The 268,360-nt window shown below is 47.3% G+C and overlaps 1 protein-coding gene and 1 long non-coding RNA gene across 2 annotated transcripts; both read right to left on the reverse strand.

The window, feature by feature from the left end:
* Positions 1 to 36,799: 36,799 nt before the first annotated feature.
* On the reverse strand, positions 36,800 to 161,984 carry Slco2a1 (solute carrier organic anion transporter family member 2A1). The gene is made up of 14 exons (XM_045136680.1): positions 161,867 to 161,984; positions 96,668 to 96,805; positions 90,856 to 91,018; positions 60,774 to 61,001; positions 59,398 to 59,496; positions 58,028 to 58,164; positions 55,400 to 55,475; positions 54,680 to 54,844; positions 52,856 to 53,048; positions 51,081 to 51,246; positions 48,867 to 49,030; positions 41,228 to 41,292; positions 38,251 to 38,374; positions 36,800 to 37,029 (listed from the first exon to the last, which is right to left on the reverse strand). Exons 1-14 carry the CDS (start codon positions 161,960 to 161,962, stop codon positions 36,915 to 36,917), a joined length of 1,929 nt encoding a protein of 642 aa, XP_044992615.1. The 5' UTR covers positions 161,963 to 161,984; the 3' UTR covers positions 36,800 to 36,914.
* A 24,715-nt stretch (positions 161,985 to 186,699) lies between these two features.
* Positions 186,700 to 188,094, reverse strand: LOC123455509. The gene is made up of 3 exons (XR_006633964.1): positions 188,034 to 188,094; positions 187,493 to 187,607; positions 186,700 to 186,833 (listed from the first exon to the last, which is right to left on the reverse strand). It is a non-coding gene; the product is annotated as an uncharacterized LOC123455509 (long non-coding RNA).
* Positions 188,095 to 268,360: the final 80,266 nt, after the last annotated feature.

Raw genomic sequence — 268,360 nt, forward strand, 5'->3', positions numbered from 1 at the left:
GAAAAAATCTTCGCCAGCTATATATCTGATAGAGGATTAATATCTAGGATATACCAAGAACTCAAAAAGTTAACTAATAAGGAATCAAACAAGCCAATCAAAAAATGGGCTAAGGAGCTAAATAGAGAGTTCTCAAAGGAAGAAATACGAATGGCATATAAGCACCTAAAAAAATGTTCTACGTCACTAGTCATCAGGGAAATGCAGATTAAAACTACATTGAGATTCCATCTCACTCCTGTCAGATTGGCCACCATCATGAAAACAAATGATCATAAATGTTGGCGGGGATGTGGAAAAAAAGGAACCCTTCTGCACTGCTGGTGGGAATGCAATCTGGTCCAGCCATTGTGGAAAACAGTGTGGAGGTTCCTAAAGCAGCTAGAGATTGATCTACCATATGACCCAGCTATAGCACTCCTAGGCATATATCCAAAGGACTCATCTCATTTCCTTAGAAGTACATGCTCAACCATGTTTATTGCTGCTCAATTTATAATAGCTGGGAAATGGAACCAGCCTAGATGTCCCTCAACAGATGAGTGGATAATGAAGATGTGGTACATTTATACAATGGAGTTCTACTCAGCGGTAAAGAAAAATGAAGTTATGAAATTTGCAGAAAAATGGATGGACCTGGAAAGTATTATACTAAGTCAGGTAACCCAGGCCCAGAAAGCCAAGCGCCACATGTTCTCTCTCATATGGGGATCCTAGCTACAGATGACTGGGCTTCTGCGTGAGAATGAAAATACTTAGTAGCAGAGGCCAGTAAGTTGAAAAGGAGACATAAAGGGTGGAGAAAGGAAGGGAGGAGGCTACTTAATAGGTTGATATTGTATATATGTAATTACAATGATTGTAATGGGGAGGTAATATGATTGAGAATGGAATTTCAAACGGGAAAGTGTGGGGGTGGGGAGGGAGGGAATTACCATGGGATATATTTTATAATCATGGAAAATGTTAATAAAAATTTAAAAAAAAAATGTTCTGATTGCCCTAAGGAAAATTCTATATTGAGCTGTTGTCACAGGTGCTGTTGCTGACAGTTTCACATTGCTGGGATGAACATCCAACCAAGTGCAGTTTTATGGGAAGAAGGGATTTTTTTTCAAGCTTTCAGATCCTGGGAAAATTCCATCAATGGTAGAAGCTGGTTCCCATTCACAGTAATCCAAACAAAGAGAGAAAGAGAAACCACCAGCAGCCAGAAAACACCAAAAATCAGACCATGCCAAAGCAAAGACTGCTCCCTTCATACCTTGGGGCTGGAATTCAGGTTCACCCCCATGAATTCACATGCCCCCTCCGGCAGCTGCTGGAGACTTAAGCAGGAAGTTTAACGTTATTGTAAAAATATCTGAAGCTGTGGGGGGGGGGGCGCATTCAAACGACCACAGGTGCCCAGATAAATGTCAGTTGGATCAAGTTGTTGACTGGTTCAGTTTAGGTCTTGCATATTCTTACTGTTTTTCTACTTCTATCTATTACTAAGAAAAGGGAATTCAGATCACCAGTTATCATTGTGGTCTTTGTTTCCTCTTGGAATTCTACCAATTTTTGTTTCATAGTATTTTTGTTTGTTTGTTTGTTTTTGGTTTTTCGAGGTAGGGTCTCACTGTAGCTCAGGCTGACCTGGTATCCACTATGGAGTCTCGGGTAGCCTCGAACTCACCGGCGATCCTCTTATCTCTCTCTGCCTCCCGAGTGCTGGGATTAAAGGTGTGTGCCACCACACCCAGCTATCAAACTTCATGGGCTTTTTAAAAATATTTTTATTTATTTCTGTTTTGTAGGGGTTGGTAGAGAGTATGGGCACACCAGAGCCTCTTGCTGCTGCAAAGGGACTCCAGATGTATGGGCCACTTTGTACAGCTGGCTTCAAGTGGTTCTGGGGAATTGAACCCTGGGCTGGTAGGCTTTGCGAGCGAGCAACTTTAGCGGAGCCATCTCCTAAGTGCTGCTTCATGGGCTTTGAAACACCAGTGTGAAGCACATAGATGTGGAGAATCTTTATGCCCTCTTAATGGACCAACCCCTTTGTCATCATGAAAGAACACCCTCTGTCTCTGTGGACATTATTTGCTTTAAGTTATAAGTTATACTTAGCTACAAATGTAGGCCTTCCAGGTTTCTTTGTATTCATTTTGCTACAGTGTATTTTTCATCCAGTCTCTTTTAAAGCTATTTGTATCCTTTTTACTGAAATGTTTTTTTTTGGGTTTTTTTTGTTTTTTTTTTTTGCAGGCAATATATGTTTGAGCCTTTAAAAAACATCAACAAGTTTTGTCTTCAATTACGGCATTTGGACAATTTACATATAATGTGATTATCATTATTTTTAATATTTTATTTATCCATTAGACAGAAAGAGGCAGATAGAGACAATAGGAGTGTCAAAGCCTTCAGCCACTGCAAACAAACTACAGACACACGTGCCACTTTGTGCATTTGACTTTACATGGGTACTAGGGAATCGAACTGGGGGCCTCAGGCTTTGCAGCCTAGTGCCTTAACTGCTGAGCCAGCTTTCCAGCTCATGAGTATTATTTTTATCATATTTAAATTTATAAATTGCTGTACCTTTCCCACTTGTCTCATTTGTTCTTTGTTCTTTGTTCTTTTTTTCTTAATCTTATTTATGAGACAGAGAGAGAGAGAGAACTGGTAGTCCAGGGCCTCCAGCCACTGCAATCAAACTCCAGACACATGTGCCACCTTGTGCGCGTGTACAACCTTGCGATTGTATCACCTTGTGCGTCTGACTTATGTGGGATCTGGAGAATAGAACATGGGTCCTTAGGCTTCACATAAAAGCACCTTAACTGCTAAACCATCTGTCCAGCCCTGTGCTCTGTTCTTCTTTCCTCTGATTCCTACTTTCTTTTGGATCAAGAATTTTGTTGTGCTTTTATTTGACCTCCTCTGTTGGCCTATTGCTCATTACTCTTTGGTCTTTTATTTTAAGGCCACTTTAGGATTTAGAGTATGCACCTTTGATTTAGAATAGGCTACCTTCACATAACATGGGGCCATTTTACTTACAGTATAAGATCTTTATATGAATCAGGCGTGGCGGCACACACCTTTAATCCCAGCACTCAGGAGGCAGAGGTAGGAGGATTGCTTTGAGTTTGAGGTCACCCTGAGACTATGTAGTGAATTCCAGGTCAGCCTGGGCTAGAGTGAGACCCTACCTTGAAAAACAAACAAACAAAAGTATTTGGGGCTGGAAGATGGCTCAGCAGTTAAGGCATTTGTCTGCAATGTTTAACTTCCCAGGTTCAGTCCCTCGGTACCCATGGAAAGCTAGATGCACAAGGTGGCGCATGTGTCTGGAGTTTACTTGCAGTGGCTGGAGGCCCTGGCATGCCCATACTGTCTGTTTCTCTCTGTGTGTGTATTTCTCTGCTTGTAAATAAATAAATAAATAAATAAATTTTTAAAAGATCTTTATATGGAGGCTGAGAGATGGCTTAGTGGATAAAGTGCTTGCTGTGAAACTCTGAATACCCTAGTGTGGATCCCCAGACCCCACATAAAAGCCAGAAGCTTTGGTAGGCTTCTGTAGTCTTAGTGTGCCGATGGCAAGAAAGGAGTAAGAGACAAGAGAATTACCCAGAAGTCTCTGAAGGGAACAGTGAACAATGAAGCCCACCCCAAAAGTTGTATTTTGTATACTCACAGAAACACACTAAATAAATAAATACTATTATTTTTAAAAAGATCTTTGGGCTGGAGAGATAGCTTAGCAGTTAAGTGCTTGCCTGTGAAGCCTAAGGACCCCAGTTCAAGGCTCAATTCCCCAGGACTCACATTAGCCAGATGCACAAGGGGGCACATGTGTCTGGGGTTCCTTTGCAGTGGCTAGAGGCCCTGGTGCACCCATTCTCTCTCTCTCTCTTTCTCTCTCTCACTCTCTTTCTATCTATCTGACTCTTTCTCTCAAATAAATTTAAAAAACAATCTTTATGTGGCTAGGTATGGTGGCACACTCCTTTAACCCCAACACTTGGGAGGCGGAGGTAGGAAGATCACTGTGAATTCGAGGCCACCCTGAGACTACATAGTCAATTCCATGTCAGCCTGGGCTAGAGTGAGACCCTACCCCCCAAAACAAAACAAAACAAGACAAAACAAAACAAAACAAAACAAAACAAAAAAAGATCATTATGTGGTACACTTCTATTCTGTCTCCAGAAGGATTTTTCATACATTTTACTTCTCTGTGTTGTTATATTATTAATTTTGCTTAGAGAATTCCATTTTTGTTTTTAAGCTTTTTCACCTATAAATCTTGCCTGCGGTAATTATTACTGTGGTCTTCTAATGGTGATTTCTCTTGTTTATTGTTGGGATTATTCTGTAAGGAAATATTGTTCCTTAATGTACCATTAATAGCTTATTCTACATTTATCTTAGTATTTATTTGTGTACATTTATTTTATTATTTGGATTATATCCCAAGTATTATTTTTTTAAATATATTATTTTAATTTTTTATTTTATTTATTTATTTGAGAGCGACAGACACAGAAAGAAAGACAGATAGAGGGAGAGAAAGAATGGGCGCGCCAGGGCTTCCAGCCTCCACAAACGAACTCCAGATACGTGCGCCCCTTGTGCATCTGGCTAACGTGGGACCTGGGGAACCGAGCCTCGAACCGGGGTCCTTAGGCTTCACAGGCAAGCGCTTAACCGCTAAGCCATCTCTCCAGCCCCCAAGTATTATTTTTTTATTCTGTTGTATAAATTGTTTTATCTCTGGCCACAGGGTGTTTATTGTATGCTTTAATTTTGTTTTTTACTTTTTCTGTTTGTTTTTGGTTTGATTGGCTCTATTATACTTTTTTTTTTTAATTTTTTATTTATTTATTTGAGAGTGACAGACACAGAGAGAAAGACAGATAGAGGGAGAGAAAGAATGGGCGCGCCAGGGCTTCCAGCCTCTGCAAACGAACTCCAGACGCGTGCGCCCCCTTGTGCATCTGGCTAACGTGGGACCTGGAGAACCGAGCCTCGAACCGGGGTCCTTAGGCTTCACAGGCAAGCGCTTAACCGCTAAGCCATCTCTCCAGCCCTCTATTATACTTTTGATGTGCCCCTACCTTTTCTTTTTCATTTTAAAATTTTTATTAATTTATTTATTTGAGAGAAATAGATAAACAGAATGGGCATGTCAGGGCCTCTAGCCACTGCAAATGAACTCCAGATGCTTGTGCCACTTTGTGCATCTGGTGTTACATGGGCACTAAGGAATTGAACCTGGATCCTTAGGCTTTGCAGACAAGTGCCTTAATGGCTAAGCCATCTCTCCAGGCCCTCTTTTTCCTTATCCTTTGCATTTCCTCATTTCCTATTCCAGAATCTTCTTGTTGGATCTCAAACTTTCTCTTCCCCAGTCCCGGATTCCACATCTTTCCTAATAGCCTGGTTCCTTGTATCCTAGTCTCTGATACTTAGAAACCAAGATCTTCACTCCAGATGTCACAATACAAAATACTCGAGGTGATCAACTTACAAAGAGCAAATGTTTCATTTGGTTTGTGCACGTTCCGCTCCGACACTGGCATACTGGTTACTCTGGATCTTTGGTGATTGCTCCGGGTGGCATTGTGGGTAAGGGGCGGTGGAGTAACCTGGTTACATTTCAGGAGAGGAACTAGAAAGAGTCTGAGAGGTTGGAGTCCCACAGTCCCCTACAAGGACACACACCCTGTGACCTCAGGTCCTCCCAAGGCTCTACCTCCGGGGAGTTTCACCACCTCTCAATAGCACAGAACCCTGAGGACAAAGCCTTCAACACGTGGCTCTTTCAGGGATAGTCAGCGGACAGAGCAAGAAAAAAAATTATGTATATTAGCACAAATATACAGATACATCTACCTTTATCTCTTTACCCATCTGTCCGTCTGTCCATCCATCTGTCATTCATCCATCATCTCTATCTCTCTCTCTATCTATTTATCTATCTATTATCTATCATCTATCACCCAAACAATATAATGAGTTCATACCTCTACCTGACTCTGGCCCAGCACAACCAGGTTCACCCTAACATCACCCACACCTTGCTTATTTGTAACTTTTGGGCAGAAACTGGGCCATCATTATTTACCATGTTGGATATGTTTTCAAACTTAGTATACACATAATTTCAGAATTGCATACTCATCAACCCTATAAGAAACAAATTTATCGGCTCTAGTACTGTGTTTACATAAAGTTCTTTCTGCTGCTAGCCCCACGTGTCCCCTCAGCCCGCCTCTGAGGAGCTTAGCTCATCTCCTTTGTCCCCCACGCACTCAATGCGATCATGTGATTAATTTGCAATACAGTTCAGTGCATCTGTCAGCCTGTGTTTCACTTTGGGTTGTATTGATATCTTAGATTGTCTTTAAAAATCTTTATATGGGGGCTGGAGAGATGGCTTAACAGTTAAGCGCTTGCCTGTGAAGCCTAAGGACCCCGGTTCGAAGCTTGACTCCCCAGGACCCACATTAGCCAGATGCACAAGGGGGCACACGCGTCTGGAGTTCGTTTGCAGAGGCTGGAGGCCCTGGCGCGCCCATTCTCTCTCTGTCTATCTCTCTTCTCTATCTCTTTCTTTCTGTGTGCTTGCAAATAAAATAAAATTTAAAAAAATCTTTATATGGCTTAGCTGCCTATTTGTAATGTTCAGTTCTACAGATTGGAGTAATGCAGACATCACGTTAGTATCACACTAGACAGTCCTTGAAGTCCCTTCTCTCGTCCCATGATAATTAATAAATGCATCCCTTCCCTGCAGTCTGGCAGCAACCGCCCTGCTTTCCGCTCCTGTGGCTATGCCCTTCCCAGAATGTCATATAAATGGGATCATTCATTATACATGGCCCTCAGGGTCTATCTTCTCTCACTCAGAAGTTACCTAAGCCTCCCCCGTGCTGTGCCCTGAATAAATGGTCCATGCTTCTTTATTGTGGCATTCCATCATATAGATGTATTTTTGTTCCTTTCCCTGTTCCCCTGGTGAAGAACTTTGATGTTGTCATTTGGGGTCAATTGTAAATAAAATTACCATTAACATTCACATATAGATTTCCATATTAATGTGTATCTTTAGCTCAGCAGCACAAATGCCCAAGAGTGAGCATGTTACTTCACATGATCAATGGATGGCTAACTTTTAAGAAACTGCTATCCCAATAGTGTGTTTTCCAAACAAATATGGGCCAATATCACCATTTAAAAACTTAAAACCAGCCAGGCATGGTAGCGCACGCCTTTAATCCCAGCACTTGGGAGGCAGAGGTAGGAGGATTGCCGTGAGTTCGAGGTCACCCTGAGGCTACATGGTGAATTCCAGGTCAGCCTGAGCTAGAGTGAGACCCTATCTCCAAAAAAAAAACCCATAAAAAAAACCCAAAACAACAACAAAATTAAAACCATCAGCAATATAAAATATTTTCTCTTTAAGTACAATGCTAGAATTTTGATAGATTATACTTAGCTCTTTGACTGTTGTATTCCATAAGATTGTGTATTATTGTGTGGTCACAGGGGTTTCTATAATTACACATAGCATGTCATGTTGCTAGTCAGTGTTAATGGACTGCCTCATGAATTTTTAAATATATGTACCAATGTAACATTTTAATATTCTATTTAGATAATAAAGCCACAGTGGGACCTATGTAACTTGCAATTGCTAATGAAATTTTATTTCTTGTTTAGAAAATAACTGTACAAAGTTGTAAGTATAAAATGCAAACAAATATAGAACCGAGTGGAGATAATCCTACTGTGACCAGAACAGCAAAGGAAAAAGAAATGGGCTGAAGTAGTGTGCAGCATTCAAGATGAGTGCAGCTGCTACTCTGGGCAGCAGAGTATGCAAAAAAGCCAACGACTGCCCAACAAAATGGAGGCCAGTAAGGGCTGGGGAGATGGTTCAGTGGTTAAAGGCACTTGCTTGCAAAGCTATAGGTCCAGGGTTCAATTCCCCAGTACCTACATACAGCCAGATGCACAAAGTAGTGTGTACAGCTGGAGTTCATTTGTAGCAACAAGAAGCCCTGAGACACTCATTCTCTCTCTCTTTTGCTCTCTGTCCTCCCTGTGCAAATAAATAGATAAAAATACTTTTGAAATCACAATACTTATAAAAAAATGAAAGACAATCACCTGGACAATAACCCAATATATTTTCAGCAAATAGAGAATGTGACATTTCCTCATTACAAATAATTAGCAATGAACGTATTCTCCTGAAATATACAATAAACTTCACAGAGTTTGATAACTGATATTTTTGAACTGAAGATGGAAAAATGGGAAAAATAAGTCATTATTTCAGTTATGGAAGTTTTATTTTGAAATACGAATAAAAAAATTTTATAAAATTGATCATCAAGTTAAGGAACCTTGCCTATAGACTATCTTCCTATTAATGTCAATGATCAATTGATTCCATATAATAAAAATTACAAGCACTTCCCTTTAGTTTAAGTAAGTTGTGTGGCAAAAGACATTGTTTTGTTATATTTTTGTGTTATATTGTGTTTTAACTCTAAAACTTCCAAATTTATTTTAAAATATTGTCAGTTTAAGACCTAAGAGATGGAACTAAATTGTTATCAAAAATATATTTTTTTTGTGAAAAACTCAAGCTATATGTCACATAAAACCGGGATCTGTCAAGATAGACTATGTTGTGACAATATTAGATAAACAGTCCTCACTTCTGAGAAGTTTAAAACTGGAGGCTGATATTCAAGATTTAAAAAAAAAAAAAACTGATGTTTTGAGCTGAGTGTAGTGGTGCACACTTTTAATCCCAGCACTGGGGAGGCTGAGGTGGGGGGATCTCTGAGAGTTCGAGGCCACCCTGAGACGACATAGTGAATTCCAGGTCAGCCTGGGCTAGAGTGAGACCCTACCTCAAAAAACTTAATATTTATTTATTTATTTAAGAGAAAGAGAGAGAGAAAAATGGGTACACCAGGGCCTCTAGCCACTTTAAATGGACTGCAGACACATGTGCCACCTTTTGCATCTAGCTTATGTGGGTACTGGGGAATTGAACCTGAGTCCTCAGGCTTTGCAGGCAAGTGCCTTAACTGCTAAGCCATCTCCCCAGCCCCAAGGGTTTTTTTTTTTTTAAACAAATATTGGTTAACTTTGTAATAGACAAAGATGAAAATGATAGTGGCCCTTAAGTTTTCTTACTGGTACAGTACATGTGGCTATCTAGTTTTGACATGAAAATTTATAAAGAAAGGGAAAAAAAAGCTTATCTATGTTGTAGCAAAATAAGGACACTTATTTTGAAATCACGACTTTTCACAATACAAACCTAAAATAAAGATTTGAAAGGTTTTGCTAAAATGAATCAATATGCAGGCTGTATGTGTAATTGTTGCATATAAACTTGGTGCAAAACTACAAGAAAATGTAGAAGAGTGTTTATGTTGATTACTTTAGAGTGGCATTTCAAGTCATAGCCCTCTTGATGGGGTCTTAGTAATACTAAATTGACACAAGGTTATTGAATGCACTTATCTCAGACTGATATAGTTTTGTTTTTTCCCAGAGAAAGAGAGAGAGAGAGAGAGAGAGAGAGAGAAAGAGGGAGAGAGAGAGGGAATTGGCATTCCAGGGCCTCCAGCCACTGCAGTCAAAGTCCAGACTCGTGTGCAACCTTGTGCAAGCGTGCAACGTTGCACATGCATCATCATCTTGTGCGTCTGGCTTACTTCAGATCTGGGGTGTTGAACATGGGTCCTTAGGCTTCACAGGCAAGCACCCTGTGGTAGTTTGAATAGATGGCCCCAGTATATTCAGTGTTTTAATAGTTTGTAGTTTGGCTCTGCAGCCACCTGGTTGGAGGGTCCAACCCTAAGGTCTGGTGGCAGATTCATGATTGCAGTCTAAAGATATGCCAAGCTCCTGGAGCTCCTGAAGTATGCTGAGTGGTGTGGCTTTGGGGTTTTTTTGCCCTTTGGCTTCTCTCTCTGTGCTTGGACCTGTGAAGGCAGGCCAGCTTCTTCTGTCATTATGGAACTTCCCCTGGATCTGTAAGCTTCAATAAATATCCCTTCCTCCATAACTGTGCTGGTCTGGAAGTTCATCTCAGCAACCTGAGGCTGCTACCTGCCTTAACTGCTAAGCTATTTCTCCAGCCCAGACTGACATAATTTGAAATCAGTGTTTGAGATATTGTTTTTTGAGCCTGTGACCAAATATCTGTCAAGAAACAACTTAGGGGCAATAAGGCTTATTTTTGGCCATGGTTTGAGGGTCCAGCCCTTCGTGCTTGGGAGGGCATGACTTACCTCCTTACCTCTCAGCAGTATAGGAAGCAGAGAGAGGGGGACATCAGTGCTTGGCTGGCTTCCTCCTTTTCCTCTTGCTTATCTAATCCTGGACTTCAGCTTGTGGGATGGCGCCATTCACAAGCAGGTCACGTCTTCCCCATTCACTTAATACTCTCTGGGAAAGCCCTCATAGACATCCCCACAGAGTGCCTCATTAATGCCCTGTTTCTTTTTCATTTTTACAGTGTGTGTGTGTGTGTGTGTGTGTGTGTGTGTGCACGTGCGTGTGCATCCATTCATGTGTGTGAGTATAGGTGCCCACACATGTGGATGGAGGTCAGAGGGCAACTTTGGGTGTTGGTCCTTGAAGGATTCAGATCTACTTTTCACCTATACGTCTTGAGAAAAATACAACATTCATATCTGAAATATGTCAAACTGGTCATGGCAGTGCAAGCTTTTAATCCCAGCACTCGGGAGCCAGAGGCAGGAGGATCACTGTGAGTTCGAAGCCACTCTAAGAATACAAAGTAAATTCCAGGTCAGCCTAGGCTAAGAGTGAAACCCTACCTCGAAAAACAAACAAGCAAAAAATCTGAAACATGTCATAAATGTAAATTACACATGGGTTTCCTATGACTCATTATGAGGACAGTGCAAATTTCATGTTCACGTTTTGTGTATGACCCTGAGCAGTGTGACGATGAAGGGATGTTCTGAGAAACGTGTCAGCAGGCAATTTCACTGATGTATACTTACGTGAGCTAAGATAGCTGAGAAGTCACTAGGTGATGTGATCTTTTTTTGAGGCAAGCCCAACAGACTAGCCCCCCTTTTGTTAAATGTGGGGGGCTGTGGGGGATTGGCACATGAGGGCCTCTAGCCAGTGCAATTGAACTCCAGGTGTGTGCACACCTGTGTGCCATGTGTGGCTTTGTGTGCTTGCATCACTGTGCGTGTGGTCTACATGGGGCCTGGAAAGTCAAAGCTGGGTCCTTAGGCTTTGCGGGCAAGTGCCTTAACTACTGAGCCATCTCTCCGGCCTGGAGCCACTGTCATACATAGATTCCACTGCCAGCTTGGGTCCCATCATGCAGTCCATGTACTGTGCTTACAGCATGAACCACAGAGCAAGGAGACAGAGAGAGAGAGAGAGAGAGAGAGAGAGGGAGGGAGGGAGGGAGAGAGAGAGAGCACAGTTCTATCATCCCTTTCCCCTCCATGAATACACTTGTAATGGCCTAAAATTTTCCCCAAAGACCTCACCTCCCACTGGTTCCCCCTCTTTCTGGGGACAAATTCTTTAATGCCCAGGACTTTGGGGGGGGGGGGACGACAACAGTCCAGGTCCAACCTGTAGCCGACTGCAAAAGTGACTGATCTCAATGTTTATTATTTTTTTTTTTTGTGATTAGGAGAATTTAAAAAAAATTATCTTGGAAGGAATAAATATTTGATTAACATTCCATAATTCTTTTATTTTCCCTTTGGCTTCTTTTTCAAGTTTTAATTATACATGAAATCAAGTGTAATGACTTATTACAAGTAGCATTTATAAAATCATCACATATTTGTAAAAACGTTTCAACATATTTGTGCAACCCTTCTGGAACAAATGCATGAAAATGTCTACTATGATGTTTTGCTGAGGCGAATGCTAATTATTTATGTGTGGAGGCATTTGAATTATCTTAACTATGAAAAGCTTGAATAATTTATAGTAAGCATGCACTTTTTTGTACACATCCCACACTGATTTTTTTTCTTTATGTAAAAAGAGAGCTGAAAAAAAAATGAAAGCTGTACTTATAATAATCCTGTGGTCATAATCTTTAGTTTATTTGCCAAAATATTCTTGTAACCTACTCCAGTCTAACTCTAAGCTTTACTGTTAATTCTCAAAGGAAAGCACCCCTCAGTTCTGAGGTTATGGGGAGCTGGGGATGTATATAGCTCCATGGTAGAGGGCTTGTCTAGATTGCATGGGGCCTTAATGGTCATTCCATAGCACTGTGAAAAGAAAAGAAAGAAACAAACAAACAAAAAACAGAGGCTGCAGAAACTTTTATTTTGTGTGTTTATTAAAGATCCCTCATTAATATGAAATGTCTCCCTTAGGATCATGTGTTTTGAAATTTGTTCCCCAGCTGGTGGCAATTTGGGAAAGTTATGGGGCTGTTGGGAAGTGGAGCTTTCCCGGAGGAAGTGTGTCAGTGGGCTTTGGGGTAATATAGCCCAGCTCCAAGCCTTGCACTTAGACTCTTCCCTTCTTACTGCTGTGGAGGTCTGATGTCTGGCTGGTTGTCTGTCTGCGCCACGCTTTCCTGCCACAATGAAACTGTAAGCCTTTTAAATATACCTTTTCCTCCCATGAGCTGCTTCCGGTCAGATGTTTTGTCCCGGCAACAAGCAGGTAACTGTTACAACACTGATAGAAATTGTGGGGCTAGGCTAGGTATGGTGGAGCACGCCTTTAATCCCAGCGCTTGGGAGGCAGAGGTAGGAGGATCGCTGTGAGTTCGAGACCACCCTGAGACTACCTAGTGAATTCCAGGTTAGCCAGGGATAGAGTGAGAGCTACCTTGAAAAACCAAGAAAAATAATTGTGGGGCTGGAAAGATAACTCAGTGGTTAAGATGCTTGCCTTCAAAGCCTAGTAACCTGGTTAAGTTCCCCAGTACCCACATAAAGCCAGATGTACAGAGGCACATGCATCTGGAATTTGTTTGCAGTGGCTGGAGTCCTTAGCGAACCTGTTCTCTCTCTCTTCTCTCTCCTCTCTCTGAAAATAAATTAATATATATGTATATATAAAAATATATAATGGTGGGCTGGAGAGATGGCTTAGCGGTTAAGCGCTTGCCTGTGAAGCCTAAGGACCCCGGTTCGAGGCTCGGTTCCCCAGGTCCCACGTTAGCCAGATGCACAAGGGGGCGCACGCGTCTGGAGTTCGTTTGCAGTGGCTGGAAGCCCTGGCGCGCCCATTCTCTCTCTCTCCCTCTATCTGTCTTTCTCTCTGTGTCTGTCGCTCTCAAATAAATAAATTAAAAAAAAATTAAAAAAATATATATATATGTAATGGGTTTTTTTGGTTTTTTGAGATAGGGTCTCACTTTAGCTCAGGCTGACCTGGAACTCACTATGGAGTCTCAGGTTGGCCTCAAACTCACGGCAATCCTCCTACCTCTGCCTCCTGAGTGCTGGGATTAAAGGCGTGTGCCACCACGCCCGGCCTAAAATATATTTTTAAATTGTTTCTGCTTACGTTGAGTTACAAACTATATTTGTGCTAGGGATTTGACTTTGCTCTCAAACACTCAAAAAGAAGCCCTGGCTTTGTCCCCTTATTGTTTTTTTTTTTTTTTCCCCTTATTGTAGTCACCTTCTTGTTGCTGGGACAAAGCACCCAACCAAAAGCAGCTGATGGGAGAAAAGGGTTTATTTTGTTTTCCAGTCTACAGGGGAAGCTTCATGATTGTTGGGGAAAGCATGACACGAGCAGAGGCTGGACATCACCATCTTGCCACTGCAAGAGGAAAACAGCAGCAAGAGAGTGAGCTGAACTCTGGCAAGGGGGAGCTGAGCAATAACCCCCCCCAAAGCTTGCCCCCAGCAACACACCTCCTCCAGCAAGGCTCCGCCTCCCAAACTGCCACCAGCTAAGGACTGCACAATCAAAATACATGAGTTTAGGGGTAACATCTGATTCAAACCACCTCCTTGTGGTCTTGTTATGATGAAACCGTGCATTTATAAACCAAGTCAAAGCTTTGGTGAATAAAAAAAAAAATGGAACAAGGCTAGAGGTGTGGCCCAGTGGTAGAGTGAGCGTGAGGTCCTAGGTTCAATTCCCAACTCTGAAAAACTAAGTTTGCCTCCTTAACAATATATTTTTTTAAAATTTTTATTTATTTATTTATTTGAGAGCGACAGACACAGAGAGAAAGACAGATAGAGGGAGAGAGAATGGGCGCGCCAGGGCTTCCAGCCTCTGCAAACGAACTCCTGACGCGTGCGCCCCCTTGTGCATCTGGCTAACGTGGGACCTGGGGAACCGAGCCTCGAACCGGGGTCCTTAGGCTTCACAGGCAAGCGCTTAACCGCTAAGCCATCTCTCCAGCCCCCCAGATTCATTTTTACATAAAGCATCAAGTCTTTTTTTCTGACAGTGTAGAGGTGGTAACTCAGGTCCCGCTGGGAGAGGTGGGGCAGGATTCTGCCGCCAGGGTCCAGGCTCTGTCTGGTAGCTTGCACGAAACATAACAAGTTCCCTGCAGCTGACAGCTAGTCAGGGTCAGGCTGGGCCCTGTGATCACTAAACAAAGGATGGAAAGGGACGGGGCCTCTGCAGGCCAGTTAGGCTGAGACCCAAGATGTCAGAAACCTTGTTCCTGGTTCATTTCCTATAGTCACTGAGGCAAATGTGGCTTAAAAACCACAGCCATCTCTTCCCAGCTCTGGAGATTAGAAATATGAAAGTTGTGTCATATGAAGATGTCACAGGGCTCTGGAGGCTGGAGGAAGGATGGAGAGGGGCCGTCCTTGCCTCATCCAGTTCTTTGCCTCCATTGTCTCTATCACTGGCCCCTTCTCTGGACATGCCTGTCTAACCTCCCTCGGCTTCCTTCTTAAAAGGATACTTGTCAATTGAATCTAGAGCCTACCCAGGAAATCCGGGATAATCTTCCCACTTAAAATTATAAGTTGAATTACATGGGCTGGAGAGATGGCTTAGCGGTTAAGCGCTTGCCTGTGAAGCCTAAGGACTCCGGTTCGAGGCTCGGTTCCCCAGGTCCCACGTTAGCCAGATGCACAAGGGGGCGCACGTGTCTAGAGTTCGTTTGCAGAGGCTGGAAGCCCTGGCGCACCCATTCTCTCTCTCTCCCTCTATCTGTCTTTCTCTCTGTGTCTGTCGCTCTCAAATAAATAAATAAAAATTTTTAAAAAAATTTAAAAAAATTATAAGTTCAATTACATTTGCAAAGTCTTTGGCATGTGCACGCGTGTAACTGCACACAACCATGGAAGGTTAGGATGTGATGTATCTTTAGGGGCTGTGATTTAGGAGGCCACTGTGGTAATAAAATGGTAGGGCTGAGGTGGAAAGATGGCTTAGCGGGTAAAGCATTTTCCTGCAATGCCAAAGGACCCAGCTTCGATTCCCCAGGACCCACATAAGCCAGATGCACTATGTGGTGCAAACATCTGGAGTTCGTTTGCAGCAGCCAGAGGCCTTTGAAAGTCCATTCTCTCTCTCTCTAATAAATAAAATTAAAACAGATTTTTAAATGGTAAGGCTAAGAGAGAAGTAGAAACAATTCCATCACCTCCAGAGATAGCTATCTTTTTTGTTGTTGTTTGTTTGTTTGTTTGTTTTTCAAGGTAGGGTCTCACTTTAGCACAGGCTGACCAGAAATTCACTATGTAGTCTCAGGGTGGCCTTGAACTTGTGGTGATCCTCCTACCTCTGCCTCCCAAGTGTTGGGATTAAAGGCATGCACCACCATCCCTGGCTCAGAGGCAGCTATCTTGAGTCAATCTGAAAGGCATGCAGGAGAGGCTGGCATCTCACACAGGATCACAGCAGAGGTGACTGGAATGTCCTCAGGGTGATCCCTTCCCCCTGTGGCCAGAGACTAACCCAGGCTGGATGATATTTTTATGACGTTGCCACACTGGCTGGCCTGAGAGTGTGTCTGTTCTTTGGGATCCTGGGCGAGGACCAGGAGGCAGAGGGGCGTGCTTCTCCACCCACTCGTGGGCTCCTCTCATGCTCCCCCCCCCCAGGCTGCTTCAGAAGGAGGCAGCTCTCACCAGAGCATCTCTTGGCTTCTTTCCATTGCTCAGAGAACGTTTGATGAGAACGCTATAGCAGTGGCCTTCTCGTTTCTGGGACAGAGAAGCTGACCAGAAACAGCTGGTGGGAGGAAAGGGGTTTTCTTTTGTCTTGCAGTTTCGAAGGGAAATTCCATCATAGCAGGGAAAGCAGGGTCAGAGCAGACAGCCAGGTGGGTATTACATCTCCACAGCAGCAGGAAGGAAGTCGTCAACACAGAGGCCTTGGAACCGGGCTACATGACCCCAAAGCCAGCTCCAAGCAACACACTGCCTCCAGCAAGGCTCTACCTCCCCAAAACTCCACAACTTGCCCAAATAGCCACCAACTGGGGACCAAGCGTTCAGAATGCATGAGGCTATGGAGGACAGTTTTACATTCAAACCAGCAGAAATGTCACCCGTGCTTCAACTGAGTCCACAATTCATGAGCCATGACAGAGAGAGGCGCTTGTTGTGTGTGTGTGTGTGTGTGTGTGTGCGCGTGTGTGATCCATAATTCCCTCTGGATGTACATCTTCTGTTTTGTATCCCAGAAACTCGCCACACCTGACCTGCCAAGTCATGGGCGCTCAGCTGGAGCCCAGTATGAGGCGTCTCCTGGGACTCTGCAGCTGCACCAGGGTTTCCTCCTTCTCTCCATGTGAACTGTACCCGGGGCTTCTTCCCGGGACACCTAAGTCAGCTGAGCGGGAGGAAAGGAAGGTCTGTCTCTTATGGACTCCCTCCTTCTCAGACCTGGATGTCAATGCCCTGACATTATTGTCCAAAGACGTGGAGTGATTTTCCTGGATTCAGAAACACCAAATCATTAGAGACTGATGAGCATATTTCTTCCCCTGCCTGCCATGTGGCCCTATAGCTTGGGATGGGGTAGGGAGAGTGGCCATCTTTACAATCTCACAGATAGCCGAGTGAAACTGTGAGTTTTAAGCTCTGAGATGTGAGTAAGCATATTAAGTAAAAATTTAAAAATATGGATAAAGGCCAAGTGTGGTGGCACACTCTTTTAATCCCAGCACTTAGGAGACAGAAGTAGGAGGATCGCCATCAGGTGGAGGCCACCCTGAGACTACATTGTGGATTCCAGGTCAGCCTGAGCTAGAGTGAGACCCTACCTTGAAATACACACACACACACACACACACACACACACACACCCGCACAGATAAAAGAACTTTATTTAAAAAAACACACAAACTGTTATTGGAGTAAGAATCTTGTGAGTATAAAATTAAAGTATATGTTAATAATTAAGCCTTTGTTTAATAAGTAAATACTGCCCGTGGTGAGAGGGAATAAATAGATGAGGATATTTGGTGATAAAAAACCTACTAATTACAGCATTTTCAGTTCCAGATGATTTTAAAACAATAAAGGGATTTTTAAAACAATAATGGCTAATGTGTTATTACAACTTACAATTTAGCGTAAACCTGTTAATTCACTTTCTTCCCACCTAATTTTTTCCTGCCTTATCACTGCAGACTGAGAAAGCCGGAAGAAAAAGTCACCTTTCTTTGCTTTACTAAGTTTAAAAAGCCTCAGGGCTGGAGGGATGGCTTAGCGGTTAAGGCGCTTGCCTGCAAAGCTGAGGCTCTCACGTTCAACTCTCCAGGTCCCACGAAGCCGAGCGCACAGTGACCAAAGGACACAACGTCACATGTGTGCACAAGGGACACACGCATCTGGAGTTCGTTCCCAGTGGCTGAAGGCCCTGGCGTGCCAATTCTCTCTCTCTCTCTCAAAAATAAATGAATAAACAATAAAGCCAGACTTTGGGCTTGAGACCATCTCTAGAGAAAAGAAAATTTCCAGGCAGGTGGTGCCTTGCAGCGTAGTAAAACCATAGTCAAACAGCTTCATTAACACAAAAGCAGCCAGGAAACCCTGCAGCTAGGGCCTGGAAGCAAGAGGAAAGCCAGAGTGAGGTCTCCAGGTCCCCAGGGCAAGAGGATGAAGAATCTTAGGCAGAAATCACCCACGACTGCTTGGGGAGGGTGGTCATGGCCAACAGGACCAGTGAGAGAAGCAGAAGCCACAGTGCTGGTTGGGGAGCACACGGGCCCCCAGGGGCAGCAGCTGGGGTGCAGGGGAGGCGGACTGAGCTTGTCCTGGCTATGTGTGGTTTTCCTCTCCCGGGGGTAGCTTGCTGTCTGCTGAAGGGACCAGTGCTCCTGTTCTTTGGACAATGGGGAGCCGACAGCCAGGACGGCTCTGTTCCCTAGACCTGCTTTGAACCCCATAGTTGTTCCTTCAACCTGGGGCAATAAATAATGTTTTCTTAAAAAAAAAAAAAAAAGCCGGGTCTGATGGTACACACCTTTAATCCCAGCACTCGGGAGGCACAGATAGGAGGATTGCTGTGAGTTCGAGGCCACCCTGAGACTACACAGTGAATTCTAGGTCAGCCTGGGAAAGAGTGAGACTTTACCTCAAAAAAAAAAAAAAAAAAAAAAAGGGGAAAAAGGAAAATGCTTTGTAGCTGAGGCCGTTTTAACACAAAGCTACTTTTTTTTTTTTGTTAACAAGGCACTAGTATCTTATTGTATAATAGAAGCATGAGCACTGATTTTAATCTAGAAGTCATTCAAACCTTCTAATTTAAAAAACCTGTAGAAAAATATTAGGCACAAATTTTACTTTGAAGCTGATTCTAGGTCTAATTCCTGGAATGCTGGAGCTATTATAATAGTGTCAACTGAGACGTGCATGGCCCTGTGACATTTTAAGCTGTGACGTTTAATGCAAGAAGTGCATAGAGTACCAATGTATAACTTAACAACTTAGACAGAACCGTTTCCCCACACTGGGGTGAAGATATGGGACATTCTGGACTTGAGGGATGGCTTAGCAGTTAAGGTGCTTGCCTACGAAGCCAAAGGATCCAGGTTCAATTCTCCAGTACCCATGTAGAGCCAGATGCACAAGGGGATGCATGTGTCTGGACTTCATTTGCAGTGGCTAGAAGCCCTACCATGCCCATTCTCTCTTTCCCTTTCTCTCTATCTCTCTCTGTCTCTATCTATCTTTCTCTGGCTCTACTTCTGTCAAATAAATAAATAAATAAATATATATATATTTATTTATTTGAGAGCAACAGACACAGAGAGAAAGACAGATAGAGGGGGAGAGAGAGAATGGGCGCGCCAGGGCTTCCGGCCTCTGCAAACGAACTCCAGACGCGTGCGCCCCCTTGTGCGTCTGGCTAATGTGGGACCTGGGGAACCGAGCCTCAAACCAGGGTCCTTAGGCTTCACAGGCAAGCGCTTAACCGCTAAGCCATCTCTCCAGCCCAACAAATATTTTTTTAAAAAAGAAATTAAACAGTCTTATTTTTTTAATAATTTTTTTTGTTTGTTTATTTTGGTTTTGTTTTCTATTTTTCAAGGTAGGGTCTCACTCTAGCTCAGGCTGACCTGGAATTCACTATGTAGTCTCAGGGCTTCGAACTCATGGCGATCCCCCTACCTCTGCCTCCTGAGCGCTGGGATTAAAGGCGTGCGCCACCACGCCTGGCTCCTGCTCCATGTATTAAAAAAGTATTTTATTCTGGCTGCAGAGATGGCTTAGCAGTTAAGCGCTTGCCTGTGAAGCCTAAGGACCCTGGTTTGAGGCTCGATTCCCCAGGACCCAGGTTAGCCAGATGCACAGGGGGGCACACGTGTCTGGAGCTTGTTTGCAGTAGCTGGAGGCCCTGGCACACCCATTCTCTCTATCTGCCTCTTTCTCACTCTGTCTGTTGCTCACAAATAAATAAAAAAAATTTTTAAAGTATTTTATTGATAACCTTCATACATGCAACATATGATCATAATGTCCTTCCACCACCTTCCCTTTTCCCCCTTCCCTAATCCCATGTCACTGAATCCCTCCTTCTTTCCAACTAGTCTCTCTTCTATTCCAATGTCATCATTTTCCCCCTCCTTTATGCAGTGTCAGTCACTGTGAGGACATGGATGCCACAGTGGCCGCTCTGTGTATGCAAGACAGTATTGCAAAGCAGTTCTCCCTTTCCTTCGCTCTTACATTCTTCCTCTCACCTCTTCCACAATGGTCCCTGGGCCTTGCAGGGTGTGAAAGAGATGTCTTACATTGTTGAACACTACATTGTCTCTTCTTCTTGCACTTTGATGAGTTTTGAATCACCCCAGGGGTCGCCACCATCTGAAAAGAGAAGCTTCTCTAACCAAAAGTGAGAGAGAGCAAGGCTGGGAAGACGGCTTAGTGGTTAAGGTGCTTGCCTATGAAGCCAAATGACCTAGGTTCAATTCCCCAGGTCCCATGTAAGCCAGATGCACAAGGTGGCATATGCATCTGGAGTTTGGTTGCAGTGCCCCTGGTGTGCCCATTCTCTCTCTCTCTCAAATAAAAATAAAACAAATGTTTTTTTTTAAAAAAAAGTGGGAATAGCATTAGTAAATGGGCATAAACGTAAGTATTTAGAGGGCAATTTGGTGGGCATAATGATATCCACTTAGCCAGACAGCCATAGTAGTTTCTTCCCTAGACTTTATGACCTCTCCAGACATAAGCTTTTGATTAGAATTTCAGTAGCAGGCAGGAATTCTCTCCCATGGAGTGGGCATTAGATTCAATCAAAGAGCAGTTGGTTCCCCCACAACAGAATGCCGCCACTGCACCAGTTGGTACATTTGGCCTGGCTGGCAAGCTTGCGTGGCTCAGTGCTGGTTGAGACCATTGATGACTTCTCTCTCCCTAACAGCTCTGTCCAGCACTCTGACAGCTAGTCAACAGGGAAGCGGCCTTCAGCTCAGCTCCAGCTTGGTTTTTCAGTGACCTGCAGCCCAAATGTGTGGTGTCTTTAGCAATAGGGTCTTACCATCTAGTTCTGGTGGGCAACCAAGAGCCTTGGCAATAGCCTGTTATGTTTTGTGGGCATCAGGTGGCTCCCTGACCCTGAACGCCCTAGAAGGTATCCCACCCCTGGTACTGAAATTTTCTTGTAACAATCTATCACTTCTGGGCACAGCATTATCCACCCCACAGGGTACTTCTGCTCAAACTATCTTTTTTAAAAATGTATATTTTATTTAATAAGTAAAGAAGTAAGTTTCCACGTGGCTTATTCGTTACATCTTTTGTTTTGTTTGTTTTCTTCAAGGTAGGATCTCACTGTAGCGCAGGCTGATCTGGAATTCACTATGCAGTCTCAGGGTGGCCTTGAACTCATGTTGATCCTCCTACCTCTGCCTCCCGAGTGCTGGGATTAAAGGGGTGAGCCACCACACCTGGTTGTTTTTCACTTCTTTTGATGGTGTTTCTGATAAAGATATTTAATTTTAATATATGTCGATGTGTCAATCTTTTAAAAAATATTTTATTTGTTTGTAAGCAGAGAGAGAGAGAGAACGGGCATGCCAGCGCCTATAGTCATTGCAAACATGCAAACAAATTCCAGGTGCATGTACCACTTTGTACATCTGGCTTCACATGGGTACTGGGGAATCCAACCAAGGTTGTTAGGCTTTGCAGGCACGCGCCTTAACCACGGAGCTATCTCCCCAGCCCTCAACTTATCAATCCTTTTATGGCTTAGTGTTCCTTGCTCTCTGTAAGAGAGCATTGCTGAGGTCTGGTACTTTTATGCAGGTGATCAAATGCTGCAAGAGACTGTTTCTCTTTTTTACATTTACTAACATGGAACATTTGCACATCATTTCACCCATATATTCCACTCCTAGATGCTCACTGCATAAGTCCCTCTCAACGGAAACTCATCGCCCATGTATCCCAAAAGGCATGCACAAGACATGTCCTAGTAACACTATGCATGATAGCCCCAAACCGGTAATGCTACTGGACATACAAAAATACATATGTGGATGCACACACACAGCAACGGACACTAATGAGCTAGAGTAGCCAAAGCACCGCAAGCAAATCTTGCCAACATTTTGCTAAGTGAGAACTTAAGTGCAAAAGCCCATAGCTCCAGTGATTCCACAAACAGAGAAGCAGTCCAAAGCAGAAGTTAAATTTGGGGAAGAAAGTTGAATAAAAAATAAGAATGTTTGGGCTGGAGAGATGGCTTAGCAGTTAAGCACTTGCCTGTGAAGCCTGAGGACCCTGGTTCGAGGCCCAATTCCTCAGAACCCATGTTAGCCCGATGTACAAGGGGGCCCACGCATCTGGAGTAGGTTTGCAGTGGCTGGAGGCCCTTGCACGCCCATTCATTCTCTCTATCTGCCTCTTTCTCTCTCTGTCTGTCAGTCTCAAATAAATAAACCAAAAAAATAATAAAAATGTTCAATTTCTTTCTTTTAAAAATTTTTTGTTCATTTATTTATTTATTTATTTGAGAGTGACACAGAGAAAGAGGCAGATAGAGAGAGAATGGGCGCACCAGCCACTGTAAACAAACTCCAGACGTGTGCGCCCCCTTATGCATCTGGCTAACTTGGGTCCTGGGGAATCAAGCCTTGAACTGGGGTCTTTAGGCTTCACAGGCAAGCGCTTAACCACTAAGGCATCTCTCCAGCCCAATTTCTTTCTTTTTTTAAAAAAATTATTTATTTATTTTTTTATTTGACAGAGGTAGAGCCAGAGAAAGATAGATAGAGACAGAGAGAGAGAGAGAGAGAAAGGGAGAAAGAGAAAGAGAGAATAGGCAAGTTAGGGCTTCTAGCCACTGCAAATGAAGTCCAGACACATGTGCCACCTTGTGCATCTGGCTCTACATTTATTTTTATTGATTTTTGTGTGTGGTATGTGTGTTGTGGTATGTGTGCTGTATGCACACCATAAGTGTGCCCCATACACATACACGCAAAAACCAAAGGAGAATGTTTGTCTCCTCCTATATAGCTCACCCACGTGCTCCCTTGAGACAGGGACTCTCACTGAACCTGGAGCTGTTGTTTTGGGTCAAACTGGCTGGCAGATGAGCCCCAGCGATTCCTGGGCACTAGGAGCAAGCTCACGCTGCTGCTTCTCCCCTGCTGATGTGACAAGAAGTGATGCTCCCCTGCCTGCTCTGCAGTGCTTTCTTCACCATGGTGAAACCGTCCCTCAAAACTGTCAGCTGAGGCCTGGAGGGATGGGTTAGTGGTGAAAGCACTTGCCTGTGAAGCCTAAGGACCCAAGTTCAATTCCCCAGGACCTACATAAGCCAGATGCACCAAGTGGCACATGCGTCTGGAATTCATATGCAGTGGCTGGAGGCCCTGGAAGCCCATTCTTTCTCTCTCTATCTGCTTCTCTCTTGCTCTCAAATAAATAAATAAATAAAATATTTTTAAAAACTGCCAGCTGAGGGCTGGAATGATTGCCCAGTGGTTAAGGAACTTGCCTGTAAAGCCTAACAACCCAAGTTTGATTCCCCAATACTCACATAAAGTCAGATGCACAAGGTGGTGCATGTGTCTGGAGTTCGTTTGCAGTGGCTGGAGGCCCTAGTATGCCCATTCTTTCTTTTTCTCTCTCTTTCTATCTCTGCTTACAAATAAAGAAATATATATATGTATATATGTGTGTGTGTGTGTGTGTGTGTGTTCTTTGGGGTAGTGTCTCGCTCTAGCCCAGGCTGACCTTGAATTCACTATGTGTTCTCAGGGTGGCTTCGAACTCACAGCGATCCTCCTACCTCTGCCTCCCGAGTGCTGGGATTAAAGGTGTGCACCACCACGCCCGGCTCAGGAAATATTTGAAAATAACCTGTCAGCCTAGAACAAACCCTTTCCTCCCATAAGCTGCTTCTAGTAGGGTGTTTTGTTCCAGCAACAAGAAGGCAGCTGCTACAATGACTAAAGGGAAGGAAGACTTAACTTTGACTCGCACTTTCAGAGGTTTTGTCCATGGCAGAGCAGAGCAGCTCACAGGACGCACCCAGGAAGCAGAGCAGGGGATGCCTGCGCTGTGACCTGCCTCCTTAAGTCCATCTGAGCTGCAACTGAAGGGGTGTACTGACCACATTCAGGGCCAGTCTTCCCCTTAGTTCCCTCTAGAAATACCCTCAGACACACCCAGAAGTGTGCTTTACTAATTTCCTATGTGTTTCTCAATCTAATCAAGTTGACAGCCAAGATTAACTATTAGTCCAAGCAAGATAAATACAAACTAAACTATATCTAGGGACATCATGGTCAAACTTCTGAGAATAAAAATTAAAAAGATTAGGGCTGGAATGATGGTTTAGTGGTTAAGGTGCTGCTTGCCTGCAAAGCCTAAGGACCCAAGTTCAATTCCCCAGTACCCACGTGAGCCAGGTGCGTAATGTGGTGCATGCATCTGGAGTTTGTTTGCAGTGGCTAGAAGCCCTGGTGTACCATTCTCTCTATGCATATACAAATTTGCCTCTCTCTCAAATAAATAAAATATTTTTTAAAAGTAAAAATGTTAACAGTTGGCAGAGGGACGGAAAGACACATTACACACAGAGGTCAAGGGCACAAACGGGTTGCTAACTTCTCAGCATAAATAATAGAACATGGAAGATGATCACCTGACATTTTTAAACTGCCGAAAGAAAAAACTATCAACCCAGACTTTTATGACCAGTAAAATTTATCTGACCAAAAAAAAAAAAGTCAAGCCAGATTTGGTGGCTCATTCCTGCTGCTTAGGAGACTGAAAAAGGAAAATGTAAAGATTGAGGACTTCCTAGACTACAGCAGTGCGCTCAAGGTCAGCTTTGGTAACTGAGTGAGACTCTATCTCAAAGTAAAAAGAAACAACAGAACTGAGGCTCTAGCTCCGTGGGAAAGCCTTTGCTTAGTGTGCACAGAGGCTGAGCAAAGTAGATCAATAATGAATAAATCAATATCAAATAGGCCAGCCCACTTTCAGCTCAACGAAAGCTGAGACACTTTATCACCATGAGAACTATAATACAAGAAATATTAAAGGAAGTCCTTTGATTTAATAGTAAATGTCTCCAGATGGAGACGTGGATCTATGGGAAGAAAGAAAGAGGGCCAAAAGTTATATAAATGAGTACTCATTCAGCTATCACATTAATAAGTTTGATGATGTTTGACAGCTCTTATAAAGTTCAACTTGACGGACGATCCAGCAGTTCTACCCCAGGCATCAGGCCAAGGGAAAGGGGATCTGGAGTCGAAAGATGACACGAACTCAGTGTTCATTGTAGCTTTGCTCAGAACAGCCCCAAAGAAGAAACAAGCCAAGGGTCCACCAACAAGTCCATGGGCTGATACCAAATTTTCAATGACTACATTGAGATGTATTTATACACAGAATAACTACTGAACAAGAAAAAGAGAATGAACTTGGCACCAAACCTATTCCAGAAAAGGAAAAATTAATAATTGAGACCTCATCAAGATATTCATTTTGTCTTATGAAAGCCTACACGTAAAGGATGCTGTGATAAACTACAGGATAGGAGAAAATGTCTGCAGATCAAACAAGACTAGGGCATATTTAAAAGGCAAAAAAATCTTGGGCTGGAGAGATGGCTTAGCGGTTAAGCGCTTGCCTGTGAAACCTAAGGACCCCGGTTCAAGGCTCGGTTCCCCAGGTCCCATGTTAGCCAGATGCACAAGGGGGCGCACACGTCTGGAGTTCGTTTGCAGAGGCTGGAAGCCCTGGCGCGCCCATTCTCTCTCTCTCCCTCTATATGTCTTTCTCCCTGTGTCTGTCGCTCTCAAATAAATAAATTTTAAAAAAATGAACAAAAAATCTCAAGAATGTCAGTAGTTATAAGAAAAGTTAGGTGATGAGAAAATGGACCAAAGTCATAAACAGAATTTCCCCTGAGGAGGATCTAGAGATGCAAAGTAAATGCATGAAAAGACACTGTAAGTTCAACCATCAGAGAAATGCAAGGGAAAGGCCACAGTGAAGCATCGCTGCCTACCTAACCTGGGAGAACAGCTAAACTAGAAAAGAGTGCAGGGCTGAGAACTTGCGCAGCAGTTAAAGGTAGATCCTTGCAAAGTCCGCTGGTCTGGGTTTGATCCTTATGCTGATGAAATATTTGGTCTGAGAGATTTTTATGGTGATGAAATATTCCATCTGACTGAATTTATATGCATGATAAAGCTGTAGAAAGCCAGACATGGTGGTACATGCCTTTAGTCCCAGCACTTGAGAGGCAGAAGTAGGAGGATCACTGTGAGTTTGAGGCCAGCCTGAGACTTCAGTGAGCTCCAGGTCAGCCTGGGCTAGAGAGAGAGAGAGACCCTACATCAAAAACAAAACAGTTGTGTAAAACTACACACATGCACGCATACACACACAGACACACACAAAAAAGGCTGAGGAGATCTGAACACAATAGGTGGACTCTATCAATGTGGGTAGTCTGGTCTTGGTAGTAGCTATCGCTGTATAAGATATTGCAATGGATGGATACTAGGCAAAGTGTGTAAAGTTTGTCTCTGAATCTCTGAATTCTCACAACTGCATGTGAATGTACAATGACCTCACTAAAATGTCAACTAAAATATATCCTTGGGAAAATTGGCCGGGCATGGTGGGGCACACCTTTAATCCCAGCACTTGGGAGACAGAGGTAGGAAGATCGCCATGAGTTTGAGGCCACCCTGAGACTCCATAGTGAATTCCAGGTCAGCCTGGGCTAGGGCAAGACCCTACCTTAAACATCCCCCAAAAGGGTTACAACTTTGGAAAGAGGCAGTTTCTCAGAAAGCTTACATATAGTTAGCCCTATGATCTAGCAACTTTCACTTTGCACTATTACCCAAAAGAAATGGAAAGATAGATCTATAACATGTTTGTACACAAATTTTCATAGCAGTTTATTCGTAACAGTAAAAAAATGACAAGCAACTTAAATGCTCAGATGAATAGATACATAAATTATGGCATATTCAGTGAGTGGAATATTACCTAGCAATAACAAGGAATAAGAATTTATACAAACAACCACAACCGATGAATTGCAAAACCATTATGCTCAGCAAAACACACCAGATACATGAGCGGGTGTACTGTATAATACCATTTCTATGAAGGATTAGGACAAATTAATCCGTAGTGAAATAAAGTTGAAGAGTCGAAATCTTTACAAGGTCAGAGGACAGGGCGGAAAGATGGGCTCATACTGCACACAATGGAGCAGAAACAGTTTTTAAGAGCGTGTTCTATGCCTCAGTTAAAATTGTGATTCTATGCTAATACATAGCGTGGTGGTTTGACTCAGGTGTTCCCGATAAACTTATGTCTCCTGAATGTTTGCTCCCCAGCCTTGTTGAAGGAGGTGTGTTGCTGGGGGTGGACCTTGAGGTTTATTAACCCCTGGCTCGCTCACTCTTGCTGCTGTTTCCACCTGCTGAGGCAGAGGTGATGTCCAGCCTCGCTCATGCCATGGTCCACCCCCAGCCCCCACTCCAATGCCATCATGAAGCTTCCCCTTGAGACTGTCAGCCAAAATAAATATTTTTCCGCCTTCATTTGTTTTTGGTCCGTGTTTGTCCCAGCAACGATCTATCAAAAATTCACTAAGCATTAAGTAGACCTGAAATTCTCATTGTAAATTGCCAGCAATGGATTTTTTTTCAGGTATCTCCACCCCCCCGCCAGCACCCCCGCATTATTTCCAAGGCTTTGCTCTAATCACATCACATTGGAGTGCCATTAGTTGAGATGGGGAAGTTGGGAAAGGCCTGAGGAGAAAGACTGGCTTTCCAGATACACCTGGATGCAGGTGTCTACCTTTCTTTGCCCTTCAAGCACCCTTGCACCTGGAACCCAAGACCCCAGTGCAGCCCGGTGAGTGCTTTCTTGCTTCTGTCCCCGCCTTCACGCCGGCTCCCAGGCCTGCAGAGCAGCATTTCTGGGGTTGCATACATTTAAAAGGAGGCTGTCTCCTTTCACAGGGCCAGCCCCCAGCCGGTGCTCTGGTGAACCCTGCAGATTTAGTAGGTGGCGGTGGGAGCTCCCCCGATCGCCCAAGCAGCCGCTGGTACGGAGGATGATGGTTCCTGGGTACCAGGAACCCCCCAGCCACCACCACACCGCACTGCAGCACTGCAGTCGGGTGACCTCCCTGCCCACACCAGGTCACATGGCCCCGGGGAAGCTGTGTGCCTGCAGAGCCTATCGGTGGGTGCCCCGCACGATCGATGACGCTTTGGCGAGAGGAGAACGGACTGTCGGAGGGAGGCGACCTGGGTGCGGAGCGCCCTGCGCCTCGAGCCGCCTGGCAGCGGGGACGCGCTCTGGATGCTGCGCCAGGCGGGCTGAGCCGCTTCGCTGCGGCCCGGGTGGACGGCGCCCCCTGCCGGCGAGCTGCGACTCCGGCACCCGGGAGGCCTGGTCCACCCTTCAGTGCTGCAATGGACAGAGTGGGGTCACCGGGGTCTCTCTAATTGCAGCCCATGTCCCTGCGGCGCCCCTGGCCGAGGAAGCCACAGAGCCAGCGCATTGCCCCATCTAGAGCTGCTCCGAAGATTGAGAAAGCACTGAGGCTGTCTGGCGCGCTCTGACTTTTTTCAATCCACTCTGGACTTGGGGGTCCGTTCTGGAATTTCCATGCGAATGGAGGGGCGTCCAGGGTCAAGGAAGCCTTCGAATTTGTCTCGGTATGAACCCGAGGGAGAGCTGTCGCTTCATATGCACACCCCCAGCCCATTCCTCTTCTGTAAGCTGATGGCTATGAGCTAAGAAGGCTTATTATTAAGCAAGTATTTGTCCTTATCCGAGACCTATGAGGTCAACTCTTGTAGATTTTGGGGTTTCATGCATTTAAAAGAGATCGCCCAAACTGCTAGCATATTGAGCCACACGGGGAAGCCATTGCCCTGGAAAACCACTCAGACTAGCCACAAACCAAGTGAACAAGAGATAATTTTGTGTCCTCTCATGACATTGGTGAAGTGAATGAATGGATGGGTTGCCAACACATCCGGAACCTCCTCCGACATTAGCTACATTAGCAAAAATTTTGTTTTTATTTTTATTTATTTATTTGAAAGTGACAGAGAGAGAAAGAGGGAGGGAGGGAGACAGCATGAGAATGGGCGCGCCAGGGCTTCCAGCCACTGCAAACGAACTCCAGACACGTGCTCCCCCTTGTGTATCTGGCTAACATGGGTCCTGGGGAACCGAGCCTCAAACCGGGGTCCTTAGGCTTCATAGGCAAGCGCTTAACCGCTAAGCCATCTCTCCAGCCCTACGTTATTAGCTGCCCCACTCTCTTGAGTCAAAGTTTCTATGACTCCCAGCTGCATGCATGGGGTTCCAGCACCCAAGTGAGGAGGTGGGAGAAGGACATGCGTGTGTGTGCGTGCGTGTGTGTGTGTGTGTGTGTAGGGGAGAGAAGCTACCACGTTGCCCAGCCCCCAAGAAGAAGCTGGAAATGGACATTTGTTCCAAGGGCTGGCCAGAGATGGCCGTTCCCTGCAAGTATTTAAACTATTTTATTTATTTATTTTTTATTTGAGAGAGAGAGAGAGATTGGCACACCAGGGCCAATGCAAACAAACTCCAGACGCTTGAGCCACCTAATGGGCATGTGTGACCTTGTGCTTGCCTCATCTTTATGCATCTGGCTTAAGTCGGATCTGGAGAGTTGAACATGGCTCCTTAGGCTTCAGGCAAGTGCCTTAACTGCTAAGCCATCTCTCCAGCTCTGCCGGGAGTATTTAAGAAGATGGGGGCTGAAGAGATGGCTTAGTGGTTAAACGCTTGCCTGTGAAGCCTAAGGACCCCGGTTCGAGGCTTGACTTCCCAGGACCCACGTTAGACAGATGCACAAGGGGGTATACACATCTGGAGTTCGTTTGCAGTGGCTGGAGGCGCTGGCACGCCTATTCTCTCTCCCTCTCTCTATCTGCCTCTTTCTGTCCCTCTCTGTCTCTCTCAAATAAATAAACAAAAATAACTAAAAAATTTTAAAACAGATGGTTTCTCTGTTTGCTGGGGTATAGAAGACCCCTCAGGACCCCTTTCTGGTGACTAGCCTAAGTTAGGAATACCTTTCTGGGACTGGCTGGTCTTTTTCTAAGGTCATTGCCCAGGTCCTGAGTGGAGTAGTACCAGGCTGAGTCCACTCCCCATGGCTTAGTGGATGCCAGCCCCGGAGGTCTTCTAGGGTCCTCTGAACCTGGAGCCCAGCTCTTGGTCTGACACTGTTCTCCTTCGCGTGTCCCAGGCAAGAGTTGTCAGATTGCCCACAAGTTCACCTGCCTCCTTCCCTTGGTCCACACCTTTGTGGTTCCCTCTGCCTGGAAACGTTCCCACATTGTTGACTCTGGAACTCAGCCCAAGCCTCTTCTCTGATTTCTTAACTGAGCCCAAAGCTCTTGCATTTTGCTCTTTGTTAAGTTCTTGCTCTCTCTCTTTTTTTTTTAAAGAATTTAAAAAATTTTATTTTAGAAAGAGGGCGAGAGAGAGAGAGAGAGAGAGAGAGAGAGAGAGAGAGATTGGTACCCTAGGGCCTTAGCCATTGCACCGAATGTTAGACGCTTGCGCCACCTAGTGGGCATGTGCAACCTTGCCCTTGCCTCACCTTTGTGCATCTGGCTGATGTGGGATCTGAACAGAGACAGAACATGGGTCCTTAAGCTTCGCAGGCAAGCGCCTTAACCACTGAGCCATCTCTCCAGCCCAGGTTCTTATTCTTGCTCAAAGAATACACCCTAGAAGGGCAAGGACGTATGTCTGTCTGCTCGTTGTGCACATCCACCACAGTTGGGATGGTCACACTCACAGAGCTGGGGAAGTTCTCCGTGAATCTCCTGCCCTGGAGGGCTCCTCTCCCTCAGGGCGCCGCTCAGTCAGCTGCCCTCCTTTTGGCCCCTCAGGCTTCCCATCCTTTGCCCTAGCAAATCTTGGTCACTTGAGAACCTTTTCCTGGCCCTGCATCTTTCCGTCAACGGTCGGTCTCTGTGTCCTCTGAGACAGTCTTCTCCATCTACCCATCTTACAGCCAAGTCTTCACCTTGATCTGAGGCTGAGTTTTATGTCCTCACCTCGGGGACCCACCATTGTTGTTTCCTCCTCTGCAAACTTTACCTGACTGGACCCCCCCCCCCAACTCCTCCAGCGGTTGACCGAGCTGAAGGGTCTCAGCGCAACTCGGCTAGAGTCACTCCCCAGAGTACAAGATTCTAGCACCTCTCCAAGTCTGTTCCCCCCTCCGTCTCTCTTTCTTCTGGATACAAGATTATTCTTCCCCACCTGCATGGCAGTTAGGCAGGGTCATGAGACTAGTTCTGGCCTAGAAGGCTGGGAGCAGGATGAAGTCTCTGATCCTTCTGGCTGAAGCACTTACCTAACCAAGGTGGGACCTTCCTGGTTTTTGTCCCTGCCTCATTGATTTTGACAGCATGATTCAAACAAAGCCACTCTGGGTCCAAAACTGCTGGCATATTGAGCCACTCTTGGAAGCCACTTACCCTGGAGAAACACTCAGACTAGCCATGAACTTGCTGTGAATAAGAGATAAATTGGGGGGGGGGGGGGCTGGAGAAATGGCTTAGCATTCAAGAGCCTTGTCTGCAAAGCCAAAGGACCCAGGTTCGATTCCCCAGGACCCACGTAAGCAAGATGCACAAGGTGGTGCATGCTTCTGGAGTTCGTTTGCAGTGGCTGACAGCCTGGTGTGCCCATTCTCTCCCCCACCCACCTCTTTCTCTCTCTTCCTCTCTGTCTCTCTCAAATAATTTTTTTTTTAAGAAAGGAAAAAAAAGATAAATCTGGATCATTTCATGACATTGGTTTGTGACTGAGGCGCAGCACAGCCTATTCTGGTGATTCACTGATTAAAAGAATTTGTTAAATGAATGCATGGCTTGGCAAACTGTAATGACGTATGCATATTTTATTACTGTTATCAAAGTGTAGCATGTACCCAGGGAGGCAGAGGTAGGGGCTTCAGCAAGGTAGGCAGCCCTGTGTCGTGACCACCCCGTAGGGCTGGGAATGTGGGTGGACAGTGAATGAATAGGCAGAGTGTGTCATGGGAGAAAGGCTTTCTCTCAATTATAATTTGCCAAAGGCTTGCCCAGGACCTATGAACATATTTAATCTCTGATGAAAGGTTAATGAACCTGGCACTATAAGCAGAAGATGGACATTTCTCCTACATGTTTAGTTCCTGTGGCGAAGAAAGATAGGATTTTGCAAGGTTTCTCCTCTGCCCCACCACACACACACACACACACACACACACACACACACACACACACAGCCACTGCGGATCTCTTTTGGTAATCTGTAATATCCTATAATATCTTTAAGTACCAATCTGATGTTAGCTGGATTCAGGCCCCAGCGTCACTGTATCTCTCCATCTTGGAAAGCAAATGAAGAAAAGCACAAACTTATTTGGTTTCTTAGGCAAGAATCTTTCAACCAGTCACCAGATGGGAGTGTCCTCCCAAATGTCCAGCTGTGGGCAGCGTCCTCCCAGCCTTTTCTTCATGAGACCCTTCCTTCTTTGTCCCTTTTCTCCATGAGTCTCCATTCACTCGTGGTGCTATGTGGCTCAAGAGGCCCTGTTTGATGAATAGACTGTTCTTGAGGTACTTGACTAGGAGGTGGGGAAGTAAAATATTACCTGGGTCTCCCCACCTATATCACCCGTCTTACACTGTTCTAACGATATTCTTCCACGGCTGGAGCGATGGCTTGGCGGTTAAGGTATTTAACTGCAAAGCCGAAGGATTCAGGTTTGATCCCCCAGGACCCCCATGAGCCAGATGCACAAGGCAGTGCATGCATTTGGAGTTCTTTTGCAGTGGCTGGAGGCCGCGAAACACTCATTTTCTCTCCCTCTCTCTAAATAAGTAAATAATTACTTTTTTAAAGAAGATATTATTCTTCCAGTTCCCTCCCACAAGCCAGTGGACTTCATAGGGAAAAGAAGAGGCTGGCCCATGACCTAAGGCCTCCCCAAGTGCAGAATGACTCAGCAAGGGAAGAGGAGGTTGGCATACGCAGCTTGGCCACTTATTGTCTGTGTGAAGTGAGCCACACTGGCCACTTCCTTGATTTTGGATTTCTTGTTTTAAAATAGAGGCTTGAGACAAGTCTAGCCTTCATCATGAGGCTGTGGTGAGGGTCCTGCCAGAGGGTAGATGAAAATAATTGTGTGTGTGTGTGTGTGTGTGTGTGTGTGTGTGTGTGTGTGTGAGAGAGAGAGAGAGAGAGAGAGAGAGAGAGAGAGAGAGAGAGAGAATGAGAATGGGAGGGGGGATACCTTCTTCTTCCAAGAAGGGTTAAAGGATGAAAGGAACATATTCCTTTCTTGGCTGTTTGGCACCTCCCTTGTGGGGCTGGATGGTTCAAGGAGATGGGGTGGTGCAGAGGAGTGGTCTCCCTAAGGTTGGAGCAGAATATAGCGGTCCGTGTGTCAGGAAGGGGAGCTTGGCCCTGAGTAGTCAGCCCCTGCTTGGTTTTCCAGATTGGCCACGCAGAGGCAAGGCCACGAGGGGGCCTCACGCCTCAAAGAGACCAATGGCCTTGAATGCTAAGGCTCCTGTGGCGGTGAGCCCTCATTGTCAACCCGGCTGGATTTGGAATCACCTCGGAGACACACCTCTGGGCATGTCTATGTGAAGGCATTTCCAGAGAGGTTTACCTGAGAAAGGGAGACCCACCATGAATGTGGGCAGCACCATCTCACGGGCTGGGGTCCTAGGCTGAATAGAAAAGGGGGAATCGGGGGGTGGGGGGAGAAGCTGGCTGAGCACCAATATTCCTTTCTCTCCACCTCCTGACTGCAAATGAAACGTGACTGGCGGCTTCGCCCTCCTGTTGCCACAGTTAGGGGTCCCCCCACCATCACGCCTTCCCCACTGTGATGGGTGGACCCCCAAAGCACGAGCCCAAAGAAACCCTTCCTTCCCGAGGCTGCTCTTGTGAGATATTTTGTCACAGCAAAGAGAAAAGTGACCTGTACGGGACCCGAGGACCTCGGGGTGGCTCTGGGAGCCAGTATCAAGCACAGCCAAAGCTGAATTTCCAGCTAGTCAGCAGGACGGGAGCTGACGTCAGGTTCAGTCGATTTAAAGAGGTGACTTTTTTTTTTTTTTTTTTTTTTTTTGCACACACAGTTTTATGGAATGAGAATTCCTTTCAGTACTTGCAAAAGCCTTCAGCTCGTTTCCTATGCAAACTCATTCCTGGTCACCCAGGAAGTCAGATGGCCAGGAATCCCTTCTCCTCATCCTTTATACTCACACATGCCAATGTCCCAAAGGCAGTCCTCCGCATATTTCTCAGTGGCTTAAGGGCAGTGGGCTTCTCCCAGGCTCTGCTGCATGGATGATTCACAACACTGGGTTTGAGGAACCACACACACCTGCCCCGTGGAGCAGCCAGTGAATAGTGCCAAGCGTGGGTTCCCTCCAGAACCCCGGAAATGGACTCTTAGGTTGCAAGGGGAGTGTCCAGGATTCGTGCTTTAACGACGCCCTCCATAAGCATCTTACACTCAAAGGAGGTTTGTTAAGCTTGGCTCTCTCAGCGAAAGGATAGGGACATTCCTGCTGGCACTTGAGAGGACAGATTTGCTGGGCAGTAGCAGATGACCACGGATGGCCATGACATTAATTCTGCCTTGCACCATGGACACAGACTTTCATGCCCAACTCCACTTACGAATATGAACTCAAGGGCAATGCCTGGGCCTGCCAACAGGTAACCACCTGGGCCCTTGAGAGTGACCCGCCGAATTTCACTGAAGGAACAAGTGCGTGTGCCCAGGCCTGCTCAGTACCTGACTGACAGCTTGAGGGTCGCGTCACCTCTAAGGCCCTTGGCACAGGCCACCCACATATGTGTCACGAGTACTTAATTTCTCTGTCAGTCTGCTCTCTGATAGGCATGTGTGACAGTACAAATTCATGACTAAGTTACACCAATAGCAAAATTATAACATATTAATAGCAACACAAGATCATAGAGATTTGGGAAGGCAACGGATCTTCCAGAACTTACAGGCTGTCATTGCTCGTGAGGTTGCCTAAAGTCTGTGCCTTCAGAATTTCAGTTACACTGCAGGGAGCGAGACCGGGGTTAGTTGCAGGGAATCATTTTCCAAGCAGAACTACTGCAAATGTTAAAATTGGCCCCCTAAGGTTGCCTGTAGCCTCCCTTCCTGAGAGACAGCGGTGGAGACGCGGCTGGTGGCGTGGGGAAGAAGGCTGTCTATAACAGTGGCTGCTACGAAAACTTCAGTCTCACCGTCGCTTGGCCACTGACATACACCCTTTGGCGTATCATAATACAATGAGGCCTTTGCAGAGGCCGCTGCTCCGATGTTACTGGAGGGCATCTTTCTGGAGGAGTGGCACTCACGGGTCAAGCCTAACAACGGCCCAGTGCCCGGCTGCTGCAGAGGACATAGTGATGCAGTCCTCTGCTTCACGAAGATCTGGGTGCAGTAGGCACTATGACAGGCCCCTGTATGGTATGAGACAGCCAGGGCAGAATCTCTTTGCCAACCTCTTGGGTATTTGCTGTGCTTGACAAACATACGATACGTCCACACACTGTCCATCAGACACTCTCTGGGAGGCGGCCCTCGTGTGGATGGTTGGAGGGGAGGTCAGATCTGGAGGAAGCTCTTGGGGAAACATGGACTAGCACTGGCCAGCACCAGGTCGGTGTCCAGTATAAATAGAATATGGCTGGGGAAGGGCTTCCTTCCTGGCCTTCTCAGTCACAGAGCAGCGGCGGCCTCCAGCCCACAGAGGGCGCCAACCTCCCCCCCGAGGTAGTGAGACCAGGCTAAGAGAATGCCCACCAAAACAGCCTGTTGAAAAAGAGGCAAGTCAACCCAGCTGGCCTCTGTTTCGTAGGCTGCAGCTGGCCATCTGCCCAGGTGACAGGAGACTGCTTCCTCCCTTCATCTCAGGCTGCCTCCCTTTACCTCTCTGTACAGCAGCTGAAATTCAAGCAGCAAAGTCCACGTGAGGCCCCTCATCTGCTTCCAGGACACTGTGGGTGAGGCCTTGTCACATCTCTGAGATGAAGTGTCTGGCCCCTCCTGTGAGGGTGGGTGACTGGCTTCTTCTTGGGTCTTTGCTCTGTGGGGTCTTCTCAGTTGACAATATGAACCCCCCCCTCCCCGGGAAGGCAGAGTTGTAAACACATGCTGATCCATGGACAGGGAGGTCTTGAGTTCCCCGGGCACAGGGCTTGGATGAGCCACCCGCGATTTCCTTAGTTCCTGTTCTGGTGCCCGAGTGTGGATTATGGAAAGAAGGTCGTACTTCCCAAAGTGGCAGAGCCTCCAACTTCCTCTGGGGCAGGAAGCGAGGGTCTGGGGGACAGAGGCAGCCAGCCCCAGCCCCCATCCCAGGCTTAGAGCTCTGCTGGAACTAGAGGCGAAGGTGGCTGCAGCCGGTGTACCTAGCTCTGACTGTTAGTAACTCAGCCACTGCCCCCTCCACCTTCCGCCCACCCTGCCCTTCTTCAGGGGGTGGGCAGGCAGTGGAGAGCTGAGCTATCTGGCAAGGATGGCACCATCTCCTTTTCGCACTCTACTTAGGCATTTTCCGCAGTACTGGTGAGGGGCAGGGGGTGCCTCAGTGGCCAGCTCATTGGAGGAAAGCCAAGGCATGTGCAGGGCCCCTTTCAAGGAGCTGGGGAGACTTGACCCTCTAGTTCTATGCCCAGCTAGCTTAGGCATGACACAGCCCTCGGGGAACCACGGAGGGGAGGGATGGGTATCTTTAGGTGGAGGATGCAGTGAAGGCCACTGGTAACTGGGATTTTCTTTCTTATTTAAAAAATAAAAAGGAGAAGCTGTGTTAACATGAGTAAATCCAGGTAGGTGTGGAGGAGGCGGGGTCCCGTCATGACTTTGGGGCAGGGTCCTCAGATGAGGCCCGAGGCCTGCACATTGTACTCTCGGTTCCTCTTCACTCTCCAGCTGATGAAGAAAAGCAGCAATGTGCCCAGCGCCTTGTAGCCCACCTGCAGGCCCAGGTACCTGTGTGAAGGGAAGAGACAGAAGTGGTGAAGGAGAGGGCTACTGTCCCAGGACCGGGGCCACCAGAAGGAGCAGCTTCTCACAGTGACTCGGGAAATGTGACCATCATCACTCAGGCAAGGATTAGTTACCACCCTGATGGGAATCACATTCCTCATTAATATATATTATAATTATAATAATATATTATTATAATTATTATAATATATAATATATTATTATAATTGTAATATATAATATATTATATGTAATATAATATATTTTATTATAGGTATATAATATTATATAATATATATTATTAATATATGTATTTTAAAATTTTCTATATATTTACGAGAGAGAGTGAAAGAGAGAATGGGCGCACCAAGGTCCTTAGCCACTGCAAATGAACTCCAGATGCACGCACCACCATGTGCACCTGGCTTACATGGGTCCTGGGGAATCGAACCTGGGTCCTTAGGCTTCCCAGGCAAACACTTTAATTGCTAAGCCTAGCTCTCCAGTCCACATTCCTCATTATTTTGACTCCAAAGAATATAAGCTTCCCAGGAAGTAGGCAGACATGGGCTGCAAGAATCCTCAGTGGTACCACCAAAGGCCAGTGGTGACACGGTAACCACGGCCAACCCTGGTGGATCTGTCTCTTCCCGCTGCCCCTTGTTGGGCTCTTGATGGCTTTTCCTGCACTCTTCATCTCTGGGCCCTTCAAGCCCATCTTCTCAGTGGCTTCTCAGCCGTGGAATGAGAGCGGCAGGCAGGGTGGCTGGAGGGGCAGCGCTCGGGGGCTGCGGCTGGGCCTGGCGCGTGGAGGTAGGTTGGGTCTCTGGCCCTGAACCTCAGCTGGGCTCCACGCTAGGTTAACCACCCGCTCTTCTGAGTGGTGACAGATCGCCAGCATCTTTTCATACCCATGGCCTCTTTCAGCTTCTAGCCACCCTCTTCCATTTAACAAACTTAATTGTTCCACCCGCTTGTGAGCCTATGGGGGCAGCCACGCCCCCAGGGTGCCAGCTCAGGGCGGACCCCGGGTTTCCTTACTTGAATAAGTCCCTATGGGCCTTCAAATGCTTCCCATGGTTGCTCCTGTTCGCTGTGCACAGCAGGCCTGCAGAGACGTGCCTGGCCCTCCCTCTGCAGCCTGACACCCCCACCCCCACCCCCGCCACCAGCCGCGGCCCTAGGGCCCGAGCTCCTGAACACACGTGTGAGCAGAATGGTCACCTGTTCCGGAGAGCATCGTTGTCGTAGTAGGCACAGGCACCTCGCCTCCCAGAGCACTGAAAGTTCCACCGGATGCAGGAGTAGTCGATGGTGAGGCCGTACAGGGCTGGGGATGGCAGCCAGGCTGGCAGCAGCAGGAAAGAGAGTTCAGAGAGCCGTGGTCACGGGAGCTGCCTGCGGCAGTACCTCCTCCCTCCCCAGCAACATACAACACCGAGCCACGGCTCACCCACGTGTGCGACCAACTTTGCTCCACCCTTGGAATCCCAGCAACCTGAGAAAGTAGGATAGCTGTTGGTGATGCCTGAAATCCCCTCTCGCTGGAAGGCTTAGGAGATCCAAAGGAATGTGGACCATCCTTTCAGAGCAAAATGAGTCACAGGGTCACCTTAATGTCAACTCAGACATGCAGCATGGTTCTCATGCCCAAGGGTAGCTCCAAGCAAAGCCTGGCTGTAGACAGCACCAACGTCCCAAGTCTTCACATGGTCCTAAGAGGTGGGTGAACTTGGCTCGTTCACTATTACATAGGCAGAAGGGCTCAGATGTGAATGAACCCCGACTGATTGACTGAAGTTTAAATCTTATGTTCTTGGATTAGACAACATCCTTGGAAACCTCTAGTGCCCTACCTTCTCATGGCCCCTAAATTCCCAGCATGAGTGGTGAGGCGTGGTCGAGTAGGTACAATGTGTGTGTTATTAGCTATTGAATATTCTGGATGGCCTCCTTGCCACGCTGTGTGTCATTATCTAAGTTCTAGGCAACCGCTGAGCTGGGGAGGACCTTGTCCAGGATTTATACTGAGCATGGCCCATCCCATTCTCAGAACTGCATTGCTGAGCCCAGCCTCCCAGACTATTCAGAGTCCTGTGAATGCCTGCTTCTTGAGATAAGAAAGAGGTAATATATCTCTGTGGTCACACCTGTGATCAAGAAACTTCCAGAAAGTTTCTCTACTCAGTCTCTGTTCACTGCCTAGTCTCCAGGTGGACAGGCAGGGGCTAGAAACTAGCCACAGGGACTGACCTCCAATGACACTCCCCTAAGTAGAAAATAAGTCAAGAGAAGTTTCCAGCAAAATCTCAGTGGTCATTGTAAACCTGTTGGAGCTTATAAACAGGAAATCATTTTATCTAGCCCAGAGTGGAACTGTGTTCTTGAATGATAAATGGAATTCCTCCAGGCCTGGATTTTCTAACTGTAATCCCACATCGAATTCTTTGAGTACAAATGGAGCTTTGAGCTGTGGGACAGTGATCATTCCCAAAGTCACTGAAAGATGCAGGGCAAAGCACCTCTGGTTATACTGAAGGGGGGGGGCAATACAAGGGCTCCTTCCCAAGTGGGGCTTTAGATCAAGTTATAAATGAACTAAGGATAATTTTATAAATGAAAACAAGGAGCTGTGGTGAAAGTATAGCCTCCTCCAGGAGGACAACATACCCTATGTCCTCTGTGTGGACCCTTCTCAGAGGGATGAAGTCTGAAGGAGCTTGAGAGCCATACCACAGTAAGCCACCAGGACAAGAGAGGCAAGCAGCCTGAGACAAGAACTCCCAGTGCAAATGCTGATTCAAACTGGATCCTGCGAGGGCTCTGGCTCAGCTGACCTCCCCCACCCCACCCCCAGTGGGGACATGGTGGCACACCCTTTGTGATAGTCATCTCTACTGTCAGTTTGGTGGGATCTAGAATTATCTGGGAGACAAATCTCTATGCACGTCCATGAGGAAGTTTCTAGATTAGGTGAGTTGAGGTCGGAAGACCCATGCTAACTATGGCAGCATTATTGAATGGGCTGGAATCCTGGACTGAGTAAGGAGACAGCGCACTGAGCATCGGCGTGCATGCCTCTCTGCTTCTGACTGCAGATGTAATGTGACCAGCTACTTCCTGCTCCAGCCACCAGGCCTTCCTCACCATGATGGACTGCATTCCCTTGAACTTCTCCCCTGAAGCTGTTCTTGTCAGGTATTTGGTCACAGCAACAAGAAAAAACAACTCATACCCCTTACAAGGAAAACGGAAGTCACTGCAGGGTTAAGATGTGACCTGGACCCCTGAGCGATAAAGAAATTATTACTTAGTAGCTAGCTGTTACTTAGTAGGTACCAGGGCAGGCTCCACAGGGATTTTAATGACGTCTATAAAGTACTGTGATAGTAACTTAAAATCCCTCTCTCCAAATTGCCCACGGTGGCTGTCTGCACTAGGTCCTGAGTTCAAACGGCCTCAGTTGAACCCAGTCTGTTTACTTCTATTTCTAGATATCTCCATACTGGTCCCATGTGTTGCATGGAATGCATAGATGCGTCAAGAAATGACAGCCCAGTGTGGTAGGTTGGGAAAGGACTTGCAGGGTGTGTCGCCACACACGCTGCCCGGCACACACCTCCAGGGAGCTCAGGATGCCTCCTCCTAACCCCAGGCAGCTCTCCCTAGCTGTGGGGCTCTGGCAATCGTGTAAGCACAACCTGGTGGTCTCTGGCTTGCTTGGGAACAGGTGTGTGTGTGGGGTCACAGGCAGAGGACCACCCCCCCCCCCACACACACACAAAGAAGAAACATTTGCTGGCTCGCAGTAGGAGGAGTGTAATTTGGAAAATGGGAAGGAAGCCAGGCTCAGTCAGTTGCTGCTCCTGGGACAGGAATGCAAGGTTTTGTTTCCTATGGCAAATTCTTGGAGAAAGATTTAAAAACACCCGCTTTTAACCCCGTCTTGGGTATGGTCAGCTGTGTCCACACTCTTCTTTTTCATAACTTTGTGTGGAGAAAATGCCATAGGTGGAGTCTTTCCTGACCTCAGGGAAATTTTCCCCCATAGGGGTTAGCATCTGCTGTTCATTATAGGCGCTCCTTTGTATGGCAGGGATGACATGGGACTTCCCCCAACTCTGTCACAGCTCCATAGCTTTTGGATGCCCACATTCCAGGGCCTCCACTTGGAAGGGGGAAGGGGATGTTGGACACCTACCCAGCAAGCGCATCAGCAAGAACTGTACCCCAATGGCAAAGGACTTCTCATCCTGGTTCACCACGCTGGAAAGGAAAGCAAGCCGTCAGCAGTGGGAGGATTCCGGGCTGCACCCTTGCCTGGTGGGCCAGCCAAACTCAGAGCAGGTCAGAACCAGCTGGCGCTCCTGCTGTGCCCGTGGTTCTCCGAGCACAATCCTCGGACCAGCAGCACCCTCTGGGCCAACTAGTATCAGAATGCAGATTCTCAGGCCCCACATCTAACACGCGGATGTGGCAAGAAGAGACAGAAAGTCTGGAAGCGGTGCCCGGCGATTTGTGTTCACCCAAGCCCTCTAGGAGATTCTGAGGTCAGCTCAAGTTCAGAATCACTAGCCCGTATGATTGTCAGGGCTGTCTAGGCCCACTTGAAGAGAAGGTGGGTAGGAGAGAAAGGAAATGGAGAAGATCTGGTAGGATGCTGCAACAGCAGGTCTGAACACCTCTGTCCAATATCTTGTACCAGGAAAAGGTGGCCTTGGCTTAATGAGAGCCGCTGGGCTGTCCGCTTTTGGGTGCTTCTGAAGGAATGTGCTGCTGGGGGCCAGCTTTGAGGGGTGGGACCTGGGCAGCAGCATAGGACACCACCCTCAGGAAGGCCCATCTTTGCTCTACAGTCTGATAGGAAATTCTTTTTGCTTTTTTTTTTTTAAGGTAGGGTCTCATTCTAGCCCAGGTTGACCTGGAATTCACTATGTCATCTCAGGCTGGCCTCAGACTCACAGCAATCCTCCTACCTCTGCTACCCAGGTGCCACTATGCCCAGCAAAACTCTATTTCTTTATTTTATTTTTATTTTTTGGTTTTTCGAGGTAGGGTCTCACTGTGGCTCAGGCTGACCTGGAATTCACTATGTAGTCTCAGGGTGGCCTCGAACTCACGGCGATCCTCCTACCTCTGCCTCCCGAGTGCTGGGATTAAAGGCATGCGCCACCACGCCTGGCTTTATTTATTTATTTTTGCAAGCAAAGAGAAACAGAGAGGAGAGAGAGAATGAGAATGGGAGTACTAGGGCCTCCAGCTGCTGCAAACGAATACCAGGTACTGGGGAATTGAACCTCAGTTATCAGGCTTAAGTGCCTTAGCCATTGAGCAATCTTTCCAGCCATTGTTTTTGGCGTGTGTGTGTGTGTGTGTGTGTGTGTGTGTGTGTGTGTGTACATACGGAGGCCAAGGGACAACCTTGCGTGTCATCCTCAGGAATGATATTCTCCTCTTTTTGAGACGGTCTCTCATTGGCCTGCAGTCCACCACTGTGCTACACTGGCTGTCCAGCAAGCCCAGGGACCCTCTTGTCTCCACCTCCCTGGTGCTGGGATTACACACACCACTGCCCGGGACATCTTCAAATGGGTTCTAGGGAACTCAGGCCCTCAAGCATTTTACTGACTTGAGTCATCTCCCCGACCTGCAATGTGAAATTCATAATGTACAAGCCAGGGGCTTTATGTTTTCAGTTTTACCAAATTCTGCAGATTTTGCATCTGGTTCTGCTGCCATACTCCCTCCTTCAAGAGGAGGGGTACGTCTGAGCAAGCTAGGAGGTTCTGCAAGTGGTAGAGAGACCTGCCATTCCCAGCTGTGCAGTGGCCCAGGGAAGGGGACATCCTCACGTGGATGAGGAGCCGGGGGCGGTGGCCAAGACACCTGCTGTGGGACTGGACTCCAAGCCCTCTGTGTTCTCAGCACACACGCGCCTGGGTACCTGCTATTGCAAAAAATCAGCTGGAGCCGATGGGAGCGTGAGGAAGCGAGTAGTTACCTTCAGACCTCTGTACGCTGCCAAAGCCTGCTAGCGAAATGGAAGAGGGGTCTTCTTCCAGACCCCCCGAAGGATGGCCCCGTGCACGGACGCTCCCTGGGGTACAGGTGAGGAAAAGAGGTGCCAGTGGGGGGACCCCAATGGAAAGTGCCTTGAATCTCCATCAAATGGGCACTCTTTCTGTTCCTAGAGATCGCCCTACTGGTCCAACCCACAATGGATGCTGGTGATGGCCATCTTTATTGTCAGTTTATGAGGTGTAGAGTCATGTGGGCGACAGACCTCTGGGTGTGTCTGTGATGGTGTTTCCAGAGAAGTTTAACTGAGGCGGGAAGACCCACCCTGAAGGTAGATAGCACCATGTTGTGAGCTGGGGTCCCAGACTCGTGGAAAGGAGAAAAACAAGCTGAACGATCATCTTTCTGTGCTTCCTTATGGTCCCCGATGTGACCAGCTGCCTCAATGCTCCTGTTACCACAGCTGGGCTCACCCTTGCGTTCTCATCATGAGAGCCAGAGCAAACTCTTCATTCCTTAAATTACAGGTATTATATCACAGTAATGTGAATTGCATAGTAGCACCCCCCCACACACACCCCATCTTTGCTGTACCTTTGGCTTCCAAATTTTCAGCTGACACTTGGTCACTTCAGTGTGGCTTTTCATTGAGAGATCCTGGACCCCTTCTGGCCACTCCCTCATTTGATCCTGAATTGATGCCGTCTCTGCCCACTCCCTCTGCCCACAGTTTTGCTCCCTGTGATGATTAATCTTGTCAACTTGATGTGACTTAGAATCACCATGGAAACAAATATCTGGACATGTCTGTGAGAGATTTTCTAGATGTAGTTTGTTTCTCTTTATTTATTTATTCACTCACGAGAGAAAGATGGAGAGAAAGAGAATGAGGAACCCAGGGCCTCTTGGCACTTCCAGTGGACTCCAGACACATGTACCACTTTGTGCATCTGGATTTATATGGGTATTGAGGAGTTGAACCTGGGCCAGCAGGTTTTTGCAAACACATGCCTTTAACCACTGAGCAATCTTCCCAGCCCTGGATTAGGTCATTTAAGTACAGAGACCTGACCCAAAAGATTGTTCCATGCGCTGGGGCCTTGGACTATATAAAGAGGAGAAAACTAGCTGAGCACCAGCATTTCCCCATCTCCCCCCCCCCCCCCCGGTCTCTGCTTCATGACTTTGCACTGAATGTGACAGGTACTTAGTGTTTCAGATGCCTTTCCTTACCCGCCATGCTGAACTGTGGCCCGGAACTATAAGCTGACATAAACACTTCCTTTCTTTAGGTGTTTTAATCAGCAATGAGAAAAGTAAGGAATATACTTCCAGTAGTCTCTGGCCCAAACTGGGGCCAGGATTGATGCCTGGCGTGACTATGGAGTCTTCTTCTTTACAGGAAATAGAGCCTGTTCCATCTCCTCTTCCTGTACATCTTGAGATCCTAAGGTCTTCTCTCCAGCTCCCCTCTAGACCCTGACCAGGCTTGTAAAAGAGAGGTTTTCTAGCAAAGACTGATAGAAATGACACTGCTCGGGCTGGAGGAATGGCTTAGTCATTAAGGTGCTTGCCTGCAAAGCCAGAGGACCCAGGTTTGATTCCCCAGCACCCACATATGCCAGAAGCACAAGGTGGTGCATGCATTTGGAGTTCATTTGCCATGGCTGGAGGCCTTGGTGTGTCCATTCCATCCCTCTCCCTCTCTCCCTCCCTCTCTCTATCGCTCTCTCAAAAACAAATAAATGAAGGGGGGAGGGTACTTAATAGGTTGATATTGTATATATGTAAGTACAATGATTGAGATGGGGAGGTAATATGATGGAGAATGGAATTTCAAAGGGGAAAGTGTCGGGGGCGAGGGAGGGAATTACCATGGGATTTTTTTTTTTATAATCATGGAAAATGTTAATAAAAATAAAAAAAGGGCTGGAGAGATGGCGTAGCGGTTAAGCGCTCGCCTATGAAGCCTATGGACCCCGGTTCGAGGCTCGGTTCCCCAGGTCCCACGTTAGCCAGATGCACAAGGGGGCGCACGCGTCTGGAGTTCGTTTGCAGTGGCTGGAAGCCCTGGCGCGCCCATTCTCTCTCTCTCCCTCTGTCTGTCTTTCTCTCTGTCTGTTGCTCTCAAATAAATAAATAAAAAAAATTTAAAAAAAAATTAAAAAATTAAAAAAATAAAATAGCTTTAGTGAATAAAAGAATAAATAAATGAAAATGTTTTTTAAAAAATAAATGACGCTTTTCTTTAAGACTTGGGAAGGTGATTTGCTAAGGCCTTGCTGTTCAGGGACTTGTCAATCAGATTTACTTACCCTGTCCTTTCTTCCTCTTCAGCGACTTAAGCAGATTTATCTGAAGGTCTGAAGGCCCACTAAGGTCCAACTGACTCAGGGCGCAACAAGGCAACCTCTCTGCAGTGCCTTAAGTGAGAGTGCCATCCTTGGTATATGCACAGGATGGGGAGCAGCGGAGAAGCCCGTGGTGGTGGTGCTGGGGCAGGCACCGTGCCGTGGGCTCTGCGTATCCCCTGGACATCTGGCTGAGTGTTCAGAGACCCCACACTCCTGACTGCTGTGCTCCTGGACCACTTCGGGGCTGTGGTTTCGGAGCACCTGAGCTGGAGTCTAGAAACAGAGCAGCGTGCTCGGTGCCCTTTGTGTGCGCGGTGGCTCTCTCAGGCTGGTTCTCAGACGTGACGTGAGCCCGCTGCACACAAGTCACACACTTGGGTCTCCATGTCACCTCTGTAGGATTCGGAGGGCAAGGATGACTGATATTGCTTTCTGCTCTAATGAAGCCCTTTGTTTCTGATCCAAGACTTTCCTATCTTCTGCCAGCATCCTTGGAACTGTAATAGTGGCAGGAGCTGAGCAGATACAGGCTAACCTACCAGTGAACTGGCCTGTAAGTAAGCTAAAATCCCAGGGACTGTTGATTCATTCTCTCTCTCTCTCACTCTCCTTTTCTTTCTTTTTCAGCACCGGAGATCAAACATAGAGCTTGGCACATGCTAAACAAGTACTCTGACTTACATTCCTGGCCCAGCAACTCGCTGTTTCTGGCTCTTTCTCATTTCTTTGCCTTCTGGGGAAAGTAGTCTTAAGCATTTCACTAGCTGTTAATATTATTATTGTTTGTTCAACAGTGGTAGTTAACCAGCATGGAGATCGATCGATCGATCTATCTATCTATCTATCTATCTATCTATCTATCTATCTATCTATCTGGCATCTACTTCTCTTTATTGCTTTCTATCTCTCTCATTTCTATCTCTATATAAAGATAGATAGTCATGGGGGCTGGAGAGATGACTTAGCAATTAAGGCACTTGCCTGGAAAGCAAAATGACACAGGTTTGATTCCCCAGGACCCACATAAGCCAGATGCACAAGGTGCCACATGCATCAGCAGTTCATTTGCAGTGGCAGGAGGACCTGGCGTATCCTTTCTCTCTCTCTCTGAAATAAATACAAATATTAAAAAAAAAAAAGACAGATAAGAGTCATGTAATGAGCCCAGGCTGGCTTGGAACTCAAGGATGGCCTTGAACTCCTGATCCTCCTGCCTCCTCCTCTGAATTGCTGGTGTTACCGTGTACCGCCGTCACTCCCAGCAGAACGCCTTGTATTTACACAGCAACTGACCACATAGTGCTGACACTAATCCTCTGAGGTGGAAAAGCATTGTGCCCACTTCATACGTGAGGAAATAGGCTCAGTGAGGTCAGGCAGCACCCAGGGCACTCCGGGAGTGTGTGGCGGAGCCGGCACTTTTATGCTGACTCCTCAGTTCCACATCTTGCGTTTCTCCCTGTCTGCTTCCAAGGTGAGCAGACGGGGCCAGGAGGGCGGGCAGGCAATGAGCCAGGCGGGGAAGTGAACTTGGGTGAGATGCTGTTTTCTTCTTTGCAGAGGGAGGTTAGAGAGAGAGAGACTCCCTATAAAATCTGGGGGTCATTTGAGTGCCAGCTATAACTACGCACCTCCTTTGTCCTCATCCTAACTGGCCTGGCCCTTCTGACCTGAGCAATAGGTCCTGTTCTCTAGCCTCCTGGGATTTTCTCATTTTTTTGTCTGTTTCTATAGCTGTTTATGCATCTTACTGAATTCTCTTCTTTCTTCTCAGTTCTTTTTCTTTTTCTTCTTTTTTTTTGCATATGCATGGACACACATATGTGAATGACTAGTGTGCATGTGTGTGTGTGTTCACAGACCTGTCTTTGGTTCAATGCTCTAGTATGTCTGAAATGAAATTCTATTTTCATACATGGACGAGTGTGTATGCATGTACACTGAAATGAGATTCTGTTTTCATACGTGCATGTGTGTGTATGCGTGTACACTGAAATGAGATTCTGTTTTCATACGTGCACGTGTGTGTATGCGTGTACACTGAAATGAGATTCTATTTTCATACGTGCACGTGTGTGTATGTGTGTACAGGTGGAGGCCAGAGGACATCCTTTCTCTCTCTGTCATCCTCAGAAACGCTATCTGTCTCCTTTGCGACAAGATCTCTCATTGGCTTACAGCGCACCAATTAGGCTAGAAGAGCTGGCCAGTGAGCTGCAGGCAATCCTCCTGTCTCTGTCTTCCCAGTGCTGTGATTACAGACCTGCACTCCCACACCCAGCATTTGACGTGGGCACTCAGGATCAGACTCAGGTCTTCATGCTTGCAAGGACCCACGTTAGCCAGATGCACAAAGGGGGCGCATGCATCTGGAGTTCGTTTGCAGAGGCTGGAGGCCCTGGCATGCCCTTTCTATCTCTCTCTCTTTCAAATAAATAAATATATTTTTTTAAAAAAGATTTAATGAAAGCCGGGTGTGGTAGCACATGTCTTTAATCCCAGCACTCAGGAGGCAGAGGTAGGAGGATTGCTGTGAGTTTAAGGCTACCCTGAGAATACAGAGTTAATTCCAGGTCAGCCTGGGCTAGAGTGAGACCCTACCTCGAAAAACACAGCAGCCTTGAATAAATAAATAAATAAATATATACATATGTGTATATGTGTGTATATATATATATACATATATACATACATACATACATATATGTGTGTGTATATATATATATATTTTTTTAAGGGGCTGGAGAGATTGCTTAGTGGTTAAGGTGCATGCTTGCAAAGCCTAAGGACCCAGGTTCAATTCTCCAGGTCCCACATAAGCCAGAAACATATGGTGGTGCATGCATCTGGAGTTCATTTGCAGTGGCTGGAGGCCCTAGCACACCCATTGTCTCTCACACACAATCTCTCTCTCTCTGTGTGTCTCTAATAAATAAAAAGAAATCTAGCTGGGCGTGGTGGCACACGCCGGGAGGCAGAGGTGGGAGATAGGAGGGTCACCCTGAGTTCGAGGCCACCCTGTGACTACATAGTAAATTCCAGGTCAGCCTGGGCTAGAGTGAGACCCTACCTCAAAAAAAAAAAAAAAATTAAAGCAAATCAATCTGTAGAGCATTTCTATAATGTGGAGCCAAGTAGCGTGCCTTCAGCTTGAGGCTCAGCCCTTCGCTGCCATCCTGGGCTACAGTTTTAACTTGTTTTGTGCAGAATGGCGGTGCCGGCAGGACGTGAGTCACATGGGGCCTGGGGGAGCGGGCAAGGTCGCCCAGCGTGGAGCTCAGCAAAGGGCCTGGGGCCACTGCCTTCAGGACGGTGCCGCCACGTTACCCCAGGGAGCTTGCAGGTTGTCGTGCAAGGACTCTGAGGGACGAGGGAGGGAAGAGAGAGACTAGAAGAAGCCCGCAGGATGCAAAGTCAAAGGAGGTGTGCAGAAACAGCGGCCCAGCCACTGCCCAGAGAAACACTCACCGCAGCACCATCATGTAAAGCGGGTTGTGGGAGGTGCAGGCTATGAGCGCCACGAAGGAGATGAGCAAGGTGGCCGGAAGCAGGAAGTGGGCGCAGGGCACGGGGCACGCTCCCGTCTTCGCCGAAGCTGATCCCCCGGCCACGCAGCTGCAATTCAAATATATCTTCCAAAGAAACGGGAGGACAAAAGGGAAAATGGGTCATGACATCGCCTGCGCACACTTCCGACACTCATAACCGGCTCTTGCCACAGTCTTGCTGGGTTTTTTTGTCCCTTTGTCTTCCGGGTTCACAGGGAAGAAAGGTCGGCTTGGATTTGGGTGGCTGAAGTGAACACATGAGGATTTCAAGATGCCTTAAGGTGTCCCACCTCTCTTGTGCTTTGGGCAATGGAAATCATCTCCAAGAACCTCACTGTCCCGCTGTGGGCTGGGCTCCTGTAGTTACCTCCACATTCTGGATGCTCACAATCCCTCCCCCCACCCCCACTCCAGGTAAAGTGTTCTCAGCTTGGAGCACGGGGCGTGGGAGGGCTCTCCCCTGGGCCAGGCCGCCCTGTGCCATCGGGGGTGCCTACGCAGGCTGTGCCAGTGTGTGGAGGAAGAGGGAAGAACGTGGAGTCCCCTGGTGTCTGCATCTGCGGGGCCTCGGTGGGCCCTTCCCATCTGGGAAGAGACCTTCTGGGGGACTCCAGAGCAGACTCCTGCCTTAGGTGTGCAAACGTGTGCAGCTCAGTATTACTGCACAGCTTACTTAGGGGTCCCCTGCTTGTCTTTACCTTCCTTCCTGAAGCCTCTGATTGTCATGTAAGTCTCCTAGCCGTTAGAGAGCAATATTGGAACTAGAGAGGTACAGGGCGCTTCTTGCTGCCGGTGTAGGAAGGATGGCTCCTCTCTATACTGGCCCCCACGACCCTCAGAAGCATGCAATGTCCAATAGTGCTGTGGTGTGGATTTTTAAATACGAGAGTATTTTCTTTATAATTGACTATTTTTTTATTGTTATCAGGATAATGGCTCTTTATTTTGATGTGCTTGTGCTGTTATTGGAAGCTTGTCAAGATTATTCCTGGAAGTAGAAGAGCCAGAGGTAAGTAAATAAAGATAAGAAAACCATAGAAGCCACCTGACTCCTCCAGTTTGAAGGTAATAAGGGGGCGTCTGGTCTCAGCTCCTCACTCCTTTGAGAGCCACACCCCTTTGTCCATCGAGGTGGCTGGGAAGCAGCCTTGCTCTGTCTCCTCTGAGGAGGTGGAAAAAAAGGGGCTAGCCTGGCCCGTGCCTTCTGCACAGGCGCATTTCTCGTGTTAGGGCAGCCTGTGGTCAGAAAGTAAACTTCCTGTCGCTCTCAAGGGGAAGATCATGTTAAGTCCTAAGTCTGGGCTGCCAGGCTTTGGCCCCTGCTGGGCGTGACACTCCTTACTCAGCATCTACCCAGCCTTTTCTGTCTTCCCACAGTTGGCACCGTGCATCCGTATCTGGACCCTCACACCTCACCCGCTCTCCCCGCACCTTAAACGATTTGCTCCCAGGTTTGCGACAGAATTCTTTCAGGTCCAAGTCACCTCATGGAGGCTCCCAGACACTCTGTCCCCTCTGTCTTTGACATCTATCTTGTGAATGAACTGGAAGTAAAGTGTAAAAGTGGGACCTCGTGTGACGGGCCCACCACCCCATCCTTGGTGCCATGGCTGGACCCAGTGTTTTCTATGTGCTGATCTCAGAAGGGTTGGCACGACTGCACTCACAGACAGACAGCTGGACGGGGCCTCTCCAAATAAGCACAGGGAATATGAGCTTCCCAGATGGGAAGGCTGGGGACTGGGAGATATACGGCCTCAAATATAAGTGTCCCAGATGAGGCAGGGCTCTTGCTTCTAGCTCCAGATCGATCCCATAACTAGTTGGGTGGCTTCAGAGCTGAAGGACGGACGCACACTTCCTTGAAACTGCCACTCCTAGCTCGGATCTTCCAGGTTCGTGTCGTAGAGGCCCTCTGCTCCTTATTTATCTGGGGCCAGTCTACATGGGTCTGCAATATGGCCAGAGCCCAAGACCTGGAGGTGCCACTTGGGATCAAGAGGGACAAGGCTCCAAGATCTCAACTAAGGGTGAGTGCTTGGCTCAAAGTTAATGATTTGTCTTTGAGGGTACACACTTGAGCCCCAAGAGCCTGCAAGGCTCCTTTTATCCCCGGCGCCCTAGCTGCCCTTACCACTTGCTTGGAGGCTATAGTGCTCATGTTGATGTCACGGCAGCCAGCGTGGCAAGGGGAGAGGTACTCGACTCCATTGTCTCCGCAGACTGGGTGGAAGATGGAATCCGGGCAGGAGCAGTTCCTGCGGCAGGCAAGAGGCTGCGGATGTATAGAACTTGATGTGCTGCCAGCAAAACAGGAAGCGAGGAATCAAACAAAGCAAGACCAAGCAACCACTCTATACTCCAGCCCAGCGTGAGTTCCTGGCCTGGCTGACGAGCCTGTGTGCCTCTGTTTGTCTTGGGCTGGTGCCACCCTGGGATCTGAGCTGCGCTTATGGGCGCCAACGGGGACTCTGCCACTGTTCGGGAGTCATGACCTTTTCCATTTCTTCTAACGCTTGGAGCCCAAACCCACCAATTACCCAGTTGGAAAGGTCTGGTCAGCAACCCCCACCCCTTGGCCACTGTCGGAGTCAATGACCAATTAGCCAAGACTGTGCTGAGAGAAAGGGCAAGAGGCGACAAGCAAGTTACAGGCAATATTCACTCTCCATCCTTTCAAAGATGGGCTCGGGCTGGGGGGCTAGTGCCCAAGACGCCTGGAGGCAACAGGGGCTTTCACTGGCTGCCCAGCTCCTGAACAGTGTGGACATTTACTTATCTGGGTCATTCCATTCTCCTGGCCTTCACCCAAGGGGCTTTCACTGGCCGCCCTTACTGATCTTCGTTGTGACAAGGGCTGCCAAACCACAGTCCAGAGCTGGGATAGAATGCTGCTACCAGTGAGCCGCGGACATTTATGGGGTGCCTCGTGTGCCAGACGCAACACCGTCGCCACAGTAAGTCTACAATTAATTATGCATCTTATACAGACGAGCAAAGTGAAGTTTAGATAAGTAACTTCCCCGGCGTGGTAAAGACCACAAGAGCTGGAAGTCGGGAGGCTGATGAGAAACAGGGACTGGAGGCTAAACCCCCAATGGAAACCTCTGAAAAGTTCTGAAGGCTTCTGGGTTTCTCTCGGCCCACAGCTAGCCTGCAGAACGGTAGTATGTCCCTCATTCCGAGCAACCTTTCCTTCCCTCATATCCCCCACCCCCTCCTTCACACAAGAAGTTATTTCAGCCTCTTCTTTTGGACTTCGCCCAAGATGGTTGTCATATTTGGAGGTATAGCTGCTAAAGAGAAAGAGAAAACACCAAGGCCAAAAGGCCCAGTGTCCAAGAAAAAAAAAAAAATCATTAGGCAAAGACCTAAAGACGAGGTTGTTTCAAGATAGAGCCCCAGGTGGGGTGGGGAGGGGGGAAGAGCATGCTCCTCGCTCACAAGACTCTAAATGTCCCCTGACTCCAAACTTACAGCCCGTGTGCCTTTATGCAAAATGGACAGGTACGCTTCACCTGCCCTCCTCTTGAAGGCTTCCATCACTTTCATTGTTTGGCTCCAAGTCTTTTCAGCTCTCCGCTCATCTTTCTTCAACAGCTCAATGAGATTCTGTAATTATAGCTGATCTCGAGCTGGTGATAGACATAGCTTTCTTTCTTTTTTTTTTTTTTTTCCCCTGGTTCCCAGGGCCTGTGTTCATCCTGAAACCAAGCTAATTCCTTTTTGGTGCTTCTTACAAACCAGAACCCTAACCCTGGCTCCTGGCTGATGACACCTCACACTGGAACGTGGTCTTTGAGAGCCTGGCTTCCTATGCTGCCGCCTAGTGGTCAGATCAGAACGAACCGATCAGAGGGGAGAGAAGACAGAAGGGGAGCCAGGTCCAGGCTCTTCTTACAGGCATACCTGGGAGGTGGGTAGACTTCAGCCACAGCCGGGGTGGAGCACCCCATGAAGAAGAGAGGGGCGCAAAGGATCATGGAGATGGTCATGATAGTGGCAGCCACGCGGGGGATGGTTTGCAAGGAGAAAACGAAACGTTTCATGAGGATTCCTCCAAACAGCATGCCCAAGGCTGCAGCTGGCAGGTTCACAGCACCTACGGATGGCGAGAAGGAGCTAATCTGGGTGCACAGCCTGGGCCTTCTGCTCCGGAATGGAGTGTGGCTCTGTGAAAGAATACTGGATATGATAACTGTGAGTAACTGATTATCAAGCATTGGCTGTCAACCAGGAGCATCTACAGAGTTATTTTCACTACCACATTTCCCTGCCTGTGAAAACAAACAAACAAAGCAGTCAGCTAAGCATGGTGGTACACAGCTATTATCCTAGCACTTGGGGAGTGGAAGCAGGAGGATCAGGAGCTCAAGTTCATCTTTAACTCTAGAGCAAGTTCAAGACCGGCCTGGGCCACATGAGACTCTGTCTTAAAAAAAAAAAAAGCAACCGAGCAAGGTGGTGCACGCCTTTAATCCTAGCACTCGGGAGGCAGAGGTAGGAGGATTACCAGGAGTTCAAGGCCAGCCTGAGAATACATAGTGAATTCCAGGTCAGCTTGGGCTAGAGTGAGACCCTACCTTGAAAAAACAAACAATAACAACAACAACAAAAAAAACCCAAAAAAAATCAACACAGGCTGGTGAGATGCCTTAGTGGTCAAGGCACTTGCCTGTGAAATCTAAGGACCCAGGTTTGATTCCCCAGTACCCAAGTAAGCCAGATGCACAAGGGGTTTATTTGCAGTGGCTAGAGACTCTGCCACACCCACTCTCTCCTCTGTCTCTATGCCTCTTACTCTCTATCTCAAATAAATAAAATTTTAAAAAAATCAACAAAAGAATAAAGAAGTAGTGCCCTTGCAGGGCAAGGGGTGTGGGTTGAATGTGGATTTATTAAGCACGTTTCATTACCTCACTGCATCCTCACCGTGACCACAGGGAGTTTGCAAGGCAAACGTAGTGACCCTGATCAATCAGTGACTGAAGACCAGAGGAGGGAGGTCGTATCTAAAGGGCACACGGGAGTCCGGGGTGTGGAGGTGGGGGAGGGAACAGGAGAGTCACTCCCAATTCTCACGCCCTGAATGATTACTTTGTGAAATCCACATGGTCAAGTTCAAGTTCACCCATGAATTGGGCCCAGCCAACCACCTAAGCACTTGATGAGTCCATTATCCACCTCCACTGAAAAAAACAAGCACTGATGCTGCTTGCCCCATAGAAGCTCTGAGCACATGGACCTGGCCAGGTTATTGTATAAAGCTCTCCAGAGGAGCCTGAAGTGTGGAGAGGTTGAGACTCCCTGGCCCACCCTCTCTTAACCAAAGCAAACACATTCAAGTTCCTGGAGAAGAATGAAAAAAAAAAAATCAAAAACCCAGCAGCTGTTGGTGTTTGTCTGCCGCAAACTCCACCTTCCCTCTCTCCTCCATCGCCCCCGATGATGTTAGCCGGGAAGGTGGCAGACTCCCACCCCCTTGATGGGAAGGAAGGCAGCAGCCTCCAGCCTCCACCCACTCCTGAACAGAAGAATAGGACTCCGAGAGATCTGCCAAGAACATTCTAGACTGCCAACCAGGAAAAATGTCCTTAAAATTCTTTCTTCTGGGCAAGCCCTCCTATCTCCTGTGTGCGTCCGGTCTGGGCTTGGGCTGTCCCCTTGGTTGGACGACATGGTGCCCTGCCCCGCCTTAGGCCTTGGGCACCACCGCCCAGACCCTGCGCCTACCGATGAGGAAGTTGGCGTAGGCTGCTGAGGCACCATATTGTTTCTCCAGGAACTTGTTGAGGAAAGTGGAGAGGCCGGCGATGACGGAGGAGAAGTTGCACTGGGCAAGGACCACCAGCATGAAGAGCGGGTTGATCAGAAGCCTCAGGAAGATGCGGGGGAAGCCTGCAAAGCAAACGGCGCTCAGGAGACAGGCTTTGGTGGGGGAGTCAGTGGTTAGCGACAGAGCAGCCACTCCCCTGCCTCCTACCTCCAGGCAAGCCTCCTGTCCTCAGGGCAGAATCAGAGGCACCCAGACACACACACACACACACACACACACACACACACACACACACCAGTCAGTCCAGGGGCCTCCACTCGCCATTCTCATGGAGCTGACTGAAATGAAGATGTGCCTCAAAGAAATCTGGTAGCTGGCAAATAGAAATAAGGCTTACACTGGAAACAGTCTCCTCCCACAGATGCCACTTCCAAAGGAAAGGACTGGAGGAAATGGAAGTGGGGGGCCAGATCATGTAGATGGGGTGGGGACTGACTCTGAATTCAATTCTATTGCTAACCTGCAAAGAACTAACTAGTTACCAGGGTCCTTGGCAGAAGCCCTCCAAAGCTGAGGTGAGCTGGGAGGTGAGGCAGTTACCGCCTACTTCTACTGCCCTTTACTGTCCCCCGCACCCCCGGCCACCCTCACCCAGGGCCTCTGGGCTGGTCAGTTACGTTTAATGAAATCCATCAGCGAGCTTTTCGAGTTGATCTCCATCCTCCTTGCCTCGTCTGCTATGCCAGGAGACCTCTGGATGCAGAAAAGGGAATTCCTTGTTGATGGTCCATCCCCCGGCCTTGGGGCTCTGTGTCTCAGTGGCTCAAGGTAGCGTGTGTGTATGGGAAGACATCAAGAGAGGGCACTCTTACAGCAAATGCCACCTGTATTTCAATGAACCCAGTGCCTTGGCTGGGGACCAGAATGCATCTGGGCCAATTCCTCCCATGGTTCCTATGGGCAGATTAGTTCATATCTGACTTCTGTGTGACTGATGCCAAAGTGCCTTCCTGGATCCAACTTGTGGTCTATATGTCACCACTATACTTCTTTCTTGAATTTGCATTGTAGGGGACACTGGTTTCTAGGACATTGGTGGGGGAGGGTTGTCTAGAATGTCCCCTGTTTTCAGCTCTCCTTTTCCGTGTCCTCTCTAAGGCTTCTGTTTCCCCCTTGGTCCAAAGTTGCAAAGTTGAGCCTTCTGGCCATGCTACCTCGGGGACCTTGCCCACCTCTGACTGCTGCCCCAGCTCGGAGGCATCCCCCAGACCCACGCCTGAGCTCTGCTGCCCTCGCGTCCTCAGGCGCTGGCATTCACCGATCGCTTGCCCTGGGCAGCAGGCCAGGTGTTCCTCATGCGATGTCTCCCTTCTCACAGCTTCCTTTCCAGATTGATGCTCTAATTATCTCGAGTATTTTAAAGAAGAGGAAGCTTAAAAACAAAGCAACCTGCCTAAGATCACTCAGCTAGGTTCGGAGTAACGGAGCTGCCTTCAAGCCCAGGTCTGCCCAACCCTCACACCGTTAGGACATGCTGGAGCCTCCGAGACTCATCCCCGGGACAAGCCCAGGTCCTCTACCCACATCCTTCTTCCCACAACTTAGCCCATTTCTGGCTCCAAACCTGCGCCCAAAACACGATCTCCTTTGACTTTAACCCAGAGCACTGCCAAGTCATTCATGGCACCTCTCCAGGAATGTCTAGCCTGGCCCTCGCCCAGCTCCCTGATGCCCACTGCCCTGGTCCTCACGCATTTCCCATCTCTCCCCTAGGCCTCTCAGACCTCCAGCTTTTATTCCTTCATGACCCACAACCTCTTGATACTGGGGGGCCACCCGGTCACACTTCACAACTGCTGGGAAAGAACAAATGTTAGACCCTTCAGGCTCATATCAAGGCCCCACTCAGGCCCCCCTGCTTCTCGTTCTCCTCTCCCCATTTCCTTTCTCTAGCAGGTAGGATGGGTTGGGGCATGACAAGGTTACTCTGCCTAAAACTTCCCACCATCCAGCACTGGGTCTCCTCTCCTCCCCAGGCCTTCAGACACAGCCTCACTGGGCTTTGTAATGCATAGAAGTCGACTCTCCTGCTATCTTCTCAGCTTTTATTGTTGTTATTAGTATGTTATTTTATTATTTATTCATCTCAGCTAAAGACTCATAACTCTTTAGCCCAATGTACCTTAGTTCTATGTTTCCCACACGATGCGCCCTGGATCCCTTTCTGGTCTTTAAGATGCTCACATGGGAAGGGAACACTGAATGCCCACTCTTGAAGTCTTTGAAAAGTCCTGCATCCTAAAACTAGTTTCAGTTTCAGGCCAAGAGTTTGCTGAGGGGCTGGAGAAATGACTTGGCGGTTAAGGCACTTGCCTGCGAAGCCTAAGGACCCAGGTTCGATTCCTCAGGACCCACATAAGCCAGATGCACAAGGTGGTGCATGCATCTGGCATTCGTTTGCAGTGGCTGAGGCCCTGGTGTGCCTATTGTCTCTCTCTCTCTAATAAATAAATAAATTATATATATATATTTAAATATTATATGATATATTAGAAAGAGGTGCAAGGGAGGGCAGAGGATGCACCAGGGCCTCCAGCTACTGCAAACGAATGCCAGACTCATGTGCCACCTTGTACATCTGGCTTACAAGGGTCCTGGGTAATTGACCCTGGGTTCTTTGGATTTGCAGGGAGGCAAGTGCCTTAACTGCCATCTCTCCAGCCCAAAATACATATTTTTAAAACAGAGTTTGCTGAACCTACTGTAACTTCTCAACTTTGCTTATTTCCTACCCCTGCATCCTTGTCTTTCCTGTGTGTGTGTTTGTGTGTGTGTGTGTGTGTGTGTACATGTGTGCAGGCGCAGGCCAGAGAGCAATCTTGAGCCTCAACCTCAGGAATGCTGTCTGTCCACCTCCTGTAACACTGGCTCTCTCCTTGGTCTCCAGTTCACCAGTTAGACTATCATGGCTGGCCAGCAAGTCCCAGCAATCCTCCTGTCTCTGTCTCCCCAGTGCTAGGGTTGCAGGTAAGTACCACCATACCTAACATTCGCCTGGGTACTGGGGATTGAGCTCAGTTTCTCATGCATTCAAGGCAAGCACTTTACCAACTGAGCTAGTTCTCCAGACCCATGTAGCCTGTTCTTGTAACACTTAAAAACTTCGTGTGTGTGTGTGTGCGTGATCCTGGGGATTGAACCCAGGGATTTATACATGCTAGGCGTGTGCTCTACCACTGAGCCATCTCCCATAAATCCCTTTCTTAAGCCCCTGCATATGCAGTCACAGGCTCTTAGAAACTCACCTCCGCTCCTCTGGTCATTGCTCGAGGAAAGAAGAAGAAGGGGAAAGAGGTGACAACCAAAAAGCCTGAAGAAATGAGCAGGCCCAGCCACCAGGCTCCGATCCATCGAGGGTCACCTGGGCTCAAGTTAACTGTAGCTGCAGAGAAAGGGAAGGGCATAAGCATGGGCGAGGTGCATCATCACCTGACCAGAAGGGCACGTCTTTTAGGGCTGCTCTATGTTCTACCAACTTTCTTCTCCCAATGGGGAGACAAGGCAAGTCATGAGTCAAGACCTTGCTCAGTTCAATACTCCCTCTCCAGGCTGTTCTGGTCTTACCAGCAAACAGAGGCCAAGTACAGCAAGGTGAGCTCTAGAAAATTCCCAGGCTTCGCCTCACTGTTTCCTCCCCTGGCCTTGGCAGGAGTAACAGAGAGAGAAGCTACTCTCGGGAGCGCTGCCCATGGTTAGTTCCCTACTCCAGCTTTCCCTCCAGCATCCTACTGGGTTCCCTAGCCCATCTGAGAGAGAGAGGAATTACACATGTCTGTCTTCCTCTAATCAAATAAGAAACTGAAAGTCAAAGGTTTTATATCAAATGTCTCCCTGGTATCCCAACCACCCCTCTTACCCGTTAAACTCAACTGCACCCCAACTTCATGGATTCCTAAGAAACTAGGTACCCCTAACCCTTAAGAACCTGAGGAGGCAGCCATCACCAGAGTGGGCCGCCTGGATTCCAAAGAAGTGTTCCCCTGGAAATCTTCCCACTTGCTGGGGGTCAACAAGCATGAGAGCAGAGGGAAGGGAAAGTGGCCCAGTGGTTCTAGTCACATCGTGACAGTCACCTCACGGGCATTGTCTTCCGTGCACTGCGAGCTCCGTCACTAGTCTTTTGGGACAGCTGAGGAACAGATACCAACTTAGAGGTGCTGGTTAAAAAGGTGATGGGGAAAGGAAGGGAGGAGGCTACTTAATAGGTTGATATTGTATATATGTAATTACAATGATTGTAATGGGGAGGTAATATGATGGAGAATGGAATTTCAAATGGGAAAGTGTGGGGGTGGGGGGGAGGGAATTACCATGGGATATATTTTATAATCATGGAAAATGTTAATAAAAATTTAAAAAAAAAAGGTGATGGGGGGAGGGTGGAGAGATGGCTTAGTGGTTAAGGCGCTTGCCTGCCAAGCCTAAGGACTGTGTTCCATTCCCCAGATCCCGTGTAAGCCAGATGCGCAAGGTGACGCATGTGCAAAAGCCGTGCGTGTGCATAAGGTGGTGCACGCGTCTGGAGTTTGACGGCAGTGGCCGGAGGCCCTGGCGCACCAGCTCTCTCTCTCTCTCATAGAACAGCTGATGGCACTGGTTCCCTGTACACACTTACCTGTGTCCACCCTACCATAGTCCACAAAGATCTGCAGCATGACGGAGCCCAGCAGATATCCGAAAGCCGGTCCAAAAACAGCGATGGCAAATAAGATAGCTGGGAATGGAAGTAAGAGAGGAGAGGCTAAGGGAGACTGAGAGGATTCGGCTGCCCCCAGGCTTCCAAGCCCTGGCACTAACAAGCCCATGCCCGTGGCATTGCCCATAGACAATGTCAGAGACACTTAAGACACCTAGGCTTGTAGAACCAGGCCCACATCTCCTCCAGCTCCTGCCAGGAAGACCTGTTGGTCTGGAAGGAAGCTGCTTCTGTGACATCTGAAAATGACCAGGGCTGGGGCTGGGGCTGGGGACATGACTTAGAGGTTAAGGCTCGTGCCTGCAAAGCCTAAGGATCCGGGTTCAATTCCCCAGGTCCCACATAAGCCAGATGCACAAGGTGGTACATGTATCTGGAGTTCATTTGCAGTGGCTAGAGGCCCTAGAGTGCCCATTCTCTCTCTCTCTCTCTCTCTCTCTCTCTCTCTCTCTCTCTCTCTCTCTCTCCCGCTCTCTGTCTCAAATAGAAATAAATTTTTAAAAATTAAATTTAAAACAATTAATTACCAGGGCTGGAGAGATGGCTTAGCAGTTAAAGCACTTGCCTGTGAAGCCTAAGGACTCAGGTTCTATTCTGTAGTACCCACGTAAGCCAGATGCACAAGGTGGTGCATGTGTCCACTTGCAGTAGCTGAAGGCTCTGGTGTGCCCATTCTCTCCCTATCCACCCCTTTCTCTTTCTCTCTCTCATAAATAAATAATAAAATAAATTTAAAAAAAAAAAACAAATAACAACAACTCCAAGCCTGGGGTGTTAGTGGGTAGAGCTCCCTAGGCATACAGTGCTGTCTGTCCTGGCAGGAGAGGATGGTCTCTGTGACCTGACACCCTAAGAACACCCAGTGTGGCTTGTTCTAAGGGAAGGAGCTGGGCATTCGGTTGGCAATCTCCTGCTTTACATGGGTCAACCTGCCCTTACGTAGACATATTAGAGAAGCAATGTATGTGCCCAGCCTGTGTCTAGAAAACCAGATGACAATAGTTACGATTAGTTGAGGATCGACAGTGTCCTAACACAGGGCTACGTGGTCATCTACGTTAGCTCATGCCATCCTCAGCACACAGATAAGCCTAGCTCTGGCCTGCAGGTGAAAACTTGGGGAGCAGGGTCAGCCGTTTCTCCAGGCCCACACAGATGCCATTCACAGCAGGTCCTCGTCTGCTGTGTTGTGAGCCAAGAGAGGCAGACCCTATATTTCAGCCCCCCAGGAGGCCTTAACGTGACCACATCAGGACCCGATTCCTCCCCACAGCCCTGTGACACTGGAGACTCACAGATGTATAGCGGCGAGTTCGTGGGCTCTGCGAAGTCATCCACGTAGGAGATCCCAAATGGTTGAATGGGCACTGTTCCGATGCCAGCCAGCAGCTGGGCAATCACCATGAGGCCCCACAGGCTGCTGGTCTCCTTCTGAGTATCCAGCGTGGAGTTGTGGCACTTACTGGGAGACGAATCTTGCCAACGCTTCTGACAGAGATCGGTCGGGAAGCGGCTGCTATTCCCTGTGATGAGCATGCCCACTGGTTACCATCAGCCCAGCCTCCCACTTCTCCCAGCTGCCCTCTGTCCCTGGCCTTGCTCCATGCCTCAGGGGAACGGCCAAGCCAGGACAGAGATGCGGTCCTTGAGGATCAGCCCTTCTGCTTGGCTGGCAGGAGAGAGTACAGAGAAAGGAAGGTGGAGTGTGGTTCTGCCCAGGTGGGGGCGTAAGGTTCCATTTCTTTGCCTCAGTGGACCCCAGCAGAGGACTTGGCATGGCACATCAGTGCCTGTAGCCCCGAAGAAAAACATCACCACCCAAAAAAGGAGACCCAAGGTTAAAATCCAGAGGTGGGCTGGACAGATGGCTCAGAGGTTAAAGGCACTTGCTTCCAAAGCGTGTTGGCCCAGGTTCAAGTCCCCAGTTCCCACCCAGAGGTACAAAGTGGTGCATAAGTCTGGAGTTCATTTGCAGTGGCAAGAGGTCCTCTCGGGATGCCCATATCTCTTTCTCAAATGAATGATGAATGAATGAATAGATAAGTAAATGCTGATAGCTTAAAAAAAAAAAAAAGATAGAACAGAGACAAACCTAGAGTTCTCATCTGCAAAATAATGTCACAGTCAGCTTGAGTTGTGTCCATCCTGGGTCATGACCCCGAGCCTTCCCTCCCAAATGAGCCCAGCCCTGACTCACACTCTGAAGGCCTTCACTGCTAAAGGCCTTGAGGGACCTGTCCACACCTGGGCAGCCCCCAAGAACCAGAGGCTCTTACAGTGTCTTTTGGCTGAGTTCAAGTGAAGAATCGCAGATGCTGAGACCCTCTCACGTTACAAATGAAGGGGCCAGGCCATTCCTGAAGGCTTTCTTGGAGGGCTTCAGTCACCCCTGTGTGGCTTGGGGGCCCCAGCGGTTTCTGTGGTCTCGGACCTTGCCGGGCTGTGTGGTTGTTTCCAGGCCTCTGTTTTCAACTTGGCCCATACGTAGCAATCAGTCCTGTTAGCTCTCCAATACCTCAAGGGCTTTGAAGGCTCCTAATCCAGTGCCTTTTACCCCTGCCTCATTCCGGCCGATGGAAACCACTGACGTCGCTGGGGTTGTTCATTACCACTAACAGGAGTCCATTTAATTCTCATTTATGGGGCTTCCAGAGTTGTGGCCCTGTGCTAGGGGTCCCCAAAGCCCCATGAAGAGGAAATCAGAGGGCTGTGGGCTAGACTTGCTCTTCATTTCTGCCCTGTTGGGCTCTGGGCTGTCTCTGCTCTCCCCACATGTGACTGTTAACTTTTATTGCCAACTTGATTGGATCAGAAGATCCAAGTAAGAGATGCGAGTTTTGGACAGGCCCGTGAGGGCATTTCCAGGAACAATTAGTGGGTGGGGAAGATCATTTCCAAGAGTAGGCAGTTTTTCCAGTAGCAGCCCTATACATATGAAAAGTTTCTAGGAAAAAAAAAAATGACAGTTTTTGTCTAGCTGTCCTTACTGCTTCCTGGTGCATTTTTTCTGCCTCATTACTGGAATCCGTCATAAACATAGGAACCTGCTTCTTCAGTCTTCCAATACGGACTGGTATCAGTGACCCCAGGCATCCTGCAGGCTTTTGGCACCAGATTGGGACTGCCGAGGCATCCAGCCTCATGAACAGAGTGGCAACCAGGTTCTCACACAGTGCAGACTGCACCTAATGTGGGAATGTCCAGCCCCTATCCTATAAGCCAGCCTCATTAATTTACTTTATAATATATATCCATTTTATCCATTCTGCTCCTCTAGAGAAGGCTGACTAACACACTACTCTCCTTTCCCCTTCTCACACACCCGTCCTCCAGCCTGCCTCTACCAGTGCCTGGGCCTCCCCTCTAGTATCTGCATAAGACTCCTTTGAAGCTACTGACACAAGGGCTCCCGCATTGGTCACTGAGGCCTGAGCCAGAGAAAGCAAAGACAGCCAAGGCCTCAGTCTGGGTCAGATGTCATGGGCAGCTGAGCACGGCAGCGCGTGGCTGTAATCCCAGGACTGAAGAGGCTAGAACTGTGAGTTAGACACAAGAAGACCGTCTCAAAATTAAATCAACTAAATATTACTAATAACGTATGGGGGGCTGGAGAGATGGCGTAGCGGTTAAGCGCTTGCCTGTGAAGCCTAAAGACCCCGGTTCGAGGCTCAATTCCCCAGGACCCATGTTAGCCAGATGCACAAGGGGGCGCACGCGTCTGGAGTTTGTTTGCAGTGGCTGGAAGCCCTGGCGCGCCCATTCTCTCTCGCTCTCTATCTGCCTCTTTCTCTCTGTCATTCTCAAATAAATAAATAAAAATCTTTAAAAAAAATAATGTATGGGGTGCTCCGTTCCCAGCGCGTAAACAGTGCAAGGTCTACATGGCCCTGACCAACTCAGACAGAGGACTTGGCCACCTCTGGTTAATGACCTTTTGTTCATTCCAATTCCCATGTTATACCCATTATCAATTCAAGAATGGTTTGAGAAACTGGGCGTGGTGGCACATGCCTTTCATCCCAGTACTCGGGAGGCAGAGGTAGGAGGATCACCATGAGTTCGAGGCCACCCTGAGACTACATAGTGAATTCCAGGTCAGCCTGAGCTAGAATGAGACCCTACCTCAAAAAATCCCCGCCCCCCAAAAAATGGTTTTTGGGGGCTGGGGAGATAGCTGAATGGATAAGAGCACTTGCCACACAACCATAAGGACCATCGCTCGATCCCCAGCACCCACATAAAAGGCCAGGTGTGACCATGCACACCTGTAATCGCAGCGCTGAACAGGGTACAGACAGAAGAATCACTCATCAGCCTATCTAACAGAAACGCAGCAATGTGGTAGTTTGAATGTACGCCTCCCATAGACCCAGGCATTTATTAAAGCTTATAATTTGGGTCTCCAGCCGCCTGGGTGGAAGAGGTGTCACTGGAGGCGGATCCTGGGGTCCAGGCCTAAGGTATGTTTGGGGGTGGTTCTCATTTCTAGCCCAAAGTTATGCAGAGAGGTGTCGGTTTTGTTTTTGCTGCTTTTGGTGTTTGGTGGCTGTTTGGATTCTCCCTTCCTCCCCACCCCCCTCTCTGGATTTATGAATGGGAGCCAGCTTCTTCCACAACTGATGGAACTTCCTTCTGGATCTGTAAGCTTGAAATGGCCCTTCCTCCCTGGTTTGGGTGTTCATCCTAGTGACATGGAACTGATTACGACAGACAAGGAAATAAGGCGGAGAAGTGACAAAGTGACGTCAGAGGACAGCTGCTGTCCTCCTCTGGCTTCCACGGGTATGTAATGGGGAGAACACATTCTCCCACACACGTATGCATACCCCGCACACACACCACACGCACATGCCCCTGCACACAGCACACACAAAGATGGTTTAAAGGTCATCTGAAGGTCCATGATAATGCTAGGAAAGAAATGCCCCTGTTTCCAGCTCTGCCAATGAAAGCCCATGTCCAAGTTCTGAGCAGCTGTCCCCTCAAAGATCATGAGAATGATACTCGTTTCACAGGCGAAAAGAAGAATGCAGGTCCTAAAAAGACACTTATATTGGCCAGCTAGGTGTGGTGGCGCACACCTTTAATCTCTGCCCTTGGGATGCCAAGGTAGGAGGATCGCTGTGAGTTCAAGGAAATCCTGAGCCTACAGAGTGAATTCCATGTCAGCCTGGGCTACAGAGAGACCCTACCTTGAAAAAAAAAAAAAAAAAGACACTTGTACCAAAATACCTTCCCCCTTGAGCCACTCTGGGATTTGACCAGTGACTATGAGAGGGATCTCTGAGCAGACAGGAGATGTTCATGTGACAGGGGTATTATCCTTACTAACTCTTCAATCTACCATGGTATTCTTTGAGAAAGCAACCCCAATATTGCTTGACCCCATCAAAACCAGAAATATGTTGACTTTCCATGCCCCACAGGATGGCTATCATCATAAAAATAAATAAATAAATAGAAAACAATCTTTGGTGAGGGTCAGGGACATTGAAACTCTGAGCACTGCTGGTGGGAACCTAAAATTGTGCATCCAAATTAAAAATAGAATTGTTATAGGATTCAGGAATTCCAATGCTGGATATGTAACTATAATAATTAGAAGCAAAAACCTCAGCAGACATTTGTAATTCCATATTCATAGCACCATTATCTATGATAACAAAAAGATAGAAACAAGCCAGTGGTTAGACAAAATGTGGTATGTATGGGCTGGAGATATGGCTTAGTGGTTAAGGTGCTTGTCTGCAAAGCCAAAGGACCCAGGATCAATTGGTTCTCCAATATCCACATAAGCCAGATGTACAAGGTGGCGCATGTGTCTGGGCTTCATTTGCAGTGGCTAGAGGCCCTGCCATGCATAGTCTCTCTCCCAAATAAATAAATAAAAATGAAAAATAATTTAAGGCTAGAGAGATTTCTCAGTGGCTAAGGTGCTTTCCAGGACCCAGGTTCAATTCCCCAGGACCCACATAAGCCAGATGCAGAAGGTGGCACATGCATCTGTAGTTCATTTGCAGTGGCTGAAGGCCCTGGCACACCCATTCCCTCTCTCTATCTGTCTGTCTTTCTCACTCTCTGAAATAAGTAAATAAAATATTTTTAAAATATTTTTTTAATGTGCTATGTACAATGGAGTATTATTCAGTCTAAAAAGGAAGCCAATCCTGACATATGTTACATTATGGATGAGCCTTGAGGACATCATGCTAAGTGAAATAATTCAGACACAAAAAGACAGACCTTGGGTTGGAGAGATGGCCCAGTGATTAGGGGTGCTTGCTTGCTTACCAAGCCTGAAAGCCCAAAGACCTGAGTTTGATTCCCTAGTACCCATAACACCAGATGCATGAAGTGGTGTTTGGAGTTTATTTGCAGTTGCAGAAGGTTCTGACATGCCCATACTTACTCTCTGTCTTTCTCTTTCTCTGTGTCTCTGGCTCTCAATAAATAAAATAAAATATTTTTAAAAGACATGGACTGTAGAAATAGCTTAATGGCTAAGGCACTTGCCTGCAAAGCCAGAGGACCCAGGTTCGATTCCCCAGGACCCATGTAAGCCAAATGTACAAGGTGGCACATGCATCTGGAGTTCGTTTGCAGTGTCAAGAGGCCCCGGAATGCCCATTCTCTCTCTATCTGCCTATCTCTCTGTCTTCCCTCTCTCTGCTTCTTTCTCTCTCTTAAATAAATTAACAAAAATAAAACATTTTAAAAAAAGACAGACCTTGTGTGACGTCATTGATAGGAGGCATCTAAAGCAGCCAAATTCATAGAGACAGGAAGGAGAATGAAGATTGCCAGGAGTTAGGGCAGAAGGGAATGAAGAAGCAGTGTAAGGGCTGGAGAGATGGCTTAGCAGTTAAGCGCTTGCCTGTGAAGCCTAAGGACCCAGCTTCGAGGCTCGATTCCCCAGAACCATTGTTAGCCAGATGCACAAGGGGGCGCACGCGTCTGGAGTCCATTTACAGTGGCCAAAGGCCCTGGCGGGCCCATTCTCTCTCTCTCTCTTTATCTGCCTCTTTTTCTGTCTGTCACTCTCAAATAAATAAAAATGAACAAAACGAATTTAAAAAAAAGAAGCAGTGTAAAACGGATGCACAGAGAAAGCTGGGGAGATGGAAACATTCTGAGGACGGATAGTAATGACAGTTACACAACACGACATTTAATGTCCCTGAGGCGCACACTTAAAATGGTTGGATGCTAAATTTTGTCCTTGATCTTTTACCCCACCTGATGGCTGTCGATGTAGCTCAGTTGGTAGAATGCTTGCTAGCATGCAGGCAGCACCAGTTTCCCTTTCCAGCACCCTTTAAAGCCCAGGACATGGTGGTGCATGCCTGTAATCCTGGTACTCAGGCAGTAGGGAAGGAGGATCATAAGCTCAACATCATCCTCAGCCAGCCTGTGATAGATGAGATCCTGTCTTACAAACACCCAAACAAATAAAACACTGCACAGGAGCCGGGGAGATGGTTTAGCAGTTTAGATGCTTGCCTGCAAAGCCTAAGGACCCAGGCTTGATTTCCCATTACCCACCTAATGCCAGATGTACAAGGTGGTGCATGCATCTGGAGTTCATCTGCAGTGTCTAGAGGCCCTGGAGCACCCATTCTCTCTCTTTCTATCTCTCATAAATAAATAACTATTAAAACGCTGCCTGGTAGATACTGAGACAGGGTACCAAGTTGCAAGAAGGAGAGACAGAAAACCCAGGGCTGTGTGGAGGGGACTTGGGAAAAGATTCCTGGAGAAGAAAAGTCTCTCAACCAAGAAGAACTTAAGGGCACAGCATAGAGGGGAAGTTGGGGGGCTGCGGGTGGAGGGGGGGTGGGAATCAGCACTGGGAGGGGCAGAGGGGCGTGGCGCAGCACAGTCCAGACAAGACGATGTGTGAGTTGGTAAGCAGGTACAGCCAGGTGAGATGTGCCCACTGAGGGACAGCTTGGGCATCCTGGGAAGAAATCTAGATTGTAACCTAAGGAAAACCCTAGACGGGTGAAGATCATGGGGGGACAGTTAGGGCAGAGTTTGAGGGCTGTGTGGAAGGTGGGGGCTTATCCAGCCCCAGCCCCCCCCCCAGCTTAGATGCTGAGCCAATGAGGGTGCCCATGTGGGAGGAGGGGTGTGCGGTCCTTTCCACGGTTGAGTGGATATGACCCCGAGCCTACAGTGGCCACGTGTAAGACCCGGGGGGCTAGGCTGACCTAGGAGAGGGCCGGGACTTGAGACACTCCCTTGGAGAGATCGGCAGGCTGCGTTGCATCTCAGTGCTAGCTCTTGACTTTGACCAGTTCTCATTATTTTACTAAACTCACATTTATTAGGCCATTGTTGCTGACTTGGCTGGCAAAAGTATTATTTTGTTGGACATTTCACGGTCATCAAAGATCGTAAAAATGTTGACTGCCTTATTAAGTCTTCATCTGGCACACTGTGTGGTACGCCAATGCCACAAAAATCCTCATGAAGTTTCACATAATGAAGTATTCGGTAGGAAGAACTCTCCAGAGAAACATTTACTTCTTATTAACTTCAGAAATGTCAGATGCATGTCAGAAACTCCTTTTATGAAAATGTGTATTTAAAAAAAAATATCACTTGGCATCATTTACATACATCCAAGTCTCCACTATTTTTTCTTCCACATTGATTCAAGATCTTCCCAAGAACTCTCTTACTTATGCCAATCCTGAATGGGGCCCAAAGCCATCTCATATAAATCTCCAACACTTGTGCAAAGCGACAGTCACTAATGCAATCCTGAGGGCATGGCATCTTCCCTGTGGGCACTGTCCTCGGGGAAGCAGCAGCTGGCTGCTGTGGAGGAGGGAGGTGTGCCCTGGAGCCAGGAGGTACACAGCCCGGCGGTGGGTGGGACCTGTTAACAGCATCTGCCATCCCTGCCTTACATGGCACAAGAGTTTTCATCAATCATATCCCTTACATAGGGTCTGAAGAATTAAAGCCTGAGACTCCCTGCAGTGGCCAGCTCACTCTGGTCTTCTATTTTTTTCTAAGTTAATTTATTTTTTAATAATTTTTTGTTTATTTTTATTTTTTATTTATTTGAGAGTGACAGAGAAAGAGAGAGAAAGAGGCAGATACATACAGAGAGAGAATGGGCGCACCAGGGCTTCCAGCCACTGCAAACGAACTCCAGATGCGTGCGCCCCCTTGTGCATCTGGATAACGTGGGTCCTGGGGAATCAGCCTGGAACCAGGGTTCTTAGGCTTCACAGGCAAGTGTCTAACTTCCAAGCCTTATCTCCAGCCCTTCTATTTTATTTATGATAAAAAGAGAGAGGGGGGGGGGGAGAGAGAGATGGGGGAGAGAGAGAGAGAATGGGTGCACCAGGGACTACAAACTCCAGATGCATGTACTACCTTGTGTTTCTGGATTTATGTGGGTACTGGGGAATTGAACCTGGGTCCTTAGGCTTTCCATGCAAGCACTTTAACCACTTAGCCATCCCTCCAGCCCCACCCTGGTCTTCTAAAGTCTTTAGCTATTGGGCTTTTCAAAATAACAGGCAGGACCTCATTCTCAAAGGAGCTCTTGGCAGTTGATGGTTGCCAGGGGAGGGAGAATCAAGTCCTTCAGTGGTGTAGCCACTGGTACATTACCCATACTCCAGTAAAGAACCCCACCCAAGCAAGCCACTGACTTAGTGGGTCACACACACACAAAAAAGACATGAAAGTAGGAAGACAGTTAGTTACAAAGAAGACAAAGGGGTCTAGCAGAAATAGGAGGGAAGAGAATAAAGGGGTGGCAAATATCATCCAAATACATTCTGTACAAATATGAAATTGTCAAAAATAAAAAGTATGAGGCTGGAGAGATTGCTTAGTGGGTAAGGTATCTGACTGCAAAGCCAAAGGACTGAGGTTCAGCTCCCCAGGACCCAACATAAGCCAGATGCACAAGGTGACGCATGTGTCTGGAGTTCGTTCACAAAGGCTAGAGGCCCTGGCATGCCCAGTCTCTCTCTCTCTCTCTCTCTCTCTCTTTAAAATAAATAAATAAAAATAAACTAAAAATAAGAAGTATGGAGGTGGGAGAGATGTTCAGTGGGTAAAGTGCATGTTTTGAAGGCATGAGGACCCCAGTTTGATCCCCAGAAACTATGTGAATGCCAAGGTGGTGTCCTGTGCCTGCAGTCCTAATGCTGGCGGGGCACAGGCAGCTGGAGCCCAGGAGCTTGTTGGTGGACTCCAGACGAGATAGAGAGGGTCTCAAAATGAGATGGAAAGCACACCAGGATGAAACCCATGCTTGTCCTCTGGCCTGTACACACACATTTGCACATGTTACACCAATATATATAAACCTACACTCAACACCACTCACACACACATACTCTTGAAAAATTAACAATAAGAGGAGTTGGAGAGCTGGCTTAGCGGTTAAGGTGATGCCTGTAAAACCAAAGGGCCTCGGTTCTATTCCCCAGAGCCCACGTAAGCCACAAGGTATCACATGCATCTGGGGCTCGTTTGCAGTGGCTGTAGGCACACCCATTCCCCCCCCCCCCTCTCTCTCACTCAAATAAATAAATAAAAACTAAAAACAAAAAAAAATTCACAATAAGAGACAGGAGGGGGGATGGAGAGATGGCTTAGCGGTTAAATGCTTGCCTGTGAAGCCTAAGGACCCCAGTTCAAGGCTCAGTTCCCCAGGTCCCACGTTAGCCAGATGCACAAGGGGGCGCATGCGTCTGGAGTTCATTTGCAGAGGCTGGAGGCCCTGGCGCGCCCATTCTCTCTCTCTCCCTCTGTCTGTCTTTCTCTCTGTGTCTGTCACTCTCAAATAAATAAATTTAAAAAAAAAAAGAGAGACAGGAGTGGGGAGCACAGGGACAGGGAGAAAAGGCCTTCCAAGGGCACCATTCCAGAAGGTAGATAAGCAGGGGAGCATTAACCTCCTGGACTTCACTCCACCACCTCCCCCTGGAGCAGAGCTCTGAACTTTCTCCAGGAAGTTGTGCCCATGTAGGAGGTGAACAGCACCCTCGCCATCTCTCAGCGGCGACTTCAGAAGCACATTGCCCTGCCCAGGCTACTTGCTCTGATTGCCCCATGCCATCAAATCCTGAGAAAGTCAGAGAAATGCCACCCCTTTCCAGCCACATGTCCTGCTTGTCCACCCAAGGTCATCCACCTCCATCGTGTAGGGTTCCGGACAGGAAGGGAGTTTTTCATGAGCAGGATGTCAGCTTATTTCTCATCTCGCCCAATGACGACTTCTTGAACCCCCCAACAGGACACCAGAGGCCTGGCTCAATTCTCACAGGGCTGTGCAGTGCTAACGAGAAACAGTGACCCCCCCTCTCCGCGGCCTCACCCCTCCTCCAGCTACCCAAACCCCACCCGAACCGCGCGTGAATCAACTTTCTGACTCATGCTGAAGTTTAAATATGCAAAATTCCAGTTCTGATTTCTGGACCACCCAGAGGCTTTGGAAACACAGGAGATTCTGTGTTTAGGAAGGTAGACTTTCCTAGATGGGACCCACACGCACTGGCAGAGCTGGGGCAGACCATGGTCTGGCTACTCTGTGTTTTCATGTTGCTTCCCACCCCTCTGAATGACCGGGCGGAAGCTGCTGGAAGGTGGTATGGGCAGGTAGACAGGATCTGCTCAGGCTGGGGCGGGGGTGGCTCAGGGGGTAAGAGTATTTGCTGGGCAAACATGCAGACTTGAATTCAAATCCCAGCATCTATGTAAGAAGCTGGGCGTGGCTTTGTATGCGTCTAACCCCAGCACTGAAGGAGGGGCCAAGATGGAGGCATTGTTTGAGGCTTGCTGGTCAGGTAGTGTAAGTGGAAAACAAAACAAAACAAAACAAAATGGTGAGCTCCAGGTTCACTGTGAGAGAGAGATCCTCTCTAGAGGAAATGAGGCTGAAGAGCGAGAGAAGGGGGCATCCGATGACCTCCTGTGGCCTCCACGTGTGTGCACATGAGGTGTGTATGTCTGCACACACATTTGCACACATCACACGTGCATACATCACACATATATCCCCCTACCCCTCCCCACACACACACATGAAGATTGATTTACTCAGAGGTCCAGGGCTGGGACAGAAAGAGGACCCTAGGACCACGCAACATGATAGGCTAGAGCAAGAAGGTTTGCCTGGGACTGTCATTTTGTAAAGAGAACTCTGCTCCGAAACAGCAGGGCCACAGCGAATGCCCTTCAGGTCAAGGTCCCGGAGAGCCACCCACTAGCTCCCACTCAGGGAGTCATCACCTGGGAGCTTATGTGTGAACAGGGTAAAGTGAGGAGGTGGTTAGCCACCCTTAAACCCCAGAAGCAACCAATAAAACAATAGGGGCAGACGAGAATGCTTCTGGGAAAATGCTCTGGAAGTTTAGCCAAGGTGCCAAGCCCTCAGGGCTATCCGCACAACTGGAATCTCGTTCAGAATGTTCCGCTCTGAAGGACCGATTTCCTCATCTTCCTCCACGCCGCTGCCTGACAGCTCTTCCCGAAACTCCGGCAACACCCACTGCAGGCCTGGGACAGGCTGTCCTGAGATCACTGAGGAGCTGTGATCTCAAATTTGCCATCGGCTTGTTTGCAGATCAGAAGCGATCAGGTTCCTCGTGGAGTCCGCAGGCCTTGTGAATCCATAATGCCACTGTCAATTCGGTATATTTTCCATTCCGAATAAATGGAGCCTCCCTTTAGAAGATGACGTCCACAAGCAAAGGAAGGTCATTCTGGGAAACTAGGAGGCTGTCATCTTGTGTGCGCGTAGGGAAAACAGAGTCTATGTGACAGCCTGGCGGACATTGTGGGGCCACAGAGGGAACTTATTCCTCAAAAGCAGACAGACATAAGGTTCAAATCTTGGTCCTACTTACTATGGCCTCTCTGAATGTCAGTAGCCTCACATCCAAACCTGAAATTGTCTTGAAATACTCTGAAGACAATTGTAAAGCAAGTATGACAGCTGTGGTTGACACAGTCAGTGGAGTATTTTTCAGAAAAGGGGATTTTTTTTTTCCAGGGTAGGGTTTTGCTCTAGCTCAGGCTGACCCGGAACTCACTATGTAGTCTCAGAGTGGTCTTGAACTCACGGCAATCCTCCTACCTCTGCCTCCCGAGTGCTGGGATTAAAGGCGCGCACCACCACGCCCAGCTAGTAGAGGGGATTTTTAAGACAGGTTTTTCTTAAGGGGTTGAGGATTTGGCTTAGTGGATGAGCACTTAGCACTAAAAAGAAAAGTTAAAAAAATATTTTATTTATTTATTTGTAAGGGTTGATGAGCGGGGGAGTGGAATGGGCACGCCAGGGCCTCTAGCCACTGCAAGCAAACTCCAGATACATACACCACCCTGTGCATCTGGTTTTACATGGGCACTGGGAAATCAAACCCAGGTCGTTAGGCTTACCAGGCAAGTGCCTTAACCACTGAGCCCTCTCTCCATCCCAGTAGAGAGGATTTGCTCCAAAATAAAGAAATGATAGGTATATGAGATGATAACTGTGCTGTTCATTTCGATCTGATCATTATATGTGCACACATGCTTTGAAATGTCATATACTACAGAAATATGTACAACTACTATGTGTGGATGACAGCTAAAAATGTGTAAAAATAATGAGGATAGGGGCTGAGAAAATAGTCAAGTGCTTGCCTTGCAAAACATGAGGATCTGTGAGTTCCATTTCCAGAATCCACATGAAAAATGTCGGATGTGGGGCTGGAGAGATGGCTTAGCAGTTAAGGCGCATGCCTGTGAAGCCTAAGGACCCAGGTTCGATTCTCCAGGTCCCATATAAGCCAGATGCACATGGTGGCACATGCATCTGGAGTTTATTTGCAATGGCTATAGGCCCTGGCACGCCCATTCTCCCTCTCTCTCTCCCCCCCCCCAATAAATAAACAAAAGTTTTAAAAAAAATTTAATGTCAGGGCTGAAGAGATAGCTTAGCAGTTAAGGCGTCTGCCTGCAAAGCCAAAGAACCCTGGTTCAATTCCCCAGGATCCCCGCTAGCCAGATGCACAAGGGGGCTCACGCATCTGGAGTTCATTTACAGTGGGTGGAGGCTCTGGTACACTCATTCTCTCTCTCTCTCAATCTCTTGCTCTCTCTCCCTCCCTCTTTCTCTGTCAAATAAATAAATAAAAAATAATTTTAAAAAAGTCAGATGTGGTGGTGTTTGCCTGTCGTCTTCACGCTAGGAAGGTAATAACAGATCCCTGGGGCTCACTGTCCAGCTGGTCTAGCCCATCTGCTGAGCTCCGGGCCAATGACAGACCCTTTCTCAAAGAGGTGGATGGTATAGTTGATGAATGACACTTAAGGTTGACCTCTGACCTCCACACGTATGCATGTGTACCTTCCCCCAAAGGCGTGCCCACACATACAAATACCTATACATGCATGCACACCACATACAAGTAATGAGTAGATGTGTCTAAATGGTACCAACCTTGTCTGTATATAACAGGTTTTACTTGTTTGTAAACTCTCAATGGAATGTTGACTAGAATTTTTTTTTTTTTTTTAGTTTTTTGAGGTAGGGTCTCACTCTAGCTCAGGCTGACCTGAATTTCACTATGTAGTCTCAGGGTGGCCTTGAACTCATGGCGATCCTTCTACCTCTGCCTCCCAAGTGCTGGGATTAAAGGCATGCGCCACCATGCCTGGCTAAAAATGGGTTTTAAAATGGCTCTAATATGGGCTGGAAAGATTGCTTCAAGGTTATGGCGCTTGCCTGAGAAGCCTAAGGACCCAGGTTTGATCACCTAGTCCTCATGTAAGCCAAATGCACAAGTTGGCATTTCATTTTCAAAGTCCATTTGCAGTGGCCGGAGGCCCTGGCACACCCATTCTCTCCCCCTCTCTTTCCTTCCTTCTTTCTTTCTTTTCTTCTTTCTCTCTCTCCCTCCCTCTCTCTTTCTCTACCCCTTTCTATCTCTCAAATAAGTAAATCAACAACATATTAAAATATGGTCCAAATAGAAAAATATTAAAGAAAGATATCTGATAAAGATTTTAAATAATTCTATTGATCTCATACTGAATAGTTAAGTGGCAACTAAGAAATTTATTAGACATATATAGAAGATCTAAATAAGTTAAACAAATATTGTAAAACTCAGAAACATGAGAGAGAAAAAATTGCCATTTCTTCTAATCAAATGCCTTTGTGTTCAAGTCTCCAATTATAAGATTAAGATGCTCGATTCTCTGCTCTATCACTTTTCTCTTTCATGTTAATGTAAACTGTATCAATAAATTGCCATGTACTGTTTGAACATGTTAAAGCTTGCTGAGAGTTCAAGGCCAAGTGCTCTGTTGCTTCAGATCCAAGCTGAGATTTCCTTAGTTGCTCTTTTCTGACATATAAGAACTGGAGTCTAGTGACAGAACACAGAGACCTCTTTTCATCCACAGAGATGAGCAACTCAGATACATAAGGGAGAGGGCAGAAACCCCAGCAGTGGCACCCAGGTTTCTAAGAACCTGGAGACGGAATCCAAAAACAAGAGACAAGTAAGTCAGTGCTGGTCTCCAGGAGCAAGTGGATTATGCTAAACTAAAACTATAATCACAGGGCTGCAGAGGCAGCTCAGCCATTCAAGATACTTGCATGCCAAGCCTGACTACCTGGGTTCAATTCCCCAGTAGCCACATAAAGCCAGATGCACAAAGTGGAGCATGCACCTGGAGTTCATTTGCAGTGGGAGAAGTCCCTGACATGCCCACACTCACTCTTTTTCTGTCTGCCTATTTCTCTTTCATAAATAAATAAAGCTTATAAGTAAATAGATAAAACAACAGGGCAAATGGGCGTGCTTGCAGGAGATTTTGCCTGTGCAGGAAAGGAGTGTTCTCGTACTGGGTATGTGTATCGTTGGGGTAAGGGGAAATTAGTCAGGATTGGGCCCAAAAGAGGGAATGGAAATGATGGACCACTGCCCACCTGCTCCAGCAGAACTAGAATTCAGAATCTGATCCAGTCTCATCCAATCAGCTTTGCCCCCCCCCTCCCATCCTCCCCCAGCCAACCAGGTGCGCCTACCCCCTCCTGAGCCCAGATCGTTCTCAGACTCACGTAAGCCTGAGGATAAAACTCTGAACAAGAAGATCATAAGGGGCTGGAGAGATGGTTTAGCGGTTAAGCATTTGCCTGTGAAGCCTAAGGACCCGGGTTCGAGGGTTGACTCCCCAGGACCCACGTTAGCCAGATGCACAAGGGGGTGCACGCGTCTGGAATTCGTTTGCAGTGGCTGAAGGCCCTGGCACGCCCATTCTCTCTCTCTCTCTCTCTCTCTCTCTCTCTCTCTGCCTCTTTCTCTGTCTGTCGCTCTCAAATAAATAAATAAAAATATTAAAAGAAAAAACAAAAAAAGAAGATCATAGATAGATCCTAACCAGGTGAGCAAGGCCTCTTTTTGGCTTTTCACCTTTTTCCTGAACTTCTAGGTCCCTGCTGGGGTGAGATGTTGGTGTGGGGGGGGGGTGACCCTGGCCCCTAATTCCACATGGGCTCTCTACCTCCTCCTGCCTTTCATGGGGCAGGAGCCCTCTGTATTTTTCTTCTCTTTTCCTCTCTAAATCTAATAGTCTTTCTAAGTCTTATCATTTGTCTATGGATTTAATTCTTTAAATTCCTAAGACAAGGATCTGGTGTACCCTAAATTTATTGGTTCACTGGCATTGGCAAGGAGCCCCAAAACTCCCGCTAACAGGGGTACCTTGATTCTGTTCTCAAGACTCAGTTTCCAAGACTAGATCTTAGGCTGGGGCTGGGACCCCCTTTTCCTGCTACCTTCATTACCTTGGGGTGGAGGCTGGGAAAGGCGACTGGAATGGAGGCCAGGCCTGCTTTGCACCGCTCAACAAAATTGGGAGCTACACTGGAGGCCAGGGGCTCCCCTCTCCTACATCCTCAGTCTCCTGGCACGGGTAGGTAAGCCTTCACCCCGAGCAGCACCTGGTCCAACTCATCCTCTGAGCCATGCCATTAGTGGTTAGGCGGGAAGAAAGACATTCCAGGGCAGGCAGGAATGGTAGCTGGGAGCTAGTGAGTGTTAACGTTCAAGAAGATGGGCAGTTAATTAGCACCCCGCACCCACTGGGTATGAAGTAGAATTTATTGCTTGCAGATTTTACTCCTTAGGCTGCAGATGAGCTCTTTGAAGAAATACCAGAGTGGTTACAGGCCAGCCAACGCGGGTTCATCAAAAGCCATGCATACCAGCCCCTACTTCCTTTGTTAGTGGGGCTCCTGAGACAGCAGGAAGCTTCATAACGTGGTGTTACTTGACTGGAGACAACCCGCTGACGAAGTCTGTCATGATATACTACTGCTAGACAACATGGGCACTGGTGGCTGGAGTCCTCAGGGAGAACCGGGTCATGGTGTGGGGGAGGGGGCAGGGTGTGTGCATTCTGAAGTGTGCATCATTTTATGAATGAACTGCACAGTGTGGCGCGGGAAGGATGACTTTCTAAGACAAGCCTGAAGGCTAAAAATTCAAAATTAAGTCTAAGGCGACATGGAAGGGCTCCACCTCCTGTGTGCATAGTGCACATGTGTATGCATGTGAAGAACACGCAAGGGTAAGGTGATTTTTCACAGGCACTGAGGCAGAAGCCCAGGGAGGAAACGAGGAGATGCCAGTCTGCCTACCCAGGCAAAACCAGAACTTGGCCTCTGAGCCAGTCTCATCCAAGATGGCTGCCAGCAACACTCCCCAACAGGAACTTCCCACCTCTTCCTGGCTCAGCACGCTTCGGTGGGTTGGCCTCTTAAGTCCATGAACCAATCAGGTCTTGGATCCTCTAGTCCCCACCCAAGTCAGTAACAAGGCTCACCCTAGTTGGATGCCTGATCTGATAAAGGAGGTGGGCAAGCTCTCTTTTTCTTCCCATGGTTTCACCTGGGAAGTAGTGTGTTAAGTCTGTCTCTCCCCTTGGAGGGAGCACTTCCTTCCACCTAATTATTTTCCTGCTTGGCTCCCGCATGTGTCTTGCTTTGGGATTCCTTATGTGTATGATTTTTCTTTGATCTCCGAGACCTCACTATTTCTTTTTCTTTCCTTCTTTCCTTCTTTCTTTCTTTCCTTCCTTCCTCCATTCCTCCTTCCCTCCCTCCTTCCCTCCCTCCCTCCTTCTCTCCCTTCCTTCCTTCCTTCCTTCCTTCCTTCCTTCCTTCCTTTCTTCCTTCCTTCCTTCCTTCTTTTTAGCTTATGTATTTATTAGAGATAGAGAGAGGGAGGGAAAGAAAGAGACACACAGAATGGGCACTCCAGGGCTTCATATGCTCTCCCCTGCTTAGCCCTGCCCCAGGCCATGAAGAAGCTAGGAAGGGAGTCTCAAGAACATTCCAGAGCATCAGGCAGCTCTAGGTGACTGTTCCATCCTGAGGTATGGTTCCCCTTTCCTTTGTGCTACCCTCTTTCAGTGTCTAAGCTCCTGATTGTGCCCAAGCTCAGAGTCCTGAAAAGTCCCTTAGGCCCAGTTGTGGTTTGATTCAGGTGTCCCCCATAAACTTAGGTGCTCTGGATGCCCGGTCCCCAGCTGATGGAGAGTTGGGAATTAATGCCTCATGGAGACAGTGTATTGTTGGGGCGGGCTTATGGGTGTCATAGCTGGTTTCCCCTTGCTAGTGTTTAGCACACTCTCCCATTGCTGCTGTTCACCTGGTGTTGACAAGGGGGTGATGTCCACCCTCTGCTCATGCCATGGTTTTTCCCTGTCACCATGCAGCATCCCCTGGAGTCTGTCAGCCAAAATAAACCTTTTTTTTCCCTCACAAGCTGCTCTTGGTGGGTGATTTCTGACAGAAATGCGAACTTGACTGCAACAGGCCCAGAGAGAAGGTGGCGCTTCATTGGATTTCCGCCTCCTGCTGCCTAGATGAGCCTGGTGATGCCCATGTAGCCATAGGAGGGGTCTGGACACAGCCAGCAGCCTAGCTGTACAAAATGTCGCATATGAGTAAAACTTCCTTCATATCTCTGAGTCTTTGGGGAGCTCATGTCCTCAGTCAGTGATGACCAGTGGTTTCTTCAAGCCACATTCCCCAGTGGGACAGGACCATTTCCCAGGATGCCCCCTAGACATGAGAATAATAAGTACTCTTCCTTTCCGCTCTGGTTGCTGACTTCCAAAGAGACCTTGGTCCTGCCTTGGGTGCGCTGAGACACGTGGTCTGCCAGCCATCTGAGAGAAGAGACTTTTGCCTAAGAAGCCGCATACAGCTTGCCTCCATGACCCTGGTGAGGCAGTGTAACAGGGTAACCGGGCCTTCTGAAAGTAGAAGTGAGGAATGTCCTTGATCCGGCCCCTTGCGATCTTCACTCTCCTAAAGGTCAGAGGAGGATCTAGATTCTCCTTATCTCTTGCTAGTTAAAGGAGTTCTCTCCCTAGACCTATTTTCCCTTAAACTCAACCTGAGTTCCTCCCTAGAAAGGAATTTCAATTTCCTATAGAATCCTAGAAGGATTAAACCTGATTCCCTACATAGAAATCTAGTGACTGGGCTGGTTAGCTTCATCCCAATTAAAAACCTATAAGAGACTCCAGGCTAGGTCTTTAAGTGGTCTTTATTTAATCCCTGCCTTCTCATGGGTGTGAGGCTCTCTGTACTCCGTCCTATTTACTTCTATTAAGTGCTTTAAGTCCCATATATAATCTAATAACATCTCTCTAAACCATACCCCTCTGGTGTATGGATTTCAATTCTTTAACTTCATAAAACAAGAGCTTGGATGTCACTGGCTAAGTGGAAGTTTTGTGTGACCCATGATAGGCCAGCACCCTAACTCATGGGCTAAAGTCCAACCAAGAGCAGAGAGAGGCTCTGTTGTCCTCAGAGTCACTCCAAAAGCCCATATTATATTGGTGCATTGACAAGGAACCCCAATTCCTGAATCACATTGGTGCATTGGCCGAGAACCCCAATTCTTATATCAGTTGATCTGAGGTAAACTGTCTACCAGGCCTCCTCATTTTGTTGTGTGTGTGTGTGTGTGTGTGTGATATATGCAATGTTTATGTGCTCTTACGATGCCCCATGCATTGGCATGCAGAGGCCAGAGCAGACCATTTTGTTTCCTGCTCTATCATGTTTTTGCCCATTCTTGTTTGAGCCAAAGTCTCTTGTTGATACCAGAGCTTGCTGATTTTCTTCAGCCTGGAGAAATCCCCTGCTCTTTGCAATCCTTTGCGATCTGGGCTTACAGGTATGCGTGGCCATGCCCAGTTGTTTTGGTGGGTTCTGGAGATTTGGAGTTACAGACATCCATCATGATGCTCAGCCGTTTACATGGATCCTAACTTGGGTGGTCTCAGGCCCCTCAGACCCTCATGCTTGTGCACACTTAACCGATGATCCACCTCTTCAAACTCCAGGCCTCATTCTTGAGCAACGCTGGAAATACCCCAGGACGGAGAGGGAAGTCAAGCTTTGGTCTCCACCAGGCTCCTGCTGGAGGCCCAGGATAATGAGGGTCATGTTTTCAGACTCACTTGACTTACAAAACAAAGGCTAAAAGAGTGAACTAGCTTCAGCTCAACTGCTGGGGCCTCAGGAGGGGTTGTCAGACCACCGCTGTGGAGACCCATAGCCCAGCCAGCCCTGGAGCCCTTGCTGACCTTCTCAGCATCCTCATGTTTGTATCACCTCTCTGTGTTGATTATTGTGTGTGTGTGTGTGTGTATGAGAAAGACAGAGAGAGATGTATGTCTGTTCAAGTGTGGGACACAGCATGATGTCGGGGGGGTGGGGTCGGAGAACAACTTTGGCTTTCAAACCTTGCCTTTCAACTTGTTTGAGGCAGGGTCTCTCATTCACTGTGGAAGTTTGCTAGGCTAGCTGGCCTGTGAGTTTGGGGCAGTGAATGATGCATCTGTCTCTTCCTCCCTTCTCGCACTGGGCACACACTGGGATTACAAATACTAGCACTCCAGCATCTGGTTTTTGTTTTGGGTTCTGAGGATTTGAACTCGTGTACTCAACCCTTGCATGGCCATCTGCCTAGGTCTGTCCATGTTTATCATTTCCTTCATCATGCTTTTGTTTGTTTGTTTTAAATTCCACATAAAATATTATTAGGTTTTGTTCTGCTCATCTGTTCAGGGCTATTTTCCTCTCAGTTAAATCAATAGCACCCATGTGTTTTATAAATAGTTTGCTTTTGTCTTCCTTTCCAAGTTTAATAGATCTAATTGGTTAGATTGGGAAATTTTTACCCTGACTCTCCACCTACTTCCCTCCCCAGCACACACACACTTTCCTATGCCCCTTGATACACCCCAACTTGACCCTCCAGCCACCTACCACCCCACCCATCTCCCCTCAGATGCATGATTGCTCCCCACATCCTCACCCACACACATACACACTTCCCCCTTCCTGTGTGTCCCCTGTTGTCCCTTGCTCTCTCCTTCACATACACACACCCCACTTCCTCACAATTCTTGTACCTTCATGCCCCATCACCTTCTCCACACACTTTGCCTCACATGTTCCCTCTGAATACTCCTGACACCGTTCCACCCAGGCTGGGGAGGTGCCTCAACAGTTAAAGGCACTTGCTTACAAAGCCTTCTGCCTTTCTATCCCAGGTTCAATTCCTCAGCATCCATGTAAAAGCCAGATGCAAAAAGTGCTGACAGCCAGAAACCCTAGTGCACAGTGCCTGCACACGCATGTGTGCACGTGCACACACGCAAATATTAAAAGAAATACCTCCTCCATACACACACTGATGCATCAGAGGCACACTTACACTGCCCTGCACACCACATGCCTTTGACTTTCCTCTGGGCTTCCTGGCATCTCCATTCCACAGAACCACATTAGCTCACATTTTTTTTGTGCAGTTCCTTCTCTTGATGGGCTCTGTGTGGGCCACAGTGTTTAGATAATGGATTTTGGGACTAGAGGGATAGCTTAGCAGTTAAGGCGTTTATTTGCCTGTGAAGCTTAAGCACCCATGTTCGACTCTCTAGATCCCACATAAGCCGGACACACAAAGATGAGGCAAGCACAAGGTCGCACGTGCCCACTAGGTGGCACAAGAATTTGGAGTTCAATTGCAGAGGCCGAGACTTTGGTATGCCAATTCTCTCTCTCTCCCTCTCTCTAAAATTAAAAAATAAAAGAGAATTGATTCTGTTCTGGAAGTTAAAGACTGCATGGTTTTTGCGGGGTGAAGAGGTGCAGTCATTTGGGATCCTGAGGCTTCCATCCTTGGGCCTTCTCATCCCCTTCCTGCCCAGGGGCACAATTAGGCTGTATGAGCAGGAGGTGAGGCGGCAGCTTCATGAATAAAGGACTAAAAAGTGCTTCTTCCTTTTCTTAATTGCTCCAAAAATACAATCCCCACTCCCCTTTCCTGCTGAGCTTTTGGGGAAGCTTCCTACCAGAGGTATGCATTGTCTGCCAAGGCAGACTTCCCCCTGTGTTTGGCTGGGAGACCTTTTACGGGTCACACCTAGTCCTCCCAGACACAGGTTTCCGAGAGAGCCTTCTTTTATCTCTTGGGAGAACTGGTCTCAAGCTGGCTTGTTTCCCGTCTGCAGAAAGCCTGCCCTCAGCACCTTCTAGAAGTAGACTTGGAGGCTTTGGCTGGCTGGGTAGCTCCTCTCTTCTCTGAAGACGCCAAGGCACATTTCCGGACCTCACTGACATTTAGAAAATCCAAACATCCATAAATGTTTGCATGGCCTTTTTGAAATTAGCAATTACTTGTTAAAGGTCTTCATGATTCCCACAACGTTCAGCCATTGTTTAATCTTTTCTCCTAAAACACACAGCTCCTCTTCATTTCCCATGTTCATTTCTGGTGCCGCTTCGGTCGGAGGGGAGAGGGAGAATTCAGTCTCAACACATGAAAATAGGAGGGGGTATCACATACAAATAACAGATTTCAGCCGGGCCTGGTGGTGCACGCCTTTAATCCCAGCACTTGGGATGCAGAGGTAGGAGGATCTCCATGAGTTCAAGGCCACCCTGAGACTACATAGTGAATTTCAAGTCAGCCTGAGCTAGAGTGAGACTCTACCTTGAAAAAATAAAGTAACAGATTTCAAATGCCACCACCGCAGGGCAGCAAATAGAATTTTCCTGAACAGCTAACGTGAGCCAGGCACTCGACCTATACACACCCGTGCAGCACTCACTGCTCTGCACACCATGTCCCTCTCACACTCCTCCGGGCTTCTCAGCATCTGCATTTCATACCACATCTGGAGGTACACCACAGAACCACCCTTAGCGCCTGTCCCTGAGCCATTCCTTCTGTGGGATCACTTTCATTTTACCCTACAATCACACTGTGTGGGAACGTATCACTTCCATTCTACAGGTAAGGAAACTGTTATTTGAAAAAGTAACGTCGGGTTGGAGAAATGGTTTAGCAGTTAAGGCGTTTGCTTGCGAAGCCAAAAGGACCCAGGTTCGATTCTCCAGGACCCACATAAGCCAGCTTCACAAGGGGCACATACATCTGGAGTTTGTTTGCAGTGGCTAGAGGCCCTTGCATGCCCATTCTCTCTGTGTCTGCCTCTCTTCTCTCTCTGCTTGCAAATAAATAAATAAAATTTTAGAAAAAAAAAAAGAAAAAGTAAAGTCGCTTCCCTCAGAAGACTTGGCAAGTGGATGGCTGAGATAGGATTGGAATACTAAAGTCCAAGTTCTACCGATCACACCATGAGGAACTGACCAGAAAAGCAGCCTAAGCTTCAACCCAGAGGAATACCAAGGCCTCTCCCATGAGGCTGCAGCTGAGGACCTAGGGTGAGGTCCAGATTGAGGCCACCTTCAATTGGCTGCTGCTCCTCATGAAACCATCTCCACTTTCCTACCTTTCTTAGAACCAGGTGAGGTCCAGATTGAGGCTCAAGGCTACCAGCCCATGGCTAAACAGCAGTAGTACTCCATTCACCAAACGAAGCAGGGTGTTTTCTCATTTGGGACTCTGAGTAACCACTAGTTTATTCACCGTCATACACCATCACTACCAGGAACAGAACAATCACCTTATGGCTATTGCCTGTGTCAGCCATGGCGCTGAATGCAAAGTCATGCTCCTTTGCAACCATGAAAGCCTTATGGGGGTCTGTCACAGAGGAACTGAGACTCAAAGCAGGGGAGGCAGTGGCCCAAGGCTATCTATGCCACTGGAGAGTCTCAAAGTCCAGCTTCAGCTGGAGGACTGTTTGGCTCCAGAAGAAAGGTTCCAATCATACTACCATTCAAGGGTGTTGGACTTGATGAAAGCATCCCCCACCCCCCGCGACCCTGCATAATTCCCGAAGTTCCCATAGAATACATTTGAATTAGGAATCCTGTGCTGATCTTTTCCCATGAAGTGAGATTTCATGAATGTTTTTCATTTGCACGTGCACTCATGAACACACACACAATACAACGGCACCCAGTGTGTGCCCTGCCCAGCTAGATCCCACAGATGTGATGCCTGGACCAGAATCCTCCTTGCCCCGTTGCCTGGCAGCAGGAAGATGCCCCGAAGGTAGGCAGCCCTGAGCACTTCCAGCTGTTGGCGCAATCCCAGCCAGAGCGAGCTGTACTCTTGTTACAATGAGAATTTTCACAGATACAACAAGCAGCAAACAAGGGAACAGTCCACTCTCCTGGCCGAGGGATTCCTCTCTGTGGCTCCGTGTGGCAAGCTGTGGTCTTTCTCACAGCCTCGTCCATCCACTCTCAGGTGATTTGAGCTAAGTGCACTGAGGTTAAGAGTGGACTGGAAGTGATCCCCTCTCATCTGCAGGGGATGGCGGTGGTGAACTGAACCCAATCTGAATGGCCATCCCTAATAAGGAGCCAAGTGAGGCCTCGTCTCCAATAACTCTCATGGCTGTGCTGTGCAAAGCAAATGCCACTGGGCTACGGGCCCAGGCTGTAGGGAACCAGCCCACCAGACTTAGTGTGTGGTGTCTGGCAGGATGCCCTCTCCTCAGCCTGGTCCCAGTGCTCCTGGCTCCCTGGCTGATCTCATTAGCCCTGTCTTCATGCATCAGGGTCAACTCCTGACTCTCCCTTACAGCTGGTCCCAGACTTGTAAGAAAGAGCAGGGCAGGACTCATGGGCTTCAGTACAGTCTCATTCTCTACTCGCCTGAAACAAATATCAGCTCCTAAACAATCTAAATAGGTCCAGGTCTACAATGCACCTGTGACTTCCGCAAAGGAATCCTCTTTATTGTTCTAAACAGCTCATCTCTTAAAGTTGCTCTACTTTTAAAAGAGAGACTGGGGGCTGGAGAGTTGGTTTAGTGGTTAAGGTGTTTGCCTGCAAAGCCAAAGGATCCCGGTTCGCCTCTCCAGGAGCCATGTAAACCAGATGCACAAGGGGGCACATGCATCTGGAGTGTGTTTGCAGTGGCTGGAGGCCCTGGTGCACCCGTTCTTTCTCTCTCTCAAATAAATAAATAAAATATATTTAAAAGAGAGACCGATTGAGAGGGGGAGGGGATATGATGGAGAGTGGAGTTGTGAAGGAGAATGTGGAGGGGAAGGAATTACCATGATTTATTGTCTATAATTATGGAAGTTGTCAATTAAATTTAAAAAAGAATTTTTTAAAAAGTTGTATTCCAGCAATGGGAATCGTCACACCCTGACCCCGCGGCACGTTCCTGAGTGGCTCAATTCCACTGCGGTGACCAAGGATGCGAGACTGAGCCCTTGGCTGCTGCTCCTCATGGAACCATCTCCACTTCCTACCTCTCTTAGAACTGGGGTGAATTCACCCCAAGCTAGCATAAAGTCAGTCCCAATGCAGTTGTAGTCCTGCGGTGCTGGGTAAACGGGGAGGCCACTACAAAATATAATGGAGAGTTACTTTACAACCCTGCCCACACACAATTTCTTTATCTTTTTTCTTCAAATATATTATTTTTTATTTATCTATGAGAGTGAAAGAGAGAGAATAGGCATGCCAGGGCCTCTAGCCACTGCAAATGAACTCCAGATGCATGCGCCACCATATGCATCTAGCTTCTATGGGTTCTGGGGAATTGAACCTGGATCCTTAGGCTTCACAGGCAAGTGTCTTAACTGCTAAGCCATCTCTCCAGCCTCTCTATGCACAATTTCTACTGCAGAAGAAAGAAAATTCCACTGAAAAAGGTTCCACGATCATGTTATGGAACATACACAGAGTGGGTTCACTATGAGGGGAACAAGCAGGCACAACATGGGGAGAGGGTTAGTTTTCTCAAAGATGGAGCTACAGCCAAAAGGTACGGACACTCTGAAAGATGTGGTAAATGTTTTAAAACAACTGAGGCTATCAAAGAAAAATAGAAACCATAAAGAAACACTAAGAAATCATAACATTAGAAACAGGAAAGAAAAGGATAAATTGGATTTCATCAAAATTAAGACCTTTGCTGGGCGCTCTGCAAATGACACTGTTGAAAGAACAGAAAAAAATAAGCTAGGGGCTGGAGAGATGGCTGTGCGTTTGGTTAAGGGTACGTTTTGGCAAAGGCCGCCAGCTGGGATACGTGTAAAGCCAGACCCAAGGGGGTGCATGTGTTCGTGGTCCCAGCACAGTCATAACCATGGGAGGCAGGGTCAGGAGCACAGGCGCTTCAAGGTTATCCTCTGACCTTCACACACGTGCCAAGGTACACACGCACCCACCCACCCACATAAATGACAGAAAGAAAGAAAGAAAGAAAGAAAGGGAGGGAGGAAAGAGAGAGAGAAAGAGAGAGCCTGAAGGGATGGCTTAGCAGTTAAAGCATTTGCTTGCAAAGCCAAAGTACCTCGGTTCGATTCCCCAGGACCCACGTTAGCCAGGTGCACAAGGGGGCGCACGCGTCTGGAGTTCGTTTGCAGTGCCTAGAGGCCCTGGTGCACCCATTCTCTCTCTCTCCCTCTTTCTCTGTCAAGTAAATAAATACATTTTTTTAAAATTTTTATTTATTTATTTGAGAGCGACAGACACAGAGAGAAAGACAGATAGAGGGAGAGGGAGAGAATGGGCGTGCCAGGGCTTCCAGCCTCTGCAAACGAACTCCAGACGTGTGTGCCCCCTTGTGCATCTGGCTAACGTGGGAGCTGGGGAACTGAGCCTCGAACCAGGGTCCTTAGGCTTCACAGGCAAGCACTTAACCGCTAAGCCATCTCTCCAGCCCAATAAATACATTTTAAAAGAAAGTAAGAAAGAAGGAAAGAAAGACACATACACACATACATATGTACATGGGTAGAAAGACAGATTAAAAAAATAAGCTAAAGTCTGGGAGAAAATATTTATAAATCTCATATCCAACAAACAACTCGTGCCCAGAATTTAGATGAATTCTCACATTCAACAACAAAAGAAAAGCAAAACAAAACCCAAGCTCAACATGATGGCTCAGGTCTATAATCCCAGGCTCAAGAGGCGAGGGCAGGAAGATCAGGAGTTCAAGATCAGGCCTTGGCTACATAGTAAGTTCAAGGCTAACATGGACTACATGAGACCCTGTTGCAAACAATCATCCAAATAATTCAGGGCAGAAGATGAACAGGCAATTCACTGAAGAGGACAGAACAGATGACAAAAAAAAACATGTGAAACCATGTTTAACATTGTAAACATGTTTGCACTAAAACCCCCACATTAATACTTACCTGGCAGCTCTATGCATAACAGCTACCAGGTGGATGCAATGCAAATGTCTTTTAACATGTGAGTGGAAAAACAAGCTGCCGTTCATCCATGCAGGGGAGTCGTATTTGCAATAAAGGGGAACGACTGCTGATGCATGCAACAACTTGGATGGATTTCAAAGGTGTATGCCAGCCTCTAAAGGTTACATGACATGTGTTTCCATTTACGTGGTAGTCTCAAAAACACGAAGCTACAGTGGTAGGAGCAGAACAATGATGGCGGCCCTGGAGGGTGGCAGGGCGGGCAGGCCAGAGTGCCAGGGATGACGGAACTTGTTCTGCACTCTAATTGCTGTGGCAGCTACACAAATCTATAAATGTGGTCAAGTTTATGGAATTATATGTGATTCCCAACAAAAGTCAACTTTATTAATTACTTAACCCTTAAGAAAAATCTCAAATGTAAGGTAACTAATAATGCGTAACTAACTAAAAAATAATAAACTAATTTTTTGTTGTCTTATTTATTTGAGAGTGGCAGACAGAGAAAGAGACACATAGATAGAGAATTGGGTGCGCCAGGGCCTCCAGCCACGCAGATGAACTGCAGACGCGTGCGCCCCCTTGTGCATCTGGCTTACGTGGGGAATCGAGCCTCAAACCGGGGTCCTTGGGCTTCATAGGCAAGCACTTAATTGTCAAGCCATCTCTTCAGGCCTAATAATGCACACTTTCTAAAAATAGCAGGAAAGAAAAACAGCACTAAAGAACTAGGACCCTAGGGGCTGAGGAGATGGCTCAGTGGCTAACGTGCTTGCCACGCAAGGGTGAGTAACCGGGTTCAGCTCTCCAGAGCCAGCATCAAAGCCGGACACTGTAGCTGTGTCTGTAATTCCAACTCACCTGCAAAGAAAAGGGAGGCGGAGGCAGGAGAATCACCCAGAATCTCATGAGCTGCCTCTGATTGTCAGCCCTCTCCTCCCTCCTTGTCTGGGACAGGGTCTCTCTTCCTTGTTTTGCTGCTGTGAATGGCAGACTGACTTCCTGGCCTGCAAGCTCTGGGATTTTCTTGACTACACCTCCCCTTGCTGTAGATATGCTGGGGTTACGGATGCGTGAACCGCTTACAGCTGGCTTCACGTGGGTTCTGGGAATCCAAATTCTGCTCAGCAGTCTCGCACAGCAAGCGCCTTGAACGACTGAGCCGTGTCCCTACCCTTTACTTCTTCTGGAGTAATGAAAACGTTGGGGAATATCACTGGTGGTTGTATAGCTTGAAGAACATACTTAATGGCACCAAACTGTACTTAATGGTTGGTGACAAATTCGCAAACATTGTATCACATTAAAAAAAAAATAAAAAAGCTAGCGGGCAGGTGGAATGGCTCAGCAGTTCAAGGTGCTTGCTTTTAAGGCTACTGGCCCAGGTCTAATTCCCCAGCATCCATGTAAAGCCAGAGGCAAAAATTGTCATGTGTATCTGCTATCTGTCTGAAACCCATATACACACGCATGTACAAATAAATAAAAAATTAAAACATTATTTAAAAAAATTAAGAATGGGCTGAAGAGATGGCTTAGCAGTTAAGGCACTTGCCTGTGAAGCCTAAGGACCCAGGTTCATTTCCCCATATCCCACATAAGCCAGATACACAAGGTAGTGCATGTGTCTGGAGTTCATCTGCAGTGGCTAGAGGCCCTGGCATACCTATTCTCTCTCTCTCTCTCCCTCTTTCTCTCCGTCTCTCTGTGTCTAATAGAAAGGAAGGGAGTAAGGAAGAAGGAAGGGAGGGAGGAAGGAATGAAGGAAGCTAGAGAAATGACTTAGTGGTTAAGGCATTTGCCTGCAAAGCCTAAGGACCCAGATTCAATTCCCTATTGCCTATGTAAGCCAGATGCACAAAGTTGATTTTCGGTACATGTGTGTATGTATGGTGTGATGCAGGAGGTGCATGCATGGGTGTGCGCCTATGCATCTGCTCCGTGCACACTGGTGCAGAGGAGAACGTCAGGCATCCTCACTGCATCACTCATCCATTGCTTCCTTTCAGGGACTCGGGAGCCCTATTGTTTTTGTACGCCCGGCAATTCTATGGTCTCTGCTCCCCCACAGGACTGGGGTTCCAGACATGTGAGGCCACTCCCAGCTGTTTACATGACTGCATGACTGCCGAGGAATCTAGCTTGGGGGGCCTTGGGCCTCCTAGGACCTTCATGCTTGTGCAGGAGGTGGCTCCACCCACAGCTAGCTCCCCGGCCTCCTAATACAGTGTCAGATGAATTGCATCTTTGCGTGTGTGTGTGTGTGTGTGTGTGTGTGTGTGTGTGTGTGTGTGGCTTGTGTGGGTGTGTGAATGTATTGTGCTGTGCATGTAATGTGTTGTATGGGTGGTGTAGGCACATATGTGTGCCCTTGCGGTACCCCAGAAACTTGCTTGTGGAGAAGGTGGCTGGGGTGGATCACAGATAGGGTGCTCTGCTCCATTGCTCTTCAGCCTGGCCCTGTTTTGGGCTGAAGTCTCCCCTTTTACTGATTCCTGAGCTTGCAGGGCTCCAAAAAATGTTGGGTCTCTGTTCCCCTGTGGGACTGGGTTTACAGGCATGCGTGACCGGGTCCAGCTGTTTTACATGGGATCTGGAGATTTGAACTCGGGCAAATCAGGCCCTCATGCTTGTGTGGGAAGCATACTCAACAATGGAGTGTTGAGCCCTCTCTCCAGCCTATAAATTGAACCTTCAAAAGGCTATCAAAAACATATATATATTTGGAGAAATCCTACTGCATCTTGAGATCAGTACAGGATGTCATATTATTTACTTTGCTATGCTTTGAATTTTTCATATTAAAAATAAAACTGATTTTTTTAAAGAACAAAGACTCTTAAGACACTTCAGTGCTAATCAATGCCAGGCTTATCAATCATATGAATTCCCAATCTACTTCACCCATGAAAGCTACAAGATTCAACAAGTCTCCTCCCCTGAAGTCTTATGCACAGCATTTTACGGGGATGGAGGAGACACTTGCCAGGGGACCTCTTGCAAGGTGAGCAGGAAGCTCTAGGGATGCACTTTTTGTGGGTGTCACCCATGCTGGGGTACACTTTTGGGGGATGCAGCTGCCTTTGGGTCACCTATACTCCTCCTGTGAGTAACCCCAATATATTTCTCAGTTCACTATGCTAGACCTGCATGGAAATACTTCTTTGGTGTGTCAGGGTGCCCTTTCGGGGGTGAACAGATGTTTGTTCATGCCTTCCCGGGAAAAGCCACATCAGTCCTCAGTCTACAGCTTTTCTCTGGCCCCTTACTCATATCCAGGAGGAATCAAATGAACACACAGTACGTGTCATGCCATCTAGATAGACACATGTGACAAAGAGACATTAGAACGCAGAGATGTCATCCTGTTCCATGCTCTGGCTATCTCTCCTTCACGCCTCACTGTGGGCCCTGCTCGCAAGTGTCCCCAGGGAGGTGGAGTTTCTGTCATCCCTGGCACAAAGCACAAGGAATCAGAGAGGGGTGAATGTGCACAGGGGCCGTGGCCCATCCTCAGCAAGGCTGGGGTCTGGTAATTATTGTGTACCTCTGTGCATCAGTAGGTCCTGAGTTTCAGAAGAGTTGTCAAAGACATCCTATAGTGGGAAAGGATGGCACGGACCAGAGTGGCACCCACAGTCCCAAAGCGCCACCACCGACTCTGCGCCATGCTTGCCCAGCCTCAGCCCCTCGAGGCAGGGGTTGGGAGTCACTTACCAATGCTGGCTGACGTGTAGGTGTAAGGCTCCGAAAGGAAGTGTGGGAGGGTGAGGACGAAGGCCCCAGCTGCCAGGAGCAGACCCCCAACGCCGATCAGCCTGGGGCGGTGTACCCGGCTGCCAAAGTAGCTGACGAAGATGATGAGGATGGCATTGCTGATCTGCAGAGAGAGAAGAGGGTGCATGAGGCCCTGAAACCTGTCCTCCGTCAGCCCACAGGGGTCTGACCCCCAGTTTGCCTAGGGAGACTGGAGATGAAAGGGGCTGCCCAGCATCGGCAGGGTCCTGGGCAAGTCCATGCCAGACTAGTCCAGATTTCCTTGCCTGGAAAACACACACACAGAGAGAGAGAGAGAGAGAGAGAGAGTCAGCTTGCCCTCTGTCATCAGAAACCCATCCCAGACTCCACCTTCTAGTCCAGTCCAAGGGAAATTACTATCTGGAGATATGAAGAGTTAACTCATAATCTGAATATCAATCATCTTATAGGCAACTTTTAAGATATTTTATTTTTTATTTATTTGAGAGAGAGAGACAGATAGAAAGAGAGAGAGAGAATAGGTGTACCAGGGCCTCCAGCCACTGCAAATGAACTCCAGAGGCATGTGCCACCTTGTGCATCTAACGTGCAAGGGTCCCGGGGAATTGAACCTGGGTCCTTTGGCTTTGCAGGCAAGTACCTTAACCAGGAAGCCATCTCTCCAGCCCAGCAAATCTTTTTTTAAACTTAAATTTTGTTTATTTTATACCCTTTTAAAAATATTTTTATTTACTTATTTGAGAGAGAGAGAGAATGGTTACACCAGGACTTCTCGCCACTACAAAGAAACTCCAGAAAGATGTGACAGCTTTTGCATCTGGCTTTACATGGATGCTGGAGATTAAACCCGAGCCGGCTAGGCCTTGCAAGCAGGTATCTTTATCCACTGAGCAATCTCCGCAGCCCTTGTTTTTATTATTATTTTTTAATACAGGGACTTATGTAGCCAAGGCTGGCTTCAAATTCACTATGAGCTGAGGATGACCTTGAACTTCCGATCCCCCTGCCTCCACCAACCAAGTGTGAGGATTACAGATATGTGATCAGTATTCCCGTGTTAGCTGGTACTGAGGGCAAAACCTATTGCGCTGTGCATGTCAGCCAAGCACAACCAACTGAGCCACAGCCCCACGTGTTATAGCCAAATCTTTTAGGGCAAAAGCCAAGGAAATTTGCGCTGGGAAGATGGTTAAGTAGATACTGTGCAGAGGAGTACCCAAGTTCCTATCTCCAGGTCCCAAGTAAAAGCTAGGAGCCAAGTGGGTTTCTGTGATCCAGGCGTGCTGAAGGCAAGATGGGAGGCAGAGACAGGAGAGGTTCCCCGAAGCTCATGGACCGAGCAGCCTGGCAAAAGCAATGATGAAGAAACAAGGAGCGCGGGAATAAGTGTCCCTGACTCAAAGTGAGGTGTAAAGCCAGGACTGACTCCTGAAAGTGGTCCTCTGACCTTGGCACTCATGCTGTGACACGTGCATGCCCCCATCACACACGAGCACATGAACACACACACGTACGCACACACACACATCATATACACACACTGGACAAAAAAAAAAAAAAACATTCAAGAAAGCCCCCAATCCTTGCTGACTCCTAGGAACAGTCCACGTTCCCTAATTCATCTCCAAAGCTTAGCAAACTACAAAGGCAAGGGCCTCAGGATTCTGGCCTGGGCCTCAGAATAACGGCCAAGCAATGCGCATGGTCTTCATAGCCGTGCAACACGCTTATTTTATATGTGACAGAAGAACAAGTGTCCTGACCACGTCCATGAGGTCAGAAGGTGGGGTGCACTTGGGTTGCATGACTTTACATTGCCTAGACCCCACCAATTAATCTGCTGCCCCTTGAAGAAGTGGGTTTCTGTCCCAACAGCTTCGTTCCTTTTTTATTTAATTAATTTATTTATTTGAGAGAGAGAATGGGCACACCAGGACCTCTAGCCACTGTGCATCTGGCTTACGTGGATACTGGGGAATTGAACCTCAGTCCTTAGGCTTTGAAGGCAAGTGCCTTAACTGCTAAGCCATCTCTCCAGCCCCCCGTCAACAGCTCCATTTCTGAACTATCCATACCCCTCCCTGGGCCCAGTTCAGTTTTGCAAAATGAAGGGCAAAGACAGATCGATTGTTCACAGTTCCTGATGATTCAGAAAGTATGTTCCTTACATCTGTCACTTCGGCCCTGTGTGCCCCAGCCCTTTAGCTCTGGGTGCCCTATCTTCTCCCTGACTTTCTTTTCATGAAATTTATTATCTGACCTCTAAAGGATTTTATTTCCATACTTTTGTGAGGATGGTTAATCTCCATTGTCAACTTGACGGGATCAAGAAATCACTCAGGAGACAAATGTCTGGACATGTCTTGTGGGGGAGTTTCTAGATCGGGTTAACTGCGGTGGGAAGATCCACCCTGAATGTGGTCAGCACCCTTCCATGGGCTGGGATCCCAGACCAAGTTAAAAAAAAAAAAAAAGAAAGTAGGCTGGGTGTGGTGACACACACCTTTAATCCCAGCACTTGGGAGGCAGAGATGGGAGGATCGCCATGAATTCGAGGCCACCCTGAGAATACATAGTGAATTCCAGGTTGGCCTGGGCCAGAGTGAATCCCTACTTTGAAAAAAAACAAAAGAAAAAACCTGCACAAAAAATAAGAGAGCAAATTGCACCAGAAGTCATAGCTTTCTGCTGCCTGACTGGAAGCAACGCGACTGGCTGCTTCACATTCCTGCCATCCCTCACGATGGACTGTACCCTCAAACCATGAGCCCAAATAAACTCCCTAAGTGGCTCTTTTCAAGCATCACAGTAACAAATGCTTCCTGGAGTTCACTGAGGCATGTTGATCCAGCGAACCAACGAACAAGCACCTATTTTTAAATTTTTTATTTATTTGAGAGCGACAGACACAGAGAGAAAGACAGATAGAGGGAGAGAGAGAGAATGGGCGTGCCAGGGCTTCCAGCCTCTGCAAACGAACTCCACACGCATGCGCCCCCTTGTGCATCTGGCTAACGTGGGACCTGGGGAACCGAGCCTCGAACCGGGGTCCTTAGGCTTCACAGGCAAGCGCTTAACCGCTAAGCCATCTCTCCAGCCCACCCAGTAGGTTTTAAAGCAACACATCTACTGCGGCCTATGGACCAGTGTGTGCGTGCGTGTGAGGAGCCAGCAGGGACTCAGCAGGGAGCTCTCCAGCCCTGGGGATTCTAGAACGTTCTGAAACAGGTGCCTGGAGAGAAAGAGCTTGATGCTTGTGTGTGTTGCGTTGCGTGTCTTTCCTTCTTGCTGTTCCATCATTTTTCCACAAACTGCTTGAGGCATTGGACCTTTGAACCTTCAGCTATGCTCACAGGGGCTGACTTCAGACGTCCTGTATGAGAGGTGATGGGGGGACGGGAGGTGAGGGGGCCCAGCCCCACCTATCTACAGAGCTGCCCTTTAGCCTCTGGGGCCTGGGCCAGTTTCTCTGTGGGGCACAGGATCCGCTGAGGAACTGTGACCTTGCCCTCCAGCTTTTCTTTAGCAGGGGGACTGCCTTTGAAAAACCGATGTATTTTCCCCATAAAACAAACCCAAAGCTGAGGTAGTTCTAAGAGAAAAAAGGCCTCAGGCTTCACACCTTAGCCTGAGGCAAGCTCATTAGGAAACATTTGGAAGCTGTCACAATGCCCATTAATAGTTCACTCTGTCTCAAAACCCCAAAGACACCAGACACCAGGCAGCTGCCAAGGGCAGGAGCTCCAGGCTTGAGCCAGCCTTGCCTGCTTAGCCCTGCGCGTCAGAGCGGACACAAGGGCTGCGATTTCCCAGAGCCAAGAACCTTCATAATCAGCCTGGGCCTCTTCCTTTTATATTCTTTTTTGTTTGTTGATTTTTTTTTTTTTTTTTTTTTGAGGTAGGATCTCGCTTTAGTTCAGGCTGACCTGGAATTCACTCTGTAGTCTCAGGGTGGCCTCGAACTCACAGAGATCCTCCTATCTCTACCTCCCAAGTACTGGGATTAAAGGCGTGCGCCACCATGCCCGGCTCCTCTTCGTTTTATACCCAGAAGGCTTTGAGACTGTGGAGCTGTGGCCTGAAGGCTCATACCCACCACACGGCTCATGGTTCCCCTGCACCGGGCTGGTCTCTTCTCACATACCACAGGCTACCCGCCCAGCCTTCCACATAGTCACGCATAAATCCTCAGACACCCACAGATATAGGTATATGCAGACACACACACATTCACAGCTATATACAGAGACATAAGTGAATCATCCAATGCTCACAGACAACACTGAAGTATTCCAAAACGTTTGGACACACAGACACACAGAATCATATACAGTACTGCAGACACATGTACACAAGAATGTGACATCAGAGAAGTGAACTATCTAGCGGTATTTGCCTGAAGTCACACACAGGCATAAAGCCAGGGCTCTTTTTTGTTGATTTTTTTGTTTGTTTGTTTTGTTTTGCTTTTTTGAGGTAGGCTCTTGTTCTAGCCCAAGCTGACCTGGGATTCACTATGGAGTCTCAGGGTGGCCTCAAACTCACGGTGATCCTCTTACCTCTGTCTTCCGAATACTGGGATTAAAGGTGTGTGCCACTCGCCAAGTGTTTTTTAAAAATTGTTATTATTAATTAATAAATTTGTTATATGGAAAAAGTCAGGTGTTGGGCCATATCAAGTTCTTGAAGAGTTTATCTGAGCTTGGGAATGAGAAGGTTTCATGAGTCAGTTATTTTCTTTTGAAAAAAAAATACTTTATTTGCAAGCAGGGAGATGATATATATATATATATGGAGAGAGAGAGAGAACACCAGGGCCTCTAGCCACTGCAAATGAATTGCAGATGCATGTGGCACTTTGTGCATCTGACTTATACGGGTACTGGGGAATTGAACCCAGGTCGTTAGGTTTTGCAGGCGAGCGCTTTAACTATCGGGCCTCCTTGCTGGCCCTGAGTCAGTTATTTTCATTTTGATTGAACTAGATCCCTGGGGAAATGTCACGCCCCTTACTTGCCTATATGGCATATCTTAAACAGATCCTGTCCCAGCTACTCTGTGCCCCTTGAAAATTCCCGTTATTTCTGGACCCACAGTCCTGTGCCAAGCGTTAGGACAATGAGGATGCAAATTTAAGGGTAGGGGCTCACAGACTTGGCTATTCTCTGAGATAAACTGGAAGAGGGTGTTTACCTTAAATGCCAGCTCTAATTTTTCCTTAGTAGAAGGGCCTAGAACATTGTGAGAGAAGAATCAGATGCTATGACTGGACTCACCAAGCAAGGGAACTGTGGGCAACTTGTGATACCTACCAGGAACGTGGACCAGTGCTGGCTCTCCATGAGTGAATACAACATGTCCCGGAACATTATCAGAGTCAAAGGCCAACATTTAGGAGTTGCACTTTAATTTATTTTATTTATGAGAGAGGGAGAGAGAGAGAGAGCTAGAGAGAGAACTGGAGCACCAGGGCCTCTGGCTACTGCAAACAAACTTCAGTTGCATGCGCCACTTCTCACGTATATGTCACCTTGTGCATCCGGCTTATGTGGGTTCTGGGGAGTTGAACCTGAGTCCTTAGGCTTCATAGGCAAGCACCCAAACCAGTAAAGCAGCTCTTCAGCCCAGGAGTTGCATTCTACATCCAGAGAGAAAGAAGCCCACCTTTCCTGCGTCTGAGGTGCACACTCAGCTCGCCGCTCTGCTCTCCCCAGACCCCGTGGTCAGCAGAGTGCATCTAGGGGCCAGAAGCCCAGTACCTCTTGCTCACCTCGTTCAAGCTGGAAATGAGACCCGAGGAGGAACTGGAGAGCCCGAAGCGCTTCTCAATGGTGGTGAGACTGCTCTTGAAGTAGGCACTGTACAGGAGCTGGCAGAGCTGCAGGAGGCCATGGCAAAGCACGAATACCTGGGGACAGACGACAGCTCTGTGAGGCCTCCCTGTTCAGTGGACTGGGTGCCTGCCCAGCCTTCCATCCAGGGGGGCGCCTCTGGGGCATGGAGGCCCAGTAGCCAGGACTGTTTCTCCGTGCATTGCCTAGAAATACTTAATTCACAGGGTTGTTCTGAGGGTGAATTGCCATTGTCACTATATCATGTTTTACCCCACAGGAAACAACTCCAAAAATGTTAGCCATTCCTAGCTCTACAAAATATCATCCCCACTATCATAAATAGCCCAGTGAAACCACATGGAAGGTCATCCCCAAGTAATGGTCTGATTTCATCAAGCATCAATGCTGGTGCCATCTTGGTTTACTCCCGATGGCACCACAATGTCTTACAAGCTGCTGGTCACCTTGCCTCCTAGTCCCTGAGTGGGCTGAAGGTTGCTCTCCGTCCATGCCCAGTGGATGAGGAAACCCCAGGTTGTTTGTTCCACTTCTCCCCTCCTGTCCTTTGTTCCCAACACCTATCCTCCAAGGCTCACCTCTAACGTGCCAGAGAGGGATGCAGTTCTCAGATCTGGCTCGAATACGTGGCCCATTCCCATCCTCAGTAAGCTCAATACCAGGGCTATCTTGACCTCTTGGGAGGAGTATCTGTGCCAGTCTGCCCCTCTGCATGGAAGGTTAAGGCCTTGGGGAAGGACCACTTGGCATGGTGTCATCTACCAGGCTTCACATGCCATATCCTGTGAGTACTGAGTAAATGTGAATTCTAGGGTTCATAGGGACAGATATACATCAGGTAGTGTGGGAGAGGGGCTTGACAGTATCCTTTGTGAGCTCCAGACTGAGCTTGGAGCCCTCCTGGGGGGCCTCAGTAACAGACGCTAAGCCAGAAGAGCCACATCTCTAAGCAGTCCTTGGAAGGTACCCTTCTGGGTCACGCTTTTGCTCCAGGGAAGGGTGGGGCACTGTTATCCTTCATAGTCTGCCAAAGCTCTTCCCTTAATTGAAGGGCTGGCATTCGGAAGAGCCCACGAGGCTCCACCTTCATTTCTTTCTGTTCCCTCCAAAACTTAACCTGCCTCTGTGCAGTGGGGGGCCTCACTCCAACCTGGGAGGTATCCTACCTACCAGGACAGAGCCTTGGTGTGGCCATCTGGAGGCTTCTGACAGAACCCAGAATTCATTGAGTATCCACACATGCTCATGTCTTTAACTCGGAGGGTCTAAGAAACCAGACATGTCTCCAAACAGCTGCCTGTCTCTGAGCTTACACAGTCAACTCCTTCCTCATCAGAGCTAGAAGAAAGCTTGCCTGCCAGCAGCTGAAAGTGGCTCTCTAACCCTGCTTCCCAGAAAGCCTAACCTGTGTTTCTTTGCATATATAAGAATCTTCCTAATGTTTTGTAATAAAGCTCTGTTTTTGTTTTGTTTCAAGGTAAAGTCTCACTCTAACCCAAGCTGAAACCTGTAGCCCCAGGTTGGCCTTGAACTCACAATGATCCTCCTAATCTCAGCCACCTGAATGCTGGGACTAAAAAACTTGTCCCACCAAGTCCACTCCAAAGTTATTTTGTTGTTGTTTAGAAATAGGGTCTCACTCTAGCCCAGGCTGACCTGGAACTCACTCTGTAGTCCCAGGCTGGCCTCGAACCTACAACAATCCTCCTACCTCTGCCTCCCAAGTGTTGGGATTAAAGGCATGAGCCACCATGCCTGGCCAAAGCCACTTTTGAAAATGACTTTGTCCTGTTCTCTTCCCAGATAGGGAAAATGAGGTCAGAGAAGGGGAACCTGAATGTCCAACACAGTCCTATAAATAACTCTTTGGAGTTTAGGAGCCCGTCACTCAAGATGCATAGTAGTGAGCCAGGTCTTGGCTTGTCTCTCATTCAAAAGAGCAACCTTAGCCAAGTTCCCCCAATTGCATGGTAATTGTAGTTCTGAACTCAGCCTTAAGTCAAATTGACCTGGACAGAGGGGCAAGAGACTATCTTTGGAAAAGAGTCTAAAGCCCAAGCCCAGGTCTTCTGGATTGAAATGGGTGGGAACAAAGTCAGAAATGTGTCTTTTGAAAAAGTTCCTCAAGCAGAACCTGGTGGGCACTATGGACCAACTTCCTGGACTAGTTGGCATGTTGAGGTAAGTGAAAAGCAAAATAAGCACAGAACTCCTCCCCTTCATAGCAACTACCACTGTGGGCACAGGGGACAGGAGAGCCTTGAAACAGACTATGGTGGGCAACATAGAACAGCAATGGTGAGGTAGTGATAATGGTAATGGTGTTGGTGAAGACAATGTGATAGTACTGGTGTTGGTGGTGAACATTTTGGTAGAAGGGATGGTAAAAGTGAATGTGAGAGTGTTGTTGATGGTGAAGGTGTTGTTGATGGTGAAAGTGTTGGTGGAGGTGAAGGTGATGGTGATGATGGTAGTGAAGGCAACAGTGCTGGTGATGGTGAAGATGTTGGAGATGGTGAAGGTGATTATGGTAGTGAAGGCAACAATGCTCGTGATGGTGAAGATGTTGGAGATGGTGAAGGTGATTATGGTAGTGAAGGCAACAGTGCTGGTGATGGTGAAGATGTTGGAGATGGTGAAGGTGAAGGTGATGATGATAGTGAAGGTAACAGTGTTGGAGATGGTGAAGGTGTTGGAGATGGTGAAGGTGATTATGGTAGTGAAGGTAACAGTGTTGGTGATGGTGAAGGTGTTGAAGATGGTGAAGGTGATGATGATAGTGAAGGTAACAGTGTTGGAAATGGTGAAGATGATTATGGTAGTGAAGGTAACAGTGCTGGTGATGGTGAAGGTGATGGTGATGGATTAGTCAAAGTCTGGTCATCATCCATGGTTACAAGGCATTATATCTCAGATTCCAAGGCACACTCAATCTCAGATTATCCCCTGGATCAAACCAGATGCAGGAAGGGGGCAATCTGATATCTGGTGCTTTGCCAGATCTTCCCCCTTGACCTTCCTCTACAAAGCAAATTCCCCTAAAGCTGTCTGTGATCATGCTTTTGGACACACACCATTTTGGTACATGCATTTTGGCAATCTGATTTGTCCACAGGATGAAGGTACCCAAACCTTGGTTCCTCTTCTATTACATTCTCCAGAGCTCTACACTCAGGTGCATCCCACTGTCTGTTAGGTATGACCACCTCTGACCTCTCAGACGAGTCACATCCCAGATGGGACCCAATGTCTGCCCCACAAGTCTCTCCTCTTTTCCTTCACCCATAACTCTCGCTGTTTACCTAACCAGAAACCCAGAGTCCTCCTAGATGCCTACTCCCACACCCCAGCATTCATTCACCCCATTGCCAGATCCCAGGACCTCTTCTTAGTATTTCTCCTATCTGAGTCCTCTCTTCGTGCCTTGGCTCAGGCCCCTACTGGTTTCTCCCCTGGATTGCTACCCCAGTCTCACAGGTTTCTTGTCTGCCCTCCTTATGCTTTCACCATCTTCCCCAAACACAGCTTTCTCAAACACTCATTCAAGCATGTCATGACCAAACCAACATCTCTTACCAGTTCCCACTTCCAAGGAGATAAAAGCTGACACCCTTGGTGAGATATCTTTGAACACCACAGGTCTCACACTCAACCCATCTCCCTCTTTGGCTCCGTACCCTGCTGAGGTTGACTGTATTTCACAAAGATGACCACATCAATACCTCCTCTTCACATGCACCGCTTACAGTGTGACCAGAATACTTCCCCAACAGGAGGAGGGTAGGTTCTCTCCCTTTGAGTGTGGTTCAATCCTAGCTCCTTGTTTATAATGAGAATGGAACAGAAATGATGCTATGTGGCTTCTGAGGCTAGATCCTAAGTATGAGTAGAGAGCTTGCCTAGCTCTTTCTGTCTATGATCCTTAGAACTCAAACAATCATTACTCTGTAAGGAGGCTTGGACTTCCTCACCCATGAGGAGGCCACATGTTGGTGCACAGCTGACAATTCCAACTAGGGTTTCAGCCCTCAGGCAGTGTCAACTGCCAAGACAAGTCACCAATCAACCTTCAGATGTTTCCAGCTCCAGCCTTGGATGCCAAGTAGAATAGAAATGAGCTACCCCCAGCTGAACCCCACACAGATTGCAGACTTGCCAGTAAAGTGAATGCTGTCGTTGTTTGAAGCACTGAACTGGGGATTTCTTTGTTACACAGCACTCAGAGATCTGCAACCCCTCCCGCAGACTGCCAACCAAGCTTAGCTCTCAGAGGCCCTCAGAGCACATATGGTGTCCATACCTTTATTCACAACTTGTATGGAACCCACAGTTCATTCTCCTAAACACTCCTTGTTCAGGATCTCCTTGCCTAGTCTGGGGCTTAGTGATCTTTCTGGTTCAAGGTTGCTTCTAAAAATCTCAGCACCCTGTTGCTGACTTTTGCATACAGGGACCTCAAAGACTTGTTGGGTCACGGTTTTGATGAGTGTCACCCAGCAGAAGAGGAAAGAGACACAATGATGGCTGGATCTGAGTCCAGGCCAGGGTGGTGGACATGCAGTAGGAGGCCAGATCAGATACTCGTGCACAGGTTGAGCTGTCACTGGTTCCACATGGAAGAAGCGACAAGGTTGTATTTCCAGCACAAGAACAGGAAGGGGACAAATCCATATGTGAGGAGGAGCCCAGGAGCAGGAGTCCCTATGGAAAAGCAGGACCATGAGTGTAGAGTCAGGACATTCTAGTTTCTGAGCTTTAAGCTCAGGAAAGATTGGCCCATTCAAATTAGTAGTGAATTAACAGGAATGACTAATTCCTACCAACTTCCTCAGCCGTCTCATGAGAGGAAGATGGGGATGGTGGGAGAGAAGACCTGTCTCAGAACATTTCCTGAAAGATATGCCCTTGAGTTTCCTGTAAGGGAAGAAATTCCCTCATCTTCTCCCCCAGGGTAGTGGGTTGGGAGAGTTCAGCAAAAGCTATTGGCCCCTTTCCACCTCTTCGCCCCCTCACCACCAAGCTCACACCAGCTGCTGGCCACTGCAGCCCTAACAGGTCTGGGCACTTCATGGATCCCTTGGCAGAAGTGCTGCTGTGGGTCTGGGCTTTACATTCCAAAGAATACAGCACAGAGAGATCAGCTTCATGGCTACAGGGCAGGAGAAAATGCCAGGGCAAAAGAGAGCAGGAGAGAAACAGTTTCAACAGAGCCGTTCGGCCATGGTCAGTTGGCCTCAAGGCTATCTGGTCTTGTATACTGTTTCAGGTGGATGGAACCATGGGACTATGTCCCTGTCTAATAATGCTAAATACTAAATGCCCACTCACAGCTGGCAGTGAGGGAGCAAGGGACATTTGCCAGCACAAAAGAAGTGGAAACCCATCCCTCAGAGAGAACATGGGTTTTAGAGTGCATGAGGATGAATCGATGGAGTGGGAAGGATGTGCCAGTTAGCTTGCAACCTTTCTTCTTGGGCTCCTTGGCAATCCTGGGTTTTGATTGTTTTTGTTTTGGAGTCAAACAGGCCTAGATCCTGGGCAAGGGTAAGGAATGATGAGAATATTGGCTGCTAATGGAATCACCCTGAGCAACAATTCCAAAAGAACACAGGAGCCATGACACCTGGGTGGACAGGGTTTCACCAAAGGGTATATTTAGGGTACCTGGCACCATGTTGTGCCCACACGGATGGAGTCAGTAGACTGAGGCTGCCCCCCACTCACTCCTCTTCCTCCCTGAGTAATTAACTTCTCTGTACTTGCAATTCTGTGTCTTGAGAGCCCAGGAGCAGGGTGGACTGCAAGGTGTTACAGAAAACTCTTGCTTGCTGAAGATGCTCCGAGCTGAAAGGTTTCCGTGGAGAAAAGTGCTTAGAAAGTATTGCACATTGTAATCCATCGCCATGAATAACTGTCTTCGCATTAGCATATCAAAGGCTTGGAGAAGTCCTTCCATTAAAGACTTGCTTAACTTTATCTAACCCAACTTTCTCCGTATATCTTTATGTAACCCCACAACCTCCCCCTCCCCTAGGTAACAGAAGAGACCTCTCCAGGGTACACTCTTTGAGTGTGTCCAGCCTGTGGTCAGAGGGCCACATGCATCTTAGGCCAGCTCTGAATGCAGCCCAGTGCGTCTGTAGGTGACAACATATTGCAACTCCTCTGCTGGAGAAAGAACGTGTCCCTTTTAGGAAATAGCTTATGGCAAAGTTCTTCTCAAAAGGACAAGAAAGAGCCAAGTTACCTTCCTCTTAACATAACACACCAATCATTTTCTCTCTCTTACTTTCTTTTCTTTTCTTGGCAGTTATTATTTTCATATATCATATTACACGTTTGATTTCTCATTTATCCATACAGAATACAGACTTCCTGGAGAAAAGATAGCTAGTGCCTTTTAGAAAAGTTAACCTCTAGTGCTTGAAGCGCCTACTTGGTTCTTCAGGTGAGCAATGTGTCTTTAAAAAACAAATGATATAGCCGGGCGTGGTGGTGCACGACGTTAGTCCCAGCAGTTGGGAGGCAGAGGTAGGTGGATTGCTGTGAGTTTGAGGCTACCCTGGGACAACAGAGAGAATTCCAGGTCAGCCTGGGCTAGAATGAGACCTCACCTCAAAAAAACAAACAAAAACCCACCAAAGATATTATTTACTTATTTGTGAGAAGAGAGAGTGTGTGTGTGTGGGTGCACCAGGATCTCTAGCTGCTATAAAAGAACTCCAGATGCATGTGCCACTTTGTGCATCTGGCTTAATGTGAGTATTGGGGAATCGAACCTGGGCCATCAGGCTTTGCATGCAAACACCTTTAACCACTGAGCCATCTTCCCAGCCCATAATGTGTCTTTCAAGCACTTTGATAACCTACATTCTGAACTATTCAGCCACCAGAAGATCCACTTCAGGTAGAGTCTGTCTTTGGTTACTTATAAATTTCCTTCTTGACGTGGTTATGATCTATCAACTACGCAAATCACACAACACAGAACAGCTCTAGCCAGTTCAGCCGCTCCACTTGCTTACTTGGCTCAACTCTAAATAACCTTGAGATATTTCTAAACCCAAACTCAAAAGTTAAAGATTTGCAACTATGTATACAGGGACTTTTCTGATGTGGTGGAAATAATCTATATTCTTAATGGCAGTGATATTTATATAGGTAGAGTTTACATTTGTCAAAACTCATCAAACATTCCAAGTCTGTGCATTTTATTATGTGTAAACTAGACCTCAATAAAGTTGGCTGAAAAAAAAAAAAAAACCTTTGGCGGGGGGAAAAACCTATATCTGACACTTTGAAGGGCATTCCACATCTTCTGTGTTTGTTTTCAAGTATGAACATTGACAATGCCATGAGAATGTTTATTTATTCAACAGTTCTATTTTGACAGGTTCAAACCCATGCAAGTATCTAGGTCAGTGTGTGTGCGTGTGTGCTTATTTAAATATTTGGGTGTACGTGAGGGGAGTGTGTGTATGTGTGTGTTAAAATGAACACGTCATTCTTACAGGCACATCTTACAAAGGAAACTGTCAAAAAAAAAAATCCTATGTAGGGGAACATTCATGCAGGATGGGGTGTGCGCGGGAGGCTCTCGGGCATTTAAATGTGAAGGTCATGTTTACAGCCCCATCCCTTAATCTTAACAAACACACTGTGGGGACACGGAGAGGAAGGAAGCGGAAAACCAGGTGTGACCCTGAAGATCTTTCTTCTAATAAAGAAGAAACACCTCACCACCTTTGTTCCAGAGCTAAGAGAGGCTGAAAAGAAGCTGAGATGCCAAGAGAAGAGAGAGTGGGGTCCTAGGCCCAAGCCAAGTTTCAGTGACAGGAGGAAGACAGGACAAATCATTGGGGCTCAGGATAACCAGGAAAGGTCAAAGCAACCCGAGATATGTTTCCTTTCACTGTCACGTTCATGACTCTCCTTTCCAGACTAGACGTCGTAGTGGTGATGTAGCTCACACGCCATCACAGAGCCACCTCTCCATGGTTCTGGAGCTGGACAGCTCTGAAATGTGACCCCACAGCTGACAACTGCCAGCTGTCAACCAGCACCACTCTGCAGCTGGCTTTAGGTGGCATTATGTGGGGACTTTCAGATTTGGCAAGTAAGCTGGCACCTCTAACCACCAAGCCATCTCTGGAGCCCTCCGCCTGATTTTGTAAGACAGGGTGTCTCTGATACCCCAGAGCTCGGATTACAGACACGAGGCATCACACCTAGTGCCTTCTGCATGTTAGGCAAGTTCTTCTCCACTGAGCTACTTTCCCAGCTCTCAGATCTTTTTTAAATTTTTATTTATTTTGGTTTTTCAAGGAAGGGTCTCACTCTCTGTAGCCCGCTGACCTATAATTTACTATGAAATCTCAGGGTGGCCTCGAACTCATGGCCATCCCTCCTACCTCTGCCTCTCCAGTGCTGGGACTAAAGGCACGTGCCACCACACACAGCTTCCAGCTTTAAAAAATAATAATAATGTGGATTATGGGGAGCTAAACTTGGGGCCTCATGTTTGCACAGTAAGCACTTTATCCACTGAACCATTTCTCCAGCCCCTTGTACAGTTTCTTGACTTGTCATTTTACTACACAAGGAATCAGCTCACCTCGATGTGCATCTTGGCTCTCTACTCCTCTCAACTTTTTTTTTTTTTTTGGTTTGTTTATTTATGAAAGAGAAGGAGGGAGAGAGAGTGAAAGCAGAGAGGGAGAGAAAGTGCAGGTGTGTCAGGGACTCTTGCCACTGCCAACAAACTCTAGACATGTGCACCATGTTGTGCATCTGGCTTTATGTGGGCACTGGGGTATCAAACCCAGGCTGGCAGGTTCTGCAAGCAATTGCCTTTAGCCCCAGCCCCTGTGAAACACGGTAGGAGACAGCGTTCTGGGCCAGGCAGAATAGGAAAGGAGCACTTGGTAACACAGAATGGGGAAGGAAGCGGCGAGTTCTTCTTCCTGGCCTGGACAAATTTCCCTGCCTTGGTGGGTGGGCCTTGAGCTCCCTGAGACCTGCGCCTACTGGGAGCACAGTAAATCCATCAGTGCCTCCCTCAAGCCGACCAATACACTGGGGGAGGGTAGACGTTCCTGCTCAATAAAGGTTTGGTCCCCACAGAAACTGTGGGTCCTTCAGACTCTGGGAGGCGCCCTCCCCCCAGGAACCTGCTTTCTCCTCCTTTCCCTCTTACTCTGAACTAAACTTTATTCTTTCACAATACTTTGCTGCCGCTTAATTCCTTAACTGGCAGAGAAAATGAACCTAAAAGCCCTAAACAGTAACACCTCCTCCCAGATTAAAATATATATATATTTATTTATTTGAGATAGATAGATAGATAGATAGATAGATAGATAGATAGATAGATAGATAGATAGAGGCAGATACAGGGAGAAAACAGACCTCCAGCCACTTAAAACAAACTCCAGAATGCATGTGCCACCTTGTACATCTGGCTTACATGGGTCCAGGGGAATCGAACCTGGGTCCTTTGGCTTTGCTGGCACATGCCTTAACTACTAAGCCATCTCTCCAGCCCCTAACTTTTTCTTTTTCTTTTTAAAAATATTTATATATTTGCAAGCACAGAGAGCTAGAGAGGGGGACAAAGAGAATGGGCACACCAGGGCCTCTTGCCACTACAAACGAACTCCAGTTCCACGTGCCACTTTGTGCATGTGGCTTAACGTGGGAACTGGGGAAATTGAGCCCATGCCATCAGGCTTTGCAAGCAAGTGCCTTAACAGCTGAGCCATCTCTCCAGCCCTCTTCCCATCTTTTGAGAGTTCTGTCTGTATTTTTATTAGTGTAAGATCACCTCACTGAATGGCAACCAAACCGGATGCCACAGGAGCAGGGCTTCCCACTGGAAACGAACACACACACTACATGCTCCTGATTCATGAGGTGGTGGGCGTTTATGTTTTCCCTAGGGCAAATGGCTATTCTGTATGAACCCCAGTGAGTTCAGCCCCACTCGGGCTTTGGCCTTTTGCCACATCTGCCTGTTCTATGGCTGTTGCCTCCGGAGCTGCGCCAGGTGTCAGGAGTCCCCCCGCTAGAAGGCCCCACGCAGGCATCTGCAAGCTACTTCCATCCATCAATACTTTCAAATCATTGTCCATTCTGCAGATTATTGAGGCTTTCATCTATCCATAGACTCTCTCCTTTTCAATTTCTTCTGTTATGTTTTGGTCATTCTTTTAAAGTGTGTGTGTGTGTGTGTGTGTGTGTGTGTGTGTGTGTGTGTACATGCCAGGATCTTTTGCCACTATACCTGGCTTTACATGGGTGGCTGGGGAATTGAACCCAGGCTGGCAGGCTTTGCAAGCAATCTGCTTTAATTACTGAACCAAGTCCCCAGCCCCATTTTATCATTCTGAATCTTTTTTTTCATTATAATGGGGGTGTTGGAGAGGAAGAAAGACAGACACAGTCTATCATCTTGAAGTAGAAACCCAATCTATTTCCTGATGCACATTTAGCAGACATATCACTCTGTCCCTACTTTTTTTCAACAGGACAAAGAAAGACTCCGAGAAGGAAATTCAGATGCTTCCAGAAAGGGTTTCATGCCAATAACCCCATCATAACTGAAAATATCCCGAGGTAAGTGAATTTAATACATCGAAACTACCAAGCTCTGTAGCTTCACCCTGCCTATCTTAAGTGTGCTCAAAACATACCTACATTAGCCTATAATTGGGCAGAATCATTAGCATAATGTCCATTTTGTAATAGTGTTGACTATCTCACAGTTTACTGGGTACTATGCTGAAAATGATAGACGATACTAGAAAATTTTCAGTGCCAGGGATGGGTTTCCAGTGAGGTGGCCAGGGAGGCCATTGCCAAAGCTCTTGGTTTCCCACCAGGAATAGATGGTTAAGACCCTATTGCTGAAGACTCCACTTGCCTGGACAGCAAAGTCATTGACAAACCAAGCTGGAGCTGAGCTGAAAACCTCCTCCTGTAGACCATCTGACAGAAAGCTGGAAATAGCTACGCCGCATGCAGTCCTATGAGAGAGAAGTCATCAGTGGAGATAAACAACAGTGGACACTGCAGGCCTTAAGTTAGGTCAACCAGGACAAACGAGCTACCAGGTGCAATAGTGGCATGTCTGTAATAGGAGAAACCAACTGCTCTCTAATTGAACTGAAGGCCCACTCCATGGGAGGGAATACATGCCTGATACTGAAAAACCATGATGAGGGAAGTCATGAGCTATACGGTGTAATGCCTGCTGATGTCTGGTTAAATGCATATATTATGCTCACCAAACTGCCCAGTAAGCACTTTTCTTAATGTTCATACTCATATATTAATGTTACTCTCATTTTTGGTTAGAGAAGTTTCTCTTTTCAGATAGCAGTGATGGGATGACTCAAAGGGCACCACAGTGCTGGGAAGAAGTGACAGAGGAGTGCTCAGCACTGAAACATCTCTATCACTCCTTCCAAGACTCAGGGTCCATTGTGGAAGAGGTGGCGGAAAGAACATAAGAGTCAAAGGAAGGGTAGGATTCCTTACAGTGCACTCTTCCAGACACAAAATGGCCTGGATATCCGTGACCTTGCAGTGCCTGACACTACCTAGAGAAGAAAAAGATGATGAATCAAAATCAAAGGGAGACTGATTGAAAGGGGGAGGGAATATGATGGAGAGTGGAGTTGTGAAGGGGAAAGTGACAGGAGAGGGAATTATCATGGGTTATTGTCTATGATTATGGAAGTTGTCAATAATAAAAAAATTTTTAAATGATTAAGATGGGGAGGTAATATGATGGAGAATGGAATTTCAAAGGGGAAAGTGTCAGGGGGAATTCAGTCCTGAAGTGTCAGGAGGGAATTACCATGGGATATTTTTTTTTATAATCATGGAAAATGTTAATAAAAATTTAAAAATTAAAAAATAATAATAATAAAGAAAATGAAAGACAGAATGGTTGTGTGCATGCATGTCCACCACACCCCAGTGGCATTGAAAAATGCAAAACTGGGGCTGGAGAGATGGCTCAGCAGTTAAGGTGCTTGCCTGCAAAGCCTAAAGACCATAGTTCAGTTCCCCAGAACCCACATAAAGCCAGATGCACAATGTGGCACATGCCTCTGGGGTTCATTTGCACTAGCTGGAGGTCCTGGTATACCCATTCTTTCTCTGTCTCTGTATTTGCTTGCAAAAAAATAAATTAATTTAAATATATTTTTTAAAAATTGTGAGTCTGGGGCTGGAGAGATGGCTTAGCGGTTCAGCAGTTGCCTGTGAAGCCTAAGGATCCCGGTTTGAGGCTCAATTCCCCAGGACCCACATTAGCCAGATACACAAGGGGTGCATGCATCTGGAGTTTGTTTGTAGTAGCTGGAAGCCCTGGCATGCTCATTCTCTCTCTCTCTCTCTCTATCTGTCTCTCTCTCTGTGTGCCACTCTCAAATAAATAAGTTAAAAAAAATTGTGAGTCTGAATCTTCAAAAGCCAAGGATGGTCTACTTGTCAGTGGACTTAGATGTCAAACCAAAAAAGTATATACCGTATATTTAATTCCCCAGTACTCACGTAAAGCCAGGTGCACAAGGTAGCACATGTGTCTGGAGTTCATTTGCACTTGTAATAGACTCTGGCATGTTCATACTCACATAAACACACACACACTCTCTCTCTCATAAATAAATAAAACGTTTTTTGTTTTTTCTTTTAAGTTGTGAGGTCCAGGTGTGGTGGTGCATGCCTTTAATCCCGGCACTCAGGAAGCTGAGGGGGGACGATCGCTGTGAGTTTGACGCCAGCCTGAGGCTACATAGTGAATTTCAGTCAGGGCTAGAGCGAGATCCTACCTCAAAAAAAAAAAAAAAAAATGTTGCGAGGAATAGGGAGAATCAGAGATACAAGTCTACATGAATCGACTCCTTCCACGGTAAAGTGACAAGTCAAGAAACTGTCCAATGGAGGGTCTGGAGAGATAGCTCAGTGAGGAAAGTGTTTGCTGGGCACACATGAGGACCTGAGTTCAGATCCCCAATCTTCATGTACTTCCTTGCTCACTCCTATTATATTCAAGGGTCCTGATTTATTTGGAGAACTCTTCCGAGGGGTTGGGGAGTCTGCCTGCGGGCGTGTGGCCTGACCAGGGTGGGGGGGCTGGCTCAGTATGTCTGCTCTTCTGCACCTACCCCTCCTGGCTCACAGTGCCTTCTCAGTCCCCGCTGGCCATGCACCAGGGGGTGAGACTTGGAAGGTGAGGCACCAAGTTCAAGGACAAAGAAGTTTCCCAATGTTGGATTGGGGAGATGACTTAGTAGTAAAGGCACTTGCCCGCAAAACCTAACCACTCAGGTTTGATTCCCCAGTACCCACGCAAAGCTGGCACCTGTATCTGGAGTTTGTTTGTAGTGGCTAGTGGCCCTGGTGTCCCATTCTCTCTTTCTCTCTCTATCTATTTATCTCTCCTTGAAAATAAATATATAATTTTTTAAGAAGCTCCCCTCACCCCAGGGCATGGTGGTGCACACCTGTAATCCCAGCACTTGGGAGCAGAGGTAGGAGGATTGCCATGGGTTCGACGCCACTCTGAGACTACATAGTGAATTCTGAGTCAGCCTGGACTCGAAAAAGAAAGAAAGAAAGAAAGAAAGAAAGAAAGAAAGAAAGAAAGAAAGAAAGAAAGAAAGAAAGAAAGAAAGGAAGAAAGAAAGAAAGAGGGAGGGAGGGAGGGAGGGAGGGAGGGAGGGAGGGAGGGAGGGAAGGAAGGAAGGAAGGGAGGAAGGAAGGAAAGGAAGAAGGAAAGATGAAAGGAAAGGAAAGGAAAGGAAAGGAAAGGAAAGGAAAGGAAAGGAAAGGAAAGGAAAGGAAAGGAAAGGAAAGGAAAGGAAAGGAAAGGAAAGGAAAGGAAAGGAAAGGAAAGGAAAGGAAAGGAAAAGAAAGGAGAAGTTTCCCAGTGTTGCCAGAGGTTGAGGAAGATGGCGCTGAGCTGGCTCCTCTGGGAACCGCCTGGGAGGTGCTCAGTGCCGGGAGAGAGATGTGAACCCTTTTCCTCATCCCCGTGTGCTGTGGGATGGCAGGCCTCCTCCTGCCAGGCAGCCTGCGTTGCCCATCCTGTGCCATCTGCAGGGTGTGGTTTGGGATCCAACCACCGCCCAGCGAGCGCCCCAACAGGGAGGTCTCTTTCATGAAGTGATCCAGGAAATCAAGTATGTTCCCAAGCAGGAAGAATGCCCACACAAGATAAAGCCTGGAGGTTCAAAATTGCCAGCTTGGGGTCAAAGTTGGTGTTATTCACAGTAGAAATGATAAAAGGTGTCTGCAGTATTATTGGTATTATTATAAATTAGAAAAAGCCTTTGACTTAAAAAAAAAAACAAAACAGTGCCCTGTTAGTGTTTAGAAGTTAAAAAAAAAAATTAATCAGAATGATCTAAAGAGAAACACGTGGTATTTATGGAACCCTTGTTCCGTCGGAGGGAAGCAGACTGTCTGGGGAGCTGGTTGGCAGGGGCTGCCAGCCAGGCCTTGACATGCCTCTCACTGTCCAAGGTCACTTTCCCCTTTCTTCGCTCCAGCGCGCCCTGCCCCAGCCTCCGTGGTCCACAGAGAACCCTCGCTGTGTGGCAAGCCTTTTCTAATGGGACTAAGAAAAGCCACTCTCCAACAACCCTGCAGAACAACTTGGCAGAGCAAGATGAGTCTGGCTTCCATGGAAACCAACAACAATGAACAGAAGAAGCCACGTCTGAGGGGACTCTTCCATCGCTCGCACTGTGGGGAGAACCTGGCTGAAGTGTCTCTCGGAGCTCAAGTCCTGAAGGGATCTGACTACCCAAGGATTTTCGACCATTTGTTAGCCCAGTATGTAAAGCTTAGATCAACCAATCAACAAATCAATAAATAAATCTCATTTGAGGACCACTGCAAAATACGCAATTAAAATAGACACTGGAAAGATGGTTTAGCAGTTAAGGCGCTTGCCTGCAAAGCCAAAGGACCTAGGTTCAATTCTCTGGGACCCACGTAATCCAGATGAACAAGGTGGCACATGCATCTGGAGTTTGTTTACAGCAGCTGAAGGCCCTGGTGCATCCATTCTCTATCTGTCTCTCTTTCTCTCTAAATTGAATTGAAAATTAAAAAAAAAAAAATAGACACTGGAGCCAGTGTGGTGGCACATGCCTACAATGCCAACACTCAGGATGTTGAGGTAAGGAGGCTTAACACAAATTCAAGGTCAGCCTAGGCTACACAGCAAGATCTTGTCTCAAAACAATCAAACAAAACCAGGACACTGGGATTCACGATCTCCATGAGCCTGTGGGCTTTGCTATTACTTTCTAATTTTTGTTATTATGACTAAAAAAACAACTTCGAGAAGCTGGGGTCCTGGAAGGTCCTCAGATGTAAAAAGAACCAATCACTGTGCAGTTTTCCATTCCTACATCCTCGTTTGCAAGCTGCGGCAGAAAGAGAGAGAAAAGCAGACGGGCTCCCTAGCTCAAAACACCAGGAGGGCTGGAGAGCTGGCTTAGCGGTTAAGGCGTTTGCCTGCAAAGCCACAGGATCCCGGTTCGACTCTCCAGGACCCACGTAAGCTAGATGCACAAGGGGGCGCATGCATCTGGAGCTCGTTTGCAGTGGCTGGAGGCCCTGTTGTGCCCATTCTCTCTCTCTCAAATAAATAAATAAAATTTTAAAAAACACCAGGAATCCTCCCGCGCCTTCTCTGGTGGCTGCTCTGCACAACCTGGGTCCTATCCGAGCATAATCAGCAGGGGTAGATGAGGTTGACATCTGGATGGAGGTAGTAAGATTTGTGACAAGAGGAAACAGAAGAGAAAAAGGAGAGAGAATGCCTGAGGGGTTGGGCCTGGAGTCTGTACTTCAGAAGTCATAGATTAAAAAGAAAAAGAATAAAGTTCGAGAAGGGATGAGATATAATAAGCACGTGACATGAGATGGCTTTATCCGATTCACTAGAAGCATGGTGTCCTGGGACAATAATAAACACTTTTTGTAATAAAAGTATCTCTGGAGTTTATATAAATATGTGCCTAAATCCTTCTTCAGAAATTCAGAAAGTCTTTATTATTTTCTTTAAAGCCAGGAAACTGTTCCTTCATAGAGGACAAGTGCCATCTTGTCTGCGGAGACATTGGCTCAGAGTGATTTGTGAGGTTGAAACGAGGCCCCATTAGGGAACGCTCTCTGGAACGCACTTTCAGCAGGAAGAGGACCTTCAAACCCTGTGAATATGAAAACTCTGCGATTTTTATATCCTTCCTAGTCTTTGTTCTGGTAGCAAGATGGGATGTCAATATTTTTCCTCACATCCTGGAAGGGTTTCATGATAAAGCCCTTCCCTTCCTGCCTTCAAGGAAAGGGAAGCCAGTGTCTCGGACAGAGAAAGTGAGAACTGGGTCTCCCCAGAGCCGAGGACCTTAGGAACAGACCCCAAGGAAACTGACCAGAGAGGGACAGAGCCCCGGGGCCCAGTCAGAGGCCACTGGGAAGCTCTGAGGAATGGCATTTATTTTCCTCAATCATCTTGCTTATTATGTATTTTCGTCTCTCTGCTTGTGAGACTCAACACTGTTTAACGTCTACATCTGTACCACTAACTGCACGTGATGAATGATGAATAAATATTTGCTGTCCTAAGGGGCCCAGTGTGGTTTGTGTGCACGCCTTTAATCCCAGCACTCGGGAGGCTGAGGTAGGAGGATTTTTACTGTGAGTTCGAGGCCAGCCTGAGACTACATAGTGAATTCCAGGTCAGCCTGGGTGAGAGTGAGACCAGCCTGAGACTACATAATGAATTCTTGGTAATCCTGGGTGAGAGTGGGACCCTACCTTGAAAACACAAATCATAATAATAATAATAATAACAATAACAATAACGACACTGTATGATATTTGGGCTGGAGAGAGGGCTCAGTGGTTAAAGACACTGCTGAAAGAGCCTAATGGCCAGTTTGATTCCCTAGTACCCACATATAGCTAAGTGCACAAAGTGACACGTGTCTGGAGTTCATTTGCAGTGGCAGGATGGGGAGCCTGTATTCATTTTCTCTCTCTCAAATAAATGAATATTTGTAAAAATTTGCCAACGTAAGCCAGGGGTGGTGGCGCACGCCTTTAATCCCAACACTAGGGAGGCAGAGGTAGGAGGATCACCATGAGTTCAAGGCCACCCTGAGACTACATAGTGAGTTCTAGGTCAGCATGGGCTACAGTGAGACCCTACCTTGAAAAAACAAACAAACAAACAAAAAATTGTCAAGCTAGTTAATGCCACATCACCCTTGAGAGGTATAAATCATTCTTTGTGTCCATGGAGAAGGTGGCTGAGGCTCGGGAAAACTTACAAAATCACCTTATTTGTTTTTTATTTGTATTTATTTATTTGAGAGCAATAGACACAGAGAAAGAGAGAGAGAATGGGCGCTCCAGGGCCACTGCAGATGAACTCCAGACACGTGCGCCCCCTCGTGCATCTGGCTAAAGTGGGTCCTCGGGAATCGAGCCTCGAACCGGGGTCCTTAGGCTTCACCAGCAAGTGCTTACCCGCTAAGCCATCTCTCCAGCCCCCAAATCACCTTCTTTTGCAGCAGGCAAATTGTAACAGCCAATAGACACCAAGTGACACCACCATTGTGTTCTGCCACAGTGTCTGATCTCATGAGGGTTTGGGGAGGTGCTGTGGAAATTGTTTGCCCTGAAGGTGTCAGTTCCTAACCACCACATTAGTGGATTCATCAAAGGTCACTTTATCTAAGTTCTACAGTAGTTTTTAGGTTTGTCTGTTTTTGTTTGGGGGACTGCATCTATCGATATAGTGCAGACTGTCCTCAGACCCAATAGCATCCTGTCTCAGCTTCTGGAGCATCGTGCACCACCATACCCAGCTAATTCTACAGGGATCCATTCTGTCCATCTGTAATGTCACCTACATCGCAGGGCTCTCATTCCAGCTGCTCGGTTCCCTGTGGAGATTGTAATGCCAGCCTTCCTCTCTCTCTACCTGATGTTGACGGTGCCCAGGCTCTGTCATTTAGCCCCTCTGTACACACACAAACTTCCCTTTGGTATCCCATTTATCCATCCGTGGGAACTTGACTGCTTGCTGAAGTCTCCCCTCCTCAAACTGGCTTCCTTTCAAACTGTGTCCCTCACATTTCAACTGTGACACCCACAAGTCCCTCAAGCCCACGGCCCATGTCATCACTGCCCCTCACATAGTCTCCTCTCTGTTCCAGTTCTTACCTTTTTGTCCACCTCCAAGCCAAATCCTGCCCATTTCCTCTGGCACCTTCACTCAGTCCCAGGCGCCAGCAGCTCTCATAAGACCCAGCGTCACCATTTCCTTCCCATTCCCTATGCCCGCTCTCTCCTCCTTCCATCTATTCTTTATTTTAATTTTTTTGTTGTTATTTTTATTTATTTATTTGAGAGTGGCAGACAGAGAGAGAAAGAGGCAGAGAGAGAGAGGGGGAGAGAGAATGGGCATACCAGGGCCTCCAGCCACTGCAAACGAACTCCAGATGCGTGCGCCCCCTCGCGCATCTGGCTAACATGGGTCCTGGGGAATAGAGCCTCAAACCAGGGTCCTTAGCCTTCACAGGCAAGCGCTTAACCACTAAGCCATCTCTCCAGCCCTCATCTATTCTTTAAACAGCCAGAGCAGTTTCTCTCTTTTCTCCCCCATGTGTGTATGTGGTGGGCATCAGTGTGCATTTATTTGTGCATGCATGTGCACGTGTGTGAGCATGCTTATGGAGACCACAGGTGGACACTGGGTGTTTTCCTCAATTGTTCTCTGCCTTATTCTTTGCGATAGGGTCTCTCACTGAACCTAGGAACTCACCAGTTCTCCCAAATGAGACCCAGGGAGTCCTCATGGCTGAGATTACAGGCACCTCACCATGCCCGTCTCTTGTCTCATCTTCTGCTGGAGATCCAAACTTACGTTCTCTTGCTTGCACAGCGAGCCCTTTACCCACGGCGACATAGCCCCACGTCCCCAGAGAAGTCTTTTAAGAAACGCTTGAATGACACACAACACTCACACGGCAGATACAGACATCATGAGGGTACTTCCCATTCCTTGTGCCTGCTCTCTCCTCCTTCCCATCTATTCTTTTGATTAAATTTGAAAGCTTGAAAACTTCCCAAGGTGACTGCACTTGGGGACCTGTATCCAGATAAAATAAATCAATAATTGCCAGCTCCCCACAAGCTCCCTGGGGCTCCCCGCAGGCAACATCTACCTCACTCTGGGGCAGGGATTCTCTGGATTTCTAACAACTCGGCTTGGTTCACCCTGATACTTTGTAGCAATAAGTGATCAGAGCCTGTCAGGACTGCGCGACACCTGTGACTTCCCAGCACCGAGGAGGAAAATCCAGGCACAGCACCCAGCTGGCAGAGCGCTCCCCGCTGCAGGACGCATGCACCCTCTCCACGCCTGTGAGTTCCCCAAGACAGCAGCCACCTCTCAGGTCCCAACCCCCTCACATCCAGTGCTCATGCATCAGCAGCTGACTGTGTAGCTAAGTGGGAAGATCATGGCCCACGTCGGATGAAATGTCACTTCAGGGTTTTGGTGGGGATGGGAGCTGTTCTCTTTTCTTGGGAAGCTTTACATCCCTACCACCCACTTTAAAAAATATTTTTATTTGAGCTGGAGAGATGGCTTAGCAGTTAAGCGCTTGCCTGGGAAGCCTAAGGACCCTGGCTCGAGGCTTAATTCCCCAGGTCCCAAATAAGCCAGATGCACAAGGGGGTGCATGCATCTGGAGTTCATTTGCAGTGGCTGGAGGCCCTGGAGTGCCCATTCTCTCTCTCTCTGTCTCTTTCTCTCTCTGTTTGTCTGTTGCTCTCAAATAAATAAATTAAAATAAACAACAAAAAAATTAAAATATATTTTGATTTGAGCTGGAGAGATGGATTAATGGTTAAGGCACTTGCCTGTGAAGCCTAAGGACCTAGGTTCAATTCCCTAGTACCCATGTAACCCAATTACACAAGCTGGTGCATTCATCTGGAGTTTGTTTGCAGTCGCTGGAGGCCGTGGCATGCCCATTCTCTCTCTCTGTCTCCCCCTCCCCTAATAAGTAAATACTAAAATATTTAAAAAAAAAAACAAAAAAATAATTTCATTTATTTATTTGAGAGAGAGAGAAAGAGTATAGGCATGCTAGGGCTTCCTGCCACTGCACACAAACTCCAGACGCATGCGCCATGTGTCTCTGGCTTTACGTGGGTACTGGGGAATTGAACCCAGGTATTCAGGCTTTGCAAGCAAGTGCTTTTAACCACTGAGATAGCTCTGCAGCCCCCTCCACCCTCGATTAATTAACTTCTACTCACTCATCTTTCTTGTAGTGAAGGAAGGCCCTCCCATTGTTCCTTTAGGGCGCTGAGCCTGGATCGCAATGACAACCATCAGGAGGGTTTCAGGCCCTGCAGCAATCCTGGCATCAGCACACACCTGTCGCCAGCAGGGTGACAGGGAAATGGCCACAGAAGAAGGGAGCACTCATGAGGAGGAAGCAAACCCTCTTCATCAGTGATGATGAGCCAGGGAAGGGAAGAATAAATGTTAGCGGCTGATCCCACTAGTTACCTAGGCAGCTGGAAGCTAGAGGCGGGCGGATATGAAATTGTCAAATGGGGTTGTAAATTCAGTGTCGAAACAGGTACTTTCCTTTTACTGTCTGCATTTATCTCCCAAGAAACATCCCGGAGGCATGGAAAGTTACTCAGCCAAAACCCTTGCAGACTCTTTGCTTTCTTCAGACTCCCCTGAGCCAGTTCCATCCCACAAACTCATCCTCCTTTGGAGAACTGAAACCCTGAGCCTTGTTTTGACTCTGGGTCCTGCCATGTTTGTTTTGACAGGTAACCAACTGGAGATAATGCTTTAGGCATGAGGAACAGACAGTATCCGGCTGTGCCCCTAGGGCACCCAGTGAAAAGTCCAAGGAAGTTACATCAAAAATGAGTCAGCGTCCTGGTAGGATAGGAAAGAGCCTCTGCCCGGGAAACCCCTGCCCCCTGGGGGTGGGTGGCGCAGCCTGTGCCCACCCAGCACCCATTGGCTCCAAGAGGACCTTCTGATCAATCTCAACACACTCCACTTGTTGGTAATCACAGTGGACATCTGACAAGAAAGTTTAAGAAGGTCATGAGCCTTAGGGGTACAGAGCCTGCTCTTGTCTGGATAAATGCACATATTACTCTCACCAAACTGCCCTGAAAGCACTACACTTAATGTTCATATTCATATGTTAATGCTACTCTCACTTTTGGTTAGAGAAGCTTCTCTTTTCAGGTGGCAGTGACCTTTGAGATGACCCAAAAGGCAACAACAGAGTGCTGAGAAATGACAGAGGAGTGCTCAGCACTGCAATATTTCTGTCACACCCTCCAAGACTCAGTATCCATTGAGGAAGAGGTGGCGGAAAGAATGTAAGAGCCAAAGGAAGGGTAGGACTCCTTATAGTAAGCTCTTGCAGACACAAAATGGCCTGGACATCCATGACCTCGCAGTGCCTGGCACTACCTTCACAAGACCCTCCTAAGAGGAGAAAAAGATGATGACATCAAAATAAAAGAGAGGCTAGCAGAGAGAGGGAGGGGATATGATGGAGAGTGGAGTTGTGAAGGGGAAGGTGGGGGAGGGGAGGGAATGATCATGGTTTATTGTAAGTATAGAAGTTGTCAATTACAATTTTAAAAAAAGAAAAAGGGCTGGAGAGATGGTTTAGTGGTTAAGCGCTTGCCTGTGAAGCCTAAGGACCCCGGTTCGAGGCTAGATTCCCCAGGACCCACGTTAGCCAGATGCACAAGGGGGCGCACGCGTCTGGAATTCGTCTGCAGTGGCTGGAGGCCCTGGCGCGCCCATTCTCTCTCTCTCTCTCTCTGCCTCTTTCTCTGTCTGTTGCTCTCAAATAAATAAATAATAATAAACCAAAAAGAAAAAGAAAACTTAAGGGGTCTGTTACAGAACACCCAAGCAACAGGTGTGTGAGAGCCATGAGGAGATGGATGGAGGGACATGCACGGGGTGACCCGTCAGTCCTCCCTGGAATGGAATGTGAACACCCTCACGGCCCACCCTGGTCCCCTCGCCTGCCCCTCCTCAGCCTGCCCGCAGACCCAAGACTCGGGGCCACATGTCGTCTGCACAGGTCCCCTCCCCCTGTGACACTGCATCACTCCCCACATGATGGCAGTCCCCTGAAAGCCCGGCTCCAGACGCAGCAGGTTCCTGGTGGCCGGGATAAGACATTCAGGGAACAGAAAGCAGAAAACCCCACCATGTGACGGGCGGATTGACGCTCCACAGGAAAACTCGCCCTACTTCTGCATCGACCCCTCCAGCCAAGGAGAAGGATGGTAGGAGGAACGCTTTTTCCCAACATTTCAACCTCTGCCATCTGTTGTTGTCAACCTGGTCTGATTAGGAATCGACAGACATTCCTCTTGTTTGGGTCTCTGAGGTTGCTTCCAGGAAGGATCGGCTGAAGGAGGAAATCCTTGTTCCTCCTAGAGTTTTGCTAAGGCAGCTCTGGGACAAAAGAGCCCCTTCTCCCTGCCTGGTGGTCTGAACGACTTGCTGGTGAATGTCTTTGCTTAGATGGTGGTCTAAGCAGCTGGTGAGCGCCTTCACTCACACGTGCATCTGTCCTGCTGGGCTGTCCCTCGTCGGCCTTGGAACCAAGTTTCCTCAGCCTCCCAGCGTGGGCTGAAGATCAGCGGCTCTCCAGAAAACCTCCAGGCCCTCACTGCTGGATTGGGACCGCTGAGGCCTCCAGCTATATGGACTGAGCAGCTGCTGGGTTCCTTGACTCTCAAGCTCACAAGCTGCTAATGGTGGGCTTCCGTAAGATAACCCAATACATTTCTGCTTTTTCCTTAATCTTTTATTTTTATTTATTTATTTATTTGAGAGAGAGAGAGAGAGAATGGGTGCACCAGGGCCTCCCGCCAATGCATACGAACTCCAGACACATGCACCACCTTGTGCATCTGGCTTACATGGGTCCTGGGGAATTGAACCTGGGTCCTTTGGCTTTGCAGGCAAGCATCTTAACCGCTAAGCCATCTCTCCAGCCCCAAATTCCCATTTTAATACAATTCATTCTATTAGTTCTGTTCCTCTAGAGAACCCTGGCTAACATAGCACCCTATCAGACACCTCAAGCGAGATATGTCCTCCCCACACTAAGCTATGAGCCCAAGTCCAAGTTCTACCATGGGACCGCCTGTGGACCATAAGAGGGTCTGAGGGTTAGGTGGCCTGGCTTTGCCCATCACCAAGTACGGATGGTATGCACCCAAAGGACCATATGCCCTAGGGATGACTCTGGGCAGAGTAGACAGGCTGCTCCTTCCCATGAGCCTTCACTTCACTTCCCATAGCTCCTCTACCCTCCAGTTTTGCACACAGTCCTCAAGCTCACTTTGCTATGATTCCCATGGGTAACCTCACAGTGTGCTCCATCCTCCTGGCGCTCACACCAAATGCTGAGAAAGTTCTCTGTCCTTAGCCTCCTTGGGGAGCATTATGGGTTGAAATATGCTTCCCCAAGGGACATGTTAAGAGTCTTAACCTCGGGTACTAACATTATTTGGAATCGGACCCTTTGCCAATCTAATCAGTTAAGATAGAGGGATATTGAAACAGAGAGGGCCCTGTTTCATTGATTGGGAAAAGAGGAAATTTGGAGGTAGAAACTCACTTGGGTAAACACATGTGGAGGCAGGAACTAGGGCAATGTGTCTACAAGGCAGGCAACGTCCAGGGTTCCCGATGTCCACTAGAAGGAAGGACAGATTCCTTCCCAGCCTTCAGAAGGATCCAGCCCTACTCACACCTTGACTTTGGATTTCTAGCCTCCAAACACATAAGAGAATGCGTGTCTTATTGTTTCAAGCAACCCAGTTCGTGGTGATTTGTCTTGTCTTGGCTGCTCTAAGATACTAATACATCCGGCCCAAGGCTTTGGTCCGAAGGCAACGATGAGGATGAGTGTTGCCTCAGACCTGAATTTGACTCTTATCTTTGCCAAGTACCATAAACCTTAAGACAACGGGCACGTTCCAGTGTCTCTTTTCAGCTGCAGCATCCTCGTGTGTCAAGTGGTGATTAGTAATAAGTGGCTCTGAATTGTCTTCTCAGATTGCCCCGAGACTAGTGAGCCGTGTTTGCAGAGTGGTAAGCACACGGCCTTAGCTCTGGGGAGAACTAAGTCATGAGAAAAGATTGGCGCCCTAGCAGGGCCATCATAGACTTCTGAGTAGTGGTGACACTGACACATGCCAGGCCTTTGAGAAAGGTTGACCCCGAGCAGAGAAGACAGCAGAGGCACTTAGAAGAAGGGAGGCCACTAGGACAAAGTAGGAAGTCCCAGGTCGGTCGGTGACAGTGTTCAGGGAACAGCTGCAGGAGGAGAGTTCAGGTAAGGCAACGGCCTGAAGACTAAAGAGGCTTGAGGGTGATGAACACTATCTGACGACCAAGAGAGGTAGAACGATGTCAGAGAACTGTGGGGCTCAAGAAACAAAGGAGGATGGATCAAATCGGAGACGGGGAACCATGGGCCTGAGGGGGAATAAGTGGGTACAAGTGTACAAGGTCATCTGGGGGACAAAGTGTACTCCATTAGGAGGATGTTACTGAAGAGAGATGAAAACGTATAGGGGACAGTGAGAACCAAAAGAAAAGGACCATGCTGGGGGTGATGGTGCACCCCTTTAATCCCAGCACTTGGAAGGCAGAGGTAGGAGGATCACCATGAGTTCAAGGCCACCCTGAGACTACACAGTGAATTCCAGGTCAGCCTGGGCTAGAGGGAGATCCTACCTCAAGAAACAAAACAAAACAAAAAAAACAAAAAGAAAGAAAGAAAGAAGGAAGGAAGGAAGGAAGGAGAGAGAGAGAGAGAGAAAGAAAGAAAGAAAGAAAGAAAGAAAGAAAGAAAGAAAGAAAGAGAGAGAGAGAGAGAGAGAGAAAGAAAAGGACCAGTGAAGCGTTTGGGGACAGAAGCTGGGCAGGATACCTCCTGCTCACCAAGGATGAGTTCTCTCCAGCCTTGTCCACAGCTGGTGACAACCTAAGTCACACACATGGGGAGGAGGAACCAGGAGATGCCTGGCAATGGCTTTAGGAATAGTCAATGCATTTCAGCCAAGCCAGCAAGCAGGTCTAGGGAAAGGCAGTCTTGCTTCTGTCTGCTAGTCAACTTCACTCTGGAAGATTCAGTTGGGATCATGTAGAATCCAGTGACCAGCCCCAAATTAAACTGGAGATGCAGTGGCTACATTTGGGGCTGGAAATAAGTCTCTCTTGGGTTCTATGAAGGCTCTTTAAGCAAAGTGGTAGCTGGAGAAAAAAAAAAAATCTTGATTTTTTTTTTTTAAGTTTTTGGTGGTGCTGAGAAACAAACCTCGGAGGCTTGTGGATGCGAGGTAAGCGCGCTCCCACTGAGCTGCCCCGGGTGAAGGAAGTTGCATCCAGATATTACTGCTACCTTTCCTTCCTCCTTCACACGGCAAGAGCCTGACTGTTCAGTCCCACATGGCCCGCCTGCTTGCCAGCAGTAAGCCAGAGGGCTTATCACAGACACCTCCTGACAACACCTGCTGGACTAACAAAAGACCAGGACAAATGCCCCAACACACGCGGACGCTGACTTCTGAGCTCAGGGGTCTGGAGTCTGACAAGGGCCACTTGATTTCTAAATAACATTTATGACTCGAGCCCTTGGCTTAGTTTTTTTTTTAAAAAAAAAATGTATTTATTTATTTGCAAGTAGAGAGACCGCTGGAGAGAATGAGCAGGCCAGAACCTCCAGCCACGGCAAGCGGACTCCAGATGCCGGCACCATCTTGTACATCTGGCTTTACGTGGTCCTGGGGAGTTGAACTTGGGTCATTAGGCTCAGTAGGCAAGTGCCTTATCCGCTGAGCCATCTTGCCAGCCCCTTTACATGAGTAGAAGTGTGCACATGTCACCCCTAAGGTGGCAGCTTAATTACTGAAAACTGCCTCAGGAGGGCAGCTACCTGAGCTGGGTGCTTGACCTCCTGTGGTCACCCTCCCCTAGCACAGAGCCTCGGGTACCTGCCTGCCCCGGGAAGCCTTCACGTTACCCGCTAAGCATGGCAAGCACTTGTAGGGAGAAATTCCTACAACACACCGTTATCACCCTTTCTTGATTTTCAGCTAGAACTTTCTGGAGAAATCCGAGCATATTCCCAAAGCACTGTTGTCTGCCTTCTTCATGAGCAGCTGAGTAGACCCAAAAGTATTTCTGTCCTCCACTGGTACTGTTGTTGGTCACCTTCGTGACACAGCTGACATGTCCAGAGGCTTCCTGTCCGTCTTTGTGACACAAGCTGAACGTGTCCGGAGGTGTTCCTGTCCACTGTCTGCATGATGCAAGCTGAGCATGCTCAGAAGCAGTGTCGCCTCCCATCCCGCCATCCCTCTAGAGCGGGCTCAGCGTTACAGGTGAAAATTCAGTGCCATTTCAAGCAACTTTAAATAAGTCACTGAGCTACATGTCCCCCAGAATGTGTCCACCGTCTTTCTTAAACTATGGCCTCAGACTGAGCATGCCCAGCAACGCGCCCCTTAACTGAGCACACTCAGGAGTGTGCCTGCTTCCCAAGTGCTTGCCTATATAAATGTGGACAGATTCCCGAAGTAAAATCCCAGTGCTTTGTCTGAGGAAGAACTTGTCTTGGAAACAGCACCCACGCTTTCCTTACCTGCTACAAGCAGCAGGCCTTTCTCTGCTCTTGCTTCTTGGCCGTGCTTGTCTTGTGTTTGCGCGTGGACATGTGGAACTATTGTGTTTTCCATCACTTCAACCTGTTTCTGGACTTTCCTCGATGAGGGCCGCTTCATCTGTGACCCCACCTTTCTGAATTTCCTACATTTCCTCTTCTGTCTCTCTACTCTGTCTCCTCCTCTTCCCCCTCCTCTCCCTTCTTCCCACGTGATGATTAATCTTGATTGTCTTGGTGGGATTTAGAATTCAATAAAAGGCAATCCTATGGACATCTCCAGAGAAGCTTAACTGAAAAAGGAAGGTTCACCCTGCATATGCACATCACCGTTCTACGGCTGAGGGTCCCAGGCTGAACAGGAGGTCATGAAGAGATCACCAGCACCCATCTCTCTCTGCTTCATGACGCCAATTCAATGTGAACAGCTTCCTTGTGCTTCCAACACCAGGTTTTCCCTGCTGTGATGGGGCTGCGCCCTCAGACCATGAGTTAAAACCAACCCTTCCTTCCTTAAGTTACTTCTTGTCAATAAGATAAATCACTGATACTTCTCTCTTGCTCAGATCAGCCAGGAGGGGTCAAGGAAGAGAAATGTTTCGGGCTCTGGATAGAGAATGGGGAAAGAAACAACGGGTCATGAGGCAGAACCACCGCAATGCCTAAATCCCTTCCCAGGAAAGCTTTCCGGGGTGCCAGGCTGGTGGGACAGAGGGAGAGGAGCTGCATCGCGAACAGGTAAAAGTGGGGAGGGAAGAAAGACGTGCATGCATCTTTCTCGTGTTTAGATAATGCCTCCCTGGTACCTACATCCTCGGGCACTCTCTCCAAACCCTCCCCAGCCCCTGCACTGCCGTGGTCCCAGGAAGCAAGAAGGGAGTGGACCACGGGGAAGCCCATCAAGAGGGAGAAATTCCCTAGGACATGAGATCTTCTCAACATCTTGAAACGTAGAAAAGGCCTGGGATACAAGGCCAAGAGTAGACACAAAGGGAAAAGTAAGCGAATTTCTCAAATCCCTTGTTTTCTTTCAGTGGGTTTTTTTTGCATGTGTGTATACGTTCACATGTGTGGGAGTGTGCATGCTTGTACACGTTCACATGTGTGGGACTGTGCATGCCTGTACACGTTCACATGTGTAACACTGTGCATGTGTGTACACATTCACATGTGTGGGAGTGTGCATGCATGTATATGTTCACATGTGAAGGACTGCGCATACATGTACACGTTCACATGTGTGGGAGTGTGCATACGTGTACACATTCACATGTGAGGGACTGCATGTGTGTACACGTTCACATGTGCGGGAGTGTGCATGTGTGTACACGTTCACATGTGTGGGAGTGTGCATGCGTGTACACGTTCACATGTGAGGGACTGTGCATGCCTGTACACGTTCACATGTGCGGGAGTGTGCATGCCTGTACACGTTCACATGTGCGGGAGTGTGCATGTGTGTACACATTCACATGTGAGGGAGTGTGCATGCGTGTACACGTTCACATGTGTGGGACTGTGCATGCATGTACACATTCACATGTGTGGGACTGTGCATGCCTGTACACGTTCACATGTGTGGGAGTGTGCATGTGTGTACACGTTCACATGTGAGGGACTGCGCATGTGTGTATACTTTCACATGTGTGGGAGTGTGCATGTGTGTACACGTTCACATGTGAGGGACTGCGCATGGTGCACATGCACATAGAGGCCAGAGGTTGACACCAGGTGTCTTCCTCAACTGCCCTGCACCTTACTGAAGCTGGGTGGCTCACTTGGATCTTTAGAGCTCCAGTTTGGCTAATCTAGCTGGGAAGCCTGCCCTGGGGATGCCGTCGCTTCATCTCTTGAGCGCTGGGACTACGGGTGGGCCAACACACCCACAGATACCTGCACGGGTCGGGGGACCTGAGCTCAGCTCACATGCTTGTGCGGCAAGCGCCTCGTCCACTGAGCCATCTCCCCAGCTGCCTCTCCAGTAGGGAACTCGGACGCTCCTCACCTCAGCCTCCTAGAACATGTGTCCTTTCTAAATTATTTGGGGGACTGGAGAGATGGCTCTTGCCTGCCAAGCCTAACAACCAGAGTTCAACTCCCCCATCCCCACATAAGCCAGATGCACAGAACGGTGCTGGCATCTGGAGTTCCTTTGTAGTGGCTAGAAGCCCTGGCATACCCATACACACACACACACACACACACACACACACACACACACACACACACACACACACACTGTCTCTCTGTTTGCAAATAAATAAATAAAATAAATTTTAAAAGACTTTTCTGTTATTTGGGGGTGAAATGAGGCTGATAATGAAACCTATCTTGGCAGAACCAGCCTATGTGTCAGCAGTACTCCTGGAGAATGTCAATTCCAGTACGAAATGACTAGAACCTTCCTTTACTACTGTCTTCTGCCTCAAGGAGATCTAGGGGCCTGTGTTTCATAGCTCTTGGCTTCCTCCTCGCCACCGCCGCCCCCCCCCCCCAGCAGGACACGTGCTCTGGGAGGTTCTCCATAATTCCTCCATTTATTACAGCTCTAAATTAGAGCCTAGAGTCCCCTGGCAGTCTTGAGTTGAATACCGATTACTTCCTGCCAATCACTTTAATGAGTACTTTGGCCACAAGCAACTCAGCCACCCTGGTACCCTCTGCATGTTAATTAGTGACTCAAGATGTGCTTGCTTCAGAGCAGATATTCTTTTTTAAAAAAATTTTTTTAATTTATTTGCAAGCAGAGAGAGCCAGGCAGATAGACAGATACACGGAGTGAGAATAGGCACGCCAGAGCCTCCAGCTGCTGCAAATGAACTCCACTTGCATGTGCTACTTTCTCCATCTGGCTTTATGTGGGTCCTGGGGAACTGAACGGGGTTATTAGGCTTTGGAGGCAAGCACCTTAACCCCTGAGTAGTCTCTCCAGCCCCCAGAGCAGATATTCTTAACTTTGGGGTACAACACACACACACAGGGGTCTCACTGAAACATCTTGCTCATCTTAGCACCTCTAGCTTGTCCTCCAGCAGTCTGAGATGAGACAAAAGAACTTCCCTCGACCGTGAGTCATCTTCACACACTGCAGACACCTCTGGTTTAGGGGCTACACTTTCCGAACCACCGTGTCGGAATCAACACAGTTCTCCCCGAGCTCTAGCCCAAATCTTTCCTGACTCACATCTCTTTCCTGGTGACAAAGCTCAGCCACTGTGAAAACTCCACAGAGCAGCTGAAAGGTGAAGTCGTGGATTGGAGAGATAGCTGATTCAATAAGTGACTTGCCTTGCAAGCACGATGACCCGAGTTCAACCCCCAGTACCCACATAAGGCGTTGGCATGGGGGTGCACGGTTTTACAATCCAAGGGCTGGGGATATGAAAAGAGGCCGATACGTGGTGTCTGCTGGCCAGCGGGTCTAGTCTAATTGGTGAGCTCCAGCCAATTCTCATTGGCTCTCAACTTTATCTAAGAGAAATGGATGGGAAATGGAGAGATGGCTCAGCGGTTAAAGCACTTGCTTGCAAGGCCTGATGGCCACGGTTTGATTCCTCAGTATCCACATAAAGCCAGTTCCACAAAGTGAAGAATGAGTATCGAGTTCCTTTATAGAGGCAGGAGACTCTAGTGCACCCATACTCTCTCTCTCTCTCTCTACCTCTCAAATAAATAAATAAATATTTAAAGAAGAATCCTTAAAAAATAAAATAGATAAGAAATGGATGGCATACCCAAGGAATGACATCTGAGGCTGTCCTCTGGCCTCACGTGCACACATGTTCATGTACGTGCCCACATACATACACATACACATGCACACGTGTATACAAAAAAGTGAAATCTTTCCTTGGGTTAATAATCCGAGATTGCCCTGGGTTGAATGATTGATTGATTGATGTGTGTGTGTGTGTGTGTGTGTGTGTGTGTGTGTGTGTGGTTGTGGGAGCAGCAGGGTCTCTTTCTACTTGTAATGAATGTCAGGTGCTTGCGCCATTTTTTGCCTTTGTCCTGGATTCCTCCGCACCCTCTTGGCCCTGAGGAGTCTTGGCCGCAGGGCAGGGACTCCTCACACAGCAAGGGCCTGCTGGCACGGCCAGGGTGGCAGGAAGCGCTCCATAATGGGTCCGCTTTCCCATTACTTTGCTTAGCGCTCACGAGGGCAAGGGCAGGGGAATTGGATTTCATCATGGGCACCTGGATGGGTTTGGCCAGGCTTTCTCCCTACAGGTCTCAAGACTCTTGCATGAAGTCACCGATAGCATCTTTAGATGGGAAAAGATAAGCTAAGCAAATTCGCACCGCCTACCAGCTGTTGTCCTGGAAGCAGCAGACATGAGCTCACCCAACCTTCCACCACCGCCGCCACTGGTCCATTCACGTCCGAGAGCCCCAGAGGCCTGTGGCCTTAGCAGTGGGTCACGGGGCACATGCTGGCATAATGAAAGGCATCTAGACACTGGTGGTATGCTGGGTGTCTGCTCTCTATTGTTATGCTTTGCTTGGCAAAGTTGGTGTAGAAGAAATAAGTCGGCTCTGGTCATGACATTTTCAAACTATGGGAAGGAACGGGCCTTGCCCCATTCCGGGCTCACGCAAGCACTTTATAGTGGTTTGAATGAAATGTCCCCTCATACTTTTGAATACTTGGCGCCCATCTGGTAGCAATTTGGGAAAGTGGCAGAGCCTTTGTGGGAAGGGAGGGTTTGCTAGAGGAGGTGTGTTATTGGGGGCGGATCTTGCGGTTTATGAGTCCAACTCTACACTATGCTGATAGCTCAGTTCACCACTCTCTCTGTGACCTCTCTATTGACACGTGACGATACGAGCCAGCTTTGTGCTCATGCTTGGCTTTCCCTGCCACAATGAAGCCTCCCCTCAAACATGTAAGCCTGAGGGCTGGAGAGATGGCTTAGCAGTTCAGACACTTACCTGCGAAGCCTGAGGACCCATGCTCGACTCTCCAGATCCCACATAAGCCAGATGCACAAAGGTGAGGCAAGCGCAAGGTCGCTCATGCCCATTAGGTGGCGCAAGCATCTAGCGTTGGATTTCAGTAGCTGAGGCCCTGGTCCGCCAATTCCCTCTCCGTCTCTCTCTCTCTCTCTCTCTCAAAAAAAAAAAGCCAGAAATAAACCTTTTCTTCTTCAGAGCTGCTTCTAGTCAGGTGTTTTGTCCAAGCAATAAGAATGTAACTGCAACAAATGCTTTCCTCCCATCACCAAATCCACAAGGTCCCTCTGGCCCCCTGCAGCCCTCCTTTTAGAGATTCTCTATGATCCAATGGTGCTCCCTAGTCCTAGAGTCCTCTGCTCACTGCCATGTTCTGCCCCGGCCATGCCCTGAATGTCACTGCCCTCGACTCTCATTCAATGTGCCCACGTGGCTAGACGCACCCTAATCTAGGTGTTGCTGTGAAGGGAGTTGGCAGCTATCTTGCAACTGCATAATAACCCAGATAAGCTGGGAGGGCCCGACTTGATCAACTGCAAAACTTTAAGAGAATACACAAGGGTGCATGTGTGGACATGTGCGCAGTTGCTTTGGCCCTGGCTGATGAGTTCCAGCGTGCTTGTGATGGGACTGCCCTTGAGCTTGGGATGTTCTTAGCCAGCCCCCAGAACTGTATAGGGGTGTGTGTGTGTGTGTGTGTGTGTGTGTGTGTGTGTGTGTGTGTCTTCTACTGGCTCTAGTTTGGGTGAATCCTGAGTTGGACAAAATAATACCCCCGGGGCTGGAGAGATGGCTTAGTGGTTAAGGCGCTTGCCTGCAAAACCTAAGGACCCAGGTTCGATACCTCAGACACACACAAGCCAGATACCTATAGTGGCACATGCATCTGGAGTTTGTTTGCAGTGGCTGGAGTCCCTAGAGTTCCCTCTCTCTCTCTCTAAATCCATACATTAATAAATATTTTTTAAAAATAATGGCCTCGGGCTGGAGAGATGGCTTAGTGGTTAAGCACTTGCTTGTGAAGCCTAAGAACCCCCAGTTCGAGGCTTGATTCCCTGGGACCCACATAAGCCAGATGCACAAGGTGGCACATGCATCTGGAGTTTGTTTGCAGTGGTTGGAGGCCCTGGCACACCCATTCTCTCCCTCTCTCTCTCTCTCTCTCTCTCTCTCTGTCTCTTCCTCTCTCTCTCTCTCTCTGTGTTGCTCTCAAATAAAAATAAACAATTTTTTTAAAATTTTTTATTTATTTATTTGAGAGCGACAGACACAGAGAGAAAGACAGATAGAGGGAGAGAGAGAATGGGCGCACCAGGGCTTCCAGCCTCTGCAAACGAACTCCAGACGTGTGCGCCCCCTTGTGCATCTGGCTAACGTGGGACCTGGGAAACCGAGCCTCGAACCGGAGTCCTTAGGCTTCACAGGCAAGCGCTTAACTGCTAAGCCATCTCTCCAGCCCAACAATTTAAAAAAAAAAAAAAAAAAGGCCTCCCCCACGCCCAAATCTTAGTTCTCAGAACTGTTGAATATGCCAGCTTACATGGCAAAGGGAAATTTATATGTGTGATTAAGGATTTTAAATTAGCTAATTAGCCAAGATCTACTTGGGTGGGTCCAGTAAAGTCACAAGAGTCAGAAAAAGAGAGAAAGAAAAAGAGGAAGAGAGAGAAAGAAAGACAGAGAGAGAGAGACTAGGGAGATAGCTCAGTCAGTAAAGTGCTTGCCTTGCAAGCGCGCAGGCCCATGTTGAAAACAATGGGTGTGGCAGTGTGTTTTGTAATGCCAGCTCTGGAGAGACGGAGACAGATCCCTGGGGTGCACTGACCAGAAAGTCTAGCCTATTTGATGAGTTCCAGACCAGTAAGAGACCCTGTCTCAAAATAAGAAGGTTGATAGTATCTGAGGACTAACACCCAGGTGCGTGCACACACACACACACACACACACACACACACACACACACGTAAGGCTTCAAGAACTTGAGCTGCCATCTTTGAGGATGGAGTAAGAGGCCATGAATGAAGGAAAGGAGGGGACTCTAAACAGTGGGAAAGGCAAGGAAATGGATTCTTTAGTGCACTTTTTTTTTCTTTGAGGTAGGGTCTCACTCTAGCCCAGGCTGACCTGGAATTCACTGTGTAGTCTCAGGGTGGCCTCGAACTCACGGCAATCCTCCTACCTCTGCCTCCCGAGTGCTGGGATTAAAGGCGTGCGCCACCATGCACAGCTCCTTATTGCGCTCTTGATACCCTGAAATATCAAAGTGCTTCTGGGGTCCAGAGCTGTAAGACACCGAATTCACATTGTTTTAAACCACTGCACTGGGGACCATCTGTGGCAAGGGCCATAAGAAAAGAAGGTGAAGAAAAGAAGGTGAAGCCTGGCTCACCGAATTCCCCCTCCCTTACCTCACCGCTCTTTTCCAGGGAAGGGCCTTGGCCTGCTGCGGGACATTAATAACATCTGTGGCAAGCCATGGATTTGCACTTGGACTGGCAGAGCAAACCAATGCCAGAGCCCAATCTCAGTGCCCAAATGTTGGCTGGCTGCTGGAGCCAAGTAACTAAGCTGTAACCAATTGTCTGGCTGATTGACCAAGCTGTAGCCAATTAAGTTGTTTTCTAGGCCGCACTTCCGTTTTTCTATAAATGGGCGGATTATGTTGGTGGCCGCAGTTCTCAGAACCTGCTTTGATTGTGAGGGTCCCCTGCTTTGGTAACCATTATATATATATTTTTGTGTGTGTTCTTTTTTTTATATATTTTTATTTATTTATTTATTGGACAGAGAAAGGCAGATAGAGAGAGAACGGGTGCGCCAGGGCCTCTAGCCACTGCGAAGGAACTCCAGACGTGTGTGCCCCCTTGTGCATCTGGCTAACGTGGGTCCTGGGGAATCAAACCTGGGTCCTCTGACTTTGCAGACAAAGTGCATTAACAGCTAAGCCATCTCTCCAGCCCCTTATTCTTTTTTCTGAGAGAGAGAAAGAGAGAGAATTGGCACGTCAGGACCTCCAGCCACTGCAAGTGAACTCCAGATGTGTGCGCCCTCTTGTACACATGGGCCACCTCGCTCACTTGGGTCGCCTTGTGCATCTGACTTACGTGGAACATGGAGAGTCCAACATGGGTCCTTAGACTTGGCAGGCAAGCCCCTTAACCGCTAAGCCATCTCTCCAGTCCTGGCAACCATTTTTGTTGTTGTTGTTCTTTGCTCAAATAAGTTGTTTCAGATGATTGGCCTGAGAGGTTTTCCTTTGTACCAGAGACTCCTCTCCTTTGGAGTCTCCTTGTTTACCCTCTTTCCCTCCACAGGAAGTCTCAAGTGCCTGTCTGTCTGTCCAGGCGCCTTCTTAGATAGTTCTCCCTTTTGTGGTATGCTTTAATAGATTCTTTTATATTAATTTTTATTTTATGTTAATTATAGCAGGTTATTCTCTTTTAGCCCCTCACCCCAGCTCCTGTTTCCCTGGAGACCCTCCTCAGTAGGGTTATGGAATGGAATATGGTATTGTAGGGTCATGAAGGGCTCAGTTAGACCCTGTGGGGTAGCAGGGAACTGTGCCTCAGGATATTCCTACCCACTCTGTGGCCCTTACAATCTTCCTCCCCCCCTCTTCTGCAATGTTCCCTGAGCCCAGCCTGTTGGCGTCTAATTTAGTGTTGAGTTCTCTGTACCCTCTGGATCTCTGTTTAGATAGGTTTTTATCACCATGGTTGTTACCATCCACCTGGGGCTGGTTGTCAGGCTAGCAGTAAGAGCAGTGTTCATGTCATCACTTCCCCTACAATTCCTCCTGGGCCATGGCAGGTGTGGTAAAGGTGGCATACCTCATGGTGGACAGTTGGCTAACTTCTTGTCTTACTGATGGCTCTTGGTTCTCATCCATTTTCTCTGCCACCAAAATACTTCTCTTGTCTAGGGGCAGCACCCCTGTTTGGACCACTTGGATCATGAAGCTGCAAGCCGGGGCTGGAGAGATGGCTTAGCGGTTAAGGCACATGCCTCTGAAGCCTCAGGACCCAGGTTCGATTCTCCAGGTGCCATGTAAGCCAGATTCACATGGTAGTGCATGTATCTGGAGTTTGTTTGCAGTGGCTAGAGGCCCTGGAGTGCCCATTTCTCTCCCTCTTCTCTATCTCTCTCTTCTTCTCCCTGTTTCTAATAAATATATAAATAAAAGTCTTTTGAAAAAAGAAGATGCAAGCCACTGGAGAATCCTGCCTATCTCAGATAGAGCATAGGACCCAGCTAAACCAAGTAGAACCTTCCCCTAGATTTTTCCGGTTGTAACTCAGTGAAGGACAGCCGGCACTCTCTGGTGGCTGTGACTGGGTCATAGAGGAGACAGAGGTTGACAGTAGAAGACATGACAATGACATTCAGAGAGAAATGAAGAAGGTAGTCCCCATCTGGAAAGCCACGCGCCTGCTCAAGTCCTTCACACACTTTCCCATTAGACTTCTCATCAGTTCTTTGTACATCCTAGATATTAAAACTATTTCATTTTAAAATGTCTCATTATCTGCATTCTTTTTTTGCTTTAAACACTCTTATTTTTCTTAAATAAATCATCTTTCTTTACGTAGCAGTCTTCTGGTATCTCTTTTCCAGTCCCTTGATTTTCACCCCTTCTGTGTCATATGATTTGATTTTTTAAAATATTTTATTTTTAGCCCGGCATGGTGGTGCAGGCCTTTAATCCCAGCACTCAGGAGGCAGAGGTAGGAGAATCGCCGTGAGTTTGAGGCCACCCTGAGACTACATAGTTAATTCCAGGTCAGCCTGAGCTAGAGTGAAACCCTACCCCAAGAAAAATATATATTTTTATTTATTTATGAGAGAGAGAGGGAGGGAGGGAGGGAGGGAGGAATGGAGGGAGGGGAGAATGGGTGCGCCAGGGCCTCCAGCCACTGCAAATGAACCCCAGAGGCATGTGCTACCATGTGCATCTGGCCTACGCAGGTCCTAGGAAATTGAACCTGCCTTAACCACTAAGCCATTTCTCCAGCCCAAATTTATTTTTATTTGTTTGCTCACTAGGTTGGTTGAGGTTTTTTTTTAATTTTTTTTTTATTTTAATTTTTATTTTTTTAAGATTATTTATTTATTTATTTGAGAGTGACAGAGAGAGAAAGAGGCAGATAGAGAGTGAGAGACAGAATGGGTGCGCCAGGGCCTCCAGCCACTGCAAACGACCTCCAGACGCGTGCGCCCCCTTGTGCATCTGGCTAATGTGGGTCCTGGGGAATCGAGCCTCCAACCGGGGTCCTTAGGCTTCAAAGGCAAGCGCTTAACTGCTACGCCATCTCTCCAGCCCTGGTTGAGTTTTTAAGACAGGGCCTCATATAGCTCAAAGCTATTCTGTGTAACTAAGGCTGGTCTTGAACTCCTAATCCTCCTGCCTCCACTCCCAAGTCTGGGATTACAGGCGCATTGTTTAGATGTCTGTTTTAAATAGTATTTTGAGGTCAGCCTGGGCTAGAGTGAGACCTTACCTCAAAAAAAAATACAAAAAAAATTTTAAAAAAACAGTTTTGTCTTCACTTTTTAAATCCAATCTGAGACTCGCTAGCATTGGAATACCGAGAGTTGCATGTGCTTTTTCCTAAAAACTCTAGCTTTGTATCTACTCAGCAGACCGTGCTCCAACTCATAATGAAGGGTTTTCTGGATGTATTTTGTTTTCCTCCTCTTGAGCCTTCAGTTGTTTGGCTGTTCTTCCTTTTTTATATCATCACAGGTCTTTATTCTCTTAATGATTAGCGAGGCTGAGCATCCTCCATGCGCTTCTTGGCCGTTGTGGGTAGGTTCTGGAGTAATGTGTACTCAAAAATCCTTAGCCACGTATTTTTTTCAGTTGGGCTTTTGTTTCTTTATGAATTCTAGACATTAATCCTTACCTGGTATGTGATTTGCACATATTTTCTCCCATTTTGTAGAGCACCTTTTTTTGGGGGGGGGGTTTCAAGGCAGGGTCTCGCTCTAGCCCAGGCCGACCTGGAATTCACTATGCAGTCTCAGGGTGGCCTCGAACTCATGGCGATCCTCCTACCTGTGCCTCCTTAGTGCTGGGATTAAAGGCGTGCGCCACCAAACCCGACTTCTCACCTCGGTGATTATGTCATCTTGCTGGGGTTAAAACAGTGAGGTTGGGAACAGTGCTGAAGAGAAACAGGAGGGCTTCGCTCTGGGGATGAGACGGCCAAGCTAACTGGAGAAGAACGAGGGAGGACAGGGCTCTGGGGAAGACAACAAAGGCAGTCTCGGCAGGCTCCGACGTGCCCCGTGAAGCACCTCGCTGAGGAGCACACACCAGCCGCCCCGGCCCTTTCCTCTAGTAAGCGCTTCAGTGGTATGGTTATATGTTCTTGCCTCTAATCCATTGGCTGCATGATCATCGTAATAGACCAAGTTGTGGGTAAAAATGGCTGCCAAAAGAGAATCTGCCTGTTCAAGGATCGAGATCTACACTGGACTGTCCCTGGGGTGGACAAAGTGGGGAGAAACAGTGGACCAAGATGTATTAAGTTAACACAATAGAGGCAGCCCTTTAGCCTAACCCCACAGCTTGACTCGCCCTCCACTCTTTTGCTTTCTCTCCTGCTAAAAACCTTTTGCATTGTTGTGCAGTCAGGCTTGCATTGCTGGTAGAAATCACCCAACCAAGAGCAGCTTGTCGAGGGGGGAAAGAGGCTTATTGTGGCTTACAGTCTTGAAGGGGGAGCTCTGTGATGGCAAGGGAAAACAATGGCATGAGTAGAGGGTGCCCAAAAGCCCACCAATAAGCCAACAATACACCACCTCCAGGAGTCTTTCATTTCCAATTGCCATCAGCTGGGGAGACTAGCATTCAGAATACCTAAGTGTATGGGGGACACCTGAATCAAACCCCACACTTGTCAAAAAAAAAATAAACCTGGATTATGCCCTCAAGTACCCATCCCTCATGATGCAGTCTCCCACAGCAGGAGCACAAGAACCAAGACTGTCCAGTGGGGATCGCAGGGAATGTGGGAGGAGGCACATTTCTCCATCCATAACAAACTTGATGCCCAGAAGTTTTTACATTTGATGGAAACAACCTATTTTGACTTCTATCCCCTATGCTTTTGACATAAGATCTAAGAAAGCTTTGCCAAATCTAATGTCACAATTTTATCTCCATATTTTTTTTCTAAGAGCTTTATAGTTTTAGGCCTCATATTATTGAGTTTTGATCCACTTATTTTTTTAATACAGTAGAAGGAGTGTTTACCATGTGGTTAGTATAACTGAGGTTGGCAGTTCGAACAGGTGCAGCTTTGAGGTTTTAGTGGGTTTTTTGTTTGTTTGTTTGTTTTTTGAAGCAAGCCCAACAGAGTGGCCTTTTGTTATGGGAGGGGGTGCAATGGAATTCCAGCGGTGTGCGCCCCCTTGTGCGCATGTGCAACCTTGCACTCTTGTCTGGCTCCTGTGGGACCTGGAGAGTCGAACACAAGTCCTTAGGCTTCTTAGGCAAGCTCCTGAACTGCTAAGCCATCTCTTTAGGCTTTGTTTTTGTGTTTTAGGGAAATGTGTTCACCCAGAGGTTTTGATAGAGATGAAGCTCTTTGCTGCCCCTGGGGCAATGGGCCAAGTTTTACCAGTTACCCCTTTCCCAACGAGCCTGGCTTTATGAATACGTGTGAGTTTTAACTTCCCACGTCATCTTGGGTACATGTACAGTGACTAGTCCTCATCAGGAGTTCTTTACTGGGCTAATGGTCACCTGCTCAATTCTCCCTTGTTCCCTGCTGCAGGGTCAACCAGCGCCCTTGTGATTCTGGTGTTTGGTCCATTTTTCTTCTCTTTCACAAGAAAATTTTGCCTTTTCTCAAGGTCAGCTATGTACTGAATCCCGCCCAGTGCTGGCCTACGCAACACCTCTAGCATTTGCAGAAGGAAGGGTTCTATGCCATGAGCCTGTCATGCCGACGGAAGCTGTGACTGTTGATGGTCTGTCTTGTCCCATCGAACTGCAGCCTTTGGAAGACAGAGACCCTGCCTGATTCACAGAGGTGTTTTCCGTAGCGAGGTCCTATAACAGAACCATGAAGGTGACTTGTTAACATGCAGAGCCTGTGACCCAAATGTATGAAGCAGAATCCAGTTCCAGCTCTACCATGTTCTCCCTCCTAACACCCAGTTCTTTCACTTCTTATGTGACATGTCTCATAAGTTTACTATTTATGTGAGCATCTGTTCACCATGTGTCTCCCTCTTTAAGATGGAGCTCACTCTGCTTTATTCACCACTGGATAGCCAATGGGTAATGATGATCAACAATACACATATGAATGAATGAAGAGCCTCACCACCCTTAGCCTTAGAGATCCCTGAAGTTTGGAATACCAGCAAGAAGAGATGGCTTAGCGGGTAAGGTGTTTGCCTGAGAAGCCTAAGGACCCAGGTTCGATTTCCCCAGTACCCATGTAAACCAGATGTACAAGGTGGTGCATGTGTCTGGGGTTTGTCTGCAGTGGCTAGAGGCTCTGGTATACCTATTCTCTCTCTCTCTTTCTCCCTCTCTCTCTCAAATAAATAAATAAAATATTTAGAATACCAGCAAGGTGCTGCTTTTCAAATGGCACGTGGCCAATCCAAGTTCACTAGAGGACTGGCTAAAAGCCCACCTGTGGATGCTGCTCACATCATCCAGGTGTGGGACCCCAGGCAAGGGATCAGACTCCCAGTCAACCCTCAGCAGATTGTGTCCCGGCTTCTATTCATGCTGCTCCATCTACAGGGCAAGGGGCCGATCGGATACACTCATTTCTCTAAGAAGTTTGGCCAACGCTTAGGGCTGGATTCCTAAGCTCTGAGCCAGTTCCTGGGAACGGGCACCTGAAGAGCAGAGAGGGTTTTTTGGGCTGAACCGCCTCCTAATATTCCCAGAAAAGACGCTGTTCTGCATCCTTGCCACTCTTTAAAACCTGAAGTGCTGGTATCTGACATGCCTTCTATCCCTGGGGAACAGTGAGACTCAAATGTAAGAACAGATGGAGGAACGCAGTAAGCATGGTGAACACTGTATAGGAGACAGTCCTTCCAGAAACCCCAGCCTTGTGGCTGCCATCTTGCCGCACCCTTGGTCTGTTCTCGGGGACCCAGAGCACCCCACATACACCCCCTGTTGTGTCATGTCATTATCTCAGTGAGATGTCTTGGTGCACCTGACAAAGGGGGGTGGGTGTCACCTTAGGCTTTGGGGTTTTGTAGAAAAATGGAGAACAGGCTGGTGAGATGGCTTAGAGGTTAAGATGCTTGCCTGCAAAGTCAAAGGACCCAGGTTCAATTCCTCAGGACCCACATAAGCCAGATAGATGCACAAGGTGGACCGTGTGTCTAGAATTCGTTTGCATCAGTTAGAGACCCTAGTGGGCCCATTCTCTCTCTCAAAGAAATAAATTAAAATATTTTTTTAAAAAAATGGAGACATGCAGGCTGGAGGGATGGCTTAGTGGTTAAGGCATTTGCCAGTAAAGCCAGAGGCCCTAGGTTCAATTCCTCAGGACCCACGTTAGCCAGGTGCACAAGGGGGCGCACAGGTCTGGAGTTCATTTGCAGTGGCTAGAGGCCCTAGTGCACCCATTCTCTCTGTCTCTCTCTCCCTCTTTCTCTATCAAATAAATAAATTAATTAATTAATTACTTTTTTAATGGAGACATGCAAATCCACAAAGGAGAAAAGGCAAAACGTTAGTAGCCCCCCACACCCACCCAGAGAAGAACAACACTTTTTGGACACACCCCTCAACATCTTCTTGCTTTGCATCTTCTGGTTCTCAAAAAGTTGAATCCGCCAGCCGGGCGTGGTGGCGCATGCCTTTAATCCCAGCACTCAGGAGGCAGAGGTAGGAGGATTGCCATGAGTTCAAAGCCACCCTGAGATGACAGAGTTAATTCCAGGTCAGCCTGGACCAGAGTGAGACCCTACCTCAAAAAAAAAAAAAAAAAAAAAAAAAAGTTGAATCCCGGGGAGAGGGAGGGAATTACCATGGGATTTTTTTTTTTTATAATCATGGAAAATGCTAATAAAACTTAAAAAAAAAATTGAATCCTCTTGTACATATAGTCACCCATCTTGCCTCATTTTACTTAACCCTTAGAGAGTGAACTCTTCCCCAACATTTAAACTGTTCTCAGTGAAACTTTACAAATGATCTGCAGATATTCCATAGGTAGGCAACCCATGACTTACTGACAGGCTCTCTAATTGCTTATAATTGCTCATTTTAAGTTTTCTGAGCGGACAAGTTACATGCAAAGACACTGTGCAGCTGACAGGAGTTTCCACTGCGTCCTTTCATTTAGAAACCAACCACTTTTACGTCATGTGATTGCCCACGCCCACGCCAGGTCTAACATGCTGCACGGCTAGAGTGTGAACAGGGGCTCATGATTAGGGCCAAGGGAATGCGCAGCACGAGAGGAAACTGAGGAATGAAGACAAGCATTGCTGAATTCGATTTGGAGAAAATAGCAATCAACAGAAACGGGTGGCTCTGCCATGTCCGTGTTGGGCTAACCTACTTGGAATTTTTGATGAAGGATGAAAAAATGAAAAAAATCTTAAGACAGCATTCCCCAGACAGTCCCGCTTCTAGCTCTGCGTGATGTGACAATTTCGAAAGGTCACCTTCCAGCTTCCTCCACCATGGCATGTAAGTGAACAACATGCATGTCACAGCATTGTGAGAGGTGCTGCAGCTGTTGAAAGGTCTTAATCTTGCACATAGGATCTCTTTAAATGTGCACAGTGGAGGCGGCTGCAGGGATGGCTTAGTGGTTAAGGCATTTGCTTACAAAGCCAAAGGATCCCTTTTCGATTCCCCAGGACCCATGTAAGGCAGATGCACAAGGGGGCGCATGCGTCTGGTGTTTGTTTGCAGTGGCTGGAGGCCCTGGTGTGCCCATTCTCTCTCTATCTTTTTTCTCTCTCCCTCTTTCTTTCTTTCTTTCTTTCTTTCTCTCTGTCTCAACTAAATAAAATATATATATTTTTAAATGTGCATAGTGAGTGCTCCCAAGCAGAAGGCTTCAAATGTATTTGCATTCACAGATAAACATCTATGCACCCCTGTGGTTTACCACACATGAGGATCATAATTGTTGCCAAGCGTGTGTTCCTATTTAGTGAATGTGGGGGGGGGGGACTCTCAATGTTTGTGACTGAAAGACAGCCATTTCAGGCAGTACCTATAATCCCTTCTCTTAGGAGGCAGACAAAGGAGGACCACCAGTTGAAGGCCAGCCTAGTCTATATAGTGAGTTCTAAGTCAGCCTGAACCACACACACATACACACACACACACACACGTATACACACACATGCATGTGTGTGTATGTATCAAGACCCTGTCCCAAAAGAATTAAAAGAAAAACAAGCAAAACAGGCATGATTAACGTCCATCCCCCAACTCCCTGTAAATTATACATGCTCACATGTTAAATTTACACATAGGTTCAGTGAATTCATCACTTCCCAGACACTTGAGGACTGACAAAGGAGGAGGCTTCGTCTGTAGAAAGAAGATTTCAGCTGCTTCAGGCGAATGGGAAATTTGAAAATGAAATGGCCCTCCACCAAGCCCTGTGGGCTGACTCTCCAAGTCAGCACCAATTTCCATAAGTGTACCTGGCCCCGCAGACAAAGCTGGCCCTTTGCTAACTTGGCAATGCCAGACAGGATGGGTAGGGTATGTAGGGAGCAACCTTAAAGCCCAGTTTAGGATCCACAAGGCATGTTCCCATGAGGGTCAGACCTCATACGTTCTGAGAGAGGCCTTCACTGGATATCCTGGCTGTGAAGCCAGGAGCCCCTTCTCCACTTCCTCAAAAGAACTATTGTCCAGCTGGAGGCTGGACTCCATGACCTCTCAGTGGCTTGTCATGGACACTCTGTAAAAGTTCCCAAAGTCAAAAACAAATGAGAGGGCTGGAGAGATGGCTTAGCGGTTAAGCGCTTGCCTGTGAAGCCTAAGGACCCCGGTTCGAGGCTCGGTTCCCCAGGTCCCACGTTAGCCAGATGCACAAGGGGGTGCACGCATCTGGAGTTCGTTTGCAGAGGCTGGAAGCCCTGGCGCGCCCATTCTCGCTCTCTCCCTCTATCTGTCTTTCTCTCTGTGTCTGTTGCTCTCAAATAAATAAATAAAAATTTAAAAAAAAAAAACAACAAATGAGAAATGGGTGTGAGAATAGGAGGTAGAAGAGAAAGCAAAGTGTGGAGATGGGAGAGGAGTGGGGATTGGAGCTGGCAAGGTTATTACTAACTTGCAGCATCTGCGGCGAACAGAAGTCCACAGCCTGCGAGATGTGCTTCTGGCTCCAGGAACCCTGGGTCACTTTCCAACAGACATTAAAAAGCCTGCGTGGTCACCAAGTTTTCCATGATGGATACTAGACAGAAGTGGCTAGGTAGCTTTGGGGTACCTGGGCCCAGAAAATGAAAGGCTGTTTAAAGATAAATCTCTTGACCAAAAGCAGAAAAATGTCCTTGAACCTGTTAAGAGGGGATCTGGTTTTTCATTTATCTCTTTTTTTCCCCGAAAGGAATCCTCAATTTCCTCCACCTTCTAGAGGCCCAAAATGCCAGAAGAGAAGAGTCCATTTCTTTTCCTTATTGTTCCCCGTCCCCCAAGAGTTCCTCCTCCCTGGAAACTAGAGGTAAGGATGTAACTAAGGCTGCAGGGCATCTGGATACCTGCATGGGAACCGAACTGACCAGCTCAATCCTCAACCCAATAAAGTCTTCCTATAAGAAATTTCATCTGAGCGGGATTGGTGGCCCACGCCTTTGATCCCTGTACTTGGGAAGCAGAGGTAGGAGAATTGCCATGAGTTCAAGGTCACCTTGTGACTACATAATGAATTCTAGGTCAGCCTGGGCTAGAGCAAGACCCTACCTTGAAAATTAAAATTGAAAAATTGAAAAAAAAAAAAGAAATCCCTTCTGAGTCACCATGTGGATCACCCACTTGGGGCCCCTCCTGCTATACAGGAGCTCTGCCTTCTTTCCTTCTCTCTTTTTAAAATATGTATTTAATTAATTTGAGAGAGAGGGACAGAGGCAGATAGAGACAGAGAGAGGGGGAGAGAGAGAATGGGTGCACCAGGGCCTCCAGCCACTGTAAACGGACTTCAGATGCAGCGCCACCTTGGGCATCTGGCTTACATGAGTACTAGGAAATTGAACCTGGGTCCTTTGGCTTTGCAGACAAGTGCTTTAACTGTTAAGTCATCTCTCCAGCCCATTCCTTTCTTCTCTTAACCTCTAGAATAAAATCTTTCTAAACTTCGCCCTTTTGGTCCACAGATTTCATTCATCAAATTCGTAGCACAAGAACATAGAGGCAACTGTCACACTGGCAGCTTTCTTTTTTATTTATTTGAAAGAGAAAGACACACATACAGAGAGAGAGAGAGAGAATGGGCGTGCCAGGGCCTCCAGCCACTGCAAAAGAACTCCAGATGCGTGTGCCACTTTGTGCATCTGGCTTACGTGGGTCCTGGGGAATCAACCAAGGTCCTTTGGCTTTGCAGGCAAGTGCCTTAACTGCTAAGCCATCTCTCCAGCCCCTCACTGGGAGTTTTCTGTGACGGTGACCATCTGGCATTCTCATTCCTGGGTTGAAGTCCAAATCCCCATATCATTTCCAGTGACCAGGCCAGCATGGAAACCTTTGTCGTCTTGGATAACGGAAATTGTATAGACCTATCCCTAGCAATGCTCACCTTCCTAGGCTGATGTGACACTTGAAAAAAAAATGGCCTGGACCACTTGGCTTTCTGCTTCAACCCTGCTAAGCAACCCTCTGGTCTGAGGGCTTCTGGAAGGAAGGACCTAGTTCTTACTAGGAGCAGTGAGGTGATGCACTTCAGCCAAGCCATGGCTGAATCCACAGAGGAACTGGGGAGATGTCAGACCCCGAGGATACTCAACACCTACCAAAGCAGAGATCCAGAGGCTCCTGAGAGCTCATCACTGAAGTAGACTCAAAACTCACCCACCACAGCTCAGGGAACTTTGCGGAAGAGGGGGCGGAAAGATTGTAAGAACTACAGGTTGAGACATCATGCCCAGAGGCATTCCCTCTCCCTCAAATTAACTGACTATTGCTCCCACAAAGCATAAACCCCATGGGGAATACCTGCAACCCCACTGAGGAGCGTCCCCAACGGAATGGGGACAGGGATGAGGGAGAAGAGGGTACCAACGCATGATGTGGCCATACGAAACATCTTGTTAATAATAATAATAATTAATAATAATAAACATTAAAAAAGAAGAAAGAGTGAGGTGAGTGACTAGAAAATAAGGAGGCTCCGTTAGCTCCCCTCTGCAGGGCATATCCGTGGAAGAACAGGTACAAGTTTAATTTTAACATGAGCTGAATGAGCCTCAGTGTTACCATTTTCAGGGCCTGCCTCACCATGCTGTGAGCTCTCCATCCTTGGAGCTAACAAAACGGGGCATCAAGAGGATTCCTGCCTCTTAGAAAAGATGAGTCTGCAGGTTACAGTCAGTTTTAAAATTCAATAATTCTCGGAACCAGGAAGCTGTACATTTCTATAGCTCTATTTTATCCTCGTTTGTATAGATACTATACAATGGATAGTTTCAAAACACTGTAAAAAAAAAAAAACAAGGCCAACAATGAAGGCAGGAAGCCGGGGAAAAGGCTGTGTAAACAGGAGAGCGAACTAAACCCTGCCACTCTGCAAGAGCCTAGCCCCGGGCCTCCTGGTTCCAGTCCTGATCTCAGGGAGCCGCCCATAGGCCACAGAATTTCATCTCCATTCCTGACCATCATCTGTGACCATCCTCACTGCCCACAGTACCCCATAGTCAAAGGGAGCCAGTACATTGACCACCCCAGTCTAATTTTCCCAGAACAATTCCAGTTTTTGTTAAAGTTTTTTTTATTATTTACTTATTTGAGAGAAAGAGACAGAGAGAGAGAGACAGAGGATGGGCGCACCAGGGCCTCCAGCCACTGCAAACGAACTCCAGATGCATGTGCCCTTTGTGCATCTGGCTTACATGGGTCCTAGAGAATCGAACCAGGGTCCTTTGGCTTTGCAGGCATACACCTTAACTGCTAAGCCATCTCTCCAGCCCCAATTCCAGTTTGAAAGCCAAAATTCCCATGCCCTGGGGATCCACTTACCTCTAAGCAGAAGGAGATGTGCTCAACCTGGGAAGCAGGGAACTTACAGGGTATTGATCCTTGGAAACTCAGGAGCCTGCTACAGAGACAGACTCAACAGCAGCACCTACAAAGGGCCTCCTCCACAGACACTACTCAACCCTTACTGACTGAGGTCCAACCTCCTACAAGCCTGCTCAGCTCCGAGCATTCCCCTCAACTGCGCTGTCAATCAAAGGCAAAACAGGAAGTTCAGAAAGGGGCTCGGGGGCTGTGTGGTTAAAGACGCTGGCTTGCAAAGCCTGCCGGCCCACAGTGCCATTCCCTGGTACTCACAGAAAGCCACAGGCACAAAGTGGCCCACGTGTCTGCAGTTTGGTTGCTATGGCAAGAGGCCCTGGCACACCCACTCATATTCCCTCTCCTTGCAAACAAATACATAAATCGATTGTTTTAAAAGGGGAGGTTGAAGCCGGACGTGGTGGTGCACGCCTTTAATCCCAGCACTGGGGAGGCAGAGGTAGGAGGATCGCTGTGAGTTCAAGGCCACCCTGAGACTACATAGTGAATTCCAGGTCAGCCTGGGCTAGAGTGAGACCCTACCTCAAAAAAAATTAAATAAATAAAAATGAAAGGGGAGGTTGAGGTACAAGTGAGGAATGACCTAGAAAATCATCCAAGAACACGATCAGCTAAAAACCCATCCAGGCATCTCTTTGGCAGTCAAGGGCACCAGGAGCAGCAGGAGTCTGGGAACCTAATGCTCTCTCTCCTCTGCATGGCCCTCTTTCCCCAGGCCCATGGAGACCTCACTACCTCTAACTCCTCTTCTGAGAGCCCCCACAGGGATCAGTCCAGGAATGTTCTGACACCCACACCCCGCACACCTATCTAGGTACCATTTCCTCTGCACCCAACAAGCTGGCTGGGTGAACTAACCCAACAAGCTAGTTCTGAGATCACCTGAGATCACCTGGGATACTGCTCTCCAACTGGGTAAGGCTCCTCGTAGAAGTGTGCATTTGAGACACATGGGTTAGACACAGGATGGTTTTCTAGGGCATTAAAGTTACCCCAAGATTTGAAGGGGGACACAGAGCATACTTTTGGAAATAGGAGATTGTGTAGCAAAACCTAAAAATCACTTCACTGGATTGGGGAATACGGCCAGGTAAGGAAAGCGCTAGTTTTACAAACATGAGAAGCTGAGTTTCAGTTTGCAGTAACGTGTGTCTGTAACCCCAGCACGTGGATGGTAAGACGGGAGGCAGAGACAAGAGAATCCTCAGAAGTTGTCTGGAAAGCTAGCCTGGCGTGGTAAGTGGGAAACTGCCCCAAACAAGGCAGAGGGCAAGGATCAGCACCCCACGCTGTCTTCCAACCTCCATATGCACGCTGGAGCATGTGTGTGCATCTACACTCCCCCGTGAACACACGCACGTTATACATGCATACATCACACATACATAACATTTTGTTGTTGTTATTTTGCTTTTTTCGAGGTAGGGTCTCACTCTAGCCCAGGCTGACCTGGAATTCACTCTTCACTGTATCATCTCAGGGTGCCCTCGAACTCATGGTAATCCTCCTACCTCTGCCTCTTGAGGGCTGGGATTAAAGGCGTGCACCACATTTTCAAATAAAATGGAAAAACGTATCAAAGAAATGTAGTGCTCATTAATCTGTCCATATCTCCAGACATTTTGTTGTCTTGTTCTACCCAGTAGTAGAAACCGGTGAGTTCCCTTATAGAAATCAGGGTCTTGAGGTGGGGGCATGTGACAAACTAGCAATGGGTCGTCTCCTCTGAGGACACTTGCATCCTCAGGGCTCTAGGCCAGCATGTCCCATGGTGCTGAGCTGACCAGTCCACGGCACAGAAGCAATGTGCAACTTGTCAGGAGGACTTCTGGGCACCTCCAGAGCTCAGATCCACTTTTAAATCTTTCTTTCTTTCTTTCTTTCTTTCTTTCTTTCTTTCTTTCTTTCTTTCTTTCTTTCTTTCTTCCTTTCTCCCTTCTTTTCTTTTAGATTTGAGGTCCAGGGCTGGTACCTGAGGTTCCAGCCACTTCAGAGGCTGAGGCAAGAGGATCACTTGATCTTATGGGTTGCAAGAAAATGCATGTTTGAGGAAGGGATTATATAAGGAGGGTGACCAGCTTGAATGTCCCAAGAGCCCTCCACCAGTGCACCTGGCTGCCCTGTGAGCCCGTGTCTGAGGCACTGTAGCAATGCCACCCAGGATCAAGACGCTCGGGGGACCAGCTCGGGAAAAGGACGGGTCTCCCACACAACCTGCTTCCATCCTTCAACCCCACAGTGTAGACTGGGCCTCCTTCCGTGTTGCTCCCCACTGAGAAAATTTAATCCTTCAAGGTGAGGCACACGCAGAGAATTGGGGTCCTCGAAACCAAGTGAGCTAGGCTTTGATCAAAGAGCCACTTCAGCCAGGTTTCATAACAGTTTCCCAAACGCTGCTCAGACCGGCTGGCCCTGCTCCTGGTCTCAGCTCAATCAACAACTAACAGCAGGAGATGAGAATGTGAGACTGGGGAAGGAACCTGGAGGTGGCTGAGTCCCAGTGGTCATGGATGAGGGAACCCAGAGCTCAAAGGCACTGGGCTGTCATGGGAAGGAGGGCCTGGGAGGGAGATGCCCGGTGGGAATTCCTGCTTTGCCAGTTATCAGGTATGTGGTCTTGGACGAGACTCTGTTTCCTTAATTGTGAAATGGAGATGCTGATACTCTCTTTGGGGCTGTCATTAGGGTTAGAAATAAATTTCAAACCACGGATCTGAAGATCAAGTCCACGGAAAGAAGATATACCACCAGTCAGCTGAGACCAGAAGGAGGCTGGAGGCCAAAAGTACATCAGATCTCGCCTTCATTATCAGAAAGGGAGTTTTAAATTAGTCCTGAAATCATCCTTAAAGCCAAACTCCAAGGAAAACTGATGGTGACCATTTGGTATTCGTAATATAAACCAATGGAGGGTAACACTGATCTCTTCCCCAACTTCAAGATTTGATCCAGACTCACTGGTCAGCCAGTATGACCCAAATCCACTCTAGGACCCAGATTTATCACTCGTGGGCGTTTACTCAAAGAACTCTATACCCTACAACAAAAATACTTGCACATTCATGACTATTGCTGCTCTGGTCACAATAGCTAGGAAATGAAGTCAACCTCAATGTCCATCTACTGACGACTGGAAAATAAACATGTGGTGCACACACACAATGACATTTTACTTAGCTGTACAGAAAAGGTCAAATTATGAAATCTTAAAGAAAATGGATGGAAAAGAAACCATGCTAAGTGGGATTAATTACACAAACATGAGAACCTTAGTTTGGATTCTAAGAACCCACATAATGCCAGATGCAGTAGCATGTCATGTAATCCCAGCACTCAAAGAACCACAAAAAACTGTGGCAAGATGGGAGACAGACAGGAGAAACCTCAAAGCTCTCTGGACAGCTAGCCTTGTGTACACAGTGGCGAATAGGAATCCCTGCCGGGCGTGGTGGCACACACCTTTAATCCCAGCACTCGGGAGACAGAGGTAGGAGGATCACCGTGAGTTCAAGGCCATCCTGAGACTACCCAGTGAATTCCAGGTCAGCCTGAGCCAGAGTGAGACCCTACCTCGAAAAAAAACAAAACAAAGCAAAATAATAATAATAATAATCCCTTCCTCAAACATGCATTTTCTTGCAACCCATAAGATCAAGTGATCCTCTTGCCTCAGCCTCTGAAGTGGCTGGAACCTCAGGTACCAGCCCTGGACCTCAAATCTAAAAGAAAAGAAGGGAGAAAGGAAGAAAGAGAGAAAGAAAGAAAGAAAGAAAGAAAGAAAGAAAGAAAGAAAGAAAGAAAGAAAGAAAGGAAGGAAGGAAGGAAGGAAGGAAGGAAGGAAGGAAGGAAGGAAGGAAGGAAGGAAGGAAGGAAGGGAGAAAGAAAGAAAAACAGCTGACATTCTCTCCTGGCATGTGTGTACATACACTAGCACATGCATCTGCACACACATGTTCATACGCTATACACACAGAAAAAAAAGTTTAAGACTTGCTCCATGCTCCATTGACCAACGTGGCTGGAGGAGGAGTTAACATCACAGAGCAAAGAAACTCAGCACAGGCCTTTCAAGTGGCCAGTTGATTTTTTTTTTTTTTTTTGGTGTTGTGGGGGCAAAGGTGAAAAGACAGTTTATTCAACAAGTGGTACAAGAACACTTGGACAGCCGGGCGTGGTGGCGCACGCCTTTAATCCCAGCACTCGGGAGGCAGACGTAGGTGGATCACTGTGAGTTCAAGGCCACTCTGAGATTACATAGTAAATTCCAGGTCAGCCTGGGCTAGACCCTACCTCGAAAAACAAACAAACAAATGAAAAGAATACTTAGACAGAGATAGAGAATAAAAACAACAGTAAAAAGAACCTTGAGGGCTGGAGAGATGGCTCAGTGGTTAAGGTGCTTGCCTGCAGAGTCTAACAACCTGGGTTCAATTCTCTAATACCCATGTAAAGCCAGATGCCCAAGGTGGCCCATGCATCTGGAGTTCATTTGCTGTGGCTAGAAGCCCTGGCATGCCCATTCTCTCTGTCTCTCTTCTCTCCATGTCTCTCTGCTTGCAAATAAATAAATTAAAATATTGAAATTAAAAAATGAAACAAAAAATAGCCTGATGTATTAAAGTCCATCAAGATTAAATATTTTGCCAGGCATGGTGGTGTATGCCTTTAATCCCAGCACTTGGTATGCAGAGGTAGGAGGATCAGTGAGTTCAAGGCCACCCTGAAACTAAATAGTGAATTCCAAGTCAGCCTGGACTGGAGTGAGACCCTACCTTGAAAAACTTTTTAAAAAATTGAACATTTTATTTACAAAATGCTTTAAAAGGATAAAAAAATCTAAGCTGTAGATTAAAAGAAAATATTTTCCAACCATATACCCAATGAAGGATTGATAGCATACACAGAGAATTTTCAATACTCCAGTATTAAAAAAAGGAAGGAAAGAGAGAGAGAGAGAGACGAAATATCGAGGGCTAGAGAGTTTACTCTGTGGTTAAAAGCACTTGCTTGCAAAGCCTACCAGCCTGGGTTCAATTCCCTAGCCACCCATGTCAAGCTGGAGAGGCACTGTTTGCAATGGCAAGAGACCTCAGTGCCAACCTTCCTGAAACACACACGTGCATGCCTTTAATAAATAAAAGTTAAAAAAAATAAATAAAAATTACACCCACACTCTCCCCCCCTTTCTCTCTCTTTCATAAACAAATAAAAAAAAATAATTTAAAATACGCTCTGGACAGATGTCTTATTAGTTAAGACACTTGCTTAAGAAACCTAAGGACCCAGGTTCGATTCTCTAGGTCCCAAGTAAGCCAGATGCATATGGTGATGCATGCGTCTGGAGTTCATTTACAGTGGCTAGAGGCCCTAGAACCCATCCTCTCCCCCTCTCCCTCCCTCTCTCTCTCTCTGTCTCCAATAAATAAATAAAGCTAAAAATTAAGAAAAATTCAAATGGCAAATGGAAAAAATATATGAACAGTTCATTGAGGAAGAGACGCAAGTAGCATGGACGCACAAGGACATTCAGTGTTGCAGGCCATTAGAGAAATACAACTTCAGCTGACACAGGTGTTAGACTTTTTAAAAGACTTATTTATTTATTTATATTTATTTAATTTAATTTACTTATTTATTTGGGTTTTTCTAGGTTGGGGCTCATTCTAGCTCAGGCTGACCTGGAATTCACCATGTAGTCTCAGGGTGGCCTTGAACTCACAGCATCCTCCTAGTTCTGCCTCCCGAGTGCTGGGATTAAAGGCGTGTGCCACCACGCCCGGCTCAGATATTAGACTTTAAGAAATAGTGACGGGGCCAGGGAGAAGGCTCTGTGGCTCAAAGCACTTGTTGTGCAGGCCTGACAGCCAGCATTCGGATCACTAGAATCCACGCCAAGCTGGGCACGGCTGGGCACATGTCTGTAAACCCAACGTGCCCACGGCAATGGGAGCAGAGTCGGGGGGATTCTGAAGCTCACAAGCCAGTTAGTATGGCGTTCACAGCGGCCAACAACGAGAGACTCTGTCCCAGGCATGGTGGGAAGTGAGGACCTAACGACAGCCCAGGTTGTCCTCTGACATCTACGTATGCACCATGGTACACGCAGTCCGCGGACACGCACACGCACACACGCATTTAGTGACAATCAAATGTTGACAAGGCCACAGAGCACCTGGGTCTCTCACACCTTGATGGAACATATATAAAATGGTAGGATTACTCTTTTTTTTTTTTTTTAATTTTTTATTTATTTATTTGAGAGTGACAGACACAGAGAGAAAGACAGATAGAGGGAGAGAGAGAGAATGGGCGCGCCAGGGCTTCCAGCCTCTGCAAACGAACTCCAGACGCGTGCGCCCCCTTGTGCATCTGGCTAACGTGGGACCTGGGGAACCGAGCCTCGAACCGGGGTCCTTAGGCTTCACAGGCAAGCGCTTAACCGCTAAGCCATCTCTCCAGCCCGGTAGGATTACTCTTGAAAGTAGTTTGGGAGTTGCCAAAAAGAAGGAAGGAAGGAAGGAAGGAAGGAAGGAAGGAAGGAAGGAAGGAAGGAAGGAAGGAAGGAAGGAAGGAAGGAAGGAAGGAAGGAAGGAAGGAAGGGAAGAAAGGAAGAAAGAAAGAGGCAACAAATACACAACCCAGGAAACACACTCTCCAGCATTTATTCTAGAGCAATGAAATTTATGTCCACATAAAAACCTGTATACAGCCCCCCCCCACAATGTCTGATTGCTGCTCTCATAACCCACATCCCAATGCTGAACACCAGAAATCCCACTTAGGAGGAGCCTCAGTGGAATGGGGCGGGGAAGGAAAATGATGGTAAACAACATACGCTGTGTCCATACAAAGTTTCTACTTAATAAAATTTTTAAAATACCCTATACGCAATTGTGCATAGCAGACTTAGTTATAATAGCCCTAAGCTAGCCCTGATGTCCTTCGGCACATTTAAACAAACAATGATCCGACCATCTCAGGGACTGGTACTCAGCAATGAGAACGAACCGGCTCTTGGAGGTGCATCTAACGGCTTGGATGGATCTCTAGCAAACTGTGCTAAATTCAAAGTTCCAATCTCAGAACGCCAAGATTACGGAGATGGCAAGCAGCCAGTGGTTAACTAGGGGTTAGGGATGCTAGTCAGAAAGGGAGGAGATGCAACGATCAACAGGTCAGCACAAGAGGATTCTTCGTGGTGGTGGAGGAGCTTCGTATCTTCAGGTGGCAGGGTGGTGTTTGCACAGGTCTATCGACCCATGGGGAAAAAACAGCACAGAACCATATACACACTTGATAGCAATGCTAATTTCCTGCTTTTGATATCCAGTGTAATGACTGTCGTTACGTAACATGGGACCACTGGGAGAAACCGGGTGAAGGATGCACAGGACCTCTAAATACCAGCTTTCCTATGAATCTATAGTTGATTTAAACTAAAAATAATTTTTTTCAGTTTTTTTTTTTTTTTCAAGGTAGGGACTCACTCTAGCCCAGGCTGATCTGGATCTCACTCTGTAGTCTCAGGCTGCTGGCCTTGAACTCAAAGTGATCCCCCTACCTCTGTCTCCAGAGTGCTAGGATTAAAGGCATTGGCTACTATGCCTGGCATATATATATGTTGGTTTTTCAAGGTAGGGTCTCACTGTAGCTCAGGCTGACCTGGGATTCACTATGTAGTCTCAGGCTGGCCTCAAACTCATGGCGATCCTCCTACCTCTGCCTCCCAAGTGCTGGGATTAAAGGCATGTGCCACCACACCTGGCTTAAAGACAAATTTTTAATATTTTATTTTTATCTATTTGCAAGGAGAGAGAGGGAGAGAATGGGCATGCCAGGGCCTGTAGTCCCTGCAAATGAACTCCAGATGCATGCACCACTTTGTGCATCTGGCTTTAGGTGGGTACTGGGGAATCGAACCTGGGTCATTAGGTATTGCAGGCAAGCTCCTTGACCATCAAGCAATCTCTCTAGCCTTAAAAACAAATTTTAAAAGGCTCAAAATGTACTAAATTGTGTCTAGTTCTGGGAACTCAGTGGCTCAAGGAAACCATATAAAGAAGGTTCTGGTTCTCTAGTGGCAGCCACCTGTGTGTGTCGTATCGGATACGAACACTGTGTGCAAACTCACATAGCCATTTCTTGGTGGTATTCCTTGACAAAAACTGAGGTTGAGTGGCCAAATAGTCCAGAATAGTCACTAGACAACTTTGCCAACCCCGCTCCCCCATGCAGGTCTCTGGGAGGCCCACTCACCCAGGAGCCTCCCTGGTCTCTCGGTCCCCTCTCCCTGCCCTCAGGCTTGGGTGCATAACGAGCGCTCTGTACAATCAGAGTCTGTACAGAGGGGTCAGAAGGTGGTTTAAACCATGGGGTGGGAAAAAGTCAAACAGGTATGGGAAAAGGGAGAACGGGCCAGGGGCCTCGGGCCTTCCTCTGCGAACACCATGCAGACACCAAGAACAGCCAAACAAGAGAAGGGGAGAAGCCACTGCCCCTCACCAGCTCTCCATACTGGGCCTCCCGGTATGGTATAAAAAGGAAAGATGCCCATTGTTAGGTCAAGACAGGCTCCCAAAAATGGAGTCACCCAGGACAGGACAGGAGGACAGAAGGAAGTGGGTCATCCGCATTCTTCAAGGAACCTCCAGCCATTATCCCTTCTTGCCTAATAATGCCCCCAGGTCATGATTTCCTGCCCCCTTATCTTGTAAGTCACCTGATCACTGTTCTGGTGTCATACCTGTCTATCTTAGAGGTCCCCTAAAGAAACCTTTTTTTTATTATTATTATTTTTAGTCAATTTTTACTGTTGAGTGTCCCCAGAAGGAACACTAAAAGTAATGAAGATCATAGGCCAAAAAAAAAGAAAGCAAGATTCTCCTACTCTTAAAGAGTTGTAAAATGGCAGGGTCGGAAAGCAGCCTTGTAGCCCTGAGGGAAGACCAAAACTCTCCCTGGAATGTAGGAAGAAAAAAAGGCTCTTTCTTAGCTTCCCTGCCGTGCAGACCCAGGGGGCTGCAAGCACAGGGAATGTCAGGATCCCGGCCCCAGCATGGTGATGGGTGAATGCCAAGTCGCTGTGAGCAGATGGGGACTTCTTATAGGAAATTTGTGTTTATCTTTCCATGCTTCTATGGAACGACTAACAGAAAACAGCCTCAAGATTTATATTTAAATTTAAAAGTATTCAATACTAAACTCCTAAAACATTTTCTAAAATTTCTAATAATCTTCAAATCTGCTTTCTTTTTTTTTTGGTTTTTTGAGGTAGGGTCTCACTCAGGTCCAGGCTGACCTGGAATTAACTCTGTAGTCTCAGGGTGGCCTTGAACTCATGGTGATCCTCTTACCTCTGCCTCCCGAGTGCTGGGATTAAAGGCGTGCACCACCACACCCGGCATAGCTTTCATATTTTTTTTAAAATGTGTTTCAGGAAAGTTATAAAAACCGAAGTTCCAAAATCTATGTTTATTCTGAGTATATAGTATAAGTCAAATCTGGTTTACTCTTTCATTTAAAGTTATTTCAAAAGGCCTTTTGAGGTTAAAAAAAAAACTTGAATGGTCATATTAAAAGTGTTATGGTAAGGACAATAGAAGTTTTTGTTGGTAGTTAGGAGATGAACTGACTGAAGAAGATAGACTGGAGAGGAAACTTCAAATGTTGAAGGCTAAAGGATGAAAAAGACTGTTACAGAGCACTGACACAGATTGTAAGGTAGAAGTATGTAGATGAAGGTATGAGCAAGCTTAAACAGAGGACTACAGACAAAGGACTTAATCAGATTACAGACTTCTTGAGATACAAGATGACTATTAGCCTAGGGCTTACATCACAGTGACAAAGCATAGCACGTTACTAGGATATTCAGGTTATAAACTTAACTCATTGATGTTAATCTGGTCATATAATAATGGTCATGAAAGACTGAATTTAGAGTACCCAACCAAGTTACCTAGGTTCCTCTATTAATACTTGAAATTTAATTTACGTCATTACTGAACAAGTTTACCAAAGTATCGCAGGCAGACTTATAGAGTTGGTTAAGGTTCGAATAGTTATAGATCGTGTCATCAAATTTTGTGTATGTATAGAATTCAATATAGTTCTATAAAATTAACTTGGAAGAGATAAAAAGTATTTCTTTGTGGCTCAGCAGTTAAAGGTGCTTTTTAGCAAAGCCAGATGCACAAAGTGGAGCATACATGTCAAGACTGTCTGCATTAGCCGGACGTGGTGTGACAAATGGCCCTGGAATGCCCATTCCCTCTCTTTTCCATGAGATTTGTCTCTTTTCATTAGATCATGGCAGTTTAATCCAGTTCTTCTATTCTTTGGATATGTTAAATATAACTAAACTAATTTCAAAAACTGACTTTTAGATTGGATGGACATCTTATTTAATTTGTAAAAGTGTTAAATCTCCTCATAAACATATATATGCATATGTACATATTCTATTAAGATATTCCACTTCTGATGAACTTTAAAAATTACATTTTCATGTCTTCATATTTAAGCCAAAAATGTTACTACATAATATAGATTTCTTGTTTATTTTCAATTCTGTCAGCAGATCTTTTGTTCATAGTTTACTCTCTATAGCCTCATATGCCTTAACTATATAAAGTCTACTTTTTATTAATATCAGACTTTTCCAGATATCAGAATATTGTGATTTGATTTACACAAAGTCCATGAGTAACTGTCAATAAGCATACATCACCATGCCTGGCTAAAACTCTGTAATTTGAAGATGGTTCTTGCCTTGTTCATGCTGGTTTTGCTGGGTGAATATCACTGAGGTTATAATCTAAGTCTTATAAAAAGGGACTTATTGTGATTTTGTTCTTGGAAAAACTGAGGAAGCTCCCTATGTCTTAGGGAAACCCACTGCATACAAACAATGTTAATATAGTTTGTTTAAGCTTCATGTAACAGCCATAAATATTTCTTAAAATTGTTCAATGGTAAAAGGTACTTGTTGAAGAAGTTACTTTGTGTCTGTCATATTGTCTCTAATGTATGTTAAAATTGGGCTTGCTTAGCTCAACAATGACCAGGTTTTATTTTATTCTTGAGCTATGTTTAATCAGTCTCAGTCAATGTTTCACTTAATTAATTGTTTCATTTCTGGTATCTTAAGTTCCTTGCTTATAAAGATATTGATACTTAAGACATGTTTCCTGCCCTAGAAAAATTATCTTACATTGCTGTTCTGCTTCCAGTTCGGGGGGTAACTGGTACTTGCATTGGTATACAGACTAGCCAAAGTTGTTTTCAAACACAGATGCTAAGTTTTTATGCTGTCTTGTCTTTTCCTGGCATAATTTCTAGATTAAATCAATTGCATTTAAGTTATTAATAAACTATTGTTTGCAGAGCTACTAAAATATTCTGCCTATACTTATAACTGACAGATACTTAAAAGATAGAATGTGTATGCTTTCTATGTCCCAGATATACCTCACACTGTCACCTGACAACTAAACTTAAATATTAATCAGAATGGTTTTAAACTATTGTGTCATTCTCTAACCACATCTGCTTTACTGAACAGATATGTTCTGCACCCTTTTTAACTAATCTGTTTTGCTAATCAGATATGTACATTCTCTCTGAGTGATTATTTCCGATATATAGAAGCCAAAATCAATTGGCAACATTAGAGTTAAAAGAATAATCAATATTTTGGTTCCTGCTCCCAGGTCAAACGGCCACAGGCGATGGATGATGGGACACTTAAGCTTCTAACCTCTGGTAAGTTACCTGTCTTCTTGATCACAGAGGATGTGGAGACCCAGAAATGCATTCCAAGTCAGTGTGTCTGCAATAGAAGAGTCACATTGGAGGAAAATCAGTCCTCCAGGCTTCCCCAAAGAGGGAGGACCACCTGGTCAGCATGGCCTTGATGTGTCCTAGCAGATGACAATGCTGAGCACCATATAACTCCTCCCAGGTCCCTAAAAGTTTCTCCTACAGCACCACCACTGACCTTCAAAACACAGTTAATTCTGGCAGCCCACATGGTCTTAATCACTCATTAAGAAAAATATAACTACAATATAAATGAGTCAGACTAATAGGCTCCCCTGTCTGATGCTGGCTTATAATACTAAAATCTAACATTTACTCATGCCTTCTGTCTCTGCCTGTCCCTGATTAACTGACCCCAGCTCCTCCCGCATGCCTTAGCCAGAATCAGAGCTATTCCTGGGGCCCCCTCCTTCCTTAGCCCTTACCTTAGCTCATCCAGGCATAAGTACACTGCCACCCCAATGGACATGCACAAACTTAAACTCTCTTGTGTTTCTGCTCTTCCCTTGATCCCAAAATGCCCCTCTGCCTCCTCTCTCTTGCCCTACACCATCTATCCCTTGCCTCTGAATGCTCATCCTCCTTTTACGCCTGGCAGTTTGATGTCATAGCTGTTGAACAGAATAACAAGCTCCTTTATTCTCCCTTCTGTCTTCTCACGGGGCGCACAGAGCCCATCTCCCTCACCTTCTGTATAACAGGTGTCTGCCAGTGACTGCCCTGGAGCCAGCTCGACACAGGGAAGGGACAGGAGAAGTCTCTGCTTCACTCAGGACCAAGTCGTAACAACATGCTACACTGGCGCTGTGGACATCCCCACTCTGCCGCCACGAAACTGCCTCCTCCTCACCTGCCCTGAAGGGACACCCATCGACTGCATTATCCAGCTTCATTGCCCCTTATGGTCAGCATGAAAAAAAAATTAACCTTTGGCTCTTATCATTAATAAAAGGCTGGAATGTTAGGTTAAGACAGGCTCCCAAAAATGGAGTCACCCAGGACAGCAGGAGAGCGACAGAGACACAAGGAAGTAGGTCATACACATTCTTCAAGGGACCTCCAGCCATCATCCCTTCCTTGCCTAATAATGCCCCCAGGTCATGATTCCCTGCCCCCTTATCTTGTAAGTCACCTGATCATTGTTCTGGTGTCTCACCCTGGCTCTCTTAGATCTCCCCTAAAGAAACCTTTCTCGCCTTCCCCCAGCTGAAGAGCTCTATATAGCCCACTGTCTGGAATCTCCGGTTGGCTGTGCTCCGCTCTTGAGAGTCAGTCCTGGCAGCTTGGGCTGCCACCGAATGAAAGCTGTCATCTTTGCCTCAGAGCGCTCTCCGTGGTCTCGGTCACTCCCAAACCTCAAACCCACCATCACACAATCAGGAAGGCTGGAATGAGCTCTCTACCCTGTGAGACAGCATACACCTCGCTCTTGTTTGTTCTGTATCTGGGAGAGAAAAGCTACGGGCGGGGGGGGGGGGGTCGTTCGAGAGAAGGTCCCAACACTCCCTCCTCCTCCACTTCCCACCAGCAGGCCAGGGCTGCCTCCTGATAATGCAATGAATGATGCCACCCTGGACCTCAGAACCCCCACCCCGGGGTAGTAGGCACATCTTCACTCGGTGGTTCTGAGAAGCAGTTCGTAGGTGCTCACATGAGTCCAGTGGCTGGGACACAGCACATGATTCCCACAGTTGGGCAATTCAAAGGCCTCCAAAATTATAGGCACAGGCCAGGACAAAATGCTCTTCCCCACATTGTTAGTCCTCTTAGGTCACCAGGGCCACGTGGATCAAGTGTGAGGCTTGCTTTTCCTTCTCACTGTTCTTCTTCCTCAGCCGCCCCCCCCCCCCGCCCCCTGCATGCCCCAACGGAACATATATGATTTCATTCCACTGCAGCCTTGGGTGTGTGACTGAAATTTGGCAGCCGTTACCAGCTGACCACTCCCACTATAAGATAACCCCATTTGGGCTCCAAAGGAATGCTTCATTTTAGGGAGAAACTTCCATTTTCAGGAAGGCTGCCAAGATACATCAGTCATAGAGGCTCCTTCCTACCAACGCCTCTCACCTCACCCAGGGTCTCTGAGGGAAACCTGTTTTTAATTTAGAGTTCTGGGCACCGAACTGTATACCCTGTGACAGCGATTGTCTGAGCAGGTTGTGTGTTTCCTAACAGTCCCGCAAGCCAGACGCCACAGAGCCTGTTGCTAAATTCAATAGATAACATTTTCTTAGGGGCTTGGGAGGTGCCGTGGTGGCAGAGTGCTTGCCATGCTTGGGCAAAGCCCTGGGTTCGATGTGCAATAACACACACACATTCACATTCACACCAGGCAAGTGCCTTAACTACTGAGCCATCTCTGCAGGCTGCTCACACACACCAAACCCCAAACCAAACATTCTCCCTAAGCCAGGCTCTTTTTCAAAAAACATATTTTATTTATTTATTTGAGAGAGAGAAAGAGGGAGGACGGGAGAGAGAGAAAGAGAGAGAGAACGGGCATGGCAGGGCCTTCAGCCACTACAAACCAACTCCAGATGCATGTTCCCCCTTGTGCATCTGGCTTATGTGGGTCATGGAGAGTCGAACCGGGATCCTTTGGCTTTGAAGGCAAATGCCTTAACCGCTAAGCCATCTCTCCAGCTCCCAAGCTCTTTCAATAACCATGGGGGCATCCTTCCGGTAGCCACGGCAGGCCCCCTAGTCACAGCCTATGTGTGTGTGTGTGTGTGTGTGTGTGTGAGAGAGAGAGAGGGAGGTGAGGGAGAGAGAGAGGGAGGGAGAGAGAGGAAGAGCAGGGCCTGTAGAAACCACTGACAACCTATACCTGTGATACTCCTCTCCTGCTAAGGTAGAGCTGATGTGTGGGGCTGGGTAGTACTATGGTTAGAGCCCCCTGTCCCCCGCCTGGTTCTACAGGCCACACTCCTTCAAGGAACAATCTCACAATGCCTTATGTTTTATTTTTTTCCTGCTCATCAACAAAGACAATAATAGTATGTACCTGCTAGCATTGCAAAGAGTATGAAACATATGTGTTATGTTTCCGAAGCTCATGCATTCAGATAGCTCAGTTATCACTAGCTGCTGCTCCTATTTGGATATTATCATTAACCAGTTTTCCTTAACTAGTGCCCCAGGCGTCACGGGATTAATAGAACAATAGACCTTTTGTTGTGTGTGCTTGTGTGTGTGCATGTGCGGACACACATGTGTATGGCTCTGTGTGCACATGTATGTGCATACGGAGGCCAAAGGTTGACAGTTTCACAGTCACATTCCTCTCTATTTACTGCGGCACGGTCTCTCACGTGAGCGCAGAGCTCACGGGTTCAGCTAGTCTAGCTAGAGCATTGGATTAGAGGAGCCGCCACATCCACATCCTCCCGGCGTTTGAGTGGGTGCGGAGGGTCAGAACTCCTGTCCTCACACTTGCGCGGTAATCACTCAATCCACTGAGTCATCTCTCCAAGCCCCCCCCCACCGCACTTTTTAAAAAGGACGGGGTCTCATGTAGTCCAGGCTAGCCTCGAATGTCCTTGAACTTCCGATCTTCCTGCCTCCACCACCTGAAGGCTCTGCCGTGCCTGGTGTTATGTGGTGCTGGGGATCTAGAACAGCAGTTCCTAAACAGTGCTTGAATGTGCAGTTCTGTTTGCTGAAGCAACAAGTGATCTCTCGGGGCTGGAGAGATGGCTCAGCAGTTAAGGCATTTGCCAGCAAAGACAAAGGACCCAGGTTTGATTCCCCAGTACCCACATGCAGCCAGATGCACAAGGTGGTGTATGTATCTGGAGTTCATTTACAGTGACTAGAGGCCCTGACATGTCTATTCATTCTCTCTCTCTCTCTCTCTTTCTCTCTCTCTCTCTGTCTCCTTCTCTCAAATAAATAAATAAAATATATTTTTTAAAAAAAACAGAAGTGATCTCAGATGTATGCTGAGCCTGGGGGGGGCACACAAAACCCAGCATGGTTCCCAAAACCTCCTACCTCTGTCTCACTGATGTAATTCTTACTGAGCTGCACCAGGTGAGAACTGTTCCTATTACGTTTCAAATCAGAACCCTGAACCCTGAGGCCCAGGAAAGGTGAGAAATAGTTCCCCACAGTCACCTGGTGAGGTGACTAAGGCTGAGTCCTCAGGCTCCATTCCCTTCTCCTAAACCACACGGAATGCTTTATTTATTTATTTATTTATTTATTTTGCAGTAATGTCCACAAAGCCTCTTGGAGAATCCATCCCAGCAACATGCCCCCCCCCCAGGTCCTGTCACCCATGTCACCCAGTCTCCATTGGGAAGATTAGAGTGGTCACCCAAAATGTCGCTGGTGGGTGGGAATTTCCTCTCTGATCGCAGATCTCCTAGTCCTCCTTCCCTTGAGGGGAAGACTTAAGCCATCTTAGCTAATGAGACTCCAGGTTCTAGATGTTCCTGGAGATAGCCAACCTTGCGCCTGGTTGCAGCTCACAGTGCAGGCAAGCTGAGGTCTTAGATGACTGTGTGACTGCGCATAGGCCGAGGAGAGGATTAAGAGAATCTGATTTAAGAGTCGAGAAGAACCCTTAACTGATATGAGCACTTGACTCCCGTCAGAGGCCAACTGGCCTGGGACCAGGTCTCAGGCACGAATCTTGGGCATGTGAGTGGTTATCTTATTTTTATAAATCTTCAAAGAAAACTGCTGGCACGCGTTTCTTTGAGAGGTTCACGGTGAGTCTGAATGGCTGAGGCTTGTTCTTGTCACCCTCACTGTCAGGAATCAGGCACGGGGACAGCTACCCCTGCTGCCAATTCATTCCAGAGGAAAATGGGAGGGACATTGCCCTTACCCCATCTCCTGCCACAACCCCATTCCTTTCAGACCACCCAATCCTTCTTGCACACACCCTTTCCCTTTAATTCCTAATTTTAAAAATATCGAAAAATTCCACAATTCTTGGCTGAAACGTCTCCAAACCCTTTAAACTGTTGGAAACAAAATCGCACACAGTGTTCCCATTCAGGTCTGGTCAAAGGTGAGGAGACTTTAAAGTTATTCAAAATTATCTCAAATTTTCTTTCTTATCCATACGAAATTGTAAAATCAATCCAACCTTTATTAAGTGTGCTGTGGGGGAAAAAATGGGAATCCCCACAGGGAATCCCAATTCCACCAGTAACAACCCCAGCCGTCCACTCCCTCCTCCAGGTTTCTTTCTGTTAAAACACATTTCTCAGAGCAGCGCCCCTCCCCACCCCTGGCTCCCTCGTGGGATCTGGGCTCCCTTGGTTTGTTCAACCCATTGCATCTGACTGTACAATGGTGGGAAATAACCTCTCCGTATCATAATCTCACCCTGACCTCAAGGGCTCCATTGTGGGTTCTGTAAACTCCCTCTACGGTCAGAGCAGTTTAGCCCGGTCAGAGGGCGCTTCTGCAGTGACCCCTCCTAAAACAGCACCGGACATATAGATTTAACCTCCCCAAGTCCTCCTGGACCTGGAAGACACTGGGATACTTTCTTTGACACCTGGGGAAGTAAGAGCTGTTATCCTAATAGCTGCCAGCAACCCCATCTTTTTATTTTTCCTTATTATTATTATTTTTTCTTCACTGGCTCCACATAACTTGCCAGGCAACAGGAACCTGCTATGACCTTTCATGAGAAAACCACCAAGAGCTGCTGATTTTTTTTATTTTTTTTTTAGGGGACATTTTCAGAGCACGGAAGCTGGGCTAGTCCAAGCAAGCCGGGAATTCTCAGCTCAGCATTGCTGGAAGCTGTGTGCGACCAGGTAGCCAGCCATTCCCCTGCTACTGTGATAAGTAAAGTTGGAGCCCACCCCCCCCCCCCCCGGGGAAGAAGGGCACCGCTTCTGCCGCCCATCTCTGGACGACACGAGCTGCTCACGGTGCCTACAGTCTATTGCCCACAAGGCACGGATGCAGCGTCTGCTAAAAATCGTCCACGAGCCGGAGTAAAGTGACCACCAAGACAGAAAAGGTGTGCCTGGGATGTCCTCTCCCTCCCTTGATGCCATAGCTGTTGCCCTATGGCGTTGCCACTGGCAGCCAGGTACTTCCAACTGTCCTGTTTGGGAATCCGAGAGGTCGTGTTGGCGCACGTACAAGCTCAGCACGCGATCTCGGGGCGACCCTCGCCACCCCAGCATTCGCCTGCCTTGGCTGGACCCTAAACCCCATGCGTCCTGAGGCGCGGCATGGGAGAAAGGGGACCCGGGGGGTGGGGGTGGGGGGACGACACACCCAGCGCTCCGGGACCTCAGCACATCGACCCCCCGGCGGACTCTGCTCACCTTAATGCTGCGGAACACGGAGCTGGGACAGCGGCCAGCTGGGCCCGAGGAGGCGCCGCTGCCCTGGCGCGCGCCGGGCCTGGGCAACAGTCCCATGGTGGCGGGCGGTGGCGGGCCGGTCGGCACCTCGACGCGGGGGCGAAGTCCCCTCCGGCGGGCCAAGACCTGGGTGGCGACAGGCCCCGGGGCGGGCTGTCGGGGATCCGGGGCTCCTGGCACGGGCCGCGGGCGGTGCAGATGGCGAGCGCGGCGGCGGCGGCGTCCCGAGGAGGTGGAGGCGCGCGCGGCGCGGCGCGGAGACGGAGCCCGAGAGTGCTCGCCCCGAAGTTTTTATAAGTGGCCCCGCCGCCGCCGCCGTGGCCCGATGATGAAACGCGCTCTCCCTCCTCCCTCTCTTCCTCCGGTGTCAAGGCGCTGTGAGCCCCCGCCCCGTCTCTACCCGACAGACACCTCCCCGGACAGACAGACAGGTGTCCGTGGGGTCTGGCGTCCCCAGGAGGTGCTGGGTGCGCTAGGGAATTGAAGATCCTGTTTGCCAGGAAGGGGTGGGAAAGGGAGGTGGTGGGGCCACTGGGAAGAGGTGATCGGTGGCTTGGAAGAGCCAAGAGACGATAGGACTGTCTGTGTTAGGGGTCGGGGAGAAGGGACCTGGGCACTGATGGGACAAGAGTGGGAGGCGGTGGGGACCAGTGAGCAGGTGACTGGAGGGGAACAAGCAAGAGGATGGGGAGGCCAAAGGGCCCTGGAGGGGTCCTGAGTGACAAGGGATCTCCAGGAGGTGGCGGGGGTCGCTGAGTCCGAGGTGAGCCCCCCAGGCCCCCACGGTGCTCTGGGAGAGATTCGCAAGGCCAGTCTGAGTGTTTGCACTCGCTGCTGCTCCTGCAGACCTGGGCCCTCAGTTCCGGTGATGGCTCTGTTTGTGCCGTGGGCTGATTTATATTTAAACTACTCTTTGAGCTGGAAAAGGGGGCGGTTACAAGGTAAAGAGGTGGGGGCCACCCAGGGCAGGACTCCGAACTCTGGAACTGAGCCAAGGTAAAGTGCAGGCGCTGTCATGTGTCAGTGAGGCTGGGTCTGGCCTGCGAGGCTGCGGGACGGGGCGGCGCTGGACAATCGGGATGGCCCCGCACTGACCTCCTCTGCAAGGTTGGAATGAACAGGATTTTTTTTTCCTGCCTGGAATGGGAACTCAGGCAAGAGAAAGAAGCTCCCAAAGCCCAATCCGTAGTCCCCTACGGGGCCAACTGTCCAAACTCACCCCAGTCCAGGAAAAGAAGGCCTTCAGTACTCAGAAAGCCGCAGCTGACCCCCAGGCTGCAAGGAGGATGAAACTCGGTGGCTTCTCCTTTCTGGTCTGGCCTGGCTGATGTTCTGGGAATTTCTCTGCATTCAGAGCCCATTGGGCAGTGGGCAAACTGCAATCATAGCATTCCCTTGCAGAGGAAGGTGCATCCAGACCGGTTCTCCACAGCCCTGCAGCACCAGGCCCACTGCAAACATGAACTCCATGGGGGAAAACGAACTCAAGAATAGCTACGGGGCTGAAGAGATGGCTTAGCGGTTAAGCGCTTGCCTGTGAAGCCTAAGGACCCCGGTTCGGGGCTTGGTTCCCCAGGTCCCACGTTAGCCAGATGCATAAGGGGGCGCACGCGTCTGGAGTTCGTTTGCAGAGGCTGGAAGCCCTGGCGCGCCCATTCTCCCTCTCTCCCTCTATCTGTCTTTCTCTCTGTGTCTGTCGCTCTCAAATAAATAAAAATTAAAAAAAAAAAAAGAATAGCTACGGCCCATCCTGACAGGCATAAGAGATTTCCCTCCCACCCTCAGGGAGGGTCTCACTCTAGCCCAGGCTGGCCTCGAACTCACAGCAATCCTCCCACCTCAGCCTCATGACGCTGGGTCTGCAGGTATGCCACCCTGCCCAGCCAGGCATAAAAATATTTTAAACAGACACTCATACCCTCCCTTTGGCTATCAAACTGGTGAAACAGGGCACAGCAAAAGAACTGGAATTTCGCCTGGAAGAAAAGACTGAAGCCTGGTACCAGCCACAAGAGAAACTTGTCTCCTGGAAAGAGATTTCAGACCACCTTGTGGGACAGCCTGGTGCCCAGACACGGACGACCATCCCTGGCTGATGCTATTTACCTACACATACCTCTGGCGCTAAACTATTTCATACCTTCATTCAGGATTCCCAAGATGAACTTGAGGTGGGATGGGTAGAGGGGCTCTTACTAGATCTCTTTATCCTTTTTCCCAATATGGCCACATTCAATAAACCTCCCTTTTCTGCTTTTCTCTATGATTTTGACTGTTTTTTTAATGATTTATTTTACTTATTTATTTATTTGAGAACAACAGACAGAGAAAGAGGCAGAGAGAGAGAAACAATGGGAGCGCCAAGGCCTCCAGCCACTGCAAACAAACTCCAGGTGCATGTACCACCACCTTGTGCATCTGGCTTAGGTGGGTCCTGGGGCAAAGAGCCTTGAACCTGGCTTCACAGACAAGCGCTTAACCACTAAGCCATCTCTCCAGCCCCCCCACCCTTTTTTTTTGAGAAAGGTTCTCGCTCTAACCCAGGCTGACCTGGAATTCACTAGGTAGTCTCAGGCTGGCCTTGAACTCACAGCGATCCTCCTACCTCTGCTTCCTCAGTGCTGGGATTAAAGGTGTGCCCAGTTGATTTTGGCTTTTTTAATTGGCTTATCAGGGATGGAAAGATGAGCCAGGTTTGTCAGTGACATGGGAAGTTGGGGTGTCTGAGATCGATAGAGCCATTCTCTTCTCTCAGTTGTGCATTGAGCCAGGACTTGGGGTGCCGAGGGTCACAGTCACACAAAACTTCCACTGAGCCAGTGGCCTTCAGGTTCTTGTTTAATGAATTTTAAAATATATGTTATTTATTCATTTATTTATTTATTTATGTGCAGGCAGAGAGAGAGAGAGAGAGAAGGGGCACACCAGGGCCTCCAGCCACTGAAAAGGAGCTCCATATGCATGGGCCGCTTTGTGCACCTGGCTTTACATGGGTTCTGGGGCATCAAGCCTGGGTTGTTAGGCTTTGCAGGCAAACGCTTAGCTGCTGAGCCATCTCTCCAGTCCCTTGTTTTATGAATTTTGAAGCATGAAATCCACTGACCACGGAGGGTGAAGCTTAGGAAGATTTTATTCCACAATTTAAAAGAAGGAAAGAAGGCACAGCTCCGGCTGTAGGAGGGTGGGGGTCCCCAGAAAGGATAAGGCCTCCCTAGTGTCCCTGAGTTGAGCCTTTTATGGAATTTTACTGGATGGGGGCTGAGCTGGTCAGTCCAGCGCCCATGCCTGGTATCCAGGCACGTTGTAACCTTACTCCCAATCTTCCTGTTAGATTTCTAGGAAAGGGGAACTTCTTTAGGGAAGAAGAGATAAGAGAAAACCAGATCCCATGTCATATGTTCAGGTACCCTAGTAATCTTATTTACATTGTCCAGGCAGGTTTGGGGTGGAAATAAATAAGGAAAAAAAAAAACAGAACTCCTCCCCCCCACCCCTCCTTATAGGCCTCAATACATTTCTTCCTTCTAGCCAAGAATAAAACTGTTCATTTGGGAGACCCTGTTACCCTCAGCTGCCTAGCCAGTTTCTTCCTCCTAACTTCATCATCAGGGCTGCCAGGGCACGCTCTGTTCCTAATGTTGGTAATACTGTCATGGCGCACTCAGTGTGTGCGAGACGCTGATGGTCACACACGTGGTGGCTTGTGCCAGGCACTCTGTGGGTTTTCTGTAACTGAGCATTAGCTGTAAGTGACAGGTGCCATGGAGCTTGGACCTTACAGGTGAGGATGCGTGAGAGGCCAGTAAAAATGGCCTGAGGAGCTGGAGAAATGGCTCAGTGGTTAATGTGCTTGCCTGCAATGCCTAAGGACCAGGGTTTAATTCCCCAGTACCCATGTAATCCAGATGCACAAGGTGGTGCATGTGTCTGGAGTTCCTTTGCAGGGGCTGGAGACCCTGGTGTGTCCATTCTCTCTCTCACTATCTGCCTCTCTCAAATAAATAAAATATATTTTTAATTTTTTTTTTTCTTTTATGAGGTAGGGTCTCACTCTAGCTCAGGCTGACCTGGAAATCACTCTGTAGTCTCAGGGTGGCCTCGAACTCATGGCAATCCTCCTACCTCTGCCTCCTGAGTGCTGGGATTAAAGGCATGTGCCACGATGCCCAGCTTCTTTTCTTTTTTATGAGAGAGAGAGAATTAGCATGCCAGGGCCTCCAGCCACTGCAATCAAATTCTACTCATGTGTACCATCTTGTGCGCATGTGCAACCTTACACGCTGGCGTCACCTTGTGCTTCTGGCTTATGTGGAACCTGGAGTCAACCATGAGTCCTTAGGCTTTTCAGGCAGGCACCTTAACTGCTAAGCCATCTCTCCAGGCCTAAATAAAGTATTTTTTTAAAAAGTGATCTAAAGGCTCCACAGCAAGGAGGCTATAGGACAAAACCCCAAATTCAGCTTTGCCTGACTCCCAAGCCTGGACTTGAAGCACTTTTAAATTCACCTGTCCAACGGCCTCATTTTAAAACATAACTAACCAGGGACCAGAAAGCCCTCCAGCCAAGGCCGCGGACGCTGTGGGACCACCATGATCAGAGAATGTTCGACCTGAGGCAGTTCTCTGATCCTCCAGTACAGACCCAGTGAGAACCAGCTCCCCCCCCCCCCGCCCGCCTGCACATTATTCCAGCCCATTAGCTTTGCCCTCTGCCGCTGTTGGCACCACTGTCCTCTCCAAAGGGAAGGCCTATTCAGAAATGTCATCAGGTACGGTGGAGCTCCAACCCAAGAGGCTTACTGAGACTTATTCCTGTCTTCATAAGAGGTCTGCTGATAGGCACGATGTGGCTCTCGTTCCCATAGTTGGCTCATTGGCACAAGATGGATGCTCCACTTCTGACCTTCTCTCATAAGTCCAGGAAAGTCATGAAGACGAGAAATAAGCAGGTGTCAGGCTGACACCAAAGCCATAAAATTTTTACACACACAGAGGTGCTTTTTCTTCAATCTTGTCAGCCAACACGGGATTACAGAGCTACCCTTTGCGAAGGACCCTAAGAAGTACAGACAATGCAGTTGTTGCCCCCCCCCCATAAACTTTAGGTTGTAGGGAAAAGAAGAGATGGGGTGCTGTATCTTCAACCTGCAGTATCTACACTCAGAATTTATTTCCCTAAAACAGCACTGCCAAGGTCTGTCTCCCAGACTCTCCATGCTTTGGATTGCGGCAAGGATTTCCTAGTGCTGAAGAAAACAAAAACAAAGGCAAAAGCCAGAGCATAAGGGCAGCTCCTGGCTGCAGAGCTTTTCTGTCTCAGGATGGGGAGAACAGAGGAGGGAAGAGAGAGGGGAGGAGGGGGAGGGAGAGGAGAGAGGGGCATAGCCGTGGGGAAGGAAGGAGAGGAGGGGAAGGGAAGAGAGGGGAGAGGAGAGGAGGGAAGGGAAGAGGAGGAAAGGGAATAGAAAGAGAGGAGGGGAATGGAGAGAAGAGAGGAGAAGAGGGAAGGGAAGGGGAGAGGAAAAGAGAGTAGACAGGGGACAGGAGGAAAGAGGATAGGGAGGGGAAGGGAGGAGAGGAGAAGACAGGAGGGGAGGGAAAGGAAAGGAGGAGAGGAGAGGTGAGGAGGCTTCCATGTGCTGTCAGAACTACTGTGACTGTTCCATGAATGCACAGATGAGGGACTCCAACTCTGGGCATTAGGAGAACCTGCTAGAGAAAAGGAGAGGGGAGAGGAGCAAAATGACGATCTATGGAGGGCGAGGGGGAAAGGAAACTAAGGAAGGGGAGAACAGATAGAATCCAGAGATCCTGTGTGAAGAGAAGGGTGGTTAGATCTTGCCCACGCTGTGGAGAAGAAAAGACCCAAGGAGCAGTCTACTGGACTAGCTAGGTGCTAGATCGAGAGAGGACCCTGGTAAGAGGGTTTCCAGTGGGTGCTGGGAACAGAGGCCAGTTGGGTTGAGGAGGAACCGGAAGGAAGAAAGTACAAACACACAATGTGTTCCTGCCCTTATCACAGGTCACAGTTGGGACAACATGTGTGGTGACTAAGGGCACAAACCTCGTAGTCAGTGGGAGATCCTGACTTCAGATCAGCTATGTTACCTGGAAAGCTCGCCTCACCTCTTGGGTCTTCCTCTTGTCTTCCTTAAGATGAAAGCGTTGGTTATGCCATGGGGAGGCGTCATGACCTGGCCTGGCAAGGGCTACGGCTGTGGCTGGCGGGGTCGGCGCTAGCTGTACTCCGGGACCCCTCCTCCTAATCAGCCGTGGCCTCCTTGAGGACAGGAGCTCTGTGTCAGTTCTCTTTGTGTCTCTCATTTGGACAGCATGCCCAGTTACCTAAAAACATTTATTGCCCAGCATGATGGCGCACGCCTTTAATCCCTGCACTCGGGAGGCAGAGGTAGGAGGATCGCCGTGAGTTCGAGGCCGCCCTGAGACTACGGAATGAATGCCAGGTCACGGTGTGATGCACGTGCTTGCAATCGCAGCACTGAAGAGCTAGAAGCAGGGGGACTCCTGGGGCTTGCTGATGAGCCGGTGTAGCCTAACTGGTGAGCTCCAAGCCAGTAAGGTGCCCTTTCTCAAGAGGAGGTGAACATGTATCTGAAAAACACCATCTGAGGCTCTCCTTTGTCCTCCATATGCACACGCATGTACACACACACACACACACACACACACACACACACACAACATTTATTTATTTATTTATTTATTTTGGTTTTTCGAGGTAGGGTCTCACTTTGGCTCAGGCTGACCTGGCATTTACTATGGAGTCTCAGGGTGGCCTTGAACTCATGGCGATCCTCCTACCTCTGCCTCCCGAGTGCTGGGATTAAAGGCGTGTGCCACCCCGCCCGGCTCAAAACATTTATTGAATAGAATAAATCCAAAATAACCCCTGAAGATCCCAGTAACTGAGAGTGATCTTCTTGTTCCTGAGGCCCTGCTCCTGGCCACTGCTCTTGACCCTGGAGCCCATGTCTGTTCTCTGAGTGGCTGACCATGGACTTAACCTGTTGTTCCATGGGCCACACTACTTGGCCCCTGCAGCAGCCACTGAGGGTCACTTGGGCAATTTGGAAATCAGATTATGAGAATGGATCATCTCTGCTTGCCTGACGTTGGTGTCATCTTTTGATAGGTATAGGGTTCAAAGATTTCCCAATGACTGCCTGTCCCCCAGCTGCAGGGGGAGGGGACTCTCAAAAGCCAATGGTGGGCTAAAGGGATGACTTATCAGTTAAGGTGCTTGCCTGGAAAGCCAAAGGACCCAGGTTCGATTCCCTAGGATCCATGGAAGCCAGATGCACAAGGTGGCACATACGTCTGGAGTTCATTTGCAGCAGCTGGAGGCCCTGGGACGCCCATTCTCTCTCTGTCTTTCTCCCTGTGCGTCTCTGTCTCTGTCTCTCTCAAATAAATAAAACTAAAATAAAATAATTTTTTTAAAGACACCCTAATGATCCTTTCCATATCTCACATATTGCATGCAGCATTCTTTAAAAAAAGAAAAAAGAGCCAATGGTATCACCTGTCTCTGTCACTTTTGAAGCATCCTACTCTCTATATATTAGAGGAGAGAGGATTGGCTCGCCAGGACCTCAGCCACAGCAATTGGACTCCACATGCTTGCACCACCTAGTGGGCATGTGTGACCTTGCTCTTGCCTCACCTTTGTGCAGCTGACTTATGTGAGGTCTGGAGAGTCGAACATGGGTCCTTAGGCTTCTTAGGTAAACGCCTTAACCACTAAACCATCTCTCCAGTCCTAGTTTGCTTTTATTTAACACACACTACCAACAGTCTGTGCTAGATATTGGTTTAACATTGATTCACTTAATTTCTCCAAAAACCCACTGACAAACAATACTTTTTAATAGTATTTATAGTATCTTCATTTGGAGAAACGGAGGCACAGACAGGTACAATAGTGGTCAGCCACAAAGATAGCAAGTGGTAGAGCCCAGCCACAAACACATGCAACTCGGCACAGAATCCAAGCTCCTGGGAGATCCTTGCACTCAAGAATCAAGCCATAGCGCAAAGACAGACCAAGTCTGGTGCCCGCCAGGAGGGTAACTTGAGGGACTGGAGGCCTACCTTGGTACCTTACTCATACCCGCCCCTTAGAAGCCCTCCCCCTCCTCCTTCTGGATATGCAATTCCTGCCTCTACACTACAAGCAACCTGGTTAGTTTTCCCTAAATGAAGACCTAAGTATAACTTGCTATTGCTGGTGGACATTCGCTAGGTCTAACTGCGGGAATCCCTGCCCTCCAGTGCTATATCCATAGCGCCCCCTGGAGGGTCCAGCTCACAGCATGGGATTCCACCCTCTCTTCACTACCATCCCCTCCTTCCATCTCACCCTCTGGGCACCCAGATACAAGTTCCCCTCCAGCTCCCCTCCCCCAAGAAAATGCAGCTTGGCAAAGGAAGGGAATGTCGTAGCTAGCACCAGGGTACCCTTTCTTCTGGGACCCAGGGATGTGTCAGGGCTGGTGCACAGGGCTCAGCATATGCCCATAGGGGTTTCCATCATCTTTATGATGACTCCGTCAGGACCCGTGCCAGCTCCTGGTCTTACCCAGTGCAGGTCATTGGCTCCTTTGGCAGGAAAGGGAGAAACTCCCACAAGCTTCACCCACACCTATCCCGTATCCAATCCCTCAGCAGCCTTCTCCTTGTGGGAGGGCCCAGGCTGTGCCTATCTGTACTTGCACCCATGAGGATTAAGGTCAAACCCTTAGCCCATCCTAGGGTGAGCTGGCTTGTTGCCGCTCCTGTGAGAAAGCCACCACCTTTGGGATGCAGTCACACGCTCAGTAAGCACCGACAGTGTTCTCATAATGCAGGGGCCTTTGGGACCTGCCATCTCAACAAGGTCTTCAAGCCAATAGCCACAGTGAGTCTCTGCTACAGGGCTTGTTGATCTCTATAAGATGCTCTTTTAAAAAGAATTTACTGGGCTGGGGAGATGGCTTAGTGGTTAAAGCACTTTCCTGCAAAGCCAAAGGACCCAGATTCGATTCCCCAGGACCCACATAAGGCACATACACAATGTGGCACATGGTCTGGAGTTTATTTGCAGTCGCTGGCCCTGGCATGCCCATTCTCTCTCTTTCTCTCTCTCTCTTTCTCCCCCCCCCCATGTCTCTCAAACAAATAATTAAAAGTAAAATACAAAAAAAATTAATTTATTGTGTTTTAACTCTACCAAGAAAGTTAAATTTTATTTAGTTTGTCTGCCATTCCACACCGTTATTTTAATTTTTCAGCATTTTGTTTCTCTGGTCCTTTCCCTTGGGCATTATTTTATCTAAAAGCCACAGTCTCGGGGGCTGGAGGGATGGCTCAGTAGTGAAGGCACCCACCTGCAAAACCTAACGACCTGGGTTTGATTCCTCAGGACCCACCTACAGCCCAATGCACAAAGTGGAGCATGTGCCTGAAGTTCATTTGCCATGGCTGGAGGCCCCAGCACACCCATTCTGTCTGTCTGTCTGTCTCTCTCTCCTCTCTATGTCTCTTTGCTTGCAAATAAGTAAGTAAATATTTTTAAAAAGCCACCATCTAAGCCGGGCGTGGTGGCACACGCCTTTAATCCCAGCACTCGGGAGGCAGAGGTAGGAGGATTGCCATGAGTTCGAGGCCACCCTGAGACTCCATAGTGAATTCCAGGTCGGCCTGGGCTAGAGTGAGACCCTACCTCAAAAAAAAAAACAATAAATAAATAAATAAGCCACCATCTAGCAATGTTCCCTTCACCACCGTCACCAGGGCTTTTCCTCCACCACCTATCTCACAGATGGACATATGGACAGCCAAGAGTTCTCTACCCAGCTAGTGGGGCTGAAGGTTGGAGATGTTTCCAACCTCCATGTCTTACAAAACCAGTGCTTGTGGAGGACTTCCCAGGGGCTGTCTTCCTTGCTCCCAACAGTTCACACAAAGCTCTGGCGCTCAGACAGCCTGGCCACTCCTTTTCACTCCCTGGCCTCTTTGAGGTTGACCAAGGATGCCACGGGCTGTGCTTGATTGATCCAACTCACGCCTCCCACTGCAGCTCCACAGAAGCACTCAGCACCAGGGACTACAGGTCAGAGTCCTTAGCCTTGCCTGCAAGGCACGGGACTGTGCCATCCGAAGGGAGGGGCACGGGTTGAACCCTTGCTCCATCCCACTGCCCACTTAGAAGCTGCATGGTCCCAGTTAAGCCAACTTCTCCCTGCAGCTGTTATGAGACATGAGCTGGACTCGCAGCCCCTGGTAATGGTCACCATCCTGGATCAAGTGTTTTTCTCCTGGACTCGGCAGTGCTTCTGTCTTGGTGCCTGGTCCCTCTCTAGCTTGTTCTACTTTCCTTTTTTTTTTTTTTTATTTAAATTTATTTATTTGAAGGAGAGACACACAGAGAAAGAGGCAGACAGAGAGGGAAAGTGAGTATGGGCGCGCCAGGACCCTGTGCCACTGCAAACAAACTCCAGATGCATGTGCCACTTTGTGCACTGGCTTTGCATGGGTACTGGGGAATTGAACCCAGGCCCCTTTAACCACTGAGCCATCTCTTTCCAGCCCTTGTTCCACCTTTTTCTTTCAGAGGTCTTGCTTTGCCCAGACCCAAGTCATCTCCACAGCTGTTGTCGTGTCCTAGGCTCCTGCTCTCGCTTCTCCTCCCTGAAATGTCACCATGGGACTCCTTTCCAGCCATCTCCCATCCTGCTCCTCCTTGAGGCTTTGCATCTAGTCCGCAGCAGAGTGAGTCCTTGGAAGCCCTCACCAGGAAGCCAGAACGTCTTTGTCTATTTCCTGGATTCCCCATAATGCCTGGATCTTGACCTCACTAGAGCAGGTGACCCGCCTGCCTGTGTCTGCCTCCCTGGCTCTGGATCTAGGTCTGGGCTCCTACCTCCTCTGACCCTTGCTCCTCAGTCTTGCCGCTTGGCAAAACTTTCTTGCCTTCCCCCCCTTTATTTCTCTAGCTCTGTGGTCCCTTTGCTTCCTAGAAAGGTCTCATGCCCGCTCGGCACCATGCCCGTCGTCCCACGGGGGACTATGCCCCTGTCCTCTCTCCCGCCCGTGGGAAAGAAGCAGCGCCCTGATTTGCCTTGGACACACCCTCGCTGCTCTGTTTGGATTGACTCCATATCAGGTGGCTTGTGAGCCTTCAGGGCAGGGACCAAATACAAACACGAGCACAGATGGCACGATGCCACCTCAGGAGACTCAACTGAGCTGAGCTGTCAGCTACCTGCCCCTCCGAGTTTCTCAGGGCAGGCGGCAGGGGCTGGCGAGGGGGGCAGGAGACATCTTCTCTCTCCAGCAAGAGACACGCTCACTGCACATCTGGGTTCTTGGGCGAACACAGCTAGAGCCCGAGGTGCTGGGCATGGCCTAGTCACCTCTTCTGCTGCTCTGCCTCTCCCTGGCCCAGGCTCTGCCCTCATTCCCACCTGGCTCTCCCAGGCAGCACCCATTGGCCATGGAGCCCGCCACTGGAGCCTGGGTCTGTCATCCGCCCCGGACCTGGATGACCCAGGTCCAGTTAGTCATCTGATGAGGTCACTGAAGTCAGGCCTCCTCCCGGCTCGTGGTTAGCCCCGGGAAGGAGGGCCTGGAGTGTGTGGCCCTCTGTAGGGGATTCTGAGTGAAATACCTACTACTTTCCTGGCAGAAGAGTGTAACCAGGGAAGCTTCTGGTGGCATCACACGGGGCTGAAGAAACTAAGCCCAAGGACCTCCCCACCAGCCACAGGGGATGACGGTTTTCCAGTGCACGCGTGCTGTTCCCCCCCCCCCCGGGGCACCACCCCTCCCCATTCTCTGGTTAGGAGGTCTAGGTAGGGGGGGTGCCCAGAGTTCTAGGGTTACTCTTTCCCAGGAAGGGGGGCTGTGAGAGACAGAGGTCACTAAGAACTGTGGCTGACATCCCTCAGGCTGGGTCCCACGGGGATGGACTGTGCAATTCCATTTGCCTATAAATTCTCTTTCTGGTTGAAGCTTTGTTGAGCTGGATCTCCTGTTGCTGCCTTCCAGAGGTTCTGACGATGAATCCAATAAAGCCCGATTTGGACCACATCAGAGCAGTTTACGTGGCTGGCGGCCTCTGAACTGACATCTATTTGACTGGCTTGTGCCACGTGCGGCAGGTCTGCTTGCTGTGCCCATTTCAACAAAGAGAAACCAAGGCTGAAAGTCCAGGGCTGTTTGGTCTCAGGGAGAGGTCAGTGTGACCTGGAATTCAGAGGTCTTCTGAGCACAGACTTTGTTCCTCCTGGGTCTCAGGCATCCGGGAGCCACTGGGCTTGGGTCCTGGTGGCTGAGGTGACTGCAGAATCAGAGGCGGGACACCTCAAGGAATGGAACTCCAAAAATGTGCAGAGAAACAACTCCACGGAGTGTGCGCAGGACGAAAAATTATGCCCGTGAAGAATTTGTAAGAAGGAAAACATCTACTTCGTGATCTCAAATGCAATACAAAAAAAAAAAATAAGTTTCAGGTTGGAGAGGGGGTCACTAAGGAGATGGTTCAGCAGTTAAAGCCACCTGCTTGTACAGTCTGCTGGTCTAGGGTTTGAGACCCTAGGGTTCATGTAAAGCCAAATGTACAATGTGGCCTGCGTATCTGTAGTTCATTTGTTAGACGCCCTGGTGTGCCCATTCACTCTCTCTCCCTCTCCCTCTCCCTCTCCCTCTCTCTCTCTCTCACACACACGCACACACATTTTTTTTAAAGTTGTCAGAAAAGACAAGTTTCAGGCTGGAGAGATTGCTCAGTGGTTAAGGCACTTGCCCATAGAGCCTAACAACCCAAATTCTATTCCCCAGTACCCATGTAAATCCAGATGTACAAAGTAGTGCATGCATCTGAAGTTTGTTTGTAGGAGCTAAGAACCCTGGCATGCTCTCTCTCTCTCTCTCTCTCTCCCTCTCTCTCTCTCTCTCTCTCTCTCTCTCTCTCTCTCTCTCTCAGTTGGGCATGGTGGAACACGCCTTTAATCCCAGCACTCGGGAGGCAGAGGTAGGAGGATCACTGGGCATTGGAGACCAGCCTGAGACTACATAGTAAATTTCAGGTCAGTCTGGGCTAGAGTGAGACCCTACCTCAAAGGAACAAAAAGAAAATAAAAAGACAAGCTTATATCATCCACATATGAGAGATACTAGTCATGATTTTTAAAAGACTGCTGCATTGAGCTTAAGTGAAGAAAATGTAGCAAAATATTGATAAAGATTGTCTTTGTTTAGTGGGAATAATGTGTTCTTATATAATTTTCTGGTCCTAAGTCTTTTCTAATTTTATAAGTATTGCTTAATAATGAAGCAAATAAAATAAGCTTTATAAAAGAGAGAGGGAGAAGCTACCTGGATATGAAAGTTTGCCAGCAGGAATGATTTGGAATAGAAACCCTGTGCCAGGAATCCCAGTGAGGATGGTTATCAAGGAAGATGGTCAGGTCCTGCTCTGCCTCTTGGTTGATCTTCTCTTTGTTGTTTTGGGGAGTCACTGCGCCTCTGTCCATTGCTTCTGTGCACAATGGGAAAGTACAAGGGTGGCCTCTAGTGTTAACCTTCCATTCCCTGTGTCTGCCAAAAATGCCCATGTCTTCTCTGCTTTCCTATGGGAGTTCGCACTCTGGGAGCAAGTCATGAACGGCCAGAGCTCTGCTGCTCCTGCTGACCCTTCCCGACGAGCGTGGATCACGTTGCCTGATGTCTGTCTCCACACTCATTCCACACGGCTACACTCTGCCTGCTCTCCAGCCTGGGGGAGCTCTGGGCCTTGGGCCCCCGTTCACAGGGGAGAACGCTGAGGCCAAGGGAGGCTAGCCAAATTCACAGGGCTGGGCAGAGACAGAGCAGGAACTCATGCTGCAACCCTGCTTGTTCCAAAGTTCAAGTCATTGGCCACGCTGTGACATTGCCCCTATTCCAGAACATTCCTGGGTGTCCTGTTTATTTGTCCCTTTCACAAATATTTACTGAGCACCAGTTATGCACATAGCATGAGCTTTGTTTGCACAGGAGACACAGAGGAAGTCTGAGGCACCAGCCCCTCCTAGCTGATCATAACACAGGCCAACGGGGGCGTATTCTCTGCTGGAGACACGTGACCACCCCACTGGCAGTAGGCAGAGTATATCAAAATTTCTGGGATGCAGAGATGGCACAATGGCTAAGGTGCTTGCCTGCAAAGTCTAACAACCTGGGTTGGATTCCCTGTTACCCACATAAAGCCAGATGCACAAAGCGGCACAGGCTTCTGCAGTTCTTTTGCAGTGGCTGGAGGCCCTGGCATGTCCATTTTCTCTGGTCTCATTCTCTGTCTCTCTCAGCCCGCAAATAAATAAAGAAATATTTTTAAAAAGAAATTTAAGGACTCACTCTTCCACCTTTAAATTGCACATGATTTTTTTTTAAATATTTTTTGTTCATTTTTTATTTATTTATTTGAGAGTGACAGACACAGGGAGAAAGACAGACAGAGGGAGAGAGAGAGAATGGGCGCGCCAGGGCTTCCAGCCTCTGCAAACGAACTCCAGACGCGTGCTCCCCCTTGTGCATCTGGCTAACGTGGGACCTGGGGAACCGAGCCTTGAACCGGGGTCCTTAGGCTTCACAGGCAAGCGCTTAACCACTAAGCCATCTCTCCAGCCCTGCACATGATTTTTAAAGCTTCTGTTTGCAGCCCTTGTCTGTGTGATTAACTTTTAGCTTCTACCTTTTATAAATTGTATTCTATATAACATATTGCTGTGGTAAAACATACATGATAGGGCCCAGGTCCTTTCCTATTCTCTATCTATACCCTATGACCTTAGCTCCTCCTTCCTGCTGCTAGTGACTCCCAGTCATCTTTCCCTAACCAGACCCTGTCTGCCCTCCAAACTTTATACCTCGTGTTCTCTGGACCGCACTCCCAGGTAGCCCACGGGTACCTGGAGCTTGGCTCAGCTCATCCTTTTTCCCTCCCCCCACCCCTGCTGCATCCTCAGGCACATGTGCTTCCTGTCCTCCAAGACAGGCAGTGCTCCTGGAGTGTTGTTCGACCCTCCCCCTTCCCTCACAGCCAAGCACTTGTCACCCAGTAGCCCCTACTTACCCATGGTCTCCCGTTCTGATGCTCATGGCTCAGTTACCTGCAGCCAATCAGGGTCGCTATGGCTCCTTCTGATGCGCGGTCAGAAGATTCAAGGGCGAAAGCCTCACGCTGCGTCGCCGTGGCTGCCTCACTTCCCTTGCTTGCTTCGCCTCCTCATGGAGGCGGTGAGTCCTCCACCATCCTCTCAGGAAGCAGGTGGAATGAGAGAGAGACATAGTTCATTCATGTCACTTTTATTATAGTGTATGGTTACCATTGTCCCTTGTTACTGTTAATCTCCTGTGCCTAGTTTATAAGTTATGTTTTATCATAGATATGTATGTATAGGAAAAGACATTATGTATGTATATATAAATACATACATATATATGGTTAGGTACTATCTGTAGTTTTGTGGATTCTCTAGGGAGTCTTGGAGGTACCCCCTACAGATTAGGGGTATATTCTAATGGCAAACAGTCATGATGGCACTGGGTCTGACACAACACTGGAACGGAGCTAGAATCTCAAGTCTCACTGCCCAAACTGTGGCCTTCATCAGAAGCGTCTTGTGACTCAGGAGAAGACCCGCATGGGCTGCCCCACTGAGACCCACGTACCGTACTACCTCACGTCTCCTTTCTGTGTTCTTCAAACTCGCTTCTAAAGCCCATATCCCCTGTCCCCAGAAGTTGGCAAACCAACCCACACTTTGCTGCTCCTTGCAAATATCCATAGGTTTTGCAATGAGAGACATGAGGCTTGGTGCTTCTCTGTCTGTTTTAAAATATGTTTTATTCATGAATTATTTACAAGAAGGAAAAGAGAAAGAGAGAGACACTGTGGATGGGCACATGAAGGCCTCTTGCCACTGCAAACTAACTCCAGATGTCGGTGCCACTTTGTGCATCTGGCCTGTTGGGCACTGGGGAATCCAATCCGGGACAACAGGCTTTGTAAGCAAGCACCTTTAACCATTGAGCAATCTCTCTAGCCCCTGTCTCTCGATAGAGAGACTTCACTGCCATGGGCGGGGTGGGGGGGTAAGTACTCAGACTCGGGGTGGTGGGAAAGGAGGGACAACTGTCAGAATATGCCCCTCTCCAGTTGCTTTCCCCTTACTGTGCCCGAAGAGCTAAAATACATTAGATGTAGCCTGTGCTGATTACACAAGATCTGTCCCTGACTTACCTTTGACCCTTGACCTCCCCTTTGTGGTCTTAGAAGGATCACTGTGCCTCCCTGCCTGGCGCTTCACTGCACAACGGGAGGATGCACGAATGGCTTCTCATGTTAATGCCTGGTGAGGAGACAATGGCTCTCAGGCCAGCATGCACATCAGAGCCTGTTCAGACACCCACTGTTGGGCCCTGCCTGGAGTTTCTGACTCAGAAGGTATGGGGTGAGGTCTGAAATTCTGCATCTCCAACAAGTCCCCAGGCCCTACTGCTGCTGCTACTGCCATAGGATCAACAAGCACATTTGAAGAACCTCTATTTTGCTTTTTTTAATTTAAAAAAAAAATTATTTATTCATTTTAGTTTAGATAGAGAGAGTTGGTGTGCCAGGGCCTCAACCACTACTATAGAACTCCAGGCACTTGCGCCACCTAGTGGGCACATGTGACATTGTGCTTGCCTCACCTTTGTGCATCTGGCTTACATGGGATCTGGAGAGAGTCAAACATGTGTCCTTAGGCTTTGCAGACAAGTGCCTTAACCACTAAGCCATCCATCCAGCCCTAGAACCCCTATTTTGAATGCTATCTGTGAGTTCTGTGGGTTTCTGTATAGGCCAGGGAAATGGTTTGGCCCTCTGCCTTAGCTTAGCCCAGCAAGGGTGAGTCCCTTGTCACTGACTTGCTTCCATGCCTGGACGCATTTATGGCTCATTTTCCAACTGACTCTTGGTTGCTGTGAACAGAGAGCAGAAAATGGACATTAAACATATGCAAGGTGTAGCTAAGGGGCAATGGTGGCCATAAGAAGACACCCTGCCTGTCCTCAAAGCCCCCAGACCTACAGTCTTCTCAGATTGCATTTTTTTTTTCTAGGCTCCATTCATATGTGTTTTCTTTGGCATGTGTGTGTGCATGCGCCCGTGCATTCACATGTATATTACATATTTGGGTGCACATGCACATGGGTCCATGTGTGTATGGAGGCCAAAGGTTGATCTCAATTGCCCTCCATTTTACTTTTTTTTTTTTTTTTTTTTGAGGTAGGGTTTCACTCTCTAGCCCAGGCTGACCTGGAATTCACTACATAGTCTCAGGGTGGCCTTGAACTCACGGTGATCCTCATACCTCTGCCTCCCGAGTGCTGGGATTAAAGGCGTGAGCCACCACACCTGGCTCCATTTTGCTTTTTGAGACAGGGTCTCTCATTGAACCTGGAGCTCATCAGTTTGACTAGACTAGCTAGCAAGCCAGACCCAGGGCTCCTCCCGTCTCCACTTCCCCAGAGCTGAGTTTACAGACATGCACCACCATGCCCATTTTTTTTTAATTTTTACTTATTTATTTGAGAGAGAGAGAAAGAGAGAATGGGTATGTCAGGGCCCCAGCCGCTACAAAGGAACTCCGAACACATGTGCCACCTTTTGCATCCATCTGGCTTACATGGGCTCTGGGGAATTGAACCTGGGTCCTTTGGCTTTGCAGGCAAGAACTTTAACCACCTCTCCAGCCCCAGGCCCAGTTTTTAAGGGGGGTTTTAGGAATCCAAACTCAGGCCCATACACTTATGTGGCAAGCATTTTACCAACTGAGCCATCTCCCCCACTGGATTAGTCAGGGTTCTCTAAAGAAACAGAGCCAGTGAAATGGACCTGTATATAAAGGGGATCTATTGGATTAGCTTGCAGCATAGGAAGTAGGCAGACAATACTAGCTGTCTGTAGGCTTGAGCATCAAGGAACCCAGTAGCTGCTCGACGTCTACAGGGTGGAGGCCTCAGCAGTCCCAATCTGGTACTGAAGTCATGGAGGATTCTAGAACAGATGGTCTTCAGTCCATGTCAGAAGACTGGTGAAACTTGGTTCCAAGGCCCATGACGGATATCCAAAAGAGAATGGATGTTTGCACCAGGGAATAGAGGGGGCAGCCTGGCAAAAAGCACACAGCAGTGAGTAGCGGGTGCAGCCAAGTACAAAAGGTTGTATTCTCTATAACTCCTTTGTGTACAGCCCACCACATTAAGAGTCGCCCACTCTGGAGGAAGGGCTTCCTCCCTCCGCCAATCTTCCCTGGAAACACCCTCACAAACCTGCCTGAGAGGCATGTCTCTTTCTTGATTCCTAATCTAGTCAAGTCACACCAGCCTTATTGTGTGTGTTTAAATTTTTTATTTGTGTGTGTGTGTGTGTACGCATGCTTACCCGGCTCTCTTACCACTGCAAAAAACATACATGGGTCACTTTGCATATAGCTTTACGTGGGTGCTGGGGAATTAAACCTGGGCCAAAAGGCCTTGCAAACAAGCACCTTTAACTACTGAGCCATCTCCCTAGCCCCTTGATTGTGTGCTTTTTTTTTTTTTGAGGTAGTCCAGGCTGACCTGGAATTCACTGTGTTCTCAGGGTGGCCTCAAACTCATGGCGATCCTCCTAGCTCTGCTTCCCGAGTGCTGGCTTTAAAGGTGTGCGCCACCACACTGTGTGTTTTAAAAGCACACAGAGCCACACTTCCACAAATACTATAACTTGTACTCAGCTTATCTACTTCCTTTAGTCCCCCTCGCAGCCCCCAAATTCTGGGCGGAGAGCCAGAAGGACTGTACACCCTGAAAGATGCCAGCCCTAGAGAGGAAATGAATGAACACCTTTGCTGATGTAGGAGCCTAAGGCCAGCCTCCAAACTGAGGTCAGCATGGCTCCCCAGGGGCACAGCCTCGGAGCCTTGGGCCTCCTTCCTCTCTACCCAATTCTGCAGGAGGGACTGAACACGTGACTTCACCTTGCGGGCCTTGCCAACTGTCCGCCCTGTTTTCCTCTGTCCAGGCCTGATCCTATCTACACAGGAAGAGGGCTGAGGCACAGGGACTCTTGGATGTGTGAAGTGCGGGGGCGGGGATTGGGTTTCTCTGGATGAAGCCTAAAAATATTTGCTATTTTCTTTGGTAAATACTATAATAAAATGGTACTCACTTCCTTCCCAAGACCCAGATCTGATCTAATCATTCAAAACAGACGTACTTGAATAAAGCCTGTGGCTCGGCCTGGTCACCTGGCTGTCCAAAGGTGCTCAATAAATATTTGCAGAGTGAATGAATGTACGCGTTCATTCCAGGATAATCGATCCATTCCAGGAGATCTGCCTCCATTCTGGCTGCCCTCGTCCAAATGGAGATTTTCCTTTTTTTCTCTTAATCCTTTCCCTTTCTAAGGTCTCATACTGGGCATAAAACAAACTCTTTTTTTTTTTTTTTTTTTTTTTATCCTGAAAGCTTGCTGCCAGGCAACAATGGAGGGGACACTCAGGGTGAATGGTGGGGTCATTCAGGGTGAGTGACAGGGGACCTCAGCAGTGCACACATTAAAATTCCTCCATGATGGGCCTTGGGTCCACTTGGAGCTGAACCATCTCTGTTCTCCTTTGTCCCATCCCCTCCTATAATCGACCTAGGAGGATGCAAGCATCCAGGACTCTCTTCCCTTCTCTTCATGCCTCTGTGGCTGGAAAGCTTGCAAGAGAAGACTGGGCTCTTATAACCATGAACACGGGGCTCCTGTTGTGGATTCCTTAGTCAAGTAGAGGTGAATCACATACTCTAGGCTACAGAGATTTGGGGAAGGACAACAAAGAACAGCCAGGAGCTCATGAAGAAAGAGTCAAGAGAAGGCTTAGCGGTTAAAGCTCTTGCCAGCAAAGCCTAAGGGCCAGTGTTCGACTCTCCAGCTCCCCGGTTAGTCAGATGCACAAAGATGAGGCAAGCTCGAGGTCACACATGCCCACTAGGTGGCACAAGCGTCTGAAGTTCAATTGCAGTGGCTGAGGCCCTGAAGCGCCAATTCTCTATCTCTCCTGTATCTGTGTCTCTCTCTCACTCCCTCTCTCTAAAAAAAGAAAGAGAAAAGTTTTTTGTTTTATTTTATTTATTTGTTTGCAAGCAGAGAGAAATAGGAAACAGACAGAGAACGGGCAAACCAGGGCCTGTAGCCACTGCAAACGAACTCCAGATGCATGTGCCCTTTGTGCCCCTGGCTTACATGGGTCCTGGGGAATCGAACCTGGGTCCTTTGGCTTCACAGGCAAACACCTTAACTGTTAAGCCATCTCTCCAGCCCACAAAAGGTGTTTTTAAAGCACTGATGATTTGGGTGTCAAGAGGTGCAAATAGGTATAAAGCTGTATTGCCCAGAGCCAAGATCCCCACAGAAGTGTGGTAGTTCTGAGTGTCTGCTACTCTTCATTGCTCAGGCTTTGCAGGCTGGATCCAAGGGCTACCACACAAGCCCAGCAAAGGTTCCCGCATTAGGGAAGCCATGGGCCTGCTGAGAGAGGAAGTCCTCTTACTAAAATAGTGAAGTGACATGGCAAACAGTGTGACATATAACAGATCACAGAATACTATGACCTAAGAAATGATTCTGTTTGAGTGTGCAGTGATTTTTTTTTTAAGTTTCCATTAAGATAAGTGCAACACCGTTCACAGAAACACCACTTTGTATTCCTAAAGTCACGTCAAGTACCACCACGAACCGAGTGACTTTCTCTGAGAGATGTTGCCACAGGCCCCTAGCCATGGATGGATTCCTACGCGGTGCTCTAGCCAGTAGTGGTTTGTCTACCAAGTCCAACTGGCTTGTGCGAAATAGGGTTTGGACTGTGCAGCCCAAAGTCACAGCCCCAGGTTTCCCTCTGTGGGCTCAGATGCCCAAGTACCTTTTTGGAACAATGCCAGCGTGAACAGTGGTCTGCTTGCCAAGTCTCTCAAGGCAGGATCTGCCTGCTGTCCTCCCACCTAGACCCTTTGTCTTGCGCAAGTAACTGACACTTCAACTCCATTATTTCCCACAAGATCTCCCAGCAGGAGATCTAGCTCTGAGGACAAGGAATCTGAGTTTACCCCCAGGTTTCTGAGTCAGCCTGCCTGTGAGTTCGGTGGATGCTGTTGTGGTGGTAAACATGGCTACTGAGTTGCCTCCCGCTGGGGAGTGGGCAGCCCATGACAATGACCGCTTAGCCAGACCACAACCCCTCCCAGGATCACCCCAGCTGCCAATACGGGATGTGTTGACACTAAGCAAGCAAACATAGCAGAAACTGCAATGATATACGGAAATGTGAGGTTTTACAGGAAAAACGGATAATAACCAACTGAGTTCTCAAATACTGGACAGTTTTCAATGAACATTGATATAGCTGATATAGTTTCAAGTCATTCATGCCATTAATAGGCTAAGAAGTATTGTTGAAGATGAAGACTAAATAAATCCGTGCAATTTAATCAATAAGTGAGGATCAAGCTCAGCTCTGGCCTCGTGTGGGAGCCACTTTCAAGCTGTTCACAAGTGTCATCCTGATTCATGCACAGCGCCCCAAGATGGAGACAGGAACCTTTCTCCTTCCACGAAATGTATTCATGGGCAAAGCAAAGAAAGAAGGGGGGGAGGAACTTGGGAAAATGGCCCAGTGCTTGCTGTGAAAGTATGAGGACATGAGTTCAGATCTCCAGCATTAATGTAAAAATGTTGGGCCCATGGGCTGGAGAGATGGCTTAGTGGTTAAGCGCTTGCCTGTGAAGCCTAAGGACCCTGGTTCGAGGCTCACTTCCCCAGGACCCACGTTAGCCAGATGCGCAAGGGGGCACACGCGTCTGGAGTTCGTTTGCAGTGGCTGGAGGCCCTGGCACGCCCATTCTCTCTCTCTCTCTCTATCTGCCTCTTTCTCTCTCTGTCTGTCACTCTCAAATAAATAAATAAATAAATAATCTTTAAATAAAATGTTGGGCCCAGCAGTGGGGACATGCCTATAACTGCGCACCTAGGAAGTAGAGACAGAAGGATCCCTGAGGTCACTGGCTGATATAGCCAGATCAGTGAGCAAGTGACCTCGTCTCAAAATAATAATAATAATAATAATAAGGTGAAGAAAGCCAGGCGTGGTGGTGCACGCCTTTAATCCCAGCACTCGAGAGGCAGAGGTAAGAGGATCGCTGTGAGTTTGAGGCCACCCTGAGACTACAGAGTGAATTCCAGGTCAGCCTGGGCCAGAGTGAAACCCTACCTCAGAAAAAACAAAAAATAAGGTGAAGAATCATTGAAGAAGACACCCAATGCCAACTTCTGGCCTCCACGCATATGCACACACACGTTTATGCACACCTACATATATATATATGCACCCCCACATGTGAATAGACACACACACATGCATACACATTCAAAAAAAGCAATGCGGGGCTGGAGGGATGGCTTAATGTTTAAAGCATTTGCCTGCAAAGCCAAAGGACCCAAGTTCAATTTCCCAGGACCCACATTAGCCAGATGCACAAGGGGGCACGTGCATCTGGAGTTCATTTGTAGTGGCTGGAGGTCCTAGTGTGCCCATTCATTCTCTCTCTCCCCATCAAATAAATAAATAAAATAAAAATCAAATATCAAAAAGCAATGTGTAAGCTGAAAGTACTATGCCACCTATAACTGCCATGTAAGGCACTGACATGACCTCGGAGGTAAGATTGACTAACCCTGCTTTATAGAGCCTGAGAGATGAGTGTGACTTCCAGGAGAGGCTTGACCCTGCCCTCAGCGTAGATCACTGACACACTCGGTGGTTACTATGGTGACAGGTTCTTTGCAGAGACTCTTATGCATGGTAGCATGGAGTCACGGGTGTAGGTGCCAGTTAAGGTCACCAGATAAAATGCTGGATGCCAGGTCAATCTAGATTTCAGGTAAGCAACACATTTTGAGGTAAGTAGAGTAGTGTCATGCTTGAGACAAACTTACAGTAGAAAAAAAAAAAATCATTCATTGTTGAGCTGGAATTCAAAACGACTTGGATGCCCTGTGTTTTATTTTAATTACTAAACCTGGAAACCATGCACCAGGTGACAGAAGGTATAGACGGTTAAAATGTGAGGTTGGACTCCAGGGCCTTCCTTCACCTGCTGTAGGCCAGCCAGCCATATCCTTCCTCAATTGTAATCCGTCTCCAAGATGCTACTGAGAAGCAGCCAGCCTGGCCAGGCCTGCTGGGACAATGAGGTTAGAGGTATCCACTGGCCAGGTGACTGCAGAAGCACACTTATTTTCTGTGTGTGCATGTGTGTGTGTGCACACACGTGTGCATGTGCATGCCACCACACACATGTGGAAAACAAAAGATAACCATGGGGTATTGGTCCTCTCCCTTCACCTTGTTTGAGACAAGGTCTCTCCTATTGTTTGCAGACAAGCTGGCCTGTAAGCTTTAGGAGACTTCGGTCTCTGCCTCCTATTGCCGCAGGGATTACAGATGCATGCACTGTTTTTGAACCCAGATTTATGTGGGTGCTGGGGATCTCCAGCTGACAGGCTTGCAAAGCAGGCGTCTCTAACCACTGAGCAATCTCCCAGTCCAAAGCCACTCTTAGTGACCTGCAGCACCCCCCTTGGCTTGCTGGTGCCAAGTTTGACAGCTGCTCTGTTTGGGGGGCGGGGGGGCTGTGACACTCGCTCTGGGTTACTCCAAACATACGTGGCTCCTCCCAGGAGCTGTTTTCTCTTCAGAACAAGCGAGAAGCCGGAGCCTTTCGTCTAGGCTGGTTGACCACGGAAATTGGTGTAGACACAAGGCCAGTGCCTGAGCCCAGGACAATTTCACAGGATGGCACACCATGGCACTGGGCCTTCACAGAGGTGCCCGAGACTTGGGCCCATGACACGATGGTGTAGCTTCTGCTTCGCAGTGTTTCGGCGAAGGAGTCTGAAAGGGAAAATGACAGGAAGGAAAGTGAAACCAGTCTCTCCTCCCTGGCTGGGGGCAGGGACCAGGAATGGGCCCACGTGGAGTAGAAAGGTCACTTCCAGCCCCTTGGGAAGAAAACCCAGAGGGACCTTTGGGACTTCCTCATTTCTGGATGTTGACAGTCATTTCTTGGTGGCTCTGCTTCCTGGGACGCCACATAACATCTGTCATTCCGGCCCTGCAGCAAGGTGACCAGGTGCTCTGCCCCACCCTGCCCTGCGCTGTGCCCGGCTGAATTCCTGACCGCAGAACAGAGCTGCCCCCCACACCAGCCGTGCACAGATGAGGCACATATGCCACGGGCAGGGTCACATACTTGTGCATAAGTGCCCATCCTCAAGTGTGTGCACACACACCAGACACCCTGAACCTTCAGATCCAAAACAGCCTACACCCCTCTCCCCAAGTCCAGATCTACACAAATCCTCCCTCCCCTACCTCTAGCGGATACCTACATACCCGTCCATCCTGGCACAAATGCCCAGATATCCACAGACAGAACATCCGTGCTTACATATGCACCTGCTACCATTCACATAACGCCCACCTCTCTCTCTCTCTCTCTCTCTTTCTCTCTCTCTCTCTCTCTCACACACACACACACACACACAGCCTCTGTGCTTGTGCCAGGCCACCGAGTATGGACGGGTCCAGGACCCCAGTTACCTCCCTCTCAGACTACCTTAAGATGCCATAACCTGAGCAGCAGGCACAGCCTCCTCCGTGACTCCATCTCATAGTGTTTGTTGTGGCCCAAAGCCCAGGCACTTTGAGGGCCATGTCACTGTCTGCTAGCAGCTTTTCCCATGTAAGGTGGGAAACCTGGGTTTTATACATCCAGAAAGTTCTTTTTGTTCCCATGCTGCAGAGACTCTTCCAAGCTACAAGTAGCAGAAATACATGTAAGTTACCTTAAATGATGACAGTGTATTGGGAAGGAAGGAAGGAAGGAAGGAAGGAAGGAAGGAAGGAAGGAAGGAAGGAAGGAAGGAAGGAAGGAAGGAAGGGGGGGAAGTTGGATGAATGATTGTATGCATGCATGCATGGATGGATGGATGGATGGATGGATAGGAAACCAGCAGTGATCAACAGTCAGGATTTGGTGTTGGAGGTTGAGACTAAGGCCTTGTTGATAAAGATAATAACAAGTGCTTTCCAGTGCCTCTTCTTCCCGGATGCCAGGCAGGGCACCAAAGCTCTATGGGCATCATTCTCTAGGTTCATGTGGCCATAGGACACCTTTAAGTCTTACATAGACTTAGAAAGATCTGTGACTTGCCCAAAATCCCATGACTAGTAAATACAGAGCTGGGCTCTGCTGCCTCCCCCCGCACCCCTCCCCCCCCCACCCTCCACCCTCACCCCCACCCCCGCTTCAAAGAAAGCAAAAATATTCTCCCAAACAAGTCGGTGCGCCTGGGCCTCCGTCTCACCAGCTGCCTTGGGTAGGGTCTCAGCCATGATCAAGGCAGCAGGGCACGGGCAATATGAGAGCAATGTGGATTCAAATTCCATTAGTGGAAATCTTTAGTAAACTTACTTCTCGTTTTTCTGTTAAGATTCATCTAGTAAGCATAATTAAACTTTTTTTTTCTCAAAATTAGTCAGGATTTTATAATTTCCAGGACATCATGCCCAAGACCAATTGGATCAATCTGCAGAAAAGAAAAGTAGGAGGTAAGGAGCTAGTGAGTGGTGACAACCAGGAAATTCCCCAGATATCTTTGACACATGCATTCCCACTTGGTCATCTGCCCTCCCTTTTCTGCGGAGGCAGTGAGGGAGATAAAAAAAAAAGTCCCCGACCATAGGTTCTGGTGAACAGAGAAGAGTCATGGCCGACGTGGGCAGACACGGCTCGCTTCTCCTTGGAGGTCCCTGGCAGTGGAACCATCTGCACAAAGGGCCTCTAGGGGCTCCTCAGACATGTGAGGACCCAGGCCAGCCAGCTCCTGCATCACCTCCCTTCCCAGCCTCCGCCGCACTGACAGAAGGACAGAAGACAGATTTCTTGAGGCCACTCCAGCCCTGAGACCCACAGCACAGGCTGCTAATCCACCCTTGAAACCATCAGGGCAAACCTATTTTAGTCTGACTGGTGCACATCCATCAGCGTCCACAGATCTCGACAGCTGAGTGCTTCTGGGCTCCTACCAGGAAACATCCATATTTAGGGCGGGCGCTCCCGACTGCGTGTGTAACAAGGAACAAAGATCTGAATGCATCAATGAAAACATATGAATGAACTGAATAGTCACCCCAGAGTGGAAGTCTGAATGTTGAGCCCCCACCCCACCCCCCCGCCACCACCATGTAACACTAAGCAGGATTCCCTGTGGCTCTGCAGTACCAGGAGCTATTGGGGAGCCAGTACTGTTCTGGGACATCCGTTCCAGTGGGGCTTGTCCCCACAGGTTAACATGTAGCATCCTCAGGTGCAGGCGGCCAAGTGAGAACTAAGCCATGAGGCTGGAATTCAACCCCCTTTCCCTGCGAGCCCCAGCGTGGGTCATAGATTCTACACAGGGAAAAGGAGAGGACCTGGAAGGGGCTTTGGAGCTTAGCTTGGGTCCTGGCATCTCCTCCATCAGGAGTGAGTCAAGTAAGGAGATGGTCTCAGGCCACAGGATGACAATTATATGACAATAGGCCAAAAGTCATAGTTACTCCTAGCAGCACTAGAGTTTTGAGGAGAATATATGTGGGTGGTCTTGTTTTGTTCTTATTCTGCCCCCCCCCCCTTACTCTGCAGAAGAAATAACATCCTTTCTACCAGGTTGCACACACAGGACTGCTTCCCCACCCTCTGACTTGTACACTCTCCCAAAAGGACTAATTAGAGTTCACAATAGTGATAGTTGGGCTTGTTCCCATGGCCTTTGCCTGTATTGTTAATTCCAGCAGTTGAAAGGGGTCCCATGGCCAGAGGAGGGACGGGGAGGGCCGTGACTCTGGGGAAGGCTGGAAGACGCTGTCACAGCGCATGATGAAGGCAAAGCCCGGCCCCTGACAGGAGGTGTCCAGATGAGCTGAAGAGAGGCAAGCAGTAGTTAGGGAGCAGAGCAGCAGGACAGACCTGGCAGCTGGCTGGAGCCCCGCACCATCCTGGGGGTGACTTGAGACCCCCTTGCTCAGGCGTCAGCACTGGACACAAACACTTCCCACCCTGATAGCCCTGAGTGCCCATGCAGGACTTTCAGGGCAGGTGGAGGGGGGGGAAGGGCTTTGGGACAGGGCCTGCTTTGCCCTTTCCAGAGAACAAACTTCCCTCCTGTGACTGACACAGAAGAAAATGGAACTGAGGCCACACTCTCCCTCCGCATCCACGTGACCAAGATCCTTCCAGAATGCCCTCTTTAACAAGGCCCGTTCCTAAAGGTCTTTGCTCAGGGATTTCCCCATGACACACAGGACCGGTGTTGACGTGCCAGGTCTCTCAGGCTCAGGTCTGCAACTGCACAGCTGAGATGCAGGGGGACCCCAAAGACGGGACTTTTGGGGCGGTGTACGGCAAGGCGTCTGCGTGGCTGCAAAGTGGCCTCTGGCTTTCTGACTGTTGCTGTATTGGTTTCCTGGAGCTGCTGTGCAAAATACCACAAACTAGATGGCTTCGGCTTTAGAAAGGTATTGTCTTACAGTTGTACAGGCTGGAAGTCCGAGCTACTGAAAGGACTGGTTTCTACTGAAGTCTCTTTCTTTCTGTATTCTGCACAGTCACCTTCGTGTGTCTTCATATCCCGTTCCTTCTGCAGGTGTCTGTGACAGACTCCTGCTCTCATAAGAACACCAGTCATATCGGAATAGGTCCACACCAGTAGTTAGGTTGTAACTTCATTGCCTCTTTCATTTGCATGTGGATGTATGTGTGTGTGTATGGAGGCCAAAGATCAGCATCAGGTATACTCCTCTATCACTTCTCCAGCTTATTTTTAATATTTATTTATTTATTTTTATTTATTTCAGAGAGAGAGAGAGAGAGAGAGAAAGGCAGAAATCTAGAGAGGGAATGGGCGCACCAGGGCCCTCAGCTGCTATAAACAAACTCCAGATGCGTGTGCCACCTTGTGCATCTGGCTTACGTGGGTCCCGGGGAATCGAACCTGGGTCCTTTGGTTTCGCAGGCAAAGGCTTTAACCACTAAGCCATCCCTCCAGCTCCCATCTTAGTTTTGGAGACAGGGTGTCTCACTGAACCTGAAACTCACCAACTGGGCTAAACCAGCTGGCCAGTAAGCACTGGGGTTCCTTCTGTCTCCACCTCCCCAGCACTGGGATTTAGGCATGTGCTTCCATGCCTGGTCTTCACACGGATCTGGGGCTCAAACTCAGGTCCTTGGGCTTGCACAGCAAGCACTTTACCAACTAAGCCTTCTCCCCAGCCCCTTCATAACCTCTTTCAATACCCTATTTCCAAATGTAGTCATGTTCTGAAGTGTCCTGGGGTTTGGAATTTCAACATTTGAATTTGGGGCGGGGGGACATAAGCAAGCACCTATGACACGTTGTCCAGAGCAGGCAGGTAGCTTTGTGGTCCTACTGCCTGCCAAAGCCACTCACCTCCTGGCACAATCTCACATTGCTCACGGGACATCTTCGTGGTTACCTCTTCTTCTTTTCATCCTCCTAGCCTTCCAAAAGTTAGCATTCTTTCCCATTTCACAGATGAGAACACAGAGGTTCTAAGAGGATGTCAAGCTGTCGCCAAGACCTCTTACCAGGAAGTGAGTGAGCTGGGCTGAGAGACCCCTCTCTCTCCTACAGCATAGTTTTGACTAACTGGGTCTTGAACCAAGGAAGGAAGAAAATATTTCATCTGGGGGCTTCACACCCAAATCTATCCGGCTGGCCCTCCGCTTGTCCTGTGTTTATCTCGTAACATTCCGTTACTAAATAAAGTCACTTCTCCCCACTGGCCTTGATCTGGCTGCCGTGAGCCAGGCACCTGCTAGGCACTTCACCTGTATTATATCTCAAAACAGGACTGGGAGGCCATAGTCTGTGGATGAGGAAATGGGAGGCTGAAGAGGATAAGAGACCCCGGGGATCTACAGAGTAACGTGGAAGCCCTTGTTCTGTGCGGAGCACTGACCTTTGACCAAGTCACTTATTTGAGGATGGGCTCCATGCCAGGCTCATAGAAGATGCTATTCTCAGTGCTCAGGATTCTTCTATTTACGTAAGGGACACCAAGCTCTGCCCTCATGCAGCTGACACTCCAACATGGGTGGGGTAGGGCAAAACCAACATGGAATAAATAAGTAAATTACGTTATAATTAGAAAGCAAAAGCATAATGAAAAAAAAATAAGAAAGGGGCTGGAGAAATGGTTTAGTGGTTAAGGCGCTTGCTTGCAAAGTGAAAGGTCCTGGGCTCTATTCCCTGAGACCCATGTAAGCCAGATGCACAAGGTGGCGCATGCATCTGGAGTTTGTTTGCAGAAGCTGAAAGACCCTGGTGCACCCATTCTCTTCTCTCAATCTGTCTCTCTCTCTTAAATAAATAAAATATAAATTTTAAAAAATTAAGAAGGGCATGGGAAGGGGTCTGGCAAGGGGGCAAGTTGGGATACTCAACAGGATCATCAGGAGTCCCTGTGGAAAAGGTGACATTTTAGCACAAATTAAGATCCCAGCAACCTGGAGCTGGGAAGATGGTTCAGTGGGTACATTTTTTTGTCATGTAAGCATTAGGATCTGAGTTTGAATCCCCAGCATTCAGGCAAAATGCTGAATATGGTGGCACACACCTGTAATCCGAACTCTGGGGAGGTGGAGACAGGGGAATCCTCGGGGCTTACTGGCCTGCTTGTCTATCTAGTCAAATCAATGAGTTCTAGGTTCAGTGAGAGACCCTGTCTCATAAAAATAAGATGGAGGGGATGGAGAGATTGTTTCGTGGTTAAGGTGTTTGCCTGCAAAGCCAAAGGATCCCAGTTTGATTCTCCAGGACCCAAGTAAGCCAGATGTACAAGGGGGCATATACATCTGGAGTTCGTTTGCAATGGCTAGAGGCCCTGGCATGTGCTCTCCCCCACCTCTCTCTCTTTGCCTCTTTGTCTCAAATAATTAAATAAAATATTTACAGTTTTTTTAAAGGGGAAAAAGCAATAGAGGAAGATACAAATGTGGAACTCTGACCCCCATATGGGCATTCATATGCTCACCACACACACAAACACATGCTCACACACATGCCAAAAAAACCCAAAAAGAGTCCAGCGCATTGAGTTGACCTTATGGGGCAGGCAAGCCTATAATCCCAACTACTTGGGAGGCTGAGGCAGGAGCATTGCAAGCACAAGGCCAACCTGGGCAACTTCAGTGAGAATTTGTCTCAAAAAAAAAAAAAAATTCCAAAAGCAATTGGGGATGTAGCTCAATGGCGGGGTACTTGCAGAATGTGTGGAGGCCCCTGGGTTCCATAACCAACAGCCCAGCAGCCTGCATTCCTACATCACCTCTGTCAATATCCAACTCAGTGGACTTGCTAAACAACCTGTGGGCCTGTCTGCTCTGCTGGAATGTATGTGTCACTCAAAATTTCTGAGCTCTCTCCAGCATTCCAGAAGATTTCTGGGCCTGAAGAGAACCCCAAACAGTGAGGAACCATGGGCTTTTTTTCTCTCTCTCTCTTTTTCTTCCTCACATGATTTTGACTTTACAATCTGGCACACACACACACTCATGCACACACACACACACACACACACGATTAATCCCTTAACGTGGTCTAAGCCATTTTTACAGGAAGGGCTGGTGAGTTGAGCTAGGGTCAGAAGAGTCCTGGAATAAACCTGAGTCATAGACTCACCACCTCCACCCACTTCGGTCTCGGGAGACATGAGGCTATAACATGGTGGGTGCAGATAATCCAACTGCAAAGTCCTCTAGAGACAGGAAGGGACTTATCCAGAGCGTCACAGAGGTCACTGGGAATATCTGATTCAAACAACAAACAGCTGTATTGGCACACGTTATATTGCACATAACAAGTACGCTGCTGGGTTACGCATGCATATACGCCCACACCATAAAGCCATCTCCATGACCGGGGTACACAGACTTCCATCATCCCCAAGCTCCTTGTGTCACCCCTTCACTGCACACTGCAAGCACCACAGATCTGTTTCTTGTCCCCATAAAGCGGTCCCCACTCGCGTGTTAAGGTAGAGCTGACAGGGCTGGTTGACAGCTTCGGGTGTGGGTTGTGAGAGAAACAGAACAGTCAGAATGACTCTAGGATTTTGGCCTGAACGACTGGGAGGCCGGAGTCTCCAACCTCTGAGATAAGGGTGGGGCAGGCCCGGGGACAGTGTTCACAGCGAGTGTGGGAACTGCCAAGGAGCTGCTCACAGAGGAAGGGAACTAACTGGTGGTCCCAAGAGCCTGGAGCTCCAGAGAGAGCTTAGGCTGGAGACAGATGTGGAGCTGAAGGCCAGGGTCAAGGGATCCTGAGCAAGTGGAGGTACAGACAGTGCAGGACGTCTCACACGGAGGAGGGACTCTCTGTCCAGAAAGACTGCTTTTGCTCACAACGCTGCCCCCCCGGGAAGGAAGCCTTTTGAGTCCAGAGCTGGATCTTCCCAGTGTCTGCACAAGGCCTGGGCTCAGTAGCAGGAGCTTTGTTGAATGGTGGGGCTAGGAGGTAAGCATGATCTCACCCCTCATCCCTCTAGCCCCAGTCTTCCCCGAGCCAACCCCAGCAGAGGCCACAACTCATGTGATTCTCCACCAGCAGCTGGAGGGCATTCGGGCTGCCAGGGGCCAGGTGGGTTCCCTGCCCCCAGCTCCCCTCCGGCCCATGAGTCTGAAGAAAAGAACAAAGTCAAATGGCATGAGCTTCAGTACCACCTCACAAGAACTCCCCACTTGCTGGCCTCTCAATGATCCCATAGTTGGGTCCTATCCCCACTTGATAGATGGGAAGACAAGAACAGAAGTCCAGGGTATAGGACCAGAGTTCTCCGGACACACACAGGATGGTGGGGGTTGGGCTGAGGGATGTGTAGGAGCAAGAGGAAGACAAAGGAAAGAGTTTCTCCATCAGAGGGGAGGGAAAGGCAGAGGTGTGAGGAGGAGCAGAAAAAGCCAATGTGCCTTGACGGGAGATCAGGACACTGGAGAATGTGTGCAAGGAATGCGGGTCCAGAATTGGTGATTCTTGGATTACAGCAGAAAAGTGGGGCCCTCCGCAGGTGCCCGTGCACTGGGAGCAGGCAGTGATCTGCCGTCCAGCGTCCACAGCGCCGGTAAGAGTTCCAGCCTCCATTTCCACCCAGCAGAGGCCGCGCAGCTTCAGTACCTGCTGGTCAGGGAGGGGACAGGAGAAGGCTCCGGCCTTCCAAATGCTGAGAACCTTTGACCAAAACTGAAAAGTTGAGCTCTGGAATGTGCTGACCTCTGCCACCTTCAAGGTTCAGGAGCAGAGGTCCATTCTTTCCAGAACCAAAGCCCTGCTGAAGCCGAGGGAGGGTGAGGCCCAGAGCAGGGCAAGGTCCCACAGGTGGGTCCACTTCCCTGAAGATGGTTCCCAGAAGGGGGTTGGCTCTCCCCAGAGCCTGCTCCACCCTGCCCAGCATCCTTCATGAAGGAGGAGAGGAAGGCCCCTGAGGCCAGGGTCAGCCACAAGCACACAGCCGGGAAGTGCTGGCTCATTGCTTCTGGGCCAGGGCCTTGGCGGGAGCCCTTGAAGCTGGCCGCCCTAAAGCCCCTTTCAGGAAACAGAGCCAGCTAGATGGCCGCACAGGAGCAAAACACTTGTGGCCTGAGTTCAGAGGGAAGTCGAGGTGACTGGGAGGGGTCGCGATGTGAGGAAAATCGCAGGGAAGTATCTGGGCATGGGGAGGGCGGCCCGCTCCACCTCCAGCGCCGCACCCCCCTCCAGGCTTCCATGGCTTCTGAAGGACCGAGGGGACCGCAGTTGCTCCACCAAGGTCCTTGGAGGACTTTGAGGTGTCTAGAATGGGGAAGCTGCTTTCCAAACATACCCCATGATCACAAGTCAGCCCCTGAGGGCTGGAGAGATGGGTTAGCAGTTAAGGTATTTGCTTGCAAAGTCAAAGGACCAGGTTCGATTTCCCAGAACCCACAAAGGCCAGGTGCAAAAAGGTAGCGCACATGTCTGGGTCTTGTTTGTAGCCGCTGGAGGCCCTGGCATGCCCATTTTCTCTCTCTCTCTCTTTCCCTCTCTCTCTTTCTCCCTGCCTCTTTCTCGCTCAACTAAATACAATTTTTTTTTTCTTGGTTTTTCGAGGTAAGTTCTCATTCTAGCCCAGGCTGACCTGGAATTCACTATGGAGTCTCAGGGTGGCCTCAAACTCACGGAGATCCTCCTACCTCTGCCTCCCAAGTGCTGGGACTAAAGGCGTGTGCCACCCCACCCAGCTAAAATATATATATTTTTTTAAATAGCCCATGAGATGAGTCTTAGACATGAAGCAGGGAAGATAATAAGCTGGGGTTCTCCTTGACAAGGTGTCGTATGAGCCTGGAGTTCAATTGCAGTGGCTGGAGGCCCTGGTGGGCCAATTCCCTCCTTCTCACTCACTCTGGCATTCTCGCATTAAAAAAAAAAAAAAATTCTCTCTGTCGCTCTTAAATAAATGAATAAAAATAAACAAAAAAATTTAAAAAAGAAGGGCTGGAGAGATGGTAGTTAAGCACTTGCCTGTGAAGCCTAAGGACCCCGGTTCGAGGCTCGATTCCCCAGGACCCACATTAGCCAGATGCACAAGGGGGCGCACACGCCTGGAGTTCGTTTGCAGTGGCTGGAGGCCCCGGCATGTCCATTCTCTCTCTATCTATCTGCCTCTTTCTCTCTCTGTCTGTTGCTCTCAAATAAATGAATAAAAATAAACAAAAAAGAAAGAAAAAAAAAAGAGGCCAGGCCATGATGGCGCATGCCTTTAATCTCAGCACTCACTCCGGAGGCAGAGGTAGGAGGATTGCCATCAGTTAAAAAAAAAAAAAGAAAAGAAAAGAAAAGAAAAAGAAAGAAACCTCCAAGGATGTGGCGGTAGGTGGCCTGTGGTCAGCTGTCCCACCTCGTTTGATGCAGATTTCCTGAGGAACAAGCTCTGAAATCCGTTCCCAATTTCAGAGAAGGGAGAACAAATTGATTCCAGTGAAGGACTGCTTCCAAGAACATTGAAGGCAGCTGTTATTTCTACAGCCCCTGGCCCTTTCCCCTCCCCAGCCGCTGCTTCCATGGCGGTGGGGGTGAGGGGGTGATGCTACCTCCCTCCCTCCCCACCCCACCTACCCCTATCCTCGGAAGCAAGAAAGATGCTCTCTTTTGGTCCCTTACCCCACCATTACCTTCCAACCAGCAGCACTTCCGGCTGGGATACTCCACCTTGGACTTGCTCCTGGGAATTTCTGGAAGCATCGAATGGTGCAAACAGATTGTTTTCATTACGATTATTCTGGGTTTAACCTCCTGGCCCTGCGTCACTGGGATTATGGGCTTTTTCTTAGCATTACACAGGGCCAGGGGCCTCTCTTGCCTTGAGCTCAACCCTTGAATCAATCTTTATTTCCTTGTTCCAATTCTAGACCCTCTCATGGGAGGTTTCCAGGCCTGTGCACATTCTCTCCTCCTCCTCCTCCTGAAGGCAGCAAACAAGGAGCCAAGGGGTCCCAGGGGCAGCAGACAGGCCCTGACACCCTGCCCTCCCACTGTAACCTGTGACCACAGTGAAATCCAAGCCAACCTTGCTAACTCCAGAACGACTCCCACAGGGCTTCCAGGGATCTGCCAACATGTGGTTTGAATGTTTTTAACATGGAGAGTTTCCTATTCTTCAAAATTATAATAAAAACAACACACCCACTCAAATGTGTTACGTGCAAATTTCAGTATATCGAAAGCTACCAACAGAATAACTTGTGCCACACCGGTTTTTGAGTCTTGTGCAGGCCTTAGAAGGAAGCCTTAATTATTAATAAATTTAATAATGCTGGATAGTAGATAATTATTAATAAATATAAAGGTTGTCCTGGGAATACAGGGGAAATGATTTAAAAAAAAAACAACAAAAGAAAAACCACTTTGCCCTGTAAAACATGATCTCTTGCTTGTGCATGTGTGTGCATGCACATGGGTGTTTGGGGGGGGTCTACATGTGTATGCAGGTGCTTAGGCACATGCACATGTAGAAACCACAGGTCTCCCACAGTGTCGTTGCTCAGGTATGCAAGAAGGCAAAAGTGGGATGGCCATCCCACGAGAGGCAGGCTCCTCAGAGGAGGAGCTTGGGGCTCATCAGATAGCCTTTCAATGAATGTGACTTTTACCCCCAATGTCCTCTAGGGCCTTGAGGTTCTACTTAACCCCTTTAAGATCAGGAAGTTGAATGTGGCTATCCTGGGAGGAACTCTCTTGCCCCCGCTGCCCAGCTGGATACATCGTACCCAAGGACAGAAGCTGGGTTTCTCGCAAGGAGCGTGGCGACATCACAGGCATGCTTGCCTTCTCCGTCCAGCTCCCCGTGGTGAGGAAGGGCCAGCCTGGACATTGGATCCTGCCTTAAATCTCCCTGTGGAGCTTTGTTTAAATTTTGTTTTTCTTTATTTGAGAGAGAGAGAGAGAGAGAATGAGAATGGGCATGCCAGGGCCTTCAGCTGCTGCAAACGAACTCCAGACACATGCACCACCTTGTGCATCTGGCTTATGTGGGTCCTGGAGTATAGAACCTGGGTCCTTTGGCTTTGCAGGCAGGCACATTAACCGCTAAGCCATCTCTCTAGCCCTCCCTGTGGACCTTTTTGGGGTTGTTTGTTTGTTTGTTTGTTTGCATGTGTATGTGTTTGGTATGCGTGTATATGTTTATGCCTGTTCATATGTGTGTGCGCACATGTGTGTGTGTGTGTGTGTGTGTGTGTGTGTGTGTGTGTGTGTGTAGAGCAGAGGTCGATGTTGGAGGGTCTTCAGTAACTCTCCATCCTATTCTTTGAGAAAGGGTCTCTCACTGAACCTAGAACGCACTCATTCATCTAGACTAGCTAGCCAATGAACCCCAGGGATTCCCTATTCCACCTCCCCGGCACTGGGATTACAAGGGCACACCACCCGTGTAGTATCTTACGTGGGTGTTGGGGATCCAGCCTCAGGTCTCATGCTGTATAGCAAGCGCTTTAGCACTGAGTCACCTTCCCAGGCCCTTTGCATCTTTGAGTGCTACCAGTCCCCCGCACGCTGTGGACATCCACCCCGTACTCAGCGCCTCACTTCAGTGGGCCTTGGACCAGTGCTGAAGCCCGCACGTCATGACATCAAAAGGTAAGCAGCAGTGACTTCCACAGTGTCCCGCCAGGGCACAGGGCACGACCTGGGTAAGCGACATCTCTCTGTGCCTTCCAGAGCCTCCTCCAAGCAATCCATCTTACCAGAGCTGCCATTTCTATGACAACCCAAAACCGCCCCCCCCGTGCTCTCAAACTCTTTCACTGGAGCCCCTCAAGACCCTAAAATGGCCCAGGCCCTGTGATACCTCCCAGTTCGCCCGTATTTAAGTTCACAATTAAGCATTTGAGGAGAGTCGTGTAAGATCTAAGCCCCAGAAGGCACGTCTGTCAGCCTGGTAAACTCAGCACCCAGTAGCTTTCCTGCCTAATTATGTTTATCTGGGAAACGCTACCAAGCAATGACTGGCCCGGTGACACCGGTCATGGTAACAATTTGCTTTGCTAGATCACAAACTCCCTAAGGCCAGGGATTATACCCCGTTCACCCTGAGCTGAGAGAGAGTGTGTGTGAGGGTGTGTGACAGGGATCTGTGCTTTGGTACCAGCATGACCAACACCCTCCCCTGCCCTGCCCAATCACCATGAAGGCTCTCCTGTGGGGGCTTCAACCCTAGCCCCACCTCTACCAGGCCTCAAGGCCTCCGGACGCCAGGCCTCCTATAATCGAGATTCCTCCATCTTTATAATCCAGCTGCGTACAGGTGAGAACTACTTGCCTCCCCCTCCGTTCGGCTCGTCTTCCTGCACAGCACAGAGCGCTGGCAGTGGTTCCCAAAGGAGAAGGGCAGCAGCACCCCGCCTGGGGTGGGCATCTGGCATTGCTAAGTAAGCAGAGAAAAGTCCCAAACAACTACTTCCAGAGGGCCAGAAACTTGCGAAAATGCCCCATCTTCACTGGACGCTGGATCGTGCACACAGAGAACTTGACACTGGTGTTCCGAAGCACGCAGTGTCTTCCCACCGTGCAAACAAGGTGTGCGTTTCCCACCACGGAGCGGGGACCCGCACTCGCTTCCTGTGCCGTACAGGTGAGGCTGGGCTGGCTGTTCACAACACAAGCCCCCTCCCTTACGAAATTTACCACTTGCTGAGCATGGTGGCGCACGCCTTTAATCCCAGCACTTGGGAGGCAGAGGGAGGAGGGTCATCGTGAGTTTGAGGCTACCCTGAGACCGCATAGTGAATTCCAGGTCACCCTGAGATAGAGTGAAACCCTACCTCAAAAAGAAAAAAAGAAAAGAAAGAAAGAAAAAGAAATTTGCCACTTAACAGAAGTCCTAAACTGTCTTCTGAATCAAATTTGAGAACTTTGGTCCAGATCTGATAATCAAGCTTATTTACCACAAAGGTCTCGGGCAAGGACAGGAGCAGAGCTGTCAGCCTGTCCCAGCCAAAAGAGCACCTCGAGGCTTCGATCTGTCACAGGACAGTACGGACCCGTGGATCCTAGGAGGTGGTAGAAACTGCATTTTCTTCATATTATGTCTCCAGCCAGTACCAAGGGGTATGTGTGGTGGGCTTGTCTAGTGGCAGTGGAACGGCCAAGTTGAAAGGAAAGTACAAAGGTTGCCCTTTGTGCACCAGCTGCCCATCTCCACCCCAGCCCAAGGGTATTAAGTACTTTTCTCCTGCCTATAAAAAGATATATTGACAACAGTAACTTAGGAAGGAAGGAGGGACTTGGCTTCCATGATAGTTTAGAGGATACAGTTCATCAATTTGGGGAGGCAGCATGGAGGTAGAAGAGGCAGCTGGTCATGTTGTATCCACAGTCAGGAAACAGAGAGTGATAAATGCTGGTGCTCAGCCCACATTCTCCTCTTGATTCAGTCCAAGACCCATGGAATAGTGCTACCTACACTTAGGGTGGGTCGTCCCACCTCAATTAATGTAATCTAGAAACTTCCTCACAGACATGCCCAGAGGATTGTTTCCATAGTGATTCTAAATCCCATCAAGCTGGAGCAGGATTAACCATCACGGCCAGCAACCTGATCTGAGATGTCATCTCTTACTTCTGCTCCCTGGCTCCTCCATCTCCAAGCACCCCAGGCTTCTTTTCCCCACCTCCCATCACCCCTCTCTCCATCCCAGACACTGCTATTGTACTGCCTCAGACTCTGCACCCAGACCTTGCACTCATATTCCCCCACTTCCTCCCCTATCTTCCTCAGAGAGGACCCTCCAGACCCTCCTGATGAAATTTCTGGTGTCCACCCTGCCACACAGACTGGTCCTCTGTGCAGCTTATGGTGTAGTATGGTGGTTACTTAGGTACTTAGGTGTTCCTAATGCTAGGTCCCCAGCTGACGGCAATTTGGAAATTAAAGCCTCCTGGAGGCAGTGCATTATTGGAGGTGGGCTTATGGGTGTTATAACCAGCTTCCTCTTGCCAGCATTTGGCAGACTCTCCTGTTGCCATTGTCCATCTGATGATGGCCAGGAGGTGATGTCCACCCTCTGCTCGTGTCATCATTTTCCTCTGCCATCATGGAGCTTCCCCTCAAGTCTGTAAGCCAAAATAAACCTTTCCCCCCACAAGCTGCTCTTGGTCGGGTGCTTTCTGCCAGCCACGTGAACCTGACGGCAACGCGTAGCTTCGCCAGCATACCAGCTGTCAGTTGTAGCTAGCTCCATGTTGCTGGGATGAACATCCAAACCAGACACAGTCTATGGAAGGAAGGGGTGTATTTCAGCTTACAAATCTGGGGGAAAGTGCCATCAGTGACAGAGGAATCTGGCTCCCTTTCACAGATCCAGCCAGAGACACCACCAAACAACCAGCACCACCAGCAAGCAGGGACAGACAGCAAAACAGCAGGGAACTGCAGCAGGCAGCAGTGACTGCGGCTGCTCTGCATACCTTTAGGCTGGAACTCAGACCTGCCCCTAGTAACACCTTAGGGCTGGACCTCAGGACCGGGCAGCTGGAGAGAAGCTTCAAAAAAAAAAAACAAAACACCTGAGTCTGGGGCTGGAGCGATTGCTTAGTGGTTAAGGCACTTGTCTACAAAGTCAAAGGACTCAGGTTGGATTTCCCAGTACCCTTATAAAGCCAGACACACAAGGTGACACATGCTTCCGGAGTTTGTCTGCAGTGGCTAGAGGCCTTGATGCCCCCATTCTCTCCCTCCCTCCCTCCCTCTCTCTCTCTCTCTCTCTGTAAAATAAACTGAAGTAAAATAAAATAAATACCTGGGTCTACTGGGGACATAATTCAAACCACCACACTGTCCATTGCTTATTTCTCAGGGGCTAGACATTGTCATTCACAGCTGTATCCCTCATGCCTCAGCAGTCCATGGAAGGAGCTCAAGGACCTACTGGTGGGGGCCACACATCCCAGAAAATCAGGGTGGGAGCCTGGGGTGGTGGCACACACCTTTAATCCCAGCCCTTGGGAGGCAGAGGTAGGACAATCGCCGTGAGTTTGAGGCCACCCTGACACTACATAGTGAACTCAAGGTGAGACCCTACCTCAAAAGACAAGACAGAATGAAACTAAAGGCAGAGTGGGAACAGAGCTTGGAACTGCAGCTGGCCACAATGGACTTGGCAGGATATGCCAAGGAAAAGAAACAAAAGGCACCAAGAAACAACAAAATCACTTTCTGAGCAAGGGTGATGGAGACAGGAGACAGTCACATAGACTGGCTAGAGTGTAGGATTGGTGCTGTAGGTAAGGGCAGATAGAAAGTTCTAGAACCTACTGTGTGCTAAGCCCTGTGCTAACAAGACAAAACAGTCCTGCTTTTCCAACTCCATCACACCCTGCACAGGCTAATGGGAATGAGCAGTATGCACACTCAGACAGAGCAGCCTCAAGTGAGAGAGCCATGTGGCTCTGGCTGTCTCTGGTAGGGCATCTCCCAACAGAGAAAGGTAGCGGTGCTGAAGACTACAGGCCAACTAACTCATGGGCTACCTCCACCCCCACGTGTCAGTGCCCTTGGACCACCTCTATTCAAATCCCTTCTAGTAGGTGCTTATTTCTTCTAGCAAAAGCACTCAACAAGAGCTGTAGAGATTGCTAAGTGGCTAAGGCACTTGCTTACAAAGCCTGACAACCTAGGTTTGATTCTCCAGTACCCACTTCACGTGAAGCTGGACGCACAAAATGACACATGCACCTGGAGTTCATTTGCAGCAGCAAGAGGCCCTGGTGTACCCATTCTTTCTGTCTGTCTGTCTCTCCTTGCAAATAAATAAATAAAAATAGGGGCTGGAGTGATGGCTTAAACCTAAGACACTTGCCTGGGAAGCCCAAGGACCCAGGTTCAATTTTATATGAGAGTATACATTATCTAACCAAACTAAGAAAAAGTGAAGGACTGGAGGTAAAGTGGTTAAAATGCTTACCTTCCAAGTATGAGGACTTGAGTTCAAATCCTTAGCACCCAGGTATAATTCCAGGCATAGCAGGCATATGAGCATGCGCTTGTCATCCCAGTGCTATAGACATGGAGACAAGAGGATCGTGGAGTTTGCTGGCAGGCCAATCTAGTCTTACTGGTGAACTCTAGGTTCAGAGAGAGAACCTGTCTTTAAAAGTAAGATAGGGCTGGAGAGATGGCGTAGCGGTTAAGGGGCTTGCCAGTGAGGACCCATGTTCTACTCTCCAGGTCTCACGTTAGCCAGACATGCAATGAGACGCAAGCGTGCAAGGTTGCCCATGTACACAAGGTGACGCACACATCTGGAGTTTGATTGCAGTGGCTGCAGGCCCTGATGTGCCAATTCTCTCTCTTATAAAAAAAAAAAAAAAAGGTAAGATAGAGCCAGGTGTGGTGGCGCACACCTTTAATCACAGCACTTGGGAGGCAGAGGTAGGAGGATTGCTGTGAGTTCGAGGTTGCCCTGAGACTACCTAGTGGATTCCGGATCATCCTGGGCTAGAGTGAGACCCTACAAAAAAAAAACAAAAACAAAAACAAGCTGGGCGTGGTGGAGCATGCATGCCTTTAATCTTGGCACTGGGGGTGGCAGAGGTAGGAGGATCGCTGTGAGTTCGAGGCCACCCTGAGACTACATAGTGAATTCCAGGTCAGCCTGGGCCAGAGTGAGACCCTACCTCGCAAAACCAAAACCAAAATAAATAATTTTATTTTTTAAAAAGTAAGATGGAGAGCAACCAAGAAAGACGCCAAACGCTGAGCTCTGACTACACACACGTGCGCTGACTCACAAGCAAAAAACATCAAACAAAATAAGTACAATTGGCTAATTTTAAAAGTGTTCTTATTTTTTTTTTTTCAATGTTGAGGCTCCTTTAATGTTCATGGGCAAATCCTTAATCATGATGCCTTCAACATCAGGCTCAGATGTTTTTATTTTTATTTTTATTTTTTTTTCAATTTTTAATTGTTATTTATTTATTTACTTATTGGTAGTTCCCTCCCTCCCCCTACCCACACTTTCCCCTTTGAAATTCCATTCTCAGATGTTTTTAAAAAGCTTGTCACCAGCCACCTGGCTGGAGGATGTGTCCCTGGGGGCGGATCTGAGTTCTAGCCTAAGGGTGCGCTGAGTGGTTGAGCTTGGCCTGGGGTTACCTGCTGTTTGCAACCCCTTGCTGGTGGCTGCCTTTGTTTCTTGGCTTGGATCTGTGAATGGGGGCCTGCTTCTTCCACCATTATGGAACTTCCCCTGGGTCTACAGGCTTCCAAGCAATCCTTTTCTCCCACAAACTGTGTCTGTTTGGAAGGTCATCCCAGCAACACGAGCCGACTACAACAACATGTAATCCCAGTCTTGTGGTGACAGAAACAGGAGGGTCCCTGGGGCTCACTGGCTAACAAGTCTACCCTAGTCGGTGAGCTCAAGACCATTGAGAGACCCTATCTCAAAAATGATGTTGCAGGCTGGAGGGATGGCTTAGTGGTTAAGGCATTTGCCTACAAAGCCAAAGGACCCAGGTTCAATTCCCCAGGACCCACGTAAGCCAGATGCACAAGGGGATGCCTGCATCTGGAGTTCATTTGCACTGGCTGGTGGCCCTGGTACACCTATTCTCTCTCTCCCTCTTTCTCTGTCAAATAAATAAATAATAATTTTTTTAAAAAAGAAGATGTTGGGCATTCCTGAGGAGTGACATCCAAGGTTGTCCTCTGACCTCTACCCACACATGAACACGCACATAGACACGTTTAGAAGGCGTTTTCAAAGGGAGTATAGACTGAGAAACAGGTCACGGGACACGATGATGCTTTCCCATCCACAGAGGAGCCTGTGAGAAGAAGGAATCCCAGGCTTTGGAAGATGGCTACATTATTTTGAACATGAAGTGACAATTTCAGAGGCAATTAATGGGATTTGGGGTGGATGACTCAAGTTATAAACCCATTGGGGCGAAGAGCCTCAGAGGCCTGGGCAGCCACGCCTGGGCTGGCTTTGAGCAGAGCACAGAGTGCCGGGGGCTGGGGACGCTCCTGAGAGTTCGGCAGCCCTCGGGTGTTGACATGCATTAGTGGGAGGGGGCCAGTTCAAGCCCCAACTTTCTGGCTGAGTAAACCTACTTCTTAGTAATCTTGGGGTGTCCTCTATACCATGGAAGGACATTGCGCCTTCAAGAAAGTGATGAAATAATCGGAGTGGAGAGACACCACTGAGGACATGAGCCTGGCACGGAGCATCGTGCCTTGAGTCCTGAAGCCCAAGCAAATACCAAGGTCCTCACTTGGCCACTCTGAGAGCATGACTAACCCCGTGGATAAGGTCAAGAAAAGCCAGCGTCAGGCACTGCCTCATATTACGCTGAAAGCCCCTTTGCAGAATGGCTGGAGGCTACCGTGCCCCTCGCCGTTATAAACAGTGAAATGCTACCTTTCTCAGGTCCAAGACAGGCCAGAGGCTTTTCACAAAGTGGAATCCAAGAAGCCAAGAGACCGTTCCTAAAACCGTTCCCAACTGCACATGGGGGGAGGGGGAGGAGCCACACACAGGAGAGCTCCATGTGAGCCTTAAGGTATTTCGGTCCCCACTTTAATAGTAGCTATTCTGTGGCATATAAGCATCTAAAAAAATGTTCTACATCACTAGCCATCAGGGAAATGCAGATTAAAACTACATTGCGATTCCATCTCACTCCTGTCAGATTGGCCACCATCATGAAAACAAATGATCATAAACATTGGCGGGGATGTGGAAAAAAAGGAACCCTTCTGCACTGCTGGTGGGAATGCAATCTGGTCCAGCCATTGTGGAAAACAGTGTGGAGGTTCCTAAAACAGCTAAAGATTGATCTACCATATGACCCAGCTATAGCACTCCTAGGCTTATATCCGAAGGACTCATCTCATTTCCTTAGAAGTACATGCTCAACCATGTTTATTGCTGCTCAATTTATAATAGCTGGGAAATGGAACCAGCCTAGATGTCCCTCAACTGATGAGTGGATAATGAAGATGTGGTACATTTATACAATGGAGTCTACTCAGCGGTAAAGAAAAATGAAGTTATGAAATTTGCAGAAAAATGGATGGATCTGGAAGGGATTATACTAAGTGAGGTAACCTAGGCCAGAAAGCCAAGCGCCACATGTTCTCTCTCATATGTGGATCCTAGCTACAGATGATTGGGCTTCTGTGTGAGAATGAAAATACTTAGTAGCAGAGGCCAGTAAGTTAAAAAGGAGACATAAAGGGAAGAGAAAGGAAAGGAGGAGGGTACTTAATAGGTTGATATTGTCTATATGTAAGTACAATGATTGTGATGGGGAGGTAATATGATGGAGGATGGAATTTCAAATGGGAAAGTGTGGAGGTGGGGAAGGAGGGAATTACCATGGGATATATTTTGTAATCATGGAAAATGTTAATAAAAATTAAAAAAAAAAAAGAATAGAAAATTAGGGCTGGAGAGATGGCTTAGCGGTTAAGCGCCTGCCTGTGAAGCCTAAGGACCCCGGTTCGAGGCTCGGTTCCCCAGGTCCCACGTTAGCCAGATGCACAAGGGGGCGCACGCGTCTGGAGTTCGTTTGCAGAGGCTGGAAGCCCTGGCGCGCCCATTCTCTCTCTCTCCCTCTATCTGTCTTTCTCTCTGTGTCTGTCGCTCATAAATAAAAAAATGACCAAAAAAAAAAAGAATAGAAAATTAAAAATTAAAATTAAAAAAAGAAAAAAAAATAGTAGCTATTCTGTGGGGTTTTTTCTCAGTTTTCCTTTCTTTTTTAAGATTTTATTGTTATGTATGTATTTATTAGAGACAGAGAGAGAGAATGGGCATGCCAGGGCCTCTAGCCACTGCAAACGAACTCCAGATGAATGTGCTACCATGTGCATCTGGCTTACATGGGACCTGGAGAATCGAACCTGGGTCCTTAGACTTCACAGGCAAGCACCTTAACCACTAAGCCATCACTCCAGCCAGCTATTTTGTGTTTTGCTCTGCCATGGAGTAGAGCAGGCTCAAACCTCAGGCAGGAGCTCCAGGGGTTCTACTATCCAGGCCTGTTTATCGACCAGGGAGGCTGTCTGCCCTGGCATGTTCAGGACAGGGACTCTGAGAGCCAAAGCTAGAAAAGTCCAAGGCAACCCGTGTAAGCTGCTCAAGTGACTGCCCCATTATTCCGTCCAAGCCTAGCTGTGTCCTCTGTGAAGACCAGGGAGGGGGTCTATGTTGTGGGCCAGGGAGAGTCAAAAATTCCGTATTTCTCTCATGCAGTGGTCCCTCTGACCCAGTCCTGGGGCTAGGGATCTCCCACGAATTTACTCATCTCACACCTTCTCCTAAGGCTTCCTCCATCAGTCCCAGGGTCACCTTGCCAACATATGAGGAAGCAAGGGCGGAGACACCGGTTGTGGTGTTTGATTCAGGTGTCCCCCATAAACTTAGGTGTTCTGAATGCTAGGTTCCCAGCTGATGGATATTTGGGAATTAATGCCTCCTGGAGGGAGTGTATTGTTGGGGGCGGGCTTATGGGCTTTATAGCCAGTTTCCCCATGCCAATGTTTGGCACACTCTCCTGTTGCTGTGGTCCACCTGATGTTGACCCTCTGCTCATGCCACCATTTTCCCCTGCCATCGTGGAGCTTCCCCTCGAGCCTGTAAGCCAAATAAACCTCTTTTTCCCAGAAGCTGCTATTGGTTGGGTGATTTCTACCAGCAATGCGAACCGGACTGCAACACCGGTCTACCTGATGTCAGTGCCTCACACCTTACCCAGGAGTAATACAAGTCTAACGGATCACTTTACAATCTCTCATTCTACTTGTTTGTTTGTTTACTTATTGATTTTTCTTTTGGGGGGGTGGTTTTTGAGGCAGAGTCTCACTCTAGCCCAGGCTAACCTGGAATTCCCTGTGTAGTCTCAGGGTGGCCTTGAACTCATAGCGATCCTCCTACCTCTGCCTCCCGAGTGCTGGGATTAAAGGCGTGAGCCACAATGCCCAGTTATTTATTTATCTTTCATGATCCACCAGAGGATTAAATCCAGGGCTTCAGGCAAGCTAAGCAAGTGCTATTCCAACTGAGCTGCATCCTAAACCCAAAGTAGGCTCTTTTTATTTTTTATTCTTCCTTATTTATTTGCAAACAGAGAGATAGAGAGAAGTGAGACAGACAAAAAAAAAAAAAAAAAAAAAAAGCAGGCACTCTAGGGCCTCTAGCCACTGCAAATGAACTCCAGATGCATGCCCCACCTTGTACACCTGGCTTTATGTGGGCACTGGGCAATCAAACCCTGGTTGTTAAGCCTTTAAGAGCTTAACCGCTGAGCCATCACTCCAGCCCTCCAAATTTATTGTTAACTGGCAAATAGAAACAAAGCTATAAATATGACTGGACTGCCGTGTGCTGTTTCAATCCATGAGATGCAGAGGATCAAACCCAGGATATCACATATGCTAGCCAAGCATGCTATCTTCCCAGCCCTGCACAGTAGTTAAATCTGGTGAAACATATTTATATATATCACTTCAACTCTTTATCATTTTTTACTTATTTCTTTTCTTATCATTTTCATTAAGTATTTTTGTTTTATCTAGCTATTTATTTGAGAGAGAGAAAGAGACACACAGAGAGAGAGAGAATGAGTACTCCAGGGCTAACAGCCATTACAAATGAACTCCAGAAGCAATTATCCCTTTGTGTATCTGGCTTACGTGGGTCCTGGGAAATGGAACCTGGGTCCTTTGGTTTTGCAGGCAAGCGCCTTAACTGCTAAGCCATCTCTCCAGCCGTTCTTATCTTTTTAAAAAAAATATATATATATTTTTATTGCTGGTGATAGAATCCAGGTTCTTATGAATGCTAGGCAAACAAATGCACCAATAGGCCACATCCCCATCCCATCATCTGTGTGTGTACGTATGTGTGTGTGTCTGTTTGTGAGTACATGGCAATCCTACCTTGGCCTTATGAGTGCTGGGATTCTAGGTGTGAGCCACAATACCCAGCTTTATCTCTAGTCTTTAGATGAAAGGGGTTTCTTATGCTGGACATGATGGCACATACCTGTAACACCTGCATTTGGTACTATAAGGCTTCTTGAGCCACATACCAAGTACCTGACAAAAGCAATTTAGGAGAGGAAGGACTTACTCTGTTTCACCATTTTTTTTTTTTTTTTTATTATTTCAGCCCATCATGGCTCCTTCCATGGCTGAAGAGTGAGTTGACCATGTTCACACGGCAAGGTCAGGGTGCAAAACACACACGTGGGATCTCAGGCCAAGCACAGCCCTTCATCCCTAGTAACCTACTTCCACCAGCAAGGCCTCACCTCCTAAAGCCTCCACAGTTGTCAAACTAAAGCCACAGGCTGGAGAGCAAACCTTCAACATGAGAGCCTCTGGAGACACTTCAGATGCCAGCCATAAAAGGATGTTATATTTTATTTAAAAATGGAAGAATGTGAATATTAATATTTGCCTTTTTTCAAAAGAGAAACAATAGCTGAAAAATAAATGACTTCCCCATACACAAAAGTGGCTTAAAGGATTTAGAAGAAAATTGAAACAAAATTTCTCAGAATGTAACTCTCTTCATAGCTTTGGCCTTGAAATCAAGTATGTGTTCTAGAATGAATAAAATTAAATCAAAGAAAATGTCTAAAAACCAAGCATGAAACAAAACAAGAAAATCTAAGTGGATATCAAATAGGTGCCTTAACTATAAAGAGATGAATGTAACTTTAAAATATAATTATTTGAACAGAAGTGATTGCTTAGTGGTTAAAGGCTCTTGTCTTTCATGAATGTCTTTTAAAACCATTAGCCAGGGGGCTGGAGAGATGGCTTAGCAGTTAAGGTACTTGCCTGCAAAGACAAAGGCCCTCAGTTCAATTCCCCAGTACCCATGTAAGCCAGATGCATCTGGAGTTCGTTTGCAGTGGCTGAAAGCCCTGGAGCACCCATTTTCTCCCTCTCTCTCTCCCTTCTTTCCTTCTCTCAAATAAATAAATAAATAAATAAATAAATGAATAAAACCATTAGCCAGGGCTGGAGAGATGACTCAGGAGTTAAGAACGTTTCCATGAATGCCAGATGGGGTGACTGCTGAGCTTAATTCCCAGAACCCACATAAATACCTGGGTCGGGCCATGTGTGTAACGCTAGTCCTGCAGGGAGCAGAGACCAGAGTCACTCCCAAAAGACGTCAAAGCTCTGGAATCAGAGAAGAGACTCCATCTCAAGGAAATTAGCCAATGAGCAATGGAGGGACTGTGAACATTCTCCTCTGGGCCCCACATGCATATGAGGTGTTACATCTGCACACATATTTGCATATACCACCCACATATACACCATGTCACAGCTATAACACACACACACACACACACACACACACACACACACACACACACACACACACACTGGCCAGAGTATTGATGAAAACCTCCAAAAGGAATGTCTCACAAAAACAGAATCAACAGATGCGTCCTCCTGTGATAAATTAAAAACAAAGCCACACCACCCATGAAATATTCTTATAGAAAATTGACCATGGGGCTGAGGAGATGGTGCAGCGGATAAGGGTACTTGCTTGCTGCCGGTCTGGGTTCAATTCCCCAGCCACCTACAAAAGCTAGATGGGCATCTGTTTGCAGTGACAAGAGACACTGGCACAGGTACACAGCATACACATGGAAATAAATAAAAAAAAATTTCAAAGAAAAGAAAATTGACCACAGATCTGTTTAAGCCTCCAGGTCTAACTCCCATGGTCAGGAAAGGCAAAGAACAGAGGAGTACGTGATTCATCAAGACGGGCAAACCCCACAGATCGTATGACTTGGTTTCTTTGACCCAGAAATGATGACAAAGAAAAGGCATAGTCTTAAAGAGATAAAAGACGTGGGCTGGAGAGATGGCTTAGCGGTTAAACACTTGCCTGTGAAGCCTAAGGACCCCTGTTCGAGGCTCGGTTCCCCAGGTCCCACGTTAGCCAGATGCACAAGGGGGCACACGCATCTGGAGTTCGTTTGCAGAGGCTGGAAGCCCTGGAGTGCCCATTCTCTCTCTCTCCCTCTATCTGTCCTTCTCTCTGTGTCTGTCACTCTCAAATAAATAAATAAATTAATAAAAAAAAAGAGATAAAAGACGTTAACTAAATGCAATTGATGTATGAACTTCGTTTCAATCCTGATTTCCACAAATCCCCTGTAAAAAGCCAGCAGGGAGAAGAAGGGGAGAGCGGGGAGTGCTTGCTGCGCAGACATGAGGAATGCCAGAATCCATGCAAAACCCGGGCGTGGTCACTCACGCCTCTAATCCCCGCACCGGGAAAGCAGAGAGAAACAGGGGGCTCACTGTCTTGCAAGCCTAGTCAACTGGTTGAGTTCTAGGTTCATTGAAAGGCTCGTATCTCAAAAGATAAGGTGGATGAGCTGGAGAAATAGCTCAGCAGGGAAAGGGGCTTGCTTACAAAGCCTGACAACCTGGATTCAGTTCCCCAGCACCCACATAAAGCCAGATGCACAAAGTGACGCATGTGTCTGGAGTTTGTTTGCAGCAGTAAGAGGCCCTGGCATGTCTATTCTCTCCCCCTCCCTTTCTCTCATTCCTTGCAAATAAATAAACAATATATTTTTTAAATAAGATGGAAGGGAGGGTGTAATGGCAAGTGCCTTTAATCTTAGCACTCAGAAGGCAGAGGCAGGACGATTGCTATGAGTTCAAGGCCACTTTGAGACTACATAGGGAATTCCAGCTCAGCCTGGGCTTGAGGGAGACTCTGCCTTGAAAAACTAAAAACAATACCTCAAAAAATAAAAAATGAATAAATGAATAAAGTGGAGAGCAGTTAGGGAGGATAGCTAACATTGACTTCTGGCCTCCACATGCACCCGCACACATGTGTCCACACACAGGCAAACATACACATACCAAAAAGCCCTTTGTGAAATAACTGAGGAATCTAAACTGAGGATATTAAGAAGCAATAATTAACGTTCAGATGTTTTATTGGTATGCATGTCTGTTTTTGAAGAAAGCATCCTTATTTCTTGCTTTCTTTTTTCTTTTTTTTGTTTTCTGAGGTAGGGTCTTGCTCTAGTCCAAGCTGACCTGGAATTCACTATATAATCTCAGGGTGGCCTCGAATTCACAGTGATCCCCCTACTTCTGCCTTCCCAGTGCTGGGATTAAAAGTGTGAGCCACCATGCCTGGCACCTTTTTTTATCTTTTTATTTATTTATTTATTTTTTAATTTTTTACTTATTTATTTGAGAGCGACAGACACAGAGAGAAAGACAGATAGGGGGAGAGAGAGAGAATGGGCGCGCCAGGGCTTCCAGCCTCTGCAAACGAACTCCAGACGCGTGCGCCCCCTTGTGCATCTGGCTAACGTGGGACCTGGGGAACCGAGCCTCGAACCAGGGTCCTTAGGATTCACAGGCAAGCGCTTAACCACTAAGCCATCTCTCCAGCCCCCTTTTTTTTTAAAAAATTTTTATTTATTTATTTGAGAGCGACAGAGACAGAGAGAAAGACAGATAGAGGGAGAGAGAGAGAATGGGCGCGCCAGGGCTTCCAGCCTCTGCAAACGAACTCCAGACGCGTGCGCCCCCTTGTGCATCTGGCTAACGTGGAACCTGGGGAACCGAGCCTCAAACCGAGGTCCTTAGGCTTCACAGGCAAGTGCTTAACCGCTAAACCATCTCTCCAGCCCCATCCAGCCCCTTTTTTTATCTTTTTAAAAATTTATTTATTTGATAAAGATGGGCAGACAGAGAGAAAATGGGTGCACCAGGGCCTCTGGCCACTACAAGTGAACTCCAGATGCACGTGCCACCTTGTTCCTCTAGCTAATGTGGGTACTGGGGAATTGAACCTAAGTCCTTTGGGGTTGCAGGCAAGCACCTTAGTTGCTAAACCATCTCTCCAGCCCCAAGGGTTCTTATTTCTTAGAGAGACTTAAGTTTTCACAGATGGGATTACCTACATCTGGAATTTGCCTTACAATAACTCCATGGCCACAGGCAAGGGAAGGCGTAGGAGCGGGGGATGGAGGTGAAACAAGATGGGTCAGATGTTAATAATTATTAAAACCAGCCGCGGACACATTGCAGATCTGTCTCACTACTCATTCTTGTGCTTGACAATTTCCACAGTAAAAAAGGTATTTTTAAGCAAAGTGGTCCTATTCCTGGGCCTCTCCTACAAGGCCCCTAATGAAACCCACATACATAATAATTACGTATTCGACAGAATTAGACAGTACGTAAATCGGAGAAGAAGGAAGCCATTCTATGGAAGCGAGCTGTCTTTCTAAAGGTTGTGACATTCCGTTCCTAAACAACATTTGGGAACATTTTGTCCCATGTCCATACCTAAATAGATGGTCTGCTTTAAATTTACTTTCTGGAAGTTATTAGCATAAAGAGAGCAAAAATGTAATTACTGTCAATTCTGCAAAAAGCATCAGATTTATACATGTCAAAGAGGCAGAGACAGGAAAAGACTGGAGCCCCTTGAATGGGAGGAGGGTGTGCCCTCAGATTCCAGCTTCTCTTTCTCATACCCGTCTCTGAATGCCCTTGTTGCCTGTCAGCTTGCGAGATGAGCCCCCCATACCCCTCCCCCGTGTCCAGCTTCCTCTCTCTGCCCCTCCCCCCAAAAACCTACATACATTTCTCTCTCCTTTTGGCCACCTTTGTAGCTTCTTCCTCAGGCTGCAGCCAGGGTTGTCTCTGGCTCAATGTAAAAAGAGGACCTATTCTTGGGCTGGAGAGATTGCTTAGTGGTTACAGAGCTTGCCCTCAAAGCCTCAGGACCCAGGTTCAATTCCCTAGGACCCACTTAAAGCCAGATGCATATGGTGGTGTGTGAGTCTGGAGTTGGTTTGCAGTGGCTAGAGGCCCTGGTGCACCTGTTCTCTATCTGCCTCTTTCTCTCTTAAACAATCTTTTTTATTTAAAAAAAAAATCATATAGTAAAACTGTTCACCATTAGCAGCCTGAGTCCTTCTAGACCATCAGAGGGATGTGATGTCTGACTCCCTCCTCCCATGAGTCCTCCTCTCCACCCTCCCGACCCTCCCTTGGTCTCGGGTTGCACATCCCTGCTGTGACTTGCTGGGAAGGCAGATGGCCTCCTGGGTGCTCCTGAAGTCCCATCTGGGACCCATCTTCTAAGCACTTCTGGTCCTTTGCAGGCTGTTAGAAGGAGCATGGGGAATGGCACATGAAATGAGAGGGGACAGAGAGGTAGGTCCGCACAGGCGATCATGCCATTGGCTCAAAAGGCCAATTTGGGGGCTGAAGGGATGGCTTAGCAGTTAAGGTATTTGCCTCCAAAGCCAAAGGACTCAGGCTCAATTCCCCAGGACCCATGTAAGCCAGATGCACAAGGTGGCACATGCGTCTGGAGTTGGTTTGCAGCGTGTGGAGGCCCTGGCATGCCCATTCTCTCCCTCCCTCCCTTTCTCTCTCTCTCTCCCTGTTTCTCTCAAATAAAATTTAAAAATTTTTTTTTGTTCATGTTTATTTATTTATTTGAGAATGACAGAGAGAGAGAGAGAGAGAGGCAGATAGAGAGAGAGAGGCTCCAGGGCCTCCAGCCACTGCAAACGAACTCCAGACGCCTGCGCCCCCTTGTGCATCTGGCTAACGTGGGTCCTGGGGAATCGAGCCTTGAACTGGGGTCCTTAGGCTTCACAGGCAAGCACTTAACCGCTAAGCCATCTCTCCAGCCCTCAAATAAAAATTTTAAAAGGCCAACTTAGATGCATCATTCTGCTCCCTACCCCCAGTTCAGCAAGCACTTGACTAAGCGATGAATCTAGAAGCAGATGGCATGTAGTCAGCCAATGCCCACGAAGTCAACCGGTGCCTATTCAGAAGCCAAGTGTGCTGGTGGGGGCAGGGGGAGGTGAAGGAACAGGATGGGGAGCTCAGAACCCTGGACTGATGAGGAACCTCGACTCAGGAAGAGACTCAATCAGTTATCAATTTACTCCTTCAGAAAACAGCTCTAGGGCTAGAGGGAAGTGACACACATCCGTAATCCCAGATACTTGGGAGGTTAAGGCAGAAAAAATCACTGGAGCTTTGGAGTTCAAGAATAACCTGGGCAGCCGGGCATGGTGGCGCATGCCTTGAATCCCAGCACTTGGGAGGCAGAGGTAGGAGGATTGCCATGAGTTCGAAGCCACCCTGAGACTGCATAGTGAATTCCAGGTCAGCCTGGGCTAGAGTGAGACCCTACCTCGAAAAAACAAATAATAATAATAGTAACCTGGGCAATATAGTGGACCCTATCTTAAAATACAACTGAACAGGTCCTGCAGACCCTGGCTGGGTACCTAAGACGTGACCCCTGCAGGAGTCCCTGTTCAGAAGACGTCACCGTTTGATGTTTGAAGGACCCGCATCATCAGGAAAGCCACTCACATGTCAGGTCCGAGAGCGGAGATCTCCCGGCATCTGTGCTCCGGTGGGCGGGCCCTGTGCACGTCACCGCCTGCAGAAAGCTGCCTGTCAGTGTCCCGTGGTTTCCAAGGCTTCCTGGGACCAGGGCTATAAACTCCTCCCACGGGATTCAAGCTCCTGCCCACGGCTGGGGAAAGGAAGGCCCTCCGGTGGACTGTCATGGCTACTCTAAGCAGGAGCCACCAACGGAAATCTCCCCAAATGAGGGACTGGTGAGCGCACGAGGGGCCCCGAGACGCTCTGAGGCCCCTTCACGATGATTCTCAGCTGACTCCCTGCTCCTGCGGCAGCACAGGCAGGCAGGACAAGGACACCAGGGACGTCAGGTCCCCAAGAAGAACCACCCCCTCCCCCATGCACACTGGATCCTGTGCACACTGGCTTGTGCCACTCAGCTGCGTCTCCATCTATGACTGTCACCTGGGTGTCCCATGAGCTAGTTGCCCAGGCCCCGTCACAGTATCAGGCCTGCCACAGAGTTGAAGCACTACAGAAAGAAAGGATTGAATGAAATGAGACCCTGCCAGTTGGCCCTTGGCTCCAAAGCTGAAAAATAAGCTGGCACTTGGCCAACCCCAGAAAGCTACAAAGGCAGATTTCCAAGGGGAAAAGATCCTCAGTATTGAAGTCGCTCATCTGAAAGGTTCAAGCCGTCTCAGACTCGGGCGGCCTCCCCAGGGTGCATGTAGCCCCCACCCAGACACATGGAGAGCAAGGGCCCCAGTGGCTCCTTGGTACTCTGGAAGACCTGCCCAAGTAGCAAGGCTAGACACTAGGGATCCACCCAACAGGGCCCCTAGTTCTGCCCTGGGCATTCCAGCGCAGGCCAGAGGATGAGGAAGGGACAATAGGGAATGACGTTATATAACCAGAGACCTTCAACTTGAGCAGCATGTCACAGTCACCTGGGACAAGAGACTTAAAAAAAAACATTTTTTTAATCTATTTATATTCACAAGAAGAGACACACAGAGAGAGAACCAACACAAAGCTTCTCCTTAAGTCTGTAAGTCAAAATAAACCTTTTCTTTCCCACACACACAAAGAGAGAGAGAGAGAGAATTGGCACACCAGGGTCTCCAGCCACTGCAAATGAACTTCAGATGCACGCGCCAACATGTACATCTGGCTTTATGTGGGCACTAGGGAATCAAACCTGGGTCCCTTGGCTTTGCAGGCAAACTCCTTAACTATTAAGCCATCTCTTCAGCCCCTAGAGATTACTTTTTAACTGTTAATGGTCCTATTCCTAGGTGGGGAGATATCTCAGTTGGTCAGGTGTTTGCCTTGCAAGTATGAGGACCAGAGTTCGATCCCCACAACCAAGGTAAAAATACTGGGCATGGGGACACATGCTTGTGATCCTGGTGCTGGGGAGTGGGTCCCTGAGGCTCGCTGACCAGCCAGTCTGGATTAATTGGGGAGCTGTAGGTCAATGAGAGATGCAGCTCAAAAAACTGGGGTGGGCAATGCCCCTGTGCCTGAGGAACAACATCCAAGGTCCATGTAACATGCACATATATGTGCACACGTGTGCACACTCTCCACACACACAATACTTATGTTCTACCCTTGGCCAGCTGAATCAGGCTCTCTGAGGTTGCGCCTAGGCAATGAAAAGTTCTAGTTTCACCTGGGCATTGCAACCCAGTCAAGAGAGAGAACCCCCGCTGAGTTGCCATTGTCCCCTACTTCTGTGCAGGAAGGAGGGCCTGGGACACAAAATACATAGTGATCTGACTTGACTTTTGTCATCATCTCTTCCTGGGCCATACATCATAGCACCTTACTAGGCGTCCTTGTCCTCAAGATAAAGTGCAGATTCCCAAGCTTGGCCCACAAAAGAAGGCCCACAGTCCTGGTAACAGCCCCAGATTGGGGGTGCTTGTTCTCCGGGTTGTTGGGTAAGCCTTGAACTCAGGTAGGTGGCATCACAGGAAGAGGCAGGGGACCAGACTGCAGGGGTAAGAACATCTGCTTTCATGTCAGTTTGGTGGCAGATCAGGCAAAAGAGATTTCCCTCACTGTTTCCTTGTCTGCTGTAGCGTGAGAACAGTACCTTCGGCTACCTCAGAGGTCTCAGGTGAGGGGCTTAGTGAATCAGTCTTCTTTTTTATGCGAGAATTGGAGCACCAGGGCCTCCAGCCACTACAGTGGAACTCCAGATGCGAGCGCCCCCTTGTGTGCAAGCGCGACCTGGAGCCCTTGTGTCACCTTGTGTATCTGGCTTACGTGGGAGCTGGAGAGTCGAATGTGAGTCCTTAGGCTTTGCAGGCAAGCGCTTTGACCTTTAAGCCGTCTCTCCAGCCCAGAGTCAGTCTTCTTGTTTGGCATGAAAAGAGCATGGCACACAGGGACTGTCACGAACACTAAAGTCACTTATCTAATGACCTCGCTACCTGTGGCGATGGAGATGGAGAGAGGGTTTCTCCCTGGGACTGGCCCACAGAACGCTGGCTGTGGTATTGGCGGCAAGTGCACACCCCTTGCTTGCTGTAGCCCTGCCCTGCCTACATGAATTCTCAGGTGAGTAAGAATGCCAGATGCAGGTCAACAGGGAACCCAGTGAGTCACAGCCCAGGTTTTCTTTTCTTTCTTTCTTCTCTTTTCTTTCTTTCTTTTTTTTTTTTTTCAACATCGCTATGAGGAAGTCTTCACACACGTCACCTTTGCTGGCTTGAGACTGTTAGAGAGTGCCAAGACAGACCCCGGGGTCCTGTGGGAAGGACTAACACCTTGAAGGCCAACTTCATTCTGACCACACGGCCTGGGACCAAAGCAAACCCCTCCCAGCCTCACTCTGTGTGTCTCCTAAAACGAAGGCATGATTCCGGCCTTGCAGAGAGCGCTGAAGAGGAGGCGCTCCAAGGATCACCCAAGGAGTTCGAGCGAGGGACGCTCAGTGGGTGCTCACCTCCCACCAGTCCCAACGATGAGAAACCGCAACCTCGCCAGAGGATCTGACTCACGCAGGATGGCCAGGTGACACTGGCCTAGGTGTGGTGAGAAGTGGGTGACAGTGCTCAGCTTATCAGAACTGTGGGAAAGGAAACCCTCTGAATTCCCACCTCCGCCCCTCAAGAAACCACTGAAGTCTGCCACAGTGTTTCTTTCTTCGTAAATTAGGTTATGGCTTTTCCCTGGAAGCCTTTTATGACCCCGGGGGTGGGTGAGTAATTCCCAACAAGTACCTGCTGCCAGTGTGTTTGATCGTTGGGCTGGTCCTTGGGTATCTGTCTCCCCACTGGATGAGGGGTGCCACAAGGGCACGGCTGTGTCCTACCCATCCCCAAATTCCCATTACTCAGCACAAGGGGCCTGCCTGAGTGCCTCTGGGACCCCTGAGCACCGAGTGAGGACGTTGGTAGCACCTGGTTTGACCTTGACTTCCCGTGGCACAGGCTGATGCCCTCCCTCTATTCCAGGCCGACTGAAGCCGGTCTATCTCACTCTAGGACCATGGATGACTCAGTGAGATGACCCCCCACCCGGAAATTAATCACCTGAGTTTCTGGTGAGACCAGCCTAAAAGTTACTAAATCCTAAAATGGACCACCTCCCTTAAGGAGTAATGGACTCCTTACAATGCACCTGTCCAGACAGAAATTGGCCTTGATATCCACAACCTCACAGTGCCTAGCAACACCTTCACAAGACCCTCATGATAGGAGGAAAAGATGATGACATCAAAATAAAAGAGAGGCTAGCAGAGAGAGGGAGGGGATATGATGGAGAGTGGAGTTGTGAAGGGGAAGGTGGGGGAGGGGAGGGAATGATCATAGTTTATTATCTGTAAATATAGAAGTTGCCAATAAAAAATTATACATTAAAAAATTAACCTCGCTGGGCATGGTGGCACACGCCTTTAATCCCAACACTGGGAGGCAGAGGTAGGAGGATTGCTGTGAGGTCGAGGCCACCCTGAGGTTCCAGGGTGAATTCCATGTCAACTTGGGCTAGAGTGAGAGCCTACCTCGAAAAACAACAACAACAAAAAAAAATTAACCATTTTTCTCTTTTATTTATTTATTTATTTGAGATAGAGAGAGAATGGGTGTGCCAGGGCCTCTAGCCACTGCACATGAACTCCAGACACATGCACCCCCTTGTGCATCTGGCTTATGTGGGTCCTGGGGAATCGAACTTGGGTCCTTTGGCTTTGCGGGAAAATGCCTTAACTGCTAAGCCATCTCTCCAGCCCTCTCTCATCTCTTCTATTAGTCAAAATGCTATTGGTACCAGCCTGGGAAATAGATAAGAACAAAAAAATGAAAGGGTAAGTGCTAGACATGGAGAATGAGAAGAATGTTTACCTGTGGGGGAGTAGCTCTCAATGCACTTTCTGGAAGGTAGGACAACCAGATGCCAGGGGAGGACAGACAGCTGCCTTGACCCGCTCCCAACATCTCACACAACACTTACGGCCCAGCTACTGCGCTCTCTGTAGTCAGCTCCCTGCAGAGGCCAAGTGTCTTTGAGTCCCCTCAGACTGATGATGCCAGCTGTTGTAAGGACTTTGATTACAACTGAGTAAAATGGGCTTTGAACTGGGGCGGTATGTTCTGACTTCAGTTTTAACAGAACCTGACTCCTATGTAGGGAGTAGACTAAAGAGGGTAGGCTAGACATATGAAATACTTGGGGGGGGGCACATGATATTCACTTTAGTGTGCATGAGTCCAGGTTTCATCCTCAGCCCTAAAACTGCAAAATATGCTCATTACAATCAACCTCTTTTTATAAGTCTGAAAACTGAATTAAAGAGGTCAGGCCATTGTGCAGATATAAACAGTCAGTAATTGGGTGAGTCAAGATCTGGGCTCCGGCACTCTGCCTCCAAGTCCCGTGTACTCCATCAGCTCAGTGTATTGGATTCATATGAATCATTTGGTGCACATGCATTCCAAAGGAAGAATCAATATGCTCCAATAATGACAGGGTGTGGGGTTGCAAGAAGTGAAACAAGAGTGAATCTAAAATATACATCTCATCACTTTTTTTTTTTTTTGGTTTTTTGAGGTAGGATCTCACCCTAGCTCAGGCTGACCTGGAATTCACTATGTAGTCTCGGGGTGGCCTTGAACTCACAGGGATCCTTCTACCTCTGCCTCCCGAGTGCTGGGATTAAAGGTGTGCACCACCACGCCTGGCTTACTTCTCATTACTTTTATTCAACATATGACTAATGACACTAGCCTAGAAAATCAGGATAAATACTAGAAATGAAGAAGTGAAATTGTCTTTATTTGCAAACAACATACTCATTCGTACACATTGGAAATCCATCTTCAAAAGCTACCAGGGCTGGAGAGTTAAGGTGCTTGCCTGCAAAGCCTAATGACCGGGTTCAATTCCACAGTAGCCACGTAAAGCCACATACACAAAGTGGCGCATGTATCTGGAGTTTGTTTGCCCTGGCACACCCATTCCCCCTCTTCCTCTCCCACACACACTCTCTCTCCTTCCAAATAAATCAATGAATAATATCTTCTAAAGTTACTAGAAACTGGCTAGGGAGATGGCTAAGTAGGTAAGAGTACTTGCTGAGAAATCGTAAGGACCTGATTTTGATGCCCAGCACCCACGTAAAAAACCAGGCATGGCTGCACATGGCCTGAAACCCTAGTGCTGAGGAGGGAAAGACAAGATCCCAGGGGTTCAATGGGCAGCCAGTCTAGCTCCAAAACAGTGAGCTCCAGGTTCAATGAGGTTCTCTATCTCAAGAAAATAAGGCAGAAGAGAGCGCTGGATGTCCTCCCGTGGTCTTCACAGGCATGTGCACGATCCATACATCTGCACACACATGCATATACACCACATCGTGTACCACACTACACATAATGCATGCAAAAGGAAAAATTACTAAAAGCAAAAGTAGAATTTAGGAACATTACAGAATATACAGTCAGTACATGAAAATGTTTTATCTCTGCACACCAATGATAAAGAAATGGGAAAATAGGCTGGGCATGGTGGCACACACCTTTAATCCCAGCACTCAGGAGGCAGAGATAGGAGGATTGCCATGAGTTCGAGGTCACCCTGAGCCTCCATAGTGAATTCCAGGTCAGCCTGGGCTAGAGTGAGACCCTACCTTGGAAAACCAAAAAAAAAAAAAGAAAGAAAGAAAAAAAAAAGAAAAACAGAAAAGAAAGAAATGGCAAAATAAAACAAATGGTATCAAGAAATATGAGATATTGAGAGATTTTAAACAAAGTTTTTACAAGGCATGTTCACTGAAGTTAATGGAAAAATTATTGAGAAAAACTAAAGAGAACTTAAAGAAATATACCATATTCAAGGACTAGAAGAACTTATACTATTAAAATGTAATTCTCCTCCAATTTGACCTATGAAATCCTAGTGAAAATTCAGTCAAGATTTTCTTATAAAAGATAAGCAAACTGGGCTGGGGAGATGGCTTAGCGGTTAAGCGCTTGCCTGTGAAGCCTAAGGACCCCGGTTCAAGGCTCCATTTCCCAGGACTCTTGCTGACGGCAGCAGCAAGAGGCCCTGATGTGCCCATTCTCTCTCCCTGTGTTTCTATCTCTGTCTCTCCCTCCCTCTCTCTTTCCTCACAAATTAATTAATTAATTTTTTTTGGAGGCAAGCCCAACAGACTGGCCTTTTTTTTTTTTTATGCGAGACAGAGTGTGTGTGTGAGAGAGAGAGAATATGTTGGCCTCAGCCACTGCAATCAAACTCCAGATGCTTGCGCTACCTAGTGGGCATGTGCAAGCTTGCATGCTTGCGTCACCTTGTGAGTCTCGCTTATGTGGGATCTGAAGAGTTGAACATGGTTCCTTAGGCTTCACGGACAAGCACCTTAACTGCTAAGCCACCTCTCCAGCCCAAATTAAAATATTTATTTTATTTTATTATTTGTTTACTTATTAGAGAAAGAGAGTGCTAGATACAGAAATAGGCAGGTAGAGAGAGAATGGGTGTTCCAGGGCCTCCAACCCTGTAAACAAAGTCCAGATACATGTGCCCCCTTGTGCATCTGGCTTACATGGGTTCTGGAAAATTGAACTGAGGTCCTTTGGCTTTGCAGGCAAGTGCCTTAACAACCAAGCCCCCCCCAAATTAAAATATTTTTAAAGACAATGATCCAATTTTTTATTTATTTATTTATTTATTTATTTATTTGAGAGCGACAGACACAGAGAGAAAGACAGATAGAGGGAGAGAGAGAGAGAATGGGCGCGCCAGGACTTCCAGCCTCTGCAAACGAACTCCAGACGCGTGCGCCCCCTTGTGCATCTGGCTAACGTGGGACCTGGGGAACCGAGCCTCGAACCGGGGTCCTTAGGCTTCACAGGCAAGCGCTTAACCGCTACGCCATCTCTCCAGCCCAATGATCCAATTTTTAAAAGTGGCAAAAGATTTAGCCAGATACTTCACAGAAAAAGATATACAAGTGACCAATAAGATGATCGCTATCATTAGTAATCAAGGAAATATGGATTAAAACACAAAGGGATGCCACTATGCATCTAATGGGTAGTTAAGGCTTAAAAACTAACAACATCTGGGCTGGAGGAATGGCCTAGCATTAAGGGATGGTTAAGATGCTTGCCTGTAAAGCCAAAGGACCCAGGTTCAATTCTACAGGACCCACGTAAGCCACTTGCACAAGGTGGAACGTGAGTCTTGAGTTCGTTTGCAATGGCTGGAGGCCCTGGCATGCCCATTCTTTCTCTCTCTCTCTCTCTCTCTCTCTCTCTCTCTCTCTCTCTCTCTCTCTCTTTCTCTGCCTCTCAAAAAAAAAAAAAAAACAAAACAAAAAAAAAAAACTAACAACACCTACCACTTGGGTAACTCAAAACTCATCACAGCGCTAAAAGTAACAGTGGAGTATTTAGCACTAAGTTAGACACCTCTATCACACCCTCCAAGGCTCAAGGACCATTGCCGAATAGGTGGTGGAAAGAAGATAAAAGCCAAAGGAGGGGGAGAACTGCTTCCAGTGCTGTCATCCAGTGGCCTTGTTATTCATGACCCCACAGTGGCTGATGCTACCTACATGAGACCTGCATAATAGGAAGAAAAACAATGTCATCATCAAAATAGAAGAGACAATAGTTGGAAAGAAGGGACTTAGTGGAGGGGGCAGCTGGGAAGTGGAAAAGTGAAGGTGGTGGAGGGGTTTATGATCATGTGTGGAAGTAATCAATGAAAAAGGTTTTTTAAAAAACTGACATCACTGGGGCTGGAGAGATGGCTTAGCAGTTAAGGTGCTTGTCTGTAAAGCCTAAGGACCCAGGCTTGACTCCCCAGAACCCACATAAGGCAGATGCGCAAGATGACGTGTGTGCACAAGGTCATGCATGCGCACCAAGTGGCACATGCATTTCTCTCAGTCATTAAAAAAACAAAAAACTGACACCATCAAATATTAGCAAGACTATGGAGCAACTGGAACTTCTTATTCCTTGCATGTCTATCATTGGAGTAAAAAGGAATAAAGTAGGGCTGGAGGAATAGCTTAGTGGTTAAGGCGCTTGCCTGCAAAGTCAAAAGACCCAGGTTCAATTCCCCAGGACCCACATAAGCCAGATGCATAAGGTGGCACATGCATCTAGAGTTCATTTGCAGTGGCTGGAGGCCCTGGCATGTCTATTCTGTCTGTCTGTCTCTCTCTCAATTAAGTAAATAAAAATAATTTTGAAAAACGTTTTTAAAAGGATAAAGTAGGACTGGAGAAATGGCTTAGCAGTTAAGGCATTTTCCTGCGAAGTTAAAGGACCCAGGTTCGATTCCCCAGGACCCACATAAGCCAGATGCACAAGGGGCACATGCATCTGGAGTTCATTTGCAGTGGCTAGGGCCCTGCTGCTCCCATTCTCTCCCTCTCTTCTCTCTCTCATTGCAAATAAATAAATAAATAAATAAATAAATAAATTTTAAAAAGCTAAAACAGGTAAATAAATAAATAAAAGACAAAAGATATATATATATATATATATATATATTTGTAATTTTTGTTTATTTATTTGAGAGAGACAGAGAGAGGCAGATAGGGAGAGGGAGAGAGAATGGGCACGCCAGGGCCTCCAACCACTGCAAACGAACTCCAGACGCATGCGCCCCCTTGTGCATCTGGCTAACGTGGGTCCTGGGGAGTCGAGCCTCGAACCGGGGTCCTTAGGCTTCACAGGCAAGCGCTTAACCGCTAAGCCATCTCTCCAGCCCAAGATATATTTTTTTAAAGGATAAAATGTTCACATAAAAACAGTCTATTTGCACTGCAAAGGACACAGTGAAAAAAGCAAAGAGGCAACCTACAGAATGGGAAAAAATATTCGCCAGCTATATATCTGATAGAGGATTAATATCTAGGATATACAAAGAACTCAAAAAGTTAAATAATAAGGAATCAAACAAGCCAATCAAAAAATGGGCTATGGAGCTAAATAGAGCATTCTCAAAGGAAGAAGTACGAATGTCATATAAGCATCTACAAAAATGTTCTACGTCACTAGCCATCAGGGAAATGCAGATTAAAACTACATTGAGATTCCATCTCACTCCTGTCAGATTGGCCACCATCATGAAAACAAATGATCATAAATGTTGGCGGGGATGTGGAAAAAGAGGAACCCTCTACACTGCTGGTGGGAATGCAATCTGGTCCAGCCATTGTGGAAAACAGTGTGGAGGTTCCTAAAACAGCTAAAGATTGATCTACCATATGACCCAGCTATAACACTCCTAGGCATATATCCGAAGGACTCATCTCATTTCCTTAGAAGTACGTGCTCAACCACGTTTATTGCTGCTTAATTTATAATAGCTGGGAAATGGAACCAGCCTAGATGGCCCTCAACAGATGAGTGGATAATGAAGATGTGGCACATTTATACAATGGAGTTCTACTCAGCGGTAAGGAAAAATGAAGTTATGAAATTTGAAGAAAACAGAGTCTAGAGCTTTCTTATGAAGTGAAATACATAGCAGCATATATGATTCAACAAATCCACTCCTGTGTTTTGAGGGAAGCCAGGGAACAAAGGATTTGCACACAAATATTCATAAGAGCTTTCTTTGAAGTAGCTTCCAAACAGGAAATAACTCAGCTGCGGGTCAGTAGACAAGGGGTAAACAAAGCACGTGCATGTCTGCGCAGACTATCCCCCAGCTCAGTACTGCAGTATGCGGAGCTCTAGAAGCCAGGCACGCAGGAACACACGCATCCTTTTGTAGGGAGCCTAGAAAAGGCAAAATGAATCTATAGCGGCAGAACGTGGATCTGCAGTTGGCTGGGGTTGGGGTTGGAAGGAATACACTGTGAGGGGACCTGAGGAACTTTGCGAGGGTGACGCAGATACTCTGTATGTTCATTTCTGTTTAGCTGCAGATATATACATTTTCCAGTCTTCCATTAAACTGTACACTTAAAATGGGGACATTTGATGGCATATATAGTATATCAAGAGTTGGTGTAGAGCCTCATACAGGGCATATATACATCGCCTTCATAAATGAGTGAATGGAGGGGAAGGAGGAAGGAGCGGTAGAGACGGTGACAAAAGAGAGGCCCTACAAGGTACTGCGTTAGACTGGAACTTGGTCTTTCCTTGACCACTCACCTGCTGTCTGCCTTTCTCACAGACTTTTTTTTTTTTTTAATAAAGAAAGAACAAGGGCTGGAGAGATGGCTTAGCAGTTAAGTGCTTGCCTGTGAAGCCTAAGGACCCTGGTTCGAGGCTCGGTTCCCTAGGTCCCCCATTAGCCAGATGCACAAGGGGGCGCACGCGTCTGGAGTTCGTTTGCAGGGCTGGAAGCCCTGGCGCGCCCATTCTCTCTCTCTCCCTCTATCTGTCTTTCTCTCTGTGTCTGTTGCTCTCAAATAAATAAATAAATTAAAAAAAAAAAAAAAGCTTGTCTCCAGCCACCTGGCTGGAGGAGGTGTCACTGGGGCAAAAGCTGATTTCTAGTCTGAGGTACACAGAATGCTTGTGCTCTGCCCAGGTTCCCTGCCACCTGGCTGCCAGTTTTGTGGGGGTTTGTTTGTTTGGTTGGTTGGTTTTTTTTGCTCTTGCTTGTATTGGTGGTGGTTTCTCTCTCTCTGCGTGAATCTGTGAAAAGGAACCAGCTTCTTCTGCCATCATGGAACTTCCCCTGGATCTGTAAGCCTGAAATAAATCCCTTCCCACCATAACCTGTGCCTGGCTTGGAGGGTCACCCCAGCAGCATGACGCTATTTACACAGGCTACAGAGAGAAGCAGTGTCCCCTCTGAAGTGTTTGCTTCCTTCTGCCAAACCCAGCACCAGGCTGGGGGGCCGCACCACATCAACCTTACTTTTATGGGTCAATCTACTAAGTCCCCCCCCCCAAAAAAAAGACAGCATCCTAAGCAGGGCGCCTCTGTAAACAGTGAGACTTCCCAAGCCACTGCCCGGCCCTCTCAGGGAGAAGTTCATTTCCATGAAAGCAAAGAGGCCAGCTTGCGGTCACCCCAGTGTGGGTGTGAATTACACTTACCACTGTGTGCCTGTAACCACACTGACTGAACCCCTCCTGGCCAGTCTACCTGCCTATAATGTTGAGGTAGTAATAGCAACCTCAGGAGGTAACTACAAAATCTGGAACCCCTGTAGCATAGCTTCTGTTCTATATTGCGTGTACAGTAACTCGGCACCCAAGCAGCCATTGCAGAGGTCGTTCTAATGCTGCCTGCACAAATTTGCTTCCCCAGCCTCCAGGCTCTACGCCTTCCATCCATCCTAACTGGTATCCTATTCCTTTGTAGCCTTCCTCCTCCTCTTCCTTCTCCTCCCCTCTGCCTCTATACCTTTAGTCATCCTCTCTTCTTTCTGAAACATCTTCCCTCTACCTTTCTCTTTCATTCATCCTTAGGGAAGAAACTAGACAGAAATGAAGTAACCAGGGAGCTGATCATGGGTCAGGCAAGCCGGAAGACCTGAGACTCAGGGCCTAAGGGCCCAAAGCTCTGGGGAACCTGAGACCCAGGGATACAGGCTTCTCTGCTACCTACACACTTATCACCCACCTACCTGTCTGTCTACCTCCCTATCCAGTCACCTGCATCACACCACCCACCTGCCTATCCACCACCCTATGGAGATTGGCTACCTGCTCTAAAAAAAATTGTCAAGGGCTGGAGAGATGGCTTAGCAGTTAAGCGCTTGCCTGTGAAGCCTAAGGACCCCGGTTCCGGGCTCGATTCCCCAGGACCCACGTTAGCCAGATGCACAAGGGGGCACACACGTCTGTAGTTTGTTTTCAGTGGCTGGAGGCCCTGGCGCACCCATTCTCTCTCTCTTTGTCTGCATCTTTCTCTCTCTGTCTGTCACCCTCAAATAAATAAGTAAAAATGAACAAAAAAATAAAGTGTCAAAAGTGTGCTGGAGAGATGGCTTAGTGGTGAAGGTACTTGCCTGCAACTTCCAAGGACATAGGTTCGATCCCCCAGGACTCACATAAGCCAGATGCACATGGTGATGCATGTCTGGAGTTTGTTTGCAGTGGCTGAAGGCCCTGGTGCACTCATTCTCTTGCTCTGTCTCTTTCTCTCTTTCTACCTCTTTTACTCTCAAATAAATAATAAAAATAAAAAAGACGAGAATGAGGTTATGTCACTTTGTGTGAAGTGAGAACCTCACAATCATATATTTTCCCCTCTCCCAGGCTGCTTTGGTATCTTTATCAGGAAGTTTATGTCTCCACATGTTATATGCCCGACACCATGTTGTATTTATTCCTGCTTTTGTAATTCTCTTTTAGACACAAAAGTGGAAAGGAAACTTTTTTAAAAAATGGCATAAAAGTAATAGTTTTCAGTGTGGCATCTTCATACTTGATTTTGGCTGGGCCTCCTTCCTCACTCCATCCCGTGTCCCCCACTTCCTGCTGGCCCCCTTCCACCCCCAGATTTCTACTTTCCACTTTCTTGTGCTTACATGTGTTCTGTGACTCTCTCTACATCCTTCCTTAAAAACAAGCTTTTTCCCCCTCTCAAAGCCCGCTTTCTCGTTTCCTGGCACCCACACTCACTCTCACACGCACACACACATGAAAATCAGAAGCTAGGATGTGCGTGTCACAGATAACGCACAGGACTTGTCATTCGGAAGCTGAGTTACCTCACTGTAATCATTGCCACAGCCATCCACTTCCCTGAAGTTTTCATAATTTCATTTTTCCTTACAGCGAAACAAAATTCTCTACACCACATTTTCATTATCCACTCATCTGTTGAGGGACATCTGGGCTGAGCCATCTCTCCAGCCCTGCTTTCTGTCATTTGGAGACCAGTTCTCTATAGCTTAACAGCCAGTGCTTTTAGAGTCATGGCCATATATATTTATTTAGCTTTTTTTTTCTTAGTTTTTGTGTGGGAAGTAAGCCTGGTTCATTAACCCATCTTGTTCAAGATAAGAAGTCTCAAATATCCACCATTTTTTTTTTTTGTTTGTTTGTTTCTTTTTGTTTTTAAAGGTAGAGTCTCACTCTAGTTCAGGCTGACCTGGGCTTCACTATGTAGTCTCAGGGTGGCCTCGACCCCTCAGTGATCCTCCTACATCTGCCTCCTGAGTGCTGGGATTAAAGGCGTGCGCCACCCCACCTAGCTTCAAATATCCACCTTTTGATAGTATAAGCTTGAAATCTCTGTTAGTCATTCAAGTGGAGAGGTACATCTTGGGAAGTTATAAGTCAAAGACTGTGAGGAGCCGACATGTTCAGTCCCTGGGGAATTGCCGGTTTTCTTGGAATCCCTGCAAACACTTTGGCAACTGACAGGTAAGAGAAGATCCCAAAGTGCTCCGTGCTTGGGGGCTTGCTTTCCACCTCGGCACCTCCATCACTCGGATGATAGTTTCATCTTGAACAGACAGAGCCATTTGGGCTGCATGGCTGTCCAGGCATGTGGTAGCTTACAAAATGTAATTCCTTCAAACACTCACTGGGTTACTAATCTATCTGTTTTCAGTTCCGGATATTAATCATAATGAATTCATTCCTGGTCATAATTCTCAAATTTTAATGTTGGCTTTCTTACCCCCATCCCTTGCTGTCTCTCAGTAGAAAGGCGCCTACTTTGCGCCCATCAAGTTTGAACAGAAAGGCCAAATTAAATGTTTTCATAGGCTTTTAGTGAACTGATAAGCCTTTGTTTGTTTTTCTTTTAAGATCAGAGATTTTAAAAAAAACACCCCTCTTTTTTTTTTTTCCTTCTTGGGGCTTCAAAACATTATCCTTTTTCTCTCTTTCAAATGCCCAATTTGGGCTAGAGAGATGGTTTACTGGTTAAGGCACTTGCCTGCAAAGCAAAAGGACCCAGGTTCAATTCCCCAGGACCCATGTAGGCCAGTTGCACAAGGTGGCACATGCATCTGGAGTTCGTTTGCAGCTGCTGAAGGACCTGGTACACTCATTCATTCTCTCTCTCTCTCTTTCTCCCTTCCTCTTTCTCTCTCTCAAATAAATATTTTTTAAAAACCTATTTTTAAAAAGATGCCCAATTTTTGAAATGCCTCTATTTTTGTATTTCATTTCTACTCTTAAAATATTTTATTTATTTATTTTTAAGGAGAGAGAGAGGGAGGGAAAGAGGCACGCCAGGGCCTTCAGCCACTGCAAATGAATTCCAGATGCACATGCTACCTTGTGCATCTGGCTTACATGGGTCCTGGGGAATCAAACACCAGTCATTTAGCTACTCAGGCAAGTGCCTTAACTGCCAAGCCATCTCTCCAGCCCATCGTTTCTACTTTTGTGCTGGCTGTTTCTTCCCTAAAAATACAGCATTCAGTCCTTGCCAACAAAGCCAATAATACGTCTACAACTAGAACTCTGCTCTTTACTGGTCCTGAAGACTCGGGCACACGCTCTTCCTCTTCTCACTTTCCAAAGCAAAGATTTGACCAAATCGTTGTCTTCTGAGAACAAAGGCCTAAGAACCAAGGGTGTCCGTGTCTGGAGGCAAGCCAGCATCACGGAATTTGCCTTTCCTCAGCTTTTTGGGTCTCATTCTGACCCTCCATGTATTGGATGATGCCCAGTCATATTGTCCAGGATGATCTTTTTCACATGGTCTCTGGTGCAAGTGTTTGTTGGTTTTTTTTTTCTAGAAATTTCCTCACAGACACTCCTATGAATAATGTTTAACAAGCCACCAGGGCATCCCCTGATCCAGCCAAGCTGACCCATCAAGTTAACCATCACCTCCTCCTTCCTAGGACCATTTATTGCCCTTTCTGCTGAGCGCTGGGGTGGGGGATGAGGTGTAACCAGGTACGCTGGTTTGAATGTATCCCCCAAAGGCTCATGTGCTGGAAGCTCACTTATTCAATGTGGCAATGCGAGGAGATGGTGCCTAGTGGGTGGTACAGAGGATCAGGCATGTGGAACTCTCATGAGCGGGTTAATGCCATGCCACACACAGGATGTCCCACTCTGATCAGGCTAGGCTAGCTCCTGCCAGAGCAGGCTGTTAGAAAGCAAGGTCTTCCTTTACACTCACTTCCATGCACATCGGTTTGCCCTTACACTTTCTTTTTTTCTTCTTGTTCATTTGTATTTATTTATTTGAGAGCGACAGAGAGACAAAGAGGCAGATAGATAGATAGATAGAGAGAGAGAGAGAGAGAGAGAGAGAGAGAATGGGCATGCCAGGGCCTCCAGCCACTGCAAACGAACTCCAGATGCATGCACCCCTTTTTGCATCTGGCTAATGTGGGTCCTGGGGAATCGAGCCTCGAACTGGGGTACTTAGGCTTCATAGGCAAGTGCTTAGCCACTAAGCCATCTCTCCAGCCCTGCCCTTATACTTTCCACCACTGCTTGAAGCAGCGTGAGGCCCTCACCAAGCAAGGCGGGTGCCCGTGCCTCGCACTTGGACTCTCCTGCCCTCAGAACACTGAGGTGCTTGTTTAGAACAGTAGACTGTGGACTGTGGGATTGGAGAGATGATGGCTTAGCAGTTAGGGCACTTACCTGTGAAGTCTGAGGACCCAAGTTCGATGCCCCAGAACCCACGTAAGCCAGATACACAAGGGGGCGCATGCATCTAGAGCTTGAATGCAGTGGCTAGAGGCCCTGGTGCTCCCATTCTATCTATCTGCCTCTCTCTCACTCTCTCTCTCTCTTAAATAAATAAATAAAATATCTTTAAAAATTAAAAAAAAATTGAGACTCTTTAATTTGGTGATTAGAACATAGACCACTTATTCATCTTTAAGATCTACTTTGCACTATCTCCTCCCTACCTTTGGTGTGTCTTCTCTGCTTAAGGGGGTCTGGTCACATCCTCTCTCTATTCCACTTTCTCTACACCTACAGTGGGCTGGGGAGATATCTGGGTCTGCTCCACATGCTCAGATGTTAAGAGTCACCCGACATCGAGGCCTCAGCTTCCTCAAGTATCTTTTCTCCAGAGGCTTCGCACTGTTCAGTGGTTCATCAAGCCCATTTATATTGCAGTTAGCAAAAGCAAAGTAAGGGCTGGAGAGATGGCTTAGCGGTTAGGGTGCTTGCCTGCAAAGCCAAAGGACCCAGGTTCGACTCCCCAGGACCCACGTAAGCCAGGTGCACAAGGGGGCACAAACACCTGGAGTTCGTTTGCAGTGGCTGGAGGCCCTGGCGCACCCATTCTCTCTCTCACTGTCACTCTTTCTCCCTGCCTATTTCTGTATCTCTCTCTGAAATAAATAAATAAATAAATAAATAAATAAATAAATAAATAAATAAATAAATAAATAAAAATATTTTTTTTTAAAAAAAGCAAAGAAAACCCAAGCATTGGGTGTACTTCAGTGGCAAAGCACTTGCCAAACATGTGTGAGTATCCTCAGTGCCACACGCATAAACAAACACGTTGGCAAACACTGTGACTCAACTAGCTTGAAGTGGCCAAGGCACTTTGTTCATTAACAAGGCAACAGGTCTCCACAAGTAGGAGTGGCCTAGAGCCAGGGTTCTAGGACTGGGGAGGAACACAGGAGAGGTGCCTGCGTGAAGAGCACACTGACAGTCTGCTCAGAAGCGCGATGGTGGCGATCCCAGAATTCCCTGTTCAGAGAGCGCAGCCAAGGCCAGGGGCTCAGAGACAGTCACCCAGGGCTCCAGCACCAGCTGCTCCCCGGCCCCTCGGCTTCAGCCTCTCAGCCTTGCCTGCCCGCACTGCCCGGCATTCCTGGATCCAGTCTGTTTCGGTTCACTTCGGCCTCATGCCTCCCTTCCTCCCCTCCTTCTCTTCTGCAGCATTGCCTCACCCTGAAGTCCCTCTGATGACATTCCTCTTTCATCTCCCTCCTCCGGCTCTGCCCTGGGAGTTGAGCCCTTAGCGCCCCGTGGAGACTGTCTCCTCAGCACTCCTGGCTTCTCCACTCACCCCGAGGCATGATTACAACTAGGCACGTGTCCATGCAACAGCGAAAGGACAAGGCATGCATCCAATTACAGTTCCAGTTCCCTTATTTTTTTTCAAAGGGGAGGGGTACATTGATATGTTCCCTGTCTATATCACGGAGTTATGCAATAAGCCAAAGAGACTTGTGAGTAAGCAGTCTACACTTTTACGATGATGGGAATATGCACAGGAGGTTTAATAAAGCTTCCCCACACTGGCTTTTGTTCCAAGCCCTCAATCTCTCCCTGACTTCCCAGCCTGACTTCCCAGTGATCTTCTGTGCTAATACCATTCCAAAGATCAGAAGTCAAACGGTGGGTTCTGTGGCCCATGAGGTCTCAAAACTATAAAAGGAAGTGGTGATGGACAAGAAAGTACAAAGTGTCTTGTTTGGGTCCTAATTACACAGATGAATTGAATCCAAGCAGTAAGAGCATGGTTAAGCCCACGCTAGCACAGGATCATCGCATGTTAAGAACAATCGAGATGGCAGCACTTGCTGGGATCATTCTGTATTGCCATGTTAGGAAAACTCTCGAGAGCTTTGCTCAGCCAGTCTTCCACTCATCCTTCTTCTGACCTGTCCCCCGCTTCAAGGGTCATTGTGCAGCCGTCATTGTACAGGGGCAATAAATCTGGTTTAATTAAATGTCAAGTGAGATGGGGGGGGTGGGAAGTTAACACAGGCAAGGAGACATGGAAACCAAAATGAAGAATTATGGGGGTAGAGACAACAAAATGAAAATAGAACCCCAAAATAGCTCCACATAGCATGACATATTTTGAGACACAGCATGTATTTGAGAGGGAAGTATATATATATATATATATATATATATATATGTATGTATATATAAAGAGAGAGAGACAGAGAGAGAGAGAGAGAGCTCTCTTTTTTGCATTGATGTTCCCAAATCCAGATGACCAGGAACATACTTCTAGTTGAACAAAATTATTGGTTTTTGTTACAACAAGGGAAAATTCAGGGTGTGGCCCTCATTGCAACAAGCCCCAACAAAACAAAGTTGATTTAAGTGTGATTCTGGTGGTCTTTTGGCTGGGAAAACAAAACTATGTTTTCATTAATTATCATAAATGTAACAGGGGCTGGGCTTAGTGCACACACCTTTAATCCCAGCACTCAGAAAGCAGAGGCAGGAGGATTGCTATCAGTTTGAGGCCACCCTGAGACTACGTGGTGAATTCCAAGTCAGCCTGGACTAGAGTGAGGCCCTACCTCGAAAAAACAAAAAAAGAAGGGGAGGGATAATAACTCAACTATTTTATGAAGGTTATCAGATTATATTTTAAAAAGTAAATAAAAAATACATTGTTTAAAAAACACATACTAAAAGGAGACATAAAGGGAAGAGAAAGGAAGGGAGGAGGGTACTTAATAGGTTGATATTGTATATATGTAAGTACAATGATTGTGATGGGGAGGTAATATGAAGGAGAATGGAATTTCAAAGGGGAAAGTGGTGGTGGGGAGGGAGGGAATTACCATGGGATTTTTTTTATAATCATGGAAAATGCTAATAAAAATTTAAAAGAGAAAAAAAAAGAAATTAAAAATAAATAAATAAAAAATAAAATAAAAAACACATACTAAAACAATGTAAGAAATTTTCAGTTAATAGGATAGGCATAGGTATAGCATCCCAAGGCTAATAAGAAAACAGACAAACTCAAAGAACTTAAAGTAAAAATTACAAAGTGAGATCTAGAAGGATATTTGGTAAGAAATGTAGTAAGAGGCATTTAATAAAAAGTATAATAAGAGAATCATGCCCCCATTAATAAAAAAGATGGCAATTATAAACCATGACACACAAACATGTTTTGTAATCCATGAAGTTTAAAACTGACAGTTGTAAAAAGCCGATTTACATATTCATTATCACACTAACATATGAACCCCAGAAATATTCATCAAACTGTCAACTGTCTCTAAGAAACTGTAAGCTCACGTGGTTTGAAATAAGAAGTAATAGCATAGAAAAATTAAGGAGCTTAATCCAGATAAAGTTGGAATGTTATACTAAAATAAATAGAATAAATATAGAGAGATTTTTTTACAACACTTACCATGTAATAGGCAAAGGTTTGAAGGTTGTGACCCCATATAAAGTAATGTAACTGAAAGTGCGGGTTATGAAAAATTTGGCAACAGTAAAAGGTTTCTGAATGCACAATGGCTAAAAACGAAGTCAAGGGATGGGGAGATGGCTAAGCAGCTAAGGCACTTGTCTGCAAAGCCAAAGGACCCAGGTTCGATTCCCCAGGACCTACGTTAGGCAGATGCACAAGGTGGCAAATGTATCTGGAGTTTGTTTGCAGCGGCTGGAGGTTCTGGTCTACCATTCTCTCTCTCTCTCTTTCTCCCTCCCCTCATCTATCTCTATCTCTTACTCTTCTCTCTCTCAAATAAATAAATAAATATATTTTTTAAATGAGGCAAAAACCAAACACATAAGGAAAGAGGGAATCTGACAGTACCGCCGCCATGTTGTGTCAGCCAACGCCATGACAGCCTCGGTTCTGAGCATGTGACATGTGCTCTTGGAACCACACATGCCCTACACCCACAATGTATGAGATTTCTCCCTCCCCCTCTCTCTGCCTCTTACTCTCTCTCAAATAAATAGATAAAATAAGTGTTTTTCAGGGGAGGGAGGCTGGAGAGATGGCTTAGCTGTTAAAGGTGTATGCCTGCAAAGCCAAAGGACCTTGGTTCGATTTCCCAGGACCCATGTAAGCCAGATGCACAAGGTGGCACATGCGTCTGGAGCTCGTTTGCAGTAGCTGGAGGCCATTCTCTCTCCCTCTCTCTCTCTCTCTCTCTCTCTCTCTCTCTGCTTCATTCTCTTTCTCTCTCAAATAAATAAATAAATAAAAATAAAAGTTAACAAAAAAAAGATTTCTCGGGTAAGAAAAGGTACAAAGCATCAGTAACTCTGCCTCTGTCTAGAGCCTCCCGGCTCATCATCCAGCTGGTATCAATCGTCTCGTGTCCAAATGGTTGTTAGCAGGGTTTTGGTGGAGAATTGTTTTTTGTAATGTGTAAATAACTTATAAAATTGAAAATTACTTTTTTGTTTGTTTGGTTGGTTGGTTTTGAGGTAGGGGCCCACTCTAGCCCTGGCTGACCTGAAATTTGCTTTGTACTCTCAGAGTGGCCTCGAACTCTTCCAGATGTGTGTCAATTTCCTATCATTTTATTCTAATTAATAATGACATTGAGTTATGATTCATGAACGTGGGCAGAACTTTTGATATTTGCTGTAGCCAACTACAAGGCTGCTTATATTTTTTTGATGTGTGACCTTTTCGTGTCTGAGAAATTGTATACAATTATGGGTATATAAAACAAACACACAAACAAACATTTACTGATAAAAAATCTTAAAGAATGGGCTGGAGAGATGGCTTAGTGGTTAAGCGCTTGCTTGTGAAGCCTAAGGACCCCGGTTCAAGGCTCGACTCTCCAGGACCCACGTTATCCAGATGCACAAGGGGGCACAAGTGTCTGGAGTTCATTTGCAGTGGCCAGAGGCCCTGGCGTGCCCATTCTGTGTCTCTCTCTATCTGCCTCTTTCTCTCTCTCTGTCCATCTCTTTCAAACAAATAAAATAAACAAAATTTTTAAAAAATCTTAAAGAAAATTATTTTAAAACCATTCTTTGGTATTGCTGTAGACAGTTCCACGTTGCTGGGATGAACTTCCAAACCAGGCACAGTTTAGAGGAGAAGAGGGTTTGCTTCAAGCTTATGGGTCCAGGGGGTAATTCCATCAATAGTGGAAGAAACTGTTTCCATACCTCCAGGCCAAGAAAAACAACCAAGCAGCCCGTGAAACCCCAAAACAACAAGCACAAATGGACAGCAAGCAGCAGAGGCCCCCAAGAGCTCAGACTGCTCTGCATACCTTTGGGTTGGAATCAGATCCTCCCCAAAACACACCTGAGGGCTGGACCCCAGGATCTGAGCCCCTCTAGCCAGGTATCTGGAGACCCACGTGACAAGCTTTAATAAAACAACTGAGTCTTTTGGGGGGGGCCGACATTCAAACTACCACAAGTTTACATCTGATTTTGCCACATATTAAAGAGCAAAGCAGACGGATGTGCTTGCTTGCCTGACACAATCCAATGCAATATACTAATTTGAGCTTATATGCTGAGGAATGACCGCAGGAAGAAATATTAAGAGCAGAAAACCTTGTGAGTACACCATGGGCACTAAAAATACCACAGTTCACAACATGCTACGGTCTCGGATCTAAGCCAAGGTGTTTCAGGCAGAGTTCATTGGCATAGGGGTGTGTGCAGCTATGAGGAGAGAGGCTGGCCTCTGAGACAGGTAAGACTAGCAACTTCTAAGGTTTTGAAAACAAAGTTCATAAAACCACAAACCATAGACTCCTGGCCGAAACTTGCAGCACTTGCTTGCAAAGCTTGCTGACCTGGACTTAGTTCCCCCAGCCACCATGCGCACGTGTCTATCATTTCTCTGGCATACCAGAGACCCTGGCACACTTAGACAAATGAATGAATGAATGAATGAATGAATAAATAAAAGAACTTAATTGAGTTGATTGTCCCTAAAACAAAACCGCAAATCTGCAGACATCATAAACAAGAATCCTATAGCATAATATTCAAAGTGGCTAGAACACAACCTCAAATGGCTTGGCATACTGAAAAAGAAAAAAAAGAAAAAAAAAATCTAGGAAAACCTCAGCTTTCATGGGAAAAGACAGGCAACAAATGCTATAACAGAGAGAGAGAGAGAGAGAGAGAGTGGCTTCCAGCCACTGCAAACGAACCAGAAGTGTGTGCCCCTTGTACACATGGCTAACTTGGGTCCTGGGGAATTGAACCTGGGTCCTCTGGCTTTACCAGCAAGTGCCTTAACCACTAAGCCATCCCGCCAGCCTTGCATCTGGTTTTATGCGGGTTAGGGGAACTGAACCCAGGTCATTGGCTATGCAAGCAAGCACCTTAACTGCTGAGCAATCTCTCTAGCCCCTATCATTTCTTAATAGAATGACAAAGATCAAATGATTGGATTTCTTTTTTTATTACATTTTTTAAATGTTTTATAGGGGCTGGAAAGATGGCTCAGTGGTTAAAGCACTTGCTGACAAGGTCTAATGACCCCAGTTTGATTCCCTAGTACCTACATAAAGTCAGATGCACAAGGTGATGTCTGAAGTTGGTTTGTAGTGGCTGGAGGCCCTGGCCCACTCATTCTTTCTCTATCATCTCACTCTCTCTTTCAAATAAATAAATAAAATAACCAGACCCAGAAAGCCAAATGCTGCAGTTTCTCTCTTAAATATGGATCCTAGCTACAAATGTTTAGACTTGTGTGTAAGTTGGAGTAAAAATCATAGCAAAGTAAGCTAGAAAGGGGCTATAAGGGAGGGAGGAGGGGAAGGATTTAAATATGTAAGTAAATGAACAGATTACTGGGGGTGCAATGGCCTAAGCGAGGTCAGGGGAAGGGATTGAGTAAAGGAAGGGTGGGAGGAGGGTTAACCAAATTTTAAAATGTTGAGCTGGAGAGATGGCTTAGCAGCTAAGGTGCTTCCCTACAAAGCCAAAGGACCCAGGTTAGATTCCTCAGGACCCACATAAGCCAGATGCACAAAGCGACACGTGTTGAGTTTGTTTATAGTAGCTGGAGGCCCTGGCATGCCCATTCTCTCTCTTTAATAAATAAATATAAGGGCATGCCAGGGCCTCCAGCCACTGCAAACAAACTCCAGACACATGCTTCACTTTGTACATCTGGCTAATGTGGGTCCTGGGGAATTGAACCTGGGTCCTTTGGCTTTGCAGGTTAACGCCTTAACCACTAAGCCATCCCTCCAGCCCATAAATATTTTTTTTAAAAAGGAAAAAATTAAGATGATATGAATAAGCCATATGGAAACCTACTTTTTTGGACAATAACATGCACAGAAGTCATGGATTGTCATTAGAAAAATTTCAGTGCTGGGATTGGGATATCTTCCAGTGAGTTGTTGGGTAGAGAGGTTGCTAATGCCCCCAAAACATTACAGGTCATTGCCAAAGTTCTTGGTTTCCCACCAGAACTAGATGGTAAGACCCTATTGCTAAAGACTCCACATGCTTGGGCTACAGGTCACTGAGAAATCCTGCTGGAGCTGAGCTGAAAACCTCCTCCATGTAGACCAGCTGATAGAAAGCTGGAAAAAGATGCACTGCATGCAGCTTCAGCCCTATGGGAGAGAGAAGTCATCAGTGGTGACAAACAACAGTGGGCATTGCAAGTCTTGTTTGGCCAGCCAGGCCAAATGAGCCAACAGATGCAATAGTGGCATGTCTGTTATGGGGGAATCCAACCACTCTCTAATTGGACTGGAGGACCACTCCATAGGAGGGAATACATGACTGGTACTGAAAGTCTAGTCAACAATGAGCTCTACATGAGTAATGCCTGCTGGTGTCTGGCTAAATGCATATATATTCATCAAACTGCCCAGTAAGCACTTCTCTTAATGTACATACCCATATATTAATGCTACTCTTACTTTTGGTTAGAGAAGCTTCCCTTTTCAGATGGCAGTGACATCTGGGATGACTCAAAAGGCACCGTAGTGCTGAGAAGCGATAGAGGAGTGTTCAGCACTGAAACATCTCTATCACACCCTTCAAAGATCAGGGTCCATTGTGGAAGAGGTACTAGAAAGAATGTAAGAACCAAAAGAAGGGTAGGACTATTCACAATGCTTCCAGACACAAAATGGCCTGGATATCTATGACCTTGCAGTGCCTGGTACTACCTACAAGACCCTCATAATAGAAGGAAAATAAGTAAAATATAAAAAATGTATTTATTTATTTGAGAAAGAGTATGGGCACTCCAGGGCCTTCTGCTGTTGCAAACAAACTCCAGATTTATGTGCCACTTTGTGCATCTGGCTTTATGTGGCTACTGGGGAATCAAACCCAGGCCATCAGGCTTGGAATGAAAGTACCTGTAACTGCTGAGCCATCGCTCCAGCCCAAATGAGTAGATTTCTTATCAGAAACCAAAGAGGTGCAGAAGGCATGGGACACCATTATTAAAGTGATGAAAGAAAACACTTTCTGATTGTGTAATTGGTTATAAGCATATACACTTAGGTTGAAATTTACAGGATGATAAACCCCCACACAAAGTTAAATTTCCACATATTAACAGAAAGTCAAGTTAAATTTTAAAAATGTAACTCATGTGCAGAGTTCTTCATCAATCGAGCAGTATTTCTTTCTAAAAATATTTCTTTTAATTTTGTTTACTTTTATTCATTTATTTATTTCAGCGAGAGAAAGAGGCAGACAGAGAGAGAGAGATAGATGTGCCAGGGCCTCCAACCACTGCAAACAAACTCCAGATGTGTGTGTTCCCTTGTGCATCTGGCTTACGTGGGTCTTGGGGAATCGAACCTAGATCCTTTGGCTTTGCAGGCAAGTACCTGTAACCGCTAAGCCATCTCTCCAGCCCCAGTCAAACAGTATCCCTCATCTATATTCTCATCTTCCAGGAAGATTAAAGGTACCAACCTGTTGAAGCCACAAAACCAACCTTGGTTTACACTGCAGTGACACTTGTACAGTACCTTCCACTGGTGTCCCTAAAGGCCATTACAGACTTCATACTGAATCACAAGAATGCTTACTCTAGCCAGGCATGATGACTCAGCCCGTGAACACTGTGGATTCAGGCCAGCCTGGAGCTACAGAGTGAATTTCGGGTCAGCGTGAGCTAGGGGAGGACCCTGCCTCAAAAAGAAAAAAAGAGAGAGAGAGAGAGAAAGAGAGAGAGAGAGAGAAGAAAAAAGAAAAGAAAGCTCTTGTTTCACAGTTTAAAAACACTAATGTGTTTGGAAAAAGATGCTTACACTAGCAGAATTCATGAATTCTACTGAGTCATTGTTTACCAATCACATATGAGCTAATTCTCATGAAGGAAAGGTTCTGCAGCAGGACAGGCTATATTTGACAATCATGGGAAAGGAACAAACAGAATTATAGTATCATAAGATGCTGCTATTGTGCAGGAAATTGGTGATGGTATTGATGAATCTTTGGTAAATCAAGGATGAATGTTTCAACTGGCTTGGGAACTACTAACAATGAAAACCATTGAAACTGAAAAACTTGTCAAGGGGAAATGAAACTATTAAAACTGATATCTGACCAAAAGCCAGGGGAAAAAAAGGAAATGGAAATATTGGATATGTGGGACAGTAGTGAACACATAGATATAAATTGGGTTAAAATGTATTGGCAATCAATTGGCAAACTATAAAATGAAACAACGAAACTATATGACTGATGGTATTTACAAGTGACGCATGACATGGAAGCAAACGTAATGAAAAGGAAAAGGAAAAAAGAAATCATGAAAACATCAACTAAAAGAAAAATGGCTTAAGAATTTTTTTTTAAATTATTTATTTGCAAGAAGAGGAGGAGAGAGAGAATTTGAATGGAAGAAAAGATGGATGTACCAGGGCTTCTTGCCACTGCAAACAAACTCCAGATGAGTGCACGACTTTGTGCATCTGGCTTTACATGGGTACTGGGGAATCGAACTCAGGCTGTCAGTGTTTGCTAGAAAGCACCTTAACCTGCTGAACCATCTCTCTAGCCCCTAGCTTAAGAAACTTTTTTGAAAAAAATTTATTTATTTATTTGAGAGAGAGAGAGAGAATGGGCATACCAGGGTCTCTAGCCACTGCAAACGAACTCCAGACGCATGGACTATCATGTGTATGTGGCTTATGTAGGTTCTGGGCAATCAAACCTGGGTCCTAGGCTTCTCAGGCATGTACCTTAACTGCTATGGCTTAGAAAATGTTTAACTTACCTCTAACTCTACCTAATAGTTCTGGTATATCAAAATCAGCACACACAAAAAAACTTTTGTTTTTGATACCTGGTATGGTGGCATACTCCCAGCCCTCAGGAGAGAGGCAGAGGCAGAAGGATTGCCAGGAGTTAGAGGCCACTGAGGCTACGTAGCAAATTCCAGGTCAGCCTGAGCTACAGCAAGACCCTACCTAAAATTTAAAAAAAAACAAAAACTTGTTCTTTGAGCTGCTTTGAACCATTCAACTTGTTCTAATGTTTTATTGCACCTAGCAAGTGCATACACTTATTCTTATCAATCACACACATGGAACATTTGCAAAAAGTTATTAAACAACTTTTAACAAATTTATGTGGAACAAAACATAGAAAGCATGCTTTGTAGTTACTGTGTCTAATTACACTAGAAGTTGATAACAAAATATGGCCAGGATTTTTTGTCTATTTGGTTAATTAATAAATAATAGGTTAAGCAGTCATAATAGAAGTTGGGAATTAGGAGTTGGGAGATGGCTCAGCAGGTAACACTTGCTGTACAGGCATAAAGATCTGCATTCCATCCCCAGCACCCACGTAAAAAGCTAGGCATGGCCAGGCATGGTGGCGCACGCCTTTAATCACAGCACTCAGAAGGCCGAGGTAGGAGAATTGCTGTGAGTTCGAGGCCAGCCTGAGACTACATAGTGAATTTCAGGTCAGACTGGGCTAAAGTGACCCTACCTCAAAAAAAAAAAAAAAAGCTAAGCATGGTCATGCACATCAGTGACCCCAGTGCTGAGGGGGTAACATAGAGAGGAGGGTTACTGGGGCTCCCAGGTCAACCAGTCTAGCTGCAAAATAGTGAGCCCCAAGTTTAGTAAGAGACCCTGTCTCAAGAAAATAGGCAGAAGAGCAATTACTGACTGAACTCCCCAGCCCCTTGTAGTACATTTTATGTACAAAATGTATTTATAGAATAGATCCAACAAACTGTCATCATTTATAGAGATATTTTTGCCTAGGAGATTTCAAAGAAGGCATAGAAAAAAATAATAGAACTAATAAGAGAGTTTAGCAAATGTGCTGGGTAAAAATTCAATATAAAAGAAAATATTAGCCAGGCATGGCGGTGCACACCTTTAATCCCAGCACTTGGGAGACAGGGTTAAGAGGATCTCTATGAGTTTGAGGCCAACCTGAGTGAAATCCAGGTCAGCCTGGGCTAGAGTGAGATGCTACCTTAAAAAAAAAAAAAGGACATTAAAATAGAAGAGGGACTAGTTGTAAAAAGAAGTGGTTCTGTGAAGGGGAGTGGGGGAGGAAAGACAAAGGAGGGAAATAGAAGGGGTTATGACCAAGGTACATTGTGTGTGTGTGTGTGTGTGTGTGTGTGTGTGTAGATTGTCAAAAAATTTAAAGAATAAACCAGATATGGTAACTCACTCCTTTAATCCCAGAACTCAGGAGGCTGAGGTAAGAGGATTGTGATGGGACTGGAGAGATGGCTTAGTGGTTAAGGCACTTACCTGTGAAGCCTAAGGACCCATGTTCGATTCTCCAAGTCCCACATAAACCATATGCACAGGGTAGCACATGAATCTGGAGTTTGTTTGCAGTGGCTAGAGGCCCAGACACGCTCATTCTCTCTCTCCCTCTCTCTCTCTCTCTCTCTCTCTGTCTCTAATAAACAAATAAAAAAAATTTTAAAAGAGGATTGTGATGAGTTTGAGAACAGACTGGGCTATAATGAGTCCTGCCTAAAAATAACAATAAATAAAACAATCATAGTCTTAGCTAGGTAGCTAATATGAGATCAATATATAAAAATCAATATGTCTGTACACTAGAAATAACTGGTCTGAAAACAAAATTCATAAAACAATTCACTTTAGAATAGCATCAGAAAGAAAACCATGCTTAGGGATAAGTCTAAGTAAAAAAGTTCAAAGCTTTTACACTGAAAACTACAAAACATGGTGGCCAGGGGAGGGAGGGACAGGAGGAGGTAATAGGAGGGGATTATGATCAAAATAAATTACAAGCATGTACAAAATTTGTCTATAAATGAAACATTTTAAAAAGAAAATGATTTGAAAGTTCCTCAAAATATTAGGCAAGAAGGGACCACATATCCAGCAACTCCACTCCTAGGTACCTACTCAAGAGAAATGAAAACGCATGTGGCACCATATTCTGCATGAAGTACAAATGGCCCAAATGTCCATCAATGATGACTGGGCAAACAAATACGGCATGTCCACACAAAGGAGCACTATTCAGCTTAAAGGGGAGAGATGTGCAAATATATACTACAACACAGGTAAACCTTGAGAGCCTTATGCTAGATGAAATAAGGCGATGGAACACCATGTGATCTGATGTATATGAAATGTCCACAATGGGCTGGAGAGATGGGTTGGTGGTTAAGATGGGTTGGTTGCCTGTGAAGCCTAAGGACCCCGGTTCGAGGCTTGACTCCCCAGGACCCACGTTAGCCAGATGCACAAGGGGGCGCACACATCTGGAGTTCGTTTGCAGTGGCTGGAGGCCCTGGCATGCCCATTCTCTCTCTCTCTCTGTGTATCACTCTCAAATGAATAAATAAAAATAAACAAAATAAAAAATTTTAAAAAAAAGAAATGTCCACAAGAGGCTGAGAGACAAAAACCCAGCGGGAAGACAGAGCACAAGCATGAGAGCCGCACTCAGACACGGCAGGGACACTGTGCACATCAAACCAGAACTTGGAACAACTGTGAGGAATATGCTAAAAGCCCTAACGGGAGGTGGGGGGGCACAGACAATGGGCTGGAGAAATGGCTCAGCAGTTAAGCACTTGCCTGTGAAGCCTAAGGACCCTGGTTCAAGGCTTGATTCCCCAGGACCCACGTTAGCCAAATGCACTCAAGGGGGCGCATGTGTCTGGAGTTTGTTCACAGTGGCTGGAGGCCCTGGCGTGCCCATTCTCTCTCTCTCTTTGTGTGTGTGTGTGTGTGTGTGTGTGTGTGTGTGTGTGTGTGTGTGTTTCTCTCTGTCTGTTGCTCTCAAATAAATAAAATTAAAAAACAAAAAAAATCTCACTTATTAAAAAAAAACAGGCAACATGCAAAACCATACGGGTTTTCAAAACAGAAAGATGGGGGCTGGAGAGATGGCTTAGTGGTTAAGCGCTTGCCTGTGAAGCCTAAGAACCCCGGTTCGAGGCTTGGTTCCCCAGGTCCCACATTAGCCAGATGCACAAGGGGGCGCACGCGTCTGGAGTTCGTTTGCAGAGGCTGGAAGCCCTGGCGCGCCCATTCTCTCTCTCTCCCTCTATCTGTCTTTCTCTCTGTGTCTGTCGCTCTCAAATAAATAAATAAATAAATAAATAATTTAAAAAATATATTAAAAAAAACCAGGAAAACAGAAAGATGGAACCTCAAAGGTTTTATCAAAGCAAAGGGTTAGAAATCAGAAACACTGTAATGGAAATGAAGAATGCTTTTGATAGCTTCAATAGGCTCAAAAGGGCCAACAGAAGAATCAATGAGTTTGACAATACGTTAATAGAAGGGACTGAAGAAATGGCTCAGCAGTTACAGATGCTTGCTTGCAAAACCTGATGGTCTGGGTTTGATTCCCCAGTACCCACAGAAAGCCAGTCAAACAAAGTGGCACATGCATCTGGAGTTTGTAGTTGCAAAAGGCCCTGGTGTACCCATTCATATCCCCCCCCAACATACCTCTCTCTCTCTCTTGAAAATAAATAAAAACAAATATATAAAAATAAATAATAAATAATAAAATAAATAAATAAAAGAGAATATGTCAATAGATACATCAAAACTGACGAGCAGGTCTGAGGGTGTTGCTTTATAAGGAGTACTTGCCAGGCATGCACAAGCCCCACAAAAAACACACCTGAAAAACAAGAGGGCCAGGTGTGGTGGTACATGTCTTTAATTCCAAAACATAGGAGGCAGAGGTAGGATGATCATGTGAGTTTAAGGCCACCCTGAGACTCCATAGTGAATTCTAGGTCAGACTGGGCTACCTCAAAAACAAAACAAAAAAAAAGTAACAGAATATCCCCAAATTCTGGGACAATCACAAAAAGGTATAAAACACCAGCAAAAGAGAAAAAGGGACAGAAAGAATAACTGTGGTGGAATTCTAATTCAGTCTCTAGATTCATGTATTCCTGATCAAAAATTGTACCATGGGAGCTTTTCTTAAATGTTGTTTTGTAGAAGTTGACAAGATGATTCTAAAAAGTATATGAAAGGCTGAGGCAATGCTTGGCAGTTAAAGGTGCTTATTTGCAAAGCCTGGTGACCTGGGTTCAATTCCTCAGCACCCACGTAAAGCCAGATGCAAAAAGTGTTGCATGCATCTAGTGTTTCTGTACAGAAGCAAGAGACCTTGGTAACACACACACACACACACACACACACACACACACACACACACACACTCAAATAAGTAAGCTGGGCATGGTGGCACATGCCTTTAATCCCAGCATTTGGGAGGCAGAGGTAGGAGGATTGCCCTGGGTTCGAGGCCACCCTGAAACTACATAGTGATTTCTAGGTCCGCCTGGGCAAGACCCTGCCTCAAAAAACAAAAAACAAAAATAAATAAATAAATAAATAAAAATAAGTATATGAAAATACAAAGGGCTATGAAGGGCCAAGATCTAAAAGAGAAAACCAACATACCCTATGATATAGCAAGATACTTTGTTATTATGGTAAAATACAGTAAGATATGCCATTGTAGTGCAGACAATGTGGTATGGTACATGCCACAAGACATATACTAGACTAGATTTGAGATAAGATGGCACCATAGAACGATGGGAAATTATGGTCACTTGGGTAAATTCCTCTGGAATTATATCCATGTGGAACACAAACAAAACTTAACTCCTATATCAAACCCATGCTCAAAAGCCAATTCCAGTATGGACTATGAATTTAAATGTCAATTATAAAACAGTATTTTAGAAGATAATATAGAAGAAAGTCTTATAAATATGTCATGAGTATTTGATTCTAAAATATAGCATAAAAGGGACTACCATAGGCTTAAGGTAATGGGTTAAGCCTAGAGTCCCATCTTTTCAGGAGGCTGGAGCAAGAGGATGACTTGAGCCCAGGAATGCAAGAGCAGACTAACCAAGGCAATGAGACTTTTAGACATTATCACAAAGGCAAAGACTATATAAGAAAAGAACGCTGGCTCAGCAGTTAAAGGAGCTTGCTTTCAAAGTCTTATGACCCAGGTTCAATTCCCCAGTACCCACATAAAGCCAGATACACAAAGTGGTATGTGCATCTGGAGTTCCTTTGCTGTGGCAAGAGACTTGGTGTGCCCATCCTCCTTCTCTCTGTCTGCCTGCCTCTGTCTCACTCAAATAAATAAATAAAATTTCATTCAAAAATACCACCAGTGCCATGAGGGCTGGTTCAGTGGGGAAGATTGCCCATGCACAGAGTAAGAACAGGTAAAGCTGCAGATCAGAAACATACTAAACAAATGCCAGTGATAAGATACGCTGGGGGAGGTCAGGGCCGTGCTGCAATAACTCTCTGGCTTACAGCCAGTCTGCTTAACTGAAAGCCATCTCACCCTATGTCAACGAAGACACAAGCGTATATCGTTTCAAGGAACCGTCCCCATTCCTGGAAACAATCTGCAAGCTCAGGTGGATAACCAGCCTCAAAGTTCCCTCCCTCTCTGTCTCTCTCTAGGGCCTCAATTCAGCCTCTAGAAGAACAGGAAGCCTTTGACAGGGGCAGAGAGAGGAGATCTCTCCTGGGCCCAAGGCACTGAGTTGAATTGCCCAAGGAGAGGTAGATAGAACCAGGTAGCCTTTAATTAAAATATCTTATCTTATTTATTTATTTATGAGAGAGAAAAAGAGCACACCAGGGCCTTCAGCCACTGTAAACAAACTCCACATGCATGTATCACTTTGTGCATCTGGTTTACATGGGCATCAAACCTGGGTCCTCAGAATTCACAGGCAACTGCTTTAACCACTAAGCCATCTCTCCAGCTCCAGGTAGCCTTTTTTTTTTAACTGGCTAAAAGTGTCTTGACAAAACTATTGAAAATGTATGAGTTAGTGATTGTTACTAATTGAAATATAATAAAAAATTAAAAAAAGAAAGCAAGAAAGCAGAGCCAGGCATGGTGGCTCACACCTTTAATCCCAGCACTGGTGAGGCAGAGGTAGGAGGATCACAAGTTTGAGGTCAGCCTGGACTAGAGTGAAAGAGAAAGAGAAAAGAGAGAAAGAAAACTGGCATGCCAGGGCTTCCAGCCACTGCAATCAAACTCCAGATGCATGCACTACCTTGGGTACATGTGCGACATTACACACTTGTGTCACTGTGTGTCTGGTTTATGTGGGACGTGGGGAGCTAAACACGAGTCCTTAGGCTTTGCAGACAAGTGCCTTAACTGCTAAGCCATCTCTCCAGCCCAGGAAAGTAAATTTTTATACTAAAAAAGAAACAAAGGAACATAATGAGGAGAGAGCTGGCTATGCTTCTATCCAATTAAGCAGACATGTCATGCACTGGCAATATTCTTACCTCTTCCTAAATGGGGATGGGTACTGTCCACACATCCAGACCAATAGGAGCAGAGGATTCTCCAACAGGCCAAGACAACAAACAGCCAACACAGGCAAGGGCTTGAAAGCATGCCCCACAGTGCAGTTTGTAATAAGCAATCACGTAAACGGCACAGATAATGGTGACGGGGCGTTGTGATGGTGCTAGTGTATTACAGGATGAGGCGTGTGCAGAGGTGTGAGGGTTAGAAGAAATGATGGTGGTAGATGGTTAGTGGTGATAATATGCCATGGTCTTACTAGAAAAGGTTGATGAGGGTAATGATGGGGCCAGATAACAAGTGGCCAGCGAGGGAAAGTGGTTGGTGGTAATGGCGGTGGTAGTGATGGTGGTGGTGGTGATGGTGGTAGCGATGGTGACGGTGGTGGTGGTGGTGATGGTCATAGCAGTGATAGTAATGGTAGAAAGAATGTGGCTGAGTTCACTGAGGCCAGAAAAGATGAGACAAAGGATCCCAAGACACATATATTACCCTATTCAAGCCAGGAAACTAAGCACGGGAGAGAAATTCCAAATAAATTAGCCACATGTATGTTGCAAACTTAATGATTCTGATAATGTCTCTAAAGAAGATGAAAGTGGGATTTCGGGTGCATGGCTTTCAGGGTTACTACGAAAATCCTCCAACTGGGGCTGAGCCTTCCAGCTCTTGCCTTCTCTCCTCCCTGCCTCCCTCCTCAACCGCACCCTGCACACATTTCCATCTTCGTCACCGCCCCTTCCTCCTGCTCCGTCTGGCTCCCATCACCCCTCCCATGGCCTTGTGTCCTTCAGGGGTCTCTACCGGCATGGTCTCAGACGTGCAGCCTGCATTGCCCTACAGCCACGGAGCCAACATTCTCGGCCAGGAGGGTTGCAGAAAGATCTGGTGAGGAAACAGGACACTGGGTCCTCAGGTACTTGGCTCAAAAAGAAATGCCTATCAGGTGCCTTGTCCCGACCAGAGTCACAAACATGGTAGGCCTACAGGGAAGCCAGTCTGAGATTATAAAACCTGCCAGGGGTCTCCCCAGGAGCCAATACCCCTAAGGACATCTTGGTGCTGAATCCTTGTGAGCCTAGCTAGCTCCGTGCTCCTGGGTCCCTGCCTGCGTGCAGCCGGGCTGTTTCTCCCACAGGCTGAAGAAGAGCAGGACTTTGTTTCTCAGGATCTCCTGAGGCTGCTCTGTGACGGGCTCAGTGTCTAGAAAGGAAAGGAACCCTACACCATCCTTCAAGGCCAGGCCACCCTGCCCCAGGAGGCCTCACTGACCTACCCATGTGGGCACCTGTTGCACCACTTCGACAAGACCTGGCCCGTTTCTCCCCTCGAGCCTTCTCCCTTCTGGATGGCAGCAATAAAACAGTCAGCGGCGCGCACATGCTGCTTTATGGCTTGCCGCTTAGCCTCCTGCACTGGGATGCTTACACACCAGGGCTCTGCTCCAGCTATGCCCAGGGCACTTCTTATTTTGGCACTAGCTTTACTGAAGTTATGAAAGAGGCTACATTGAGAAATACAACTTTTTTTTTTTTTTAATGTTCAGCACAGATGTAATTAATCCATGGTAAAAGCAAACTTCCTTGAATTTAGATGAAGCAGGAGGCTTTGAGAATTCTACCTCTGTGTCCCCAGGGTTCATCCCACTAGGTCCTTGAGTTACTTTTATGGCAAATTTGAGAATGTACATTGCTTATACCATCACACGGAATCTAATCAACAATCCACACGGTTAGAACCACCCCTTTTAACAGGACACCCACGGTGGTCGTGGGATGTAGTCATGATCAGGTGGTAAGATACTTAATCTTGTTACTTCATTAGATCCGGAATCAACTAAGAGACATGCCTCTGGGCAGGTCTGTGAGGGCACTTCCAGGAAGAATTAGCTGAAGGGGGAAAACCTTCCCTCCCACACAGTAACCAGCACCTTCCCGAAGAGCCCAGGTATGAAGAGATCTGAGGGAAACGTGGTGCTGCTTTGGGCCTGCCTGCCTTTGCTTCTAGGGATGATGCGTGTTACTGCCACCACCTACTGCTGACATCAGAACTCAGCTTCTCAGGTCTTCTAACATACACCGAAGACCAGCAGCTCTTCGAAGTCCTCCAGGCCTTCAGAGCCAGACAGGGGCCAGCAAGACATTCAACCCCATGGTCTGAGCAGCTACTGGGATCTCAGCTTCTCCAGAAAACAGATGTCCATTGTTGGGTTACCTGGCCTGTGTTGTGTAAGCCGATGTAATAAGTCTCATTTCTTTTTTAAATTTTAAAATAAATTTTAATAGTTTATTTATTTGCAAGAAGAAGGGGGGCAGGAAGGGAGAGAACGAGAGAGTAAGAGCCCCACTGCAAACAAACTCCAGATGCATGAGCCACTTTGTGCATCTGGCTCACGTGGGTATTGGGGAATCAAACCCAGGTCATTAAGGTTTGCAGGCAAGCACTTTAACCACTGGGCCATCTCTCCAGCCTGTAAGTCTCCTTTCATACTGAATCTTCATTCTATTGGTTCTGTTCTCCTAGAGAATTCTGACTAATTAATAATACAGATGGCCTCTGCTTTCAAGCTTCAGAGCAGCTTCCAGCAGAGCAAGCTCACTCTCTCACTCTCTTGCACACACACACGCACACACACACAAAATCCCTCACCATCCCTACAACTGAGCTTCATGGTCAATTCAGAAGCTGTGACATCTCTTATCAGGCCACAGTTGGGCTACAGCAATATCAAAGGACAGCTATGAAGTGTCCAGCTTCCCATCCCTATGAAGTGTCCCAAGCTATCCCAAATTAAAGTCATCATGAGTGACAATGGACCTTTTCACAGTGTTATATAAAGCATGAATCAAACACCTTCAGAGAGCCTGGCTATTTTTGCAGGCCCATGTGCTCAAAGAAGAGAGCAGCTGCTTTGTGAGCCAGCTTCACAAGAGGACGAGTCCCCCTCCGCCTGCAGCGCTGCCCAGACACTCTGACGCTGACACGGGTCAGTGGGTTCATTTTTCATCCTCAGAGCACCATGTACTTTTCAGTGGTGTTTATGACTCGCTGTAATCAACTTACCCCTTATTCTGAACAAATGACAGTACAAAGCATAAGCAGAAAATACCTTCATTCCTGCTCCTAGATGAAAGCTCTAGCAGGTCAAGGCTTTCTAATCACTCTTGAATAATAGTGATTTTTATAATTCATTCCTCCCAGCCCTCTGGCCTCAAGAATTGTGTAGTCAAGATATAGCTCAATATAATAATCAAAACTCCAAAGTTGGGCTGGAGAGATGGCTTCGTGGTTAAGGCACTTGCCTGTGAAGCTTAAGGACTCATGCTCGACTCAGGTCCCACACGAGCCAAACGCACAAGGTGGCACAAGCAAACAAGGTCGCGCATGCACCCAAGATGGTGCTCGCGTCTGGAGTTCAACTGCAGTGGCTGGAGGCCCTGGCGCACTGTTTCTCTCTCTCTGTCTCTCATAAGTAATAATAAACCTCCAAAACTGAGTAGTGAAACGTCCTCCCCTTGCTGCCCCAAGCGTGTTCCACTCACCCCCAGCTGAGGGCTGCTGCACCTGACAGGCCTGCAGTGGACCCGGGTCTCTCCACTGTCACCTTTATGTCTAGCAGATTGTCACGTTCTGGAAATGTTTCTGGGATGGGATCTCTGTGCCTCAGTTTCCTAATATGCAAGATAGAGGCACTTCCATCTGCACTGTGTATCTCACCAGTCTCTCTTCTAGATAAATTTTATTTTTATTTTGGGGGGCTCACTAGGGGCTGGAGAGATAGCCTAGCGGTTAAGGCATTTGCCTGCAAAGCCCAAGGACCTCGGTTCAATTTCCCAGGACCCAAGTTAGCCAGATGCACAAGGTGGTGCATGTGTCTGGAGTTTGTTTGCAGTGGCTGGAGGCTCTGGTGCACCCATTCTGTCTGCCTCTCTCTCTCAAATATATAAATAAAAATAAAATATTTATAATTTTTTAAGATAAAATGTGCCATGTCCATGTTGCAATTACACTGACTGTACTAGTGAAACAGGGTCAACATCTCTGTTTATTTAGAGTTGTTTTCAGCAACTTGGCAAGTTTTCATGCACAGTTGTTGGTTTGTTTGTTCCTTATGTCTATTATAGTTGTTTTGTCTGTGTGAATTCCCTTGACTAAGGTGACGCAGAGGGTGAAGAACGGAGCTGGGCATTGTGGCTCATTTGGGATGCTGAGGTAAGACTGACTTCAAGTTTGAGGCCGGCCTGGGTTACATACTGAGTTCAAGAACAGCCTGGAGTACAGAGTGCGATCCTTTCTCAAAAACAGAAAAATAATGGGCTGTAGAGCTGGCTTAGTAGTTAAGGCACCTGCTTGCAAAGCCCAAGGACCCAGGTTCAATGCCCCAGAACCCATGTAAGCCATATGCATATGGTGGTGCATGCATCTGGAGTTTGTTTGTAGTGGCTAGAGGACCTGGTGCACCCATTCTCTCTCTTGCTAATAAATAAAGTCCAAACTTGGCAGATTACATTGCCACTGGTCTGAGACAAGGATGAAGACAGAGCCAGGGAGGATCCAGGGACAAGACACAGCACCAAGGCATGGCCCCAGGGACCTACTTTCTCCAGCTAGGCTCCACCTTATGAAGTTTCTAGAACCTCCAAAAACAGCATTACCGGGGCTGGGGAGATGGTTCAGCAGCCAAGGGCACTTGCTTGCAAAGCCTGCCAGTCAGTGTCCAATTCCCTAAAACCCAAGTAAAGCCAGATGCAAAGTGGTGCATGACTCTGTAACCCCAGTGCCCTGTGACAAGGGGAGGTGGCCCCAGGAGAATCCGAGGCTTGCAGGCCAGTTAGTCTGATGTTCATCTGAATCCATTTGCCGACTGGCAGCTCTGCAGCATTAAGAGCCCTACACATGTACTGTGGCCTTATGTGTACACACATACGTACAAAACAACAGATAAATACATAAATAAAAATAAATATAGCACTACCAGCTAAGCACCAAGCTTCCACTACATGAGCCTTTCTGGAGAGAGACTGCCTATCCTGACCATAGCAATAATAAAACTGCATAACAGGGCTGAGGGCCAAGTTGAAGTTTGAAGTCTTGAAGGGGAAACCAGCAACCCAGGTACGAAAGTTTCTCCAGAAATGTTCGTATTAGGGCTGAGGCTTAAACTCAGTGGTAGAATGCTTACCCAGAAAGCATAAGACTCTAAATTCTAAACCCAGCAATGCACATACGTATGTATGTATGTACACATACACACACACACACACGCATGCACGCACACACACACATGAATATCAACAAAAATACTCTTACTGACAACAAAACTGAACTCTGTTAAGGCCTTGTTCAAAGACTTAATCAACCTGTGTTTTCTTCTTTGTTGTTGTTGCTGATTTGGTTTTGATTATGGTAACACAGGTACTGTCCACGTAGCCAAGGCTGGCCCAAATTTGAGCTCCCCCTGCCTCAGCTTCCAGAGTGCTGGGACGACAGGCATGTACCACCAGGCTCAGCTTGGGCAAGTGCACAACCCACAAACCTGACCTGGCAGGACCAGGGCTTTCTAAGAAGTGGGATCTGACAAACACACCCAAACAGGTCTTCAGTGGGCCTGAAATGGAGGGGAGGGCCGGCTGCCAGCAGCTGGCTAGGATGCCTCTGAACAACAGCAGCCACCCATTTACACCATATACTGATGCCACCCCTATGGGAACAAAAATGGCTGCTAGCGCATCTGTGGAAGACTGGATATTCATCAGGCTATCCTTTTAGAGAAAAGTAAGATGTGAAACAGTGCCCACCATAGGTCCAGCTACGCTACTTCTCGGCCCCCATTCATGACTGCACACAAAGTACACAAGTTTATTCTGGAAGCTCTGGCTGGACTGCTCAGCCTCTGAAGGGTCCCAGTGTGGAAGTGGTTGCTAACAGAAACAGTTTCAAGGAGCAGGGTCTGAAGAAGGCTGGGTTGTTGCTGGGCAAAGTGATAAAAGTAAATGGTTTTTTATGGTTAAGACAAAGACTCCCTTAGGAATGAACAATCTCAGGCTGGGAGCTGCACGGGCCACAGTTTGAACTGTAGTAATCATGTGGTTGGGGTTCAAAGAAGCTACCAGCTGATAAAATAGCATTAGAAGTGACTAGCTGCCGGGCATGGTGGCACATGCCTTTAATCCCTGCACTCAGGAAGCAGAGGTAGGAGGATCACCGTGAATTGGAGGCCACCCTGAGACAACATAGTGATTTCCAGATCATCCTGAGCTAGAGTGAAATCTTACCTCGAAAAAAATAAAACAAAAAAAGCCAGGTGTGCTGGAAGCTGGAAGAGAGTCAGTCCCCAGATAGCACATTAGTAAATTCCAGGTCAGTCTGAACTAGAGTGAGACCCTACCTTGAAAAAAAAAAAAACTTCACACAAGTGCAATAGTGGCACACAGCCATGCTGGGAAACCAACTGCTCTCCATTTGGCTAACTGAGCTGCTCAGTGGAACAGAACCCATAGCTGGAGTTGAAAACAAGTCAGAACCATATCCAAAAAGAGCCCGCTCTCCATTAAACTCTCCCTAAAAAGCAATGGGTATCACATTTACTTTGTGCTAACTTTACTCTCCATTGTAGAATCTGCTTCTCTTTTTCAGATAGATGCAGATCCTAAGGAGAGAACCACCCCATCATACCTCAAAAGGGCCCCAGCTGAAACTAAGAATAATTGGGGAAACATGCAAGATTGCTGTTTTCTTGGCAAACCGGGAACCAGCACAAAGGTAAAGGAGATAGACACAGAGAACAATCAACCCCTACAAACCAGCTATCCAGAGACACAGAAGCACCCAAGACCTCAACACAAAAGCAGACCTAATATGAACCCAACATGGCTCAGGGAAATTTGTGGAAGAGGGGACAGAAAGAATGTCAGAGCCACATGTTAGGTCATGACACAGAGACATTTCTTCCTACCCAAAACTAAAGGCTAACCCCACAATGCACGACCCATATACCCCAACAAGGAGGGTCCATGTGGAGGGGGGAGGACAGGGAGGAGGCTAACAATGGTACCATTTGAATGTATGCACGGATTACAAAAATTAAATAAAAAAAAAGCCAGGTGAGGTATGGCCCACAATCTGGTCCTTTTATTTTTAAAGCAATTACTTAAATTAAAAAGAATAAATTTTTGAGAGAAATTCAGCTTTTATTTTATGAAATTTAAAAAATTATTTAGTTGTTTATGTATGGGGGGGGGACATGACAGGGTCTCTTGCCACTGCAAGTAAGTATCTGTCTGATTTTATGTGGGCACTGGGAAATTGAACCTAGGCTGGCAGGCTTTGTAAGTAAGCACCTTTAACTACTTAGTTCTCTCCAGTTTGTCTTTAATTTTAAATTAAAAATATAACTAGAAGCTGGACATGGTGGTATATGCCTTTAAACCCAGCACTTGGGAGGCAGAAGTAAGAGGACTGCCATGAATTCAAGGCCACCCTGAGACTACATAGTGAATTCAAGTTCAGCATGGGCTAGTGTGAGATCCTACATTGAAAAAGGAAAACACACACACACACACACACACACACACACAAAACTTTAAAACCCAACTTTAAAAGCATTAAATACTGAAGCGGAAAGTAGGTAATAACTGCCTAAAGGCAGTGTAGAAAGTTAAAAGGCAATATTAAAGAGCAGTTAAGACATGGAGATAAACTAGGAAGAGGCAATAGAAGTTTTCAAACCTACTTTAAAAAGTTATTTATTTTTGAGAGAAAAAGAGAGAAAGAGAGAGAGAGAGAGAGATAATGGGCATGCCAAGGCCTTTAGCCACTGCAAACAAACTCCAGAGGCATATGCCACCTTCTGCATCTGACTTACGTGGGTCCTGGGGAAATCAAGCCTGAGTCCTTTGGCTTTGCAGGCAAGTGCCTTAACTGCTAAGCCATCTCTCCAGCCCTAAAACTATTTGTTTCTCATTATTATTATTATTATTTATCAACCCAACCATAGACTATTGCTCCTATACTCATTTTCTCTCAAATAACAAGAAGCGAATCAAATGCTAATTCCAAGAAGTACAGTAAAAATCTATTTTTTTTTCCTTAGAACTTCAAAAAGTATTTCTGAGCAAACTCTAGTAACCTGTGGCTAGGTAAGAAAGAATATTTGCAACAAAGATTCTGTGTATTAGTTTCACTACAACAAATCAGTTAACTTGAAAAAAGAATATATGAACCTAATTTCCGGGCTAGGAAGGTCAGCCAGGGATGACATCTTAGGTGATCCTCCTCCTGGTGAATGGAAACAGGGAGTCCGCAATGTCCAAGTCTCAGGCCATTTCCTCACAACCCCAGCAGGCGTCTCATGGTCTCAGGCCTGGTGCAGAGGTCAGGGTCACTTGGGCTGATGTTACCAATACTAGGAAAGAAGCTCTTGGAACTCTGACGGGTCCATGCAGGCTGGGAAAATAAATGATTATTATACGCCAGCTCCTGCACACTGCCATGAGACACAGCTGTGGGAAAGACACTTAGTGGGCTTCTAGTAAAAACTCCCCATGTATGGCTTCCTCTGTGGGTCAACATTAAGGGTAAGTTCAGCTCTGTGTTTCTTTTAGGAGTTTTTGACTAACTACCCTTTTGAACGTGTGTATTTTGCCAGTAGGAATTTTTAGAACAATGAATTTCATGTTTATTTTTTGGTGGGACATAGAAATACCTTTACTTGAGTAAAAGGAACCAGGGCTGGTATCTCATTGTGAGTGGCCCTGGATACTACGAGGCTAATGAGGACAAAGGTGAGTGAGTGACATTCCAGTGTTTTCAGGGCACCCTTGGGGAAGAGAGCAGATGTTTTCCTGTGAGGATGGGAGCGAGCTGGGCCTCTGGATGACTGGATATGGGCAGAAAGGGGTTATTTCTCAAGGCCATGAGAATCAGAGTCTGAGCCCAGCTCTGGAAGGCTGGGGGACCCAGACCTGGTAGGATATCCCTGCCCAGTCCTTGCTCTGGGAAGCCATTGCTACCTGCAGGCATGATGCTCTTCCCTCAGCTAAGCAGCTCGGGGTTTTACCCTGGCCAAGACAGTATTTGTCTTCAAGAAACAGAACCCTGGATAAAAGTGACTGGGTTTGAAAATAAAAGTTATAATAAAGTTATTGGCAGAGGCCAGTAAGCTTGAAAGGATATATAAAGGGAACAAAAGGGGGAGGGAGAGGATTAATAGGATGGTATTGCATGTACGTAAGTAGAATAGATTAATGGGGGTGAAAAGGCCCAAGTGAGGTCAGGGGAAAAGAATAAGTAAAGGAAAGGTAGAGGAAGGGCTAATCAAAATCTAAGAGAATATAAATAAATCATATGTAAACCTACTTTTTTAGACAATGGAACACACAGGAGCCACAGATTATTACTAGAAAATATTCACTGCCACGGATGGGATACCTTCCAGTGAGATGTTGGCCAAGGAGGTCCCTGATGCCCCCAAAGCATTGCAGGCCATTGTTGAGGCCCTTGGTTTCCCACCAGGAATGGATGGTAAGATCCTGTTGCTGAAGATTCCACATACTTGGGCTGCAAGGTCAAAGAAATCCTGCTGGAGATGAATGGAAAACCTCCTCCATGTAGACCAGCCGACAGAAAGCTGGAAAAAGCCATGCTGCATGCAGTTCAATGGGAGAGAAATCACCAGTGAAGATACTCCACAGTGGATACTGAAAGCCTTATATTTGGCCAGCCAGGCCAAATGAGCCAATGGGTACAATAGTGACATGCCTGTTATGGGGGAAACCAACCCGCCCTCTAATTGGACTGGAGGCCCGCTCTATGGGAGGGAATATATCCCTGATACTGAAAACCTACAACAGGGGTAGTCTTGAGCCCTAGGGGTGTAATGTCTGCTGCTGTCTGGATAAATGTATATACTATGCTCAATAAGCACTTCTCTTAATGTTCATACCCATATATTAATGCTACTCTCACTTGTGGTTAGAGAAGCTTCTCTTTTCAGATGGCAGTGACCTTGTGATGACTCAGAAGGCACCATGGTATGGAGAAGTGACAGGGGAGTGCTCAGCACTGAACTATCTCTATCACACCTTCTAAGGCTCAGGGTCCATTGCAGAAGAGGTGGCAGAAAGAATGTAAGAGCCAAAGGAAGGGTAGGACTGTTTACAATGCACTTTTCCAGAGACAAAACGGCCTGGATATCCATGACCTCACAGTGCCTGACACTACCTACACAATACCATCATAATAGGAGGAAAAGATGATGACATCAAATTAAAAGAGTGACAGGGGGAGGGGATATGATGGGGAGTGGAGTTTCAAAGGGGAGTATGGGGGGAGGGAGGGAATTACTATGGGATATTGTTTACGATCATGGACGTTGTCAATAGAAAAAAAGTTATAATAAAAATTGGGAGGCAGGACAGAGAGAGGAAGTGTATGGATGTCACAAGCAGTGTTCTCTCAGTCACTTTGGGATGGGGGTGGCATGAGGTTCTCTCACCGCAACACTGGGACCAATTAGAAAAATGACAGCCACTCAGATGAACAGAAAGAACGCATGTGCAGCCAACACACACACACGCCAGCAGCTCTGCTGAGCAGGGGCCTCGATCCCTTGCAGGGTTAGCTCTCTCTGGAGCTGTGTTCCCTCCTGGTAGGCCTCAGCTTCAGTTTTTCCTAGGCCCTTGAGGAGGGTTCTCCAGGGACAGAACCTTGGGGGATGAATACCACTTCAGAGCCTCTACTCCCACTGTGCCATATACGTGGTCCCATGCTCTGTCACCCACCACTGAGAGAAGGAAGGACATCTTGGCTTCACCTTTCTCAGAGCCAGGCAGAGCTCCAGTTGTTCTGGTTGCACACACCCATGACCAAATCTCCCACCAGCTGCCTGAGCCCTTTAGGTCCATAAAGGTCAAGTGTTCTGTTTCCAAGGGATGCAGAGAAAGATCTAGCATGCTGTCACAGCCCCTCCACCTAAGGTCTGGCAGGAAGACAAAGCCAGATGGAGCTTGGTATCTCCCCACGGCAGTGTGCATGGGTCACAGGTTTGTCAGTGAACCCAACGGTGACAGCACCTTGTGTGCCCATCATGACTGCACACGACCGCATCAGCTGATGGAAGATGCTGCAAAGGTCAGCAGTTTTGGTATGAAGAGGTGAGGCAACCGGGGCCCACTAGATGACATTCTGGGGAATTTTGTATGCAGAGAGAGCAATGGCCAAGTAGCAACAGATAGAAAGACCAAACCTGGTCAAATAGGCTGGAGAGATGGCTGAGCAGTTAAGGCACTTGCCTGCAAAGCCTAACAACCTGGGTTGGATTCCCCAGTATCCACGTAAAGCCAGATGCCAGATCTGGAGTTCACTGGCAGTGGCTGGAGGCCCTGGCACACCCATTCTCCTTGTCTGTCTCTCCTCTCTCTCTGCCTGAAAATAAATCTTACAACAATAACAATAAGACTGCCATGAGTTCAAGGCCACCCTGAGATTACAGTGAATTCCAGTTCAGCCTGGGCTAGAGTGAGACCCTACCTCAATAAACTTTAAAAATAAATATATTTTTTTTAAGTTCAGACAATAAAGACAATTACCAACTACAAACAAAACAAAACAAAACAAAACAAAGAAACCCTGACCACATGTCAGTTAAAGTTACAAACCATAAGCATCGGGAAGAAACTCACCGATAGCCAGACAGAAACAAAGAGGAGACTTTAAGAGGTCAGGAATCTACAGGTGCCTCTTGAGGTGGGTTGTGCAGGAAAGGCGAGTTGCACAGAGTGGTGTGGGGGAGGCAAGGCGCAACGCTGTACAGGAGAGAGTACATGTGAAGGCACAAGGTGTGCGTGCGTGTGGGTGCAAGAACTGATTTAGGGCTGGAGAGATGGCTTAATGGTTAAGACACTTGCCTAAGGACCCTGGTTTGAGGCCAGACACACAAAGGTGAAGCAAGCACAAGGTCACACATTCCCACTAGGTGGCAAAAGTGTCTGGTGTTCGATTGCAGTGGCTCAGGCCCTGGCATGCCAATTCGCTCTCTCTTAAAAAAAAAAACAAAAACTGATTTAGTGTGGCAAGTTTGTGTGAGGTAGAGGGTCAGGGGCCAGACTGTGTTAGGTATGACAAGTATCCCACAAAGGCACAAATGGTCTCGGGTCCGTGACAGTACTGTAAGAAACCTTTCAGAGGTAGAGCCTAGTTGAAAGTCTTCCTGCTACATGAGGTCAAGCCCTTGAGATAAATATTGAGGCCATGCATGCCCCCACCCTCTGGGTTCTGGCTGTCATAAGATGAGCAGCCTATTCCACCCCACGCACTCAAGGTTCAAAAGTGAGACAGTCAGCTGACTACAAACTGAAAGCAGAAATCAAGGTTCCCCCCCCCTTTTTTTTTTAACTTTGTCAGGCACTGTGGCACAGTAAGAAAAAGCCTGCCGAGTGGGCGGTGAAGGATGCTGTCTTCTAGGATGGGACGTATGATCAGCCTGATCAGAGTCATGCCATGACTGCCCCCCTGAAAACCTCTACCTCTGTGTCTCAAATCATGGCTCCACCCAGAGATCTTGTCAAAATAAAACCACCTTGAGGTTTATACCCACATCCCACTCTGGTCACAAGCCACAACTCTCAATGACTTTCTGCCTTATTCCCACACCTCCTCCGTGACCTCTCAGGCTCAAGGCATCCTGGTCCTCAGTATCACGGTCCAACTACTCTGTTCAGTGGAGCTCAAGGCTAGCTCTCTGATTTCCATAATTGCCAAGACTCTAAACTCTGCCATGGCTCTCCTCACATCTGTCCAGAAAACCCCCAGTTCTTAATTCCACAGTCAGCCTTTCTGACCCCAAATCCATTTTCTCCCAGTCTGCTGCGAGGCCTCTTTCCAGATGTCCTTGCAGCTAGTACCTAAGTCCTCCCCACAGTACAAGAGCAGAGCAAAGCGTTGTTTCTCTAGTGCTCAAGTAAAAGGTGAGGTTTGCTGCTCTGCTCACACTCCCTTCCAGATCTGGAATGCTGACGTAGATGTGGAGACCCAGCACCGAGCACACACACAAGCACCTTAGCCTGGCCTGTGCGATGGCAGTGCAAGCTGGAAGGGCTCTGAGATAGCTGAATGCCTGGACTGCAGTGCGAGAAAGAAACAAACCCTTATCTATGGTTTGTTACATTAGATTCTACAATAACTGTATTTATGGAAAGACCACAGAAAACCTTGCACCCATATCAGCTAAGTTCCTCATTCACTGTCTGTTGGTTCCCTTTCAAATTTCCCTCAGTCAAGTCTTCAAGCTCTTAATACTTACAGGTCCTGGCCACCCTTGCAATTCCAAATGTACTGCCTCTATTAACTAGAAATACTGAGAGCAACAGCTGGAGTCTTCTAAGATGTTCTGCCTGCCTCTACAATCTTGGCCTCTCATCCTAATGGTACAGATAGCCTCTGGTCTGACTCCCAGGATCAAAATCACAGCTGCAGGGCCGGAAGACAGCTCAGTGGGTAAGGTGCCTGCCATGCAAGCGTAGGGACCTGAGTTCAGATCCCCAGTGCCCACATAAATGCCAGGTACGGTGGCATGTACCTGTACCCCCACTACTGGGAAGGTGGAGGCTTCCTAGGGTTCACTAGCTAACTAGTCTAGCTGAATCAGTGGGTTCTAGTTCAACAAGACAATGTCTCACAAAAAAAGGTAGGAGCCAGGTGTGGTGGCACACACCTTTAATCCCAGCACTTGGGAGGCAGAGGAAGGACCACTCTGAGTTTGAGGCCAGCCTGAGACTATACAGTGAATTCCAGGTCAACCTCAGCTAGAGCGAGACTTTGCCTCAAATAAGTAAAATTAAATGAAATTTAAAAATAAAGTGGCAAGCAACTGAGGATACTCAACATCAACCTCTGGCCTCCATCTGCGCACGCACACACGCACACGCGCACACACAGCTGCACTGTGTACTATCTGTGCAAGCTAGCTTGACTTTCATGTCAACTTTAAACAAGTCAAGAACCTTACTCCACAGGCTTGTCAAGGCATTAGGCAATACATTTGGTTAGTATAGTGACAAAAGCGACAACCACCTGCCAGGAACACTGGTTAAACAAATGTGACTATATCACTACCAGATATAAGCCTTTTACAACACTTCCATCACCTCCAGAACAGTCTAAAGTTCTTGGTGCTAGGCCCTCACGGCACACCTGCCATTCACACCAAGAACCTTCCCTCTCAGCAAGCACAGCCTTGAATACCATGACCCAGAAAAGCAAAGTGCCACAGGACCTTGACAACTAAAATACCTGAAAGCCACCTATTCTCATCCGACAGGCATTTATTCAAATGCCCCCTCATGGACTGTTAGTCACTGCACTAATAAATAAAGTCCCGGTCCTGGAAAGCACAACCACCTCCTACAACACACCAGGAGGGAGCTGATTTTCCATCTTGTGTCAGGGACAGGGTAGTGAGTTCAGTTTCCTTCATTTATAAATGATGACAGTTTGGTCACAATCTTTCCACCTCTAGAATGCCTTACATGAAGGTGGCTCTGGGAAAGTCCAGCATTTCTCTCTACTTCCAAATGGTGCACTGTTCGAGTCACCTCAAGTGTCACATTCTGTGGAAAGAGAACAGAGTTCCTCCAGGAGGGACATGCAATGCATGGGCCAGAGGGTGAGGCACGTCACAAAGAGAGGCTGAAAGCACAGGGACCCAGCGTGACCAAGAAAGGTAGGGCGGGAAATTTTCCACGAAGGCTGGCTTTTCCTTTTCCTGCCTTCCCAGGTCAGACAGACCCTAAGGAAGCACTTACCCCGAGACAAGTCTGCTCAGAGGACCAAGAATGGCTGTCCAGTCAAATAAAGCTATTCCTCTTCTTTCAGCTAAGTCATCCACGGGTCACGGGAGGGAGGAGATCAAAGGCCACAGGGACACTGCCTAGAGATTCCAACACAAAACTTAAACACACGGACTGTGTGCTTGTTGCATGAGCAAAGACATTACAGGAAGATCAAAGCTTCTCTGCTTCTGCCAAGTTCGAGCAGGAAGATATTCAGAATACGAAGTCTGGTGTTTTTGTGGAGCCAGAACCCCTAACCAGTTCCCCCTCTTGAGCCTCTGAGACATTACAGATAACTTCTAAAGTGTTCTTTACATAGATATTAAGTACTTCCGTGACCAAATAGCGTCAGTTTAAAAATTAACAAACCTCTAGCCAGGCATGGTGCTGCATGCCTGTAACCCCAGCAGTCAGGGGGCTGAGGCAGTTAGATAGAGAGTCCTAAGCCATTGAGGCTACACAATGAGATTCTGTCTTTACAAAAAGAATAGCAGGGGCTGGAGAGATGGCTTAGCAGTTAAAACATTTGCCTGATAAGTCAAAGGACCCAGGTTCGATTCCCCATGACCCGTGTAAGCCAGATAAACAAGGGGTGCATTTCTCTGGAGTTTGTTTGCAGTGGCTGGAGGCCCTGGCGTGTGCTTTCTCTCTCTCTCAAATAAAATTTTAAAAGTGGTAACAAGCTAAACCTCTTGTAAATGCAAATATTGTTAAATATATCATTAGATAAATGTTTGAGTTCTTTCAATAGAATCTCTGCAGACACATATAGCTAATCTCCCGAGGCCAAGGCCTTAGGTGGTTAGGTCAGGAAGCTAGAGCAGAGCTATCTTGTGGTAGATTTTGCATAGTACAGGAAAGCTAACAGATTTTTCATCAAAAGGACCCAAATAATTCATGACTTTCCCATCTTCCTATCTAGAACAAGCTCTAGGTCCTGGTTAAGAACCAGAACACTGGGCTGGAGAGATGGCTTGCCTGTGAAGGCTAAGGACCCAGTTTTGATTCCCCAGTAGCCACATAAGACAGATGCACAAGTTGGCACATGCATCTGGAGTTCATTTGCAATGGCTGGAGGCCCCAGCACATCCATTCTCTCACCTGCCTTTTTCTCTCTCAAATAAACAAGTAAGAACCAGAGCATGCTACCAATGCCAAAGCAGCAGGAATACACTGATCATTGCACCAGCCCTGGGCTTCTCTCTTCCATCTGTGATAGGAGAAAATGCAAGCTTACAGTCAGTCCTGGGGGTCCCTGAATTCCTTGAATTCCACCAACCTCAAATCAAGAGTATATGGAAAATTGTGGACTAAATATGTAGTTTATTCTCATCCCATAAAAGCAGTGTAACTGCCAGGTGTGGTGGCACACGCCTTCAATCCCATCACTCAGGAGGAAGAAGGATCACTGTGAGTTGAAGGCCACCCTGAGACTGCATAGCTAATTCCAGGTCAGTCTGGACCAGAGTGAGACCCTACCTCAAAGAAACAAAACAAACGCTGGGTGTGATGGCACACTCTTTAATCCCAGCACCTGGGAGGCAGGGGTAGGAGGATCACCATGAGTTTGAGGCCACCCTGAGACTACATAGTGAATTCCTAGTCAGCCTGAGCTAGAGTGAGACCCTACCTCAAAAAAAAAGTAGTATAACAACCATTTGCACAGCACATTTATTCTAAGTGATCCAGAGGTGATCTGAGGTATCCAAGAGGGATGTGTATGTTATAAGCAAATACTACGTCATTAGACTGAATGGACTTTGGCATCCATGGATTTTGGAATCCAAGGAATGACTATTTGGTTGATTGTCATTGGATCACTCACTTGGCAACCAAATGCTATCACTAATGATGTAAACCTACCTAGCATTCACTTATGTTAACTCTTGGAATCAAGAAGGCAAAAGGACAAAAGAAGGGGAAAAAAAATCAGAAAGATAGAATAAAATTCCAAGTGTAATTTTCAGGTTTTAACCTTGTTTCTGCTTGCTTGTTTATAGGTATTTTCAAATTATAAATATTCCCCCTCCATCCACCCGCTCCTCCCTTTTTTTTTTTTCAAGGTAGGGTCTCACTCTAGCCCAGGCCAAACTGGAATTCACTATGTAGTCTCAGGCTGGTCTTGAACTCACAGTGATCCTCCCACCTCTATCTCCTGAGTGCTGGGATTAAAGGCGCGTGTCACTATAGGTCCAGCCCAATATTTTACACAGTCTTGGAAGAGCCCTTAACTCCTCTAACCAATATTCAATTTTTAGCCAGATATGGTGGTGTTTAAAATCCTAGTACTTGGGAAGCTAAAGCAGGAAGATGGCTGAGTTTAAGGCTAGTCTGGGCTATAGACTGAGATCCTGTCTCAAAAAAATAAATAAAAATAAAAATAAAAAAGGATGTTTACTCAACCATTCATTAAATATCCAGCCAGGTGTCAAGAACCACCTAAGCAATGGGAGATTCAACCTGAATAAAATACAAGTTTCTATCTGCAAGGAACTCACAGCCAGGTGGTACAAACAAGACCCGTTCTTGACTTGTGAGAGAGCGAACTGCCTGGGAGAGGAAGCAGGTAGGAGTGGGAGGCATCTTCTGGGCATATGCAAAGTAAGGGACAAGTGAAACAGCAGTTGTTCAGCAGAAAGCAGGGAGTGAAACTGGAGAGGGAGGGGAGACTACACCAGGAATCTGGAACTCCAAGGGGTGTGGGGACCCTCAAGCCAAAATAGCAGCTCAATTTCAAGTGCTGCACAGGTCAAGGGCTGAGGCCAGCGAGGCAGTCAGGAAGACAAAGAGGGAAACAGAAGATCATGGCTGGGAGTGGAGGGCAAGCATGAAGTTCAAGGAAGCCAGCTCAGCAGAGCCTGGCTCTCATGTGATGGCTAAAGTCGTGCATGTCTCTCCCCTTCCCACTTCATGTTCTCCATCCCCAAAGAACACAACCTTTCCCCCATCATGAGACCTCGCCTGGTCTGGTACCACTCCCTCCTCACAGCCTGCCTTCATGGGCCTTTCTCGGCTCCCAATGGCAGCAGCTGGAGGCCGCCTTGTTTCTACTTTAAGTCTTCCATTACATGCCTCTCTGCCTGGATCATATCATGGCTGGCTTCTTGACACTCAGATCTCAATTCCAATGTTACCTGCTCAAAGATACCTGGCTAATCATGGCATATCAAGTCATTTTTTTAATGCAAAGACCAAAAAAAAAAAAAAAAATTTTAGGCTTTATTTTCACACACTTCCCAAGATGACATTGTCAGACACCAACCAGACTGGCACTGAGAGGACAAAGCTTGGAAGTTCACCCTCTGTCCAGGTAGCATGCTACAATGCAGCATCCTTGATGGACTCCTTGACAAACTGGTGACCACACTCCCAGTTACCTACACAAATTCATCCAGCCATGGTTTAGAAATACATTTCAAAATAGGCAGATTAACCCTTCCTATCAGGCAAACAACCATTACAGATCATCTCATTACTGTTTTCAAAGGGTAAATCTTAAACTAAAAAGTGACTGTTTCTTGATAATCGAAATATGGATAGTTTACATTTATGTATGTATATAATTAGAAAGCTTTATATTGAAGGGCTTAAGAAATCATCAGTGTCATTTAATCTTCAAAACTTCTTCCCATTCAGTCTATGACAGCCGCAGTGATGCATCTAAGTTGTTTCACATTCTTTTTAAATTTTTATTAACATTTTCCATGTGTTTCACATTTTTTAATATCCACATCTGCTTTCTGCTGTTTGTAAATATTTTTTGAATTGTTTAAAAATATGTTCAAAAATATACAATTCCAATATGTATAGATCTGACAACTTTAAGTACTGTAGATATATTTTATTTACACTCTTTATGTTCCACTGAAGCCTCTGTTCTCTTAACTATATCAGGGTCATATCATTAAGGCTAAAGGCGGTTTTACCTAGGAAGAAAATGAATACATACCAGGCAATGTTTATCAGTTTCTTGGTCAAACAAAAAAGGAAGGAAAATTATATAACTTGAGTTCTAATTGCTTTTTATTTTGAATGCAAAGTCAATATTGTAAAAATCTCTTATGTTTTTGTAGAATCTGAGTTAATAAAATGCAAGGGTAAATAACTACTTTCTATTTAAAGCAAACTGGCTTTTTGTTTTGTTTTTTCGAGGTAGGGTTTCACTCTAGCCCAGGCTGGCCTGGAAATCACTATGCAATCTCAGAGTGGCCTTGAACTCACGGTGATCCTCCGACCTCTGCCTCCCAAGTGCTGGGATTAAAGGTACGTGCCACCACGCCCAGCCAAACTGGCTTTTTAAGATTATAGGGAAGGAGGAAGGGAAGAGAGGCCAGTATTCAATATTCCAGGTAGACCAAGCTTGGAGGGCTCTCTGGCTCTGAAGACATTTTTTAAAAAGTTAAAATGTTTCACTGTTTTTATTATTTGTGCATGTATATGTATGTGTGTCTATGACAGGTGTATGGGCATGTGTGCGCCCTGGTACGCCTGCAGACATCAGAGGACATCCTTGGGTTTCTCTACTCACCATCCACCCTCAGATGGTCTTTCTGACCAGTGCTGCCTGTGAACCACCCGTTTCCTCTGGTTCAACCTCCCACAGCCATTGGTGCATAGGTGTTACAGACGTGTGTCTACATTCATGTGAGTGCTGAGGATCAAACTTGGGTGGTCAGCAAGTTTGCAAGCAAATGCCTGTAACCACTGAGCCATGCCCCAATCCCTAGTTATTCTAATACTCTCCATCACGGCACTTAGAAAACTCTCAATGCTCAGTGTCTGTTTTTCCTAACTAGAATGAACAGCTCAAAAGGTAGGAACCTTATCCACCTTGTTCCACACATATCCTGAGGAGAAACACACAACAGGTCTTCCATAAGTACTTACTGAATAAGTAACTCAATCTTCCTGTGTCTATAATTTTCTTATAACAAGAGTGTTACATGGAATAAATATAATGAAGTCCACTAACACATCAGTGCTATGTCAGCTTGCTTATTTCCTATAAAAATTGTGTTTCCTGGGCTGGAGAAACTGCTTAGCGGTTAAGGCACTTGCCTGCAAAGCTTAAAGGCACAAGTTTGATTCCCCAGTAGCCACATTAAGCCAGATGCACAAGGTGGTACATGTGTCTGGAGTTTGTTTGCAGTGGCCCTGGTGTACCCATTCTCACTCTCTCGTCAAATAAAGAAAGTTGTTTTTTTTTCTTTCTACACTCTAGTCCAGATTGACCTGGAACTCACTAAGATTTACAACCCATGACAAAACCACTGGAAAGGGATCAGCTTTGAAACTCTTTATAACTTCTTCCAGCATTACTTATCTCGGAATAACCTGGCAGAAAATCTACAGAAACAAACACACATGCAGAGTTGGAGCTTGAAACCCCCAAAAGATGAAGCTCTTCTTAATGAGGGCAGAAGTCACATGTGAGCACTCCCCCCTCCCCAAGGTAGGGTCTTACTCTAGCTCAGGCTGACCTGGAATTCACTATGTAGTCTCAGGGTGGCCTTGAATTCACAGCGATCTTCCTACCCCTGCCTCCCAAGTGCCGGGATTAAAGGTGTGTGCCACCACGCCTAGCCACTTTACCTTTTTAATAGAGCTTACACACAG

Source organism: Jaculus jaculus, chromosome 17, assembly GCF_020740685.1.
Source record: "Jaculus jaculus isolate mJacJac1 chromosome 17, mJacJac1.mat.Y.cur, whole genome shotgun sequence".
Classification (NCBI taxonomy): Eukaryota; Metazoa; Chordata; class Mammalia; order Rodentia; family Dipodidae; genus Jaculus; species Jaculus jaculus.

Excerpts from the sequence above, each read along its gene's own strand:
- Slco2a1 (XM_045136680.1), bottom strand. The coding sequence starts at position 161,962 with ATGGGACTGTTGCCCAGGCCCGGCGCGCGCCAGGGCAGCGGCGCCTCC. Across the intron at positions 59,497-60,773 it reads GAACTCGCCGCTATACATCT|CTATCTTATTTGCCATCGCT; the intron begins GTGAGTCTCCAG and ends TTCCATTCCCAG. Across the intron at positions 54,845-55,399 it reads GCTGATGGATTTCATTAAAC|GCTTCCCCCGCATCTTCCTG; the intron begins GTAACTGACCAG and ends TTTGCTTTGCAG.